The sequence below is a fragment of the Hevea brasiliensis genome, chromosome 5, assembly GCF_030052815.1.
Source record: "Hevea brasiliensis isolate MT/VB/25A 57/8 chromosome 5, ASM3005281v1, whole genome shotgun sequence".
Classification (NCBI taxonomy): domain Eukaryota; kingdom Viridiplantae; phylum Streptophyta; class Magnoliopsida; order Malpighiales; family Euphorbiaceae; genus Hevea; species Hevea brasiliensis.
In genome coordinates, this window is record NC_079497.1 from 10,083,317 (window position 1) to 10,333,942 (window position 250,626).

Consider the following 250,626-nt stretch of genomic DNA (forward strand, 5'->3'; position numbering starts at 1 on the left):
GCTGGTGATCTGATCGATCGTCGCTCTATAACTGGTTATTGTTTCTTCTTGGGTAATTCTCTTATCTCTTGGCATAGCAAAAAGCAAATTGTTGTTACATGTTCTAGCACAGAATCTGAATATCGTGCTCTTGTTGATGCTACATCTGAATTACTTTGGTTACGGTGGTTATTAACTGATTTGGGTGTCGCTCATTCTTCTGTCACAATGCTTCATTATGATAATAGAAGTGCCATACAGATTTCTCATAATGATGTATTTTATGAGCGTACCAAACATATCGGAATTGATTGTCATTTTGTACGTCATCATGTTGTTCATGGCACCATATGTTTGATTCCTGTCTCCTCTGTCAACCAAACCGCTGATATATTCACCAAAACGCATCATCCCGCTCGCTTTCAGGGTCTTTTAAGCAAACTCAAGTTGGCACCTGCGCTACCACCTTGAGTTTGAGGGGGGATGTTAGCATAATTATAACAATTAATATGATTATAAGAGATTTATGTAGCATAATTATAGCAATTAGCATGATTATAGGAGATTTGTGTAGCATAATTATAGTAATTATTATTCTTGTCTAAATTAGCTCATATTCTCATGTATAAATAAATGTAATATCTCTGTAAATAAGACACAGATAAATACACAATCATTTCCTTCATTACTTGTATTCTTTCTTTTAATATGGTATCAGAGCCGTAAAACTTTTATTTCTAGTTTGTGGGGTCTCTCTTCTCTCTCTACAACCTGTTCTGGTTCATTCTTTCATTCCTGTTATTATACTATTTTTTTTTTCTCCTCCTCTACTGTGAAATATCCCTCACTTGATTTTTTATGATCAGAGTTATCTCTTATTGTGTAGTTCATTAATGGCTACTTAGTCCTTCAAATCTCCTTAAAAAAATCAATAATTTCTACTAGACCGGATTAGGACTTAGTTCGGCTCGAAATCAGACCAAAACTGTTTGCTATGACTAATAAATTTCGACAACAATCAAATAGATAATAAAACTCCAGAAGTTAAAAGGCTTGAAGAAAAAACAAGAAATGCTTCCGGCTTTGCAAAGAGCGACTAATTTTCCCTGCAGGCATTGAAGGTCAACTCAACGGGGTGTGGGATCATTCACGTGTCCTATGCTACAAAGAATACAAAATTTTGGGTTTTAATATAGATCAGGATCTGTCAGCATCTGATATTGGAAGATGCTCTTTCGGTGAATCGTTTACATCAATATGACGGTTTGCTAGTTTGTATTCTTTGTGATTAAAGAATTCATCAAGCCCTTCAAAATCGTATCTTCCGGTAAGGATGATCTTTATACAAATGGAAAGAAGCAAGGAAGAACAATGTCAGCTCCTCCATTCAGTCAACCATGGATACCCAATTGGAAGTTTCAGATAAATGCACAAGCGTTTGCGTGCAAGGAGCAAAACTTTTAGTATCTTTTGATAAGAAGTTGAGAAGTTGACAACTAACAAGCTGGAAATGCCCGTGAATAATAAAATTGGCCATCACCAAGAAACTTGAAAAATTATGAGGCCTTTGGTTGCTCATTCAACAGCAGCTGCATGTGTAAATGCAAAGTAAAAGTCACGATTCCCCAGTGACTTTCGACTGCTTTATTACGTTCACTTTGGGAAATCCTTGACTTTTTTTTGAAGGCCCATGGCTATGAGGGAAGGTAGAAGTTTCAAAACTTTGAAATTTGATTTCCCAGTCTTACTATTCAATCCCTCTCCGTTTGCCAAAGGCTGCCGTGCTTTTGCTTTTTCTAAGTCAGAAAAGAAGAAAAAATAAAAAAGGACTTGGCAATTTGTGCAATACCATACCGACCATAGTGGAATCCATCCCATTTTGCTTCGGATTCTCACTTGGTTACATTACAGGATGTGTGTACGCATGTGTTCTCCAAAAAGAAATGTAATAAATATAGTAATATACAACATCCAAGTTCTGGAAACTGATAATGATAATAAAGAAATTCATGCACGTTTACAGCATTTTCTTGGGGCCTCCAACAACTACCACTAGTTTTGATGACAGATTCATGACTTGATTGAACTTGAAATTACATGAAACTAAGAAACTGTGTCTGGTAACATTGAGAATTTCTTGATAGAAGATAGAATTGGAGAGGTTTGGAATTGGAACATCTCACATATAGCAAACAAGTTTATATAAAAACCTGCTATTCAATCTAAATTAAGATTTTAAGCGTTTCTTGGCTAGACATAATATTGCAGACAGAGAGAAGAAAGAAAGTGAGAAACTAGAGCATTCCTACCAGAAACAGGATGATGAAGAAGAAGAAGAAGAAGTAGAATAGTAGCAATGGTGATTGGGACTACGGAGACGGAGAAAACTTCTTCTGCGGCGACAATAGAACGCACTACGAAGTCTAGACCACACCAACCTTCGAAGTTTACGAGCAGATCGTAGTCTCAGCCATATCACTTTCTTCACTCTGACCAAAGATCTCTTGATTCTTTCTGTCAGACTCTTTTTTCTGCAGAACTGATAGCTTCTCAGGAACAACTGCCTCTTCTCCATCATCAACGAGTTCTGTTCTGTGTATCCAATTAACAAATCACTCCTCAAAATAGGAGTTGGACCCATATGGGCAAAGTTTCTGTTCACCAGAGCCATTTACACCTGCTTGCCAGACAGTCCCTGGCTTACAAGCAATGGAATAGAACAGAAATTAAACAACTGGTAAGGAAGAAAGATCAAATCTTTCCTCTTCCAGGCTAAAAAGAGACAGAAGGGGTTTTGACCGTAAAAAGAGACAAAGACACACAAGCATATGTATATGAAGAGGTGGCGGTGGGGATAGGGTGGCTTGGGTTTGCTTTGCTTGGTTTAGGTAATGCAAGTGCGCCGCCGCAGCAGGCAGGAGCGAAGCCGAAAAGAGCCAAACTTTTCCTTCTTATACGCTTTAAACACGTGGGCAGTCGCCTTCTTCTGGATGAGATACGATGGACGGTCACGTGCCTTTTGTGTTTCTATTTTCTGTATGTCTTTTTCTAGTTTTCTCTCTCAAGTCTCACCCACCGATGGGATTTGGTTGAGAGGACTTCATCTTAGCCGTCCAAATTAGAATTATCATCACAATCTTATCACTTTGTGTAGTTTTCTAATTTCAATCCATCACGAAACAAAATATAAAAGGGAAATTTGGTACTTCACGCCAATTATGATTCCATTTTCTTCCATGAGGGGTAATTATTATCTTTTCTGTCTCATTGTAATTTTATATAAGAAAAATCACTGTTTAGTTTTTATTTTAAAAAAATTATTATCACCGTTTAATTTTTTTTTTTAAAAAATTATTTAATTTTTTTTATAAATTATTTAATTTATTTTAAAATAATTTTTTTGACCTAATTATTAAATTATTAAAATTAAAAAGCTCGTAGTTAAACCTGACTTGAGTCGATCGATCTGTCTTACAGTGATACTTATCAATTAGTTCCTTTTGACAGCGATGCACTTCTAATCTTCATTGGTCAGTTCGTGCCTCAAGCGGAATCTGAGTAATAATTAGTAAAGATAGTCAGAACATTCGTATTTCATAACTAAATGTGAAATTTTTAAATTTATAAAAAATGAATAATTGTAAAAGTATTTATAAAAAATATTTTCATTAATTAAAATTTAAATATCACTTAGTTCTCGTGATTTTAAATTCATCAACTACTTAGTTTGTAATTATTTTTTCTCTAAAAATCAAATAGTTCACATACTAAAAACAAAGAAATTAAATAATATATTTTTAAAATAAAAAAATTAAATAATTATTTTGATTGAATATAAAAATTAAATAATAATGTTGCTTTTTATATACGGTCAATGCCTCATTGCCATTCACTCCTCTTTTAACCTTTTTATTATTTTTTTTTTTAGGCTCCCCTTTTAACCTCAATTTTTTAAGAGCATGTTTGAGATTTTAATTGATAATGCATGAGATAATTAATATTCTTTGAATGCCAACAAGGCACAACACCCTCAAGATGATGCATACTTGGAGGATAAACAATCATGCAGCAGAGGGATCTAGGACACTATTGAAAAGCAATGGGGAGAGGGTGGAAAAAACAGCCATTGCCAGATCGCTGTGATCTGTAAGCTCCGGGAAAATTTGAATAAAATATACAGATCAGAGTTTATCAAGACAGGTATAACCAACCCAAATTACGGCATTTTCCTCATTTGCAAGTTTTAACCATGCAACTGATGTGGTCGTATCTGACATATCTTTACATCAACGTATGGCACTCGGTATCAAGACCTAAATCCATGCATTTCTGTTCTGTCATATTTCTGCATGAAGCAAGTGCCCTTCACACACAGCAGTGGCCGCTATTTCTTAACTAATTTGGATATCATGACGCATAATAATCCATGAGAAATTTCTAAATCCACGTACACATATTAATAGGGGAGAGAGCCTATCACGCAAAGAAAGCAAATTAATGGAAAGTTCCATGAAAACTATAAATACCATCACTTGGATCCATTGGAAAACCTATGAGTTGACATCCACAGAAATTTTGAAGAAATTCCTATTCAATGTAATTCTCATGACATAGCGAAGGTTCATTGGCTGAAACAAACGGCACCACATACCAACATGCAGAACAACCTTGGAAAAAAGGCTGCAGGAGAAACCCACTTCCAATCTTAAAACTCCCTTTTCAATGACAACACCAAGAGGCATAAAAAATTAGAAAGAGAATCATTTAATACCATAATGAAAATGCCAATGACAAATGAATTCGCGCCAAAATACATAACGATCAATGAGATTCAGTCCATAATTGCATACATCAGACAAAAGATTCAAGAGTTCCCTGTTTGAATCCTGGAACTCATTAGACAATAGTTTTCCTGAAAGCATAATTAACAAATTAAAAAACCAATATCATGTTGAAACCATAAAGCTGCAAATTTGACACTTGAAAGTACAGTATCTACATATCAGATGGCAACAGAGCAAAAAGCCTAAAAATATGCTAAGGCAAATGCACAATTCAATAACCCATTTTCATTTTTGAACTCTAATGCTGAAAGTGTGAAACTAGAAGTTTTGTATCTACAAAGCAGATGGCAAATAACAGGCCACTAATGATAATCAGGGGAAGCCGGGAAGTCTAACATGAGAGACTATAATGCTGAACCTGAAAAAGAGAGAATAGAGGGCTTTAATGCGCTCGAGAAAATTGACATCAGTATTAGCACACAATTATGCATAAGACGCTTCCCCGAACTAGAAATAACTTCTCGCATTCATCTTAACTTTCTTCTTCAAGGGCACCCTTCTACCTATTTACTGCAGTTACTCCATTATCCTTGCCTAATCCCAGTTTCATTAGCAGCAGGAACTTTTTCAGGGTAATTGGACAAGTCCATGTCAATAAGTGACATGTCATATGGTACAGATAAAGAATTTGAAGCATCCACAAGCAGTGAAGATTTCATGGTATCAGAATTTGCAGAATCAGGCACTGAAGTGATATTTTTGGGAGTGCTTGTACCGGAAGAAGAGTGACTGGAGAGTTGAATTTCATCCAGCTTGTTTCCAAACATGTGTTTGTTTCTTCTGACAGCATCCATCTCCTGTCCAGTTGGCACAAAGGTGCGTGAGCGATACTTTCTTGTTCCCTCATCACCCTCACTATGGTTGTAAAGCACATAATCATGATAAGTTGGTGCAAACTGCAAAAAATTTTGCACAGTCATTGGCATAGTTCAAGGGGAAATAAAAAAGAATCATGGTTTACCAGGAAAACCAAATGGCAGGTACAAAATCAGGCTAGGCACACACCTGATGAACAGTATCATGATAAAAGTCATTTAACTTCAAGGCATGAGCAAGACTTCCTGTTAAACCGCAAGATCCACCGATATTTGCACCAGCATACTCTTTGTATGGGAATGCAAAAAGATGACCAACAGCAGCTATAAGCATCTCAACACATATGATAAAATTTTGAAACTGAGCAGCTTCCTCTGCATTCTTTATGAATCCAGATTTTGCAGCCAGAAAAACCAAAACTCCCTAAAAAATGAAGAAAATTGAAATACTCTGAGAAAGCAACAAGTTTGAATCTCTTTCTTTTTTCCTCTCTCTAACTCTTTGTGCATGTATGGTATGTTTCTGTCAGCAGATAAAATCTAACGCAAAAGACAGGGATGCTGATAAGTCAAATTGAGAATCAACCCAATTAATAAGTGATCATGAGCACAGATGCTAAGAAAGCATGCAACATTGATAGAGCAATGATGGGCTCTTACCCTATATAAGGAGTACCACTACAATTTACGTATAAACTAATTTAAAGAAGAAATCGGCAAAGAGAAAACAACTGTTTCTATTGGTCTTTAGCAATTCTTGCAACTCTAAGATAAATACTCAGTACAAGAGGACGGATGTCTATCATAAGAAAGTTGTTAAAAAATGGAATGAAGCGACTGCAGGTCAAAACTTCATCAAATTATTTTTAGACATGCACAAAACAATTTCCGATAATATTTAATAAAAAGCATGAAAAAGGAACCCAACTAGCACTGGGTAACATATAAAAGTAGAAAGCACCCATTTAAACATCACACTATAACTTCACACAACAAGTGTATGGGAGAAGCGCATGCATGATTAATTAGACACTGACCAAATTACAGGGCTTGATCACGGGTATGGTTATGGGATCCCCACTGCCAGTAGAGTGAGAAAGAATCAAAAGAACAACCAGCAAAAGTTCCAAGGAAATTAATGGCAACGAACAACTGCTAGTTCCCCAATACAGTCCATAGCCGTAATATCCATTTCATATTTTAGCTAATAGTGATTGGAGAGAAAGCAAACTAATCCTGGGAAATCCAATGTTACGACTGAGGTTTGGGTCAGATATGGAGATCTGAAGAATCAATACTGGATTCTCATCATGTGAAGTAAGCGGAATAAGTAAAAACACTGGCAAAAAGACTCATCAAGTTAATTCTCTCAAATTCTTAGTTGGAACAACAAATATCATAAAAGGGGAATTGAAAAGAGAAAGGAATGAGAGAAGGGAGGAGAGGAAGGGGGTGGGAAGGAAAGCCAGTGTCATTACAACCTCATTGCAATGTTATTGATTCAACATGGGCAAGACTCTGTTACTTCTCTAAGTGGATTTGATGGTACTTTAAAAAGAGAAAAAAAAAAGGATCTTGATCTTGATCTTGATCTTGATCTTGATCTTGATTTGGGGATGGCAGAATGCAAAGAATTGATAAAAGTAAAGAAAAGATAAGAAAACAGTGCTAGAAGAAAGTGAGATAAGAAATTATTAACAAAGGACTGTATGGATGTAGAAAGGCTAGAATACAGAATTGAAAGCATCATCTGAACTCATGCAACAAATTCCTAACACATTGTTCATGTCACAAACATTTCATCAGAGAGCAATTTCAGTGTTAAGAGTCACCAGATACAGAGCCACATAATAAGGATGCAAGTAGGCCAGCAATTTCACTGTGGAAAAGGACACGTTGTTTAAAATCATTGTTTCTTCTCTTTTGACACGTTGTTTAAAATCATTGTTTCTTCTCTTTCTGGCATGTAATGTGACAGCTAAAAGCAAATGCATGCAGATAAATATTGAAATAAGAACTAAGTGTCTGTAAAGCACTATGAAAATTTTACCTGCCAGTAAGTTAAGAAAACAACAGACTTAATCATAATAAACTTGGGAACTGGATTGAAGGGCTGAAGCAGATCCCTGCATGCGACATAAAATAATGCCAAAGCATACAGAGCCATTGTGTATGAGATTGTATAGGTGATGGTAAGATATAGGTATGCTTGGTTCGGACTGAAATTTCCATCTTTATATTTCCCTTTTGCATAAAGTATAAGAGTAACAGCAACTAAGATAGGCTTCAGAATCACAAACTGCAAACACCCCTGCTTACACCTCCTTATAAATCGCCTAGCATTTATCAAACACAAATGCTGTCAGAAATTATATATAAAACAAGATGGCACACCAATTTTGATTCATTAAAGCATTAAGAAACATATTAAGTATTTGGGCCATTTAAAACAGTAAGGCATGCTAGAAAGACAGAGAAGAATACAAACACATAAATGGCTATAACAATTTAGATTATTGACCACAAATTTCTAAGCAAAGTAATAAACAGGATTTCTGTCAACTGAGTGTTGCAAAATGAGAAACTCACCCATCTAGTGGTATTGGAGGTAAGCAACATGTCATCAGACACATGGATGGCCTCAGAACCCGACCACTTAAACTTAGAACAACTGCTCCAGGGCCACCAACCCAAGCCAGGCATAAAGACAGGAAATTATAGATAACCCAAGCTTCATAACTGAAATGGTTAACAAAACATTAGCATGTAAGGGCTTTTGTGCAAAAAGTACAGAAGACTACAGTTTCTTGTTCCCTTCAGTGTAAAACATGTTAACTTCAGAAGATAATTTCTTTATTTTTCAGAGTGAGAATTGCAGACAAAATTGGTTCATCCAATCCTAGATGCAGAAAAGAGGACAATTAAATATCAAATTTTTAACTTAAGAAGAAATTATAAAAGAATGATGCCAAAAACTTTGAAAATTATTTTCACAATGCTGATCTACATCCTTCCCCTTTTACATGTATGTCTTTTTGTGTCATTGGTTAAAAACGAGCACAGAAGAGCAGGTCCTAAACCTAGCTGCTGCAGCACACAGCAGCAGGTGTCATGAGCCAATGCAATAAGAAACCCCTTCAAATTGGCCAAGGCAGTTTGTCAGCATTAAACTAAGGACATAATCCCTGCATCCTCAGAACAACCCATGATGAGACCACCCAGCTGCCGCAGCACACAGCAGCAGGTCTCATGAGCCAACACAGTGAGAAACCCCTTCAAATTGGCCAAGGCTAGTTTACCAGAATTAAACTAAGGACATAATCCCTGCATCCTCAGAACAAACCATGATGAGGCCACCAATTATACTCAGCGGTCCATTTTAGTGATAACACTGGCAACTCAAAACAGATTAAGATGAAAGCCAACATCTTGTAGCAATGTTGGTTGACTTAAAACGGATGGAAATGAACTTGTTCAACCATGTAAAATTGACTAAACTGAACTGGATGAGATTACCAATAACATCACCATGGCACAAGTACACCACAAAGATGCGTGTCACCACATTTCATATACTTTGACAGAAATGTTATTCTTGTCTGAATATCACCATATCCATGTGTACAAATAAAAATATAAGGATCGATAATATGGCGCACATACATGACCTAAGTTGTAAACATTTAAATATACCATTTTCCATTTGCTATTGTAAAATTAAGTAAAGAGCAAAGCAGGCATTAAACAGGGAACAGCGGGGTGGAAAAAAAGTTAAACTTTATATGTGCAATACTCATAATAAAATTCAAGTATGGAAATACTTACACTTCTCGTATGGAATTGAAATAGATTGAACTCGTAGGCAAAATGAGAGATAAAAAAGACATTAACGCATAAATCTGTCCACAGAATAAATAAAAGGGGGAAAAAAACCAACCCTAGTTAGAGATATAGCAAAACAATATATGAATAAATTAATATTCATAAAGTACAGTCTACCACACACTCTTAACCCCATCCCATGTAGAAAGCAAAATGCAGAGAATGGAAAACAAAAGGAAAAGAAAAAGAGATAATAACGACTAATATATACTGTCTAGTAATAACAAAAGATATCCGCATACAAGTTTGAGCTCAACATGCACAAAAACAAGTAAATTATGAGGAAAATTTTAAAAATCCTAACAAAGAAACAGAGACAATCCAAAATTTTATTTCTTGAGCTCATATGCGTATTATTGCATTTCCAATTCAAGGCTTCTTATCATAACCTTAACCATGCAAATTCAAGTGTTTTGCTTGCATATATTTTCTATTCATAATCAAAAGGACCATTATAAAAGAAAATGAAGGCAACATAAATCAAGACTTGTGATGGTTCTAACCGGTAGAGGTTTTAAAGCATTGCTAAGCAACAAGAACATACTTGGCAATATGTGTCAGGCAATACCCAAAAATTGTTTGTTGATACATTTCTTGGCAGATGAACTTCCACTTACGTTCTTATGTTTGCACAAGGTATTAAGGGCAGCATTCAAATTTGAATTAAAGATAGAAAATAATTGAACAAGTGAAACAGAATAAGCACCGACCGGAACCATAAAGATGATGCGAACAATGAATCTCTGGTAAGTAGGTTCAGTATAATTTAAGAGATGCCTGTAGATGTGGAAAACGGCCAATGCGATTGCTCCAGCAGTGCAAAAGAAGGCAACAAAGCTGTAGTAAAAAGGAACCAATTCCGCCATAGCAAGAAACTAATCCACCAACACCAAATCAACACCTCCCCCAGAAACGATATTTCTAAAAAATGAAAAATATAAGAAGCGGTATGATTGGCCTCCTCGTCTTCAGATAGGCGGAGGAGGCTGACGGCGGAAGAACGAATTCAGAGTAAAGGAGAAATTAGCAAAATCGTAACCCTAACTTCATTGTGAAGAAAATGAAAAGCGAATGGACGAATTTTGCTGAATTATTAGCGATTTGAAGAGGACTGTAGAAGGAGGCGAGATTTGATTAGTGATGAGTAAAAAGAAAGATTAGGGAAGTTAAAAAAGATTGATTAGATTTAATGAGAAAGCGAGTTTAGGGTAAAAATTGGGGAGAGAGTTGAGATCTGAAAGAAAGGGAGATAAAATCAAAGGAGGAGGCAAAGGAATAACAACTGGCTGGTGGCGGTTGAGGAGGAGGAAGAGGAGGAGATGAGTCGGAGCGCTCCACTAGCACCCAATAACGGCAGCTCGTTGTTGTCCCGCTGTCTGTAGAGTATCGCTGGGAAGAAAGGATAATTATCATTTGGTCCTAAGTATTATTATTATTATTATTATTCACCAATTACCCCCTTTAGTTTTAAAAAAGGTAAATTATAATTTAGTGACTGAAATTAAATAAAATTATAATTTAATTTTTGTATTTTTTAAAATAAGTAATTTAATTGATAAAATTTTATTAAATTTATAATTTAATTATGTCATTGATATTTTATAAAATCATCATTAATTTTAAAAAAATAATTAAAATGTCTTAATTTTTATTTTTAATTTAATAATAATTTAATTATTAAAATTTTATTTTTTCATAATTTAATTTTAATATCTTATTTTATTAATAATTAAATATATTTTTTAAAATTGTGAGTTTCATTAAATTAAAATATCTTTTAAATTTAAATTATTAAAATATAAATTAATTATTTTAAATTTTTTAAAAATTTAAACTAATTACAAAATCATTTATATATTTTATAAATTAATTCTTAAATATTACAATTATTTGTAAATAAACTTTATAATTTTATAAAATTCTATATATGTAATTATTATTTTAATAATACATAAATAATTATACATATATATTAATTTATAATATTTTCATATATTATATTATATATGAAAAATAAAAATGTGGATAGAAATTTTTATTAAAATAAAATTTAAAAGATTAAATTATTTTAAATTAAAATAAATTTAAAAATATATTAATATTTTTATTAAATTTAATGAAAAAATAACAGTAATTCTAATAGAATAAATTAACTTATAAATTTATTAAAATATTAAAAATTAAAATACTTAGTTTAAAAATTATAGAAATTAATTTGTGAGTTTAATAAAATTTTAAAAATTAAATTATCAATAAAATAAAATTTAACTAAATAAATTATTTTTAAATTTAAAATAAAGTTAAAATATTTTGATAAACTCATCTTAACTCAACTAAGCCTTTATCCTAAAAATTTGGGGTCGGCTATATGTATTCGTTTTCTTCATTCTAAACGATTTTTGGTTAAATCCTCAGAAATGTGTAATGCTTCTACGTCATATTGTACTACTCTCCTCAAAGTCAATTTAGGTCTACCTATTTTTTTTTTCTTTTTATCCTCTAATCTACCTTAACATTCTCATCTCTGCAACTCTTATCATAGACGCATACGTCTCATTCAGTTTCTAACACTCACTACCATATAACAGAGCCGGTCGTATGGCTGTACGGTAAAATTTTTCTTTCAACTTATTAAAAATATTGCTATCACATAAAAGTCATTCCCTATCACCAGATTGGCATTTATTGAACTTACAATGCATATATTCTGTCTTCCTTCTATTTAACTTAAAGCCCTTTGACTCTAGAGTACTTCTCCAAAGCTCTAGTTTTCTATTGACTAATTCTCGCGTCTCATCTATCAGAACAATATCATCCGCAAACATCATGCACCAAAGAATACTCTATTGTATATGTTTAGTCAATTCATCTAAAATTAATGTAAAATGGTAAGGGCTTATAGCCGATTCTTAGTGTAATCCAATTGAGATCGGAAAACCTCTTGTGTACCCTCCCACTGTACGCACAATAGTAGTTGCCCCTTCATACATATCTTTCAACACTTGTATGTACCTAATAGACATCCTCTTTAGTTCTAACACACTCCATAAGACATCTCTTGGAACACTATCATAAGCCTTATCCAAATCAATAAAAACCATGTGTAGATCTTTCTTCACATATCTATATTTATCCATCAAGCTTCTAATAAGAAAGATCGCATCCATAGTTGAACGACCGGGCATGAAGCCAAATTGATTGAAAGAGAAGGAAGTATCATGACATAGTCGATGCTCCACAACTCTCTCCCACAACTTCATAGTATAGCTCATGAGTTTAATTATCCTATAATTTTAGCAATTCTGTATGTCTCCCTTATTTTTAAAAATAGGTATTAAAATACTCCTCGTCCATTCATCAGACATTTTTTTTGAGTTTATAATCTTATTAAATAATTTAGTTAATCATACAACTTTCATATCTCCCAAACACTTTCACACTTCAATTGGTATTTCATTGGGTCCACAGCTTTGCTTACTTTTATTCTCTTAAGTGCTTCATTTAATTCTAAAGATTTAATCATTATAGTATAATTCACATTATTTTCTATTATTCTATAGTTTATATTCACGCTATTACCATTTTGACTATTATTAAAGAGATCATTAAAATAATTTCTCAATTTTTCTTTAATGTCCTCATACTTCACAAATATTTTTTCTTATTTATCCTTAATGCACGTAACTTGATTGAGATATTAACATTTCCTTAGTTAAAATATTTTGATATTTAAGTAAAATTAATTAAAATTCTAATAATAAAAATTAAGTTATAAATTTTATTAAATTTTAAAAATTAAATTAATACTGTTGATTTTATTAAATTATAATAATAAAAAAATTAAATTATTAAGGCTGCTCGTTCTTACAATACTGTTGAAAACCAATGGATGCGAGCAAAAATGACGAGGGGAGGAATGGAGCCATCGTTGGTGGGGAAAAGAATGGGGTAAGAGATTTAGTAGAAGAAGAAAAAGAAACACCGTGTTTGTGGGTTTGTGAAGTTCTGGGTTGTTTTGGTGGAGATTAGCACTCTGGAAAATATTTTTAGGGGGAAAGGTAAATAAAGAACGGAAAATAAGGAATTTTTTTTGTTATTTTTTTTATTTAAATAGGAAAGGAGGGAAATAAAATGAGAAAAAAGTATAATAAATTTATAATTTTGTTTTGTTTATTTAAAAAAAAAATTAAAAATAAATAATTTTATAATTTTAATGTGTTAGTATATTTTTCTTTTATATTTTTATTATTTTTTAAATTAAAAAATAATAAAAAAATAAAAATTATTTTTTATCCTCTCTTTATTATTTTTTTAAATAAAAAAAATCAATTATCTTTTTATTTTTTTCTATCATTTTTCCCTTCTATTTTCCACACATTTGTTTTTTTTTTTTAATTTTCTGATAATAAATCATTTTTAATATTTAAAATTATAATATTTAATATTAAAATTTTAAAAAATTATTATTTTATTTTACTTTTTAAGTTAAATTTATTTCGCCTTAAATAAAAAATTGTGAATTAATTTGATCATAAAATCACAAATGGGCAAAAGCCTTATCCATTTGACAAATGAACCGGATTTTCCCGTTAATTAGAGTAGGGTTTTATGCCGACAACTGATTATATTTTCCCTTTTGTTTAGGGTTAATATTTTCTTTAAACGGCAAAATTTATGGGGAGTGGAGAAAACAGGATAGCAACCGAGGTGGACCTGTGCGAGTCCTTACATTTTCAAGGGAAGAGCTTTCTCTGACGCACTGCTCTTATCCTCCCTCTCAGTCTCTTTCTCATTTCTTCTCCATACTCACTTCCTCTCTTCCATCCCAGGCTGACTTTTCCCCATACTAATGGCTTCTTCCGCCATTGGAGTTTCCTCTATATTATGTACTCCCTCTACAGAGCTTTCAACTAGAAGGCACACCACGGCAACCCCCACTTTATCCTCTTTTTCTTTTCCCCTACCCTTGTATGAGAAGCCTCACTTCATTTCTTTGGTAACCAGTGGTGAAGGTGGAGGCGGAGGCGGAGGCGGAGGAGGAGGGAGACCGCTCTTGGTTCTTCAGAGCAGTGCCCACTATAAACATCGGCTTTCTTTTGTTCCTTCTGCTATCGCCACTCCCAATTCTATTCTCAGTGAAGAGGCCTTCAAAGGCCTCAGTGGCCGCCTCTCTGATTTTGATGGTGATAATGATGTCAGAAGCGGGGTCTATGAGTCTGAAACTGAGACCGCCGGTGGTGACAGTTTTCCTGATGAAGATGAACTTGCCATTTCTAGGTTGGGTTTGCCCCAGCGACTTGTTGAGTCCCTTGAGAAACGTGGAATTACTCATCTTTTCCCCATTCAGGTATTCTTCTTCCATCTCTTACCTTATTTATTTTTTTGTTGTTTTTCAAGAAGAAAATGAACAGAGGAAAGGTGAGATTATTTGTGCTCATTTCTCAGTGGGACATCTAAAGGAAAGCTGAAATTTTGTGGGTTGTGGTCATTTGTATTGCACACAGTTTTTTTCCCCCTTTTTATTCACAAATGTCTGCTAATGGTTATCCATTTCATCGGAAATGTTATTTTGAAGAAACATAAGCTTGATTTGCTATTGCCTCACTTTTTATTATGAATAGTGCCAGGGCGGAGCCAGGTTAAAAAATTTCATTTGCTCAATTTAGATGAAAAGAAAATTTGGTATACAATAATAAACTATCTCATGAGAGAAAAAAAAATATGATAATGCATAAAAATTTTCAATATTGAGTAAAAAAAGAAAATAATTTTACAAAATAATATATTCTCGCAATAATCTTAAATTTACAACTGTAGTGGACGGGTTTTCATTTTTTTGGAAGTGTTACTTATTTGCTTCCTTATCAGTTCTATCAAAAATATATTTCAACATATGTAATAAAATAATCATTCAACAACTGGTATCTGATTCGATTATGCAATGGAGTCTTTACTATCTTTATTGCAAATGATACTTTTTCAATACCTGCTGTTGCAATAAGTAATATCGAAGCCAATTTCATAAACAGACAAACTAATGTACACACTAATTTTTCATATATTACATGTCAATTGTCAAAAACAATAAGTACAATAATTATTAATCTAAATGCTAATTATTGTTCATTGAGTACAATAATTGTCAAAATAATATGTCTAAATTTATTAAACATAATATATTTTAAAAGTTTTGATGGGGTAAAAATTATTTTAATGGGTCGAATGGGTAATTCATTGCAATATATATATGGAATTTTTGTTTGAGAAAAAATTGAGTGGGGTCAATTGAACCCCACTCAACATAAGGCGGATCTGCCCTTGGCATAATTTTCACGCCTTTACTTCAGTATGCAATTGATTTGAGTTTGTGTGGATGCTCCTTTGCAATCTTTTATACTGTAATTCTATTATCTAATCACTTATACGGAGCACAGACAAAATATCCCAAAATTATATTGACTTGACATTTTATTTGCATTGAATTAAATTTTAGTTTAAGGTTTTTCCTTGAGTTTGAAGAGAGTGGCAAATATTCACATGGATTCATGGTTGCAAAAGGGTAACAATTAGTGGTCAATTATTGTTCATCTCAATTTATGTTTATTATCTTTTGAAGGCAAGCCTTTTTTTTTTCCTTGTTTGTCCCTCTTCAATGATATAGAGGGCTGTTTTAGTTCCGGCACTAGAAGGTCGAGATCTCATTGCTCGGGCAAAGACTGGGACAGGGAAGACATTAGCCTTTGGGATCCCAATACTTAAACACCTTACAGAAGATACGACACAACTAAGTCCACGAAGGTACAAATCAGATCCCAATAATTAAATCTTTATGAAAATGCTAAGCAAACAAGCCAATAATGGCACCAGTTGTCCTTGAACTGTGTTCAATAAATGCATTTCTTTGGTTCTTTCCAGCCGAACTGGCCGGCTTCCTAGAGTTTTGGTCCTAGCACCAACTCGTGAATTAGCAAAGCAAGTGGAGAAAGAAATTAATGAGTCTGCACCTTACTTGAACACTGTTTGTGTTTATGGAGGAGTTTCATATATTACGCAACGAAATGCTCTTTCCCATGGGGTTGATGTTGTCGTTGGAACTCCAGGTCGAATAATTGATTTGATCAACAGCAATAGCCTTAGATTGGGAGAAGTTGAGTACTTGGTCCTTGATGAAGCTGATCAAATGCTTTCATTTGGATTTGAGGAGGATGTGGAAGTAATTTTAGAAAATCTTCCATCAAAACGACAGAGTATGCTTTTCTCTGCTACAATGCCTACTTGGGTCAAAAAATTGGCGAGGAAATATTTGGACAACCCTCTTCAAATTGATTTGGTAAAATCCTCCTTCTTCTTCTTCACTTTAATTTTTACATTTTCTTTGAATTACTTACTGATTTGAGATTTGCATGTTAATTCAGTTGAATTGGTTTTATGGGGTTTTGGAAGTATAGCATTCATTTTGCAAATCATGGTTCTGTCATATGAAACTTTGCCCTAGAAGTATGCTTTGAAGTTTTAAATGTGCTGTCTAAAGAGGGACCCAATGTGTGACTGACATGCTAGAAATAATGTCTATACCTCCTTTTATGACGTCATGAAATAGTTTCCTGTTTAATGGCCATTTTTCATGTGACATCTCTTGCATCAAATTTATAGGTGCTAGCTTTTGTTCTCTGAAGATAGACTAACTATGGTAATTTGCACGTCTAAGATTTGCTGATTTAGAAATTAAACCATGGATTTTGTTGTTGATGATATCTTTTGCAGGTTGGTGACCAAGAGGAAAAGTTGGCAGAAGGAATCAAACTATATGCCGTATCTTCTACTGCAACGTCAAAGCGGAGCATTCTTGGTGATCTTGTAACAGTATGAATCAGCAGACCCTGCCATTTAATCTATTTATGCTATCACTTATTGGATTTTCTGTGAAAGCCAAGCCTGTATGAGTTTCTGCTGTTCTGAAGAGTTTCTTATATTCACATGCATTTCCTGATAATTTTAAGAAGGATTTTGTTCACAGTGTCAATATTGCTTGTTAAGATATAAATTACCCTGGGAATGAAGAAAATTCTTAGGTTGACTTGGTTACCTTCTTATGATTAAGAGGACACCACAGACCATATGCAAGGAATGGACATTGAGAAGTTGGACTTTTGGAAGCATGGCCAGTTGGTCACGAAGCATCCAAAACAATGCTAGCAATATATGGTCATGTACTTCAAAATAAAGGGAGTCATACACTACTAGGATAGTAAGATTTACTTGTACAAATGTGCAAAATTTCATTTATAGTTCCTTTATTCTTATTTGTCTTTCTAAACAACTAAACTTTGATTTTAATTTAATTATCTGTTGTTACATATTCAAGTTGAATGCACACGTTCAAATCTATGGCAGTTGTTCTTTTCTCATGTAATATACCCATTGTGCTCATTACTGCACTTCTTATATTAATTCAATTAGGCTTGGTATTGATTATTGTTTGGGAGAAATCAATGTAAGAATTGAATATTGCTGTTATGTTCAGGTTTATGCAAAGGGTGGGAAGACTATTATCTTTACTCAGACTAAACGAGATGCTGATGAAGTGTCAATGGCATTAACAAATAGTATAGCTTCTGAGGCATTGCATGGAGATATATCTCAGCACCAGAGAGAGAGAACTTTAAATGGCTTTCGGCAAGGAAAATTTACAGTGCTTGTTGCCACAGATGTTGCTTCTCGTGGGCTTGATATTCCAAATGTTGATTTGGTAAGGTCAAGAAATTGCTTTTGTAATCCTTGTATTAGGAACTTCCCATTCCCTTGAAGCATGTTAAACTTTTTTAGTTGACAGTATTGCACATGTTAAGATACTGTTGAACTAGTAACAAGATTTTGGACAATTCCATAGTTTTTTTATTATTTTTTAAAAATTTTTAAGAATGGTATGTGAAACTAGTTAATATCTTCTCAATTAAAAATCTGATTCTAGGAAATTCTTCTCATAGTAGTCATTAAAGATTAACTCGTGTATGCAGTAGAATTACATTTCATTGCATTAGTTAAGAGAACATGTTGAGTTTATTATTTAGCTGTGTACTTTTGAAGGAATATGCACTCATGAGGTCACCTGAGGTATTATCCAAGAAATATTGATCTTTTTGCAACATACAAGAACTTTTCTGTGGAAAGATTTCCATTTCCTTAAAATCTCACTCCTCCAACTTTCAAGTTCTATTTGTATTTGAAAAATGATAATAACCTTTAGCCTTGTTCACACCTTTTTCCAGGTTATCCATTATGAACTTCCCAATGATCCTGAAACTTTTGTGCATCGGTCTGGTCGTACTGGACGTGCAGGCAAGGAAGGTACTGCCATTCTGATGTTCAGTAGTAGTCAAAGGAGGACAGTTAGATCTCTTGAGCGTGATGTGGGGTGCAAGTTTGAATTTGTTGGTCCACCATCTACTGAGCAAGTTTTGGAGTCATCAGCTGAGCAAGTGGTTGCGACTCTAAATGGAGTTCACGCTGAGTCTGTTGAATTTTTCACCCCAGCTGCCCAGAAATTGATTAAAGAACAAGGCACAAGTGCTCTTGCTGCTGCACTTGCACATTTGAGTGGATTTTCCCAGCCTCCTTCATCTCGATCTCTCATTAACCATGAGCAGGTAAGCCTCCAGCCATCAAATTTTAAATCGTATTATGCAAGTCTTTGATTTGTCTTGTGGGCTTTTTTCTTGTGAAATTAGATTTTAAATTCTGAACTTATGCGATACTACATTTAAGGATAGCATAGCTTTCCCAAAGTTATATACTTAGGTTTGGATAAGGAATATGAAAATCAGGATTTTAAATTTGAGTTTTGGGTTCAAATTGTGTATATATTAAATTAAGATTCATACTTGTAAAGTATTTTGCGTTTGAAATTATGACTTTACAACCGCTACTAAACAAGTTTTCATGTGGTGTAATGTATCTATCTCCACTAATGAACCAAACAAATCATATTCATTGTAAGCACCATTTAAGCAATTTAAAAATGTCATGCCCAAATTCATTCAAATACACACCCATGCAAACACAATCTATGATAGACTTGCTGCTGTTTTCTCATCAACATGCTTAGAAGAGAACTGCTCAAGGAAGTAACTTTGTGCAATGCCAGTGATCAGTGTAGTACTTCAAACCTATGCTTTACTTTCCTGTGGGGTTATACTTGTTCCTTTTCTTTATTTGTATTACAATTTTGAATTTCTAGTCAATGTTTGTAGTCTCCTGCAAATAATTTGAACTGGACCTTTCATTTCAGGGATGGATAACATTGCAGCTGACACGGGATCCAAGTTATTCTAGAGGATACTTGTCTGTTAGATCTGTCACTGGTTTTCTTTCTGATGTTTATACTGCTGCAGCAGACGAAGTTGGAAAAATATATTTAATTGCTGATGAAAAGGTATGGTTTAGCTATATTGAGTTGAATGTTTATTGATTGATGCATCGGCTTCTTCAAAATGAGTAAGGTTTTATTTATTTATTTATTGTTTTGGTCAGATTCAAGGGGCAGTTTTTGATCTTCCAGAGGAGGTTGCTAAAGAGTTATTGAATAAGCAATTACCACCTGGAAACAATATTTCCAAAATCACAAAGGTTCTTTTTTGGGTCCCTTTCTCATCATCTTCTATGTGAACAGTGAACACAATACTGTTTAAATGGCTAATACATAATTACTAAAATCTGTGTACGTTGCCACCTGATAAGGTAATAAAATGTTTTATTGACTTACTTGCAGTTGCCTTCATTACAAGATGATGGGCCTCCCAGTGATTACTATGGCAGGTTTTCTAGCAGAGATCAATCTGCTAGGGGCAGTAGTGCCAGGGGCAGTAGTGCCAGAGGCAGTAGGGGGGGCCAAAGAGGTTTTAGAGCCTCCCGGGGTAGGGGTGCTGGTCGAGATTTTTCTGATGATGATGAAGATACATATAGGCGTGGACAGCGAGGTGGCCGAAGCTATTCAAAAAGCAGGAGCTATTCAAGAAGCAGCAGTGATGATTGGCTGATTAACGGTGGCAGATCAAGCAGGTCTTCACCTCGAGATAGGTATGTAATACTGCATGAGAAACTTGGTGCTTTTTTGTTTGTTGGTTCTGTTATTATTATTATTATTATTATTATTATTATTATAGTGCTTCTTATGCTGTCTCTCCCATATATAGCTAAGATGATTAAAATTTAAGGCACATGGAAACATTTTTTTTTCTTTCCTAAATTCCGATACAGTAATGGAGACATGAGAATTAGTGTGAAGTATAGCGAAGGGGTAAAACAAAAGTGGGCCAGCAATCTTTACCAAGACATCTTGTGTTGAGCCACTATACAAATAAGATTAGGAATTTCAATTGTTTTAGCTTCAGTAACCTTAATGGGATTGATAACAGTTGTATATGCCTGATGCTGCTACCGATGATTTTCTAATCTTTGTTGCTACTTTTTTTTTTTATTTTTTTTTTGGCTTTTTCCTCTTGGCTTCTGGTTTTTTCTAATCAAGGTTTTATTTGATTTTCATGTTCTGATATGTTTAAGGGATTTGATAATGTATTTCTTGTAGACTGTTAACATAAAAGTTAATTTTGATCAAATATACATTGATTTATTGACAAACTGACGGTATATTTTGATGTGTGCGAGAGAAGCTTTGGAGGTGCTTGTTTTAACTGTGGGCGGCCTGGGCACAGAGCATCAGATTGTCCTACCAAGAGAGCCTTTTAGTTCAGATCCCATATAAATCAGGTTTGTCATCAAACAGAACAAATTACAGGTTGCTGCTGGGAGTTCCTGTTCTGCTATTTTGTTTGCAACCTGTAACTCTCCCAAGGGAGCAGTTGGGGGACCTGAAATTTTTATCATCTCTCTCCATCTCTCGCCTCTTCCCTCTCCCTCCCAGAAATAGTTAACAACGGCTGATTGGAAAGTCAAATCCATTTTAATGGAATTTTATTTGGGCGGTGATACGGTTAAATATTTGATTCTGTTAAGTTGTTACATATTCTTTTACTAGATTATTCAAACAACGGACCTCTTGTTATGGATTCATTGACGTTCAATTAGTACTAATTATCTAATCATTTAGTAAGAAGAATTAACTGAGGGAGAATTATTAGAATAATTGTATGGACTGGGAACATTAAAAAATAGTACTTTACTAAAATAAGAACGGCAGTTTTTGCTTAATTTTAGGAAGGTAGGATCCCTGTATTAAGATAGAAGGTGCACATACATCAGGTCTAAAACTTTTTTCAGTCGAGTTGTCTCGAAAGAAAACTTTTCTGTGTTAGGAGACAGGGAAAAGTGTTATGGTACCTGTCCGAAATTGTAAGAGAAAAATGTTATAGTGCCTAAACTGTTCTATCAAACCATGGATAGAAAATGCAAAATGTGGTGCTGCCACGTGGACATGGGCGCTTGAAGTTGTCTGCATGAAGAACCTTCTTTTTTGATCTTCCAGGAGGCCGGCGAGTTTTGGGTATTGTGATGTCAACCTTGGCACCTCTGCCCTCATTTCCCTCACCTGGTTCCCTCCATAGGCTTTTATGCGGAATAGGATTTATCATCTGAGTGAGTCTCCCAATAACTTGCAACTGTGAAACAGGGTTCTGCAAATCGGGCATTTTGCCCTCAAGAAATAATTGCTGCAGCAGCATGTGCACAAGGTGAACCACAGAGCTGCCAAAGGCAAGATGAGCACACACGACTTCTAATATTCACAATATTTGTGCGCTCAGTTGATACAACCTCAAACTCAACTTCGTTTGCGCGTAGGACTTGATAGCAACAAGCATCTGAAATTGCCTCCATAATCCGCTTCTCGGCCGATGGAACGAGAATTGAAGTCCACCTCATACCAAAATCATGTCAATCGTTAAACAAAGATGGCTACTGATAGTGAATACGCTCCATCATTTGCACAGTTAGGAGCTCATGACACTCAAGAACCCAATTGTACAATAACTCTGTGATCCCCAACGTAAAAAGGCCATATCTCATGCCCTCAGATCCTTTTCCTACGATAGATCCTGGGAAGAGTGTTTCTAAATTGATAGCAAATTGGTGGAATCAAAACAAAATACTTTTTCTTGATTAGTGTGATTTGTTAGATATAGGTTCAATTTTTCATTTTTTTAATAAATTCATATATTTATCATATTTTTTCTTTAATTTAAGTTCTAACAAATAAAAAAATTCAAATGTTTAAACATAAAATATTAATAAATAATATAATCAAAATAAATTTGATTATAATTTTCAAAGTAATAAATATTTGATTAAGTAAAATAATATTTTTATTTAATTTATAAAATAATATTTTTATTTAATTTATTTGAAATAATTACTAAAATAAAAAATTAAAATAATTGACTAATATTAATAACAAATTTTGAAATATTTATATCAATTAAGTAATCTAATTAAGTTAATTGCTAGAATTGAACTATTGCAAAAGTTTTAGATTAAATTGATAAAATTAAAAAGTTTTATTAAAATTAAAAAATTTATAAATATTTGAATTTTGTTAATTATTTAACTTATATATCTTTGGCATGACTGTGCTATAATAATAGATAGAGTACACAAAAAAATTATCATATTTAAACTTAAATCTAATTAATATTTTCAAAACTTGAACTCACTCTATCTTATCCGAAATTAATTGAATGTTCATTCCAAACTCGACTATTACAACTATCCAAATAATATCCCGACCTTTTTTAATTTATTATTTTGATTAATAATATATCTAAAATATGTTTTTTTTATTAATAATCTATATTTTAAAATCAAATAATTTTATAAAATATTTAAATTTGTTTATTTAAAATATAAATATATAATTTGTAGATATTAATATATATATATATATATATATAATATTTAATTATTTATTTATATTAACAAATTCAAATAATGTATTCAATACATCAAATTTAAATTCAACTTGATTTCTAATAAAAAAAAAACTCAACTTAATTTGATATTAAAATATTATTTCTTAAGCTCGAACATGCTCAAATTCAATTATATATTATCTAAATTTAACACAATAAAATTCATTCAGATCAAATACTTGAAAATATTTTATTTATTACCATCCCTATTATATTTCTGAAAATTAAAAAAAAATATACTCTAGATTTTTAAATTATCTATCGATGTTTGGAAATATATTATTTTTAAAAAGATAATAATATTTAAATTTTAATATATACTGTGTGTTATATTATTTAATACTAATATTTTAAGATATAGTTTTAAATCGTAAACACATACTTATAAAATAAAATAAAATTTTGAATGGAAATATATCCAACCTTGTGCATATTGCTATATCGTCATTTCTATATTTAATTAATTTTTAATCAAACGTTAAACATTCGCTGCCTCATTCTCGAGTTTTTAAAATTCAAAAACAAGTATGAGGAGATGTAAGGAGTGTTTGGTTTATCTCTTGAGTACAGTTAATAATTAATAGACATTTAAACAGGTGAACTAGGGTGTTTGGTAAGTTTAAAAAAATAAAATTTGTATCAACTCTATTTTTAGAACTGTTTCTCGTAAGTTAATAACTAATTTTATTTTATTTTTTATTTTGACCATATTATCCTTTTATATTTAACTTGAAAATTAATATCATTAATACTTTTATATTTTTTATTTATAATTTTAACATCTTAATTAACATATTTTAATTTTATTAAAATATTTTTTATTAATAGCATAAAATATAAAATATTTATTTATATCTAAAAACTTAAAATTAATTATAAGTTCTTTCTTTATCAACAAATAATTACTTTATTATTTTATCTATATTTTTAAAGTTATTTAATTATTTTGTAAAAAAAAATTAATTATTTACTTATTTCAATAATAAAATAAATGATATAGTATAATAGATTGATAATTATATATTTAATTTAATAATAGAATAAATAATACAATATAATTAAATTATAATTTTATATTTATTTCAATAATAAAATAAATTATATAATATATACCTTTATTAGTCATTTCACATATCAATAGTAACAATTAAATATAATTTTATCAAATACTTAACATAAATCAGTCGTTATTAGCTGCCAGCTATCCACTACCAGCTAACAGTAACAACTAACAGTTATCAGTTGTGTTCAACAGTTAAACCAAATAGACTCTTAGTAATTTATGTGAGTATAATATAACACTTTTAAAATGAGAATGATTAAAATAATTTTTATATTTTTTTTGCTAGTTTATAGTTAAATTTTACGATAAATACTATATTGATGAAATTAATAAATTTCATAATATAATAATATTTTATTTATGTAATAAAATTTATTGTGTTAATAAAAAATTATTATAAAAAATAAATGTTAAATAATATTAAAATAAATTGTAAAATATACCTCGAGTATGTGTTCTTTCACTCATATAAGTGTATTTCATAATTTCTTTACGTTATGCGAGTGAATAAACACTAAAACAAAAGCAGCTTTTCGCGGAACAAGTTTAACATCACATATTGATACTTAGTACAACAAAGATACAATGCCATACGATCAATAGAAATAAGAGTTAAATTAACAGAAGAAGAACTTCAAAATGAGCAGGCCTGAGTCAATATCACCATTCACCAGCAGAAGCACTCGACTGAGATGCAGGTGACTCTTGCTTCATATGTGAATTAATGTAAAATCACAAATTGACAATTACGTGGAAAACGAAGACCCATGCAAGCTTATTTCTTTTCATATGCATCCTCTTTCGGCCTAATCTCTATCCCAAGAACAATAAGCCCGCCTTTCCAATCACCACCTTTCACTTCCATAATGCTCATTTCCAATTCTCCTTCTTCACCATCCTTGTTAAAGAACTGGCCAAGTTCCATCTCCAACCATCCATCTTCTCTTTTCTGTGGATATTGACCATTGTTCTTCTCTCCGGTTGGTACTGCAGGTGATTGCGACCCCGATGCACGGCTGTGGCGGAATAACCCGACTTGGCTCGACAAAAATTGGCATAGCTGATTCTCCTGCTGCTCTCTTTCTCCAACCAAATGAAAACTTCGCTTACAACCTTCAGCACCGGCAAGTCCCACAGTTACATCTACAGGCTGGTATTCAAATCCATAGGTTCTTGCAGTTGTCCTATACACAAGGTAAGCTCCATAGAGCGTTTCTTGGGATAACATACAAGTATCAATTTTACCACGGATTTCAAGCCAGTACACGCCAATAAGCTCAGCTACTTCAGCAAATCTGTTCAAATTTCATAATATAAACATATAGTCATTTAGTCTTTGCAAATGAAATAAAGGGGATGTGGATGGATGCAAGACAGGAGAGACTGACAAACCTGGACTCAAGTTCAGAAGTCCATTTCCAGTATCTAGGAGTATCACCCCATGCGATCATGAGGTCCCTCGCAGAAAGCATGTAACATTTCTTCCCACTCAATTTGTCCAGTGAAAAGCTCTGTTTAGTTCAGAGGAAACATTAAATATCCATGCATATATAATAGCAGAAAATGATCTTACTGCCTCTTGAAGGGAAGGAAGGGCAGCATCACAAAGCCAATTTTAGAAGGGAAATTGCAGGTAGAGAATAATTCAAATTTTACATGACGAACAAACAGAGCAAGGATTATTAGGACAAAAAGGATTATTACACTGGTTCATGTCATAATCAAATCTCCATAAACTAAATAACTAAGTGACATTGACATTCGAAATTGACCCAATATAAAATATAATAAAAAGGACAGACCTTTTAACTAATGTACAATCGAAAAGAATATAGTACCTTCTTGCCGTCATCAATGAGGATAGGATTGTCGCAGAGACGGAGAAAGAGCTCTTTCTTGGAGGAAGTAGAGGCCAAGAGAGAAGAATCAGAGGATTGGGAGATAATAGAGCGATAATCTTGGGGAAGGAACTGCTCCCAAACGCTGTCGGATTCCGCTGCCGACTTGAACGTGGAAGAGACCATAGACAACCTGGCTGCATCCCCAGGATCCGTAAACGACAGGACCTTTGCTACGCAGTCTTCAGGTAAGACGGACATATCTCCACCGGTATTCCCTGCCATGTGTAGATAAAGGACAACGAGTCTGTCGAACTCTATATATAGGGAGGAAAGGAAAGGTGACGAAGGAAAGCTTAGCGGTTAAGGAACTTTTTCAAAATTTAGAGGAGTGCTTATATATTTATAAATAAAAATTATTTTTTTAAAAAAATTATTTTTTAAAAAAATTAATAATATATATTTATATCATGTATATAAAAATATATATTTTTATAATTAATTTTAATTAAAAAATATTTTTATTAATTTAATTTTTGAGCATTTTAACCTATAAAAAAATATTGAGATCCAATAGAAAGTAGATGTGAGTATTCGGTTCGAACTGAATCGAATCAAATCGAACAGAATTAAATTATAAAAATCGAATTATGTATTTTAGAAATCGAACCGAACCGAAATAAATAAAAAATTGAATCGAATCGAATCGAATCGTTCTATTTCAGTTCGATTCAGTTTAAACCGATCGGTTTTGATTTTTTACTGATTTTTAATTTATACTTAATTTTCAAGTTATTTGATCGAAACAAGCGGGGGATTCATTTAATTAAATTTAATTTATTATAAATTTAAAATACAAACTTATAAACTTACATCAACATTGATTATCACTATTGCATTTAAAAAGTCTATCATAAACAAATTGAAATAAATAAAAAAATTTTTAATCAATTTTTTTATTTTTATAATAAATAAAATTTAATTTTTCATTGAAAATAAATCATTTCAAAACAAATAAATTAATTTAAAGAAAGATATATTTTATGAAAATTTAATTCATTTAATTAAACATTTTATTGAAATTCAAAATACTTCTGTTTAAATTATGCTTTTTTTTATAAAATAATAATAAAAACTATAAAAAAGATATTTATTTCATTTATAGGTTATTTCAAATAGTAAAATTTAAATAAAATTCTAATTTTAAAATTTATCTTAAATACATAAATTCTCTAATAAAATTATTTGAATTAATTTATTTATTTCAAATACAACCTGTGATTGTGTAAAAATTAAGTTTACATCTTCCAATAATATTTGAATGAGAATGACTTTAATTAAAAAAGATTGTGTTTAATCAACAATCAAGTTGAGAAGATAATATTTAAAAGGCTTTTTTTTTCATTTCAAATTAAAAAAAAAAATTGATCTGCCAAATGAAAATTATGAGATTATATAATTTAATATGAACATTTTTTTTATTTCTAATGTAATTTTGTTTTCTATACATAATGATAATTTTCTTTTTTTTTTTCAGAAGAAAATACATATTGTACTGTTGTATAGGTGAGCATTTGATTAATTAAATCGAATCGAATTTTTAACTAATTAAATTATTAATCAATTATAAAAATATTAATTGAACAAAATCAAAAGTAATTGAAAATATTTCAGTTAGTCATTAGTTATAACTGAATTAATAATATATATATATATATATATATATATTATTTAATAAAATATTAATAGAAATATATTTATAATTTTTTATTTATAAAAATAATAAATATGATTTAATATTAATAAGATAACAAGTTAAATATTATTATAAAATCATAAAAATAATAATTATAAATAATATATTATTAATAAAATTATAATTAATATATTAACTAATAGAAATTTGATCATTTTAGTTAGTTTGATTATCAAATCAAAAGTAAATGAATTAATAATAAAAAACTGACAATTTTTATTATTACTAATCGAAAACCAAACAAAACCGAATTTAGACCATCTTGCAAATAGCCCATACCAACAATTTTATTTCTAAGATAAATATTACAAACATTATCTAGAAAATAAAATTTATAACCATTACTAGTCAAATTAGATATAGAAATTATGTTTTTTAAAAGTATGAGGTATATACAAAATATGATCACCATTAATACCAAAAAGGATGGGGAGGTAGCTGCTTTGCAAGTAGATGGCTTAACTCCACTGTCGTTCAGTTTTCAAGTTGTTAGGATCTATAAAGACTAAATGGATTTAAAAATGAATTCGATATCTCTCAAACTATAAAAGATTTTTTTTATGAAATCAATGAGAAAAGTTAGACAATATCTTAAATTTAATTTTGAACCTAAGAATCGTATAAAAAAAATGAAGAATTGAGGCCAATATCATTATCTCATATCACATAAAAAGCATATTCTCATTTCCTTTTTTAGCTGATAGTTAAATAATTGAATTTCATCAGTTTGATTCTATTATAACCAAATAATGCACACTTCTACTATTGTAGAGTCAATAAGAGCATGAAAAAGAGGCAATGAATTAACTAAAAACATTTAGGAGAATTAGGTTTAGCTCCCTACATATATAATAAAAAAAGGAAGGAGAAAAACAAAATGTTGAAAAGAAGAAGTTGAGAACAGCTTGGAAAGTGAAGAAGGAGATAAAGATCTTTATGTAAATGAAGTTTGGTAAGAAGTTTTACTTTCTGATGTGGCTTCAAATTGGTTTGCATGTGTTTCCTTTCTCTCTTTCTTTTTTTTAAGCTATTCATGGACATTCATTCAATCTCTTTACTTCCATTGGGGCCATTTAAACCTCTTTTTTTTTTTCATTTTATTAAAATTTTTCTATAAAACTTTTGCATTAAATTATCTATAGCATCTCCTTTTTATGTCTATATTTTTCTAATCAAATTACCTTTCTTAGAAGGATTTTGTTCACAATGTCAATATTGCTTGTTAAGAAATAAATTACCCTGGGAATGAAGAAAATTCTTAGGTTGACTTGGTTACCTTCTTATGATTAAGAGGACACCACAGACCATATGCAAGGAATGGACATTGAGAAGTTGGACTTTTGGAAGCATGGCCAGTTGGTCACGAAACGTCCAAAACAATGCTAGCAATATATGGTCATGTACTTCAACATAAAGGGAGTCATACACTACTAGGATAGTAAGATTTACTTGTACAAATGTGCAAAATCTCATTTATAGTTCCTTTATTCTTATTTGTCTTTCTAAACAACTAAACTTTGATTTTAATTTAATTATCTGTTGTTACATATTCAAGTTGAATGCACACGTTCAAATCTATGGCAGTTGTTCTTTTCTCATGTAATATACCAATTGTGCCCATTACTGCACTTCTTATTTTAATTCAATTAGGCTTGGTATTGATTATTGTTTGGGAGAAATCAATGTAAGAATTGAATATTGCTGTTATGTTCAGGTTTATGCAAAGGGTGGGAAGACTATTATCTTTACTCAGACTAAACGAGATGCTGATGAAGTCTCAATGGCATTAACAAATAGTATAGCTTCTGAGGCATTGCATGGAGATATATCTCAGCACCAGAGAGAGAACTTTAAATGGCTTTCGGCAAGGAAAATTTACAGTGCTTGTTGCCACTGATGTTGCTTCTCGTGGGCTTGATATTCCAAATGTTGATTTGGTAAGGTCAAGAAATTGCCTTTGTAATCCTTGTATTAGGAACTTCCCATTCCCTTGAAGCATGTTAAACTTTTTTAGTTGACAGTATTGCACATGTTAAGATACTGTTGAACTAGTAACAAGATTTTGGACAATTCCATGGTTTTTTTATTATTTTTAAAAAATTTTTAAGAATGGTATGTGAAACTAGTTAATATCTTCTCAATTAAAAATCTGATTCTAGGAAATTCTTCTCATATTGGTCATTAAAGATTAACTCGTGTATGCAGTAGAATTACATTTCATTGCATTAGTTAAGAGAACATGTTGAGTTTATTATTTAGCTGTGTACTTTTGAAGGAATATGCACTCATGAGGTCACCTGAGGTATTATCCAAGAAATATTGATCTTTTTGCAACATACAAGAACTTTTCTGTGGAAAGATTTCCATTTCCTTAAAATCTTACTCCTCCAACTTTCAAGTTCTATTTGTATTTGAAAAATGATAATAACCTTTAGCCTTGTTCACACTTTTTCCAGGTTATCCATTATGAACTTCCCAATGATCCTGAAACTTTTGTGCATCGGGGTCTGGTCGTACTGGACGTGCAGGCAAGGAAGGTACTGCCATTCTGATGTTCAGTAGTAGTCAAAGGAGGACAGTTAGATCTCTTGAGCGTGATGTGGGGTGCAAGTTTGAATTTGTTGGTCCACCATCTACTGAGCAAGTTTTGGAGTCATCAGCTGAGCAAGTGGTTGCGATTCTAAATGGAGTTCACGCTGAGTCTGTTGAATTTTTCACCCCAACTGCCCAGAAATTGATTAAAGAACAAGGCATAAGTGCTCTTGCGGCTGCACTTGCACATTTGAGTGGATTTTCCCAGCCTCCTTCATCCCGATCTCCTATTAACCATGAGCAAGTAAGCCTCCAGCCATCAAATTTTAAATCGTATTATGCAAGTCTTTGATTTGTCTTGTGGGCTTTTTTCTTGTGAAATTAGATTTTAAATTCTGAACTTATGTGATACTACATTTAAGGATAGCATAGCTTCCCCAACGTTATATACTTAGGTCTGGATAAGGAATATGAAAATCAGGATTTTAAATTTGAGTTTTAGGTTCAAATTGTGCATATATTAAATTAAGATTCGGACTTGTAAAGTATTTTGCATTTGAAATTATGACTTTACAACTGCTACTAAACAAGTTTTCATGTGGTGTAATGTATCTATCTCCACTAATGAACCAAACAAATCATATCCATTGTAAGCACCATTTAAGCAATTTAAACTAAAATGTCATGCCCAAATTCATTCAAATACACATCCATGCAAACACAATCTATAATAGACTTGCTACTGTTTTCTCATAACATGCTTAGAAGAGAACTGCACAAGGAAATAACTTTGTGCAATGCCAGTGATCAGTGTAGTACTTCAAACCTATGTTTTACTTTCCTGTGGGGTTATACTTGTTCCTTTTCTTTATTTGTATTACAATTTTGAATTTCTAGTCAATGTTTGTAGTCTCCTGCAAATAATTTGAACTGGACCCTTTTATTTCAGGGATGGATAACATTGCAGTTGACACGGGATCCAAGTTATTCTAGAGGATACTTGTCTGTTAGATCTGTCACTGGTTTTCTTTCTGATGTTTATACTGCTGCAGCAGACGAAGTTGGAAAAATATATTTAATTGCTGATGAAAAGGTATGGTTTAGCTATATTGAGTTGAATGTTTATTGATTGATGCATCGGCTTCTTCAAAATGAGTAAGGTTTTATTTATTTATTTATTTATTGTTTTGGTCAGATTCAAGGGGCAGTTTTTGATCTTCCAGAGGAGGTTGCTAAAGAGTTATTGAATAAGCAATTACCACCTGGAAACAATATTTCCAAAATCACAAAGGTTCTTTTTTGGGTCCCTTTCTCATCATCTTCTATGTGAACAGTGAACACAATACTGTTTAAATGGCTAATACATAATTACTAAAATCTGTGTACATTGCCACCTGATAAGGTAATAAAATGTTTTATTGACTTACTTGCTGTTGCCTTCATTACAAGATGATGGGCCTCCCAGTGATTACCCTGGCAGGTTTTCTAGCAGAGATCAATCTGATTGGGGCAGTATTGCCAGAGGCAGTAGGGGGGGCCAGAGAGGTTTTAGAGCCTCCCGGGGTAGGGGTGCTGGTCAAGATTTTTCTGATGATGATGAAGATACATATAGGCGTGGACAGCGAGGTAGCCGAAGCTATTCAAAAAGCAGGAGCTATTCAAGAAGCAGCAGTGATGATTGGCTGATTAACGGTGGAAGATCAAGCAGGTCTTCGCCTCGAGATAGGTATGTAATACTGCATAAGAAACTTGGTGCTTTTTTGTTTGTTGGTTCTGTTATTATTATTATTATTATTATTATTATTATTATTATTATAGTGCTTCTTATGCTGTCTCTCCCATATATAGCTAAGATGATTAACATTTAAGGCACATGGAAACATTTTTTTTTCTTTCCTAAATTCCGATACAGTAATGGAGACATGAGAATTAGTGTGAAGTATAGCAAAGGGGTAAAACAAAAGTGGGCCAGCAATCTTTACCAAGACATCTTGTGTTGAGCCACTATACAAATAAGATTAGGAATTTCAATTGTTTTAGCTTCAGTAACCTTAATGGGATTGATAACAGTTGTATATGCCTGATGCTGCTGCCGATGATTTTCTAATCTTTGTTGCTACTTTTTTTTTTTTTTTTGCCTTTTTCCTCTTGGCTTCTGGTTTTTTCTAATCAAGGTTTTATTTGATTTTCATGTTCTGATATGTTTAAGGGATTTGATAATGTATTTCTTGTAGACTGTGAACATAAAAGTTAATTTTGATCAAATATACATTGATTTACTGACAAACTGACGGTATATTTTGATGTGTGCGAGAGAAGCTTTGGAGGTGCTTGTTTTAACTGTGGGCGGCCTGGGCACAGAGCATCAGATTGTCCTACCAAGAGAGCCTTTTAGTTCAGATCCCATATAAATCAGGTTTGTCATCAAACATAACAAATTACAGGTTGCTGCTGGGAGTTCCTGTTCTGCTATTTTGTTTGCAACCTGTAACTCTCCCAAGGGAGCAGTTGGGGGACCTGAAATTTTTATCATCTCTCTCCATCTCTCGCCTCTTCCCTCTCCCTCCCAGAAATAGTTAACAACGGCTGATTGGAAAGTCAAATCCATTTTAATGGAATTTTATTTGGACGGAGATACGGTTAAATATTTGATTTTGTTAGGTTGTAACATATTCTTTTACTAGATTATTCAAACAACGGACATCTTGTTATGAATTCATTGACGTTCAACTGGTACCAAATATCTAATCATTTAGTAAGAAGAATTAACTGAGGGAGAATTATTGGATGGACGGGAGCATTAAAAATAGTACTTTATTTAAATTGTAGGAAGGTGGGATCCCTGTATTAAGATAGAAGGTACACATACATCAGGTCTAAAACTTTTTTCAGTCGAGTTGTCTCGAAAGAAAACTTTTCTGTGTTAGGAGACAGGGAGAAGTGCCTAAACTGTTCTATCAAACCATGGATAGAAAATACAAAATGTGGTGCTGCCGCGTGCACATGGGCGCTTAAAGTTGTCTGCATGAAGAACCTTCTGTTTTGATCTTCCAGGAGGCCAGCGAGTTTTGGGTGGGCGTATTGTGATGTCAACCTTGGCACCTCTATTATAAATAGCTTGTATGTTAGATAGTATAGAGAGAAAAAATTTCTATATTGTTAAAATATAAGAAAGTGAAGGAATGGCAAGAGTGAAATATGTATAGAATTATATATATATAATTCAATATATATTATTCTATTATGGCACTTAACAAGTAGATGTGTCTGTTAATAGACAGACATATCAATTCTATACAAACAAATCACTGGCTTGTTTGTATAGGTATCTGTTAATAAACAGACATGTCTATTCTATACAAATAGTCACAACTATTTGTATAGGTATCTTTTAATAAACAGACATGTCTATTACATAAACAGTTGTATCTATTGGAGATAGACAGATGTGTCTATCTAGTAAAGGTGCCATGACTTTTCATTCTTTATAAATATGGATGAGTTTTTTCAATCCAGATGTACTACTTCTACTTCTTCTTCTTTTCTTCTAATCTCTCTAAATTCAGTTCATATAAAGAGTTCTTAAGGAAAATCTTCAGGAGTTGCTGTCTGCAGATTTCAGGCTTTGTTGTATCCTGGGGGTATATTGCCATAACCTTGTAGCAATCTAGTGGGGGTATATTGCCATACCTTAAAGATAGTGATTCATCACGCCTCAAAGCCTATTCTACACCCACTGCCTCAACAATTTTAAGGTATTAATCGCAATGGAGTCCAAGACTGTTTCCGTGATGAATCAAGAGTTTGTGAAACTTGATTGTTTTGATGGGACAAACTATGTTCGCTGGAAAGACAAGATGCTATTCTTACTCACCACATTGAAGATTTCTTATATACTTGATCCAAGTCTGCCTGCTATTTCACCACCAACTTCAGAAGATTCTGAACAAGTGAAAGCAGATCGAGACAAACGTGAAGAAGATGAATTGCTATGCAGAGGTCATATTCTTAACAACTTGTCAGATAGGCTGTATGATCTGTTTATACATCAAGTCTCCAATGGAAATCAAAATCACGGAGTTCAAATACAACTCAAAAAAATAAGGTGTGGATAAATTTCTCATCATGAAATATTTTGAATTCCAAATGGTTGATAATATATCTGTTATGGATCAAGTCCATGAGTTACATGTCCTTGTTTCAAAACTTAAAGATTTGAAAGTGATAGTTCCTGAATCATTGCAAGTAGGAGGAATAATAGCAAAACTTCCTCCTAGTTGGAATGATTATAGGCAGAAATTAATGCATACTACATAAAATTTTTCTCTTGAACAGATTCAGAAACACTTGCGCATTGAAGAAGAGACAAGAAATCGTGATAAGAAATTTGTTTCTGAATCTACTACAAAAGTTAATTTTGTGCAAGGAAGTCAGAATTTTCAAAAGAAAAATTCTGGAAGTAAGAGAAAGTTTTTCAAGCGAACAGCAAAGATTAGTTATGGCGACAACGACAAATCAAAGAAAGGAAGAACTTGTTACAATTGTGGCAAGAAAGGGCACTACAAGCGTGAATGCGGGTTTCTAAAGAAACATAAGAAAGAAGATACGAATAATAGTGCTCAGAATTCCAATAAAGCAAATATAGTTGAACAAACTACTGAATTGATTGCAATGATATCAGATTTGCATATTGGAATGGTAACAGAACTCAATATGGCTACAACAACCAAATCCAATGATTGGTGGTATGATTCTGGAGCTACTGTTCATGTTTGCAATGATAAGACTCAATTTAAAAATTATGAAGAAGTTGTAAATGGGCAGAAAGTTCTAATGGGCAATCATGATTCCGCTAAAGTGGTGGGAAAAGGAAGTGTTGAATTAAACTTCACTTCTGGAAAGAAGCTATTATTAGTAAATGTGTTGTATGTGCCAGAAATAAGGAAAAATCTTGTGTCTGCTAGTCTGTTGTGTAAGAAAGGTTATAAGGCTGTTCTGGAGTCCGATAAAATAATTGTGTCCATAAATGGACTATTTGTGGGAAAAGGTTACTCATGTGATGGAATGTTTAAACTCAGTATTAATAATAATATGAATATTTCTGTTTATACTGTTGAGTCATCTTTATCTTTATGGCATGATCGTTTAGCACATATTAGTTTTAAATCTTTAAAATTTATGGCTAAACATGGTTTAATTTCATATATAGATGATAATAAAAAATCTTGTGAAATCTGTATTCAAGCAAAAATGATTAAGAAATCTTTTCCAAAAGTTGAAAGATCTTCTAAGTTATTAGAACTTGTGCATTCTGATATTTGTGAATTAAATGGAATATTGACTAAAGGAGGAAATAGATATTTTATAACTTTCATAGATGATTTCTCCAAATATACTTATGTTTATTTAATGAAAAATAAAGATCAAGCATTCCAAATGTTTCAGATTTATAAATCTGAAGTTGAGAATCAAAAAGGAAAAAAAATCAAAATTTTGAGAAGTGACAGAGGTGGTGAGTATTTTTCCAATGAATTTTCTTCATTTTGTGAAGAAAATGGAATTATACATCAAATAAGTGCACCTTATACACCACAACAAAATGGGTTGGCAGAAAGAAAGAATAGAACCTTAGTGGATATGCTTAATTCTATGCTTGTGAAATCTAATTTGCCAACAAACTTATGGGGAGAAGCTTTACTTACTGCTTGTCACTTACATAATAGAATTCCTTCTAGAAAATTTAAGATTTCTCCATATGAATTATGGAAAAATAGAAAACCTAACTTGAACTATTTAAGAGTGTGGGGCTGTTTAGCATATTATAGAGTTTCAGATCCTAAAAGGACTAAATTAGGTCCTAGAGCTTTGAAAGGAGTTTTCGTTGGTTATGCCGAAAATTCCAAAGCTTATAGAATTTTAAATTTAGACTTAAATGTAATTGTAGAATCTAGGGATGTTGAATTTATTGAAAATAAATTTCATAATGACCCTATACATGAGCCCATGAATAGTTCAAGTCAAAGCAATGGTTCTAGTATTGATATTAATTTTGAATCGACGTCTAGCAACAAAAGAAAGTTAGATTCTTCTAATAAAATTAGAAGAAGTCAACGTATTAGAAAAGAAAATAATTTACATCCAGATTTTATATCTTCTCAGGCTATTGTTTTTCTGGTAGAAGGCAATAGGTCAGTTGTACTTAACAAAATACCAATTTTGTTAAATGTAGAAGATGATCCTAAAACGTTTCAAGAGGCAATGACTACAAGGGATGTGGCCTTTTGGAAAGAGGCAATCAATGATGAAATGGATTCATTATTATTTAATAATACATGGGTTCTAGTTGATTTGCCACCTGGTTCTAAACCAATAGGATGTAAATGGGTTTTCAGAAGAAAATATAACACAGATGGATCGATTCAAACTTTTAAAGCTAGATTGGTTGCAAAGGGTTTTAAACAAAAGAGGAATTGACTACTTTGATACATATGCACCAATGGCTAGAATAACATCTATTAGAGTACTTTTATCTTTAGCATCAATATATAATTTATATGTACATCAAATGGATGTTAAGACAGCCTTTCTAAATGGTGACTTAGAAGAAGAAGTTTATATGGAGCAACCAGAAGGATTTGTTTTACCAGGGAATGAAAGAAAAGTTTGTAAATTAATTAAATCTTTATATGGTTTAAAACAAGCACCGAAACAATGGCATGAGAAATTTGATTCTGCAATTTTGGAATATGGCTTTAAACATAATAGTGCTGATAAATGTATTTATTCCAAATTTCTGAGATCATTTTGGTGTGATAATTTGTCTTTATGTTGATGACATGCTTATAATTGGAACAAATATGGAAGGTGTAAATGATACAAAGAAGTATCTAACCTCAAAATTTAAAATGAAAGATTTAAAAGAGGTAGATACAATCTTAGGTATCAAAGTAAAAAAACATAGTGGGGGTTTTGCTCTTTGCCAATCTCATTATATTGAGAAAATATTAAATAAATTTAATCATTTAAAAGTCAAAGAAGCAAAAACTCCATATGATGTTTCTTCCAAATTAGCGAAAATTACAGCGGGGACGATTGCTCAAATTGAGTATGCTAGTGCAATTGGTAGCTTAATGTATGCTATGCATTGCACTAGACACGATATTGCTTTTGCAAGATGTAAATTATCAAGATACACTAGTAAGCCTAGTATTGAACATTGGAGAGCAATTTCAAGAGTTCTTGGTTATTTAAAAAGAACTATAAACTTTGGTTTATTTTATAATAAATTTCCAATTGTGTTAGAAGGTTATACAGATGCTAGCTGAATAACTAGTATTAATGATAATCAATCAACTTCTGGTTGGATTTTTACTATAGGAGAATGTGCTATTTCTTGGGCATCAAAGAAGCAAACTTGTATAACTCATTCTACAATGGAATCAGAATTTATAACTCCAGCAGCAGCTGGTAAAGAGGCAGAATGGCTGAGAAATTTTTTACTGGATATCAAGTTATGGCCACAAACGATGCTTGTTGTTTCCTTATATTGTGATAGTCAAGCAACAATGTCTAGAGCTTATAGTAAAATTTATAATGGAAAGTCTAGACATATTAGCTTAAGACATCAGTATGTGAGACAATTAATCTCTGATGGAATTATTACTATTACTTATGTCAAGTCTTGTAATAATCTGGCAGATCCATTTACAAAAGGGCTCTCGAGAGATATGATAAAAAATACATGTGCTGGATTAGGATTAAAAATATTCCATTAAATTTACTAATGATGGGAACCCTACTTTATAGTATTATTACTAAATAAAGTTTAAAGGGTAACATCAAGTCATTAGTAAATGTTGTAATTAAGTACTTAGTGTATTAAGTTAATGGAATGAGGATGAGTATTTATACTCTTAATGAAGTTTAAAATTATTACAAAGGAAACTTCACCTATATGAACATAGGAAGTGGTGCCGCTTCAACAAAAGTGAGAATAACTTTGTAAATGTTCATGAAAACAGGAGGTAGCACAAGGCCATATTCGTGCTAAAATTTTGGTGAACTTTTTAAGTCGAACTAATTGATTCGTGTGTGTAGTATTTCCGGTTCTATTTAATAGGAATCTAGGTTTAAGCTAAGGCCACCATGATTTCTTTAGAACTTTGAAATACTTACACTAAGGAAAAGTTTAAATCGAAAGATACTTTTCATTATGCATGAAACAATGGGATCTAACAATACAAGCTAAGTGGGGGATTGTTATAAATAGCTTGTATGTTAGATAGTATAGAGAGAAAAAATTTCTATATTGTTAAAATATAAGAAAGTGAAGGAATGGCAAGAGTGAAATATGTATAGAATTATATATATATAATTCAATATATATTATTCTATTATGGCACTTAACAAGTAGATGTGTCTGTTAATAGACAGACATATCAATTCTATACAAACAGTCACAACTGTTTGTATAGGTATCTGTTAATAAACAGACATGTCTATTCTATACAAATAGTCACAACTATTTGTATAGGTATCTTTTAATAAACAGACATGTCTATTACATAAACAGTTGTATCTATTAGAGATAGACAGATGTGTCTATCTAGTAAAGGTGCCATGACTTTTCATTCTTTATAAATATGGATGAGTTTTTTCAATCCAGATATACTACTTCTACTTCTTCTTCTTTTCTTCTAATATCTCTAAATTCAGTTCATATAAAGAGTTCTTAAGGAAAATCTTTAGGAGTTGCTGTCTGCAGATTTCAGGCTTTGTTGTATCCTGGGGGTATATTGCCATAACCTTGCAGCAATCTAGTGGGGGCAATTAATACCTTAAAAATAGTGATTCATCACGCCTCAAAGCCTATTCTATACCCACTGCCTCAACAACCTCTGCCCTCATTTCCCTCACCTGGTTCCCTCCATAGGCTTTTATGTGGAATAGGATTTATCATCTGTGAGTGAGTCTCCCGATAACTTGCAACTGTGAAACAGGGTTCTGCAAATAGGGCATTTTGCCCTCAAGAAATAATTGCTGCAGCAGCATGTGCGCAAGGTGAACCATAGAGCTGCCAAAGGCAAGATGAGCACACACGACTTCTATTATTCACAATATTTGTGCGCTCAATTGATACAACCTCAAACTCAACTTCGTTTGCGCGTAGGACTTGATAGCAACAAGCATCTGAAATTGCCTCCATAATCCGCTTCTCGGCAGATGGAACGAGAATTGAAGTCCACCTCATTCCAATATCATGTCAATCGTTAAACAAAGATGGCTACTGATGGTGAATACGCTCCATCATTTGCACAGTTGGGAGCTCATGACCCTCAAGAACCCAATTGTACAGTAACTCTGTGATCCCCAACGTAAAAAGGCCATATCTCATGCCCTCAGATCCTTCTCCTGCAATATCCTGGGAAGAGTGTTTCTAAATTGATAGCAAACTGGAAGAACCAAAACAAAATACTTTTTCTTTATTAGTGTGATTTGTTAGATATAGGTTCAATTTTTCATTTTTTTAGTAAATTCATATATTTATCATATTTTTTCTTTAATTTAAGTTCTAACAAATAAAAAAATTCAAATGTTTAAACATAAAATATTAATAAATAATATAATCAAAATAAATTTGATTATAATTTTCAAAGTAATAAATATTTGATTAAGTAAAATAATATTTTCATTTAATTTATAAAATAATATTTTTATTTAATTTATTTGAAATAATTACTAAAATAAAAAAATTAAAATAATTGACTAATATTAATAACAAATATTGAAATATTTATATCAATTAAGTAATCTAATTAAGTTAATTGCTAGAATTGAACTATCGTAAAAGTTTGAGATTAAATTGTTAAAATTAAAAAGTTTTATTAAAATTAAAAAATTTATAAATATTTGAATTTTGTTAATTATTTAGCTTATATATCTTTAACTCGCATGACTGTACTATAACAATAGATAGAGTACTCAAAAAAATTACTATATAGTACTAAAAAAAATTACTATATTTAAACTCAAATCTAATTAATATTTTCAAAACTTAAACTTACTCCGTCTTATCCGAAATTAATTGAATGTTCATTCTAAACTTGACTATTACAACAATCCAAATAATATCCCGACCTTTTTTAATTTATTATTTTGATTAATAATATATCTAAAATATGTTTTTTTTATTAATAATCTATATTTTAAAATCAAATAATTTTATAAAATACTTAAATTTATTTATTTGAAATATAAATATATAATTTGTAGATATATATATATATATATATATATATATATAATATTTAATTAATTATTTATATTGACAAATTCAAATAATGTATTCAATACTTCAAATTTAAATTCAACTTGATTTCTGATAAAAAAAAAACTCAACTTAATTTGATATTAAAATATTATTTCTTAAGCTCGAACATGCTCAAATTCAATTATATATTATCTATATTTAACACAATAAAATTCGTTAGATCAAATACTTGAAAATATTTTATTTATTACCATCTCTATTATATTTTTTAAAATTAAAAATTCAAAATTTTGTATCCTGAATCGAACCGGTCAAATCGAACCGAATTGGATCGGACCGATCGAATCGAACCGATTTCTTCTTCCTTTTTCTTTCTCCACGCAAGCGTCCCGACCTCCCCTCCTTCCCTTCCCATTTTCTCTCTCCTCCCTCGCCCCCAGGCTGCGCCGCCGCCTCTCCAGCCACCCCACCTCGCCACCCCACCACCTCCCCACGGCCGGCCGACGCTCCAGGCAGCTGAAAAACGGGCGCGAACGCCACCCCTGTTCGCCCGCGACGCTTCTTCTTCCCGGCTGAAATTCGGCCGATCCGGCCATCGATTGGGCCGGGTCTTGTGTCAAACAACACCTCGAGAGCTTTACATAGACACCAAGAACACCAAAATCCATTGAGCGGTTTGTCTAATTTTTGTTCGGGAAGTTTTAGCCTATTTTGACTTTTGGGCTAGATTTCTCGCAAACCGACCCCACGAGAAAACCGAGAGTACCAGAGCGCTCCACTCGTCGAAAGCTTCGCGGCATTATAAATTTCGAAATTTTTCGACACTATTTTTCGGTGGGTCCCACGGAACTTCGTAGTGTTTTTCCGAACATTAAATGAGCTTAGAAAATTTCATAAAAAATTTTATACTAACCCCCGTGTTTTGGGCTTCGTGTAGGTATCTTCAATTCACGAAAATTCGATAGTTGTCCGGGTCTGTGAATTTCCGACTAGACAGACCGGCTGTCGAAAAAGTCTCCAAATTGGATCGAGATTTTAGCTACCTCACCATTATTAGACGTCCAGAGCGTGTCCCCGGAGTAGAAATCGACATAGGTAAACCCGAACCTTGCTTTTTTATAATTTTCTAGTGCTTAAATGGGATTAAAAATTCATAAAATATTCGTGGTAGCTCAGAAAATTATGATTCTTTTTGCATTAGCCCAGTAATATTGCTAAGGCCCGCGGGACAAAGTTTTAGAATTTTTAGAGTTTATTTGGGTGGTTTTTGCAAAAAGGGTCAATTATAAGGACTAAACTGTAAATTTACATATTGTGATTGATGACTGTTTGGATGGGCCCAGGAGGGACTGTGTGATATGATTGAGTTGTGAGTGTATGATTTGTGAATATAGAAGTGCGTTTTGAGCCCTTTTGCAGGTTGGGTAGGTCCTAGATATAGGTGAGACTCTGCCGAATTTTCGGCACGATTTAGGACGTATTTGGTCTTTTCTTGGTTTGTATTGAGTCAATTGTATTAAATAATTGTAATAAAATTGTCAGGTGAGCCGGGACAGTCTTCTTCCTCTGCCTAGCCGCCACAGTGACTGCTGTCAAGTCTGTAAGTAAAATATTAATTTTAATTGTAATTTCGATATTATTATATGTTCAAGCATGTCCATGCATCACTTATATGTATATATATATATGTAGTTTAATTCTAGGCACGTTTTATGTTACATTCACAACTGTTAAAGTGCCATGTATGTTGTTGTGGTAATTTGGAGCAGTGTGCGTGCGTTGGCTTGGCGTGCGTGTGATGTGGTGTTGGCTATGGATAGGACGGGTAGACACGGCTTAAGATCTTCGCTGGGACCCGGTCCTTCGGGGTAGTTACAGCTTGAGTTCTTCGCTGAGACCCCGATTTGGTTTATTAAGCGAAAGTCCGGCTTGAGTTCTTCGCTGGCACAGGTTGGATTTAAGAGAGCTGTATAGAAGATCAGCTCCCATATATTTATGATTTGACATTACTGGGTGCGTGAGTGCTCCAAATTACTTTTTTGCTGTTATGATGTGAAAATATTGCTGATGTTGCATTTCACTCTACAGGGTGCATTAGCTTTAGATAGTTATAGAGATTATGGTTAAAATTGATATTTTACTCTCTGAGTCGAACGCTCACTCCTGTTTAATATTTTTCCAGGCCACAGGAGGATATTTTTTAGGTTAACCTACTTTTCTCCCTCGCAGGTCGTTTATTAATGTTTGTATAAACCTGTTAACTCTTAGAATTTCCGCATATATTAGAAATATTTATTTGAATTGGGTCTGTAATATAAATTGTCATTTTGGACCTGTAAACTTATTATTTTATGCATGTGTGTTGGGCTAGATGAGGGAGCTGAGCTCCCATTTATTTTTATGTTGTTATGAGTATGTGGAGGGTGAGCTGAGCTCCCCAATTGATTATATATTGTGTTTACAGGTCGGGTGAGTCAAAAACTCTCCGTTGAAAGGTCTACTTTATAGCCGGACTCTGTCCGGTTGAATTCTTGAAATTGGGCCCAAACGGGCCTTAGAGTTGGTATAAGGAATAGTTAGGCTTACTACGGGTCTCGGGGGCTTTAGGCTAGCCCAGGTCCTAGTGCCGGTTCGGTCCATAGGTTGGGTCGTGATAATTTTTAGAGTTGTTTCTCATCAATTAATAACTGATTTGATTTTATTTTTTATTTTGACCATATTATCATTTTATATTTAACTTGAAAATTAATATCATTAATACTTTTATATTTTTTATTTATAATTTTAACATTTTAATTAACATATTTTAATTTTGTTAAAATATTTTTTATTAATAACATAAAATATAAAATATTTATTTATATCTAAAACTTAAAATTAATTATAAGTTTTTTCTTTATCAAAAAATAATTACTTTATTATTTTATCTATATTTTTAAAGTTATTTAATTATTTAAAAATAATAATTATTTTTTTATTTCAATAATAAAATAAATGATATAGTATAATAGATTGGTAATTATATATTTATTTTAATAATATAATAAATAATATAATATATTAATTTAATAATTATATATTTAATTTAATAATAAAATAAATAATATAATATAATAAATTTATAATTTTATATTTATTTCAATAATAAAATAAATTATATAATATATACCTTTATTAGTCATTTCACATATCAACAGTAACAATTAAATATAATTTTACTAAACACTTAACATAAATCGGCTGTCATTAGCTACCGACTATCGGCTATCAGCTAACAGTAACAGCTCACAGTTATCGGTTGTATTTAACATTTAAGCCAAACAGACCCTTAGGAATTTATGCGAGTGTAATATAACACTTTTAAAATGAGAATGATTAAAATAATTTTTATATTTTTTTGCTAGTTTATAGTTAAATTTTACGATAAATATTATATTGATGAAATTAATAAATTTCATAATATAATAATATTTTATTTGTGTAATAAAATTTATTATGTTAATAAAAATTATTATAAAAAATACATGTTAAATAATATTAAAACAAATTATAAAATATAGTCTTTCACTCATATAAGTGTATTTCATAATTTCTTTACGTTATGCGAGTGAATAAACACTAAAACAAAAGCAGCTTTTCGCGGAACAAGTGTAACATCACATATTGATACTTAGTACAACAAAGATACAATGCCATACGATCAATAGAAATAAGAGTTAAATTAACAGAAGAAGAACTTCAAAATGAGCAGGCCTGAGTCAATATCACCATTCACCAGCAGAAGCACTCGACTGAGATGCAGGTGACTCTTGCTTCATATGTGAATTAATGTAAAATCACAAATTGACAATTACGTGGAAAACAAAGACCCATGCAAGCTTATTTCTTTTCATATGCATCCTCTTTCGGCCTAATCTCTATCCCAAGAACAATAAGCCCGCCTTTACAATCACCTCCTTTCACTTCCATAATGCTCATTTCCAATTCCCCTTCTTCACCATCCTTGTTAAAGAACTGGCCAAGTTCCATCTCCAACCATCCATCTTCTCTTTTCTGTGGATATTGACCATTGTTCTTCTCTCCGGTTGGTACTGCAGGTGATTGCGACCCTGATGCACGGCTGTGGCGGAATAACCCGACTTGGCTCGACAAAAATTGGCATAGCTGCTTCTCCTGCTGCTCTCTTTCTGCAACCAAATGAAAACTTCGCTTACAAACTTCAGCACCGGCAAGTCCCACAGTTACATCTACAGGCTGGTATTCAAATCCATAGGTTCTTGCAGTTGTCCTATACACAAGGTAAGCTCCATAGAGCGTGTCCTGGGATAACATACAAGTATCAATTTTACCACGGATTTCAAGCCAGCACACGCCAATAAGCTCAGCTACTTCAGCAAATCTGTTCAAATTTCATAATATAAATATATAGTCATTTAATCTTTGTAAATCAAATAAAGGGGATGAGGATGGATGCAAGACAGGAGAGACTGACAAACCTGGACTCAAGTTCAGAAGTCCATTTCCAGTATCTAGGAGTATCACCCCATGCGATCATGAGGTCCCTCGCAGAAAGCATGTAACATTTCTTCCCACTCAATTTGTCCAGTGAAAAGCTCTGTTTAGTTCAGAGGAAACATTAAACATCCATGCATATATAATAGCAGAAAATGATCTTACTGCCTCTTGAAGGGAGGAAGGAAGGGCAGCATCACAAAGCCAATTTTAGAAGGGAAATTGCAGGTAGAGAATAATTCAAATTTTACATGACGAACAAACAAAGCACGGATTATTAGGACAAAAAGGATTATTACACTGGTTCATGTCATAATCTAATCTCCATAAACTAAATAACTAAGTGATATTGACATTCGAAATTGACCCAATATAAAATATAATAAAGAGGACAGACCTTTTAACTAATGTACAATCGAAAAGAATATAGTACCTTCTTGCCGTCATCAATGAGGATAGGATTGTCGCAGAGACGGAGAAAGAGCTCTTTCTTGGAGGAAGTAGAGGCCAAGAGAGAAGAATCAGAGGATTGGAAGATAATAGAGCGATAATCTGGGGGAAGGAGCTGCTCCCAAACGGTGTCGGATTCCGCTGCCGACTTGAACGTGGAAGAGACCATAGACAACCTGGCTGCATCCCCAGGATCCGTAAACGACAGGACCTTTGCTACGCAGTCTTCAGGTAAGACGGACATATCTCCACCGGTATTCCCTGCCATGTGTAGATAAAGGACAACGAGTCTGTCGAACTCCATATATAGGGAGGAAAGGAAAGGTGACGAAGGAAAGCTTAGCGGTTAAGGAACTTTTTCAAAATTTAGAGGAGTGCTTATATATTTATAAATAAAAATAATTTTTTTATAAAAATAATTTTTAAAAAAAATTAATAATATATATTTATATTATGTATATAACAATATATATTTTTATAATTTATTTTAATTAAAAAATATTTTTATTAATTTAATTTTTGAGCATTTTAACCGATAAAAAATATTGAGAATCCATTAATAATAGAAAGCAGGGATGAATATTCAGTTCGAATCGAATCGAATTGAATAGAATCGAATTAAATTATAAAAATTAAATTATGTATTTTAGAAATTGAACTAAATTGAAATATGTGAAAAATCAAATCGAATCGAATCCTCTATTTCGGTTCAGTTCGATTTGGTTTAAACTTATCGGTTTTGATTTTTGATTGATTTTTAATTTATATTTGATTTTCAAGTTATTTTATCTAATTTTGATTTTGGTTTGAACCTAATAACCATTAATCAATGAAATTAAATAATTAATATATATATAATTAAATATAATTTATAAATTTTTTATAAAAATAAATCAATTTAAAAATCGATTCGATTCGATTTGAATATATAAATTATTATTTAATTTTATTCAATTTAATTATTTTTTTTAAACTGAATCAAATTAAAATAATCAAAATTTATATAATATAAAATTAAATTAAATTAATTAAATTTTAAAATTAAATTAATTAAATTAAATTAATTTAATTTAATTTAATTTAATTTAATTTTTTTTATTTGAATCGAAATCTGGCCACTTTTACTGGAAAGTAAAGAGCACATTGAATGTGTCTTTTGGGTAAAGAAAAGTGGACTATTTTAATATTATTTAAGAAAAAGATTAAAAAAAAAAAAAGTCATGCGATCTTTGCCGTTTGTGTTAAAAGGCAAAGTGGGACCGCGAACGGAAAGCACGATATTAGGTGTCTACGCGAGACGGTATGACGGGACGCGTCATCAAATGTGCGTTTGGATTTTTTTTTTTTTTTTTTTTACATTATTAATTAATTCAGAGAAGAACAATTAGAAACAAGCGGGGGATTCATTTAATTAAATTTAATTTATTATAAATTTAAAATACAAACTTATAAACTTCCATCAACATTGATTATCACTATTGCATTTAAAAAGTCTATCATAAACAAATTGAAATAAATAAAAAAATTTTTAATCAATTTTTTTATTTTTATAATAAATAAAATTTAATTTTTCATTGAAAATAAATCATTTCAAAACAAATAAATTAATTTAAAGAAAGATATATTTTATGAAAATTTAATTCATTTAATTAAACATTTTATTAAAATTCAAAATACTTCTGTTTAAATTATGCTTTTTTTATAAAATAATAATAAAAAATATAAAAAAGATATTTATTTCATTTATAGGTTATTTCAAATAATAAAATTTAAATAAAATTCTCATTTTAAAATTTATCTTAAATTCATAAATTCTCTAATAAAATTATTTGAATTAATTTATTTATTTCAAATACAACCTCTGATTGTGTAAAAATTAAGTTTACATCTTTCAATAATATTTGAATGAGAATGACTTAAATTAAAAAAGATTGTGTTTAATCAACAATCAAGTTGAGAAGATAATATTTAAAAGGCTTTTTTTTTTCATTTCAAATTAAAAAAAAAAAAAAATGATCTGCCAAATGAAAATTATGAGATTATATAATTTAATATGAACATTTTTTTTTCTAATGTAATTTTGTTTTCTTTACATAATGATAATTTTCTTTTTTTTTTTTCAGAAGAAAATACATATTGTACTATTGTATAGGTGAGCATTTGATTAATTAAATCGAATCGAATTTTTAACTAATTAAATTATTAATCAATTATTAAAATATTAACCAAACAAAATCAAAAGTAATTGAAGATATTTCGGTTAGTCATTAGTTATAACTGAATTAATAAAATATATATATATATTATTTAATAAAATATTAATAGAAATATATTTATAATTTTTTATTTATAAAAATAATAAATATGATTTAATATTAATAAGATAACAAGTTAAATATTATTATAAAATCATAAAAATAATAATTATAAATAATTTATTATTAATAAAATTATAATTAATATATTAATTAATAGAAATTTAGTCATTTTAATTAGTTTGATTATCAAATCAAAAGTAAATGAACTAATAACAAAAAACTAACAATTTTTATTATTATTAATCGAAAACCAAACAAAACCGAATTTAGACCATCTTGCAAATAGCCCATACCAACAATTTTATTTCTAAGATAAATATTACAAACATTATCTAGAAAATAAAATTTATAACCATTACTAGTCAAATTAGATACAGAAATTATGTTTTTTAAAAGTATGAGGTATATACAAAATATGATCACCATTAATACCAAAAAGGATGGGGAGGTAGCTGCTTTGCAAGTAGATGGCTTAACTCCACTGTCGTTCAGTTTTCAAGTTGTTAGGATCTATAAAGACTAAATGGATTTAAAAATGAATTCGATATCTCTTAAACTATAAAAGATTTTTTTTATGAAATCAATGAGAAAAGTTAGACAATATCTTAAATTTAATTTTGAACCTAAGAATCGTATAAAAAAAATGAAGAATTGAGGCCAATATCATTATCTCATATCACATAAAAAGCATATTTTCATTTCCTTTTTTAGCTGATAGTTAAATAATTGAATTTCATCAGTTTGATTCTATTATAACCAAATAATGCACACTTCTACTATTGTATAGTCAATAAGAGCATGAAAAAGAGGCAATGAATTAACTAAAAACATAAAAGAGGTTGTATTTAGGAGAATTAGGTTTAGCTCCCTACATATATAATAAAAAAAGGAAGGAGAAAAACCAAATGTTGAAAAGAAGAAGTTGAGAACAGCTTGGAAAGTGAAGAAGAAGATAAAGATCTTTATGTAAATGAAGTTTGGTAAGAAGTTTTACTTTCTGATGTGGCTTCAAATTGGTTTGCATGTGTTTCCTTTCTCTCTTTCTTTTTTTTTTTAAGCTATTCATGGACATTCATTCAATCTCTTTACTTCCATTGGGGCCATTTAAACATCTTTTTTTTTTTCATTTTATTAAAATTTTTCTATTAAACTTTTGCATTAAATAATTATGTATAGCATCTCCTTTTTATGTCTATATTTTTCTAATCAAATTACCTTTCTTCTTTAGAAGGTATACTACTCTATTTTTTTTAATTATTTTTTTTTATTTTCTTAATAAAATTAATATTTTCAAATTCATATACAAATAGTTGATAACATTCTAAAATTACATATTGATAATTTATTTTTTTTATTATTTGGTTATTATGGAAATTTTATTACATTTTAATTAAAATGAAAATGAAAATTAACTAACTTTATGTGATTAATTAATTAATTAATTAAATGATGATAAAATTGGAAAGTTGGAGGCTAAAATTATGCTATTCGGCCCAAATGCAGCAGAAAATCAGTTCCTCACCGGTCCATTTAGGATTTTAATGGGCCTCATAAGGAAATTTCACTCAAGCCTGGTTTGGTGCGGGGACCACATGAGTTCCAAATTTGGCGGGACGGATTTGGAGCAATTTGTGTACGGAACTATATCTTATGGTTTTAAGCAACAATATTTATATTGAGAAACTATTTTTTTTTTAAAGTAAAATATGAGTTTTTTAAAGTAATAAATTTAGGACTTTTAGTATTTTATTAAAATTACTGTTAAAAAATTATTTTTTTAAATATATTAATTAGAAAGTATTAAAAAATAATTTAAAATTAATTTTGATAAACTTTAATCATAAAAATATTAAAATAATAAAATAATTTTTTTAAATAATTTTTTTTAATCTCATAAAAAATGATATTTTTTTATTCAAAAAAGTAATTTTAACCCTCCAAATACAATACTAAATAGAGACTTTTTATTTAGAAATGAAGTTTTTTTAGGAAATATAAGATTTTCGAAATTTTTTTCTCTTTTTCATCTTATTAAGTTAATAAGCTGATAAAATTTTAATATTTTACCTTTCATTACTTTATAAAAACATCGTACATTTTACTTAAATATTTTATTATAATTATTTATTTAAAATAAAATAAAATAATTTTAATTTAAAGAAATTTAAATTTTACAAAATTATATATCTTATCATATAAATTTTGTTTAAATTAATTTATTTTATAAAATAATTATTTTTAAAAAATTTGTTAATTGTTTTATAGAATTTTTTTTTATTTTTTAATAATTTAAAATAATATTTAAAATATATATGTTATAATCATATATACTTGAAGTGTATTGATATTGCGGCTAACATAGCATTAGGATGGCATAAGAAGGATTTTGTTCACAATGTCAATATTGCTTGTTAAGAAATAAATTAGCCTGGGAATGAAGAAAATTCTTAGGTTGACTTGGTTACCTTCTTATGATTAAGAGGACACCACAGACCATATGCAAGGAATGGACATTGAGAAGTTGGACTTTTGGAAGCATGGCCAGTTGGTCACGAAGCGTCCAAAACAATGCTAGCAATATATGGTCATGTACTTCAACATAAAGGGAGTCATACACTACTAGGAGAGTAAGATTTACTTGTACAAATGTGCAAAATCTCATTTATAGTTCCTTTATTCTTATTTGTCTTTCTAAACAACTAAACTTTGATTTTTAATTTAATTATCTGTTGTTACATATTCAAGTTAAATGCACACGTTCAAATCTGTGGCAGTTGTTCTTTTCTCATGTAATATACCCGTTGTGCTCATTACTGCAATTCTTATATTAATTCAATTAGGCTTGGTATTGATCATTGTTTGGGAAAAATCAATGGAAGAATTGAATATTGCCATTATGTTCAGGTTTATGCAAAGGGTGGGAAGACTATTATCTTTACTCAGACTAAACGAGAAGCTGATGAAGTCTCGATGGCATTAGCATCTGAGGCATTGCATGGAGATATATCTCAGCACCAGAGAGAGAGAACTTTAAATGGCTTTCGGCAAGGAAAATTTACAGTGCTTGTTGCCACAGACGTTGCTTCTCGTGGGCTTGATATTCCAAATGTTGATTTGGTAAGGTCAAGAAATTGCTTTTGTAATCCTTGTATTAGGAACTTCCCATTTCCTTGAAGCATGTTAAACTTTTTTAGTTGACGGTATTGCACATGTTAAGATATTGTTGAACTAGTAACAAGGTTTTGGACAATTCCATAGTTTTTTTTTATTAATTTTTAAAAATTTTTAAGAATGGTATGTGAAACTAGTTAATATCTTCTCAATTAAAAATCTGATTCTAGGAAATTCTTCTCATAGTAGTCATTAAAGATTAACTCGTGTATGCAGTAGAATTACATTTCATTGCATTAGTTAAGAGAACATGTTGAGTTTATTATTTAGCTGCGTAAGCTTTTGAAGGAATATGCACTCATGAGGTCACCTGAGGTATTATCCAAGAAATATTGATCTTTTTGCAACATACAAGAACTTTTCTGTGGAAAGATTTCCATTTCCTTAAAATCTCACTCCTCCTACTTTCAAGTTCTATTTGTATTTGAAAAATGATAATAACCTTTAGCCTTGTTCACACCTTTTTCCAGGTTATCCATTATGAACTTCCCAATGATCCTGAAACTTTTGTGCATCGGTCTGGTCGTACTGGACGTGCAGGCAAGGAAGGTACTGCCATTCTGATGTTCAGTAGCAGTCAAAGGAGGACAGTTGGATCTCTTGAGCGTGATGTGGGGTGCAAGTTTGAATTTGTTAGTCCACCATCTACTGAGCAAGTTTTGGAGTCATCAGCTGAGCAAGTGGTTGCGACTCTAAATGGAGTTCATGCCGAGTCCGTTGAATTTTTCACCCCAACTGCCCAGAAATTGATTAAAGGACAAGGCACAAGTGCTCTTGCCGCTGCACTTGCACATTTGAGTGGATTTTCCAAGCCTCCTTCATCCCGATCTCTCATTAACCATGAGCAGGTAAACCTCCAGCTATCAAATTTTAAATCGTAGTATGCAAGTCTTTGATTTGTCTTGTGGGCTTTTTCCTTGTGAAATTGGATTTTAAATTCTGAACTTATGTGATACTACATTTAAGGATAGCATAGCTTTCCCAGCGTTATATACTTAGGTCTGGATAAGGAATATGAAAATCAGGATTTTAAATTTGAGTTTTAGGTTCAAATTGTGCATATAGTAAATTAAGATTCGGACTTGTAAAGTATTTTGCATTTGAAATTATGACTTTGCAACCGCTACTAAACAAGTTTTCATGTGGTGTAATGTATCTATCTCCACTAATGAACCAAACAAATCATATCCATTGTAAGCACCATTTAAGCAATTTAAACTAAAATGTCATGCCCAAATTCATTCAAATACACACCCATGCAAACACAATCTATAATAGACTTGCTACTGTTTTCTCATCAACATGCTTAGAAGAGAACTGCACAAGGAAATAACTTTGTGCAATGCCAGTGATCAGTGTAGTACTTCAAACCTATGTTTTACTTTCCTGTAAAACTATACTTGTTCCTTTTCTTTATTTGTATTGCAATTTTGAATTTCTAGTCAATGTTTGTAGTCTCCTGCAAATAATTTGAACTGGACCCTTTTATTTCAGGGATGGATAACATTGCAGTTGACACGGGATCCAAGTTATTCTAGAGGATACTTGTCTGTTAGATCTGTCCCTGGTTTTCTTTCTGATGTTTATACTGCTGCAGCAGACGAAGTTGGAAAAATATATTTAATTGCTGATGAAAAGGTATGGTTTAGCTATATTGAGTTGAATGTTTATTGATTGATGCATCGGCTTCTTCAAAATGAGTAAGGTTTTATTTATTTATTTATTTTTTGGTCAGATTCAAGGGGCAGTTTTTGATCTTCCAGAGGAGGTTGCTAAAGAGTTATTGAATAAGCAATTACCACCTGGAAACAATATTTCCAAAATCACAAAGGTTCTTTTTTGGGTCCCTTTCTCATCATCTTCTATGTGAACAGTGAACACAATACTGTTTAAATGGCTAATACATAATTACTAAAATCTGTGTACATTGCCACCTGATAAGGTAATAAAATGTTTTATTGACTTACTTGCAGTTGCCTTCATTACAAGATGATGGGCCTCCCAGTGATTACTTTGGCAGGTTTTCTAGCAGAGATCAATCTGCTAGGGGCAGTAGTGCCAGAGGCAGTAGGGGGGCCCAGAGAGGTTTTAGAGCCTCCCGGGGTAGGGGTGCTGGTTGACGAAGTAAAAATTAAACTTGTTTTTCTTATTTTTTATTTTACTGCATTACTTGTTATTATTAATAATGAGTCAAACACCAGCTAGATAATAGGAGTTTTTAGTTAGAACTGATCAGAAATAACAGGAGGTATTATCGCCACTTCCTCCTAGTTTGTAGTTCTTTTTTTGTCAATTTACTGATATATAAATGGTGTGCTATCTGCATTAAAAGATATCACCACAAAAAGAGTTTAAAAGAGAAATCTGTATTGTTCCCTTATTATCTCTACTATTTTGTTGTTAACATTTGGTATCAGAGCCTCTTCGATCAAGGCCTGAAACATGTCTCACCTTGAGATTGAGAGAGCAAGGAGAGAAAGAGAGCAGAAAGAAAGAGAGGATGCTTCCAGCGATACTTCAAACAGAGAAAGCTTGTCGAGTCAAGAGAAGGAGGGCTCGGTTACGCTAAAATATCCCATGTTGACAAAGAGCAATTATGCAGCATGGGCTATTAAAATGGAAGTGTTTATGATGGCTCAAGGTGTATGGGAGCCAATCGAGTCTGAAGGTCTAGTTGATAAACGAAGAGACAAGATGGCATTGGCGGCTATCTATCAAGGTATAGGTGAAGATACCTTACTGCAACTAGGGGCCAAGAAGACTGCCAAGGAAGCGTGGAATACTCTGAAGGTTATGAACCAAGGTGCAGAGAAGGTGAAGGAGGTTAGAGCTCAAACTTTATGGAGAGAATTCGAGGCACTGAGGATGGGTGATTCAGAAACTGTAGAAGATTTTTCTGGAAAACTCACCATCATTGTCAATAAACTAAGAAGCCTTGGTGAACCAGTTGAAGATGAAAAGGTGATCAAGAAGATGTTGCGTTCTACTTCCTCAAAATTTCTGCAGATAGTTTCAGCCATAGAGGAATTTAGTGATCTAAAAACCAAATCGGTAGAGGAGGTAATTGGATCACTAAAGGCTCATGAAGAACGTTTGCTCGGTTGTGGAGGCAGTTCAGCTGAAACGGTCCTTCTCACAAGAGCTGAATGGAAGGCCAGAGAGGAGGGCAGCACTTCCATAAAAGCTCAGAATAGCAACGGTGGAAAGGGGGGCAGAGGTCGAGGCCGAGGACGCGGCCGCGGTAGAGGAAGAAGCAACAGCGATTTCCGGAAAAGCGGTGATGATGAGTCAAAGCCGCAAAAGAAAGATAAGAGCAAGATCAAGTGTTATAGCTGTGGCCAAATGGGACATTATGCCTCAGAATGTCCCACGAAAGAAAAAGATGAAAAGGCCAATTTAACACAAGAAAACGAAGGACCATCCTTGCTGCTGCTGGAAACGTGTGTGCCAGAATTTTTACCAGCAGAGGAGTCTGAGATAATTATGCTGCAAGAAAATACCAATGAATCCGAAACAAAAGAAAGTAATTGGTATTTGGATTCTGGTACAAGTAGCCACATGTCAGGTGAAAAACGCTGCTTTGTAGAATTGGACCTTACCATTACAGGTAAAGTGAGATTTGGTGATGGGTCCATGGCTAGCATTTGTGGACAAGGTTCAATCTTGTTTCAGTGCAAAAATACTGAACACACAACTCTACAGAATGTTTATTATATTCCAAGGCTTAAAAGTAACATTATAAGTCTTGGACAGCTTGATGAAGCAGGAAACTCAATTGTGATTGGCAGTGGACACCTGAAGTTGTATGACAGGAGGAGCAGGCTAGTGGTGGATGTTGTGAGAGGAGCAAATCGGCTTTACATTGCAAACTTAAAGCTTGCTACACCAATAAATTTGCTTGCAAAATTAGACAATGAATCTTGGGCATGGCACGCTAGATTCGGTCATCTTAATTTTGATTCATTGAGAAAGCTCAGTAGAAAAGGCATGGTAAAAGGACTGCCCAGTATTGATCAAGCAAATAAGCTATGCGATGGGTGCACTTGTGGGGAAACAGCACAGAACTTCATTCCCGAAACAAACAGAATTCAGAGCAAGCAGACCCCTGGAGCTTGTTCACAGTGATTTGTGTGGTCCAATATCACCAACAACATGTGGAGGTAATAATTATTTCATGTTATTGGTGGATGATTTTTCCCGATTTATGTGGGTATATATGTTGAAAAGCAAGGATGAGGCTCTAGCTAATTTCAAGAAATTCAAGATATTCGTTGAAACTGAATCTGATAAAAAGCTAAGAGCAATCAGAACCGATCGGGGAGGAGAGTTTACTTCCACAGCATTCAAATTATTTTGTGAAGAACAGGGAGTTAAACGATTTCTTACTGCTCCATACTCACCGCAGCAAAATGGTGTAGTGGAGCGTAGAAATCAAACCGTCGTAGAGATGGCGAGATGTATGTTAAAAAGCATGGAGGTCCCGTCGAAATTCTGGGCAGAAGCAGTAAAGACGGCAGTTTACATCTTGAACAGAGCTCCTACGCAAAGTGTTTCTGAAGCAACTCCCTATCAAGCCTGGTTCGGTAAGATTCCAAATATACATCATTTGCGTGTGTTTGGGTGTGTAGCACACGTAAAAGATGTAACTCCCAATCTTACTAAATTAGCTGATAGAAGCAATCAAGCGATAATGATTGGTTATGAAATTGGGTCTAAAACTTACAGGTTATTTGATCCAATTCGAAACAAAATAATTGTGAGTCGTGATGTAGCTTTCGAAGAGGGAAGAAAATGGCAGTGGAATGATGATTCAGGTGAGAGAATCAAGGAAGCCGGAGAATTTACTGTAAATTTCAAACAAGCAGTAAATCCTCATCCAGAGACTCCTTCTGAAATTGGAACTCCGATCTCCTCATCCAGTACGCAATCTCAAAGCTCGAGCACTAGTTCCAGCTCAAGTGAACCACGGAAATACAGATCTCTTCAAGAGATTTACGACAATACTCGAGAAATAGAAGAAGCCAGCTTATGTTTTCTTTCTTTGGAGGAACCCACCTCTTTTGAAGAGGCCTCTAAGAATGAAAATTGGAGAAGAGCAATGGAACAGGAGATTACTTCAATACAGGAAAATGGTACATGGGAACTTACTGAATTACCAAAGGGTCACAAGCCAATCGGTTTGAAATGGGTGTACAGATTGAAAAAAGACCCAGATGGCAAGATTTTGAAGCACAAAGCCAGATTAGTGGCAAAGGGCTATGTGCAGAAACAAGGCATAGACTACAACGAAGTGTTTGCACCAGTCGCAAGATTGGAAACTATAAGGGTCTTATTGGCAATTGCGGCACAAAAGGATTGGGAGGTTCATCATATGGACGTGAAAACAGCGTTCTTAAATGGTGAATTGGAAGAAGATGTTTATGTCACACAACCAATTGGATTTGAAGACAAGAGAAATCCATATAAAGTTTTAAAACTACATAAAGCTTTATATGGGTTATGGCAACACCAGGCGTGGAATTCGAAGCTTGATGGATGCTTGAAGGCACTCGGCTTTAAACAATGTCCACATGAACATGCTCTCTATAAAAGGAAAGATGAAGGAAAACTTATGATAGTTGGTGTCTATGTAGATGATCTTATCTTAACAGGAGAAAATCAAGATGTCATCGAAAACTTCAAATCGTAAATGCACGTGAAGTTTGATATGACTGATCTTGGTTTGTTGAGTTTTTATCTTGGTATTGAGGTTAAGCAAACTACAACCTCAATTTCCATTTGTCAAACAGGTTATGCCAAGAAGATTTTGGAGAAAATGGGAGTAGGGGAGTGCAATCCATGTAAGCTTCCTATGGAGCCAAGAACAAAGCTGAGTAAAGTTGTTGATGGTGAAGCATTGGTTGATGCAACCTTGTACAGGAGCTTAATTGGAAGTCTTAGATATCTGGTTAATACATGACAAGATATCACTTTTCTGTCGGTGTTTTAAGCGAGTTTATGGAGAAGCCTACAACAACCCACATGGCAGCAGTAAAGCAAGTTCTTCGGTACATCAAAGGTACCTTGAACAGTGGTTGTGTCTACTCAAAGAAGCAACCAGATATGAGTCTTGTTGGCTACTGTGACAGTGACCTTGCTGGTGATATTGACGACCGGAAGAGCACTACTGGAATTTTGTTTTTTCTTGGCAGCAGTCCAGTAACTTGGGTCTCGCAAAAACAAAGAGTTGTAGCGCTTTCGTCATGCGAAGCTGAATATATCGCTGCAACGGCAGGTACTTGTCAAGGGATTTGGCTAAGCAAAGTGATTAGTGCAGTTGAAGATACAGAAGTAAGAGCAACTCTTAAAGTGGACAACAAGTCAGCCATAGCCCTTGCTAAAAATCCAGTATATCATGATAGGAGTAAGCATATCGACACTCGCTATCATTTTATTCGTGATTGTGTGCAGGCTGGAAACATTGAGTTAGTGTATGTGAATACTGAAATTCAATTGGCTGACATGTTAACAAAACCTTTGGGAAGACAACGGTTTGAAGAGCTTCGAGAGAAGTTAGGAATGAAGACAATTGGTCAGAAAGAATGAACAAGTTTAAGGGGAGTGAATGACGAAGTAAAAATTAAACTTGTTTTTCTTATTTTTTATTTTACTGCATTACTTGTTATTATTAATAATGAGTCAAACACCAGCTAGATAATAGGAGTTTTTAGTTAGAACTGATCAGAAATAACATGAGGTATTATCGCCACTTCCTCCTAGTTTGTAGTTCTTTTTTTGTCAATTTACTGATATATAAATGGTGTGCTATCTGCATTAAAAGATATCACCACAAAAAGAGTTTAAAAGAGAAATCTGTATTGTTCCCTTATTATCTCTACTATTTTGTTGTTAACACTGGTCAAGATTTTTCTGATGATGATGAAGATACATATAGGCGTGGACAGCGACGTGGCCGAAGCTATTCAAAAAGCAGGAGCTATTCAAGAAGCAGCAGTGATGATTGGCTGATTAACGGTGGCAGATCAAGCAGGTCTTCGCCTCGAGATAGGTATGTAATACTGCATAAGAAACTTGGTGCTTTTTTGTTTGTTGGTTCTGTTATTATTATTATTATTATTATTATTATAGTGCTTCTTATGCTGTCTCTCCCATATATAGCTAGGATGATTAACATTTAAGGCACATGGAAACATTTTTTTTTCTTTCCTAAATTCCGATACAGTAATGGAGACATGAGAATTAGTGTGAAGTATAGCAAAGGGGTAAAACAAAAGTGGGCCAGCAATCTTTACCAAGACATCTTGTGTTGAGCCACTATACAAATAAGATTAGGAATTTCAATTGTTTTAGCTTCAGTAACCTTAATGGGATTGATAACAGTTGTATATGCCTGATGCTGCTACCGATGATTTTCTAATCTTTGTTGCTACTTTTTTTTTTTTTTTGGCTTTTTCCTCTTGGCTTCTGGTTTTTTCTAATCAAGGTTTTATTTGATTTTCATGTTCTGATATGTTTAAGGGATTTGATAATGTATTTCTTGTAGACTGTTAACATAAAAGTTAATTTTGATCAAATATACATTGATTTATTGACAAACTGACGGTATATTTTGATGTGTGCGAGAGAAGCTTTGGAGGTGCTTGTTTTAACTGTGGGCGGCCTGGGCACAGAGCATCAGATTGTCCTACCAAGAGAGCCTTTTAGTTCAGATCCCATATAAATCAGGTTTGTCATCAAACATAACAAATTACAGGTTGCTGCTGGGAGTTCCTGTTCTGCTATTTTGTTTGCAACCTGTAACTTTCCCAAGGAAGCAGTTGGGGGACCTGAAATTTTTATCATCTCTCTCCATCTCTCGCCTCTTCCCTCTCCCTCCCAGAAATAGTTAGCAACGGCTGATTGGAAAGTGAAATCCATTTTAACGGAATTTTATTTGGGCGGTGATACGGTTAAATATTTGATTCTTTTAGGTTGTAACATATTCTTTTACTAGATTATTCAAACAAGGAACTCTTGTTATGGATTCATTGACGTTCAACTAGTACCAATTATCTACTCATTTAGTAAGAAGAATTAACTGAGGGAGAATTATTGTATGGACCGGTAGCATTAAAAAATAATACTTTACTAGAATAGAATGTCAATTTTTACTTAATTTTAGAAAGGTGGGATCCCTGTATTAAGATAGAAGGTGCACATACATCGAATCTAAAACTTTTTTCAGTCGAGTTGTCTAAAAAGAAAACTTTCTTGTGTTAGGAGACAGGAAAAAGTGTTATGGTACCTGTCCGAAATTGTAAGAGAAAAATGTTATAGTGCCTAAACTGTTCTATCAAACCATGGATAGAAAATGCAAAATGTGGTGCTGCCACGTGGACATGGACGCTTAAAGCTGTCTGCATGAAGAACCTTCTTTTTTTATCTTCCAGGAGGCCGGCGAGTTTTGGGTGGGCGGCGTTTTGTGATGTCAACCTTGGCACCTCTGCCCTCATTTCCCTCATCTGGTTCCCTCCATAGGCTTTTATGCGGAATAGGATTTATCATCTGTGAGTGAGTGTCCCGATAACTTGCAACTGTGAAACAGGGTTCTGCAAATAGGGCATTTTGCCCTCAAGAAATAATTGCTGCAGCAGCATGTGCACAAGGTGAACCACAGAGCTGCCAAAGGCAAGATGAGCACACACAACTTATAATATTCACAATATTTGTGCGCTCAGTTGATACAACCTCAAACTCAACTTCGTTTGCGCGTAGGACTTGATAGCAACAAGCTTCTGAAATTGCCTCCATAATCCGCTTCTCCATAGATGGAACGAGAATTGAAGTCCACCTCATTCCAAAATCATGTCAATCGTTAAACAAAGATGGCTACTGATAGTGAATATGCTCCATCATTTGCACAGTTGGGAGCTCATGACACTCAAGAACCCAATTGTACAATAACTCTGTGATCCCCAACGTAAAAAGGCCATATCTCATGCTCTCAGATCCTTTTCCTACGATAGATCCTGGGAAGAGTGTTTCTAAATTGATAGCAAATTGGTGGAACCAAAACAAAATACTTTTTCTTGATTAGTGTGATTTGTTAGATATAGGTTCAATTTTTCATTTTTTTCATAAATTCATATATTTATCATATTTTTTCTTTAATTTAAGTTCTAACAAATAAAAAAATTCAAATGTTTAAACATAAAACATTAATAAATAATATAATCAAAATAAATTTGATTGTAATTTTCAAAGTAATAAATATTTGATTAAGTAAAATAATATTTTTATTTAATTTATAAAATAATATTTTTATTTAATTTATTTGAAATAATTACTAAAATAAAAAAATTAAAATAATTGACTAATATTAATAACAAATATTGAAATATTTATATCAATTAAGTAATCTAATTAAGTTAATTACTAGAATTGAACTATTGTAAAAGTTTGAGATTAGATTTAGGGGAGAGCAGTTTTCGGTTTAAACCGAAAAACCGAACCGAACCGATTGAATTCGGTTCAATTGATTCGGTTTTAAAATTCAATTGGTTCGGTTCGGTTTATAATTTTAATAATTTTAGTTAATCGGTTCTGTTCGGTTGTTTTCATAAAAAAAATTAAAAAAATCGAACCGAACCAAAATTATTAATATATATAGGAAATCTAAAAAAATTGAACCGAATTGAATCGAACTGAATCGAACCGAACCGAAATCAAAGAAAACTGAACCGAACCTTAAGATTTTTTAGTTTTGATTTCTAATTTTTTTTGTTTTTATGTTTTTATTATTTATATTTAATGTTAAAAATATAAAATTTTATAAATTTTGGTTTGATCTATTTAAAATTGAACCGAACCGATATTTATCGGTTCGATTCGGTTTGGTTTTCTCTTATCAATCAGTTCGGTTCGGTTTTAAAAATTTTTAATTTTCGGTTTTCGATTTTATCGGTTTGATTCGATTCGAAACCGAACCGACCGTTTGCACACCCCTAATTAGATTGATAAAATTAAAAAGTTTTATTAAAATTAAAAAATTTATAAATATTTGAATTTTGTTAATTATTTAGCTTATATATCTTTCACTGGCATGACTGTGCTATAACAACAGATAGAGTACTAAAAAAAATTACCATATAGTACTAAAAAAAATTACCATATTTAAACTTAAATCTAATTAATATTTCCAAAATTTGAATTCACTCAATTTTATCCGAAATTAATTAAATGTTCATTCCAAACTCAACTATTACAACTATCCAAATAATATTCCAACCTTTTTTAATTTATTATTTTGATTAATAATATATCTAAAATATGTTATTTTTTTATTAATAATCTATATTTTAAAATCAAATAATTTTATAAAATACTTAAATTTATTTATTTAAAATATAAATATATAATTTGTAGATATTAATATATATATATATAATATTTAATTAATTATTTATATTAACAAATTCAAATAATGTATTCAATACATCAAATTTAAATTCAACTTGATTTCTGATAAAAAGAAAACTCAACTTAATTTGATATTAAAATATTATTCTTAAGCTCGAACATGCTCAAATTTAATTATATATTATCTAAATTTAACATAATAAAATTCGTTTAGATCAAATACTTGAAAATATTTTATTTATTACCATCCCTATTATATTTCTGAAAATTAAAAATATATATATACTCTAGATTTTTAAATTATCTATCGTTGTTTGGAAATATATTATTTTTAAAATATATAATAATATTTAAATTTTAATATATACTGTGTGTTATATTATTTAATACTAATATTTTAAGATATAGTTTTAAATCGTAAACACGTACTTATAAAATAAAATAAAATTTTGAATGGAAATATATCCAACCTTGTGTATATTGCTATATCGTCATTTTCATATTTAATTAATTTTTAATCCAATGTTTAAACATTCGCTGCCTCATTCTCGAGTCTTTAAAATTCAAAAACAAGTATGAGCAGACTGAATGGGTATTTGGTTCACCTGTTGCGTATAGCTGATAGTTAATAGATACTTAAATAGGTGAATCAGAGTATTTGATAAGTTTAATAAAATAAAGCTATAGTTGATGTGTAGCTGATATGATATTCATCAGCTTCAATCTGTATCAACTCTATTTTTACAACTGTTTCTCATCAGTTAATAGCTGATTTGATTTTATTTTTTATTTTAATCATATTATCCTTTTATATTTAACTTGAAAATTAATATCATTAATACTTTTATATTTTTTTTATTTATAATTTTAACATTTTAATTAACATATTTTAATTTTGTTAAAATATTTTTTATTAATAGCATAAAATATAAAATTTTTATTTATATCTAAAAATTTAAAATTAATTATAAGTTTTTTCTTTATCAACAAATAATTACTTTATTATTTTATCTATATTTTTAAAGTTATTTAATTATTTTTTTAAAAAAATTAAATATTTTCTTATTTCAATAATAAAATAAATGATATAGCATAATAGATTGATAATTATATATTTATTTTAATAATATAATAAATGATATAATATATTAATTTAATAATTATATATTTAATTTAATAATAAAATAAATAATACAATATAATAAATTTATAATTTTATATTTATTTCAATAATAAAATAAATTATATAATATATATCTTTATAAGTCATTTCACATATCAACAGCAACAGCTAAATATAATTTTACCAAACAGTTAACATAAATCAGCCGTCAGTAGCTACAAGCTATCGGCTATCAACTAACAGTAACAGCTAACAGTTATCAGTTGTATTTAACAGTTGAACCAAACAGACGCTTAGTAATTTATGTATAACACTTTTAAAATGAGAATGATTAAAATGATTTTTATATTTTTTTGCTAGTTTATAGTTAAATTTTACGATAAATTTTATATTGATGAAATTAATAAATTTCATAATATAATAATATTTTATTTATGTAATAAAATTTATTGTGTTAATAAAAAATTATTATAAAAAATAAATGTTAAATAATATTAAAATAAATTGTAAAATATACCTCAAGTATGTGTTCTTTCACTCGTATAAGTGTATTTCATAATTTCTTTACGTTGTGCAAGTGAATAAACACTAAAACAAAAGCAGCTTTTCGCGGAACAAGTTTAACATCACATATTGATACTTAGTACAACAAAGATACAATGCCATACGATCAATAGAAATAAGAGTTAAATTAACAGAAGAAGAACTTCTAAATGAGCAGGCCTGAGTCAATATCACCATTCACCAGCAGAAGCACTCGACTGAGATGCAGGTGACTCTTGCTTCATGTGTGAATTAATGTAAAATCACAAATTGACAATTACGTGGAAAGCGAAGACCCATGCAAGCTTATTTCTTTTCATATGCATCCTCTTTCGGCCTAATCTCTATCCCAAGAACAATAAGCCCGCCTTTACAATCACCTCCTTTCACTTCCATAATGCTCATTTCCAATTCCCCTTCTTCACCATCCTTGTTAAAGAACTGGCCAAGTTCCATCTCCAACCATCCATCTTCTCTTTTCTGTGGATATTGACCATTGTTCTTCTCTCCGGTTGGTACTGCAGGTGATTGCGACCCCGATGCACGGCTGTGGCAGAATAACCCGACTTGGCTCGACAAAAATTGGCATAGCTGCTTCTCCTGCTGCTCTCTTTCTGCAACCAAATGAAAACTTCGCTTACAACCTTCAGCACCGGCAAGTCCCACAGTTACATCTACAGGCTGGTATTCAAATCCATAGGTTCTTGCAGTTGTCCTATACACAAGGTAAGCTCCATAGAGCGTGTCTTGGGATAACATACAAGTATCAATTTTACCACGGATTTCAAGCCAGTACACGCCAATAAGCTCAGCTACTTCAGCAAATCTGTTCAAATTTCATAATATAAATATATAGTCATTTAATCTTTGCAAATGAAATAAAGGGGATGAGGATGGATGCAAGACAGGAGAGACTGACAAACCTGGACTCAAGTTCAGAAGTCCATTTCCAGTATCTAGGAGTATCACCCCATGCGATCATGAGGTCCCTCGCAGAAAGCATGTAACATTTCTTCCCACTCAATTTGTCCAGTGAAAAGCTCTGTTTAGTTCAGAGGAAACATTAAATATCCATGCATATATAATAGCAGATAATGATCTTACAGCCTCTTGAAGGGAAGGGCAGCATCACAAAGCCAATTTTAGAAGGGAAATTGCAAGCAGAGAATAATTCAAATTTTACATGACGAACAAACGGAGCAATGATTATTAGGACAAATAGGATTATTACACGGGTTCATGTCATAATCAAATCTCCATAAACTAAATAACTAAGTGACATTGACATTCGAAATTGACCCAATATAAAATATAATAAAAAGGACAGACCTTTTAACTAATGTACAATCGAAAAGAATATAGTACCTTCTTGCCGTCATCAATGAGGATAGGATTGTCGCAGAGACGGAGAAAGAGCTCTTTCTTGGAGGAAGTAGAGGCCAAGAGAGAAGAATCAGAGGATTGGGAGATAATAGAGCGATAATCTGGGGGAAGGAACTGCTCCCAAACGGTGTCGGATTCCGCTGCCGACTTGAACGTGGAAGAGACCATAGACAACCTGGCTGCATCCCCAGGATCCGTAAACGACAGGACGTTTGCTACGCAGTCCTCAGGTAAGACGGACATATCTCCACCGGTATTCCCTGCCATGTGTAGATAAAGGACAACGAGCCTGTCGAACTCTATATATAGGGAGGAAGGAAAGGTGACGAAGGAAAGCTTAGCGGTTAAGGAACTTTTTCAAAATTTAGAGGAGTGCTTATATATTTATAAATAAAAATAATTATTTTATAAAAATTATTTTTTAAAAAAATTAATAATATATATTTATGTTATGTATATGAAAATATATATTTGTATAATTTATTTTAATTAAAAAATATTTTTATTAATTTAATTTTTGAGCATTTTAACCAATAAAAAAATATTGAGAATTTAATAGTAGAAAGTAGGGGTGAGTATTCGGTTCGAACCGAATTGAATCGAATCGAATTAAATTATAAAAATTGAATTATGTATTTTAGAAATAGAACTAAATTGAAATAGGTAAAAAATTGAATCGAATCGAATTGTTCTATTTTGGTTTGATTCAGTTTAAACCTATCAGTTTTGATTTTTGATTGATTTTTAATTTATACTTGATTTTCAAGTTATTTGATCTAATTTTAACTTTAATTTGAACCTAATAACCATTAATTAATGAAATTAAATAATTAATATATATATAATTAAATATAATTCATAAATTTTTTATAAAAATCAATCAATTCAAAAATCGACTCTGTTCGATTAGATTCGATTTGAAAATATAAATTACTATTCAATTCGATTCGATTTAATTAATTTTTTTTTTAAAATCGAATCGAACTGAAATATATAAAATAAAATCAAACTAATTAAATTTTAAAATTAAATCAATTAAGTCAAATTAATTTAATTTAATTTAAATTTTTAATTTAAATCAAAACCTGGCCACCACCACAGAAAGTAGAGCACATTGAATGTGAATATTGGGTAAAGAAAAAATAAAGAAAAGTGAAATATTTTAATATTATTTAAGAAAAAGATTTAAAAAAAAAAAAAACAGAATAAAAAAAAAAGTCATGCGATCTTTGCCGTTTGTGTTAAAAGGCAAAGTGGGACCGCGAAAGGAAAGCACGATATTAGGTGTCTACGCGAGACAGCATGACGGGACGCGTCATCAAATGTGCGTTTGGGATTTTTTTTTTTTTACATTATTAATTAATTCAGAGAAGAACAATTAGAAACAAGCGGGGGATTCATTTAATTAAATTTAATTTATTATAAATTTAAAATACAAACTTATAAACTTACATCAACATTGATTATCACTGTTGCATTTAAAAAGTCTATCATAAACAAATTGAAATAAATAAAAAAAATTTTAATCAATTTTTTTATTTTTATGAAAATAAATCATTTGAAAACAAATAAATTAATAATAAAAAATAAATCATTTGAAAACAAATAAATTAATTTAAAGAAAGATATATTTTATGAAAATTTAATTCATTTAATTAAACATTTTATTAAAATTCAAAATACTTCTGTTTAAATTATGCTTTTTTTATAAAATAATAATAAAAAATATAAAAAAAGATATTTATTTCATTTATAGGTTATTTCAAATAATAAAATTTAAATAAAATTCTCATTTTAAAATTTATCTTAAATTCATAAATTCTCTAATAAAATTATTTGAATTAATTTATTTATTTCAAACACAACCTGTGATTGTGTAAAAATTAAGTTTACATCTTTCAATAATATTTGAATGAGAATGACTTAAATTAAAAAAGATTGTGTTTAATCAACAATCAAGTTGAGAAGATAATATTTAAAAGGCTTTTTTTTTCATTTCAAATTAAAAAAAAAAATTGATCTGGCAAATGAAAATTATGAGATTATATAATTTAATATGAACATTTTTTTTTATTTCTAATGTAATTATGTTTTCTTTACATAATGATAATTTTCTTTTTTTTTATTTTCAGAAGAAAATATATATTGTACTATTGTATAGTGTGAGCATTTGATTAATCGAATCGAATCGAATTTTCAGCTAATCAAATTATTAATCAATTCTAAAAATATTAATTGAACAAGATCAAAACTAATTGAAAATATTCAGTTAGTCATCAGTTATAACTGAATTAATAAAATATGTCACGACCCAACCTATGGGCCGGACCGGCACTAGGACCTGGGCCAGCCTAAAGCCCTCGAGGCTCGTAGTAAGCCTAACAATTACTCAATCCAACTCTAAGGCCCATTTGGGCCCAATTTCAAGAAATCAACCGAGCAGAATCCGACCATAAAATGGACATTTCAACGGGGAGTTTTTGACTCACCTGACCTGTAAACACAATATATAATCAATTGGGGAGCTCAGCTCACCCTCCACATACTCAAATGTCATAAAAATAAATGGGAGCTCAGCTCCCTCATCCAGTCCATCAAACATGCATAAAATTATACGTTTACAGGTCCAACATGATAATAATATTATAGACCCAAATCAAATAAATACTTCTAACACATGCAGAAATTCTAGAAGTTAACAGAATTATACAAACATTATTAAATGACATGCAAGGGAGAAAAGCAGGTTAACCTCAAAAATATCCTCCTGTGGCTTGGAAAAATATTGAACAGGAGTGAGCGTTCGACTCAGAGAGTAAAATATCAATTTCAACCATAATCTCTATAACTACCTAAAACTAATGCACCTGTAGAGTGAAATGCAACATCAGCAATATTTTAACATCATAACATCAAAAAGGTAATTTGGAGCACTCACACACCTAGTAATATCAATCATAATATATGGGAGCTGATCCCCTATAAAGCTCTCTTAAATCCAACCTGTGCCAGCGAAGAACTCAAGCCGGCCTTTCGCTTAATAAACCAAATCGGGGTCCCAGCGAAGAACTCAAGCCGTGTCTACCCCGAAGGACTGGGTCCCAGCGAAGATCTCAAGCCGTGTCTACCCGTCCTATCCATAGTCAACACCACATCACACTCACGCCAACGCACGCACACTGCTCTAAATTACCACAACAACATACATGGCACTTTAACAGTTGTGAATGCAACATAAAACGTGCCTAGAGTTTAACTACATAGATATATACATATAAATGATGCATGGGCATGCTTAAACATATAATAATATCAAAATTACAATTAAAATTAATATTTTACTCACAGACTTGACAGCGGTCATTGTGGCGGCTGAGCGGAGGAAGAAGTCTGTCCTGACTCACCTAACAATTTTATTACAATCATTTAATAAATTTGACTCAATACAATTTAAGAAAAAAAACCAAATACGTCCTAAGTCGTGTCGAAAATCAGACAGAGTCTCCCCTATACTTAGGACCTACCCAACCTGCAAAAAGGGCTCAAAACGCAATTTTATATTCACCAACCATACACCCGCAACTCAATCATATCACACAGCCCCTCCTGGGCCCATCCAAACAGTCCTTAATCACAATATGTAAATGTACAGTTTAGTCCTTATAATTGATCATTTTTGCAAAAACTGCCCAAATAAGCTCTAAAAACTCTAAAACTTTGCCCTGCAGTCCTTAGCAATATTACTAGGCTATTGCAAAAAGAATCATAATTTTCTGAGCTACCACGAATAATTTATGGATTTTTAATCTCATTTAAGTACTAGAAAATTATAAAAAAGTAAAGTTCGGGTTTACCTATGCCGATTCCGACTTCGGCGACTTGCTCAGGACATTTGACAATGTGGGGTAGCCAAAATCTCAATCCAATTCGGAGACTTTTTCGGTAATCAGTCTGTCTGACCGGAAATTCACAGACCCGGACAACGGTCGAATTTCCGCGAATTGAAGATACCAACATGAAGTCTAAAACACGGGGGTTAGTACATAAATTTTACGAAATTTTCTAAGCTCATTTAATACTCAGAAAAATACTACGAAGTTTCATGGGACTCACCGAACAATGGCATTGAAAAAATTTGAAATTTATATCTCCGCGAAGCTCTCGACGAGTGGAGTTCTCTGGTACTCTCGGTTTTCTCGTGGGGTTCACGGTTTATGAGAAATCTAGCCCAAAAGTCAAAATAGGTTAAAACTTTCCGGGCAAAAATTGGACAAACCGCTAGATGGATTTCGGTGTTCTTGGTGTCTATGGAAAACTCTCGACGAGTAGATGGGTTTGGGCACAAGACCCGGCCCAAATGGTGGCCAGATTGGCTGGGAAGATGAAGTGGTGTTCTTGCGCGTCGCGTCGCGTCGCTTCATGTGATGATTGCCGGGGCTCCAGGTAGTGGTCGGCGAGCTGGGGCAGCTGGGGAGGTGCGCGGGCGGGCTAGGGTGGCGGGGGAGGCTGCTGGCCGGCGGGCTGGGGTGGGAGGAGAGAGAAAATGGGAGAGAGAGAGGAATGTCAGGACGCGCGCGGGGAGAAGAAAAAGGAAGAAGAAATGCCGGTCCGATTCCATCGGTCTGATCCGGTCCGATTCAATTCTACCGGTTCGATTCAGAATACAAAATTTTAAATTTTTTTACTCTGCCTTGGGACCGAAAACGAGGTCCAAAAATTTCGAAAAAAATTCCAGAAAACTCAAAAAAATTCGTAGACTCCAAATATATTTTTAGTTTTACCATGTGGTCTTTAAATTAATTTTTAAAAATCATTAAAGTTTATATTTTCGAAAAATCAAACCCGATTTCTAAAATTCGAAAAGTTTCAAATAATTTCCTAAAATTCAAATAAAATAAAATATCAATATTTACCCAAAAATAATAAATTTAAAAATTATGGGTGTTATAAAATATATATATATATTATTTATTTAATAAAATATTAATAGAAATATATTTAATTTTTTATTTATAAATAATAAATATGATTTAATATTAATAAAATAACAAGTTAAATATTATTATAAAATCATAAAAATAATAATTATAAATAATATATTATTAACAAAATTATAATTAATATATTAATTAACAGAAATTTGGTCATTTTAGTTAGTTTGATTATCAAATCAAAAATAAATGAACTAATAATAAAAATTTGAAAATTTTTATTATTACTAATAAAAAACCAAACAAAACCAAATTTAGACCATCTTGCAAATAGCCCATACCAACAATTTTATTTCTAAAATAAATATTATAAACATTATCTAGAAAATAAAATTTATATCCATTACTAGTCAAATTAGATACAGAAATTATGTTTTTAAAAGTATCAGGTATATACAAAATATGATCACCATTAATACCGAAAAGGATGGAGAGGTAGCTGCTTTGCAAGTAGATGGCTTAATTCCACTGTCGTTCAGTTTTCAAGTTGTTAGGATCTATAAAGACTAAATAGATTTAAAAATGAATGCGATATCTCTCAAACTATAAAAGATTTTTTTATGAAATCAATGAGAAAAGTTAGACAATATCTTAAATTTAATTTTGAACCAAAGAATCGTGTAAAAAAAATGAAGAATTGAGGCCAATATCATTATCTCATATCACATAAGCAAGTAACTCAAATGTTTTAAACTACTAAATTCTGAGCATGCCTCAACGACATAAAAAGCATATTCTCATTTCCTTTTTTAGCTGATAGTTAAATAATTGAATTTCATCAGTTTGATTCTATTATAACCAAATAATGCACACTTCTACTATTGTATAGTCAATAAGAGCATGAAAAAGAGGCAATGAATTAAATAAAAACATAAAAGAGGTTGTATTTAGGGCTGAGCAGAATTCGGTTCAAACCGAAAAATCGAACCGAACTGAGTCAATTCGGTTCAATCGGTTCGGTTTTAAAATTTAATCGGTTCGATTCTGTTCGGTTTTAATTTATAAAATTTTCGGTTATTTCGGTTCGGTTCGGTTCGGTTTTGAATAGAAAAAATCGGTTAAACCGAACCGAACCGAATAGTGATTTATATAGTCAAATCGAACCGAATTGATTTTTGAATTAATTTATTTTTATGAAAATTTATGAATTATATTTAATTATATATATATTAATTGTTTAATTTCATTGATTAATGGTAATTAGGTTCAAACCAAAGTTAAAATTAGACCAAATAACTTGAAAATCAAGCCTAAATTAAAAAATAATAAAAAATCAAACCTATCGGTTTAAACTGAACCGAACCGATTCGATTCGATTTTTCACCAATTTCGGTTCGGTTAGGTTTCTAAAATTGATTGTTCGGTTTTTATAATTTAATTTGGTTCAATTCGGTTCGATTCGGTTTGAACCGATTGCTCACCCCTAATTGTATTTAGGAGAATTAGGTTTAGCTCCCTACATATATAATTAAAAAAGGAAGGAGAAAAACAAAATGTTGAAAAGAAGAAGTTGAGAACAGCTTGGAAAGTGAAGAAGGAGATAAAGATCTTTATGTAAATGAAGTTTGGTAAGAAGTTTTACTTTCTGATGTGGCTTCAAATTGGTTTGCATGTGTTTCCTTTCTCTCTTTCTTTTTTTTTTTAAGCTATTCATGGACATTCATTCAATCTCTTTACTTCCATTGGGGCCATTTAAACATCTTCTTTTTTTTTTTCATTTTATTAAAATTTTTCTATTAAACTTTTGCATTAAATAATTATCTATAGCATCTCCTTTTTATGTCTATATTTTTCTAATCAAATTACCTTTCTTCTTTAGAAGGTATACTACTCTATTTTTTTTAATTATTTTTTTTTATTTTCTTAATAAAATTAATATTTTCAAATTCATATACAAATAGTTGATAACATTCTAAAATTACATATTGATAATTTATTTTTTTTAATTATTTGGTTATTATGGAAATTTTATTGTATTTTAATTAAAATGAAAATGAAAATTAATTAACTTTATGTGACATTTGAAATTAATTAATTAAATGATGATAAAATTGGAAAGTTGGAGGCTAAAATTATGCTATTAGGCCCAAATGCAGCAGAAAATCAGTTCCTCACCGGCCCATTTAGGATTTTAATGGGCCTCATAAGGAAAATTTCACTCAAGCCTGGTTTGGCGCGGGGACCACATGAGTTCCAAATTTGGCGGGACGGATTTGGAGCAATTTGTGTACGGAACTAAATCTTATGGTTTTAAACAACAATATTTATATTGAGAAACTATTTTTTTTAAAGTAAAATATGAGTTTTTTAAAGTAATAAATTTAGGACTTTTAGCATTTTATTGGAATTACTATTAAAAAATTATTATTTTTTTAATATATTAATTAAAAAGTATTAAAAAATAATTTAAAATTAAATTTAATAAATTTTAATCATAAAAATATTAAAATAATAAAATTATTTTTTTAAATTATTTTTTTTAATCTAATATAAAATGATACTTTTTTATTCAAAAAATAATTTTAACCCTCTAAACATAATAACAAATAGAGATTTTTATTTAGAAATGAAGTTTTTTTAGGAAATATAAGATTTTCCAAAATTTTTTCTCTTTTTTTAATATTTCACCTTTCATTACTTTATAAAAATGTCGTGCATTTTATTTAAATATTTTATTATAATTATTTATTTAAAATAAAATAAAATTATTTTAATTTAAAAAAATTTAAATTTTACAAAATTATATATCTTATCATATAAATTTTGTTTAAATTAATTTATTTTATAAAATAATTATTTTTAAAAAATTTCTTAAATGTTTTTTGTATAGAAAAAAATATTTTTTTTTTATTTTTTAAAATAATATTTAAAAAATATATGTTATAATCATATATACTTGAAGTGTATTGATATTGCGGCTAACATAGCATTCGGATGGCAGAATTCCATCCTTGTGTTCAACGGTTGGAGGGTGTCTCTCTCCATAAGCAGCAGGAAAGCCATTGATTTTCCTACAATACAATGAGACCTCCTGTCTTTTGGGGAAGCCATATCTCAAAGCGTCCAACCAATTCTCCTTCTTTTTCTCCGAGAGGTCTAAGGAAAAATCTCTCATTTTCTCTGCCCTCCCAAAAAATTATGGCTTCTTTCAACAAATTTTTTCTTCTTTGGCTGAATCCTGTCTCCCTTTGGGTCCTTCGATTCTATTGAAGGACCCTTTCTCTACCCACCTCTCCCTTTCCCTTCTCCAGCTTTTCCTATGTTCTTCTTCTTTTTAGCAAGGCAATTCACATTTTCTGGCCTCTGCAAGTCCTTGTTGATGTTGCTGCTGCTGCTGCTGCATAATAGGATCAAGAAATGAATTGCTTTCCGTGCTTCCAATCACAGAAAAGCAGGAAATCGCTTGCCAAGAGAGAGAATGGATCGTCTGCTAGTCATAGCACTGACACCAAATCCGTTGGTATGTTAGCATTCATATACATGCTTAATTTTCATCCCTACCTCGGTTGCTTCTTTTAACATATCAAATACGTGAGGAAGGCAATTCCTTTATTATAAGACAGTCACTTGATTATTTAGTTGTCTAACGGCTAATGCGCCACTAGACGATTCATAGGATGGCAAAAATCTTGTAGTCGATTTATTGTTTCTTCCTGACGCATTTCATCAATCAAGTATTACCCAAGATAATTCGAACCCGAAACCACATTGTGATGTTGGACCTGTAAAAGCTTCAAAATGTTCATTGCTGCAACTGAACCCTGAATCATCGTTGTGTTTTTCTTTGTGCAGAATCTAGGAGGCAAAAACCGGGAGATGAAAACAGAAAAGGGGAAGCTAACCAAGTAGACACTGAAAATATTGCAGCACAAGCATTGACCTTTCGTGAGGTAGCTACTGCAACAAAAAACTTCCGTCAGGAATGTTTGTTGGGTGAAGGTGGATTTGGAAAAGTTTTTAAAGGGACACTAGCTTCAACTGGGCAGGTTTTAGAATATTTCAACTTCCTCAAGCTTTTTCTATTCCTTCTAAATTGATCATTAGAAGCTTGTATTTTGATCACATTTCAGTTTTGTTTAGGTAGTGGCTGTAAAGCAGCTTGACAGGAGTGGACTGCAAGGGAACAAGGAATTCCTAGTTGAGGTTCTGATGCTAAGTCTTCTACACCATCCAAATCTTGTTGATCTTGTCGGGTATTGTGCTGATGGGGATCAGCGGTTTTTGGTTTATAACTTCATTTCAGGAGGTTCTTTACAAGATCATCTCCTTGGTAATCTTTTTGCCTGTACTTGGAGCTGGAGTTATTTATATTATAATCAGTATTACTTGTTTTGTTGTTCTGTTAAGTTTGCTTTTTTTTTTTTTTGTCTGTAAAAATTAGATAGTTTGTCAAGAATCACTTAATTTAATTGCAGATGTATCACCAGAAAAAAAGACACTAGATTGGTTTACCAGAATGAAAATAGCATTTGGTGCTGCTAAAGGCCTAGAGTACCTGCATGATAAGGCCAATCCTCCTGTTATATTTGGCGATTTGAAACCCACAAACATCTTGTTGGATGAAGATTTTATCCCAAAGCTATCAGATTTTGGACTTCTTACGCTTGGCCCTGCTGGGGACAAGATGAATATACCAGGATCAAGGTTGATGGGAACCTATGGTTATAGTTCTCCAGAATATTCGAGAGGAGGTGAATTGACATTGAAATCAGATGTATACAGTTTTGGAGTTATTTTACTAGAGCTCATCACTGGAAGAAGAGCTATAGACACCACAAAACCAATCGATGAGCAAAATCTAGTTGCTTGGGTAAGTGATATATATGGTTTTAGCTTTCGTAATTATGTTAAAACATTTTGTTAACAAAATATTATAACTTGATTGCGTCCTTTGAGCTTCCATGATAATGCCTATCCTTTTGTTTTATGCTTGTCATCAAATAGGCACAACCCATATTCCGGGACCCAAAAAGATTTCCTGATATGGCAGATCCAGTTCTTAACAAGCAATTTCCAGAAAAAGATTTGAATCAGGCAGTTGCAATAGCAGCAATGTGTCTGCAAGAGGAATCAGCAGCCCGTCCCCTGATGAGTGATGTTGTAACGGCTTTAAGTTTCCTTTCAGTGGCCAGTGATGACAGCAACCCTTCTGCTCCAGCCCCTTCAATCCCACCTTCAGAGTAAATTAGTCATGACCCAACAGAAACATGAAGCTGATGTCTGTTGATAGCTCAGAATCAAGTGATGAGGATAGAGACAGTGGTGATAGTAAAGATAGCAGAAAATGAAGCAAGAACAGCAGAAGATCAATGGAAGAGAGTGTTTCTTCAAGCCACAAGAGCAGCAAGAAAATGCGGGATAAAGATGCTTCTCTAAGCTGCAAGAACGGCAGTTGATCACATTATGAAAGTGCTTCTTTATGTCACAATAGCAGGAGGGAGTCACAGTATCTTAATGCCTCTAGCAACAAAAGCAGCAGGGAATCTAACGAGGGAAGTGTTTCTGCAAGCAAGAATAGCAGCAGCAACATTGATTCACATGATGGAACTGTATCATTAAGTCATAGGAGTGTTTCTGGTGAAGATTGTTAACATTTCATCTGTCTATAACAGCAGCAGGGAGTCACAAAATAGAATTGTTCTTTTTTAGATCACATTAACATAAGGAGATCAGACGATGAATTTTGTATTCATCAAGAAGATCTTAATCTGATCACCAGCATCATTCTGCACACAAAATTTGCGTGGCTAGCATAATTCTTAGCTTTTTCCAGAAATATATCTCCATTAAGATCCTTTTCTCTCAGTTTTTTTTGTCTCCTAACCTTTTTTTTTGTTTTTAATTTTGTTCAGTATGCATTAAATATAAAATATTCTGAATAAAAATCAATTTGTCCCCTTAAACTAACCATATTTGATAGAAGGTTAAAAATTCAAAGCTTAAGACTAAAAAATGCATGACTATTAATGGGATGAAAAGTTAATATAATCTTATTTAGGCATTTAAACAACTTCGTTAACCTCGTATCAAACGGCCCAATCTAAAGTAGTAAATTAAAGCTAGTTAAATTCAAACTACTGAGTGTATGGTGGTTTTTTTTAATTTTATACAATAAAAAAATTACCTATTTATCATCATTAAAGTTTATACACATTAAAAATTAATAGATTCACAAAAATAAAAGTAAAAATTTCAAAACAAAAATATGGACTAACATATGTTGTATACTAATTTTTATATATCAAACTCAGTTATATATATATATATATATATATATATACCATCTCGTTAAATGTGTGTTGTTTGCAATAAGTAATTCCTCCGTATGAAAGAATTGACTTTGGGTTGCTGCTTGGGTTCTTGGTGAACTTTGAAATCAAAGTTCCATGCCAGGGATCAATTGAGAATGGTTTCTTAGAAGAGCCATGCTCATGAGGAGACTTGATTAATGATTCTTCACTGTAGAATGGATCATGGTACTGTGTATTTCTAACAACACACTTGGGGAATATGGAATCTTTGGCCGGTCTTCGATCTTGCAATCTACTTTAGTTCGTGTCGGCTACGTAGTATGATTCTGCTGCTTCCTAAGTTGATGGATTCCCTCAACTAAAGAGTCCAACGAAGCTAGTTGCAGGAGTGGAGGGTCCTGATTCTGGTATCTGTTTCTTTGCAGCAATGGAGTGGAACAATGCAAAAGACAACTCCAGGCTTCAAAAGCGACTCAGGCCGGACCACAATCCTGGGAAACCTGACACACATCCGGACGTCCTCATCAGCTGTTATCAGACTCTCATGAATCTATATGAAGCCTCCAGGGGTGCACCAGTTTGAGGACCCTACCATTCTTGAAATCTTTAACCACTCTCATTGTCACTGCAAATGCTTGGGACTCTGTATCCATAGGCTTCCATTTTCATAATCTCATATTAAATATGAAAAATCGAGTAAATTCCAATTCCCTCCTCATCAACTGCATTCTTTTGGGACAACACTGCCTTTCGCAACAAACATTTCAATCATTAGACTACGAACCATAATTTTGATATCTTAGGCTATACCAAGATTTTAAAATTAGACTTGATAAACTAGATACAATAGTATTATAAAAGAAAATTAGATTCTGTGGCGAACAACGAATCACAAATTCAGCATCCCATAATAGGATTTCTTTTTTTTTTTTCTTCTAATATTTTCAGAACAAAAGAAGCAGGTGACTGATTATCGACATTTTACCTTGCATATTACTGGCAAAGCAAAACTAGACGCCTAAAATTAAGAGAAGAACATCAGAATATGCTCCAAGATACATGCCAAACTTTAGCATAAATCTTTTAATACATTCCTCTAGAGAAGTTGTATAAACATTTCAGTTTGTCTCATCTCCCACTCAGAAAAGGACTTTCAAATTATGCATATACTGCTAGTCGCCAGAGAACTACTACATCCACATGGGTCAGAACTTGTTTACAAAATGCTAACTACAAAACTGTACAAATGAACAAATTTGAGAAAACTGAAGTCTCTTACCTATGTAACCTCAAAACTAGGGTCTAGCACCATGATCATCAGATATCGTCTCTTCAGAAGATGCATCGCTATCAACAATGATCAAGTTGTCGAGTTTATTGACAAGACCTAAAGAACTGCACATGTCAGACTTTCCATATCTCATTTCCAAGGAGACATTGGACGGATGAGCACTACCTGATGGCTGTAGCTCATTTGCCCTTGCACCACCAAAATTGCCATCTGTCCTATTCCTCATGCCACTGAAGAGTAGCTCGCTAGGATCTGGATGTGGTTTGATAACCCGCATTGCCCGTGAATGAGAAATAGATGAAAAACCAGGGAGTAGAGCTGCTTCCATTGGCCTTGGCAGAGGAGTATTTACTACTTCTCTTAGCCAGTGAGGCAAATTACCTTTGGACGCCAAAGCAGTGAAAGGTCTATTATTTAGTAACGGATCACACCTTGGCACAGTCATACACCCCAAATGATCATATGATTCCTTGCCATACATTTCACCCTCAAAATCTGAATATGATGCACTCCTTGGGTAAGTAGCAGGTCTATGAAGCTGTTTAGTACTTTCAACACCAGCAAAGTTGACACGCTGCCTCTTTGAGCTGTTGCTAGTTCTGTGATCATATACATCTCCTAGTGAGAGTCTAGTTTCCTCAGTTGCATTTTCTCTCCACATTCCAGTCTTTGTGCACATGTACCGAACATTATTGTCCAAAGAAATATCATGCGGTATTGGAGACTTGAATTGTAAAACACGACTGCCATTCAGCAGTTTAGTTTGCTCCTCCTCCCACTGCTCACAAAGGTCCCTCGCTGTTCTCCAAGAAGAAAAATGGAGTCTTGGATCCCTTAACATAGCATGCCAGTTGTCTCTTCCATGTCTCCTCACACCTATCCAAAGAGAATCAAGTTCTTCTTCAGACCACAAAGTAGTATATGACTTACACTTGTCTTGAAAACCACCCTTTGCATTCAAAGCACTTGCTCGAATTACAATACTATCGAGCATAAGCTTATGCCTCAGCAATGAAGCTGCGTGGCTAGATGAAGATTGAGGAAGTGCATCTTGAACAAAGTCTCTGATTTTACTGTCAGAGTTCCACATTCGTGATGTGATGGAGCACTTTTTTGAAGAATAGTTGCCCATATTAGACTCTGTTGGCAGGGATAAGCCCAAATCTAATAGAGAACCACATGAAGTCTGTCTCATCTGATTATTGTCACTTTGAAACCTAAGAGATTTACTTTCTTCCAAAACCATGCAAGTAGTTACTTCTGGCTTTGCAGTTGCTAGGTGGAAACTGTTGCCTTTTTCTTCAGAAAATAGCTGGAATTAATTTAAAGGAAAAAATCATGACACAGGAAGTCATATAATTTACAGGACAGAAATCTTAATTCTTGAAGATACCAAGGAAACTAATATAGAACAATAATTAGTATAATAATACAATAATTGCAGCAAAGAGATGACAATCAAAACTGACATATGTATACAGTGAGATACAGCTTACCTGCAAACATTTGTTTTTTGATGCATTGTCCATGGAAAACCGATGACAAGCTACATCATCATCTTTTGAGTTGACACCAGCTTCTTCCACTGAAGTAGATGTATCACTAGGTGCCCTTGTTGAGTGAACTGGTGAGACATCCCCCACTCTCTTATGCTTGCCTTGCAATAGTTCAGGAGGGGTCACTTGATCTAAAACAGTAGTATGACTTCTACTTGTGGAGTCTGTTGAGCCTCGAAGAGATTCTGAAGCACCATGAACAGGATCCTTTTGACATCCCAAAGCCAGATCAATATCATGGTCCAATGTACCACATGAATCTGCAAAAAAAATAAAAAAAAGGCTAAATTAATAAATGAAAAGATGAAACTTTGAACTTACGCCCTTTTCTAGGATATTTAAACACAATGTACCAGGAGTAAGAGACAGATCCAAATAGGGTTGCTTTCCTTCTTTTGTGTCATCAGGAACTATTGTTGTTTTCACAATATCACTTGACAAAATTTTAGATCCTTCTTCACATTTAGTGTTTTCCAACTCTGTTTCTATGACTATAGCTTCACAAGGATCTTTAGCTGCATCATTTAATGAGATCTGTAAATTGCCCAGAATAGTTTCTACGGTGTCCGTATCAACTTTGAAAATCTTCCTTTTGCTGCTGATAGGTGAGCTATCCTTGGATGTGCTTTTAGAACCGTGAGATACTTCTTCCTCACAAGTCCAACTGCTTGAAAAATAATTGATATGCTACATAACATTAAAATTCCAATTTGAGTAACAAATAACTAAGGTAATGTCAACTTACAACTTAGTTTCCGGAGCAGAATCTACTCGAATGTCTGCACAATCAACAGCTTGTATCTGTCACAAATTAAGTAAAAGCATGAGTGACTGCCATAGACAGAAAACTATATCTAGTTTTTGATATGCATTAACAACTAAACTTCGAGAACAGTACTATCAAGTCCATCCATTGCCAAAGAGAATGAGATTCAACTCAACTCAACTAAGCCTTTATCCAAAAAATTTGGGATTGGCTATATGGATTCTTTTTCTCTACTCTAAACGATTTTGGGTTAAGTCTTCGAAAATGTGTAATGCTTCTAAGTCATGTTGTACTACTCTCATCCAAATCAGTTTAGGTCTACCTCTACTTTTCTTTCTATCCTCTAACCTAATGTGCTGTACTTGTCTAACTGGAGTCTCTGCATGTCTACGCTTCACATGACCAAATCACCTTAATCTCCCTTCTCTCAACTCATTCTCAATTGACACCACTCCTACCTTTTCTCTAATACTCTCATTACGGACTTTATCTAGTCTAGTATGGCAACTCATCCACCTTAACATTCTCATCTTCGCAACTCTTATCTTAGACACATACGACTCCTTTAGTGCCTAACACTCACTACCATGTAACATGGCCGGTCGTATAGCTGTACGGTAAAATTTTCCTTTCAATTTACTGGGAATTTTGCGATCACATAAAACTCCCATGGCACGTCTTCACTTCAACCATTCGGCTTTAATCCTATAACTAACATCTTCCTCACATCCCCCATCTACTTGAAGGATTAAGCCGAGATATTTAAAGAGCCGAGATATTTAAAGTGATTACTTTGGGGCAGTATTACTCTATCCAAACTAACTCCTTCCCTATCACCAGTTTGGCTTTCACAAAATTTGCAATGTATGTATTTTGTCTTCGTTCTACTTAACTTAAAGCCCTTTGACTCTAGAGTGCTTCTCCAAAGCTCTAGCTTTCTATTGACTATTTTTCGTGTCTCATCTATCAGAGTTATATCATCCGCAAATCTCAAGCACAAGGGATACTCTCTTGTATATGTTTCGTCAATTCATCCAAAACTAACATAAAAAGGTAAAGGCTTACAACTGAACCTTGGTGTAATCGAACTGAGATAGGAAAATCTCTTGTGTCCCCTACCACTGTGCGCACAATAGTAGTTGCTCCTTCATACATATCCTTCAACACTTGTATGTATCTAATAGATAACATTTTTTGTTCTAACACTCTCCATAAGATATCTCTTGGAACACTATCATAAGCCTTCTCCAAATCGAGAAAAACCATGTGTAGATCTTTCTTCACATCTCTATATTTCTCCATCAAGCTTATAATGAGAAAGATTGCTTCCATAGTTGAACGACCGAGTTTGAAGTCAAATTGATTGGGAGAGATAGAAGTGTCCTGATGTACTCTATGTTCCACAACTTCATAGTATGGCTCATGAGTTTAATTTCCCTATAGTTTGAGCAACTCTGTATATCTCCCTTATTTTTAAAAATAAATATTAAAATACTCCTCCATTCATCAAACATTTTCTTTAAGTTTAGAATCTTATTAAACAATTTAGTTAACCATGCCACTCCCACATCTCCCAAACACTTCCACACTTCAATTGGTATTCCATCAAGTCCACAGGCTTTACCTACTTTCATTCTATTAAGTGCTTCCTTTACTTCTAAAAATTTAATCCTTCTAGTATAATTCATATTCTTTTCTATTGCTATGTAGTCTATATTTCCGCTATTACCACTTTGACTATCATTAAAGAGATCATCAAAATAATTTCTCCATCTTTCTTTAATGTCCTCATCTTTCACCAACACTTTTCCTTCTTTATCCTTAATGCACCTAACTTGATTGAGATCTTGACATATCTTTTCTATCCTCCTTGCTAATCTATAAATATCTTTCTTATCTTCTTTAGTTCCAAGTTTCTCATATAACTTTTCAAAGGCCTGCGCTCTTACTTGACTAACTGCTTTTTTTGACTCTTTCTTTGCTATCTTGTACTGTTCATATGCCTCATTATTATCACACTTAGGTAATTTCTTATATCATTCTCTCTTTCTCTTCACTGCCTTTTGTATTTTCTCATTCCACCACCATCTCTCTTTTGAGGGTGGTCCATGCCCTCTAGACTCTCCAAGTACTTTTCTGGCTACTTCTCTAATCTTTGATGTCATATGTATCCACATACCATTGGCATCCACATCCAGCTTCCATGCTTTGGACTCGAGAAACTCATTTTTGAACTTCACTTGCTTTACTCCTTTGAACTCCCACCACGTTGTTCGAGCTACACTATTTTTTCTAATCTTACTTGAATTATTCTTAAACTTGACATCCAAGACTACCAACCGATGCTGACTTGTTAAAGCAAAGAGAGGTTGTGTTTCATAGATTTAGTCCAGTACTAGTTTCTAAAGAATGTTCAAGATTTAATGAAGAAAAGTTTTTTTCATAGGGAAAAGAAAAAAAATTGTTGAGCATTGCTAATCAGTCTGGATCGATTGCAACTACAGTACACAAGTTAGAAATAAATAAAAAGAATAATTTCTTCACTCCTTCAATAAAATAATTTAACACTCATTAGAATTTGTAGTCGTATTGTAGATATTTTATACTTATATTTTAACATAGAATGCAAAAATAGCATAAATTTGTATCTTAATATTTTTAATAAACCAAAAAACGGGGTACATTCTTGCCTTTTAAGTAGTGAAATGAATATGAAGAAATGACTGATAATATTGTTGGGTTCTAAATGTTACAAGAACAATGATAACAGCTACATTTATAACAATGAATCATTAATTACCTTTATAGTTTTGCATGTTAGAACCATCATTTTCTAGATGTTAAGAACCAGAACAATTCAAGATAACTAAGAAAAATGCTATTCAGAGAGAAAGAGGATATACATTATCTTGATTTTGATGAAACACATTCCTTGAATCTGCATCCACCCTAGGCAGCTCCAAATCAATTGAATTATCTCCCAAGGGGACTTTAAGAGAAGCTGCATCATCAGTAATTTTACTGCATTTGGTGCGAAATGAACAATTTTTCTCCTCAAGAAATGAACTTTTTATATCATCCTCGGTCTCATCTTTTTTTCTTTTACATCTTCGAGAAAAAGTAATTAACGGAACACTCAACTTGCTTGGCCCATCTGAATAGCCAGGACTATCAGTGGACTTGTCTTTAGAGAGTGTACCAGTGCCTTCAGTGTTGGATGCTTTCAGAAAACATGAACCAGTTTCACATACAGCAAAGCAACTACTTTCTAAGGATGATTTTGAGCTGATAAAATCTGAACTCTGTCCAGTGTTGATCCCTGTTGACTGGGAACTTAATTTCTCTGAACATGAACAAACTTGAACATGATGCGATTTACTTTTCAAGGATATCCCCAGATAAGGAGGTGCCTCTGTGTCTTTCCCAGAGGTTCCCTCACCAAGAGTCCCCATAACAGGTGATTTACAAGAACTAACGGTCATTAGTTTCTTATCAGATCCCCCAAAGTGTTTTGTTGCTTCCAGTCTGCTTGATTTTTGGATTGGCTGAAGAATAGAAGAATCTTGTAATTTACAACCACAGCTCACCCTTTCCCTGTTTAGAAGATGCTTTGACTATGCACATGTGCATGTGTGAGAATAGAGAGAGAGGAAAAGAGAAGTCGGGAAGGGGGAAGAGAACTATTCATTAGATAATAATAATAATAATAATAATAATAATAATAATAATAATAATAATAATAATAATAATTTATGCTGTTAACTGAGAGTTGATGGTAATTTTTTTCACTTTCTCTTCATTGACAGTTTGGAATACCTTAAGCAACCTATCAAGGCAGTCATGATGATAAGGTTGATTGCAGTCTTTGCACTGCAGCAGGTTGCCTCTGACACCACATACAACACATCCAGGAAATATCTGCGGAAAAGTTGGGAAATGAATAGAGCAAACAAATGAGATAGAACTTGAAAAGATAAAGGCATTTATATTTGTCAAAAACATTAAGAACACACGTCTTCACAGAAATTGAAAAACTATAATCCATAAGAATAAGAGTACAAATCAATGGATCAATATTTTCAAGCTAATTATGCTAAAAATTTTGAGAAGCCTTTTTGAAACAAGATACTGTGAAAGCAATGAAGCCAAAATGGTAGAACCTCATTGAAACCTTAATTCATGTCTCTATGTGTAAGCATAAAGTCTTCATGGTCACTAAAGGCTTTGCTCTCATCTCTTACCTAATTGTTTAGTGAAAATAGTTACTTGGATCCCCTGAAGAAATTCCAAAGGGATGAAAGGCTAATATTTTTAATCCTAGTTATGCAATTGCATGATAGTGGCTCTTCTTTGCACTTTTGGAAGCTGCTATATATCTTCTAAGGCTCCTAAACACCCACTTAAAACTCTTTTAGTCCTATTGAAAATGGGATCATTACATGGACTCCTTATATCCAGAGGAAAAACAGTGATATTCAAGACCTTAGGTATTCTAGTATCATGGAAAATTTTGATTGTCCATTTGTAATTTCAAGCCACCTCTCTCTACTCATATTCCCTTTGGTTTCCCCTTGTATACATTGGCTATATACATGGGTCCAATCATGTTCTGACGAAGCTTTGTGATGACAGTCTTTATCTAATATCTAATCTCCAGAATCTTATTTTCTTGATTTTAGCTACCAAGAGACATTTTAATAATCTCCTTTTACTTTCATTTATCTGATATAATGTGCCATTATTTTCCTTCTTTACAGATAAGACATATTTTAAGTTTCATCTCTTTTTCAATAATAAAAAATTTCCTCAAACTTCGATACTAGATCATCAAACCCCTAGACCAACCAATATTAAACAGAATATGTCATTTGAAGCATTGCATGGAAAGTGTCATATGTCAAGGTCGCAGTTAGCTTTTATACATAAAGAAGGAGCTTGTAATATTTTAAGACCAAAACATATTGTATGAAATTGTTATAGAAACAACAAAATAACTAGCATCTCTTAAAATTTATTAAAAGCACCAGGTAACGACATATTCATTGATAATGTTGTCAAGTTTAGGGAAACTTACTCACCAATGAATTTCTTTCCTGAATTTCTGATTTGTGCTCATCACTTGGTGCATTATGCTTGTCTGAAGCAGTCACAGAAGTGTCACATGGTCCTTCACAATGTGAATTATGGCACCCATTTTCATGTGCAATGCCAGTTCTAGATAATGGCAGCTTTCGCTTGTATGTCAGATAAACCTTGCTATTAGGCATTTTCAACTGAGTCCACTATATAGTCATTCTATCATTCCCCATTCATCTGCAAATATTCAAGTTTTAACCGAATTATAAAGGGGTGATTATAGAACACCACCCCCCCCCCCCTCCCCCCCCAACAAAAAAAAAAAAAAATCTCGCAACGTGACTAAACAGTAAAGTAAGAAATGCTTCCATTAATGCGGCAACTTAAATATGATCAACTACCCACCGCGTCCTCTTTCTTGGAAAATTTATTTACACAAAATTTTATTTTCCTTTACCATTTTTTCCCAATGTTTAATCAGCAAGAAAATAAGCTTAAAACAATAATCAGTCAGATTTTTCAACAAATAAAAAAAACCCTCAAAAATCAAAGAAGAATACGAATAACGAATAAAAAACAATAAAGAACTAAATGGTTATGCATTCAAAGAAGTGTATATCCAACCAACCAACACTAGTACTGAAACTACAAAGCGAATGTTAAGCTACGAAATGGAGTATGATCAAACCAGAAAACACAAGTCACCGTGCAAATCAGAACAACACCGTGTAGCGGTTACCGGCGGTGAAGCGGTTGCGTTCTCCAACTTAGACTGACCAACTAAAAAGAAGAGAAAAGAGTCTCGCTTCTCTCACTGTATTCCAGAGCATTGAGAGCAATGAAAAAACTAGTATTAGCAATATAAAAAATCAAAAAGAAAGAGGAGAGAGAAAAGCAATGAACTGTGGGCTTTTCTTTTTGCCAGTCTCTGATATTAGTAATGAGAGAGAAGCATTTAATTGTCAGCGACTGAAACGAAACGTTTCTTTCCCTTTTCTCTCTGTCATTATCTACCAAAAGATTACATTGCTTCTCTGGCCCACCCTCCCTCGCTCACCTCAGCACTCTCACGTGTTAAATTTAGCACGTGCCAGAGCTGACATGGCAATGTAATGCACAGACGGGTGGTGCGCGTGGACTCAATCTGGTTGCCACGTCATCCAGTCGTTGGGTATTATTTGTAGCACGCTCGATGATGTGCGCGTTAGGGGGGAAGCATAGGTTACAACGCCAAGGGACATTGTTAATTGACGTTTTGAAGTGGGTCCCATTCCCATGGGGCACCTGCACGTGATGTTGTACTTAACAGAAACCAAGCGGAGCAGAGAGAGGGGGCGTTGCTTCTGCCCAGGTCCGCGACTCTATGATGATACTGATAGATTATAGAGTTCTTTTCTTGTTGGGCTAGAGTTTCAGCCCATACATTTTAGGCCCAAAATGTTTACGCGGTGAGCCTTTGGATAAGTTCTAGGGCAAATTATAGGGTTGGTAATTTTAGATACGATCTGCCAACACGACACAACACGATAAGAAAATATAAAGTTAGGGTTAGACTTATTCATATTCGTATCGAATTCCTGTCGATCTATTTATGACACGATTATAATCGTGTCGTGTCACGGGTTAACCGGCTAAATGAACTTTATACGTTTATGACACGATTTAATATTTATGTCATGTGTTGACCTGTGATCCATTTGACCCGCTATAACCCATGAAACCACTTATGTAGCGTGTAAAATGGGTTAAGTCGTATCAAACAGTGTTAAATGGGTTATTTCGTATTTAATGGATTGTTGAATACACCTAATACAATTTAATATTAATCGTGTTGTGTCGTGTCATGTAACCCGTATAATATAAGGATCGTGTTCGTGTTTAAATTTTTGATACGATTTGTTAATCATGTTGTGTTCCTGTCAACCTTAATAGTATTCGTGTCGCGTGTTGACACGACACGAACACGACCATCAACCCGAATTGTCACCCCTAGTAAATTATACATCAATTTCAATTTGTAATATGACTAGCCTAAGTTTACAAGTAATTGTGGTTCACCTAAATTGGAGGTGAAAATCAATGATAAAACCAACAGTTACGAGGTTTTTGTACATTTATATAATAAATTTTATTTCAATGTACTTAAATATTAAAATAATAGAAATATTCAAGATAGCACTTCTTTAAAATTATTATATAAATTAAAATTAAATTAATTAAAAAATATATTAAAGTGAAAGTGATGCTTAGCCTCAAAATTTTAACTGGATTTAATTAAGCCTTCTAATTAATCCCTAATTAAAGTAATGTGACAAGAATGTATTATAGATAGATGTTAAATTATTGAAAAAAATAATTTGAGAAAAATTATTTTATTATTTTTATGATTAAAATTTATCAAATTTAATTTTAAATTATTTCTTAATATCCTCAAACTTATATATTTAAAAAAATAATATTCTTAACAATAATTTCAATAATAAACTCTTCTTCTTTCAGTATCTTCTTTTGTTACTCCTTCCATCTCTCTTCCTTTTTCTTTCTAAAGCACAAATCGGTCAACTTTGAATTTCAAAAAACGCTTTGAATGCTGTCTTTATCTTGTACAATTCCTCTAGTTATTTGCTTCTTATTGATAATAGTTTGAAGATAAATCTGCAACAAGCAAGCATAATCACAGAATTTGGCCAGTTTTCTACCATTTCTCTTTAGACCTGCATTATGGAAATATATGCTTGCAGCACTAAACTCTTTTAGTTTCTAGAGAAAATTTTTTTCTCTTTGTTTCTTCTGTTCGAATCTCTCGCACTAGTTGAGTTTTTGCCGCCTGTCACGGATTTTCCTTGTCCTTTTCAGACAGGGGAGGTTTTTTTCACCGGCCTGACATGTGGGGTTACTCTCCCATCTCAAAATCCGGTATAAATTGGATGTGTGGTTTTTTAGGTAATTTTAATGCCACATCCCTCAATTTTAGTCATATTTTATTTATGTCACTTAATTTTAATTTATTATTAAAAAATTTAATTTTTTATTTTACTTAAAAAATATTTTTAACTTATAATAATAAATTTTTAAATATTTTTTTTAATTTATAACATGACGTCTATAAATATAATCTCTGTATTTTTTCATGAATTTTAAATTTTATTATTTAATATTAATATTTTATGATGAGTCTATATAATAATTAAAAAAATTAATATTTATTGAGTAAGTAAAAAGAGGAGGTAAAAATATAATTTTATTATTTTTTTAATATGTAAACCTGTTATAAGGATATTTATAAAATAAATTTAAAATTTAAAATTTTTTAATAATAAATTAAAATTAAAAAATAAAAATAAAATAAGAAATAAAATTTAGAAAAGACGTATAAAAATTATCTTTTTTTTAAGTTATGGTTCTTAAGGTTTATAATTTATAATTTATTTACTTTGTTATTTTCTATTTTGAAAGATATATTAAATAATTTATATATTTTTGTTTTATTTACCTTTTGATACTTTAATATTTAATGAGTTAATTTTAATTTTATTCAATTTTTATAATCTAAAAATTACAATTATAAAATTATTTTATTTTTTAAATATTAAACTATTTAATTGAGAATTTTAATTTAGATGAGATTAATTAAAATATTTTTTTTTAAATAAAAAATTGAATAATTAATTTCATGAAATAAAGTGACTAAAATAGTAATTTTATCACGATTTCAGTTCAAGAGACTGGAGAAAAAGTAGTCGTACGGGAATTGAACTTTTTGGCAAAACTGCTTTCTATTTCTTAACCAAGACGACTTTGGTCTGAACGGCCCTCAGCGTTCCACGTGGCAGCTTTTTAACTTAAGTGGCTTCTCTTTCAGGTGTCCATTCTGGATTCCTGGATGGCCCATCGATCGCTAGTGCGCTTTTTTCTGCGAAAACCAAGTTCTCCAAAATAAGAATCCAACGCAGGTGGATAGATACCTTTCCCATTGCTTCTTTCAAACTAATCCTCCCCTCCTTGCCTGCGTGTCATCCACGAGGGGGGATAGGATTCCAAATTCTGTTTCCATTTCGTTTCCACATGCATACTTTCTCTCCATCTGCTCCAGAGAAGATGGCGGAGTCGCCGGATAATCATCACCGACAGAGTTGTACCGGCGATTCGGTTGTTCGCGAAGTTGAAATCGCTGGCGAAAATGGTGTTGCCTTCAACTCTTCTGTTTTGTCTCTTTTTTCTTCTTCGGTTCCGCATTTTACGTTGCCATTTCGTGTGACCGACTTTCGCGTTGCCAAACGGCGACAGGCGTCGGATTTTATCGAGTCCGCGACTTCACCTGTGGTCCTCTGTGGGCCCCGGTGATCTGACGGCTGGGGAACGACGTAGAAACAATTGGTGTCTTTTAGCGGTACTCTTTCAATTGGTTAATTGAATGATTAGCTACAACCAGTATGTTAACCAAAATTAACCAAAACTGAAAGATCTAAACCCTTACTACAATTTGTTTCTACGCGATGCAATGAGCACTGAACAGATGCGAAACTTCAGTAAATATAAGATCTTCGTGTATCAGCTCCTTACAATTGCGTAATTTAGCGTAATGTCTATAACTTATTGACGTTCACGTAAACATTACGAAAAAAAATTCAAAATTTATGGTCATTTTCATTTATTCAATAGGAATACAGTTCTTAAAATGCGGGGCTATCTTTACTAAGATGATAATGGGATTAGGAAGGGATGCCCCCTAATGGTTCTGGCGATAGTTAGGGACTGCCTGGAATTGTTATTGTTGATTATTTTCAAGTTTGAAGTTCACCTTGTATCGGGGATTACTCTCTTCCTTGATTATTTTTAATTTTATGTATGTGCTAATTTGTTCATAAAGTAATCATGTGGCATTTTATTTCTAAATCTTCTCCACTCAGGGGTTATTGACAGTAGTTTGTTCAAACATAGCATGTCCGGAGAAACTTCAACTACTGGCAAACCGGATTCAGATTCCAGCCATCGGAGACAATCTGGTAGATATGGAGAGAGTTATAATCTAAGCATATTGGCAGCAAAACTATTTGATGATAAAATTCCTTTCAAAAAGAAGGTTTGTTACATATTGGCTATTTGCAATAATTTTTCTTTCGCCTAAATTATTGAGTGGAATACAGGGGATGTAAAACCTCTTGTCTTTCTATAACAAGACTGATATAAGTTTTCTGATACTTCCCACACAGTTGAAAGTCAATAGTTTGGTTGATCTGGGAAGCATTTGTATTGCAAATTACTTTTAATACATTTTCAATGTGAGAGGCTCTGCAATAGATGTGGTCAAGCCTGTATTATTGTCTTTTGTTTATGACAAAGCAACTTCTTTTTTTGTATAGACTTCTAAAGGTTGAATATTCAACTTATAGATCTGTAATGCACAAGCTGAATGGCATTAGTGAGTGGCATGGTTATGGGATAGTCTAAGAATCCATTTGTTGTTTCAGCTTTACAAGTCTGTCGAGATCATACGGGATTTCATATTATTACCTTCAGGGTTATCTGCTTTATCAATGTTTTCCTCATTATATGCTATTCCCTTTTATATTTAGTCCCATGGGATGGAAGCAATTATCATCACTGTAGTTTGTATGCTAGAGTTCACTTATTGAAATATTGATTTTCTTTTGGGTTGAATTTCATTTATGATATGCTCATATTATCTTATGAATATTCCACTTAATCATGTTTTGTAAATTTTTTTTGCCGCATCTTAATTAAGCGTCTGTGTTTTCATAATATTTAATAAAAAATTGCAGCTCAAATTACTTCCTCGATTTGCAAATGTTAAAGATGATGGGACCGTACAATTAGAGGTGCCCGGAGATATTAAACCATTAAGCCTGGATCTTGTCAAAGCTGTTCATGATGGATTTACTGATGAGGAACCTTGTGACATTGCTGAGCCTCCTGATTTACGTCCCTTGCAAATAGTAATGCTTATTGTTGGAACACGGGGAGATGTTCAACCATTTATTGCCATTGGAAAACGTCTACAGGTTTCATTCATTCTCTGGGTTTTACAAGTCATCTAGAAAAGTTTGGTAGCTATCTTGTTCCTCGATAACGAGTAGCATGTCCAATGCATAACAACTTGTTGCTTGTACATGCCATGACAGTATTTCATTAGCTATCTTAGGGCCATATACACGTCTAGGATTTTTATATCTGGCTGAGGCATTTTTCTAAGACTAGAGAAGCTGGTATCAAAAGAGGAGAGCTAGTCTTAAGGGATGAATGATTCTTTTTTGCTTTTGCTCCTTTTAAAATCATGTGGTATCAGACCATACCTGATTCTTCTATCTATGAGTTTTTGTTGCTTGTATTCTTCTGCAATGTGAGAGTTACAATTGTCCTCTTGATAGATTCAGATCTGCTTTGGAGTGGATGTGTTTAGAGATGTGAAAACCAAATTAGATAATGAAAAGATGTTTTCAATTGCGGCTGATGTCAATTTTCATGCTGACAATGTGAATTTGATAAAAATTCTTCTTTTTCTTCTTCTCTCTTATTTAAGAACTTATTCCTAGGACCATTGAATATGGCCAATTTGAGTTGATGAAGAATTGAATGTTTGCTTGCAGGAAGATGGTCATAGGGTTAGATTAGCAACTCACTCAAATTTCAAGGACTTTGTACTGACTGCTGGATTGGAGTTTTTCCCTCTAGGTGGAGATCCAAAAGTTCTTGCTGGCTGTAAGTATTACAGATTTTTCTTTTTTAAAGTGCTTTCTTTTGCTCACCTACTTCCGATTCTTCTGCTGTGCACTGCAAAATTTGTAGGTAAAAACATTTTGATCAATAACTACCCCAACTTTTATCTGATTATTTCTCTCTTTTATCCATGTTTGGTTATTTCACAAGAGGATGTGGATGAAGTCTGAGATGCAAATTTTGCTGTTCCCCACCCCCCCCCCCCCCCCCTCCCCTCCCTTCTCTCTCTTTTCATACTGTTTTTAGCTGATTCACTCAGTTCAAATAGATGAGGCATTTTCTTTAAGAAACTGGATTGATAATTGAATCTGATTAGAACTTGATGTCTCAGATATAGTTTTGAGTTTTAGTTTTTCAACATAAAATTTTCTTTTTGAGCACTGTACCATTGGGAAGCCCTTTCCACTGTTGAACTTATAGAGGTTGTTGCTTCACCTTTAATGGATTTTCAATATAATTTTTTTTTTCCTGCAGATATGGTCAAGAATAAAGGTTTCTTGCCATCTGCGCCTTCAGAAATACCTATTCAGAGGCATCAAATAAGGGAAATTATATTCTCCTTACTTCCTGCATGCGTGGAACCTGATCCTGAAACAAATGTTCAGTTTGAAGCAGATGCAATAATTGCCAATCCCCCAGCATATGGTTAGATCTCATTACATTTTTCCGTTCTTTTCTCCCTTGGATGTTCAGTATCTTGTTTTTGGGTCTGATTGATATATGAAACAATAGAAGGTAAGATTTAAGAAGCGAGAGAAGGTAAGAGAGCTAAATAAAAGGAAGAATGAAACTTTTGAGAATTTTATGATCTACTCTGTAATTCATCTTGGAAGTCTTTCTATTGGCTGTATGTTGGAATATATTATTTATTTTTTGGGGAACTTCTCAAAGATCATTTACATTCTTGTATGTACCTACAAGCCTTTTTTGTTAGTTGCTTCTTAGAGACCAAGGGTAACAATGCCGCAGAGCAGTACTCGTCATGGGATGTCTAGTAGCAGTATAAAAATATATGAAATTGGATTATTTTGGGATCAATTCATGTTACAGTCTTCTTGTATTAGCAGCTTTGGATTCTGGATCTAAACCAAGTGGAATGGAGGAAATGAGTCCATGTAGCTAGCTCTAACTAGTTTGGGATTAGTGTTTAGTTGGGCTTAGATGAGTTTAACCCTTCGTGGTCCTGATCACTGAAGCTTTTTCTGTCTTGTCTTTGTTTTTGCAATTCTAACACAGAAGATAATTGTACAGGACATACACATGTTGCAGAGAGGCTAAAAGTACCAATTCATATATTCTTCACAATGCCTTGGACGTAAGTCTTCTTTGATGGGGATAATATCTATCTTATGAATATTTTTGGATAAAAAGTTTTTATTTACAAGTGCATCAACAATTCTTTTTTAATATTTATGTATTGTGTGCACACGCATCCACCCACACACACATGCACACGTACGAGATTATTTTTTTAGTTATGAAATTAGTTTCAGGTAGTTAACTGTGGCCTGATTTGCTTTATTCCTGAATATGGAGTCATATTTCTGTTTTAAGTTGAATTGATATTGATATTTATTATCCTTGTCAGGCCTACTAGTGAATTTCCCCATCCTCTGTCTCGTGTTAAGCAACCAGTTGCTTATAAAGTGAGTATTTTATTTTTTTTCTGTTTAATCTTGATTATTTTGTTCATCTTGAATTTTATGTTGGATTGTTATTTCTATTTTAATTAACCTTTACCTCTTGCTACAGTTGTCATATCAAATTGTAGATTCAATGATTTGGCTCGGAATACGGGACATGGTTAATGAGTTTAGGAAGAAAAAGCTGAAGCTAAGACCTGTCACATATTTAAGTGGATACTATAACTCTCCTCTTGATCTGCCTTATGGGTATATATGGAGTCCTAGCCTTGTTCCCAAACCAAAAGGTTGTTTATTTATGCTGATAAGATGACATCCTAGATTTTATATTATGCATTGGTTTGATCACCAAGAATTCTCCTTTGAAGGATTAAACAGAGTTTCTATTTTTGCTTACTCTTTATTTTGTTGTTCTTAACTTCTTGGATGGTTGATTTGTCTACCAATTGTGCAGACTGGGGACCAAAGATTGATGTTGTTGGATTTTGCTTCCTTGACCTTGCATCAAATTATAAACCTCCTGATTCACTTGTGGAATGGCTAGAAGGTGGTGATCCACCCATCTATATTGGTTTTGGTAGCCTTGTGAGTTTCTTTTCCAGTTATGTAATCTAGACTTTATATCTACTCCTAAGTTAACCCCCAAAAAAATTAATGAGAGAATGAGTTATTGTTAGGATGCTTATTGTAATATCTTGCGTTGAGAAATATGTTCATTAATTGGAAAGTAGTAATTGGAAAATAGACGATAATCAAATGGTCATATTTGATTTGTTAAAATTGAAGTATTTATTCATAATTTTAGTAAATATGCTCATGTTTGCAACAGCCTCTTCAAGAACCAGAGAAGATGACCCAGATTATAGTTGCAGCATTGGAAGAGACTAGTCAAAGAGGCATCATTAACAAGGGCTGGGGTGGTCTTGGGAATTGTAAGTCTTGATTTGTATCTTAACCCTTGAAATTTGGAAAATATAGCATTTAATAGTTCTCCATAGGGGTTGTGCACAGTTCTTAGGGGTCCCGAACCGAACCGAAAAACCATACTGAATCGAACTTATTTTGATTTTTTTGATTTGGTTATAGTTCTTCACTAAGAATCAAACCAAAAATCGAATTTATACATATGTTTTTCTATGATTTTTTTAGATGTATTATATACTTCAATATAATTATATATATTTATATGTGTATGTTTAATTATGGATCAAATACAACCTAATATTATATTTCATTTCTTTATATTTTCTTAATAATCTTAGTTATAAATACATTAAATTATCTTATAATTCTTAATTATAAGTGTACTATTATACTATATATATGCTTTATTTATAATTATATTTGTATCTTATATGATATACTTGTACTACTATATTATATAATATGTTTAATTCTAAATTATATATGTTATCCCACATTGGTTTGAGATAAGGACTTTGTACTAAATATAATATTTGGGCAAATCTCCTCCCTTGAGCTAGCTTTTGAGGTAGAATTAGGCCCAGTTCTTTTTCACTCTATGCTATTAGAGCCAACCAAGGACTTTGATTTAAATATAAGAATTGGGTAAACCTATTCCGTTTGAGCTAGTTTTTGGAGTAGAGTCAAGTCTGATCCATTTTCTCTACAATATATGCAACTTATAGTTAAAAAGTACGTATTTTAAAAATAGCTAAAGATATAATATATGATATATATTGTGTATAATAATCTATTATGGAACTTAAATGTTAATTCAAGTATGACTTTTTATGAAAATAATTGTATAAATTTGTTTTAAGAACAGAGAATCAAACCGGAACTGAAGAAATGAGAACCATATCGAAATTTCGGTTCGATTCTGGTTCCATTCCTAGGCAGACCTTGAACTAGAACTAGAACTAAAACCGCACATCCCTAGTTTTCCATATGATGCTTGAGCTTTGAATTTGGATAGTGTTTACTTACTTGTCTTTTTTCCAGTGCCAGAACCAAAGAATTCTGTGTATTTACTGGACAATTGCCCTCATGACTGGTTGTTCCCAAGATGCAAGGCTGTGGTAAAACTTCACTGTTCATTTATTTTATCACAGCTGAAATAATATACATAGAAATGCATGTTTGCCTAATTACTTGATTTCTTGCTTCTTTCTTTGTCATTAAATTTTAATCAAATTGGTTCTTTTTTCCGATTGTTTCATCTTTGCTGAAATTAATTTTGATTTTCTAATAAACAACTAAATACTGAATACAATATGAAAGCAAAAACAAAGAGTTAGTACTTTCAAAAGCAAAGTCTACTCTTATTTTTGGCTTAAAATGGAAAATTTTCTGCAAAATCTTTAGACATTGTTACTGAATTTAATTGAAAAAGCAAAGATGAATGAGTGGCAAAGACAAGAGTCCATGTAGTGTGAGATAAACTTATTTGGGTTTAAACCAACTATTGCTAAAAAGTTAGAACTAACCAATTGGTTAGTTGGTCATCCACCCTTATAAGCCTTTTGAACTTATTGTAACCTTTAGATGTGAGACTCTTGATAGACATAATATCACAAACTATAATTTTCCCTCTGAATTTCAATTCACATCATCTCAATATCAATGCCATACAATTGATAATTTAATGCACAAAAAAAGTGTAATTTGAGGATGTCAACTATTATGCTGAGTTTAGGCTTTCAAATGACATATATCCTATGTTACATTTAGTACTTTTTCTTTTGCTCTTTTACATGAATGGTTTTATTATGCTGTTAGACTGAGGTGCAAAATGCCATTATTTTCAAAAGCTGGAATGGAAGCATTGACATCATATGAGCAGAGTTTTCTTTTTTCTGATTTTTTTAATTGAATAATTGATATGCTTATTGAAACCTAAATTTATCAGGTGCATCATGGTGGTGCTGGAACAACTGCTGCTGGTCTTAAAGCTGGGGTAAATTGATATACTTTTCTTGAAAATTAATGTTTGTATAAATTGTTTTGCTAATTTATGGTTGTTGATCTATTTTCCGCAACAGTGTCCTACAACCATTGTACCTTTCTTTGGGGACCAGCCTTTCTGGGGAGAGCGGGTTCATGCCAGAGGAGTAGGTCCTGCACCGATCCCGGTGGATGAGTTTTCACTTGCAAAGTTGGTTGATGCTATACGATTCATGCTAGATCCCAAGGTTGGCATGAATTGTTTTTCAAATGAGGGCATGAATTTCTTTCAAGTCAACTTTCTTATACTAGTTTATCATTGCGCTTTACATGTCTCTGCTGTTCATTGGGTATGCTAAGGTTTGGTTCTCATTATTTCTTTGCCTTTTTCGTGCTTAAAGTTGGATTAACCTTGCGCAAGGAAACAAGGACAGTCTGAATTATATTTATAAAAACCTTGTTATGACTTGGATTAACGCATAATGAAAAATTGAAAAGTAACTTGAAGATCAATACTTGTGTGCTATATTTGTTGAAGTCTGAGCTAATTGGGGTGCCTTCATACAGGTAAAAGAGCGTGCTATGGAGTTGGCCAAGGCCATGGAGAAGGAAGATGGGGTACAAGGTGCAGTAAATGCCTTCTATAAACATTTTCCTCGCTACAAGTTGGAACCCGAATCCGAGCCTAAGACTGCAACCTCAAAGTTTCGTTCCATACGAAGTTGTTTTGCTTGCCATTGATTTTCAGCTCTTTATCACATTATGAGAATAAATATACGTCGGCTTTGCGAAATTACTTTTTTGCTGTTTTGCCTTCGTTGATCATTTATTTGTTTATTTCGATTTAATTTTATACAACATGCGCGATCCAACACACAAGGAAATAACAAGGGTAATTATAACTAATGGTCATTTTTTTTTTTCTTAAAACTCATTCAACTTTAAATGAAGAATCATTAAAGTTAATATTAGCCGCTATTGTGGGTTTTCACGTTAACATGAGTTAATTTTCACACATGGTCATTCAATTTTTAAGTGTGTTTTTAAGTTGTCACTCAATTTTTTTTTCTAAAATCCCAAACTATCTCAATTTTAATTAGAATAAACCTAGATTCCCTATTAAATAGAATTGGACGTTTACCAGTTATCACAAATTAAAAAATATGTATATATATTTGTCTCTTCTCACATCTCTCTTAATTACACATAGTCCAGTCAAAAATTAATAAATTTTACATATATGTATATATATATATATATATATATACATATATGTAAAATTTATTAATTTTTGACTGGATATATATATATTAGAAATTTAAAATATATATAATTTATTAATTTGGTTATTTTAATATTTTTGCATACATTTTGAGATTATTTTAAAAGTTTTAAATTTAAATTTTTTACTGTTGAACTTGAGTGTGTCTAATATCATTTATTTGTAATTTGAAAGAATGAATTAAAATAATTGTGACAGTCTACAGAAAATATAATTATTTTAATTTATTCATCGAAATTACAAGTAAATAATATTACACTAAATACACTTATTCAATATAAAACTTTTAAAATAAATCTCAAAATATATTAAAAATATTAATGATATCCCAAAATATGTCCAAAATGGAGTGAATTGGACTAAAATAATTTTTCGGTTCTTGCTCAAAAACTCTGAAAAATTGTATCTTAGTTCAATATAGTTTTTTACTATAAAATGTGTGTGTGATACTGCTTAAATATAAAGTTGGCTTAAAAATATTCATTATACTAATCTGACAAGATATATTAGCACTCAGTAAAAATATCAGTAATCTGAATAAAATCACATCACAGCAAACAGAGCAGTAGATAGAATATATCAGTGAACAACAGATATAGCAGTAAGCAAATTACATCAGATCTCAGCAGATTCAACAGTAAACAAATTATCTTAGTTTGAAGCAGAGTTAACAGTAAACTATATCAGTTCTCAACTCAGTAAAAAATAATTCAACTAGAAAATTAAAGTGCATAAATTTAAAGAGTAAGGGTTAAGAGAATTGAACACTGAAGTGTAATACTGCTTAAATATAAAGTTGGCTTAAAAATATTCAGTATACTAATCTGACAAGATATATTAGCACTCAGTAAAAATATCAGTAATCTGAATAAAATCACATCACAGCAAACAGAGCAGTAGATAGAATATATCAGTGAACAACAGATATAGCAGTAAGCAAATTACATCAGATCTCAGCAGATTCAACAGTAAACAAATTATCTCAGTTTGAAGCAGAGTTAACAGTAAACTATATCAGTTATCAACTCAGTAAAAAATAATTCAACCAGAAAATTAAAGTGCATAAATTTAAAGAGTAAGGGTTAAGAGAATTGAACACTGAATTTTTATAGTGATTTGGTCTAACTAGTCTACATCCACTCTCTCAAACTTTGAGTCTTCACTTTACTGTTCATCTCTTTTAAAGACAAGAGACAAAAAACCCTTTACAACTCTTCACACCAAAGCTTTTACAAGTAATTTCACACTTCTACCAAGTGTTATCCCAAACACTTTTCACAATCAAGCTTCAATAGGTGCTTGAATGACCTCTCATAAATGCTAAGAAGGTATTTAAAATTCAATCTCACTCAATACAACAGAATCTATAAAGAAGAGATGAGCATGTATGTCAATGATGAGTAATAAAAACAATTTAAACACTTTGAATGAAAGTTTTCATGATTTTAAGAAATTAGGAACAGTAGAGAAACTTTCATTAAGTATAAAATGGCCAAGGATAAGTATATTTATAGCCTTAGATCGTTTCTGATCGTTTGAGAACTCATTTGAATATTATAATATCAAATTTCAAGAGAATAGCCATTATTTTGTCATTTTCTGCGATGTTGTGTAGAGTTGAGTCAGTTAGCATACCAGTTAGCATACCAGAAACAATTGAAAACCAAGTAGCATGTCAGGAAAGTTTTTCTGCAAAACTTTGAAAACTTTAAAACTATACACTAAATCATAAAAAAATGCTTTTAGGCCATTGATAATTCAAAACAAGTTTTGAAAGCTTAGGATAAAAATTTGAGAGATTAAAAATAAGTATCATTGGCTTCTACTTCTCAATTCTTTTCACAAGCAATCCTAAAAGTTTAAACTAACTTCTAAACTATGTACCTTTATTTTGATCTTTAATGTAGCTTAAAAGGTAATATTTTCTTTCTTTGTCTTTGATTCATTTTGTGTTATCATGGGATGTCATCATCTCTTTAAAATACAAGTTCATCATCAACTCCATGGATCTTTTTCTTTATCCTTAGAAAAGCACAACACTTAAAATAATGTTAGTTTGATTTTAGTTGAGTTTTGTTATCATCAAAATTCATGCTCCTTTGAGCTCATAGGGTAAACAATTAAAATAATAAAGTTACTAAATTATATATGTAACACCCCAAAAAATTTTAAATTTATGAGCATTTTTGGTATTTTAATTTTATTTAAATTTTAGGAATTTTTTTGAGATTTTTTGGATTTTAAAAATCGGGTTCGATTTTCCGAAAATATAAACTTTGATGATTTTTAAAAATTAATTTAAAGACCACGTGGCAAAACTAAAAATATATTTGGAGTCTACGTATTTTTCTGAGTTTTCTGGAATTTTTTTCGGAATTTTTGGACCTCGTTTTCGGTCCCGAGGCAGAGTAAGAATTCAAAATTTTGTATTTCGAATCGGACCGGCTCCCTTCTATTTTTCTTCCTCCCGCGCGCGTCGTTCCCTCTTCCTTTTCTCTCTCTTTTCTCTCTCCTCCCTCCCCTGCCGCCGGCCAGCCACCTCCCCCTGCCACCCCAGCCGACCGGCGCCGCCACCCAGCCTCCCCAGCCAGCCGGCCGCCGCCCCAAACGGCCGGAAAACGCGCGCGATCTCCCTCCCTCGCGCGCGCGACGTTTCGGCTTCCCCGACCAAAATCCGGCCGATCCGGCCACCAATTGAACCGGGTCTTATGTCTAAAATCATCTACTCGGCGAGAGCTTTCCATAGACACCAAGAACGCTGAAATCCATCGAGCAGTTTGTCCAATTTTTGCTCGGGAAGTTTTTAGCCCATTTCGACTTTTGGGCTAGATTTCTCAAAAATCGTGAATCCCACGAGAAAACCGAGGGTACCAGCACGCTCCACTCGTCGAGAGCTTCGCGGCGACATAAATTTCAAATTTTTCCGACACCATTTTTCGGTGGGTCCCATGGAACTTCGCAGTATTTTTCCGAGCATTTAATGAGCTTAGAAAATTCTGAAAAATTTATGTACTAACCCCCGTGTTATGGGCTTCGTGTAGGTATCCTCGATTCGCGGAAATTCGACAGTTGACCGGGTCTGCAAAATTCCGGCCAGACAGACCTGTTACCGGAAAAGTCTCCGAATTGGACCGAGGTTTTGGCTAGCCCCCCATTGTCAGACGTCCCGAGCGCGTTCCCGAAGTCGGAATTGGCAAAGGTAAACCCGAACCTTACTTTTTCGTAATTTTCTAGTGCTTAAATAGGATTAAAAATCCATAAAATATTCGTAGTAGCTTAGAAAATTATGATTCTTTTTGCAATAGCTTAGTAATATTGTTAAGGACAGCGGGGCAAAGTTTTAAAATTTTTAGAGCTTATTTGGGCAGTTTTTGCAAAAATGGTCAATTTTAGGGACTAAATTGAAATTTTACATGTTGTGATGGATGATTGATTTGGTGGGCCCAGGAGGGGCTGTGTGATGTGATTGAGTTGTGGACATATGGATTGTGAATATAGAAGTGTGTTTTGAGCCCTTTTGCAGGTTGGGTAGGTCCTAGGTATAGGGGAGACTCTGCCGGATTTTCGGCACGACTTAGGACGTATTGGTCTTTTTCTTTGTTTGTATTAAGTCAAATTTATTAAATGATTGTAATAAAATTGTCAAGTGAGCCGATGCCTTCTTCTCCGCCCACCGCCATGATGATTGTCGTCAAGTCACAAGAAATATTAATTTTAATTGTAATTTCGATATTATTATATGTTCAAGCATGCCCATGCATCACTTATATGCATATATTTATGTAGTTAAACTCTAGGCACGATTTATGTTGCATTCATAACTGTTAGTGTGCCATGGATGTTGTTGTGGTAATTTAGAGCAGTGTGCGTGCGTTTGCGTGCGTGTGATGTGGTGTGGACTATGGATAGGACGGGTAGACACGGCTTGAGATCTTCGCTGGGACCCAGTCCTTCGGGGTAGACACGACTTGAGTTCTTCGCTGGGACCCCGATTTGGTTATTAAGTGGAAGTCCGAGCTGAGTTCTTCACGCACTGTGTTGGATTTAAGAGAGCTGTATAGGGGATCAGCTCCCATATATTATGATTGATGTTACAGGGTGCGTGAGTGCTCCAAATTTACCTTTTTGATGTTATGATGTGAAAATGTTGTTGAAGTTGCATTTCACTCTACAGGGTGCATTAGTTTTAGATAGTTATAGAGATTATGGTTAAAATTGATATTTTACTCTCTGAGTCGAACGCTCACTCCTGTTCAATATTTTTCCAGGCCACAGGAGGATATTTTTGAGGTTAACCTGCTTCCTTTCCTCGCAGGTTGTTTATCAATATTTGTGTAATTTTATTTACTTCTAGAATTTTCGCATGTGTTAGAAATGTTTATTTGATTTGGGTCTGTAAACTAAATTATTATTGTGGACCTGTAAAATTATTATATGCATGTTTGATGGACTGGATGAGGGAGCTGAGCTCCCATTTATCATTATGATGATATGAGTATGTGGAGGGTGAGCTGAGCTCCCCAATGGATTGTTTATTGTGTTTACAGGTCGGGTGAGTCAAAAACTCCCCGTTGGTAGGTCTATTTTATGGCCGGACTCTGTCCGGTTGGTTTCTTGAAATTGGGCCCAAATGGGCCTTAGAGTTGGGTAAATGAATAGTTAAGGCTTACTATGAGCCTCGGGGGCTTTAGGCTAGCCCAGGTCCTAGTGCCGGTCCGGCCCATAGGTTGGGTCATGACAAATGTGGTATCAGAGCCTGGTTCCAGATTCTTAGGGAATGTTTGTCTAAAGTGTTGGGAAGAGTCTACTAGGAGTCACATGCGGAAAAATAGGGTCCACATTCGTCTTGCATTGTCATCTTTGCTTCTAGTTTCTGCTCCATATATTGTGTATAAATATGAGTCTATAGAACTATGTAATGTACAGTTTTGAATTTTTTGGGCTAATGCTGCTGAATTTCAGGAAAATGCGTAGAAGCAGGAGAGCTGCCACTGCACAAGAACCAGATGTGCCTGACGAGGTGTCGGCACAGGATGAGGCGCCTGCCCCGAGGAGGTGGGGTAGGAGGCCTAGAGCTGCTCAAGTAGAGGAGCAGCCACCCCGTCTGAGATCGATCTTTTATGGCACAGGGTCCCATGGACCCCATGGCAGCTACTCTCGCTGGGTTGCAGAGAACCATCGATATGATGGCACAATATATGGTCCACCCTCCACAGCAGCAGCAGTCCACCGCACCAAGAGGAGAACCTTACAAACAGATAATCAATTTCAAGAAGTTGGTGCCTAGTACTTATGATGTGTCAGACGATGCATATCAGTTTTTGGATTCCTGCAGTGTGCAGAATGCAATTACGATTGGTGATAGAAGACTGATAGAGTGTATGCAGCATGTCATGGGGCCTATGCCTAGACAATGGATGAATGACTACGTGTTACCTCGGATGGAGGGTTTGTCATGGGCTCAGTTTGTGGAACTTTTCATCAATCGGTTTGTGCCAGAAAGCTTCAGAGATCAGAAACAGTGGGCCTTTGAGGCCTTAAGACAGAATGGCGGTGCAGTAGATGAATATGCTACAGAATTTCTGGAATTGAGCAGATATGCCCCTACAGCAGTATCTACAGAGACTATGAAGGTGAAAAGATTCCTAAAGGGGCTTGACAGGAGGTATGCGAACCTGGCCATGATGTCTGATCAGTCTTTTGATGTGGTGGTTAATCGAGCCAGACAGATTGAGATTAGCTATGCTGTGGATGACAGCGGAAGAGCAAAGAAAAACAGAGCAGAGGGTTCTTCAGGTGTTCCCCACATGGGTACTACGGATAGTGGTGGCCAAACCACTTACAGAGGAAGAAGCAGGAATAAGAGGAGTGGTTTTAGACACAAATCCCGAGGGTTCGCACCGGTACGGATCCAAAGCTGGTAACATTCGAGTACAGCGATTCGGCTGCTCGTTCAGATCCTCTTTGGCACCTTGTGCACAAAGTGTGGAAGAGGACATTCAGACCTTGTTTGATGGGTTCAGAGTATGCTTGGTGTGGCCAACCAGTCACTTTGCTAGGGAATGCCCCGTGTTCACGAGCCACGGATGGGGTCACAGTGGTTCTGTTGCAAATGTTCCTCGGCGATTGTATCCGGTGCTTCGGCATGGCGGCGTCGATTCGATGGCCAACAGGCCGAGGACAAGTGGGACGTGGATTTGGAGGCGGTCAGAGGTAGAAGTCGATGTCGTGGTTACGCCACTCGGGTAGGGTCAAGCTCGGGTTTTCACCCTGACCCACCAAGATGCTCAAGCTTCAAATGCAGTTGTGGCGTGTATTCTTCCAGTCATTCCTATGAGGCTCGTGTTTTGATAGATCTGGGTGCTACGCACTCATTTGTCTCCCCTGTGTTTGCCATGAGGTTGGGTAGAAACCCTACAACTTTAGAATGCCCTTTGTCGGTAGCTACCCCACTTAGTGACAACATAGATGTAGATATGGTTTTTCTGGGTAGCCCAGTAGTAGTGAATGGAAAGATCCTCCCAGCAGACTTGGTTCCTCTACCAGTAATGGACTTTGATGTAATTTTGGGGATGGATTGGTTGGCAACTCATTATGCCACCTTAGACTGCAGGAACAAAAAGGTGTATTTCCACATACCTGGTGTGGAAGAGTTTAGCTTTGATGGTGACAGGAGCGTAGCTCCATATAACTTGGTGTCAGCAATTAGTGCCAGAAAAATGTTGAGGCGTGGATGCCAAGGGTATTTGGCATTGGTGAGAGATACATTTGTAGAAGGTGTCAGCATGGAAAATGTTCCTGTTGTCAGAGAATTTATGGATGTCTTCACAGAGGAGCTTCCAGGGTTGCCACCAGGAAGGGAAATAGAGTTTTGCATTAATGTTGTGCCGGGTACAAACCCCATATCCATGCCACCTTACAGGATGGCACCAGCAGAACTGAAAGAGTTAAAGGAGCAACTACAGGAGCTTTTGGACAAGGGTTTTATACGTTCGAGCACTTCACCTTGGGGCGCTCCTGTTCTATTTGTGAGAAAGAAGGATGGGTCATTGAGGTTGTGTATCGACTACAGACAGCTGAACAAGGTGACTGTGAAGAACAAGTATCCACTTCCTCGGATCGATGATTTGTTTGATCAGCTCCAAGGGGCTAGATTCTTTTCCAAAATAGACCTGCGATCAGGCTACCATCAATTGAGAATCAGGAATGAGGACGTGTCCAAAACGGCATTCAGAACAAGATATGGTCATTATGAGTTCTTGGTAATGTCTTTTGGACTCATTAATGCACCAGCAGCCTTCATGGACTTGATGAACAGGGTGTTCAAGCCATTTTTGGACCGTTTTGTCATCGTATTCATAGATGACATTTTGGTATACTCTCAGACCGAGGAAGAACACGTGTGGCACTTGAGAATGGTGTTGCAGACTTTGAGGGAGCACCAACTATATGCCAAATTTTCAAAATGTGAATTTTGGCTAGAAAGCATCTCATTCTTGGGACATGTGGTTTCTAGTGATGGTATTCAAGTAGATCCCAAGAAAATTGAAGCTGTAACTGATTGGCTTAGGCCTACAACAATCACTAAGGTGCGAAGTTTTCTGGGTTTAGCTGGCTACTATAGGCGTTTTGTACAAGATTTCTCCAGGATAGCGGCTCCCCTAACTAAGTTGACCAGGAAGAATGTTCCATTCATTTGGACAGATGACTGTGAGGTGAGTTTCCAGAAGCTTAAGGAGTGTCTAACCACTGCCCCTGTGTTGACACTACCTGTGAGTGGTGAAGGATACACCGTGTATTGTGACGCCTCCAGAGTTAGCCTACGGTGTGTTTTGATGCAGAATGGAAAGGTAGTGGCTTATGCTTCAAGGCAGCTGAAGAGACATGAGCAGAACTACCCCACCCATGATTTGGAAATGGTGGCTGTAATCTTTGCACTAAAGATCTGGAGACACTATCTGTATGGTGAAGTGTGCGAGATATACACCGACCACAAGAGCTTGAAGTACATCTTCCAACAGAGGGATTTAAACTTGAGACAGAGGAGATGGATGGAGCTTCTGAAAGACTATGATTACACCATCCAGTACCACCCTGGAAAGGCCAATGTTGTGGCAGATGCCTTGAGCAGAAAATCTTCTGGCAGTTTGGCGCACATTTCAGTAGAGAAGAGACCATTGATTCAGGAGGTATATGAGTTGATGGATCAAGGTTTAATCCTAGATCTTTCAGATGAGGGGGTATTGTTGGCTCACTTTTCAGTGAGGCCAGACTTGAGGGACAGAGTTAGAGTTTCCCAGCACAGAGACCAACAATTGATGAAGATCATAGAAAGAGTACAGCAAGGTGAAGGTGGTGAGTTTGGATTTGCCAATGATGGCGCCCTAGTGCAAGGTTCTAGGATATGTGTGCCCGATGTGGACAATCTCAGAAATAAAATCATGCGAGAGGCACACTATACACTGTACAATGTCCACCCAGGCTCCACCAAGATGTACCATGATGTGAAAGATAGCTACTGGTGGAATGGTATGAAGAGAGACATAGCAGACTTTGTGTCCAAGTGCTTGACTTGTCAGAAGGTGAAGTTTGAACACCAGAGACCGTCAGGGAAGCTGTAAGAGCTCCCTATCCCAGAATGGAAGTGGGAAATGATCACCATGGATTTTGTGACTGGGTTGCCTCGTACCACGCGAGGATATGATTCGATATGGGTAATTGTAGACCGCTTGACCAAATCAGCTCACTTCTTACCTGTGAAGACTACATATTCTGTGGCACAGTACGCCCGACTCTACATTCGAGAAATAGTCAGATTGCATAGAGTTCCGACTTCCATAATATCTGACAGAGGGCCCCAGTTCACTTTTCGATTTTGGAGAAAGTTGCAGGAGGCACTTGGCACACAGTTGAACTTCAGTACGGCTTTCCACCCTCAGACAGACGAACAGTCCGAAAGGACAATCCAAACACTGGAAGACATGCTTCGCATGAGTGTTTTGGATTTTGGAGGTCAATGGGATGAGCAGTTAGCTTTGGTGGAGTTTGCCTACAACAACAGTTATCAATCCAGCATAGGGATGGCACCATATGAGGCACTATATGGAAGAAAGTGTAGGTCTCCTCTGTGTTGGACAGAAATGGGGGAAGCGAAGGTGCATGATGTAGACCTAGTGCAGTACACATCAGAGATGGTTCCCTTAATCAGGGAACGATTGAAAACAGCTTTCAATAGGCAGAAGAGTTATGCAGACCCCAGGCAGAGGGATGTGGAGTTTGCAGTAGGCGACTATGTATTCCTGAAGGTTTCTCCAATGAAGGGAGTCATGAGATTTGGAAAGAAGGGCAAGTTGGCACCTCGGTATATCGGACCTTTTGAGGTTACTGATAGAGTTGGAGCAGTCGCCTACCAGTTGGAGCTACCACCCAACCTCTCTCACGTTCATCCCGTGTTTCACATCTCCATGCTCAGGAAATACATTCTCGATCCTTCTCATGTACTGCAGCCAGATGTGATAGAGCTAAAAGAGAACTTGACATTTGAGGAGCAGCCTGTAGCCATAGTGGACTACTAAGTGAGACAGCTGAGATCAAAACAGATCCCTATGGTTAAGGTTTTGTGGAGGAGTCAGTCAGTGGAAGAGTGCACCTGGGAGTCAGAACGGAACATGCGTAGCAAGTACCCTTATCTGTTCAATGTATAATAATGTGCTTTATTCTGCCTTGTGTAAAATTCGAGGACAAATTTTCTGTAAGGGGGGAAGAATGTAACACCCCAAAAAATTTTAAATTTATGAGCATTTTTTGTATTTTAATTTTATTTAAATTTTAGGAATTTTTTTGAGATTTTTTGGATTTTAAAAATCGGGTTCGATTTTCCGAAAATATAAACTTTGATGATTTTTAAAAATTAATTTAAAGACCACGTGGCAAAACTAAAAATATATTTGGAGTCTACGTATTTTTCTGAGTTTTTTGGAATTTTTTTTCGGAATTTTTGGACCTCGTTTTCGGTCCCGAGGCAGAGTAAGAATTCAAAATTTTGTATTTCGAATCGAACCGACCAAATCGAACCGGACCGGATCGGACCGATCGAATCGGACCGGCTCCCTTCCCTTTTTCTTCCTCCCGCGCGCGTCGTTCCCTCTTCCTTTTCTCTCTCTTTTCTCTCTCCTCCCTCCCCTGCCGCCGGCCAGCCACCTCCCCCTGCCACCCCAGCCGACCGGCGCCGCCACCCAGCCTCCCCAGCCAGCCGGCCGCCCCCCCAAACTGCCGGAAAACGCGCGCGATCTCCCTCCCTCGCGCGCGCGACGTTTTGGCTTCCCCGGCCAAAATTCGGCCGATCCGGCCACCAATTGGACGGGGTCTTGTGTCTAAAATCATCTACTCGGCGAGAGCTTTCCATAGACACCAAGAACGCCGAAATCCATCGAGCGGTTTGTCCAATTTTTGCTCGGGAAGTTTTTAGCCCATTTCGACTTTTGGGCTAGATTTCTCGAAAATCGTGAATCCCACGAGAAAACCGAGGGTACCAGCACGCTCCACTCGTCGAGAGCTTCGCGGAGACATAAATTTCAAATTTTTCCGACACCGTTTTTCGGTGGGTCCCACGAAACTTCGCAGTGTTTTTCCGAGCATTTAATGAGCTTAGAAAATTCTGAAAAATTTATGTACTAACCCCCGTGTTATGGGCTTCGTGTAGGTATCCTCGATTCGCGAAAATTCGACAGTTGACCGGGTCTGCGAAATTTCGGCCAGACAGACCCGTTACCGGAAAAGTCTCCGAATTGGACCGAGGTTTTGGCTAGCCCCCCATTGTCAGACGTCCCGAGCGCGTTCCCGAAGTCGGAATTGGCAAAGGTAAACCCGAACCTTACTTTTTCGTAATTTTCTAGTGCTTAAATAGGATTAAAAATCCATAAAATATTCGTGGTAGCTTAGAAAATTATGATTCTTTTTGCAATAGCTTAGTAATATTGCTAAGGACAGCGGGGCAAAGTTTTAGAATTTTTAGAGCTTATTTGGGCAGTTTTTGCAAAAATGGTCAATTATAGGGACTAAATTGAAATTTTACATGTTATGATGGATGATTGATTTGGTGGGCCCAGGAGGGGCTGTGTGATGTGATTGAGTTGTGGACATATGGATTGTGAATATAGAAGTGTGTTTTGAGCCCTTTGCGAGTTGGGTAGGTCCTAGGTATAGGGAGACTCGATTTTCTACGACTTAGGACGTATTGGTCTTTTCTTTGTTTGTATACAGTCAAATTTATTAAATGAATGTAATAAAATTGTCGGTGAGCGAGGATGACCTTCTTCCTCCGCCACCGCCACGATGATTGTCGTCAAGTCTGTGAGTAAAATATTAATTTTAATTGTAATTTCGATATTATTATATGTTCAAGTATGCCCATGCATCACTTATATGCATATATTTATGTAGTTAAACTCTAGGCACGATTTATGTTGCATTCATAACTGTTAGCGTGCCATGGATGTTGTTGTGGTAATTTGGAGCAGTGTGCGTGCGTTTGCGTGCGTGTGATGTGGTGTGGACTATGGATAGGACGGGTAGACACGGCTTGAGATCTTCGCTGGGACCCGGTCCTTCGGGGTAGACACGGCTTGAGTTCTTCGCTGGGACCCCGATTTGGTTATTAAGTGGAAGTCCGAGCTGAGTTCTTCGCTGGCACCAGGTTGGATTTAAGAGAGCTGTATAGGGGATCAGCTCCCATATATTATGATTGATGTTACAGGGTGCGTGAGTGCTCCAAATTTACCTTTTTGATGTTATGATGTGAAAATGTTGTTGATGTTGCATTTCACTCTACAGGGTGCATTAGTTTTAGATAGTTATAGAGATTATGGTTAAAATTGATATTTTACTCTCTGAGTCGAACGCTCACTCCTGTTCAATATTTTTCCAGGCCACAGGAGGATATTTTTGAGGTTAACCTGCTTCCTTTCCTCGCAGGTTGTTTATCAATATTTGTGTAATTTTATTTACTCCTAGAATTTCCGCATGTGTTAGAAATGTTTATTTGATTTGGGTCTGTAAACTAAATTATTATTGTGGACCTGTAAAATTATTATATGCATGTTTGATGGACTGGATGAGGGAGCTGAGCTCCCATTTATCATTATGATGATATGAGTATGTGGAGGGTGAGCTGAGCTCCCCAATGGATTGTTTATTGTGTTTACAGGTCGGGTGTGTTGGTAGGTCCATTTTATGGCCGGACTCTGTCCGGTTATTTTCTTGAAATTGGGCCCAAATGGGCCTTAGAGTTGGGTAAATGAATAGTTAAGGCTTACTACGGGCCTCGGGGGCTTTAGGCTAGCCCAGGTCCTAGTGTCGGTCCGGCCCATAGGTTGGGTCGTGACAATATATTTCTTAAATTTCTAGGATATTACATAATGTGATTAGTGTAAATATTTAAAATTTATTAAATTTTTATTAGAAAAATATGAAATTATGAGAGATGTGAAAAGAGAGAAATATATATATAGGTTGGGTCATGATATATATATATATATATATATATATATATATATATATATATATATATATATATATATGTCACGAACCAACCTATGGGCTGGATCGGCACTAGGACATAGGCTAGCCTAAAGCCCTCGAAGCCCGTAGTAAGCCTAACTATTCCTCAACCCAACTCTAAGGCCCATTTGGGCCCAATTTCAAGAATTCAACCAGACAGAGTCCGGCCATAAAATGGATCATTTAATGGGGAGTTTTTGACTCACCCGACCTGTAAACACAATATATAAACATCTGGAGAGCTCAGCACACCCTCCATATAATCATAATGCCATAAAAATAAGTTTAATAAGTTTACAGGTCCAACATGGTAATTATATTACAGACTCAAATCAAATAAATATTTCTAACACATGCGGAATTCTAGGAGTTAACAGAATTATACAAACATTAATAGACGACGTGCGAGGGAGAGAGGCAGGTTAGAACTCAACAAGAAATCTCCTATATCCTGGAAAAATAAGGTGAATAGGAGTGAGCGTTCGACTCAGAGAATAAAATACTAATTTTAACCATAATCTCTATAGCTATCTAAAGCTAATGCACCTTGTGGAGTGAAATGCAATATCATCATAGATTTCATACAAAACACATAAAAAAGGCAATTTGGAGCACTCACACACCTAACATTGTTAAACAATACATATATGGGAGCTGATTCCCTATACAGCTCTCTTAATCCAACCTCTGCCAGCGAAGGTCTCAAGCCAGACTTTCGCTTAATAAACTAAATACGGGGTTCCAGCAAATCTCTCAAGCCGTGTCTACCATGAAGGACCGGGTCCCAGAGAGTGTCTCTCAAGCCGTGTCTACCCGTCCTGTCCATATCCAATACCATATCACACGCACGCCACGCACACACACTACTCCAAATTACCACAAACAACATCTATGGCATTTCAACAATTATGAATGCAACATAAAATGTGCCTAGTGTTTAACTATATAGATACATATTTATAAGTGATGCATGTGCATGCTTGAACATATAATAATATCGAAATTACAATTAAAATTAATATTTTACTCACAGATTTAACCGCAGTCACTAAGGTGGCTGGGCGGAGGAGAAAGGCTGTCCCGGCTCACCTGATAATTTTATTACAATTATTTAATACATTTTACTCAATACAAACTGAAAAAAGACCAAAGATGTCCTAAGTCGTGCCGAAAATCTGACAGAGTCTCCCCTATACCTAGGACCTACTCAACCTGCAAAAGGGCTTAAAACGCACTTCTATATCCACAAACTATACACCCAGAACTCAATCACATCACACAGCCCCTCCTGGGCCCATTCAAACAGTCATCAATCACAATATGTAAAATTACAGTTTAGTCCTTATAATTTAACTCTTTTGCAAAAACTACCCATATGAGTTCTAAAAATTCTAAAAATTTACCCCGCGGTCTTTAGCATTATTACTAAGCTAATGCAAAAGGAATTATAATTTTCTAAGCTACCACGAATATTTTATGGATTTTTAATCCCATTCAAGCACTAGATAATTAAGAAAAAAATAAGGTTCGGGTTTACCTATGCTGATTCTAACCCCGGGGACACGCTCGGGACGTCTGGCAATGGTGGGGTAGCCAAAATTTCGATCCAATTCCAAGGCTTTTTCGGTAGCCTGTCTATCCGGGCCTGAAATTACCGATCCGAGCAACTGTGGAATTTCTGTAAATTGAAGATACCTATGCGAAGTCCACAACACGGGGGTTAGTATATAATTTTTACGAAATTTTCTAAGCTCATTTAGTACTAGGAAAAACACTACAAAATTTTGTGGGACCCACTGAAAAACTGTATCGGAAAATTTTGAAATTTATATTACTGCGAAACTTTCGACGAGTGGAGCGCTCTGGTACTCTCGGTTTTCTCGTGGGGTTCACGGTTTGTGAGAAATCTAGCCCAAAAGTCGAAATGGGCTAAAATTTTCGGGGATAAAAATTGGGCTAACCGCTTGATGGATTTCGGTGTTCTTGATGTCTATAGAAAGCTCTCGAGGTGTAGATGTATTTTAGCACAAGACCGGGCCCAAACGGTGGCCGGATCGGCCGAATTTTGGCTGGAAAGCTGAAATGTCACGTGCGCTCAGGGGGAACTTCGCACGTCGTTTCCAGCCGCCTAGAGCGTCGGACGGCGGTGGGGCGGTGTTGGGGCGGCGTGTTGGCGAGTGGAGAGGGCTGGGGTGGCAGCGGCGAGGCGAGGCGAGGAGAGGTGAGAGGAGAGAGAAAATGGGAGAGAGAGGAGATGTCGGGGGCGCGAGGGAGGAGGAAGAAGAAAAAGAAAGGTCAGTCCGATCCGGTCTGGTTCAATTCTGCAGGTCCGATTCAAAATACAAAATTTTAAATTTTTACTCTACCTTGGGACCAAAAACGAGACTAAAAAATTCTGAAAAAATTCTAAAAAACTCAGAAAATTTCGTAGAGTCCAAATATATTTTAGTTTTGTCACGTGGTCCTTAAATTAATTTTTAAAAAATCCTCAAAGTTTTATATTTTTCAAAAATCGAATCCGATTTCTAAAATTTGAAAATTTTCAAATAATTTCTTAAAATTTAAATAAAATAAAATATTAATATTTACCCACAAAATAATAAATTTAAAAATTAAGGGTGTTACAATAAATATATGTGTGTGTAACCTATAAACCTATAATTGCAAGTAAGAGAAACTTAATATTGAAATTGAGAAAATTTTGAGTTTAAAAAAAAAATTGCAATTGAACGATGATGCTGAGAAAACATTGTAAGTGAAAATTAGCCCATTTCAATATGGAAACTTGCAATAATCGATCACGGTGACTTTAATGATACCCAATGAGTTAAAAAAAAATAATAAAATTGAGTTTTTTTGAAATAACTCATAAAATCAAGTGATTTTGAATGATGATTACAAGAAATAAAATATTTCGTATTATTGTAAAATTCTTGAATTTAATCTTTATTTAGTGGCTAAGGTATGCGAATGGTAACAACCGCTCATAATGAGGGAAAGTGACACCTAAAAAGCAATCTGAATATTCAATCAGCTGGTTCAATTTCAAATTCCTAAAATTTGAAATATTAAAATTTTATAAAATGAAAACCAAACCAAATTGAAATGATAGAAAAATTAAATCAAACTGAATTTCGGTTTGATTCATTGATTTTGAACAGCATGCCAACAAATAACAATGTCGTTTCAATTCTCTCCCTAGTACAACCTTCAGGCACCCACCCAGCAAGTGAAACAAGCCAAAACAACAAAATTTCAAAGACAAGCAAATACAAAATCAAATCTGAAAACTAAAGTTAATGACCCGTTCTAGTAAAAAATTCAACAAATCTACAATCACAAATCCATTTATTATTTTAATTAGAACCACAAATTCACAATCAAAATCAATTAACACAAACAAATGAAGAGATCTGGCAACAAAAGCAGCGTAGTAACACACAACTTCTACGACAGAAGGTCTCGACTCTCAAGTGAGGCAACGCGTGAAGCAACAAAGGAGCACAAAAGCAACAAAGGAGCATAGAAGCATAGAAGCAACTCAAGAGCATGCTTGCCAAATTATGAGAGACAGATATGTCAAACACGTTCAAAATCATAATGAAAGGTCAGGTCTTATAACACAAATCGAAATGGTTCAATAAGAAACATCATGCTTGCCATCTTCATTCCCTGTACATATTTGCATTCATCAAAGTTCCTATTTGTTACTATGTCATGAAGTCTAAAAGTAAATAAACATATGAAGACTTAAAAGAGATGCAAAAACATTAAGCTTGAAATCCACTAAAATAATCAGAAGACAGAAAAGATTCAAGGATGAAATCCAAAGGAAAGAATTTCTAGTCGTAGATGTTTCGGGGAGATGTATGACGAGAACAGAAAATGCCGATGCTAATGGTAAGAGATGCAACTGAATGATTGCATTCCTTTTGAAATGGATTGGGAAGTGACAGTGGAATTGTAGTCAGTGAAGTGGACTTCGTGCTTGTACTTTTACACCATTTCCATATTGGGATGGAGCGTCTGAAGCTTTTTCAAAAATAAGGTAATGTTCCACTGATTCAGTGCCGGTTTCATATCGAGTTTAGGGGGTTAAAATATTTTTTTTTTAATAAAAATATTATTTTAAATGATATGAAAAAAAGTAATTAAAAAAAATTATTTTATTATTTCAGTGTTTTTAATACTCTTTAATCAGTATATTTAAAAAGTGATTTTCTAAATAGTAATTTCAATAATAATTCTAAATAGATTTTTAGTGGGTTGAAATTATAATTAAATTAGATGTTTCGATTCTAAGGAGGGTTCCTTCAATTATTTTTTTTTCTTTGGTTTGAAGAGCTTGAGGCAAAACACAAGTACACGATCAATTTTTATTTGGATTAATTTCATATCAATTCGATTTGATCAAATCTGGTCATCAAAATTATTTTAAAATTATTATTTTTTTAAGATAAAAAAATTAAGTTTTTATCTAAAATCGGATTGAATTGATTAAAATCAAAATCAATCTAATCTGATTTCAATTCAATCGGAGACGATTCTGATTAAATCCAAATTTGATCAATTTCAATCTATATGCATATATGCCGACAACAATGGGATCTTAAAGCTAACGTGATAGCACACTATCTATGCGATGATTCTCACATGATGAATCCATTGCGTTTGTGTTTGTTCTGAAACTCTTGATGGACATACCACAGCCGAACAACTGGAAGAAAATACACAAGAAAACATTAGAGGAGATTGGCAAGAATCCAAAGGTTCAACTTTTATGGGTATTTCCCATTCCACATCACACGTTAACGGTAGCAGAGACTTTGTATGGAAAATTCACAGCTAAGAGCAAAAGAAAAGTGCTGGTTTCTTCGACATTTTTCAAATGCTATGGTTAAGGAAATGAAAATAATCATACAATGCTGGTCCAGTCGTGAATGAACCAAAGCATCTTTTATTCCAGCCTCAACACCGCATGGTATATTATAGGGTATAAGTTAGTAACCAATAAGAACTTTTAAACGAAATGCAAGCTAATGGAATGAATTGAAAGCTTAAAAGAGTTATAAATCCAAAACCAACTCCTACACTGGAGAGGAACCAGACCCAAGGGCCTTCCAAAGTTTGACCCAGTCCGACATGGCATCAGCAGCAGAAGCAAAAACAGGATCTAATATTCCCAACTGTTGCTTCAATGCCGTTGCGATCTCAACCACACAATCTTCTGCAGTGGCTGCTGTTCGTGGCAACCTCACTGACTGAAAGAAAGGGACAACTTCCTCCATTAGCTTCACCCCTTCCCACTCTTTTTTCAAGCTCTCTATGGCATTACCTCTCTCTTTTCTCCATACATAAGGCAGCCCACTTTTCACACCAAGCCCAAGGTGATCACATACAACCTTAACACACATTCCACTCCATATATCTTCCATTGTTTCCCATCTCAGCTTTCCTTCCCCAGCTAACCTCAAAGCTGGTAACAAAGTAGGGCCCACCATTTCACGATCAAAAGCAATGTTGATTCCACTGATGGGCATCATGGCCCTTGCTGGAACAGTCATCACCGCATCAACATATCGAGAATTCCTCTGTCCTGGCTTCAGGGCTTGTGTAGGCGCATCGAAGTCAGCTAAATTAAGCCACAGTCCGCAAGACAAAGCACATGTAACCCCATTTCGAAGGCCAAATGGGTATCCACGAACAAAATCTGCTCCCTCACGATAAGGGTCATAGAGTGTATTAAAGAAGAAAGGGGTAGCTGGAGTTGTCAAGTTCATAATATGCTGGTCCACAGCATCTATTAAGAAACCTCTTTCATCCTTGGCTGGAATGCAGTCATCATCAATTGAAACAATGTACTTTTTTCGAGATACGAGAAAGCCAAAATATCTGCATGAATATCCAGAGAAGAGAATAGAAGTGGAAGAACCCACTGCACGATCCATATGAGACTTGGTATAGACATCCACATTAAATCCTTCTGGTATCTTGAGTTCCTCATTGAGGTCAGGGTCTTTCACAATTATCAAGTGGAATCGTGAGAATATCGGTCTCCATTCATTCATGAATGATGTCAGGTCTGAGTTGAGTGCCCCTATTACAATATCAACATCACTGTCCTTGATGTTAACTACAGACATCTTCCCAAAATATAAGAAGAAATAATTCAAATCCAAGAATTTGTTTTGCCTCCGAAAAAGATGTTTCTGTTTTTAGCCCAAAATGCAATTGACTAGGCTCGCACAATTATTTCTTAGAATTTCTCAGAACACCCTATCAAGAGAAAAGTAACATGTCAAAAGAAAATTAACTAGAACTCAGCCAAAAAATTCCTCGAATGATAGGATGAAAAGTTTTCAAATATGACTTACTGTTAGGAAGGACAAGAGTGAGAACATGCTGGATATTAAGCACCTGGATAACTGAAAGGATTTCATCTTAGCCAGTTGCCATGGACAGATTCTGAATTTCTTGTTCAGCTTTCCAGCTTTAAAAGTTCTCTGTTCAACATGAAAATCAACATTACTACAAGTATATTTTAGAAGACCAAACAAAAAATTAAAATAAATAAATTAAGGTAAAAGGTCATTAGAAGTAAGAATGAGAGTAAGACTAGAACATCGAAGTGCAACAGATTTGTATATATGTCAGTTCTGAATCATGAAGTCTTAATCCTTGATGAAAAAATGAAAATATTACTTATGTCAATATCATTTTTATGTCTGGTTAGGTCAAAATTTATTCGGAAAAAAGGAAGAGGAGTCTGAATTTGAATTGATACAAAAATCTTCGGCTTATGTTAGAATAAAAGAAGAGGAGAAAGTCACAATGCCTTGTGTAAAAGATGAAAAGAAGCGATTCATAACATGATGATATATGGGAGAGCTAGGTGATCAACAGACATATTGATGTGAAATGTATAGAATGACCATGGCAAAAAAAAAAAAAAAATACATAAGATACAAGATCAGATTGCTTTTTGAATAAAAAAAAGACCAGTCCAAGAACTTGGCACCATCACCTACCAATGAGCCCTTCCTTTTAAAACACTCTATTGAGTGCACCTGAGGCAACATGGAAAACAAACAAAGGAATCCAAATATATAATTAACAAAATAAAATGCAGCCTAACTCCAAGAATAATTAAAAATCTAATATGCGTGTCTATAACACAGTTCTTGTGGCCAAGTGTTGCTAACCCATCAACTCAATAGGACTTTGAGTTCTTAAAGTTCCAGAGTGACAATGCACTGTTGTTTGAGAATTTGCAGCAAAAAATTCGAGTGCTCATTGGCTGAGGGATAATTTATCCAAATAAACAAAAGGTAAGAAATGAAATTTTTGATGATGAAGAAAGATAAGTCTATCCAACACTAATTGAATTCACAGCTTGTTAGACCAGGGAGGATAATGGAAGCAGATAAACTATTGATTCACTTACTCAACGGTAACTGAAACATAAACAAATATTCAATTGGTGTTAGTTCGAAGAAAATCAAAGGAATTAAATTTCAGTGTTAGAATACTAAAAAGCAGTCTTCCACTTGAACTAGGAAAGAAACCGACCAAAAAAAAAAAGGAGAGAAACTGTTCAGTGGTTCTGGATCCATACATGACGTATTGACATTCAGCCTAAGAGGATTTCATATGATTCAAACTAGCTAGTCCAAACATGCAGTAATTTTGTGCATGATGGTAATACTTCTATGGGAATCTGATTAAAAAAATTACAGATTTTTCACAATCTAGACCATAGATCTAACCATCAGATTATGCATTTAGCCAGTTTTGATTCCTACTGCCAAGAGGGAAAAAATCAGACCAAAAAACTGCACAACTTCCTAATCAAAACAACAAAATGCCAAAGGTATTTATTATCATAAAAATTGAATGGTATGCTTCAATTCAACCAAAATATATATATATATATATATATATATATATATATATATATATATATATATATATATATATATCAACCCAGTTCACAACTTGCACAATCCAATGAGAAAATCCAACATTTAAAAGAAACCCAGAATTTCCCTTAAACCAGAAACACAAAACAACCCACTGTTCACATCACACACTTCTCAACAATTAAAATTCGGAAGAGGGGCAAAATAGAGAGAGAGAGAGAGAGAGGAACCGCGAAGAGATCGACGATAATATGATCAGCGAAGGAGGACAGATCGAATAAGTGGCAGAGTTGAAGGACAGCAGTGTCGATTGCTAGGGAGGGCAACGATGGTGGGTTCTCATTCGCTCACTCATCTAACACACACACGCACACACACATACGCACACACACACACAATATATAGCAGTGTAACTTATAAGCTAGATCAGCATCTGTGGCCTCCTCTCTCTAATTCAAAGGAAGGGGCGATTAGCGGAGAAAGATAATGAAATGGTCCAAGCTTTGTTCAGAGATTAAAGGACGGAGCTGCGTTATCTCCGTCTCTGGCGCTGATTAGTAATAGCATAATACCTTTGGTACACGTATCATGTGCTCCATAACGGTTGACCCTCATAATTTCTGGTGTTTTTTTTTCTCTTTTAGATTTTTTTGGTTGATACAAAAAAATAATTTTATAATTCAAAAATATTTATGTTTTATATATTTAAATTAACGGATCCTTAAAATAAATTTATTGTTTTCAAAATTAAAAAAAAAATAAAACAATCAAATATCATAATTTAATGTATTTTTAAAATTTATAATCTCTCATATTTTCTTATATTCGATAAATTCAATAATGATTATGAAAGAGTAAATTATTATTTAATTTTTTTATTTTAATAAAATTAATTATTTAATTTTAATATTTTAAAAAATATATTATTTATTCTATATATTTTAATTATGTTAAACTATTTAGTCCTTTCATTAAAATGTGAATTTATATTTAGTATTCACGTAAAAAAATTTTATTATTATTAATATATATTTTTTAAAATATGTGAACTAACTAATAGTTTTATTAAAATGTAAAGATTAAATAGTAGTATTTTTTAAAATATAGGAATTAATTAATTAATTTTTTTAAAATAGAGAAATTAAATATTAATTTAAATAATATAAATAACGAAAAATTTAACAGAATGACTAAATAATTGAACGAAAGTAAAATATAATGAATAAATAATATACTTTTTAAAACACAGTGATCAAGTGGTAAGTTTCATTAAAATATGAGAAATAATAGTAATTTTTTATTATGAAAAATGAATAATTTGATTCAATGTATTTTTTATTATATGACGAAATCTTGATTTTGTAATTTAAATTTATTGTGAAATTTGATATTAAGCCACAGGTGATTTTCACTAGTTACATTTGTATAATTGGTGAGGACATGAACATTCATCATGGACATAGCATGAATAGAGTATGCTTAATCTTGCATATATCTCAACTTCTGATCAAAGATAATTTGAGATGAATTCGCAACTCTCTTCTAAACATATCAGCAATGGAAGAGCTCTTCACAAAGTTACCATCCCAAACAGATATAACTCATATAGGTTCGCAGTTCCCACAGCTCAGCTAGTCTTAATTAGAGCCTTTCCAATCCAATCCCCTCAGGAAACCATGCAATGACTTTTCAGGTATGTACATGCCATTACTGTATTCTTGGTCATGCAAGATGTTTACAAGGCAAGATTAGAGCTGATCTATTTGCAAATTTTTTGTCCATAAATGAGCAGATTTTTTAGGGAAAGGACTAAACTATTAAGAAGATTTAGAAGGGCATTATTCCATCTAGAAATGCCACAAGCTGTGGGAGAGTCAAGGTTACGCAGCAAGCACATTGAAAGGGATCAAGTGAGAGAACAAATGCATGTTGGAAGTTTGCTTGATAGGCTGTTCCCAGTATTCCAATTACAGGCCCCTTCAAAGGCAGATACATAGTTTGGTGTCCCTATCTCAGAAAATTCATGGCCATCTTGGCATATAGAGTCAACTCATATGTAAAATCAAATAAGTTGGATGTGTCTCAACACACATACACTCAAAATTCAAAAGTAAGTCTACTCAGGATATTCCAAGAAGCAAAAATTATGTCCAAATACATCAAGAAACAGCAACAGCCTTTAGTGTTCGAAAATTGCAGGCCATCTTCTGTAAGTAAAACCCTTCAGATTGCACAAACAACAAAATTCACACTATTAGCATAGCAACCATATGAACATGCTTGCAAAACGTATGACATCCAGTTCTTGATACACTAGGCCTTTATTGTACTCCAACAATGGACATCAGAAACCTAAGTTTATCACTAACTTCCGCCAGATCAGAGGGATCCTTGAATGAAGCAGGTGGCTCAACTCCAGTGAAAACGTAAAGAGCCTTAAGCTCCTCGGTATATGTCCCTTGTTGTGCAGCTGTATATCCCACTATTGTGCGCATGGCATCAATTTGTTTCCATATGATCTCCTCGCTGTAAGGTGCCTACAGCAGAATAAGATAAGGAGTATATAGAAGTTATATATAATTCAATTAGAAGCAAAATGGCTATTCTTCCATAATGTTACTTCACTCTTATCATTTAACTCTTGCCCTTATACATGGTTTCTGCAGCCACTATATACATGCCCGCTTCACCTTAATTTGAATGATTTTTTACTTTTCATACCCACAATAGTATCCACATTGCCATCATCATAGCATTGCTTGTATTTTCTCATGAATCTTTACACGTGCATCACTTGATTACATTTTTAACATAATAATTGAATTAGAAAGGAAAATTTACTGTAGAGTTTGTTGCAAGTCGCATGATCTACACTAGGCAATAAATTGCAGAGCCAATTCAGATGGTGCTGCGTAATGCATGAAACGCAAAAATATGTCCTCTTGCTTTTTATCCACTCACCACTCAATTAATTGGCCCCTAATATTTTAATTTTAATAGGATCCAGCCAAGTAAACTATTAATGTTCCCGTCACAACTCACGCTTATGCTCATTGGTAGAAGCTGCAAGTGCTTGGTACAATTGATCAATGAGCAGGAAACATGGAAGAAAAAGCAATTAACTGTCGTAGGCAAGGGCTGCAAGATAAAACAGAGGCAGGTAAAATATTGAAAATGAGCAGATTTATTTAACGCTTAGGGAAAGTTGGGCCTTCTTTGCTCCAAACAGAAGTTGAGATACTAAGAAAAAAGTAAAACTTACGAGTGTGTCCAAAGTTATCCTTTGGGAAAAGTCTTGTGCATAGAAAAATATGGGCATCACATTTCACATAACCTCAACTTTTTTATTTTTATTTAACTATACAAAATAAATTATAAAAAAAATGATATGCGATATAACCTGCAGCAAGTTGTACTTGTACCTGATCAGAAATTCCACCATGTTCAAGTTCTCGTTCCCTTGACGGAATAGTGAGTTCCAAGAGATCAGAATTTTCTTCGAGTTTGTAACTTGGTTGCTCACTTCCTGCAGATGCATCAATATTCAAGTTCATAAAAAAGTCTAAGGAATTAACCTAATGACCAAGAAGAAAACTGGCTCAATTCATTTCAGAGTTGATTCCAGAACTTTACCTTCTGGTGTAACATAATCTACAGAGGAATGCTGCAGCTGAGCTGCACATTTATCATCAAACAAGTCAATTCCACTTCCATCTGCAATTTCTCTTACATCTATATTTGAAGAAACTGTAATTTCCTTCCCATTGAGTTCATGATTTCGTTTATCATATTTAGCCATATGTTCCTGTGCTCTTCCTTCAGACTTCTCCTGTTCTCTAATGTTATCATCAGCCCTTTTTCCAGATACTTGCTCCCCTTGGACAACAGGGGCACTTCCTGTAGCTCCCATTTGTTCCACCTCTAGATTTTCAAGTAAACTTACCTTATCACTTTTTTCTTCTACTTTTTGATCAATTGACCTGGCCTCTATGCCAACCCAGTCAGTAGCATTCCCGTCTCCTAACTGTGTTACAGTTTCTTCAACATTTTGATCAGTTTCCTTTAGCCCTTCCTCTACACCTCCATGGACATCTTCTGCACTTTGCTTGTAATTGTCCACTCCTTTATCAGTTTTGCCCTCATCCCTAATTTTTTCTACCAATCCTGTAGTCTCACTCACTAATTCTTTGCCTTCATTATCTCCTCCCTGACATAATTCTACAGCCACATTTGTCACTTCAAATGGCACCTCCTCCACTTTAGTATAGCCGCCACTTTTCTCCTTTCCCTCAATTACTATCATAACTCCACATATCTCCTCCGTTGCACCATTGTTTTCTTCTATCAGTGGTTCCTCTTTCTCCTTTTCCCTTATTCCTTCAATTTGTATCTCATCTGTTGCATCCTTGTTTTTTCCTATCAGTAGTTCCTCTTTCTCCTTTTCCCTTATTCCTTCATTTTGTATCTCAATCTCTTTTAATGAGTCTTCCTCTTTGTCTACATCCTCATCGACATCTTCCTCATATCCATTCTTCTCCACAACTTCATCCTTATTATTCAATATTTCTTTCTCCTCCTTCTCAAATCCTTTTTGAGCATAAAGTTCCCCCTTCAAAACATTCACTTCATCCTCATTTCTCTTCTCATCTGTGTCAAACCTCATCTCCCCCCTTGTTTTTAGCACTTCTTCCTCATTTTCCATTTCAACATTTCCTCCAAACCCTGCATCTTCTCCTCCATCTCTTGTTAGACCATCTTCCACAAAAGGAGGAGGAGTTGTAGGACTTGGAAGTAATTTACTCATAATTTTCTCAGTGCAAGCATAGCTTGCTAAGAAAAGCCCATAGGGGACAGAAACAGCAAACCCAAGTGCTGAGAGAACCACAAGTGGCGGAAGAACCACCGGTGCTGATGATATGACGAAACCAGTAATCAACATCTTCTTTCCCAGCGCCAACCCTTTATCTAAAATCCGGCTCATCTTTCCACTGTTTTCTTCACATTCCTGGTTCTCCCTTTCCATGGCCTGTTCTTCCATTCTTTAAGATCAATTTACCTTTATGTCAAACCAAGGCATAAGAAGCCACAGGCATCTAACAGCAAGTCCTAGCTTCTGTCCTTTTTCTTTATTGCTCAGAAAAACTAAGAGGGAAAAATTAAAAAGAAAACTGAAGAATGAGAAAAACTAAATAAGAAAAAAAAAAGTCGTCCTGATAATAAGAGCAAAAAAAAAAAAAAAAGCATCCACTGATGAAATATATACAAGAGGTATAAAGGAGTCATTTTGATCCTATAAAAGTGAAGCCTGGCACTTAATCAAGATTCAAGAAAACCAACAAAAAGAAAGATTCATCCATAGATAATCGACCTAACCCAGTTGAGCAAACCTACATGTAATTGTTAAGAGATGAGATTCAGAGACAAATACAAAATGATTTTTATGGAAATAACATGGAATTGCCGCAATTTTGGGGAAGAAGAAGAAGAAGAAGAAGAAGAAGAAAAAGAAATTACTTAGATGGCTTCAATTTCCCTTCCCAATTTTTTTTTAATAGTGACAGTAGCTTGCGAGAACCAACTACTGCTTAAACTTGTAACAAAGAGGGAAAAGCATAGTTGTATACCTGATTATGCAGGATCAATGGCTGTGTAACTTGGCATCAATCGATCGCACAATGATAACGGTCAATGTTGGGGGAGAGGAAAGCGAGTGAGAGAGTGTAGTTGGGGTTGCTAACGAGGCGGCAGTCCGTCGAATATTTTTAGTAAGAAGGTGTAATAGTTTTCGACACGCATTGGAAAGAAGAGATAGAAATAGATCTGGCAGTGTCTGCATGGTGCTCATGCAGCAGCCGCAGATGGCCGCTGATGGACGTTACTCGTATTTTGTTCAATTTCATCACAAATTTTATATTAAATAAATTTTATTATTTAATATGTTATAATTTAAATTATAAAATCTAATTAAATTTTATATAATTTATATTTAATATAATTGCTCTAACTTTTGGGAGAAGGTTATTAATTAAAAATATTTTATTAATTAAATAGAAAATATAAAAATAAAATATAAATCATTATATTATATTTTTAAATAAATAAAATTAATTATTTATATAAAAAATTTAAAATTTTGATAATATTGATACAGGAGAGACCCCGTTGTAGTATGGGGCAATGGCTCCCAAAGATCTTAAAATTAAAATTTTATGCAGGACCCGCGTTGTAGTTTGGGGCTATGGCTGCCATAGATCTTAAAAATAAAATTTTATCAGTAAATTTTAGTGTATTTTTTAAAAAATTATTATCTATCCTTTAATATTTTTATCTTTTTGTTTCGTCTCTGTATATATCATTTAATTTTAATTTCTTAATATTTTTATTGTTCAGGTTGTAGACTTCATTTTTCAAAATTAAACTCCATGCTCTCAAATCTCATCAAATAATCTCAAAAAAAATCCACAACTTATGATGCATTCTTCTCTAAAACAAAATAAAAATAAAAATAAAATAACTCACTAATAAAAACATCAAAAAACACACTTATTTCATATTAGTATTTTTTTTCATATTAGTGTTATATAAAAATAAGAAGGGATAAATTTCAAAGATGATACTTTACGGTATATATAAATACGTTATTTAAACTTTAATTTATCGCACAAAATTTCATTTTTCTCTAAAAAAAATAAAATAACTCACTAATAAATACATACAAAAACACACTTATCTCATATTAGAGTTTTTCTCACATTAATGTTATATAAATTTCAAGGATAGCACTTCACGGTGTATATCAATAAATTGCCTAAATTTTAATTTGCCATACAAAACTCCTTTGATTCAAAGGTTCATAGGGAAAGAGAGAATATACATATATATACATAATGGAAATCAAAATAATTTTACTCTCTTAGTAAGATCTAGGGGACAAAAATCAAGAATCTATCTAATAGAACCACAATTAAAACAAAAACAAAGAAACTTTTTTTCGTTTTTAACTAATACGATGTAATTATAAAATGCTAAAATAAGAAATGATCCTAGTCTTTATCTGTATGTGACACAAACGTGGACTCGTGAAGTGTTAATCAATCACTGGCTTGCCCTTAGGTTTCCTGCTACTACCAAAGATCACCATAATTTGAATGATGCAATTGTGAATAAAATGAAAAAAAGGGCTAGACAGGGAATCGGGTTAAGAGAGAAGAGAGAGAGAGAGAGAGAGAGGGGGGGGGGGGGGGGGGGGGGGGGTTGTGTAAGGAGGGGGGGCGCGGGAGGGCGAGTGGATGAGGAAGAAGGAGGAATGACAGAATATTGGTTGGGATTTTATTTGAGACAATAATTTTAATTTTTTCTTTTTAAATTTTGGTCATATTAGTTTTTTCTTTTTTTTTTCAAAAATAAAATAGAGATTCATTAAAAAGCTCTAAGGCCAAAAGTTTACAACAAATTAAGGGGTGTTTGGTTTACTTGTTGGGTGTAGCTGATAGCGATGGACATCCAAACAGGTAAATTATAGTGTTTGACAAACTTAAAAAAATAGAAATGATAGGCGATGGGCAAGAATCGATATGATACCCATCAATTGCGGTTGTATCACTATATTTTAGATCGTTTCATCACCGGTGATAATGATTTGGTTTTATTTTTTATTTTGACTATATTATCATTTTTTATTTAACTTGAAAATTAATATTATTAATGTTTTTATTTTTTATTTGTAATTTTAACATTTTAATTAACGTATTTTAACTTTGTTAAAATATTTTTTATTAATAACATAAAATATAAAATATTTATTTATATCTAAAAACTTAAAATTAATTATAAATTTTTCTATTAACAATAATAATTATTTTATTATTTTATCTATATTTTAAAAATTATTTAATTATCTTAAAAAATAATTATTTTCTTATTTCAATAATAAAATAAATGATATAATATAATAGATTAATAATTATATATTTATTTAAATAATATAATATATTAATTTAATAATTATATATTTAATTTAATAATTATATATTTAATTTAATAATTATATATTTAATTTAATAATTATATATTTAATTTAATAATAAAATAAATAATATAATGTAATAAATTTATAATTTTATATTTATTTAAAAATTAAATAAATTATATAATATATACCCTTATTAGTCATTTCACATATCAACAACAACAGCTAAATATAATTTTACCAAACATTTAACATAAACACAGTTATCATCCGCTATCAGTTATTAGCTATTGGCTAACAGTAACAGCTATTAGCTACTAGCTATCAGTTGTATTCAACAGTTAAACCAAACGGACCATAAAAAGGCTCATGGTTATACATAAAAGTCCCGAGCCAAGATCACCAAAATAACCTAGCTTAAAAAAAAAAAAAAAAAAAAAAAGATCCAATTCCTCAACTCAAAGGCCTAAGCCTATAACACAATAAAGAACCTTAGATTCTCGGATGGTAGCCCAACCCAAGAAGCTTAGGGTAGCAGAAGGAACCGGGTAGAGTAACTGACCTAGCAACATCTCCAACCAACACAGCGCCACCGCCACTCATACTTAACGTGGAGATCTTCCAACGCAGAGTAGGACCGGTCATTACCAAAAGTGAATGGCACGAAAAAAGCTAGGCATACATCAACTCAACAATAGAATCTCAACCTAAAACAAAAGTAAGGAACCTCACGCCATAAATAAAGGGCGGTGCAGATCAACCTAGAAGGTGGTAGATGATGGCAAAGGTGGCTCTCATCGGTATCCCATTTGTACCTTACAGGTACCTCTTTCAAGTTGGGTCCTAGTGAGAAGCTTCAACTAGCCGCCTTTCCTTCTCCGTTAGCTACAATGGAAGCAAAGGCTTTCTATGACAACCCAACCTAATCCCCAATGCACTTGCATAACAACAGGATAACATGCAGGCATTGAGATACAACAACACAACAGTAACCAGCAGATGATGAAGTGCTCTCTCTCTGAAGATTACATCTACCACAAGGAGAGGAAATCCACAAAAATATATCTACATCCCATCTGATGGTGGTGAGACTGAGTGGAATTTAGAAGAGTCGACCGTGCCTGAAAGGGCAGGGATGGTTGCAGGTTCGTCAAGCGCGGGAGGGTTAGAGCCTCAGGGAAGAAAAACGAGCTTCACGGTGGACGGGAAAACTTCTTTCAATCTTGAACTAACTTCTGTCATATGATCGTAAAATGGTTATTATGAGTCATAGAGGGTTTTATGTTTGGAAGTTTTATATTACAAATTGAAGTTTAAATACTATATTGTTATATACCCTTAAGTTGGAGTACGTTTATGAAATTTACCCAAACAAGAAGAGCCAATGAGTTCCTTTCAATTTTAAAATATTTGCAAATTTTTTTTTTTTAACATCCTGGACAAATGGGTCAAAAGTTACTTAAATTTTGATTGTAATGACCTAAATTTTTAAAATATAAATTATATATTTTTATATAGTATTCAAATATTATTTTAATATTATCTAACTAAATTACAATTTTTGTAATACTTTCATTTATATATTTTTAATGTTATTTCTAAACATATGTTGTAAAATTATTTAATAGTTCAATTTTAATTTAAATGATTAGTTTTAAATATTAATGTTAAATCAATTAACAAGATATATTACTACATTATTATTAACCTTGGTTCTAAGATTTAATTTAATAGTTATTAATTTGATTATTATTATTATTATTATAATATTTTCTTTATTATTTAATTATACATATATTTATATTTTGGACCAATTTGAATATACCTAACTCAGGGATCGAAAGAGTAATTAAAAGTTGTAACACCCCGAAATTTTAATTTTTATGAGTATTTTGGTATTTTAATTTTTTTTAAATTTTAGGAATTTTTTTGAGATTTTTTGGATTTTAAAAATCGGGTTCGATTTTCCGAAAATATAAACTTTGATGATTTTTAAAAATTAATTTAAAGACCACGTGGCAAAACTAAAAATATATTTGGAGTCTACGTATTTTTCTGAGTTTTCTGAAATTTTTTCGGAATTTTTGGACCTCGTTTTCGGTCCCGAGGCAGAGTAAAAATTCAAAATTTTGTATTCTGAATCGAACCGGCCGAATCGAACCGGACCGGATCGGACCGGTCGAATCGGACCGGCCTTTTCCTTTTTCTTCTTCCCTTCCCCGCGCGCGTCGTCCCTCTCCCTTTTCTCTCTCGTTTCTCTCTCCTCTCCACCCCCAGCCGCCGCCGCCTTGATCCGGCCAATGAGCCGTGCCGCGCCATTGACCAGTAGGCCGTGCGCCGCCGGCCGGAACGCAGCAACGCCCCTGCGCGCGCGCGCACCGCTTCGACTTCCCCGGCCAAATCCGGCCACCAATTGGACCGGGTCTTGTGTCCAAAATCATCTACTCGGCGAGAGCTTTCCATAGACACCAAGAACGCCGAAATCCATCGAGCGGATTGTCCGATTTTTGCTCGGGAAGATTTTAGCCCATTTCGACTTTTGGGCTAGATTTCTCGAAAACCGTGAATCCCACGAGAAAACCGAGGCCACCAGCACGCTCCATTCGTCGAGAGCTTCGCAACGACATAAATTTCAAAATTTTCCGACACCGTTTTTCGGTGGGTCCCACGGAACTTCGCAGTATTTTTCCGAGCATTTAATGAGCTTAGAAAATTCTGAAAAATTTATGTACTAACCCCCGTGTTATGGGCTTCGTGTAGGTATCCTCGATTCGCGGAAATTCGGCGATTAAGCAAGATCGCAAATTTCGGGCGAACGGACGTTCTGGGAAAAGTCCCCGAATTGGATCGAGGTTTTGGCTAGCCCCATTGTCGACGCGTCGGCGCGTTCCCGAAGTCGGAATCGGCAAAGGTAAACCCGAACCTTGCTTTTTCGTAATTTTCGAGTGCTTAAATAGGATTAAAAATCCATAAAATATTCATGGTAGCTTAGAAAATTACGATTCTTTTTGCAATAGCTTAGTAATATTGCTAAGGACCGCGGGGCAAAGTTTTATAATTTTTAGAGCTTGTTTGGGCAGTTTTTGCAAAAATGATCAATAATAAGGACTAAATTGAAATTTTGCGTATTGTGATGGGTGATTGATTTGATGGGCCCAGGAGGGGCTGTGTGATATGATTGAACTGTTGATATATGGATTGTGAATATAGAAGTGCGTTTTTAGCCCTTTTGCAGGTTGGGTAGGTCCTAGGTATAGGGGAGACTCTGCCGGATTTTCGGCACGACTTAGGACGTATTGGTCTTTTTCTTTGTTTGTATTGAGTCAGATTGTATTAAATAATTATAATCTAATTGTCAGGTGAGCCGGGACAGCCTTCTTCCTCCGCCCAGCCGCCACAGTGATTGTCGTCAAGTCTGTGAGTAAAATATTAATTTTAATTGTAATTTCGGTATTATTATATGTTCAGCATGCCCATGCATCACTTATATGCATATATTTATGTAGTTAAACTCTAGGCACGATTTATGATGCATTGATAACTGTTAAAGTGCCATGATGTTGTTGTCGTAATTTGGAGCAGTGTGCGTGCGTTGGCGTGCGTGTGATGTGGTGTGGACTATGGATAGGACGGGTAGTCACGGCTTGAGTTCTTCGCTGGGACCCGATCCTTCGAGGGGTAGTCACGGCTTGAGTTCTTCATTTGGGACCCTCGATTTGGTTTATTAAGCGAAAGTCCGCTTGAGTTCTTCAGGCACGAGTTGGATTTAAGAGAGCTGTATAGGGGATCAGCTCCCATATGTTATGATTGATGCTACAGGGTGTGTGAGTGCTCCAAATTACCTTTCTGATGCTATGATGTGAATTTATTGCTGATGTTGCATTTCACTCTACAGGGTGCATTAGTTTTAGATAGTTATAGAGATTATGGTTAAAATTGATATTTTACTCTCTGAGTCGAACGCTCACGCCTGTTCAATATTTTTCAAGTTCTGAGGAGGATTTTATTTTGGTTAACTGCTTTTCTCCTTCGCAGTTGTTTATCAATATTTGTGTAATTTTAATTACTCCTAGAATTTCCGCATGTGTTAGCGATAATTATTTGAATTTGGTCCGTAATATTATATTCATGTTGGACTGTAAACTTAATATTTTAAGTCTGTTTTGATGGATTGGATGAGGAGCCGAGCTCCCATTTATTATTATGTTGATGAGTATGTGGAGGGTGAGTGAGCTCCCAATGGATTGTTTATTGTGTTTACAGTCGGGTGAGTCGAAAACTCCCGTTGGAAAGTCCATTTTATGGCGGACTCTGTCCGCTTGTTTTCTTAATTTAGGCCCAATGGGCCTTAGAATTGGGTAAATAAGCAGATTAGGCTTACTACGGGCCTCGGGGCTTTAGGTGGCCCAGTCCTAGTCTTGGTCCGGCCCATAGGTTGGGTCGTGACAGATGTGGTATCGAGCTTAGGCTCCATTCATAGGAAAAATTATCTAAGTGTTGGGAAGAGTCTACTAGGAGTCACATGCGGAGTATAGGATTACATTTCGTCTTTTCTGTAATTCTTTGTTTCTAGATTCTACGTTATACCTCGGAAATATAAGATTACCTCGCTTAGTGTCTTGATTTTCGTGGAGTACACGTAAATGTGAAATAGAGTTAGTAGACATGTGAGGTCCATCATGAGGATACGTACTCCAAGAAATGCTATGTTTACATGCGTATGGGTTTAAATGGTGTGCCCATTTCGTGCAAGGCACGAGTACATAAACGTGAGTCTTGAAAGTACAGTTGCCTAGATAAGGATGAGGATACCATCTGCAGCGTCATCGCTGGATGACCCCCGTAATAAGTTTATGATAATAGAAGATTCGAGAGAGATAAGAAATTAGGAGGCCTAGTCGGTCCGGACGTATCGTAGTAACTATACAATGTTCTCGATGTCCGCTCTGTAGTCGCATTACATGCAGACATGAGATTATTGTGTAGAGCTGCGTGCATCCCCGTGGTGCTCCATAATGAGGGTGTTTACTGATGGCCTCTGTTTTGGTACAGCAATACCAGAACAGAGTTCTATATCTGCAGAGGAGTTGGGAACTCCTGGTTAAGAATCTAGAGCTAGAATATCGAAAGGTCACAGTTGGGTGGTAACTAGAGTTAGTGACTCAGTTACCCTAGCATGAGCTAGAGTTACTGAAGAGTTGCCATCGGACTGCAGGTTTCGGACTAGTTGCAAAGTAAAGTTGATACCTATAGAGTGAGACCATCTAGTCTTCGGTATGGAATTTTGGATGGTTTTTGCAGAACGATAGACGTTTTGCTTAGAACTTAGTGAGAACAGAATACCTTGTGTGTATTAGCAAGGTGTAAAGTGCAACCCTACTACCTAGGGAAGGTCGAAACTATGAATTGATGATTCACAGAGATATGATATGATAGGAGAGTCATTAATTTGACATGGTTTGGGCAAGGTGGTAAATGTAGTACCTTTGATGCAGCAAGTTAGGGTGTAGTCCTATCTTTTCAGAAGGGATCGAAAGTTATTACTAATAATGGTGACCAACCAAATAATGCCCAGATGGGACTGTAGAGTGTGGTAGAGAGTAGTTGGCTGGGGTATCCTGCAGATGATACAAGTTCCATTATAGGAATCATATATAATCAGATCATGATGGATGTAAATCCTTTGAATTGGATGACGGGTTTGGGTACCCGGAATCTTAAGTTTTGGCAAATTGAGTAAACATGGAAAATAATAATAATAATAATAATAATAACAAATAAATAAAATTACTGCAGAATCAGTTCTCGAGGTAGTAAAGGTATTATGTAAGCTAAAGGATAAGAATAGAAAACATACGATAAAGGTATGACCGCAATTTCCTGAGTTCTTTTCTAACTTCATATCGTTCAAAACAATAGTATAATCTAATTATAATAGTGTTAAGAGTAATAAATTAGCAAAGATAAATCATAGAAGGCCAATGGATAGAGAAAGTGTAGAATGAAAATTTGGATAATTGATTACAGATGCAATATAATCTAAATGCCAGTGGGAATACCAGCTAGAGTGGTCAAAGGACCAAATCTGAGTAGCACAGATATGTGATAACGCGGTAGAGACTCTGAAAGATATAGTCAGCAAGTACAGCTGTCATGTTAGGAAGAAGAATGGAACCAGGGATAGAATAGTCAAGTTCTATTTTGGGTAAGACAAAGGAGATAAACTGAAGGACAACCTGAAGAGCGCATAATAAAAGGAACAAAGTTAAGATATAGGGTAGGCTAAGTATTATTCTTGGCAAGGTGAATGACAAGGATGGAAAACCCAAAATGGGACCACATTAGTGAGAATAGTGATGGAGGTATGGAATAACATAATAATGAGTAAATGCTAGAAGGTGTGCGATGGTATTGCGGACTACCTAATTAGGTAGAGAAAACGAAGTTAGTAAGTAGTAAGTTGAATAAAGGTCAATCTAAGGGATCAAATAGGTATGATGATAGGAAAAGAATGATAGATAATGATACATATGCTTAGTTTAGACTTTTGAGATAGTGAGAAGGTAGTTAGAGGTTCGTTATGAATGTCAGGCAAACATTGTTAGTGTGATCAATAGAATCACTTTGTAGTGAAGCAATAACGACATGACAACAGTAGGGGTAGAACAAAAAAAAAATAAAAATGAAATTTGACAAGTCTGGGTGGTTATAAATCACTAGAAAGTTCAAGGATCAAATTAATGACCATAGATAAGGGTGGAATTGGTGTTGGAAGAATTTATTAGTGAGAGAAATCTTTCAGGAATCAACAAAAGTTAATGGCACAATATAAACGATGATAGATATGAATCATTGGTCGAGTATAAGTAAAGTTAATAAATTATAAAATATTATGTCAGGAAGGACAATGGTACGGTAAAGTGTTCATGCAGATGATATCTTATAGGTAGAGCACAATTGTGCTAAGAGATGATGAAATTTGAAGAGAAATACCAAGAAACATAGGTTAAACGTTATTATATGGACAATTGGCGTAGTTGAATATAAGAGGATATTTTTCTTTCTTTTCAAGTTTAGCTTGTGCTTTTGGTTTTAGAAGGTTATATAAGGAACAGAAACTGAGTCAAGGAGACCTAGTTATTGAGAGTTTGGTAGGCACAAATTCATACATAATTTCCTGATATGAGAATGACAGTAAGTGCATACCTAGTATTAAGTATGAAAGGACGAACAGAGTAATGACATGAGTTAAATTGAGTTAGCTACTAAGGCTTGCAACTGTTTTAAACTATGATATTGAGGAAATACTAATTGTGGATGAGTTTCAATAGATGAAATTATTGCTAATGGGTAATTTGAGGTTGAAGTTTGGAAAGTTGTGGGCAGTATATGTGATTATATTAAGGAGAATAAACACGTGAAGTATCTTATTTAGAATTAAGGCATGACACACATTTCCCACAGCCGTGTTAGTTCAGATGGAACTTATAGTTTCTGAAGCTCCTATCCATCCAGGATGAGCAATTTCCTACTAAGGCTGGTAGGGAATGATGATGTTCTGATAGTTAAGTTGGGAAAGGGGTTACAAAAACGAATTTTCTATGGTTAATTATAAGTGTTACAAAAGGTGAAGAATGTGCTGGTAGGAGAAAATCGTAAGGTTAGAATTCCTGAAGTAACGGAACTAGTAATCAAGATAAGACTAAGAAATAAAAAGAAAGTTAAAGTTGATGATGGGATAGACATCTTCGAAGGAAAAGGTGTAAGGATGAGATAGGACTAAAATTAAGGAATAAATACAGCAGGTTGAAAAGATACCAACAATACCAAAAATAGGAAAAGGGAAGTGGATAAGATGCAAAGGACAGGAAGAGAGCTCGATAGAGTCAGTTATAATGATGAGGATAAGGAGTGTCTAACCACTGCCCCTGTGTTGGCACTACTTGTGAGTGGTGAAGGATACACCGTGTATTGTGACGCCTCCAGAGTTGGCCTTGGGTGTGTTTTGATGCAGAATGGAAAGGTAGTGGCTTATGCTTCAAGGCAGCTGAAGAGGCATGAGCAGAACTACCCCACCCATGATTTGGAAATGGCGGCTGTAGTCTTTGCACTGAAAATCTGGAGACACTACCTGTATGGTGAAGTGTGTGAGATATACATCGACCACAAGAGTTTGAAGTATATCTTCCAACAGAGGGATTTAAACTTGAGACAGAGAAGATGGATGGAGCTTCTGAAAGACTATGATTGCACCATCCAGTACCACCCTGGGAAGGCCAATGTTGTAGCAGATGCCTTGAGCAGGAAATCTTCTGGTAGTTTGGCGCACATTTCAGCAGAGAAGAGACGGTTGATTCAGGAAGTACATGAGTTGATGGATCAAGGTTTAATCCTAGATCTTTCAGATGAGGGGGTATTGTTGGCTCATTTTTCAGTGAGGCCAGACTTGAGGGACAGAGTTAGAGTTTCCCAGCACAGAGACCAAAAATTGATGAAGATTATAGAAAGAGTACAGCAAGGTGAAGGTGGTGAGTTTGGATTTGCCAATGATGGCGCCCTAGTGCATGGTTCGAGGATATGTGTGCCCGATGTAGACAATCTCAGAAATGAAATCATGCAAGAAGCACACTACACACTGTACAGTGTCCACCCAGGTTCCACTAAAATGTACCATGATGTGAAAGATAGCTACTGGTAGAATGGCATGAAGAGAGACATAGCAGACTTTGTGTCCAAGTGCTTGACTTGTCAGAAGGTGAAGTTTGAACACCAGAGACCGTCAGGGAAGCTGCAAGAGCTCCCTATCCCAGAATGGAAGTGGGAAATGATTACTATGGATTTTGTGACTGGGTTGCCTCGTACCACGCGAGGATATGATTTGATATGGGTAATTGTAGACCGCTTGACCAAATTAGCTCACTTCTTACCTGTGAAGACTACATATTCTGTGGCACAGTATGCCCGGCTCTACATTCGAGAAATAGTCAGATTGCATGGAGTTCCGGCTTCCATAATATCTGACAGAGGGCCCCAGTTCACTTCTGCCTGGAGAAAGTTGCAGGAGGCACTTGGCACACGATTGAAATTCGATCTGACCTTCCACCCTCGACAGACGGACAATCAGAAAGGACAATCCAAACATCGGAAGACATGCTTCGCATGAGTGTCTTGGATTTTGGAGGTCAATGGGATGAGCAATAGCTTTGGTGGAGTTTGCCTACAACAACGATTACCACTCCCGGCATAGGGATGGCACCCTATGAGGCACTATATGGAAGAAAGTGTAGGTCTCCTCTGTGTTGGGCAGAAATGAGGGAAGCGAAGGTGCATGATGTAGACACAGTGCAAGACACTTGAGAGATGGTTCCTTAATCGAGAGCAGTAGCTTGACTTTCAAGAGGCGTAAGAGTTATGCACGGACCCAGGCGAAGGATGTGGAGTTTGCAGTGGGTGACTATGTATTTCTGAAGGTTTCTCCAATGAAGGGAGTCATGAGATTTGGAAAGAAGGGCAAGTTGGCACCTCGGTATATTGGACCTTTTGAGGTTACTGATAGAGTTAGGCGGTTGCCTCTGGTTGGAGCTACCACCCAACCTTTCTCACGTTCATCCGTGTTTCACATCTCCATGCTCAGAAATACATTCCCGATCCTTCTCATGTCTTTGCAAAGGATGTGATAGAGCTAAAAGAGAACTTGACATTTGAGGAGCAGCTTGTAGCCATAGTGGACTACCAAGTGAGACAGCTGAGATCAAAGCAGATCCCTATGGTTAAGGTTTTGTGGAGGAGTCAGTCAGTGGAAGAGTGCACCTGGGAGTCAGAGCGGGACATGCGTAGTAAGTACCCTTACTTGTTCAATGTATAATCATGTGCTTTATTCTGCCTTGTGTAAAAATTCGAGGACGAATTTTCTGTAAGGGGGGAAGAATGTAACACCCCGAAATTTTAATTTTTATGAGTATTTTGGTATTTTAATTTTTTTTAAATTTTAAGAATTTTTTTGAGATTTTTCGGATTTTAAAAATCGGGTTCGATTTTCCGAAAATATAAACTTTGATGATTTTTAAAAATTAATTTAAAGACCACGTGGCAAAACTAAAAATATATTTGGAGTCTACGTATTTTTCTGAGTTTTCTAGAATTTTTTCGAAATTTTTGGACCTCGTTTTATCCCGAGGCGAGTAAAAATTCAAAATTTTGTATTCGAATCGAACCGCCGAATCGAATCGGATCGGATTCGACGGCCGAATCGGACCGCCTTTTCCTTTTTCTTCTTCCCTTCCGCGCGTCGTCCCTCTCCCTTTCTCTCTCGCTTTCTCCTTCCACCTCACGCCCACCAGCCCAAGAGACGGCCACCGCCACCACCGGCCGACCGCCTCGAACGGCCAAAAACGCTGCTGAACGCTCAAGGCCGCTGCTGACTTCCCGCCAAATCCGCCGATCCGCCACCAATTGATCGGTCTTGTGTCCAAAATCATCTACTCGTACGAGCTTTCCATAGACACCAAGAACGCCGAAATCCATCGACCGGATTGTCCGATTTTTGCTCGGGAAGATTTTAGCCCATTTCGACTTTTGGGCTAGATTTCTCGAAAACCGTGAATCCCACGAGAAAACCGAGGCCACCAGCACGCTCCATTCGTCGAGAGCTTCGCAACGACATAAATTTCAAAATTTTCCGACACCGTTTTTCGGTGGGTCCCACGGAACTTCGCAGTGTTTTTCCGAGCATTTAATGAGCTTAGAAAATTCTGAAAAATTTATGTACTAACCCCCGTGTTATGGGCTTCGTGTAGGTATCCTCGATTCGCGGAAATTCGACGATTGACCTGATTCGCAAATTTCGCCGCATGCACCCATTACCGGAAAAGTCCCTAAATTGGATCGAGGTTTTGGCTAGCCCCCCCATTGTCAGACGTCCCGAGCGCGTTCCCGAAGTCGGAATCGGCAAAGGTAAACTCGAACCTTGCTTTTTCGTAATTTTCGAGTGCTTAAATAGGATTAAAAATCCATAAAATATTCATGGTAGCTTAGAAAATTACGATTCTTTTTGCAATAGCTTAGTAATATTGCTAAGGATCGCGGGGCAAAGTTTTATAATTTTTAGAGCTTGTTTGGGCAGTTTTTGCAAAAATGATCAATAATAAGGACTAAATTGAAATTTTGCGTATTGTGATGGGTGATTGATTTGATGGGCCCAGGAGGGGCTGTGTGATATGATTGAACTGTTGATATATGGATTGTGAATATAGAAGTGCGTTTTTAGCCCTTTTGCAGGTTGGGTAGGTCCTAGGTATAGGGGAGACTCTGCCGGATTTTCGGCACGACTTAGGACGTATTGGTCTTTTTCTTTGTTTGTATTGAGTCAGATTGTATTAAATAATTGTAATCTAATTGTCAGATGAGCCGGGACAGCCTTCTTCCTCCGCCCAGCCGCCACAGTGATTGTCATCAAGTCTGTGAGTAAAATATTAATTTTAATTGTAATTTCGGTATTATTATATGTTCAGCATGCCCATGCATCACTTATATGCATATATTTATGTAGTTAAACTCTAGGCACGATTTATGATGCATTGATAATCATAAAGTGCCATGATGTTGTTGTGGTAATTTGGAGCAGTGTGCGTGCGTTGGCGTGCGTGTGATGTGGTGTGGACTATGGATAGGACGGGTAGTCACGGCTTGAGTTCTTCGCTGGGACCCTCGATTTGGTTTATTAAGCGAAAGTCCGGCTTGAGTTCTTCGCTGGCACCAGGTTGGATTTAAGAGAGTCAGATAGGGATCAGCTCCCATATGTTATGATTGATGCTACAGGGTGTGTGAGTGCTCCAAATTACCTTTCTGATGCTATGATGTGAATTTATTGCTGATGTTGCATTTTACTCTACAGGGTGCATTAGTTTTAGATAGTTATAGAGATTATGGTTAAAATTGATATTTTACTCTCTGAGTCGAACGCTCACTCCTGTTCAATATTTTTTCAGGTTACAGAAGGATTTTATTTTGGTTAACCTGCTTTTCTCCTTCGCAGGTTGTTTATCAATATTTGTGTAATTTTAATTACTCCTAGAATTTCCGCATGTGTTAGCAGTAATTATTTGAATTTGGTCTGTAATATTATATTCATGTTGGACCTGTAAACTTAATATTTTAAGTCTGTTTTGATGGATTGGATGAGGGAGCTGAGCTCCCATTTATTATTATGTTGATGAGTATGTGGAGGGTGAGCTGAGCTCCCCAATGGATTGTTTATTGTGTTTACAGGTCGGGTGAGTCAAAAACTCCCCGTTGGAAAGTCCATTTTATGGCCGGACTTTGTCCGTTTGTTTTCTTGAATTTGGGCCCAATGGGCCTTAGAATTGGGTAAATGAACAGTTAGGCTTACTACGGGCCTCGGGGGCTTTAGGCTGGCCCAGGTCCTAGTGCCGGTCCGGCCCATAGGTTGGGTCGTGACAAAAGTTGTTATTTTTTTTAAAAAAGAGAGGGACCAATCAAATTTCGTAAGCCCCCCCCCCCCCCCCTGCGGTAGCTCTCTCTCTCCTCGACTCTTTTTTCCACCCCTTCTTTTCCTTTGTTTTCCAGCCGCTACCTAAGCAACCCACCGCCTGCTAAGAGTTCAACCGCCTCCCCTTGTAGCCCCCAGCACTGACTGGCCATCCTCCAGCATCCATGGACACGGGCAAGGACTCCCATAGCCATTGGAATGAAGAGAGAAAGAGGTGGACGCATGTGTGAGGTAGCAACTTCCAAGCCTCATTCTGATGTCGTCCGATGGTTGTTTCTGGCAAGACAGGGCTCGTTCAACTCCTAGCATCGCAAGCTTCAACACTCAACCAACCTTGCCTCCAATGGTGGCTAAAGAGAGAAGATCCGGTGAGAGAAAGATAAGAGATAAAATATGGGTTTCGCCACTTTCTGGCCATTTTTTCCGGCTATCCGACCATCGAATAAGCAATTTGAGACCACCATTGAACTCAGAGTGACAAAATCTTCGAGATGGGACTGGACCCGATCCAATTGGATATCGTTTGAAAAAAACTATCATCGAACATTTTAGATCGCTTGGTGATATTTTTGACCATTTTCTATTCTCATAAATTTAAAATAATTATATGATAATTGTTAACAATTTTTGAGCTTCGTTTAGGTACGATTGGATCAGCGATAGCTCACTAGTACTCAAGATCGAGTTTTTGATCTAGTCTGGGTGTCCGACGGGTTATCCTAGAAAGGGGCCATATTTATAGTCATTCCTAGTATTTTTAGACATTTCAGACGCATTCCACGTAAAAGAATTTGCAAAGGTAGTCCCAAACTTAAGTTGTATAATTTTTATCTTGGCTAAACTAGCTGATAAATATATAAAATATTCCTGACTTAGTAAAATTAAGTAAAATAATTTTAATTAATATAAGGACAATATAAAGGGTCTCCAGAAATATTTTCATAATTTTATAGTGTTAAAAATAAATATTTGGACTGTATAAGAGTTACAAACTAGAAATGAAGTTTGGAGGATTAGACTTAGATTACGATTCTTGTAGGCCCTGAATAGGCATTATAATTGTTGTTGTGAGCTTGAGGCCTATTTGTTGCGGTTGCTGTATTTTTCTTGCAGGGGGGTTAGGTACAGTTGTAGGGGAGACTCTGTCAAAATTTCGGTAAAACCTTAGGATTTATTTTGATTCTATAGTTTAAATTAATTATTTAATTTTATCAGTCTTTTGATGGAGGTCAGTGTGTATGTTTAAATGATTGGTGCCGGCTATCTTCTCCTTCTAGCCGAACCAGCTACAGTCCAGTCGACTAGTCTGTGAGTTGGATATTAATTATTTTGTAATTTCAATATTAATTATATATTTGGCATACTCATGCATTTTATAAATAATTAATTATGCTCATAAATAATTAATATATTAGGAGCATTTTTAGTTACTGCATATTTAATTATTATTATTTGTTGTGATTGCCGCCCTAAGGATAATTTGGAGCTCCATTTGTGTATTGGCGTGAGTATGGTGTAGATATGGATATGAGTAGGACACATAGTCATGGCTGAAGCTTGACTCGCTGAGACCTGATCCTTATATATGGATAAATCGGAGTAAGTACGGCTTTAAGTTGATCTCGCTGACCCCCGCACTTGGATTATTAAGCGAAAGTCTGGTTTAAGTTTACCTCATTGGCAAATATTAGATTAATAAAGCTATATAAGGGATCAACTCCCATATATGTATATATGGATGTGATATACTGGGTGTGTGAGTAGCTTTAAATTAATTTTTTGTGTGAATATTGAGTGAATTATTTATTTTTTGTGTTGAATATGCATTTCATAGTATGATTGCATTTATGTGTTAGATGTACATTTCATAGTAGAATTGCACTAGTCTTAAATAGTTATAGAAATTATATTTATAATTAATATCTAAACTATCTAAGTCGAATATTTATTTTTATTCAAATATATATTTTTTTTAAGTTACAGGAGTAACAAGTTTATTTTTTCGAGCTTACCCTGTATTTTTACTTCGCAGATTGTGCTTATTGGCCTTTCAAGCCCAAACAAACAAAGACAGCTGCCGGAATTTCTCCTTCAACTTGACCTTTGAAATTAAATAAAAAATATGTATACTTTTTTATTTAAATGAAAAATATATATACTTTTTTATTTAAATGGAAAATAGATAAATATATAAAATTTATTTTTATCATTATAATTTATTAATTTTATTACTATGTTAATAAACATTTTAAAAAATAAAAAATTTAATTCCTATTATTTTTCATTTTTATTTCTTTAATTATTAGAAAAAAATATTATTTATTTATTTTATTTTAAAGAAATTAATTCTTACCATTTTAAAAAGTATATTAGTTGGTACATATATTTTTATTTCGTATATTTTTTAGATTTTCATCTATTTAGAACTAAGTTTTTTATGAGTTAGTGCATTTAAAAGAGAGAAAATTAGATTAAATATAGAGATTATATAATTATATTTTTTAAATTGGAAGAACTAAATAAAATCTAAATAACACTTAAAATCTTTAAATGAAAATGAAATAAAAAATATAAAGATTAATTAATGATAAAAGGCCTATTTTGACTATTAAAATATGTGCTAATAGTTATATAAATTTTTAAAGTATTTCAAAATTTAAATAAGATTTCAAATTTAAAAAAAAAATTAAATAAGACTTCAAATTTTGAAAAATAGATTAAATAAGCCATTTTACTATTATTAGATAAATAAATTATTTAATTTTTAAAAATAAATAAAAAAATATTGAGTTATAACTTATCTCTAATATAAATTCAGCTAAAATTATCCACAAAAATTATTTATACATATGTCTAATCCAATAGATATATGTTACATCTTAAATAGTTCTTTGTTGAATATTCAAAAAGTTTCGAGTTCATTATTTTTATAATAATTTTTATAAAGAAGCATATTAAATCATTTAAATTCACAATATTATTAATGAGACCTATGTGTATTTATAATTTTAATTAAATTTATAATAAAAATAAATTATAATTATAATTCTTTCTTTTTATTTATTTTTTAAAATTAAATAACTTACCTATCTCAAAGGATTTTATCTATTTTTTCAAATTTAAAAGAATTATTTAATCTTTTTAAAAAATTAAAAGATTTAATTATACTTTAAAATACTTATTTAAAGACTTGAATAACTATTTCGGGTAACTTTAAGGAGAAAATAGGCTTCGCTGTTTACTTTAGATTAAAAATAACCTAATATTCCTTATCATTTCTATCCATTCCCCTTCAACTTAACACAAACTATTAATCAGAGCGAATCGTTTCAGAGAAAGAGCTAAAAATCAAATCTAGTATCTGCAATTTTATGAAGATCACAAGAAGGGATCTCGTTCCGGACGGCCCCGGTAGCGTTAAGGTACAAATTCAATTTGTTTACCTGCCTGCTCAAATTTTTTGGAAAAAATTTTAATTTTTGTCGAATTGGTATATGCATGCGTAGATCACGCCAGTCGATTCAGATGATCTCTGGTTCGCTTATAATTTGATATCTTCTGGAGATACGGTTATGGCGGATACTGTCAGGTAACCTCACACACACTCTCGCTCGCTCTAATTTTTTTGAGCAATGATTGAATTTTTGTGTCTCGTTTGGGCGGTTTGGTGATTATTGTTTTCATTCTACCATAGGAAAGTTTTAAGAGAGGCGGCGTCCGGTGGGAGAGATGCAGAAAGAGTGAAGCTGAAGTTGGAAATAAAAGTAGAGGTATGAGAATTACAATGAACCAGTAGATGTTTTTGATTTTTCGGTAATATGTTTGAATATGCTTATCAATTATAATAATTGTTCTCCTTCGTTTTGTACTTTTAAGGCTATAGATTATGATAAAGTAGGGTCTGCCTTGCGAATTCGTGGAAAGAATATTTTGGAGAATGAATATGTAAAGGTAAGGGTAGCATCAAATTGAACTGTGGGTTGAGAATTGGATGTTTTTCGTGTAGAACTCATCCTAGTTTCTTTGCAGATTGGAGCATTTCATACTTTAGAGTTAGAGCTGCATCGACCTTTTGTCTTGAGGAAGGTATGCTTCTTCTTATCTTCCTTTTTATCCCTAACAACATTGATCCTTTTCCTTAATTTCTTGAATTACTCTTTTAAGGCTAAATGAACTAAAAAACACAAGGAAACTATCAGTTTTAGCCAATCGATTTAAATTTTACAGATATATTAAGATCATGTGGAAGTTATTCTTGCTCTGAAAACTAGTGGTAACTCCATAATCACTAAAATAATTTCGTTCTGTGTATACTAAAATTGGCATGTCAAGTTATCATAATTTTTCGTAGCAAAAATAACATTTACAATTGTCATGATCTTAGTATATTTGTAAAATTAAAATGATTGGCTAAAATTGACATTTATCGAAAAAGTTGTGGCTTTGATATGTGACCTTCTATTTTGGCGAGTTTAAAGCTTTTGTCATCTGCTTGCTTACTTACTTTTGGATAATGTATCTCAGGAAATTTGGGACTCATTGGCATTAGATGTACTCAATCGAGCCTCTGGTATTTTGTTTTGATTTGTGCCTTTCTTAGTAGTTCTTTGCCGAGGGCAAGCTGTTATCATCACTTGAATGCATATCTGTATGAAAATAATTTCTTTAGAAGTTTCACGTTGTTGATTATTTAGGATCTTATGCCTTAACTATGTGGTTTACTTAAGTTATATTAAGCTTCTTGTAGTTAGGATTGACACTGGCTATTAACAATTTACTGTTGGTGCAGCAGGTTATTGCAATTGTATGCTTTTTTAAGTTGGAATAGTGAGAATCACTCAGTTAGTAGCATTATGGACACCTTTATTTTGTTCATGTGTCAAAAATTGCAGTTTCATGCGTTGAATATTTTTATAGAAAAAATAAGCCCTGTTGGTGCTGACCAACACAAAGTAGTTGAGTACTGAGTAATTATGATGCTGAAATGCAACTCAGCAAAATGAGGATCCTAATTAATGAAAACTAAATACGGTTGTATTCCTATGAAATGTTCTGGTTTACTAGAGATGTTAATGCTACCATCAATAAATAGTGCCTAGAGGAGAACTGGGAAAAATAGTTTTTCCCTCCATATCTTAAGTAAATGCTTCTAATCAGTGTCTCACTAACAGGTTAAAAGGACTAATTGATGAATGTAAATATATATATATATATATATATATATATAGACTAATTTAATTACTTTGTAGCTGATGTTTCTCTCCCTACAATTTCAGATCCTGGTGCAAGTGCTGATCTTGCCGTGGTTTTAATGCAAGAAGGACTAGCACACATCTTCCTTGTTGGTAAAAGGTAAGAAAATTCTTTGAGTTTATGGTTCAATGGTATGAGAATGAAACAAATTAATAAATAATCATATAAGAGGAAGCAACAAAGCCAATAGGGAATGACTTTCACCCTACTTCATATCTTATTTTCTGGAATCTTTATTTCTATTGCCCTGTTTTAAACTGTTACTCTTGGTGCCTTATGGTGCTGTGGCTAACGTACTACAGCATGACAACTACTCGGTCAAGGATAGAGACTTCAATTCCTCGAAAGCATGGGCCTGCCATTGCTGGTTATGAGTCGGTATGCTTCTCTTCCTTTAATGGGGTGAATCCAAGTTATTTATATTTGAGTTGCTTTTGGTTTATCGAAATAATTTATGTTTAAATTGTCATTATTAATGTGGCTTCTATGGTTCTGCCTTCTTTTGTATGGATTCTAAGGATTCATGAATTTATCAGGAGTACTTTTAAGTCTTTATTTTTTATACTTTCTCTTTCTTCTTGCTACAGGCATTGAATAAGTTCTTTGAGCATGTTTTACAGGTGAGTACTATTGATTTATATTCTGTGGCTCTTTCCTGCTTCTGAAAATATTCACAATGTGTTTCAGGCAAATTAAATACCTGAAGCATTTGTTCCTCAATGCTGACAGATTTTATCCATGTGTAGGCTTTCCTAAAACATATTGATTTCAATGTTATTCGGTGTGCTGTGATTGCAAGCCCTGGTTTCACTAAGGTCTGTGATAAATACACCATTCTTTTTCCCATTTGTAAAATGAAATGTCTTACCTATTATTGATCCTGTTTTCATTTGAAATACCTGCTAACTAATATGGTTCTGATTTCTTGTCAAATGGTATTTTCTCTCTCTCTCTCTCTCTCTCTCTCTCTCTCTCTCTATATATATATATATATATATGAGTGTATTCTTATGTGCTTCAGGATCAGTTTCATCGTCACTTATTGTTGGAGGCAGAGAGGAGACAGCTGAGACCCATTATTGAGAACAAGTCGCGCATAGTTCTTGTGCATACAAGCTCAGGATATAGGTATGTTGCTTGTTATCTTTGCTTGCAATGTTAACAGCACTTAGAACAATGAACGAAATTTTGATTCATGCGTGGGGCGATGCCAACATAACTGATGGAAGAAAAGTGCCTTCCACAATTCCTTTCCTGTTGCATTCCTGTTGCATCTGTCTATCAAATCAAATTTCTTGGGCCCCATTGTTTTCCCTGCATTGTTAGTCTGGGCCGTGTCTCAGTCCCATTGTGGCTGATCATCCTTTCAGACCAGCTACTGGTCATTGCCTTGGTAAGCTATTGCCTTACCAACTAGCTAATTAGATGCAAGCCCTTCCTTAGGTGGATTCCTCCATTTGCTCCTCAGCCTACGGAGTATTAGCGGCCGTTTCCAGCTATTGTTCCCCTCTCAAGCTCAGGTTCTAAGCTTGGATCGAACTCTCCATAAGATTTTTTGTTGCATTACTTATAACTTTCTTGTGCGGAGAAAAAGCGGATGCGGATTTGAAATTGTCTTTCATTTCAAGGCATAACTTATGTCCATGTGCTTCATATTCGCTTGGAGTTCGCTCTAAGAAATATAGCCATCCCTACTCCCCACATCAATCCCATGAGCCTTCTTGCTTTGCTTTTCCTATGTCTTCTATTTTGATTCTCTTCTTAGTCAAATACATTGTTGGGGCCATTATGCTTAATTCTACATCACAGATGTTTGCTTCTATCTTTTCACTTACCGATTGATGAGATGGGAAGGAGTAACAGCTTGACGATAGACTCCGGCAATTGCAATAGAGATATCAAGCATAATGGCATACCGGAATATAGTGTTTTGGGATAAATATTTTAAGCTTATTGTATTTTGTGTTTATATAGTTCTAGATTTTCTTTGTAACTTGGTTATGCACCCTGAAGTTCTCTTTTTATTTTCATCCATATTCATCTTTTTGTCATTTGGCAATGGAGATAGTTTAGCTGTTTGTAATTGGAAGAAAGATTATCCTACTAATATATTAGGGCACGGCCGCTACAACACGTCAGAACTTGTGTTGTCCTTAAAGTTAGTGAGATCTTTAGTCTTATTCCACTGTATTTGCGATGGGGATTGAAAAGTTTTCAGTGGTCAACCTGTGGCTTTGCATATTACATGGCTTGCTGACTGTTTGTGTTGATGGTAGATATTTTGAATTCTGTGCAGCTTGCTTCTTTTAATTACTGAACATTAACCATTGTTGTACAGGCATAGCTTGAGAGAGGTTCTTGATGCCTCAAATGTTATGAACATGATTAAAGACACTAAGGCAGCTCAAGAGGTCAGTTAGACAAATCCAATTTGTCCAGCATTTTCAACTTGTCTCGTTTTTGTTTTGCTAAACAATACTTGTCCTAGTTCTAATTCAATGCCTATCTGAGTTTGTAGAAGCACACTGTGTCCAATATCTGTTCAAATGTAATAACAGGTTGTTCTTCCTTTGCAGGTTCGAGCACTTCAGGATTTCTTTAACATGCTTTCAAATGTCAGGTTCTATTCTTTAGATGACTGGTTTTCTGTTTTATTGTGAATTTTTCTTTTTATGGCCATGAAAAACTTAATGATAAGAATATATTTACATGTAGTAGTAATTGCTCAGAATGTGCTTTTAGTATATTTACATCCATTTGTTAATTCCTAAATAAATTCTTAGAATATGCTTGAGTGTGAGGTTTTCTGTTAGGATCCAGCTCGTGCATGCTATGGACCAAAGCATGTAGAGGTTGCCCATGAACGCATGGCTGTCCAAACTCTTCTTATCACAGATGATCTATTCAGGTTAGTGTGATTGTATTACTTCTAATTGTTCAATAGAATGTGTAATATTCTGATTCCATGTGGATGTTTCATGGTGTCTACGTAATGTCCATATATGGAAATATAGTCCTATTCTTCTGGATGTATCTTTTAACCTGTGTTGATGAGAGACCTTGTGTTATTGTATTTACTTCCGCAAATCATGATTGCCTGCTCCTTCTATTTCTCTTTTGACTTAAAATTACTATGTTGTAGAGGCTTAATTGCTATAGTGGCAACTTGGATTGCTTTTCTTTTTTTTTTTTTCACTTAATTTTCATCGTTGTGGGAGTATACTTATGCTAGTCCTTGATGCTACATGTGACCATATTTTATGGTAATTCTTACATGTGATATATTGAATGGAAATTAGAATTCCCCACCCTCCCTTTTTCTGGGGAAAAAAAGAATTAAAAAAAGGCAGCCGTTAAAGGCATTTCATATAAAAATGATAAAAGATAGGAATATATCAGAATCACCCTTCTCTGAGCATGTTTTGATGGAAATAACAGTGGGTAGTGCGCAACCATTTTTCGTCAGTGCAACCATGAAATCTTGAAGTCTTTCATCCGGTGGTTTCTTGCTTACAATTTGCATCATTTGTCAATTCTTTTATTTTTCTTAGCATGTCTTCATCTATATTTCAAAAAAGAGATCAATATTTTCCTATTGGAAAAATTATTATTTAGTACTTGCATTTTAACGAAACTAACCACTTGATTTCTGTATTTTAAAAAATATACTATTTAATCTCTATATTTTGATTGCATTGAACTATTTAATCATTCCGTCAAATTTTCAGTTAGTCAATAGATTTTACCACTTGTCAAATTGCTATTTAGTCTATCTATTTTGGGGAAATTAATTAGTTGATTCATATATTTTGAAAAACACATTAGTTAATCTCTATAATTCAGTTTCATTAATTCTTTAGTCTCTCTTATTATTGTTTTATATTCAAACTGTCATAATCCTCTCCCCTTATTTTTTTTTTATCCTCTTTTGTTTCTTTTTTCAAAATAGTGTTTTCAAAATATATGAACCAATTAATTAGTTTAACTAAAATGGAAAAATTAAATAGTAGTTTAATGGGCATTGACTAACAGTAAATTTGGCAGAGGGACTTAATAGTTTAAAAAAAAGTAAAATATAAGGATTAAATAGTATATTTTTTAAAATATAGGGATCAAACGATTATTTTCGTTAAAATGTTCAGACTGAATAGTCATTTGCCCTTTCCTTTTATTATTTGGCTTTCAGAAATGCTGATATACCTACGAGGAAGAAGTACGTCAATCTAGTCAGCTCAGTGAAGGATTCAGGGGGCACTGTTCATATATTTTCATCAATGCATGTCTCAGGAGAGCGTGAGTGTCATTTCCCTTTGCTTCTAGTCATTTAAGAACTGCATATAAAATTCTGGTAGGAGACTAAATACATGCATTCTGATTTTACTGTTTTTCCTTCTGGAAACAGAATTGGCACAATTGACTGGCATTGCCGCCATCCTTCGATTTCCACTACCAGATCTAGAAGACATTGAGATGTAATGTACAGAGCTTGCTTTGGTGCGACTGGGACGAGAATGGGGTGTGGAAGAGCATTGGTCGGTATACTAATCCTTCCTGTCCAGCATCAGCATGTTGTACAATATTCAACGTTATTTAGAGATGTATTAATATTATACACAGTGCAAAAGTATATTGCCAAAATGAATTTTATGGGTAGATTGGTTTAGTAATAAACTGTAAAATTTTATGAATTTTACGTAAAAAGGCAGGTTTTTACAGGTATGAGAGTTCGGTTTTTGTTCCGGTTTGAAAAATTTCGATATGATTTTAATTTCGTTCTTTGATGTTTCAATTTGATTCTTGATTCTATAGTTTTGGTATATGGCATGGTTCAGGTTCAAGTTTTAATTTTTGGAATAATTTTATATAATTATTTTCATAAAAAATTATATCAAAATTATTAATTAAGTTTTAAAGCAAGTTGTTAATACATAATATTATATAATATTATATTTTAATTATTTTCAATTATATAATCTTTAATAATTAAAGTAAATATATAATTAGTAATTAAATATATTATATAATACGGTATTACATTTAAAATAAGAATTATAACATGATTTAATATCATAACAAACATTATTAAGAAAAAGGAAAAAAAATAAAAGATAAAGATAATAATCAGTTATATATATATGTATATAAAATTCTAATTACATATACGTATTTGTAGCAGCAAATTCAACTTAACTATTATAGTGATTAAATTCTCGCCATGCAGATTGCCGTGCAATAAACGGAAAAAAGCCAATTTCCGGTGATATTTTACACGTGTTAAATTAATAAAAAAAAATAAAGATTTCGATTATTCCTATTTAACAAATTCAACTAGAGAATTTTGCCCTCCATTACTGCCAATGGTTCTTAGGAGCAGATCTGAATACTCTCGTGTAAGGATTAATAATTAAAATAATGTATTTTATAAAAAAAATGATTTGTAAATTTAATATGAATATAAAAATTTTTAAAAATAATATTGCTTAAAAAAATAATTAAAAAAAAGTAGCTTTAAAAGAGATATTTAATAGAGAAAATGCGACTTGAAAGCGCAGTTTCAAATGTTAATTGAGCACTAAAAATATGCACAAGCCAGAGAAATTTTTGCTTAAAAATTTTATATTTCTTTATTATATTCTTATATGCGAAGGTCAATTAGGTTTAATGTATGAATAAGTACATATTTCCTTTACCTAAAATTAAAATATTTAACTAATAAAATAGGTAGTCATAATTTAAATTCTGATCTTTTTTATTTGATAGGTTCTATTATCATATCGAGAAATCACTTAATTTAAATATTTAAATTTATAAATAAAAGCTCTAAAAATAATTCTATACCTCTCTATTAATTTTTAAGAAGTAAATATCAAGCCTCCGAAATTGTATCTCATGGAAGTTAACAAATTCACTTAATCTTTAATCTTATTCAACAAAATTGATATTACTTCGAATTTAAAAGATACCCTTTTAAATTTGTTATATAATAATTAATTGAAAATCTAATTTTGGTATTTAGCCTTTGTCACGACCTAACCTATGGGCCGGACCGGCACTAGGACCTGGGCCAGCCTAAAGCCCCCGAGGCCCGTAGTAAGCCTAACTATTCACTTAACCAAACTCTAAGGCCCATTTGGGCCCAGTTTCAAGAAATTAACCGGACAGAGTCCTTCCATAAAATGGACCTTTCAACGGGGAGTTTTTGACTCACCCGACCTGTAAACACAATAAATACTCAATTGGGGAGCTCAACTCACCCTTCACATACTCATTAGCATAAAAATAAATGGGAGCTCAGCTCCCTCATCCAATCCATCAAACATGCATAGAATATTAAGTTTACAGGTCCAAAATAATAATTTAGTTTACAGACCCATATCAAATAAACATTTCTAACACATGCGGAAATTCTAAGATTTAACAAGTTTATACAAACGTTAATAATCGACCTGCGAGGAAGAAAGCAGGTTAATCTCAAAAATATCCTCCTGTGGCCTGAAAAAATATTGAACAGGAGTGAGCGTTCGACTCAGAGAGTAAAATATCAATTTTAACTATAATTTCTATAACTATCTAAAACTAATACACCCTGTAGAGTGAAATGCAACATCAACAACATTTTCACATCATAACATCATAAAGGTAGTTTGGAGCACTCACACACCCAGTGATATCAATCATAATATATGGGAGCTGATCCGCTATACAGCTCTCTTAAATCCAACCTGGTGCCAGCGAAGAACTCAAGCCGGACTTTCGCTTAGTAAACCAAATCGGGGGTCCCAGCGAAGAACTCAAGCCGTGACTATCCCCCGAAGGATCGGGTCCCAGCGAAGATCTCAAGTCGTGACTACCCGTCCTATCCATAGTCCACACCACATCACACGCACGCCAACGCACGCACACTGCTCCAAATTACCACAGCAACATACATGGCACTTTCACAGTTATGAATGCAACATAAATCGTGCCTAAAGTTTATCTACATAGATATATGCATATAAGTGATGCATGCATGCTTGAACATATAATAATAGTGAAATTACAATTAAAATTAATATTTTACTCACAGACTTGACAACGGTCACTGTGGCGGCTGGGCGGAGGAAGAAGGCTGTCCCGGCTCACCTGACAATTACATTACAATTATTTAATACAAATGACTCAATACAATTAAGAAAAGACCAAATACGTCCTAAGTCGTGCCGAAAATTCGGCAGAGTCTCCCCTATACCTAGGACCTACCCAACCTGCAAAATGGCTCAAAACACACTTCTATATTCACAATCCATATATCCACAACTCAATCACATCACACAGCCCCTCCTGGGCCCATCAAATCAGTCATCCATCACAATATGTAAAATTTCAATTTAGTCCTTATAATTGATCATTTTTGCAAAAACTACCCAAACAAGCTCTAAAAATTCTAAAACTTTGCCCCGCGGTCCTTAGCAATATTACTAGGCTATTGCAGAAAGAATCATAATTTTCTGAGCTACCACGAATATTTTATGAATTTTTAATCCTATTTAAGCACTAGAAAATTACGAAAAAGCAAAGTTCGGGTTTACCTTTGTCGATTCCGACTTTGGGAACGCGCTCAGGACATCTGACAATGTGGGGGTAGCCAAAATCTCGGTCCAATTCAGATATTTTTCCTAGAATAGTGCATGCAGCCGAAATTCACTGCATCTGGTCAATCGCCGAATTTTCGAGAATTGAGGATACCTACACGAAGCCCATAACACGGGGGTTACTACATAAATTTTTCAGAATTTTATAAGCTCATTTAATGCTCGAAAAGACACTGCGAAGTTTCGTGGGACCCATCAAAAAACGGTGTCAGAAAAATTTAAAATTTATGTCGCTGCGAAGCTCTCGACGAGTGGAGCTCTTTGGTACTCTCGGTTTTCTCGTGGAATTCACGGTTTGCGAGAAATCTAGCCCAAAAGTCAAAATGAGCTAAAACTTCCCGGGCAAAAATTGGACAAACCGCTCGATGGATTTTGGTGTTCTTGGTGTCTATGGAAAGCTCTCGACGAGTAGATGATTTTAGACACAAGACCCGGTCCAATTGGTGGCCGGATCGGCCGGATTTTGGCGGGGAAGACGAGGAGTTGCGCGCGTGCTGCGCGTCGTTTCTGGGGCCGTTTTCCGGCGTTCCAGGCGGCAGCCGGCCGTGGGGGAGGGCTGAGGCGGCGCGTCGGTGAGGTGGGAAGGCAGGGGAGGTGGCGGCGCGGCAAGGGGAAGAGGGAGGAGAGAGAGAAGGGAGGAGGTCGGGATGCGCGGAAGAAAAGAGAAGAAGAAAAAGGAGCCGGTCCGATTCGACCGGTCCGATCCGGTCCGGTTTGATTCGGCCGGTTCGATTCGAAATACAAAATTTTGAATTTTTACTCTGCCTCAGGGCCGAAAACGAGGTCCAAAAATTCCGAAAAATTTTCAGAAAACTCAGAAAAATACGTAGACTCCAAATATATTTTTAGTTTTGCCACGTGGTCTTTAAACTAATTTTTAAAAATCATCAAAGTTTATATTTTTGGAAAATCGAACCCGATTTTTAAAATTCAAAAAATCTCAAAAAAATTCCTAAAATTTAAATAAAATTAAAATACCAAAAATGCTCATAAAATAATAAAATTTAAAATTTTGAGGTATTACAGCCTTAAAATAATATATGGACGTAATTTTGATAAAATATTAATATAAAATTAGTGAAACAACATGCTAGTTAGATAATGTTAAAAATTAATTTAAATTTAATTTTAATATATTTTAATATTAAAAAAAATCAAAAATTAATTTTTTTAAAATTATTTTTTAATAATACATTTTCAAAAATTATTAAATGGGGAAAAGAACGGATAATTATCATACCCACTTACTTAACTGTTTTATAAAAAAATATTAAAATTTAATTTTTTTTATAAAATTTATTAAATTTTAATTTAATTTTATAAAAATTATTATAATAAAAGATTAAAAAATTTTCAATTAATTTATTAACCTATCAATTATTTTACAAATAAAATATTCTTTAGCAACTAGTTATTTTATTTGTACATGAATTATTTATTATTTTATTTTAATAATATAAATTTATATATATTTTTTATATTTTATATTTTTATAATTATATTATAAAATTTTTTAATAATAAAATTTTTAATTAATTATAATTTTATTTTAAGTATAGACAAATAAATAAGTTGATTAATATATTAATTTTTTAAATTGTGAATAAAAGCTAACTATAATCTTTATACTTTTTAAATATTAAGTGATTTTAAACTCTAAGTGTCTATTTGGCATTACATTTAAAGGACTAAAACTACTTTTTTAAATAAAAATACTATTTTAGATGCAGTTGAAAAAAGTAATTTGAGAAAAATTATTTTGTTATTTTTAATGTTTTTGTGACTAAAATTTATTAAATTTAATTTTAAATTATTTTTTAATATTATCTAACTATTATATTTAAAAAAATAATTTTCTTAACAGTAATTTCAACAGCAATGTCAATGAGGCTTTAAATTTTTTATAGGAATATCTATTTTTTGAAACACAATATATACTTAAACACACAAATAAATGATATTTGATAAATAGTTTATCAAATATAAACATCAAGATTTTGAAAAAAATATAAATAATTAGAAATATAATTATATAAAGGAAAAATCAAATTATCGAAATCAGTGAGTGAACAAAGAGATGTTTTAATAAGCGTTATATTTAATATCCAAAAAAAGTGAGGAATGAATTTATTTTTTAGTATCAATAAATTTTATTAAATTTTAAAATTTTAAATCTAATAAATAATAAATTATTTGTATTTTCTAATTAGTTCTTCTATACGTATTATCGGATAAAAAAAAAGTAGAACTAATATTTAATATCTTTCTTTAATTTGAATTTTAAAAATTAAAAAAAATAAAATAACTCAAATAAATTTTAAATAATAATTATTTCTATGTTCTTATTTACACATCAAATAATAAATATGTTTTGCCACATGGCATATAAATTAATCAATATCATTTGTCAAGTAGCATTTTTGGCTTGTTGGCTCATACAAATCTCTCTCTCTCTCTCTCTCTCTCTCTCTCTCTCTCTCCCTGCTTATAAATATTACCTATTCTCTCTTTGTTTCTTAGGCTCTATGCCTTCCTTTCTTTTACCTTAATCATATCCACCCTCAATATTTAGAAGAGTAAAGAATAAGACTAGAGAAGAAACAAAATGAGACCTATTAGAATCCTTAGCTCTACCGCAATAGCAAATACCTCACTTACACCTCCTACTATCATGCAATAGCGCTTGCCATGGCACTCTTCGGTGCAATACCTTTATGGAGTTTTAGCAGCCATATTAAGCTTGATTGCGTTTGCCTTATTGATTTAAATTGTTCTTATTGGAAACTTGATGGTTGTTTAGATAATGCTATTGACCAGAGAGATCTTGAAAGTGGTTACGAGAAAGAGGGTGATACAAGTAAGTCAGGGAAGAATTTTTTAGGAGAAGATTTTAATGATAATAGATAGTAAGTCAGGGAAGATCATTAAGGAAATGATTTTAGTGACAATGGCTAGTGATCAAGATTTTTGAGGAGAAGATTATGACTTTTATCTATCTGGGTATCTTATGTCATTCTATCCAAATAATGTATGTGCATTGTATTTTATATCCCATGGTTTAATTTTGTTTCTCTATCCTCTATTTTGAATCTGTTGTGTGATGGGATTGGCGTATCGAAAGGGATGGTGGGCGTGGCTATATTTATAACACTCTTATGTTAAGTAGTCTATACATTCTATTGCTTGTTCGGATGGCTAGAATGTCTGGGACTATACTTAATTCACTTAGAGAAGCCGCAAATGATAAAGATCAAATGAAGTTGAATGAAAATAAGAGAAATGAAACACAAATAGGTTAAATGAGCCTAGCGTGCTGATGATGGCTAACCAACTCGGGAAGCGACTACGAGCTTAGTTGCTACCCTAAATTCGTGTGGGACTCCATGATATCCTTAGTTAAGGGATAATTGCGAAACTATTGGGAACTAGAAAGTCATGAAAATAAAAAGGGAATAAGCACAAAGAAGTAAATCAGAACTTAAAGACTCATCGAGCATTATAAAGAGATGGATTATAACCCGATGATGGGCATTTTGGTCAATTCACTCCTAGAGGTGACTTTTGACCTAAATGTCTATTAAATTGTATGAGATTAAAATATTGAAAAAGAATCGAAAGTATAGAAATGTGTATGGAAAAGAAAAGAAAGAAATGAAAATTTCAATTTTAAATTGAATTATGACATAAGCATGATATAAGCATGACACAATTAAAATGACAATTTAAATTAATTCATTTTTGAGATAAATTTATATAAGATAAGACATAAATTAAAAGTCAAAAAAATTATCTTCTTCCTTCTATAGATGGTCGACCACCCTTCCTTACTTTCTCTCTTTTCTTTCTTCATTCTACCACTAACAACCCTTCCCAAGCTTTGATTTCCCACCTTCTTTCCATAAATTTTCCCCCAAAATTAGTAGAAAACTTCTAATTAAGCCTCAAAGTGAAGATTTGAAGAAAAAGAAACAAGAAAATGTAAAGGGATTAGAAGATTGAAAAGCTCAATTAGAGTTAAGTAATCTCTCTAGCTAAATTAATGGTGTATGCATGAACTTAAATTTGATTTTGATGAAATTACATGAAAAAGTATGAGAATCATGCATAAAATAAGGGAGTTGAATTTCGGCCAGCCAAAGGGACTTAGGGTTTTGAAGTGTTTGATGAAGTAAACATTGATTTAGAGCTTAAGTGATGTTGAATATATGATTTGAATATTGATTTGCATGAGTTCGCATGAAATTGGGGTGAAGAGGAATTAGGGTTTTTGTGAAAATTAGGGTTTTGTGGTATGCTATGCAATTGATATTTATAAGACCTAATTATGGTTATTTGCAGTGTGTTGAATTGCTGGAATTCTGGACCCTAGAGTCCAGCAGGTTTGAATGGATATAAGTTGGGCTACATAGCTCCAATTGGTGTAAGACTAATTGGAGATGAAACCTAAGACATAAGGCTAGAAATTTTATTAAGATACCTTGCCTAGAAAATGATCATAAGTTACCCTAAATGTACCTTGAATCCGGATTACAATTCTGAACCTGACCAGAAATGACTAAATGAATAGTGTTTAGTAATTTGAGCATAACTAACTCTAGGAAACTCCAATTGACCTGATTCTTGAACCAATGGAAACTTGAGACATAGAAGAATAATTATTATGAAGACCATAGAGCCAAATTATGACCTTAACCTGATCAAATTACTAAACTAAATTAGTCTAGTAAATCTGCCTTAGTGCTAAATTGAACTTGGAAAATGTGAAGGATTAGGCATCCGACCAGTTTTGGCAAATTTATCATAACTTGGACTAAAAAATTGCAAATGCAGTTATTCTAAAGCTAAAATGTTCATAACATACAAAATTACAATTTATACGTTTTGACCAGAACCTAGATCCTAAAGCAACTTAGGAAAATGATTAGGAGAAAACAGGAATTCCCAACTTAGAAATTCCTGCATTGGAACTATTTTTCCATTTGACCCTAGGACAGTAATTAGACCATAACTTTCACTGAAAAATTCCAAAGAGGATGAACCAAAATGATTTGAAAACCTAAGAATTAGGGCTACAACTTTGATTTAGAAACCTTACTCAAATTTAGGGTGTAAGACCCTTAAATATTAATTGTATAACTGACCTAAAACCTTGAATTCTGGAGTTATAGGATTCATGAGTCCAAGTTAGTTAATTAGCCATAACTTACCCTATATAATTTCAAATTTAGTGATTCTTAAACTTGTGTAACCATGAGACAAAGTAGAACAACTCATATAAAGAACACCAAGCCAAATTATGATTGTAACTTGTCCAATTATCTTAACAAAGTTGAGTTCCAGAATCTGCCCTGTTTTGGAATAGTATTGGTCACTGGACCAATACTTGGTAAATTGATAATAACTAAAGCTACAAAACTCCAAATTAAGTGATTCAAATTGGAAAATAAAACTAAGATATAGAGGAACAAGTTTTATGAGGAACACGTCACCAAATTATGACTAGAACTAGGTTAAAATAAGATTACAAAGTCAGGGTTCCAAACAGTTCAGAATCAGAAAGTATTAAAATTACATAATCAACTTAGAAAATTCATTAGGCAATTATTGAATAACTTTTAGAGATAATTGGGATGAGTAATGAGACACTTCAATTTTGTGTTTCAGTAGAAAAGGAGATCTTGGGAGATGAAGAGAAGTAAATCAAGAGAAAGGGAATTCATTGAAGGTTTGTACACAACTAAATCCTTCCTTTTTAAAAAAAAAAAAATTGTAAATGATTTGAATGAGTGAAGATCTTTTTTGCTTTTGAGAAATTTTATGTTGCCAATTCTATAAGGATTTTATGATGAATTGAATAAGAATGTTGAAATGCAAATGTGATTAATTGATTAGAAAATCTTTGAAATTTGTTTTAAAAACACAGTTAGCATGACAGTCCCATTTAGAATTCTCCAGTAATAACGACTATTTGGGGTTTGATAATTGATTATGATTATATCCCCCATTAATAATGGTTAATAAGGTGAGACTATATGAGTACTATTCACACCTTACCCCTTCGTAAGGCATAATATGATCCCATAGTACACCTAATAAATTATCGTACTTCACCGTCCGATAACCCATTAAATATACTACAAGGGATTTTAAAAAAATTTTCATTCATTTTAAAGTGGTGGGTAATTTTTAACAGATATTAAAAACTTTTAATTGAAATTAAACCACATATCAAATTTTCAATCACTTTAAAGTTTTTACAAATTTTATAAAAATTTCGACAAAGTGCTGACAGTATTTTAAGAAAACAGTTCTTCAAAACCTGAAAAGAAAAACCCTCCCATATTTTTTTCTCAACCACAACTCCAATAAAATCAATTTCATCCCACAATTCTATCACCATAAAGGAAACAATTCATTAATTACAAAACTCAGGAAGGAATTTGAATATTACATTCATTAGGGTAATACAATTTATATTACAAAAATATACAAGTAACTAAAATATCAAATTAATATTACAATAATTTGCATTAAATTACATACCAAAATAATTTTACAAGAGCTCTTGTATAACTGCTCAAATAAAATTACACATATATAATTACATGAATACATCAAAATCTAATGTACAAGAGTATTCTTATGATATACCCGAAGATAGTCCCAATATGTATACAAGGCATAGTTTCAAGTGATCTCACTTAGCTGCTCTATCCTTACTTTCACCTACGACAACATACAAAGCTATCGCGGAGCGGTAAACTCAACCGTGCACAACTATAATTTAAAAGGTAATACACTATACATTGACAGAATTATAACAAAGAATTTGAAAATCTTTAAATTCACCATAATTTCTAAAATCAAAATAAATGCTTCCAATAATATACATCATTTGTTTAAATGACCTTGATCAATAATCACAATTTATCAAATCATAAATAGACATTTAAAATAATCCCATGAATTTATGGAAATAAATAGTAAATTTCACTAATTAAGGGAGAACATAAAAAAATTAGGAATCAACTAAATTAAATAATCTCTTTTCAATCAATTATACACAAATCTCATTTTAAAATCACCATTGCTCACTTTCCAAAAACTATTCTTAATCTCACTAACTATGCAGGACTAATCCGTAAGGGCTATCTTCAAAGTGATTCTCACTCCCTATAGTTGGGGAGATCGAATTGTGCACATTCCATCCATAGTACCATAATAATTAAATTTCTGAAAGGGCCATCTCCAATTTATATTTATCCTCTGATAAAAGGAAGATCTAATCAACAATATGCACGTACTATGGTAATCAAAACAAAGCTAACACCAATGTCTTCTCAACAAATGACGGATAGGTAATAACCATGTCAAGCATTTATAGCGAGATATAAAATAATATCATAAATTTCATTGCCCTTTTTGTGAGCATAAAATCACAATACAAATCAATTTCAATGCTAATTCCAATAACCAATAATTTCCATGCTCATCACAATTCAAAACATAATTTGTCCATTTCCCATGTAAACCATATTTCAATCACAATTTTCCAAAACTAATTTTATTCAATCCATAACAATACTCCATAATTGTTGAAATAAAATCATAACTTAACCATTTCCCAAAACTAAACTCATTCATGTCATAACAAATTTCAATAATTGTTGAAATAAATTCAATACTTGATAAACATAATACATAAAGAAAATAAAATTATTTAATCAAATAAAATATGCAAAACATTATCAATTGAAAACTAGTTGTGCACAAACCTCTTTTGTTGCCTTAATTTACTCAAATTTTTATTTTTCCTTTGAAGACCTCTTTCCAACTGAAACACATACATTTAAAGTGCTTCAGTATCCATTCAATCCATTTATAATAATAAATTCCAATAATTTCATTTTTGCATATTTATCATACCCATTATGGTTTATAAATTTGAGTCCTCTACATTTTTGTTTATAGTGACACTATTTATTGCACCATGTAAGTCAAAATGTTGACTTTTTCATACTAAGTAGGTTTATTAACTCTAATTGCACCCACATATCACATTTTGAGTGTTAAATTTATTGGCATTGGTTGCTATTCTAATTTCGAAGCCTTCTAAGAGAAATTGTAAATTTTCAGTTTTGGATCACTATTTTCTACTTTTCTATTGGTCTGGTTACTGTAGGAATTTGGCTAAGTGCCCTTTATTAAAGTTGTTCCTTATTATCTTAGCTTTAATTCTCTTTTTAAATCACTACATTTGGAGTTTTGTCGCCCAAGTTATGTCTATTTTTCTAAGGCTGACCAGATTGGCAACAACCTAGAATTCTGGGCAATTCTTGGTTTTGGCAATTTTGAGCAACCAACTTTGGTTGATAAATTGACTTGGATCTGGGCAGAATTTGAGTCTGTGCTATTCATGAAAGTTGTAGTACTATGTCATAGCATTCTAATGATTCAAAAATTAGGTTTGACCTAATTTTTTACTAACTTAAAGTCATTTTCAGGGCAGAGTTTCTACATAAAAATTGTAGCATTATGTGTCTAATTTCATCTCCAATTGGCCTTATACCAATTGGAGTAGTAGAATTGCAGTTTTGGTCCTCCAAGTGGACCATGGTTTAGCTGTCCGGAATTGGACCCTTACCAATATGAATTTAACTTCACTTCTCACCATTCAAACACACCCTATTTCACTCCAATTGACCATTTTGAGTCTCAATTTGGTCAATTTACTTCAATTTCAAAAACCTCTAATTTTTCCCCTAATTCCTCATTGGCCAAGAACCCTAATTCACCCATTTACACAAATCATTCAAATTAAAGTTTACAATTCACTTTCACCCACTTAGTTAAGCCTAATTACATGTTTAATTTGAATAAACATCATCAAAACCCTAAGGGACTATGGCTGGCCAAATTTTCACCTCCCATACATCCATGATTTTTCAATTTTCCATACACTCATATTTCTTTCACTTCTTAAGTTAAATTCCCCCCCCCCCCCCCTAACAACCTTAATTCAAAGATTATTCAACAAATCAAGGTAGATAGGAACCTTACCTTGTTAAGCAGAATTTATATCCTTCAATTCTCTTCACTTTTTTGGTTTTAATGGCAGCCAAGCTTCCTATCAAGGTCCACTTGCAAGGTTTACTTAAGGGAGTTAGAGAATTTGTGGCTAAACTTAGGGTTTATAAGAGCTTGAGGTGAGCTCTCATGGTGGAAAATGGAAGAGATGAGAGAGGGAAGAGAGATAGTATGGTAGCAAGAAGAAGATGAGAGGAAAAAAAATTGTTTTTCTTTTTGATTTTAACTTTATTTAAGTCATAATTATCTCTAATTTTCATAATTTACAAATTTAAATTAATTAGGTCATGCATGTGTCATCCATGATAATGTCATAATTTATTTATTTCCATTTCTTTTCTTTTCTTTTTCATTCACCTTTCTTCTTTTATTCTATAATTCAAAATATTAATTTCCTATATTTTATTGGACATTTAGGCCATCAGTCACTTCTAAGGGTGAATTGACCAATTTGCCCCTCGCCGGTCTGATCTGATTTACTAATAACATTGTACTTCTTCCTGAACCTTGACCTAATTATTTGACCTACTTCTCACCTCTTTTCTTCTTATTTTCACTAGCTTCTCAATAATTCTTAGGACAGCAGTATCACAATGTCCCGTACGAAATTAGGATTACAACTGACCTTGCAGTCACTTCCCGGTACGGTTACCCATCGTTATGACCCCCGGCTCATTTAACCCTTTTAACCTTTATGTAATAGTTATTTATTTTTATCTATGACTTTCCTGGATGTCACAGATATAGTTCTAGATATCTTGACTGTTCAAACAGACATCAGGTGCCGGAACAATTGACTGTACGGGACTGATGAATATAGGGGTGTTACAATACTCATTAGCTAGCTAGCCCTTCCCTCATTAATAACGGTTAGTGAGATTGATTTGCTTTATCATGGTGTACAATACGACATTGATCGTAAAATTTTGTGTCATAGTCTAAACTGTGTGTTCTTGGCAACATCTATGTTTTGTGAATTGTGAATTGAAATTTCTTAAATGAAATGTCATTTTAAATAAATGATTATTATTAATTTGGAATTATGGAATGTTTCTTTAGTTATGGAAATCATGATTTGTTATGTTTGATACATTATGCTTTATAATGAGTTTTAAATTTTTTTGTTGTGTACCACTGAGTAAATTACTCAGCGATAGTTTCTTTATGTTGTCGCAGATAAGGAGAAGGGCAAAGCAGCAGAGTGAGCTGCTTGTAGTATTTTGTATCAGTTTCGAGTATATTATTTATACTCTTGTAAATTCATTTTTTATGTAATTTAGTTCACATGTATCTAAAAGACTAATGAGCAGTTGTACAAATGAAGATGCACTAATATTTTGTTATCTTTTGAGTTATAAATTTGTAAATAAATATCCATTTTGATCTATATATAAGATAATCACAATTGTTTAGTGTTGATTGAATGAAATGAGTTTGATTGAATTTCAATTGACTATGCTATATTTTTATAAATTGATTTTCAATAGGTCTAGAAGAACTATTTTATTGTATTTTTAGCTGTCACCACTCAGATTTTTCGTAAAATTTTAAAAATGCTAAATTATTTCTAAATAAATTTTATAGCATATATCCAACCCAAAGGCACTTAAATATATATTTTATTATCACTTTAAACTCTAATATGAATTAGTTTTTTTTTAAAAAAATTCATTGTAGTATATTTAATGGTTTATTGGTGGGCGAAGTTCAGTAATTCATCAGGTATACTACGGGATCATGTTATGCCTTACAGAGGGGTAAAGTGTGACAATATTTGGGACCAAGGATAATGCTGGAGGATCTCCTCTCAGTGTAGGGATGACAGAGATAATGCCCTTATTTGGAGTCATTAAATCTGTGGCCATTAAAGAGAAAAAGAAAAAAACAAAAACAAAAATTGCAAGACCGATTAGGTTCAAGAAATTAAAGACTACTAGTAGTAAAAAAAAAAAAAGAAAATGTCAGAGAAAAAAAGAGATGATCTCAGGTGTAAATATTTCTGCTGGTAATCTAGATTCCTCATAGACGACGCCACTGATGCTATCAATGATCTTTGTGGTCTTGATCCTAATGACACGTAGACCTATAATAAGAGAAAAAGAAGAGGTGAATAGTCTTCTGACAAGTCACTCCGATGCTCAAATTAGAGATTTAGTACCTCAGAGAGAAATTAGAGAATTTTTCAATGAAAGAGAGTTATAGAGTTAGTAAACTTACCTGTTTCTTGTGCTTTGATTGATATTTATAGGCTTTTTTAGGAAATAGTCATTGCTTTGTTTTACGGCGGTGATATTTACTAAATCTCCAAGGCGATTTCCATAAAATTCGCTTTTAACTGGATTACATGCATAATTATTGCTCGATCCGTGAAATCAGGTCTCTGACAATAATTATTGTTCGGTATGGCTTCTATTCACTTTTTTTTGGTGAACAAAGCTTTTATTCAGTCTTAACCTCTGCTCAGTTCGTTAGATCTTTTTGATTCACACTTTTGTTCAACTTTCTTTTCTACCACGTTGGAAGTATTTTTGCCTTTGACTATCCATGCTAGACATAACTTTAACTATTTGACTTGATTTCTTGGGCGGGTAGTATAAAATAGGGGTGAGCATTTGGTTCAAATCGAATCAAACTGAATCAAATTGAATTAAATCATAAAAACTAAATTATATATGTTAGAAACCGAACCAAACTGAAATGGATGAAAAATCAAATCAAACCGAACTGCTCTATTTCGGTTCAGTTCGATTCAAACAGATCGATTTTGATTTTTAATTATTTTTTACTTTAGACTTGATTTTCAAGTTATTTGATCTGATTTTGACCTTGGTTTGAACTTAATAGCTATTAAATAATAAGATTAAATAATTTATATATATATATATATCTATATATATATATATATATATATAATTATATATAATTAATAAATTTCCTATGAAAATAAATCAACTAAAAAATCAATAAAACTATTCAATTTGGTTTGGTTTAACCGATTTTTTTGTCTTTAAAATCGAACCGAACCGAATTGAAATAACTAAAATTTTTATAATATAAAATCAAATCGAACCGAATTATCTTAAAAATTGAACTGAATTACCGAATTAAAATGATTTGGTTCAATTTATTCGGTTTGAACCAAATAATGCTCACCCCTAGCATCAAATAATATAATAAAGAATAAAACTCCTTTTTTTTTCTTCTTTTTCTCCTTCTTTTTTTTTATTTTTAAAGCCAATCAAACTGGCGTTCTGTATGCATGTTAAAGTTTGCAAAAGTTAGCTAGTTGATATTGTAAGGCTTTAAAAATAGTTTTATATCTCTTTATTATACTCTGCATGTAAAAGCCAATTATGTTTAATGTATAAATAAGTATAGACTCATTTTATTTTTAGTTGAAATATTTGACTAATAAAGAGGAAGGTCATGATTTAAACTCTGAACATTTTGATTTAAGAAGTTCTGCTATCATGTTAAGAAACCACTAAATTTAAAATTTTAAATTTATAAATAAGGGCTCAAAAAATAATTCTATACCTTTCAATTAATTTTTAAGAAGCAAATATCAAGCCTCCGAAATTGTATCTCATGGAAGTTATCAAATTCACTTAATATTTAATCTTATTCAACAAAATTGATATTACTTCGAATTTAAAAGATACCCATTTAAATTTGTTATATAATAATTAAGTGATAATCTAATTTTGGTACCTAGCCTTCAAATAATATATGCATGTAATTTTGATAAAAGACTAATATAAAATTAGTGAAACAACATGTTAGTTAGAGAATATTAAAAATTAATTTAAATTTAAATTTAATATATTTTTAATCATAAAAATAAAAAAAAATCACAAATTAATTTCTTTTAAATGATTTTTTAAAAATATTTTTTCACAAAAAATCTTTTTTTTATCGCTAACCTTAATTTATTGTTATGTAACATGTCGTTCACTAGATGGGCATACCCACTTACTTAACTTTGTACGTGTTTATAAAAAAATATTAAAATTTAATTTTTTATAAAATTTATTAAATTTTAATTTAATTTTATAAAAATTATTATAATAAAAGATTAAAGATTTTTCAATTAATTTATTAACCTATTAATTATTTTACAAATAAAATTATTTAATTATCAATTGATAGTTAAAAAAAGAAAAATATATATTATTTTTTTAAATAATAAAATAAATTAATTTTATTTATAAATTATTTAATAAATTAATTTAAAAATTTTTAATATTTATTATAAATTATTTTTATAAAATTAAGCGATATAAAAAGAAAAACAAACATATATCGGTACTTATTACGAACAGTACAGTACGAAGAAATAAATAAGACAAATTAGAACAAAAATGATAAAATAACTCCGTGGAATCATTTTTTTTTTTTTAACACATTGCTTGAGAGCTCGATATTTTAATAAAATCGTGACAGTTAGGGCTGAGCACAATACGGTTCAAACTGAAAAATCGAACCGAATCGATTCAATTCGATTTAATCGGTTCGATTTTAAAAGTTAATCAGTTCGGTTAGGTTTTAATTTATAAAAATTTCGGTTATTTCGGTTCGGTTCGGTTTTGAAGAGAAAAAACCGAACCGAACCGAATAGTGATTTATATAGTCAAATCGAACTAAATCGAACCGAATCGATTTTTGAATTAATTTATTTTTATGGAAAATTTATGAATTATATTTAATTTTATATATATTAATTATTTAATTTCATTGATTAATGGTTATTAGGTTCAAACCAAAGTTAAAATTAGACCAAATAACTTGAAAATCAAGTCTAAATTAAAAAATCAATCAAAAATCAAACTGATCGGTTTAAACAGAATCGAACCGAATTAAAGCAGTTCGATTTTTCACTAATTTTGATTCGATTCGATTTCTAAAATTAACAGTTCGATTTTGATAATTTAATTCGATTCGATTCGTTCGGTTCGATTCGATTTGAACCGATTGCTCACCCCTAGTGACAGTCTTGCTTGCTTGAGCAGTAGGAAATTCGATAGCTTCAGATTTCAGACCATCAAAGAGAAAAGTAAAAGATGGTCCTTTGCAAAAGACGAATTTTCTTTTGTTTTGTTCATTTTCCGTACCAAATGAATAATTGAGGTTGAAAAGGAAAATATTATTTTCTAATCTCAAAGGATAAGAAATATTTTATTCATAGGTATAAATTTAAAAAATATATAAACAATAATATTATCATTTCTAATAATATTTATAAAAAAAACAACCATATAAATTCTGTCAATAAGAGTTTTTAATTAACCGGCAACGTATTCCAATCTCTTATTAGTTCATTTTTAATAATTGATTTTTTTTTTAAATATTTTCAATCACAATTACTTGACTTTAGTTTCTTTAACAATTAGTTATTTTATTTGCACATTGCATGAATTATATATTATTTTATTTTAATAATATAAAGTTATATATACTTTTATATTTTATATTTTAATTATAAAATATTTTAATAATAAAATTTTTAATTAATTATAATTTTATTTTAAGTATGGATAAATAAATAAGTTAATTAATATATTAATTTTTTTAAATTACGAATAAAAGCTAGCAATAATCTTTATGCTTTTTAGATATTAAATAATTTTAAATTTTAAGTGCCTGTTTGATATTACGTTTAAAAAATTAAAACTATTTTTTTGAATAAAAACATAATTTAGATGCTATTAAAAAAAATAATTTAAAAAAAATTGTCTTATTATTTTTAATATTCTTATAATTAAAATTTATCAAATTTAATTTTTAATTATTTTTTAATACTTTATAACTATTATATTTAAAAAGTGATTTTCTCACCAGCAATTTCAATTGTAATACCAAACAGACTTTAAACCTTTTATAGAAATATCTATTTTTTAAAGCATAATATATACTTAAACACACAAATAAATGATATTTGATAAACAGTTTATCAATTATCAACTTCAAGATTTTGAAAAAAATATATAAATAATTAGAAATATAATTATATAAAAGACAATCAAATTATCGAAATTAGTGAGTGAAAAGAGAGATGTTTTAATAAGCATTATATTTAATATCCAAAAAAAGTAAGGAATGAATTTATTAAATTTTAAAATTTGAAATCTAATAAATAATAAATTATTTATGTTTTCTAATTAGTTCATATATACATATTATCGGATGAAAAAAGGTAGAACTAATATTTAATATCTTTCCTTAATCTAAATTTTAAACATTAAAAATATAAACTGACTTAAATAAAATTTAAATAATCATTATTTCTATTTTCTTATTTACATATCAAATAATAAATATCCTTTATCAGGTGGCATATCAATTAATTAATATCCTCTGTCAAGTAGCATTTTTGACTAGTTGGCTTATACAAATCTCTCTCTCTCTCTCTCTCTCTCTTTGCTTATAAATATTACCTATTCTCTCTTTGTTTCTTAGTTTCTATGCCTTCCTTTCTTTTACCTTAATCATATCCACCCTCTAGATTTAGAAGAGTAAAAAATAGGACTATAGAAGAAACAAAATGAGACCTATTAGAATCCTTAACTCTACCGCAATAGCAAATGACTTACACCTCCTACCATCGTGCAATAGCGCTCGCCATAGCACTCTTCAGTGCAATACCTTTATAGAGGTTTGGCAGCTATGTTGAGCTTGATTGCGTTTGCCTTATTGATTTAAATTGCTCTTATTGGAAACTTGTTTGTTATTTAGATAATGCTATTGACCAGAGAGACTTTGAAAGTGGTTACGAGAAAGAGAGTGATACAAGTAAGTTAGAGAAGATTTTTTTAGGAGAAGATTTTAATGATAATAGCTAGTAAGTCAGGGAAGATCAATGAGGAAATGATTTTAGTGATAATTAATGGCTAGTGATCAAGATTTTTGAGAAGATCATGACTTTTATCTATGTGTGTATCTTATGTCATTCTATCCAAAAAATGTATGTGCATTGTATTTTATATCCCATGATTTAATTTCGTTTCTCTATCCTCTATTTTGAATCTGTTGTGTGATGGGATTGGCATATCAAAAGGGATGGAGGGCGCTGCCATATTTAGGACCAAGGATAATGTTGGAGGATCTCCTCTCAGTGTAGGGGTGATAGAAATGATGCCCTTGTTTAAAGTCCTTAAATCTGCAGTCATTAAAGAGAAAAAGAAAAAAAAAACACAATAATTGCAGGACCGATTAGGTTCAAGAAATTAAAGACTACTGGTAATAAAAAAGAGAGAATGCCAGAGAGACAAAGAGGTGATCTCAAATGTAAGTAGTTCTACTGGCAATCTGGGTTTCCTAAAGATAGCGCTACTGATACTAATGGTGGTCTTTGTAGTCTTGATCCTAATGACACGTTGACCTGCAAGAAGAAAGAAAAATGAGGTGGATGGCCTTCTGGCAGGCCAGTCAGATGCTTAAGCCAAAGATTTTACTTCCTCAAATAAAAATTAGAGAATTTTTCAATGAAAGAGAATTGTAGAGTTAATAAGTGTACTTGTTTGTTGTGCTTTAATTGGTATTTATAGGCTTTTTTTGGAAAATAGTCATTGTTTTATTTATGACAATGATATTGGCTAAATCTCCAAGGTGATTTCTGTAAAATCCGTTTTTAACGGGATTACATGTGTGATTATTACTCAGTCCATGAAATTTGGTCTAGGACAATTACTACAATTATTGTTTGGTATGGTTTCTATTTGCCTTTTGGGGCAAACGAAGCTTTTGTTCAGTCTTAACATCTTAACATCTGCTCGGTTCATTAGATCTATTTGATCCACACTTCTGGTCAACTTTCTTTTCTACCACGTTGAAAGTATTTCTGCCTTTTTAACTTTCTATGCTGGACATAACTTTAACTATTTGACTTGATTTCTTGGACTGACTTGATTTCTTGGGCGGGTAGTATGAAATAATATAATAAAAAATAAAATTCCTTTTTATTTTTTTTTCTTCTTTTTCTTTTTTTTTCTTTTTCTTTCTTTTCTCTTTTCTTCTCTTTTTTATTTAATTTCTTCTCATTTTCGTTGCACATTAACGAAGAAAAGCATCACTTTTGAAAGGAGCAGTTTAACAAAATGGCACTCCATCTCCCGGATTCCACATTCCATTTTCCCCTTTCCCTACCAAACACTTGTGCCAATTCTCTCTTTCCTGCGCAAATTTCTTCCTCAGTTCCTCTCCTCCCGCTTCCACTCTCCCTATAAAATCTCTCTTCCTACTTCTTTTTGAACTCCATCCCACTTCCAAATCCTCCGACTACATATTCCTCATCAATTCCTCTCTCTTTCCTAGAAAATGGATCGTTTCTCAAATGGGCGAGAACAGCTGAAAGAGGAAGAGGATTCACTTGCATTGGATATTGCAGAAGAAAATGCAAATATGGAAATCCATCCACCCATCGTATCATCTTACAACGATCATATTCGGCCACTTCTTGATGCAGTTGACAAACTTAGGCTCCTCAATGTCACGAAAGAAGGTATACAGCTCCCTACCATCGTTGTTGTAGGGGATCAGTCTTCCGGAAAATCCAGCGTTCTTGAATCACTAGCTGGTATCAACCTTCCCCGTGGCCTGGGCATTTGCACTAGGGTGCCCCTTGTAATGAGGCTGAAACACCACCCAACTCCCATACCAGAGCTTTTCTTGGAATTCAATGGCAAAACAGTACACACTGATGAAGCCTACGTTGCAGATGCCATTAATCTTGCCACTAATGAGATTGCAGGAGATGGCAAGGGCATATCAAACACTCCATTAACTTTAGTAGTGAAAAAGAGCGGTGTTCCTGATCTTACAATGATCGATCTCCCAGGAATCACTAGAGTTCCTGTTCATGGTCAGCCTGAGAATATTTATGAGCAGATTGCAGGCATTATCATGGAGTACATAAGGCCTGAAGAGAGTATCATCCTTAATGTCTTGTCTGCAACTGTTGATTTTTCCACTTGTGAATCCATTAGGATGTCACAGCAAGTGGACAAGAATGGCAAGAGAACTCTTGCTGTGGTTACCAAGTCTGATAAGGCACCAGAAGGCCTGCTTGAGAAGGTTACTGCAGATGATGTGAATATAGGCCTGGGTTATGTTTGCGTGAGGAATCGAATTGGTGACGAGTCTTATGAGGAAGCGCGAAAGGAAGAAGCTAAATTGTTCAATACTCATCCACTTCTCTCTAGGATTGATAAATCTATGGTGGGTATTCCGGTTCTGGCGAAAAAACTGACTCAAATTCAAGCAACAATCATAGCCAGATGCTTGCCAGATATAGTCAGAAAGATTAATGAGAAGCTGAATGCAAGCATTTTGGAGCTAAAAAGGATTCCTAAGACCCTGTCCTCATCAGCTGAGGCCATGACAGCTTTCATGGGCATTTTTGGATCAGCCAAAGAGACTCTCAGGAAAATCCTTATCAGAGGAGAGTATGATGAATACCTTAATGATTATCATATGCATTGCATTGCTAGATTGGTTGAAATGCTCAACCAATACTCATGTGAACTTCATAATTGCCTTGAAAGCGACCCTAGAGGGAACTTCTTGATGGAGGAGATTCATGTTCTTCAGGAATCCAGAGGGATTGAACTGCCAAATTTCCTTCCTCGCAGTGCCTTCCTGACTATTCTGCGGAAAAAAGTTGAGGGAATATCAAGCGTGCCAGTCAATTTCATTGAAAAAGTATGGAGTTACATTGAAAATGTGTTAGTATCTGTTTTGATGCGTCACTCTGAGAATTACCGCCAACTTCAGTTATCTACCAGACGAGCAGGCCATAATCTTATATCAAAAATGAAAGAGCAGTCCATCAGCTGGGTTACGGAAATCGTTCAAATGGAGAAGGTGACAGCTTATACTTGCAATCCTGAATACATGAGCGAATGGAAGAAGCTCATGGACAAAGAGAATACATTCAGGAACATCCTCGAAAATAGGATGTCTAAGGGAGTGATTGAAGGTATTGGAGAGGTGGAGGTTGGGAATCTCCGTGCGTATAATCAGAATGTTCTGCACCTAGCTTTTGACCTGAAGATGAGAATGACTGCATACTGGAAGATTGTATTGAGGAGGCTGGTTGATTCAGTGGCCTTGCATTTTCAGTTCAGTGTTCAAAATCTTGTCAACAAAAAGATGGAAAATGAGATTTTTAGCGAGTTGATTAGTAGTCATGGCGGTGCAATAGAAAGAATGCTTGAGGAATCGCCCTCAGTCGCTGTTAAGCGTGAGAAGCTGAACATGAGTATCAAATTGCTTGGAGAGTCCAAGAAGGTGCTAGGAAATATCATGGATAGAATTGCCACCTATGATAACAAGTGAAAGTATTTATTGCTTTTGCTGCCTATGATATCAAGGGGGCAAGTTTGGGGTTTCAGGTTTAGGCGTTGAACCCATGGCGTCTCCCAAAATTATATGATTGAATAGTGCTGGTACATTGATGCTTTTGGTTTGATATATGTATCTATGTATGTATGAAGACGTTTGCTTCTTATGCTCTTGATTTGGTGATTTCTCCATTTTTAAAAGATCATAATGAAGGCCAATAATGCTTGTCTGCTTTATAAAATCTGCTTGACGTTTCATGGCATCATTGAAAAAAAAAAGGCATTAAATAGTTTCAGTAGTTTAATTAACTTTACCCTTTAATTAGTTTTCCAAATCATTTGTATTTCTCTCGGTGCCTCCTCCATTTTCACTGCCTTTGTCAGGAAGAAGCCATATAGATCAAATTTCACTCCTTCAGAAGGAAAGGCGAGCAATTGGCTTCCCCTCATATTTATGGTTTCTTGCATATTTCTCTGTACAACAACTTTTCCGTTTCTCCACTTCAATCCCAAAAGCCTTCTTGCTCTACTTTTCCTATGTCTTCTATTTTGATTCTCTTCTTAGTCAAATACATAGTTGGCGCCATTATGCTTAATTGTACACCACAGACGTTTGCTTCTATTGTTTAATTTCCATGCTTTCAGCTACATATGGCTTCTCTCTTCTGTTTTGTTAATTAAATATTTGCAATTGTGACATTCTAACTTCTCATGTTGCACTATTGACTCCTTTCCTCCATAATGTTTATCATTCTTAACTCAAGTATGAGATCTTGTCGACAAATTGATGAGATGGGAAGGAGTAACAGCTTGAGGATAGACTCGGGCAATTGCAGCAGAGATATCAAGCATAATGGCATCATTTGCCAATTCTTTTATGTTTCTTAGCATGTCTTCATCTATATTTCAAAAAAGAGATCAATATTTTCCTATTGGAAAAATTATTATAGAACTTGCATTTTAACGAAATTAATTATTTGATTTTTGTATTTTGAAAAATATACTATTTAATCCCTATATTTTGATTGCATTAAACTATTTAGTCTTTCTGTTAAATTTTTAGCTAGTTAATAGATTTTACTGCTAGTTAAATTGCTATTTAGTCCCTCTATTTTGATGAAACTAATTAGTTGGTTCTTATATTTTGAAAAACACATTAGTTGATCTCTCTAATTCGGTTTCGTTAATTTTTTAGTCCCTCTCCTTATTTCTCTCTTGTTTTTCTTCTCATATTTTTTCCACTTTACACCCACAGTTTTCCCCACCCCTCCCCCCCCCCCCCCCCTCTTAATTTTTTATCTTTTGATAAAAATCAGTATAAGTTGTATGTATAAGATTGTTAATCAGTTTTTCTAAGTCTTCAAGTAATCAAGGTGATAATTTAGGAAAATTATTTTTCAATAAAAAAATATATATAAAAATAATACTTAGGGAATTGAATGAAAGTATTTAAATAATTTTAAAAAATGTAAATTTAAATTTAATCTTCACACAGTAAAATTTTCATTTTCATTTAAGAATAATTTTGTAGAGGTATTGTGTTTTCAAAATATATGAACGAACTAATTAGTTTAACTAAAATAGAGAAATTAAATGGTAGTTTAATTGACATTGACTAATAGTAAATTTGATAAAAGGATTAAATAATTTAAAAAAAAGTAAAATATAAAAATTAAATAATATATTTTTTAAAATATGGGATCAAATAATTATAACAAGATTTAATGTCTTTGTAACAAACATTATTAAGAAAATGAAAGATAAAGATAATATTCAATTATATATATATATATAATTTTAATTACATGTGCGTATTTGTAGCCGCAAATTCAACTTCACTATAAATATATTGGTTAAATTCTTGCCATCCATATTTTCGCTTTGCAATAGTTTATTGTCGTGCAATAAACGAAAAAAAAGCCAACTTCCGGTAATATTTTACGTGTTAAATTAATTAAAAAAAAAAACCCCAGATTTCGATTATACCTATTTAACAAATTCAACTAGAGAATTTTGCTCTCCATCACTGCCCATGGTTCTTAGGAGCAGATCTGAATACTCTCGTGTAAGGATTAATAATTAAAATAATGTATTTTAAAAAAAGTGATTTGTAAATTTAATATGAATATAAATTTTTTTAAAAATAATTAAAAAATAGCTTCGAAAGAGATACTTAATAAAGAAATACGAATTGAAAGCGCAGTTTTCAGATGTTAATAGCACGTTAAAAATGTGCGTAGGCCGTAGAAATTTTTGCTAATGAAAAGCCAGTCAAACCGGCGTTCTCAACACATGTTAGACTTTGCAGAAATTAGCCAGTCTCGACAGTATTTTAAAAATAGTTTTATATTTTTTTATTATATGTAAATAAATATAAATTTATTTTATATTATATTAAAATATTTGACTAATAAGAAGGTGTTCAAAATTTAAACTCTCATCTTTTGATTTAAAGAACTGTGATAATATATTAAAGAATCACTCAATTTAAAAATTTAAATTTATAAATAAAAATTTTAAAAATAATTTTATATTTAATTTTTAAGAAGCAAGCCTCCGAAATTGTATATCATGGAAGTTAACAAATTCACTTAATCTTTAATCTTATTCAACAAAATTGATATTACTTGGAATTTAAAAGATACCCATTTAAATTTGTTATATAATAATTAATTGATAATCTAATTTTGGTATTTAGCCTTAAAATAATATATGGACGTAATTTTGATAAAAGGCTAATATAAAATTAGTGAAAGAGTATGTTAGTTAGAGAATGTTAAAAATTAATTTAAATTTAAATTTAATATATTTTTAATCATAAAAATAAAAAAAATCACAAATTAATTTTGTCACGACCCAACCTATGGGCTGGACCGGCACTAGGACCTGGGCCGGCTTAAAGCCCCCGAGGCCCGTAGTAAGCCTAACTGTTCATTAACCCAACTCTAAAGCCCATTTGGGCCCAATTTCAAGAAAATAAACGGACAGAGTCCGGCCATAAAATGGACTTACCAATGGGGAGTTTTCGACTCACCCGACCTGTAAACACAATATATAGTCAATTGGGGAGCTCAGCTCACCCTCCACATACTCATCAACATAAAATAAATGAGAGCTCAGCTCCCTCATCCAATCCATCAAAATAGACTTAAAACATTAAGTTTACAGGTCCAACATGATAATAATATTACAGACCAAATTCAAATAATTACTGCTAACACATGCGGAAATTCTAGGAGTAATTAAAATTTACACAAATATCGATAAACCACCTGCGAAGTATAAAAGCAGGTTAACCCAGAATAAATATCCTCCTGTGGCCTGTAAAAATTTTTGAACAGGAGTGAGCGTTCGACTCAGAGAGTAAAATATCAATTTTAACCATAATCTCTATAACTATCCAAACTAATGCAACTTTGAGAGTGAAATGCAACATCAACATCATATTCACATCATAGCATCAAAAAGGTAATTTGGAGCACTCACACACCCTGTAGCATCAATCATAATATATTGGGAGCTGATCCCCTATACAGCTCTCTTAAATCCAACCTGGTGCCAGCGAAGAACTCAAGCCGGACTTTCACTTAATAAACCAAATCGAGGGTCCCAGCGATGAACTCTAGCCGTGACTACGCGTCGAAGGAACGGGTCAATGAAGAACTCAAGCCGTGACTACCCCGCCCTATCCATAGTCCACACCACATCACACGCACGCCAACGCACGCTTTGCTCCAAATTACCACAACAACACTCATGGCACATTAACGATTATGAATGCAACATAATTCGTGCCTAGAGTTTAACTACATAAATATATGCATATAAGTGATGCATGGGCATGCTGAACATATAATAATATCGAAATTACAATTAAAATTAATATTCTACTCACAAACTTGACGACAAATTACTGTGGCGGCTGGGCAGAGGAAGAAGGCTGTCCCGGCTCACCTGACAATTACATTACATCTATTTAATAAATTTGACTCAATACAACAAAGAAACAGATCAAGTACGTCCTAAGTCGTGCCAAAAATCCGGCAGAGTCTCCCCTATACCTAGGACCTACCCAACCTGCAAAAGGGCTAAAAACGCACTTCTATATTCACAATCCATATATCAACAGTTCAATCATATCACACAGCCCCTCCTGGGCCCATCAAATCAATCATCCATCACAATACGCAAAATTTCAATTTTGTCCTTATTATAGATCATTTTTGCAAAAATTGCTCAAACAAGCTCTAAAAATTATAAAACTTTGCCCCGCGGTCCTTAGCAATATTACTAAGCTATTGCAAAAAGAATCGTAATTTTCTAAGCTACCACGAATATTTTATGGATTTTTTTATCCTATTTAAGCACTAGAAAATTACGAAAAAGCAAGGTTCGGGTTTACCTTTGCCGATTCCGACTTCGGGAACGCGCTCGGGACGTCTGACAATGGGGGGCTAGCCAAAACCTCGGCCCAATTCGGAGACTTTTCGATGCAGTGCATGCGGCGAAATTTGCAGACTCGATCAACTGTCGAGTTTCCGCGAATCGAGAATACCTACACGAAGCCCATAACACGGGGGTTAGTATATAAATTTTTCAGAATTTTCTAAGCTCATTTAATGCTCGAAAATACACTGCGAAGTTCCGTGGGACCCACCGAAAAAAGGTGTCGAAAAAATTCAAAATTTATGTCGTTGCGAAGCTCTCGACGAATGGAGCGTGCTGGTGGCCTCGGTTTTCTCGTGGGATTCACGATTTTCGAGAAATCTAGCCCGAAAGTCGAAATGGGCTAAAATCTTCCCAAGCTAAAATCGGACAATCCGCTCGATGGATTTCGGCGTTCTTGGTGTCTATGGAAAGCTCTCGCCGAGTAGATGATTTTGGACACAAGACCCGGTCCAATTGGTGGCCGGATCGGCCGGATTTGGCCGTGGAAGTCGAAGCGGCGCGCAGTGGGGAATCGCGCGTTTTGCCCGGCTCAGGCTACGGCCGGGAGCGCCGAGGCGGACGCAGGAGGAGGCGGGGAGGCGGGGAGGGGAGGAGAGAGAATAGAGAGAGAGAAGGAGAGGGACGCGGGGAAAGAAAAAGGAAGAAGGAAAAGGGCCGGTCCGATTCGACCGGTCCGATCCGGTCCGGTTCGATTCGGCCGGTTCGATTCGAAATACAAAATTTTGAATTTTTACTCTGCCTCGGGACCGAAAACGAGGTCCAAAAATTTCGAAAAAAATTCCGTAAAACTCAGAAAAATACGTAGACTCCAAATATATTTTTAGTTTTGCCACGTGGTCTTTAAATTAATTTTTAAAAATCATCAAAGTTTATATTTTCGGAAAATCGAACCCGATTTTTAAAATCCGAAAAAATCTCAAAAAAATTCCTAAAATTTAAATAAAATTAAAATACCAAAATGCTCATAAAAATTAAAATTTCGGGGTGTTACAAATTTTTTAAAAATGATTTTTTAATAATATTTTTTCACAAAAAAAAAAAATCCTTTTTAATCGCTAACCTTAATTTATTGTTGGGAAACATGTTGTTCACTATATGGGCATACCCACTTAACTTTATACGTGTTTCGCATAAAAAATTATTAAAATTTAAATTTTTTATAAAATTTATTAAATTTTAATTTAATTTTATAAAAATTATTATAATTAAAAATTAAAAATTTTTCAATTAATTTACTAACTTATCAATTATTTTATAAATAAAATTATTTAACTAGCAATTGTTAATTAAAAAAATATATTTTATTTTTTAAAATAATAAAATAAATTAATTTTATTTATAAATTATTTAATAAATTAATAAATTAATTTAAAAAATTTTAATATTTTTGTAACACCCCAAATTTTAAAATTTATTATTTTTTGAGCAATATTAATATTTTATTTTATTTAAATTTTAGGGAATTATTTGAAATTTCTCATATTTTTGAAATCGGGTTTAATTTTCCAAAAATATAAAACTTTGATGATTTTTAAAAATTAATTTAAAGACCACATGGCAAAACTAAAAATATATTTGGAGTCTATGAATTTTTTTGAGTTTTTTAGAATTTTTTCAGAATTTTTGGACCTCGTTTTTTGTCCCAAGGTAGAGTAAAAATTCAATTTCTGGTATCCTAAATCGAACTAGCCGAATCGAACTGGACCGGATCGGACCGACAAATCGGGCCAGCTCCTTCTTCTTCTTCTTTTTCCTTCCCGCGCGCGTTTTCCTCTCTTCCTCTCTCTCCCGTTTTCTCTCTCCTCCCTCACCCCCAGGCCGCGCCACCGCCACTCAGCCTTCCCCACCTCGTCGGCGCACCGCCCCATCGCCAACCCACGGCCGGCCGATGTCCCAGGCTGTCGGAAAAACGCGCCCGAACTCCTCCCCTGAGCGAGCGCAACGCCTCACCTTCCCGGCCGAAATCCGGCCGATCCGGCCACCGCTTGGGCCGGGTCTTATGTCAAACACTATCTACACCTCGAGAGCTTTCTATAGACACCAAGAACACCAAATTCCATTGAGCGGTTTGTCCAATTTTTATTCGGGAAGTTTTAGCCTATTTTGATTTTTGGGCTAGATTTCTCGCAAACCGTGAACCCCACGAGAAAACCGAGAGTACCAAAGCGCTCCACTCGTCGAGAGCTTCGTGGCAATATAAATTTCAAAATTTTTCGACACTGTTTTCGGTGGGTCCCACAAAACTTCGTAGTATTTTTTCGAGCATTAAATGAGTTTAGAAAATTTCGTAAAAATTATATACTAACCCCCGTGTTGTGGGCTTCGTGTATGTACCTTCGATTCGCGGAAATTCGACAGTTGTCCAGGTCTGTGAATTTCCGACCAGAAAGATAGACTACCGAAAAAGTCTTGGAATTAGATTGAGATTTTGGCTACCCCACCGTTGTCAGACGTCCCGAGCGCGTTTCCGAGGTCGGAATCTACATAGGTAAACCCGAACCTTACTTTTTCTTAATTTTTCAGTGTTTGAATGGGATTAAAAAATCCATAAAATATTCGTGGTAGCTCAGAAAATTATGATTCTTTTTGCATTAGCTTAGTAATATTGCTAAGGACCGCAGGGCAAAGTTTTATAATTTTTAGAGCTTATTTGGGTAGTTTTTGCAAAAAGGGTCAATTATAAGGACTAAACTGTAATTTTACATATTGTGATTGATGACTGTTTGGATGGGCCCAAGAGGGCCTGTGTGATGTGATTGAGTTGTGAGTGTATGATTTGTGAATGTAGAAGTGCGTTTTGAGCCCTTTTGCAATTTGGGTAGGTCCTAGGTATAGGGGAAACTTTGCCGGATTTTCGGCACGACTTAGGACATATTTGGTATTTTTTTAGCTTGTATTGAGTCAATTGTATTAAATAATTGTAATAAAATTGTCAGGTGAGCCATAACAACCTTCCTCCTCCGCCCAGCGCCACAGTGACTTCGGTTAAGTCTGTGAGTAAAATATTAATTTTAATTGTAATTTCGATATTATTATATGTTCAAGCATGCCCATGCATCACTTATATGTAAATATCTATATAGTTAAACTCTAGGCAAGTCTTATGTTGCATTCATAACTGTTAAAGTGTCATGGATGTTGTTGTGGTAATTTGGAGCAGTGTGCGTGAGTTGGCGTGCGTTTGGTGTGGTGTTGGCTATGGACAGGACGGGTAGACACGGCTTGAGATCTTCGCTGGGACCCGGTCCTTCGGGGTAGACACGGTTTGAGTTCTTCGCTGGGACCCCGATTTGGTTTATTAAGTAGAAATCCGAGCTTGAGTTCTTCGTTGGCACAATTTGGATTAAGAGAGCTGTATAGGGGATCAGCTCCCATATATGTATTGTTTGACATTATCGGGTGTGTGAGTGCTCCAAATTACCTTTTTACTATTATTATGTGAAAATATTGCCAATATTGCATTTTACTTCACAGGGTGCATTAGCTTTAGATAGCTATAGAGATTATGGTTAAAATTGATATTTTACTCTCTGAGTCGAATGCTCACTCCTGTTCATTATTTTTCAGGCTACAGGAGGATTATTGTTGTGGTTAACCTGCTTTTCTCCTTCGCAAGTTATTTATTAATGTTTGTGTAATTCTGATAACTTCTAGAATTCCGCACATGTTAAAAATATTCATTTGATTTGGGTCTGTAATATAATTACCATATTGAACCTGTAAACTTATTATATGCATGTATGTTGGACTGGATAAGGAGCTGAGCTCCTATTTATTTTTGTGACATTTGAGTATGTGGAGGGTGAGCTGAGCTCCCCAATTGATTATATATTGTGTTTACAGGTTCGATGAGTCAAAAACTTTCCGTTGAAAGGTCCATTTTATGGCTGAACTCTATCCGGTTGAATTCTTGAAATTGAGTCCAAATGGGCCTTAGAGTTGGATCGAGGAATAATTATGCTTACTATGGATCTCGAGAGCTTTAGACTGACTCAGATCCTAATGCTGGTCTAGCTCATAAATTAGATCGTGACAATTTTATTATAAATTATTTTTATAAAATTGTTTATAAAATTAAGCGATATAAAAAAGGAAAACAAACATGCATTGGCACTTACTACAAACAGTACGAAGAAATAAATAAGACAAATTAAAACAAAAGTATAAAGTAAGTGGACAGTGGACGCGCCACCGGATAGTGGGTTAAAAAAGGAATCACTCCGTACTTGGGAATCAATTTTTTTTTTTTTTTTAACACATTGCTTGAGGGCTCGATATTTTAATGAAATCGTGAGAATCCTGCTTTGCTTGAGCAGTAGGAAATTCGATAGCTTCAGATTTCAGACCATCAAAGAGAAAAGGAAAAGATGGTCCTTCGCAAAAGACGAATTTTCTTTTGGTTTGTGCTTTTTCCGTACCATATGACAAGGATTGACATTGAAAAGATTGAGATTATTGGCTCAGACTTAGTTTAGTGATCATGACATAACTTATTTTGAATAATATTTCAAATTTAAGACCTTTTTACGCAATAAAATATTAATTTAAGGTCTTAAAATATAAAATATAATTAAAAAATATATTATTATCTAATCTCAAAAGATGAGAAAAGACCTTTTTCATATGCATAAATTTAAAAAATATATAAACAATAATATTATCATTTCTAATAATATTTATAAAAAAAACAACCATATAAATCTTCTCTATAAATTCTGTCGATAAGAGTTTTTAATTAACCTGCAGCGTATTCCAATCTCTTATTAGTTAATTTTTAATAATTGATTTTTTTTTTAATATTTTCAATCACGGTGACTTGGCTTCAGTTTTTTTAACAATTAGTTATTTTATTTGTACATTTCATGAATTATTTATTTTTTTATTTCAATAATATAAATTTATATATATTTTTATATTTTATATTTTTATAATTATATTATAAATTTTTTTAATAATAAAATTTTAAATTAATTATAATGTTATTTTAAGTATAGATAAATAAATTAGTTGATTAATATATTATTTTTTTTAATTATGAATAAAAGCTAATAATAATCTTTATGCTTCATAGATATTAAATGATTTTAAACTCTAAGTGCCTGTTTGGTATTGCATTTAAATGACTGAAACTATTTTCTTGAATAAAAATACCATTTAGATGCTGTTAAAACAAGCAATTTGAAAAAACCTGTTTTGTTATTTTTAATATTCTTATGACTAAAATTTATTAAATTTAATTTTTTATTATTTTTTAAGACTCTCTAATTATTATATTTAAAAAAATAATTTTCTCAATAGTAATTTTAACAGTAATGCCAAACAAGCGTTAAATCTTTTATAAAAATATCTATTTTTTAAAGGATAATATATTCTTAAACACACAAATAAATGATATTTGATAAACAATTTATCAAATATAAATATCAAGATTTTGAAAAAAAAATATAAATAATTAGAAATATAATTATATAAAAGACAATCAAATTATGGAAATTAGTAAGTGAAAAAGATAGATGTTTTAATAAATATTATATTTAATATCCAAAAAAAGTGAGGAATGAATTTATTTTTTAGTATTAATAAATTTTATTAAATTTTAAATTTGAAATCTAATAAATAATAAATTATTTGTATTTTCTAATTAGTTCATATATACATATTATCGGATAAAAAAAAAGTAGAACTAATATTTAATATCTTTTTTTAATCTAAATTTTAAAAATTAAAAAGATAAATTGACTCAAGTAAATTTTAAATAATCATTATTTCTATGTTCTTATTTGCACATCAAATAATAAATATCCTTTACCACGTGGCACATCAATTAATTAAAATCCTCTATCAAGTAGCATTTTTGGCTATTGGCTTATACAAATCTCTCTCTCTCTCTCTCTCTCTCTCTCTACTTATAAATATTACCTATTCTCTCTTTGTTTCTTAGGTTCTATGCCTTCCTTTCTTTTACCTTAATCATATCCACCCTCTAGATTTAGAAGAGTAAAGAATAGGACTAGAAAAGAAACAAAATGAGACCTATTAGAATCCTTAGCTCTACTGCAATAGCAAATGCCTCGCTTACACCTCCTACCATCATGCAATAACACTCGCCATAGCACTCTTCAGTGCAATACCTTTATGGAGGTTGGCAGCTATGTTGGGCTTGATTGTGTTTGCCTTATTGATTTAAATTGCTCTTATTGGAAACTTGTTGGTCATTTAGATAATGCTATTGATCAGAGAGATCTTGAAAGTGGTTATGAGAAAGAGGGTGATACAAGTAAGTCAGAGAATATTTTTTTAGGTGAAGATTTTAATGATAATAGCTAGTAAGTCAGGGAAGATCATTGAGGAAATGATTCTAGTGATAATGGCTAGTGATCAAGATTTTTTAGGAGAAAATCATGACTTTTATCTATGTGGGTATCTTATGTCATTCTATCCAAATAATGTATGTGCATTGTATTTTATATCCCATGGTTTAATTTGATTTCTCTATCATCTGTTTTGAATCTGTTGTGTGATGGGATTGGCATATCGAAAGGGATGGTGGGTGCTGCCATATTTAGGACCAAGGATAATACTGGAGGATCTTCTCCCAGTGTAGGGGTGATAGAGATGATGCCCTCGTTTAAAGTCCTTAAATCTGCAGTCATTAAAGAGAAAAAGAAAAAAATAAAACACAATAATTGCAGGACCAATTAGGTTCTAGAAATTAAAGATTACTGGTAGTAAAAAAGAGAGAAGTCAGAGAGAAAAAGAGGTGATATCAAATGTAAATAGTTCTGCTGGCAATCTAGGTTTTCTAAAGACAGCGCCACTGAAAGTACCGTTGGTCTTTGTGGTCTTGACCCTAATGACATGTAGACCTGCAATAAGAAAGAAAGATGAGGTGGATGGCTTTCTGGCAGGCCACTCCGATGCTCAAGCCAAAAAACTTAGTTCCTCACAAAGAAATTAGAGAATTTTTCAATGAAAGAGAGTTGTAGAGTTGGTAAGTGTACCTGTATTTTGTGCTTTAGTTGGTATTTATAGGCTTATTTTAGGAAATAGTTATTGCTCTATTTATAGCGGTTATCTTAGCTAAATCTCATTTACGTAAAATCCGTTTTTAACTGAATTACATGCGTGATTATTGCTCGGTTCAAGAAATTTGGTCTCCAACAATGACTACAATTATTGTTTGGTATGGCTTCTGTTTACCTTTTTGGGCGAACGAAGCTTTTGTTCAGTCTTAGCCTCTACTCGGTTCATTAGATCTTTTTGATTCACACTTTTGGTCAACTTTCTTTTCTACCATGTTGAAAGTATTTCTGCCTTTTAACTTTCCATGCTGGATATAACTTTAACTATTTGATTTGATTTCTTAGGTGGGTAGTATTAAATAAAACTCAACTCAACTCAACTAGTCTTTATCTAAAAAATTTGGGATCGGTGTAATATCAAATAATATAATAAAAAATAAAATTCATTTTTATTTTTTTTCTTCTTTTTCTTTTCCTTTCTTTTCTCTTTTCTTCTCTTTTTTATTTAATTTCTTTCGATTTTCGTTGCACATTAACGAAGAAAAGCATCACTTTTGATATGAGCAGTTTAACAAAATGGCACTCCATCTCCCGGATCCCACATTCCATTTTCCCCTTTCCCTACCAAAACACTTGTGCCAATTCTCTCTTTCCTGCGCAAATTTCTTCCTCAGTTCCTCTCCTCCCGCTTCCACTTTCCCTATAAAATCTCTCTTCCTACTTCTTTTTGAACTCCATCCCACTTCCAAATCCTCCGACTGCACATTCCACATCAATTCCTCTCTCTTTCCTAGAAAATGGATCGTTTCTCAAATGGCCAAGAACAGCTGGAAGATGAAGAGGATTCACTTGCATTGGAAATTGCAGAAGAAGATGCAAATATGGAAATCCATCCACCCATCGTATCATCTTACAACGATCATATTCGGCCACTTCTTGATGCAGTTGACAAACTTAGGCTCCTCAATGTCGCGAAAGAAGGTATACAGCTCCCCACCATCGTTGTTGTAGGGGATCAGTCTTCTGGAAAATCCAGCGTTCTTGAATCACTAGCTGGTATCAACCTTCCCCGTGGCCTGGGCATTTGCACCAGGGTGCCCCTTGTAATGAGGCTGAAACATCACCCAACTCCCATACCAGAGCTTTTCTTGGAGTTCAATGGCAAAACAGTACACACTAATGAAGCCTACGTTGCAGATGCCATTAATCTTGCCACTAATGAGATTGCAGGAGATGGCAAGGGCATATCAAACACTCCATTAACTTTAGTAGTGAAAAAGAGCGGTGTTCCTGATCTTACAATGATCGATCTCCCAGGAATCACTAGAGTTCCTGTTCATGGTCAGCCTGAGAATATTTATGAGCAGATTGCAGGCATTATCATGGAGTACATAAGGCCTGAAGAGAGTATCATCCTTAATGTCTTATCTGCAACTGTTGATTTTTCCACTTGTGAATCCATTAGGATGTCACAGCAAGTGGACAAGAATGGCAAGAGAACTCTTGCTGTGGTTACCAAGTCTGATAAGGCACCTGAAGGCCTACTTGAGAAGGTTACTGCAGATGATGTGAATATAGGCCTGGGTTATGTTTGCGTGAGGAATCGAATTGGTGACGAGTCTTATGAGGAAGCGCGAAAGGAAGAGGCTAAATTGTTCAATACTCATCCACTTCTCTCTAGGATTAATAAATCTATGGTGGGTATTCCGGTTCTGGCGCAAAAACTGACTCAAATTCAAGCATCAATCATAGCCAGATGCTTGCCAGGTATAGTCAGAAAGATTGATGAGAAGCTGAATGCAAGCATTTTGGAGCTAAAAAGGATTCCTAAGACCCTGTCCTCATCAGCTGAGGCCATGACAGCTTTCATGGGCATTTTTGGATCAGCCAAAGAGACTCTCAGGAAAATCCTTATCAGAGGAGAGTATGATGAGTACCTTCATGATTATCATATGCATGGCACTGCTAGATTGGTTGAAATGCTCAACCAATACTCATGTGAACTTCATAATTGCCGCGAAAGTGACCCTAGAAGGAACTTCTTGATGGAGGAGATTCACGTTCTTCAGGAATCCAGAGGGATTGAACTGCCAAATTTCCTTCCTCGCAGTGCCTTCCTGACTATTCTGAAGGCAAAAGTAGAGGGAATATCAAGCGTGCCAGTCAATTTCATTGAAAAAGTATGGAGTTACATTGAAAATGTGCTAGTATCTGTTTTGACGCGTCACTCTGAGAATTACCACCAACTTCATTTATCTACCAGACGAGCAGGCCATAATCTTATATCAAAAATGAAAGAGCAGTCCATCAGCTGGGTTACAGAAATCGTTCAAATGGAGAAGGTGACAGATTATACCTGCAATCCTGAATACATGAGCGAATGGAAAAAGCTCATGGACAAAGAGAACACATTCAGGAACATCCTGGAAAATAGGATGTCCAAGGGATTGATTGAAGGTATTGGAGAGGTGGAGGTTGGGAATCTCAGTGCGTATAATCAGAATGTTCTGCACGAAGCTTTTGACCTGAAGATGAGAATGACTGCATACTGGAAGATTGTATTGAGGAGGCTGGTTGATTCAGTGGCCTTGCATTTTCAGTTCAGTGTTCAAAATCTTGTCAACAAAAAGATGGAAAATGAGATTTTTAGCGAGTTGATTAGTAGTCATGGCGGTGCAATAGAAAGAATGCTGGAGGAATCGCCCTCAGTTGCTGTTAAGCGTGAGAAGCTGAACAAGAGTATCAAATTGCTTGGAGAGTCCAAGAAGGTGCTAGGAAATATCATGGATAGAATTGCTACCTATGATAACTAGTGAAAGTCTTTATTGCTTTTGCTGCCTATGATACCTAGCGGGCAAGTTTGGGGTTTCAGGTTTAGGCATTGAACCCATGGCGTCTCCCAAAATTATATGCTTCTATATGATTGAATAGTGCTAGTACATTGATGCTTTTGGTTTGATATATGTATCTATGTATGTATGAAGACGTTTGCTTCGTATGCTCTTGATTTGGTGATTTCTCCATTTTTAAAAGATCATAATGAAGGCCAATAATGCTTGTCTGCTTTATAAAATCTGCTTGACGTTTCATGGCATCATTGAAAAGAAAAAGGCTTTAAATAGTTTCAGTAGTTTAATTAAATTTACCCTGTAATTAATTTTCCAAATCGTTTGTATTTCTCTCGGTGTCTCCTCCATTTTCACTACCTTTGTCAGGAAGAAGCCATATAGATCAAATTTCACTCCTTCAGAAGGAAAGGCGAGCAATTGGCTTCCCCTCATATTTATGGTTTCTTGCATATTTCTCTGCACAACAACTTTTCCTTTTCTCCACATGGAAACTAACTTTATGATATTTGATAGAAAATTTTGGTCTTCATGGTATAAAGAGCTCAGTTCAAAGTTGGGGCTGTTTAGTTTAGTTATTAGATGTTGCTAATAACTGTTATCGTTAATTAACAATAACTAATTTATGTTAAGTGTCACATAAAGCTATATTTAATTATTACTATTAATATATATAAAATGACTAATAAGATTATATATTACATAATTTATTAAATTATTTCGTAATAAATAATAGTTATTAATAAAAATTTAATAATAATTGTTTACTGACATTAAATTACTGACAAATCTCAACAAAGTATGAAATGAAATTTAAGCTTGAGAGTTAGTTAAATTGAGAGTTGGATTTACTCTATAATTATTTATTTATTTTAAATTTAATTCTTATTATTAATATTTAAAAGATAATTTTGATGCTTGGGCATTGAACCCATGGCTTCCGTATGATTGAATAGTGCTGGTACTTTGATGCTGTTGTTTGATAGATCATAATGAAGGCCAAAACTGCTAGTCTGCTTCATAAAATCTACTTGACAATTTCATGGCTTCATTGCTCTAAAATTAAATGTCGTTCATCTCCGTCACCAACAGACACATGACCAAATCTGGCACCAAAGAGAACAGTATTACGCCAAAAATGTTACAGTACGGCAAGGTGGTGCAGCAGGAGAAGCCGACTGTATGAATCCATTGGTTCCAACTCTGGAATCCCATCTGCGCTGCACTCTCATATTCTTCTGTTTGCACAAGAACAAATTCAAAATAAAAAGATGTCATTAATAGAAAATCTGCCTGGTATCATCCTGAACCAAAGCCTCTTCGCACGAGATGCTTGCAAGGAAGATTATCTCTCACAGGAAAAGCCATTCCTCCACCTGCATTTAACAATTCTAAATTATATTATTCGCTAGTCATTCGTCGATGCAATTGGTGATACTTTTGAGCAATTAACAATCCAAATTTCCCAAATTAACAGAATAATGCAGAAACAACAGAATCGATTAGCCGATTACTCGTACAAATCATGAGAATCCCAGCTAAAAAATTGAGGACAGAACAGAGAACTCACCATGGCAAATTGGGTGAAGCTCTATTCCCTATCAGGCAACAATACAAAGCAAAGTAAAACAAAAGGCGGGAACAGATAGTCAGAGAGCGGGAGACAAAGTAATACGGCGTCGTTGCTAGACGATCATTTGTCACTTTCTTCAGCTCTTGTCCGCTAAAAACGGTATCGTATATAAAATGGGCTTGTTAGCCATTTGAAACCTACCGGGTAAAGGTCCATTCTCTCCGCGGATCTCCGTCCTCTTTCTGGGAGGAGAGGGAGATTTCCCAGAAAGGAGCAGAAGGAAAATTTGTGTCACAAGCGGGCTTACCTAACCAAAAACAAAGCAGCAACTGCACGAGAAAAACGTTTTCCTTTTCTATATCTGTTTAATTTTCCTTGTTTCCATTCTTATTTTCTTTTCACATCTATTTGCCTTTTGGTTCTTGGTTGACGTTTATTGTTTCTGGGATATTTCATCTGGGATCTCGATTGCGAAATTTAATTGATTTTGTGGGCTTTTGGCCGATATTTTTTGCTGGACCCTTTCGAAATCACAACTCTGTTTACCTGCAATCTAAGGTTCTTCATAAACTACTCTGAATTTCACTTCAATGTCGAAATCCAATTACTTCGTGAAATCTTGCCCATAAATACTTCTGGGTTTGCTTCAAAATTGCAATTTCCTTCACCCATAACCTGTTTTTCCACCTCATTTTGGATATTGTTTGTGTTTTTGTAATTTTTGGCCTGAAGATCGGTCTGGGTGTGCTTCAGACTCAGTAATATCACCATCCAGAACCTCAGTTGCCTCCACAAAGTATGGTTTCCTTGTCCGGTTCAATTTTATTTCCTGCTACTGTACCGCATGGCTGTAATAGATTCTCTATTTTGAGTACGGACACAATCTCTTCTTTCTGCTATAAGCAGAGAAAGGTTGTTTGCGCTTGTATGGCACCTCCGCGGAACATGGGCAACAATGAATATCCAGCAACCAAATTCACTGTAAATCCCTTACGCTGAGTATATTTGTTTTGTTTGTGTTTAAATTGTTTTTAATTTTTGTGGTTTTCTGTTTGATTGTCTGTGCTTGTTTCCTTTGTGCTTAATAGCCCACAGCAGAATATATCTTTTTTCTCTGTCTTTAACTTTATTTTGTGTTAGTTTCTTATGATGTTTTTCTTTTCTTTTCTTTTTGATGCGACCAGAATTTGTATAATTCAGAGCAATTTGGGGCGGTATTGGAACCAGAGGATGATTCTGATATCCTAATTGAATGTAGAAATGTCTACAAGTCGTTTGGGGAGAAGGATATACTGAGAGGTGTGAGCTTCAAGGTGAATTTGTTTGAACTATTTTACTTCTTCTATATGCGGTTTACTTATTGCACCAATCAATGTAAAAGAAATTATGGTAACAACTGGTTTTTGTTGAGCTCAGGCCTTTCTTGTGGGATTTTAAATTTTGATTCTAAAATTACCTAATAAAATAACTGACTCTATTGAATCACGAATCGTTCCCTCTATCTTTACTTCATATTTGGATTTTCCCTCTTTCTTTACATATATATATTTTTTTCCACTTATATAGATTAGACATGGTGAAGCAGTTGGTATAATTGGACCTTCAGGGACTGGGAAATCTACAATATTAAAGATCATTGCCGGACTTCTTGCTCCAGACAAGGTAAATAATCAAGTCTATTTTCAGCTGCTCCTGTCTTTTCTTAATTGTATTATTAGCTTGGTATATAATGTAGTCATTTGGTATGCATTAATTTTGTGGTGTACATATTCTTATAACACTTAAAACTATTGTATATCTACTGTCTGATGAGCAGGGTGAGGTCTTTATCCGAGGTAGAAGGAGAGATGGTTTAATCAGTGATCAGGATATGTCAGGGCTTCGAATTGGACTGGTAAATTTCATTTGAATTGCAAATAGCTGTATGGACTCTCTTGTGCTGTTTTGTTGGTAATTTTATTCCTTTTTATGCTTATAACAGGTGTTCCAAAGTGCAGCACTTTTTGATTCTTTGACTGTACGTGAAAATGTTGGTTTCCTTTTGTAAGAGGCCTTCAACATTACCTTTTTTTTCTCTTTAGGATTTGGGATTGATAGCCTGGTTTCAATGTAATCCCATTTGGAAAAAGAATTCTTGACTTGCTTAATGTTTTTGAATTGCGTAGATATGAAAACTCAACCATGGGACAGGAACAAATCTTAGAGATTGTGAAAGAAACATTGGCTTCAGTAGGTTTGAAGGTAAGCTTGGACTGTGAACTTAAAATTTGTACATAATCAGATGATTATCTTCTCAGTGTTTGGGGTCAACTGTATGTTATTGTATGCATTTGATAGGTTAAGGAAACATGTAGCTTCTCTTCCAATGCATTAATTTTTCTTAATTGTATCAAACAATAAAATTCAATTTCCTGCCAAAGCTTGGAAACTGTCTTTCATTCTTGATGCTAAGTATGTTGTTAACTTCCCTTTCTTTCCTATATTATCTTAATGCTTCCTCTGCAGAGACAGAACCCTTCAGTTTTGGTTGATTAAAATTCTTACATAACTTTTGTTCAGGGGGTTGAGGATCGAACACCTTCAGAGCTGTCTGGTGGGATGAAGAAAAGAGTTGCCTTAGCTCGATCTATAATTTTTGATATCACAAAGAAATCAATAGAGCCAGAGGTACGTTTAGTTACTGACTGTCTGAATACCAGCCTTTATTTTTTGAAGGAGATCCGTAATTTGATCTTCACAGTTCCCTGTAATGTAAGGGCGGTAAGTCAGAAGAGATGAACAGGGTTAATGAAACTGATAAGACTTGGGGTAAAATTTCTGGATGTATTTGTTTTTAGCTTTCTACTGCAATGCAATTTCTGTTAATTATTTACAAGTTTGGAGGATGAAAATAAAGTTCAGTTAGATTTATTTCTCGTCGTGGTGTTCCTTAAAAGGGAAAAAAATAAAGACAAAAATCTCTATGGTTTACATATTTTGCCGAGTTCCTTTTTTTTCTTTTAACCTTTTTCTTGACAGTCTTTCTCATTCCTGAACAGGTGCTTTTGTATGATGAGCCAACTGCTGGACTTGATCCAATTGCATCGACTGTAGTTGAAGATCTTATTCGTTCTGTCCATATGATAGGAGAGGATGCACTGGGGAAGCCAGGGAAAATTGCATCTTATGTGGTTGTTACTCATCAGCATAGTACCATTAGGAGGGCTGTTGACAGGTTAGCTGCAGCCAGAGCTTCGGTGATCTGCTTATATTTTCCTATATCCTAATTATTTTGTGTATAGGTTGTTGTTTCTTTATAAAGGAAAGATCGTTTGGCAAGGGATGACTCATGAATTCACCACATCAAGCAATCCAATTGTTCAACAGGTAATCGCTAAAAGTAGTTTCTGAAACATTTAGATTTTAGCTTGAAATGAGACATTTGATTGGTAAACTTTTGTTTCAATATGCCATCAAATTATAAGCTAACATATTCAGTCTTGCTTATTTGGCACTGTGCTCCATATAGGAACCTGCATCGTTAGTAGATTATTCTTAGTAATGGGTTTGCTTATTTGGCACTTTGCTCCTTGTAGGAGCAGTAGATTAGCGTTAGAAATTTGATATTAGTTCTAAAGAGTTCCTCGTTTTTTGTACGTGTGTTTTCAGTTTGCATCAGGGAGCCTGGATGGGCCAATCAGATATTAGGACACAAACCGTGGAGTGCTTACGTATTGGAATTTCAAGAATTCTTAGAAGCATGCACTTGCAAATTTTGGCGATGTCCTCCTGATCTAGACTTGGTACGTGTCTTGTAGCTGACCAAAACACTTTAGTCTCAAAAGAAATTAAACCCGTCCACCCTGATTTACGAGAGATGGGAATTTAATATTTAGAAAAGAGGGAGGAGAAGAAAGAAAGAGAAAGAAATGTATCCATTATTATTTTTTGTAGTTTGTAATTCAGTTCATAATATTAGGCCATCTTTGTTGGCTTCCATCATAGGTAGGGACAGCACGTTATAGACACACTAACATTTCTATATATGTCCCAGTTTACATAATTAAAGATGTTCATTCTCTATTTTATATTTAATATATGTTTTTGCTTTTCCTTGGAAAATGTCTTGTTTGTTTGTTTGTTTGTTTGAAATGTCAGTGACCAGATTAGAATTAATCTCAATTTAAATGATTTGGCTTGGCTGAGAACCAAATTCCTGTGAAAAATTACATGGGGTGATTGAGAAGGAGACATTTCACCATACAACAAGCTTTGCGTCACAAGTTGCAAGATTCTCCATCTTAACTCAGACAATAGTACTATTAATGCTACTGCAACAGACATAGGAATGTGCACTCGCATAAGCTATGTTAAACTTTTGCATGCAGAATGTAACTTCTTGCTCGAGTGGAACAAAATAGAACCATAACACCAAGATAGAAACTAACAAAAGCACTTAGGCAGAATACCCAAACAGAAATCGGACCTTCCATTTCTTCAGATGACTTGCCAGGAACTGCTGGAAGGCTTGCTGGGCCGCAGTCTCCACCAGAGGACTCCAAGCACAAATCTGGATTACCAGCAAATGCTCCTGGAAACCTGCGATAGCCCTCCTTCTTGGGAACAAATCCAGAAAAACTGTTATATGATAAGTTCAAGAGTGTAAGATCTTTAAGGCTGGAGATGTTCCCTGGGATATGACCTGATAGAGAATTATGTGACAAATCCAATGCCCTCAAACTACACATCTTCTCCAAATCTGTAACCTCACCATCGAGAAAATTGTACGATAAGTTAAGGTACTCCAAACCTTGCAGTCCAAATAGGCCATCTGGAATCTCCCCGTGCAATAAATTATCAGACAAATCAATCCCAACAGCTGAAGATAGATGGTAGCTGAAGCTTAATTCATTGCCACCAATGACCAACACTGATATTTTGATCTCCACATTTCGCATCACATCAAAAGGCTCCATGGCTAATCTTTGAACAATGTCTCCATTGTTGAAATTCAAGCTAATGTTGAAGTTACCATCTGGTATGAAGCCAGAGAATTTGTTGCCAGAGAAATTCATCGTTTGGATTGCTTCAAATGAGAATAGCCAACTAGGTAGGCTTCCACTGAATTTGTTCCGAGCCAGGGAGAGATACTTGAGATTTGACCATTTAGTTATTGCATCGTTCAGATTCCCAGAGAGATTGTTGGAACTGAAATCTACTATCTCGAGTGATTTACAGCCTGCCAAAGTCAGAGGGATCTCACCAGAAATCTTGTTGTTACTTATATCCAATATCTTCAAGCTATCCAAAGCATCAAGTTCTGGTTGAATTTCACCAGAAAGATTATTGTTATTGAGTACCAATGCAAGTAGCTGAAAGCAACCAACAATATTTAAAGGAATCGAACCCGACAATGAGTTGTGAGAAAGATCTATCACTTGAAGATAAGTCAAATTTCCAATCCTTGCTGGGATTTCCCCACTAAGAAAATTGTGAGAAAGAAACAATGCCTGCAGACTTTTCAGCTCTGTTATCTTCAATGGGATACCACCTGAGAAGCGATTGTGAGATAGGTCAAGGAGAACCAACCCTGATTTATCTGTAGTCTCTGCAATCTTGCTTGGAAATGGACCAGATAAGTCATTGAAACTCAAGTCCAACACAAGAAGCTCCTCTGAAAAAACAAGTCTTGGAGATATTGCATATTCCAGGTGATTAAATGACAGATTTAAATGTGTCAATTTTTTTAGAGAAGAAATGCATGTCGGAATGCCCCCCACAATAGAATTATTAGATAAATTCAAAAAACTCAGGGAATGAGCAGAAGCAGAAAAACAAGGCAGAGTACCTGAAAACGAATTAGACCCAAGATTGAGAAAAACTAATGGTTGATAGAATTCATGAAGATCACCTGATAAATTATTGTTTCCAAGATCCAAATACTTCAAAGAACTCAAATAAAACAAGCTTTCAGGCATTTCCCCTCGAAACGAATTGAAGCTCATGTCAAGTTTTTCTAAATTTAATGAAAAATTTCCAACCCAACCAGGAAGAAGTCCTCCCAAATCATGGTTCTCATTCAAAACAAGTTCTCTTAGCTGCCTAAGCCTCATAAGGGTCTGTGGAATAAGACCAACAAATATATTGTGACTAAGATCAAGGCTTTTGAGATTGTGCAACCAACCTAAGCATGATGGGATTTGGCCAGTGAAGCTGTTTTCTGACAAAACCAAGGACTCAAGAGACGCAACTTTGCACAAATTAGGGTGGATATGACCTGACAAATTCATGTTAGTCAAGTTTATGGAAATGACATTGCCGGTCTGATTCTGGCAGGCAATTCCAGTCCAGTTTGTGCAGTTAGACCCAATCCAGGTCGCCAAGTAATGGTTTGGGTCTTGAATCCATGACCCGAATAGTACAAGTGAGGCCTTGTCTTCTGGATTAAGATCAACGGAATGAGATTGATATGAACACAGAAGTACCAAAACAAATAGTGGCAGAGAATGTAATTTAAGACACTTAAAGTGTTGTATGGTTGGAACCGATTTCAGTTCCATTTGTGACTCAGGCAAACAAGCAAAACCAAAGCTTAAAAATTTTTATACAAAAAAAAAAATAATAATAATCAAAGGAGAGGAGGAGACAAATTTTGAGATAGCTGTTAGAGAAGTCAACAGCAGAAACTCATCTTCTTCTGTGGATCACAGTTCAAGATTGGCACTAAGGGGATACACACTTATACAGTGTTCAGTGGCAGTAAGTGTAAATTAAACATATTACGAGGGTAAAATGCAGAAACCCAAAAATTTGTGAGGATCAAGATTATGGTAAGCTATGAAATGATAACACAAAGTAAAGAACTTGAGAGAGATTCAGCTCAGTGGCAGTACTCAATAGACCACCAAAGGCGAGAAAACCTGAAACCCATCTTGCTCTACGAAACCAAAGTAGGGGAAACAGAACGAGTTGGAGAAAACAGAATCAAAATCAAGCAAACATGAAGGAAGAAACTGAAAATAGAATATATTAGCAATATAAAAACGCAGAGAGAAAGATAAAGACTCACTAAGGATGAAGCATTCTTGGAGGTAGAGAGATGAAGATGCAAAGCTCTATAGAGAAATGTAGGACATTTTCATCCCTCTTTCATCTCTACTTTTCTTGCCCTGCTATGACCTGTGAAATTAAAGCATAAAGCGAAAAGCACTTATGTTTATTCTTTTACTTTTTCCCTTGTGCGGCCATTTTGGTTTTGGGTTGGCAAATGCCAATGTGATGGGCCGGATATCGCCCGACCCGCATTTGTATCCATTCGACCCGACTGCAATTTATTAATTAAATACAAATTAAAAGTTAAAATATATTACAACTTATTCGATTACCTCATATTTTGTATTGAATTAAAGATTTTAATTTATATTATTTATAAATTAAACCGTATTAATTAAATCAATTAATCATTGATTGATTAGTCATTTAACAAGATTAGTTAAATAATTTTTTAATTAACGTATGTGAAATATAATTTTTTATTAATTAATAGCCAACATCAAATATTATTTTACTAAATTAGATATAATGATAGATTTATGACCAATATATATTAAAAACTAATTGGTATTTTTCTCAAATAAAAAATATGTCCCAAACTGAAAAATAAAATTTTTGAAATTTTTACCTAACAAATCAAGCTAAGCCAATTAACCAAATTGATCTCTTTGATTTAATTTTACAATTGATGGGTTTCATTGACAAATTTTTTTTTAAAATAAGTCATTAACACTATTTAAATGGGATTTTAATTTAATAAAAATATAATTAAATTAATCATTTTATTTTAAACTATATAAAAAAGTAAGGAGGAGATTCTCCTTTTATAGAGAAGCCAACTCCTCCTCATTCACTGAAGCTATCCATGTTGAGACAAAGATGATATAATTCTCATGTGGTATAGATAGCCATGTTAAACAATGGACCAACATACAACTATGATTGTATGGTCGAAGTGCGCCAGTATTTGTTAACTAGCTGTAGGTTTGATGTCCAATTTCCTGATTAATATATGAATAATTTAATTTTTTATGGGATAAGTAGATAATATTAAATAAAAAAATAATTAAGAAAGTGTGTATATATATATATATATATATTTTTTTTTTGAGAGTATATATTTATTATCTAGTGTTATAATTTTTATTTCTGTTATAAAAATTAATTTAATTAAAAAACTAAAATTTAAAATATATTATATTAATTATATCATATTTTTAATTAATATATTAGTTTTAAAATATTCATAAATAAAATAATTATAAATATAACATTATGAAATAAATAATTAATATACATACTTTTATAAATAAGCCTGAAAATGAGTCTATTCACAAATATATTCACGAGCCTGATTAATGAACAAGCTCACAAGCTTCTATGACAAATCAAGTTTGAACTCGATTTGAATATTGCTGATTTTAAATAAGTAAAAAATTCGAATGTGAGTTTGACTCATTTAGAAAATAAATCATATTGAACTAAATTTTTATTGAATCAAACATTAAACAGCTCACAAACGGTTTGATTTGATTGTGCCCTAATTAAATGTATTTATAACTTGCATAATATAGAATTTATTTATTTATTTATTATTAAATTTTAGGAAGTAATTAGTGGTATAAATATTTAATGTTTAAATAAATGGATTAATTCTGAATTTAATTTTATAAAATATAAAAACATTTTAATTAAAGGCTATGCAATAATCTTCTACTTCTATTGTGTTCTTCGTTGTCTGCCGAAAATCATCATTCCAGCGCAGAAGCAATGCAATTATAGTATCCCGAGATATTGATAAATAATAAAAAAAACTTTGGCCAACTCCTCTTTGAATTTTGAAAACTATTATATGAGAAATAGGTAAAGGCCACGTGAAAGATTGAGTTCCTATTTCTCAATCTTTCTATTAAAAATTATTTTTTCTTTATTTTATAAAAATATAAATTACTATTGTAATTTTTAAAATATAAACTTATTTAATTAACAAATTCTATTAATACATAAACATTATAATAAATAAAAAAATTATTCAAAATATCAATATAAAATTTTAATAATATTAATAGTAAAAGAAGAGTAAAAAATATATGCAAAATGTAATGAAAAATCAATTAAAAATAGTAGAGAATAAAAATGGAAATATTTTATTATATTAATAGCACAAATATAATAAAAATCTATTAATTTTACTAATAATGAAAATAATTATTTAATCTATTAATTATTAAACTATTTTCATGTAACTGAAAAAAGAAGTGAAATGAAAGTGTTTGCTGCGAAATTGAGTTTCAACTATTACAAAAGCAGACCAATAATTCACCATTATTTTGTCCTATCAACCTCTCTCTCTCTCTCTCTCTCTCTCTCTCTCTCTCTGTACATATATAAAAAATCTATCTCCTTTCTCTATAAAGGGAGTCTAATTTTCACGCCTTTTGCGACCTACGAGCGCCGGAGCAGTGATCCACGGAGAGAGGGAGATAGAGAAAGAAGTTTATTTCATGGGCCTTTATCTTCTGTTGTTCTTCAATGGCCAAATCTCTCTTCTTCTCTTTATCCTTTCCTATCAACACTAGCACCAATCTTCTTCTTCTTCTTCTTATTCTTCATCGTTTACCCATTACCGGACTTCACCTGCTCCTCATCTTCCTGCACTCTCTGTTATAGCTTCCGCTTTCCCCACCGGTTATCCCGGTAACTTTGATACTCTCTTTCTTTCTGATTGTTTCCGTAGAAAAACTGCCATACAGACTCCATTTTCCAATTTTCTGGAGGATAAGAGAAAAAAGGAGACGCCTTTTATATAGACTCCTCATTACCAGACAAAATAGAAAATCCCAAGGTGCGACACACAAAATTTTATATATCTACCCTTTATTACAAAGTGATTTTCCCAGATTCTGTTTGGTTGAAAAAGGTGGAACGGATATTCAGCAATAATTCAAGAATTGTTTAAGATATCCAATTGTGGTAAGTTTGTTCTTCTTTTTTTACTTTTCATCATTGCTAATAAAGATAATTGCTAAATAGTTTCGCTCTTTTCTTACAGTTTTAACAGTTAATTTGGATGGCGTCGGTGTTTCTATACCATGTCGTGGGGGATCTGACGGTGGGAAAGCCGGAAATGGTGGAATTCTGCGAGACTGAGACGGTGGAATCGGCGATTCGGGCAATTGGAGAGTCAACGGAGTGTGGTATTCCGGTGTGGAAGAGGAGATCGCACGTGGGCATGATTGAGAATAACGAAATGAGGCAGCAGAGGTTTGTGGGTATCCTTAATTCTCTCGATATTGTGGCGTTTTTGGCTAGAGCTCAGAGCTTGGACGATCAGGAGAAGGCCATGAAGACCCCGGTTTCTGAGGTAGTTGTTCCTGATAACTCTCTATTGAAACAGGTTGATCCAGCAACAAGGTTAGCTCCCAAATTTTGTAACTTATATTGTTTAGATTTGTGACGGTGATGTGCGTTTTCTGATAAGTCAGTATAATAATTGCATGGATTTGGTGTTTTGAGGACACGTTTTACTGATTTGTTGTTCTTGCTATCTATCGTAGCTAGCTACTGGTATCTTATAGGATTCAAATACTTGGATTATTTTGATTTACTATAGTTTATGATGCTGCTCTGAGAATTTGTGAAAACGTTGATTTTCCTTGTTCATGAAGATGGATTATAGATTCATTCATGATTTATATGGAAAGTAAAATGTAAGTAATTTAATTCAATTCCACGTGCTGACAGATTGACGTGATTCTCGTGGTTCTTTTGGTTTGCTGGTGTATAATAATGCTTATGGTTATGCTATTTGTTTTCCTACTTGATAAACGATAGCCTAGCAATTATTTCAAGTTTTTCATGAAATGCCATTGTCTGCCAATGGTGAATTTTTGGAATTCAAGTATTGAAAGTAGCTACTTTGTTTGGTGGATTCTGTTGGCCCATATTCCTCTAAATCCCTCTTTGAATCTATATTTCACTATCTTTTGTTTCTTCCCCCACAGAAGAGATGTGGATTTAGCTGCTTATTTAAGAGTCTTGTCAAGTTGCATGATTTTATGATTTTTCTCTCATTTATATATTTTGTACACATATTAATAATGTATTGGATAAATTGCAATTAGGAGGGGTTTGCCCATTAGTGCTCTCCTCTCCTGTTTTGGGAAATGATAGCCACATCCTTTGCTTTCGAGTGTGGCTTCACAACTTGTTCTTGTAACAGTAAGGCTAGTGTCACCACCATGTAGACAAGTGAAATAACTTTGCCTGTGCTTCCTTTTTATCTCTGATTTTTCTAAGAATTACATAAGCCCAATTGTTTTCTTTTTGCCTTCCATATTTGAATACCCAATTCATCAAAAAAACCTTCACATTCTACTCTCTCACAATGCAAATGTATTACTCACCTCCAGTCTCTTGTTTTAACATTGTATGGATCAAACACAAACCCATTTAAGTGGTGGTTTTTGTTCACCTCATGGTGGCAAATCTCTGCAGCAATGACCCCTAAAAACTACTATTCTCCCTAGCAATCAATTCAGGTTGAGGTTCAATGCTGCAATTAATTTGGAGAAATAACAGAGGCCTTCAAAGAAGGGACCTAGTGGGTGGGCCATGGGCGTGGACCAACCATTATATATATTATTGTCACAGTCTTGGGTAATAGAAACAGGGCTGTTGCAGTGGTAACATGACAGTTGTGGCCTGTCACTGGATCCTTTTTTTTTTTTTAAATGCATTTATGTTCTTGAAGTTGACTAAAATTTAGGAAATGCAACTGATGATCTTCATACATCAGATAAAAGACATTGAATCCATGCTTTATCCTTTATTTACTAATCAACTTCAATAACCAGTGCAATTGAAAAACAAAGGGCCCCTTTTGTTTACACTTTACAGTCGATGGCTGTTATATCTACCATCTGAAACCGTGTTGTCATGTGAGAATCAACAGTTGCAAAAAAAGTGAATTAAATAGAGGATGCAGAGGCCGCAATTAACATCCATGTGGTGAAACAGATGAAGGGTGAGGTTATGGAGAGTCCGATATGTTCATTTGGCTCGCATTGTTTTGTGTGTTTTACTGTTTTACTTACACACATGTAATCTTGGAATTAGCACTAGACTTGGACAGATGCTGGCTGGGTCTTATTTGATGTGGGCATTCCCCAGAAAGGAATATGTATATGGCTTTATGGCTGATTTAGGATGTTTTGAATTCTTTTCTTTACAAAATAGTAAATACTTTCTCCTTCTTTTCTAGTCTTAGAATTGAGCTGTAATAACTATTTTTCTTTTCTAAAATTCTTGAGTGAATAATATATTTGTCATTGGGCTCTGACATTAATTATTTATTCAAGCATCCCCCTATCCTTCAAGGCCACAGGATTCTTTCAGATTACTTCTTATGTTTGAATGTTTGTTTTAATTCATGATATATTATTTGAGGGAAGAAAGTTCCTCATTAAGTGTGAGATTTTTAAAATGCTTTGTGATAAGATATGACACTAAATACAACTATAATTCATGATATATGTTGGCCAGAAAGTGATAACATTTGGTGTTTCTAACAGATTGATTGATGCACTGGAGATGATGAAGCAAGGTGTAAAGCGTCTTCTAGTCACCAAAGGCACAGTATGGAAAGGCATGAGCAAACGATTCTCAATCCTCTACAATGGTAAGTGGCTCAAGAATGTTGATTCCAGCAACAGCAGCAGCAATAACCTCACCATCAACACCAGTCGCCCTTCCTCATCTACCCCTAGTTCCAGCCGTGACAAGTTCTGCTGTCTCTCTAGAGAAGATGTCATCCGTTTTCTGATTGGTTGCCTTGGTGCTCTAGCTCCACTCCCTCTTTCATCCATTTCTTCTGTTGGAGCCATTAACTTGAACTACTATTCAGTTGAGGCCTCTTTTCCAGCCATCGAAGCTACACAAAAGCTGCCCAAAGACCCTGCAGCCATTGCTGTTGTGGAGCCCATCTCAGATGGCCGTTGTAAGATTATAGGGGAAATATCAGCCTCCAGATTATGGAAATGTGATTATTTGGCTGCGGCATGGGCTCTAGCCAATCTTTCAGCAGGGCAGTTTGTGATGGGGGTTGAGGACAATTTGACTGTAAGGTCATTTCCCGACTTTACAGTTAACTCAACAGGTGGGGAGAATAATATGGTTAATGGTGGTGGATCAACAAGAACAAGGAAATTCAGCAGCAGGAGCATCGGGTTCAATCCAGGAAGCTCAAGTTTTGGAATTGGCAGGAGCATGTATAGGGGAAGAAGTGCACCCCTAACATGTAAAATTACGAGTTCGTTGGCTGCAGTTATGGCTCAGATGCTGTCTCACAGGGCAACCCATGTATGGGTGACTGAAGATGATGGTGATGATGTTTTGGTTGGCGTGGTTGGTTATGCAGATATTCTATTTGCAGTAACCAAACCACCTTCATCCTTTATTCCAGTTAATCGATCTTCTGAGGGTTTTGCAACTGAAATTCAAAATTGACTTGTATTTATTTACCATATTCACATTTGCTTGTTAGCGTGCTTTACTTCAGCAGTTTTTGGGGGTTGAGGGATTTTAGCTTTGTGGGGTTTCATGAATGTTTCTTGATGAGTTGTATAGTGGTGTAATAATAAAATAATGTTTTGCTGCAATTTGTGTGCCGCTTGTATAATGGATTTTTAACATCTTTTTCACCTTTTGTCTCTTTATTAATTTCTCGTTCTTTTATTTGAGTAAATTCTAGATTGTAATCATATCTATTTCTTTATGCTTGTGGACTAGAAGTAAAATAATTTAAAATAAATTATATAGCATCTCTCTTTTCGTTTGAGAGGGAAAAACTTTCTCACATTTGGTTATTGCTGTTGGTCTCTCTTGGATACGACAAGCTCTGATCGCCTTCCCAGCGATTTCTCTTGGCTTCGGAGAGGGGAAGGCTTCTAGTTTTGATTTTGGTTGTATGGCCTGGTGAAGCCGAAAGCCCTCCCCATCACTGGTTTCTGATTGTATATGGGTATTTTGTTTGTGGATGTTTGCTCACGTTTTCATGCAGGTCTGTTGCTTCAGAGTGAAGGGGGGGTTTTTTACTAAAAAGAGGTAATTAAAAATAAAATTTTATTAAAAAAGATGAGTTTAAAATTAATTACTAAAAATGGATGAATTTGACTGAGTGCGAGACGCTAATGAAAAATTTTAAAAAATGTCACAGGGGCCTCACGTGAATAGATATTGTCCGCTTTGGGCCTCGGCCCGCACCTCTGCCCAACCCAAAACACGTCTACCCAAGCAAGGCCACCTCCTTCATATTAGCCCAGTCACTCTCCCATACTTGGCCGATGTGGGATTGAGTCACCTATGTGACATGGAAAGCTGGACGCTATTCAAAATAGCGTCCAGCTTTCCTTTAATAATAAAAAATTAATTAAAAAAAATTTAAAAGTTGGACGTTACTTATAGTAGCGTTCAACCTTTTTTTTTAATTTTTAATTATTTTATTTTATATTTTAAATAAAATATAAATATTATTTTAATAAATAAAATTATAATATTTAATAATATATATTATAATATTTTTATTATAAATATTATTTTTGAATTTAAAATTAAATTAAAATTTAATAAAATAAAAAATTAAAATTAAAAAAATAAATAATTAAAAAAATTTAAGAAAAATTAAACGCTACTACTCTAATTTTTTTTTTAATTTTTAATTATTTTATTTTATATTTTAAATAAATTAAAAATATTATTTTAATAAATAAAATTATAATATTTAATATTATATATTATAATATTTTTATTATAAATATTATTTTTTAATTTAAAATTAAATTAAAATTTAATGAAATAAAAAATTAAAATTAAAAAAATAAATAATAAATAATAATTATTATTATAATCAATAATAAAATAATTAAAATTTTAAAAAAGTGTTCAATTTTTCTTAAATTTTTTTAATTATTTATTTTTTTAATTTTACTTTTTATTTTATTAAATTTTAATTTAATTTTAAATTAAAAAATAATATTTATAATAAAAATTTAAAACATATAATATTAAATATTATAATTTTATTTATTAAAATAATATTTTTAATTTATTTAAAATATAAAATAAAATAATTAAAAATTTAAAAAAAAATTAGACGCTACTAGCATCCAATTTTTCTTAAATTTTTTTAATTATTTATTTTTTTAATTTTAATTTTTTATTTTATTTAATTTTAATTTAATTTTAAATTAAAAATAATATTTATAGTAAAAATATTATAATATATATTATTAAATATTATAATTTTATTTATTAAAATAATATTTATATTTTATTTAAAATATAAAATAAAATAATTAAAAATTAAAAAAAATATTGAACATTATTATAAGTAGCGTCCAACCTTTAAATTTTTTTTTAATTAATTTTTTATTATTTAAATGAAAGCTGGACGCTATTCAAAATAACCTCCAGCTTTCCTTTAAAACTTTAAAAATGCTATCATACTTAGCGTCCCACACTCAACCCGTTTAGCCAAGCATAATTCATCCTTTTTTATAATTAATTTTAAACTCACATTTTTTTTTGTAAAATTTTATTTTTGATTACCCAAAAAAAAACCCGAGGGAAGGCTTCTTTTGGACACTCCCGAGTGAAGGCTTCTTTTGGACACCTGGAGTGTTTGAAGTAGTTGTGCTGGTGTTAGACGAATAGGTAATGGTGGGTGGTACTTGGGAGCTTTGTCTATGACTTGAAGGATCTGTCTACTTTGTCCTTGTTAAGTTGCTATTCATGTTGGTAAGGTTCATTTGCTCGTCGTTCAATATCTTCGAGATTTGCTTCTACACCACGGCTGGGAAAGCCATCTCATCGACATAGTGTGCCAGAGCTGTGACAACCCCTCTCCTCCATGTATAATAGTTTTCATGTCCCTGTTTGCAGTTTTGGTAAACATATGTTGTTCTGTTGAAGCGCTGGTTGTGTGTGGATGAGCAACTTTTGTGCTTTTTGCATTGCTGAATTGTGTGGCTAGCTTCGATCTGCCTGGCATTTTGAGAAGATGGCAATCATAAATGGGTGCGTTCCCTGCTCCTTGCTCATCTTGTTTCCCCCTGGGCTCTAGGTTTGAGGTTGGGTCTAAGTTTGTGGGCTTGGGTGGTGGTTCGGTTCAGTTAAATTGAATTGGGTTGATTGTTTTGTTAGGAGTCGCCATTAAACGTGTGGGCTTCCCTTTTTTTTTTTGCTGTGCAGGTTTTAAACCCTATTTATACATTGTTACCTATGGCCTTTTAATGCAAATTAACATGTTAAAAAAAAAAAGTAAAATAATTTAGTTTCCTAATATTAATGCTCTTCTGCCACTTTCATTTTCCCATTGACTGCAGCAATACTATTGCAGGATTCCTCTTGCAAACAATGTCTATAAAATAAGTTATTGAAATGGACAGGTTCATTTCTGAAAACAATGTCAATGCCATTCTTCTGGACCCATTACTCATTGTGGATATTGAAAAGCAAATGCTGACTTGTCATCAATTTAATTCAATGGCCAAATTGGATTATGGGCTTAGGAACCAAACCGATTCCACCCTGGAAATATATTGTCATGTACATTGCCCACTTTCACAATGTTATTAGCTTGGACCACTTACTTCGTCCCAACTCAAAAATTTTTCAATCCTTTTTTTCCTGACCCATTTGCCAATTGTTTGAAACTCAATTGGGTAAAAGCTAGAAATTTATTTAATGAATTAATCAAATTTAAGCTTATAATACTCAATTCATTCACAAGCTTCTCATAGATTATATAACAAGATATAATTTGTGACCATTATAATTTAATCAAAAGTGTCATTATAATTATTAATTTAATTATTGTGATTTATTGAACTTATCATTAAAGGAGTTTTAAATAATAATTATAAAATTTATAAAATACTTTTTTAGTAATTTAGCTAATTAAGATGACTAATTAGGGCTCGAGTAAGCCTGCAATTTTGATAAATGTGTCACGAATTTGATAAACGAATCAAATGCGAGATGAACTCAAGTCTAACAAAATTTAAACGATTATGTGTTGAATACGTTGGCATGTGTGGTCCAATGAGAACCTTGTGGAAATAGGATGAAAAAAGCTACCAATATCATCTCTTGTGGTGCCAATGGCATTGGAAGACCCAAATAGGCCAATTGACGATATAAATATAAAGGCAAAAAGTAGCAGAATTAATGCTATTATTTTCATGAGTCTCTTTCTTCTCTTTCTTTGAATAGATGATTTGAAATCTGCACATGGGTTTTCAGTTTTCACTCTCTTACCAAAGAATGGTATTTGATTTATCACAAGGACTCTTGATCCATATAGTTAGAGAGAGAAATATGGAATTAATGCTGGGACCACTCAAATTGGAATTTGTTCTTTGAACAAATAGCTTAGCTAGTTGCTCTTTTCATGAAAAAGTTCCATAGGAAATAAATAATGGAGCATGTGCGTGTGCTTCTTCAAATGGGAGAAAATTATAAAGTAAACGACAGTGTTAGAAATGCAGCAAACAAAAGGTGAGGTGGGTGGTCCTATAGATGATCATTCTAACGCTCAAGTCAGTGAACCAATTGTAAGAAAGCAGAACAGAATTATAGTTTATTAGAAATGACGAATAGGCGTACCTCATTTCTGGTTCCTCTCTAGTATTTGTAGGCTTAATAAAAAATAGTCGTTACTCTGATTACGAAGATAATCTCGGATTGAGGTTTTGAGATTCTCTCTCAGTAGTTCTGCTTTCCATTTCTTGATACTCTGTTAGATATAAGTTTTGTTCGGCTTGTTTGGTTGAGCAAATGGTGTAACTGTTCGGTCTGAGTGTAGACCAAACCATTTCTTGTTTGGTCAAAAAAGCTCAGTTTTGACGAGTTTTGACATTTTGACTACAACGTCTTATATCTTGCTGACACTTTGATTTGCCACATGGGATTTTTTGGGTGAATAGTATCACATAAATTGGTGATTTTTTTTTTTTATGCCTAAACACTATTTATATAGACTGAAGATATGAAATGTATGATTAGATTCACATATTAAATACATATACTACTTTCAATACCACTGTGGTCATGCAAAGAACAATTTGATGCTTTTTGGTCTATCCAATCTCTAATTACTAGGTTTAGCATAATGATCCAATACATGTATTCACTTACGTTTCGTTTGTTTCACATCGCATTTTCTAGTGTTTGAGGCATTCAGAAAAATGAGTCAATAGAAAACATTTTTCTGATCAAAAGGAAAACTAAGTTATTTTTAAGAAAAATTATTTTCTCTTTTTATTTTTTATTTTCTAAACTTTGATGATCTTATTGAGATGTGAAAACACTTATACATACATGATATAAATACAAATCATTAATTTAATATTACAACCAAATAATGGAAATTTTTTTTTAAAAAACATTTTTCATGGAAAAAATTTTTCATATAAAAGTTATTTTGTCACGACCCAACCTATGGGCCGGACCGGCACTAGGACCTGGGCCAGCCTAAAGCCCCCGAGGCCCGTAGTAAGCCTTAACTGTTCATTTACCCAATTCTAAGGCCCATTGGGCCCAAATTCAAGAAACCAAACGGACAGAGTCCGGCCATAAAATGGACTTTCCAACGGGGAGTTTTTGACTCACCCGACCTGTAAACACAATAAATACTCAATTGGGGAGCTCAGCTCACCCTCCACATACTCATCAACATAAAATAAATGGGAGCTCAGCTCCCTCATCCAATCCATCAACATGCATAACATATTTAAGTTTACAGGTCCAACATGATAAAAATATTACAGACCAAATTCAAATAAATACTGCTAACACATGCGGAAATTCTAGGAGTAAATAAAATTACACAAACATGGATAAACAACCTGCGAAGGATAAAAGCAGGTTAACCCAGAATAAAATATCCTCCTGTGGCTGTAAAAATTTTTGAGCAGAGTGGCGTTCGACTCGAGAGTAAAATATCAATCTTAACTATAATCTCTATAACTATCTCAAACTAATGCAACTTTGTAGAGTAAAATGCAACATACACAACATTTTCACATCATAACATCAAAAAGGTAATTTGGAGCACTCACACACCTGTAGTATCAATCATAACATATGGGGTGATCCCTATCTGACTCTCTTAAATCCAACACAGTGCCGAATTACTCAAGCTCGGACTTCCACTTAATAACCAAATCGAGGGTCCCGGTAATTACTCAAGCGTGACTACCCCTCGAAGGAACAGGTCCCAATTACTCAAGCGTGACTACCCGTCCTTTCCATAGTCCACACCACATCACACGCGCATGCGCACGCACCTTGCTCCAAATTACCACAACAACATCCATGGTACATCAACGATTATGAATGCAACATAAATCGTGCCTAGAGTTTAACTACATAAATATATGCATATAAGTGATGCATGGGCATCTTTGAACATATAATAATATCGAAATTATAATTAAAATTAATATTTTACTCACGGACTTGACGACAAATTCTTTGTGGCGGTGGGCGGAGGAAGAAGGCTATCGGCTCACTTGACAATCATATTACATTTATTTAATACAATCGACTCAATACAAATAAAGAAAAAGACCAATTACGTCTAAGTCGTAGAAAATCCGGTGAGTCTCCCTATACCTAGGACCTACCCAACTGCAAAAGGGCTAAAAGCACTTCTATACTCACAATCCATACATCAACAGTTCAATCATATCACACAGCCCCTCCCAGGCCCATCAAATCAATCATCCATCACAATACGCAAAATTTCAATTTAGTCCTTATTATTGATCATTTTTGCAAAAACTGCCCAAACAAGCTCTAAAAATTATAAAACTTTGCCCCGCGGTCCTTAGCAATATTACTAAGCTATTGCAAAAAGAATCGTAATTTTCTAAGCTACCACGAATATTTTATGGATTTTTAATCCTATTTAAGCACTAGAAAATTACGTAAAAACTAGGTTCGGGTTTACCTTTGCCGAATCCGACTTGAGCGCTGGGGCGTCGATAATGGGGCTAGCCAAAACCACGGCCTAATTAGGAGACTTTTCCGGTCACGGTCCATGCGGCGAAATTTGCGAACCGGTCAAGCGTCAATTTCCGTGAATTGAGGATACCTACACGAAGCCCATAACACGGGGGTTAGTACATAAAATTTTCAGAATTTTCTAAGCTCATTTAATGCTCGAAAATACACTGCAAAGTTCCGTGGGACCCACCGAAAAACGGTGTCGGAAAAATTCGAAATTTATGTCGTTGCGAAGCTCTCGACGAATGGAGCGTACTGGTGGCCTCGGTTTCCTCGTGGGATTCACGGTTTTCGAGAAATCTAGCCCAAAAGTCGAAATGGGCTAAAATCTTCCCGAGCAAAAATCGGACAAACCGCTCGATGGATTTCGGCGTTCTTGGTGTCTATGGAAAGCTCTCGCTAAGTAGATGATTTTAGACACAAGACCCGGTCCAATCGGTGGCCGGATCGGCGGTTGGCGAGAAACTAGAGCGGCAGCGCGAGGGAGGAGGAGAGAGAAAAGAAAGAGAAAGAGAGGGACGGCGCGGGAGAAGAAAAAGGAAAGGGAGCCGGTTCGATTCGACCGGTCCGATCGGTCGGTTCGATTCGGGTTCGATTCGAAATACAAAATTTTGAATTTTTACTGCCTCGGGAAAAGCGAGGTCCAAAAAGTCCGAAAAAATTCCGTAAAACTCAGAAAAATATGTAGACTCCAAATATATTTTTAGTTTTGCCACGTGGTCTTTAAATTAATTTTTAAAAATCATCAAAGTTTATATTTTCGGAAAATCGAACCCGATTTTTAAAATCCGAAAAATCTCAAAAATTCCTAAAATTTAAATAAAATTAAAATACCAAAAATACTCATAAATAATAAAATTTGGGGTGTTACATTCTTCCCCCCTTACAGAAAATTCGTCCTCGAATTTTTACACAAGGCAGAATAAAACACATGATTATGCATTGAACAAGTAAGGGTACTTGCTACGCATGTCCCGCTCTGACTCCCAGGTGCACTCTTCCACTGACTGACTCCTCCACAAAACCTTAACCATAGGGATCTGTTTTGATCTGAGCTATCTCACTTGGTAGTCCACTATTGCTACTTTCTGCTCCTCAAATGTCAAGTTCTCTTTTAGCTCTATCACATCCATTTGCGATTACATGAGAAGGATCGGGAATGTATTTCTGAGCATGGAGATGTGAAACACTGGATTAAATTGAGAAAGGTTGGGTGTTAGCTCCAACCGTGAGCAAGCTGCTCGACTCTATCGGTAACCTCAAAGGTCCGATATCTTGAGGTGCCAACTTGCCCTTCTTTCCAAATCTCATGACTCCCTTCATTGGAGAAACCTTCAGAATACATAGTCGCCATTGCAAATTCCACATCCCTCCGTGCAGTGCATAACTCTTACGCCTCTTGAAAAGTGTCCTCGATCGTTCACGATTAAAGGAACTACCTCTGAAGTGTCTTGCACTAGGTCTACATCATGCACTTCGCTTCCCCATTTCTGTCCAACACAGAGAGACCTACACTTTCTTCCATATAATGCCTCATAGGGTGCCAACCCTATCTTTGGAGTGATAATCGTTGTTGTAGGCAAACTCCACGAGCTAGCCGCTCATCCCCGTCCTCCAAAATCCAAGACACTCATGCGAAGCATGTCTTCCGATGTTTGGATCGTCCTTTCAATTTGTCCGTGCATACGAGGGTGGAAGGCATCTTGAAGTTCAAGCGTGTGCCAAGTGCCTCCTGCAACTTTCTCCAAAGCGAGAAGTGATCGGGGCCCTCTCGGATATTATGGAAGCGGAACTCCATGCAATCGACTATTTCTCGAATGTAGAGCGGGCATCTTGTGCCCACAGTATGTAGTCTTCTGGTAAGAAGTGAGCTGATTTGGTCAAGCGGTCTACAATTACCCATATCGAGTCATATCCTCGCGTGGTACGAGGCAACCAAGTCAAAAAATCCATAGTAATCATTTACCACTTCCATTCTGGGCTAGGGAGCTCTTGCAGCTTCCATGACGGTCTCTGGTGTTCAAACTTCACCTTCGACAAGTCAAGCACTTGGACACAAAGTCTGCTATGTCTCTCTTCATGCCATTCCACCGGTAGCTATCTTTCACATCATGGTACATCTTGGTGGAACACAGGTGGAATCTTGTCTGATGTATAGTGTGCCTCTTGCATGATTTCATTCTGAGGTTGTCCACATCGGGCACACATATCCTAGAACCTTGCACTAGGGCGCCATCATTGGCAAATCCAAACTCACCACCTTCACCTTCTTTGTACTCTTTCTATGATCTTCATCAATTGTTGGTCTCTGTCTTTGGGAAACTCTAACTCTGTCCCTCAAGTCGGCCTCACCAAAAGTGAGCCAACAATACCCCTCATCCGAAAGATCTAGGATTAGACCTTGATCCATCAACTCATGTACTTCTGAATCAATGGTCTTTTCTCTGTGAAATGTGCGCCAAAGCGCCAAAGATTTTACGCTCAAGGCATCTGCCACAACATTGGCCTTCCCAGGGTGGTACTGGATGGTGCAATCATAGTCTTTCAGAAGCTCCATCCATCTCCTCTGTCTCAAGTTTAAATCCCTCTATTGGAAGATGTACTTTAAACTCTTGTGGTCGGTGTATATCTCGCACACTTCACCGTACAGGTAGTGTCTCCAGATTTTAAGTGCAAAGACTACAGCCGCCATTTCCAAATCATGGGTGGGGTAGTTACGCTCATGCCTCTTCAGTGCCTTGAAGCATAAGCCACTACCTTTCCATTACGCATCAAAACACACCCTAGGCCAACTCTGGGCGTCACGGTACGGCGTATCCTTCACCACTCACGGTAGTGTCAACACGGGCGGTGGTTAGACACTCCTTGAGCTTACGGAAACTCACCTCACGATCATCTGTCCAAATGAATGGAACATTCTTCTGGTCAACTTAGTTAGGAGCCGCTATCCTGGAGAAATCTTGCACAAAACGCTTGTAGTAGCCAGCTAAACCCAGAAAACTTCGCACCTCAGTGACTGTTGTAGGCCTAAGCCAATCAGTTACAGCTTCAATTTTCTTGGGATCCACTTGAATACCGTCTCTAGAAACCACGTGTCCCAAGAATGAGATGCTTTCTAGCCAAAATTCACATTTCAAAAATTTGGCGTATAGCTGGTGCTCCCTCAAAGTCTGCAACACCATCCTCAAGTGCCACACGTGTTCTTCCTCGGTCAGGGTATACAGAATGTCATCTATGAATACGATGACAAAACGGTCCAAAAATGGCTTGAACACCCTGTTCATCAAGTCCATGAAGGCTGCTGGTGCATTAGTGAGTCCAAAAGACATCACCAAGAACTCATAATGACCATATCTTGTCCTGAAAGCCGTTTTGGACACGTCCTCATTCCTGATTCTCAATTGATGGTAGCTCGACGCAGTCTATCTTGAAAAGAATCTAGCTCCTTGGGTGATCAAACAAATCATCGATCAGGAAGTGGATACTTGTTCTTCACGATCACCTTGTTCAGGTATGCATAGTCGATACACAACCTCAATGACCCATCCTTCTTTCTCACAAATAGAACAGGAGCACCCCAGGGTGAAGTGCTCGGACGTATGAAACCCTTGTCCAAGAGCTCCTGTAGTTGCTCCTTCAGCTCTTTCAATTCTGCTGGTGCCATCCTGTAAGGTGGCATCGATATGGGGTTTGTACCCGGAATAACATCAATGCAGAACTCTATTCCCCTTTCTGGTGGCAACCATTGAAGCTCTTCAGGAAGACATCCATGAATTCTCGACAACGGGAACATTTTCCATGCCGACACCTTCTACGGATGTATCTCTCACCAATGCCAAATACCCTTGGCATCCACGCCTCAACATTTTACGGCACTAATTGCGACACCAAATTATATGGAGCCACGCTCTGTCACCATCAAAGCTAAACTCTTCCACACGGTATGTGGAAGTATACCTTTGTTCTGCGGTCTAAGGTGGCATAATGAGTTGCCAACGGTCCATCCCGAGTTACATCGAAATCCATTACTGGTAGAGGAACCAAGTCTGCTGGGAGGATCTTTCCATCCACTACCACTGGGCTGCCTGGAAATACCATGTCTACATCTATGTTGTCACTAAGTGGGGTAGCTACTGACAAAGGGCATTCTAAGGTTGTAGGGTTTCTACCCAACCTCATGGTAAACACAGGGGAGACAAATGAGTGCGTAGCACCCGGATCTATCAAAACACGAGCCTCATAAGAACAGACCAGAAGAATACCTGCCACAACTGCATTTGAAGCTTGAGCATACTGGTGGGTCAGGGTGAAAACCGAGCTTGACCCTACCGAGTGGCGAACCACGATCGACTTCTACCTCTGATCCGCCTCCAAATCCACGTCCCCCTTGTCCTCGGCCTGTTGTACCAGCCCATTGCACTGCCATGTTGGAAGCACCCGGATACAACTGTCGAGGAACATTCGCAACAGAACCCTGTGACCCCATCTGTGGCTCGCTGAACATGGGGCATTCTCTAGCAAAGTGACCGGTTGGCCACACCTGAAGCATACTCCTGATCCCATCAAACAAGGTACTGAATGTCCTCTTCCACACTGTGCACAAGGTGCCAAGGAGGATCTGAACTGGACCAGAACTCATGTACGAATGGCCACCCTTCTGGATCCGTGTACCACAGTGCAGATCCTCGTGGTGATTATGCGAAACCACTTCTCTTGCTCCTACCCTTTCCTCTGTAATTACCACAGCCACCATCAGGAGTACCCATGGAAGGGACACACGAGGAACCCTCTGCTCTGTTTTCTTTGCTCTTCCATTGTCATCCACGGCATAGCTAATCTCAATCATGCAGCTCGATCAACCACCACATCAAAAGGCGATCCGACATCATGGCCAGTTCGCATACCTCTGTCAAGCCCCTTTAGGAATCTTTTCACCTTCATAGTCTCTGTAGATCTGCTGTAGGGGCATATCTGCTCAATTCGAATTGCAGAGCATATTCATCTACTGGACACGCCATTCTGTCTTAAGGCCTCAAAGGCCCACCGCTTTCGATCTCTGAAGCTTTACGCACAAACCGATTAATAAAAAGTTCCACAAACTGAGCCCATGTCAAACCCTCCATCCGGGGTAACACGTAGTCATTCATCCATTGCCTAGGCATGGGCCCCATGACGTGCTGCATACATTCTATCAATCTTCTATCAGTCAATCGTAATTACATTCTGCTGTCTCACAGAATCCAAAAACCGATATGCATCGTCGACACATCATAGGTACGAGCACTAACTTCTTAAAATTTATGATCTGCTTGTAAGGTTCCCCTCTTGGTGCGGTGGATCTGCTGCTGTGGAGGGTGGACCATATCTTTGCGCCATCATGTCGATGGTTCTCTGCAGACCCGGCTAGAGTAGCCGCCATGGGGTCCATGGGACCACTGTGCCATGAAAAGTTCTTGAGCGTGGGTAGCTGCTCTTCTACTTGAGCGACTCTAGGCCTCCTACCCCGCCTCCTGGGCGGCGCCTCATCTGTCTTGACACCTCGTCGAGCACATCAGTTACAGTGCGATGGCGGCTCTCTTGCTTCTACGCATTTTCCTGAAATTCAGCAGCATTAGCCCACAAAATTCAAAATTGCACATTGCACAGCTCTATAGACTCATATTTACACACAATATATGAAGCAGAAACTAGAAGCAAAGACGACAATGCAAGACGAATATGGACCCTATTTTTCCGCATGTGACTCCTATTAGACTTTTCCCAACACTTTAGACAACTTTTCCCTAGGAATCTGGAGCCTAAGCTCTGATACCACATTTGTCACGACCCAACCTATGGGCCGGACCGGCACTAGGACCTGGGCCAGCCTAAAGCCCCCGAGGCCCGTAGTAAGCCTTAACTGTTCATTTACCCAATTCTAAGGCCCATTGGGCCCAAATTCAAGAAACCAAACGGACAGAGTCCGGCCATAAAATGGACTTTCCAACGGGGAGTTTTTGACTCACCCGACCTGTAAACACAATAAATACTCAATTGGGGAGCTCAGCTCACCCTCCACATACTCATCAACATAAAATAAATGGGAGCTCAGCTCCCTCATCCAATCCATCAACATGCATAACATATTTAAGTTTACAGGTCCAACATGATAAAAATATTACAGACCAAATTCAAATAAATACTGCTAACACATGCGGAAATTCTAGGAGTAAATAAAATTACACAAACATGGATAAACAACCTGCGAAGGATAAAAGCAGGTTAACCCAGAATAAAATATCCTCCTGTGGCCTGTAAAAATTTTTGAACAGGAGTGAGCGTTCGACTCAGAGAGTAAAATATCAATCTTAACTATAATCTCTATAACTATCTGAAACTAATGCAACCTGTAGAGTGAAATGCAACATACACAACATTTTCACATCATAACATCAAAAAGGTAATTTGGAGCACTCACACACCCTGTAGTATCAATCATAACATATGGGAGCTGATCCCCTATCTGACTCTCTTAAATCCAACAGTGCGGTGAATTACTCAAGCTCGGACTTCCACTTAATAACCAAATCGAGGGTCCCAGAATTACTCAAGCCGTGACTACCCCTCGAAGGAACGGGTCCAGAATTACTCAAGCGTGACTACCGTCCTTTCCATAGTCCACACCACATCACACGCACGCCAACGCACGCTGCTGCTCCAAATTACCACAACAACATCCATGGTACATCACGATTATGAATGCAACATAAATCGTGCCTAGAGTTTAACTACATAAATATATGCATATAAGTGATGCATGGGCATCTTTGAACATATAATAATATTGAAATTATAATTAAAATTAATATTTTACTCACAGACTTGACGACAAATTCTTTGTGGCGGGTGGGCGGAGGAAGAAGGCTATCGGCTCACGACAATCATATTACATTTATTTAATACAATCGACTCAATACAAATAAAGAAAAAGACCAATTACGTCCTAAGTCGTGCAGAAAATCCGTGAGTCTCCCTATACCTAGGACCTACTCAACTTTGCAAAAGGGCTAAAAACGCACTTCTATACTCACAATCCATACATCAACAGTTCAATCATATCACACAACCCCTCTGGGCCCATCAAATCAATCATCCATCACAATACGCAAAATTTCAATTTAGTCCTTATTATTGATCATTTTTGCAAAAACGCCCAAACAAGCTCTAAAAATTATAAAACTTTGCCCGCGGTCCTTAGCAATATTACTAAGCTATTGCAAAAGAATCGTAATTTTATAAGCAACAACGAATAATTTATGGAATTTTAATCCAATTTAAGCACTAGAAAATTACGTAAAAACTAGGTTGGGTTTACCTTTGCGATTCCGACTTGAGGGCGCTCGGGACGTCTGACAATGGGGGGCTAGCCAAAACCTCGGTCCAATTCGGAGACTTTTCGGGTAACGGGTCTGTCTGGCCTGAAATTTGCAGACCCGGTCAACTGTCAAATTTCAGCGAATCGAGGATACCTACACGAAGCCCGTAACACGGGGTTAGTACATAAATTTTTCAGAATTTTCTAAGCTCATTTAAAGCTTGAAAATACACTTCAAAGATCCGTGTGACCCACCAAAAGCGGTGTCGGAAAAATTCAAAATTTATGTCGTTCGAAGCTCTCGGCGAATGGAGCGTCTGGTGGCCTCGGTTTCCTCGTGGGATTCACGGTTTTTGAGAAATCTAGCCCAAAAGTCGAAATGGGCTAAAATCTTCCCGAGCAAAAATCGGACAAACCGCTCGATGGATTTCGGCGTTCTTGGTGTCTATGGAAAGCTCTCGCCGAGTAGATGATTTTAGACACAAGACCCGGTCCAATCGGTGGCCGGATCGGCCGGATTTGGCCGGAGAAACTGGAGCGGCAGCGCGAGGAGGAGAGAGAAAAGAAAAGAGAAAGAGAGGGGACGCGCGGGAGAAGAAAAAGGAAAGGAGCGGTTCGATTCGACCGGTCCGATCCGGTCGATTCGATACAGCCGGTTCGATACCAAATACAAAATTATGAATTTTACTCGCCTCGGACCAAAAGCGAGGTCCAAAAATTTCGAAAAAATTCCGTAAAACTCAGAAAAATACGTAGACTCCAAATATATTTTTAGTTTTGCCACGTGGTCTTTAAATTAATTTTTAAAAATCATCAAAGTTTATATTTTCGAAAAATCGAACCCGATTTTTAAAATCCGAAAAATCTCAAAAAAATTCCTAAAATTTAAATAAAATTAAAATATCAAAAATACTCATAAATAATAAAATTTGGGGTGTTACATATTTTCTGTAAAATAAAGAGAGCCTTAGTCTCTGTTTATTTCGTGGAAAATAACTTATACAAAAATAATATTTTTCACAGAAATTATTTTTTCAAAAAATATTTTATAGTATTTGATTGCAATGTTAAACTAATTGTATGTATATATAAATGTATTTACATTAAGATTGGCTAAGTCTAGAAAATGACTTCTTCTTGAAAAAATCATTTTCCTTAAAAAAAGCTTAATTTTTCCTTTGATTAGGAATTGGCCTATTTTCTTGAATATCTAAAACGTTAATGCAAATTAAAAGATGTTTTTAAAAAAAATATTTTCTACAAAACAAATAGAGTCTTAATTACCTACAAATTATCTAAAAGATGGATTGAATCTTTTATCGATTTTGTTACAGCAGGTACGCAAATCTAAGGAATGTGCACAATTGCACAATCACACACAATAAAAAAAAAAGAGAAGAAAAATAATATAAAATTTACATGGTTCGACCATAAGATCTACACCCATGGGCAAGACAAAAGAAAAAGTTTCACTATAATAAAAAGAGTAAGATACAATCACTCAGAACTCTCAAATGTATTTCTCAAATATCTCATAATTCTACTGTAAAGGACAGAATATTACAATATTTATACTATACAACGCTACCACCACATACCTCACTTTTATTTCAGTCGGGTGGTAGCACGAAACTTTTGAGTTGGATCACAATTGGAGTTCATAAAGATATATTCAAAATTCAATTCACATAAAAATAACAAATTTAAAGGCTAAAGTGCACACAAATTAAAAGCCATGATATTCATACAAAAGAAACATTGTATAAATAATTATACTGATCAATTTTACATTTAGTTACAATCACGTTTAAAAAACAAATAAGGCACTGTTTGGTCTTTCTCTTTTCTTTTATCAGTTATCTTTTCCTTTTACTAATTTTCCATTTTCCAATTTTTACTTCTCAATTTCCTTCTATAAGTTTTTTCCATTAGATTTTTCTAATTTCAATGGGATTAAATTGTTACTGATAAATTAACTAAAAATAAAATACTTACTTAAGAATCATATTATATTTTTAATAAGAGTATCATATTATTATTGATATATTTAGGTAAGGCAACTTGTACACTTGTATCATAAACATAAAGCAGAAGCTACTTTTACTGAAAACAATATTGTTAACACTTACAAGTACAAAAATGCGGATTCTCATGCACATAAATATAATAATATCTAGCTTATTATCATTATTTTAGAATTAGGCCATTAGCTTTACCAATTTATATCTCATCAATTAACTTAAAATCTTGTTGATATAGCTGAACAAAAGCTCGAAAAGAGAAAAATTAATTGAGATTACCCCCTATATATATATATATTCCATCTCAACGGCTTCAAGAACTCTAGATATAATATTAAATTACCTTGAATATTAAACAGGTAAATTTGTGTTACATTCCTCAATTGCAAAGAGATTGCTCATATCTCTCGTCTCACATATCAATAGGATAAGAGAAAAAGATTTACCTAGACCTGATCTATGTGAACTTTCTTATTTTATATGTGATTCTTATCATACATATTATATTTTGGGTCCACAATAAATCAGATCTAGATAAAAATTTCATAATCCAGACATGATATAAAATGCATTGATCTAGCCATCAAACAGGGGAACAAGAAGAAAAGAAAGAAAGAAAACCTATCAACTCAATCACTTAGCTCCAGAGAATCGAAACCAAATTCTATTGCCACACAGATATCATCCCATCAACAGCCTTTAAAGAGGAATATAATGAGTTGTCCATTAATGCAAAGCATTTGATGGATTTCTAGTCAACAGGATTACATTCAAGCTGCTAAGCCTACATAATAATGGAACTTATTCTATGTGCTTATCAGATATCATATTAAGTATATACCATATCCATACAACATGTTACTTTTATTTAGTTCAAGACAGAAAAAAAAGGAGAAATAATTGAATCCTCTAAAAGCTTGCATTACAAGAGATATTAAGCTTCAATTAGCACTCATTAGTTTAATTATTAGCGTCACTAATCAGCGAACATGACATGATATTCCAATGCTGCCTTTGATTTAGATATCAAATTATGATGGTGCAAAACAACTTTAATATCTTACTATTAATTAATTTGTTTTTTTAGGCAATTCATATTATTAATAGAAAGATAAATTAGAAAAAATTTAGTATGAAAATATCCTACTAACTAACCCCGATCATTAGATCAATCAATACACCCGACCTAGAACACTAACACTGCATAACTTCATTAATTCTTATAATACACAACACTAAGCCAAATTTTGCTTTCTTAATCTCTTAAAATATATATTGTTTCCTATGTTTGTTAGGTTATATCATGCAAATCAATTGATGTTGCATTTGAATGTGTAAATGTCACTATCTCAAAATGATGGCTAGGAATTAAGCATGAGTGTTGTTTGGCCTCTGCCTCTGAAAACTCCACTTTGGAATAATGGAGAGAATAAATAAAAGGAAAAACAACAAAAAAAACTTAAACCCTATTTGCAAAGGTGGGTGGAATAATAGTTAGAGCCTCATTCCTTATTCTCTATAGAACGATAAATTAATTGTTGAACACACACACAAACATAACAGAGAACACATATTAGTATGAAAGTTTATTGACAATAGATAAAGAAGAAGACAATAATTTAAGTGTTTTGATTGTTAGGATATTACGTTCACGAACAAAATATAATGCTTAAATGGTTGCAAAAGAGAAAGTCACTAAAACTAAATAGAATAATAATATAAGTTAAATAAGAAGTAATCTATGCGTCTTATATATAGAAAGGTAACTTTTAATATAGGGATATAATTCTCCAATAAAATTAAAACCCATTTGTGAAAGCAGCATCACATTTTCATGCACTATAAAGCCTTATTATTAGGTCACACCTTCAAGAGTGCATGACATAGAATCGAATACAGCCACCAACCCGATGTCATCTCTATCAAAGAAAAAAAAAAAAAAAGAAAAAACAAGGGCTTTTTTTCTAAACAGATGAGTTTAAAGGAAAAAACACATAAAAAAGTGACTTACAAAATATATATTAAAAAGACTATTTTTTTTTTGTCGGATAGGACGAAATGAAGAACAAGATGCGATTCTTATCAATGACTACATCTAGTTTCTAATTTTAGACCTTGCTTTGTAATCTATTGATTAAAATATAAACATACACAATACAAAGTTGAATCTAACATGTTCTGAAGTGGAGTTATACTCTATTTTGCTCTCTTGACTTCTATTATAACAAAATTGTTATTGCTTAATAACATTAAGAGTGAGCGAATTTTTTCTTTTTTAAGAAAGAGCACTTCCCTGCTTTGGAGAAAATGTCACGTTAGGGAATTTTTTTTTGGTACGATCATTATAAATACAACAGTTTCATTATAATTATTAATTATGGTATAACTTACATAAGACTCATCACAATCAATGGTTATAATGAAACCATTGTACACATATTGATTTCATTATATAATTTTTTCTATGCGAGAGAGTGAGAATCATTTTGCCCATATAATTAGAAAGGTAGTTGCCTCATCATTATGTTTTATTTATTTTTTAATATCTTTTAGCCAGTTATTTGACTTAACTTTTAAAAATCAATTTATAAACATTTAAAATTTTAAGTAATTATATATTTAGTTAAAATGTTTATAAATAATTGATAAACAGTTAACATGTTTAATAAAAAAATAGCTTATAAAGACATTTATTATTAAAATTATTAAAAAGATACTAAATGAGATATATGGTAAAATTTTAAAAAATTGAAAAATGATTATATGGTAATTACCGGGTAAAATTAGCTTATAAACACAAAATTTATAAGTATTAAAATGAAAAGTTGGTTCTCAAACTTATTTTTATTGGCTTATAAAATAATAAATTTATTTTTACAATTTATAAGCTGGTTTCATTGGCTTATAACCTAAGACAAACATCCTTTTAAATGCCTTGTTATTCTTTGATCTGGTTGCTACTTAGAATAGCGACTAAGCTGACCCATGCAAAAATCACTGGAGTGGTGATGCTAATCGCTGCTCTAAGTAGTGTTTCGTGGCTTTTTGCCAATCAGCGACTAGATATAGATGCGTTTAAAACTGCGTCTTCTTTATTATTTAATCTACCTGGTAAAAATACCCCTCTTTAATAAATATTTTGTAAATTATCCTTTTAGTGCTTATTTTTTCCAAACTCACCTATTTAGAAAAAAGCACAAAAAGCAATTCTCGGTCGATCGATGACCTCTTGCATGCATATAAATACTTAACCTAGCTACTTTCTCCTCAGTAGTACTTGCAAAACCTTAAATAGGGAAGGGCAGGGTCCGTTCTTTGAAGAGGGTTGACATATCTTGAAGAAAGAAACAAAATTTTGCAAGAAAAATGATAGGGTGGGAAGATGTTTATAAGGTGTGGCGGTGGCCATGGTACCCCTGTACGTGGCCCTAGCGTTGGGTTATAGATTTGTAAGGTGCCTGTGTCATGACCCAACCTATGGGCCGCACCGGCACTAGGACCTGGGCCAGCCTAAAGCCCCCGAGGCCCGTAGTAAGCCTAACTATTCACTAACCCAACTCTAAGGCCCATTTGGGCCCAATATCAAGAAATCAACCGGACGGAGTCCGGCCATAAAGTGGATCTTTCAGCGGGGAGTTTTTGACTCACTCGACCTGTAAACAAAATATATCATCAATTGGGGAGCTCAGCTCACCCTCCACATACTCATATCAACATAAAGATAAATGGGAGCTCAGCTCCCTCATCCAGTCCATCAAACATGCATATAGTAATTTTACAGGTCCACATAACAATTTATATTACAGACCCGAATCAATTAATATTTCTAACACATGCGGAAATTCTAGGAGTAAATAAAATTATACAAATATTGATAAACAACCTGCGAAAGAGAAAAGCAGGTTAACCACAATAAAATCCTCCTGTAGCCTGAATAAAATATTGAACAGGAGTGAGCGTTCGACTCAGAGAGTAAAATATCAATTCTAACCATAATCTATATAACTATCTAAAATTAATGCACCCTGTAGTGAAATGCAACACCAGCAATAATCTCAAATCATAACATCAAAAAGGTAATTTGGAGCACTCACGCACCCAGTAATATCAATCATAATATATATGGGAGCTGATCCCCTATACAGCTCTCTTAATTCCAACTGTGCCAGCGAAGAACTCAGCTCGGACTTCCACTTAATAACCAAATCGGGGTCCCAGCGAAGAACTCAAGCCGTGTCTACCCCGAAGGACCGGGTCCCAGCGAAGATCTCAAGCCGTGTCTACCCGTCCTATCCATAGTCCACACCACATCACACGCACGCCAACGCACGCACACTGCTCCAAATTACCACAACAACATATATGGCACTTTCACAGTTATGAATGCAACATAAATCGTGCCTAAATTTTATCTACATAGATATATGCATATAAGTGATGCATGGGCATGCTTGAACATATAATAATAGTGAAATTACAATTAAAATTAATATTTTACTCACAGACTTGACAACGGTCACTGTGGCGGCTGGGCGGAGGAAGAAGGCTGTCCCGGCTCACCTGACAATTATATTACAATTATTTAATACAAATGACTCAATACAAATCAAGAAAAGACCAAATACGTCCTAAGTCATGCTGAAAATCCGGCAGAGTCTCCCCTATACCTAGGACCTACCCAACCTGCAAAAGGGCTCAAAACACACTTCTATATTCGCAACTCATATATCCACAATTCAATCACATCACACAGCCCCTCCTGGGCCCATCAAATCAGTCATCCATCACAATATGTAAAATTTCAATTTGATCCTTATAATTGATCATTTTTGCAAAAACTACCCAAACAAGCTCTAAAAATTCTAAAACTTTGCCCCGCGGTTCTTAGCAATATTACTAGGCTATTGCAAAAAGAATCATAATTTTCTGAGCTACCACGAATATTTTATGGATTTTTAATCCTATTTAAGCACTAGAAAATTACGAAAAAACAAGGTTCGGGTTTACCTTTGCCGATTCCGACTTCAGGGACGCGCTCGGGACATCTGACAATGGGGGGGTAGCCAAAACCTCGGTCCAATTTGGAGACTTTTCTGGTAACAGGTCTGTTTGGCCGGAAATTCACAAATCTAGACAACTGTCGAATTTTCGCGAATTGAGGATACCTACACGAAGCCCACAACATGGAGGTTAGTACATAAATTTTACGGAATTTTCTAAGCTCATTTAATGCTCGAAAAAATACTGCGAAGTTCCGTGGGATCCACCGAAAAACGGTGTCGAAAAATTTGAAATTTATGTCGCCGCGAAGCTCTCGATGAGTGGAGCGCTCTGGTACTCTCGGTTTTCTCGTGGGGTTTACAGTTTGTGAGAAATCTAGCCCAAAAGTCAAAATGGGCTAAAACTTCCCGGACAAAAATTGGACAAACCGCTCGATGGATTTCGGTGTTCTTGGTGTCTATGGAAAGCTCTCGACGAGTAGATGAGTTTAGACACAAGACCCGGTCCGATTGGTGGCCGAATCGGCCGGATTTTGGCAGGGAAGATGAATGGTTGCTCTCGTGTGCGCGCGCTGCGTGGAGCCGTTTTTGGCTTTCCAGCGCGGCCGTGGGGAGGGGTGAGGCGCGCCTACGAGCGGGTGGCAGGAGGTGGCGGCGCAGCAAGGGGAGGAGGGAGGAGAGAGAAAAAGAGAGAGAAAGGGAGAGGGGTCGGGACGCGCGGGGAGGAAGAAGGAAGAAAAAGAAAAGGCCGGTTCGATTCGATCGGTCTGATCCGATCCGGTTCGGTTCGATTCAAGATACAAAATTTTTTAATTTTTACTCTGCCTCGGGACCGAAAACGAGGTCAAAAAATTTCAAAAAAATTCTAGAAAACTCAGAAAAATTCATAGACTCCAAATATATTTTTAGTTTTGCCACGTGGTCTTTAAATAAATTTTTAAAAATCATCAAAGTTTATATTTTCGGAAAATCGAACCCGATTTAAAATCCGAAAAATCTCAAATAATTTCTTAAAATTTAAATAAAATTAAAATATCAATAATACTCATAAAATAATAAAATTTAAAATTTTGGGGTGTTACATTCTTCTCCCCTTACAAAAAATTCGTCCTCGAATTTTACACAAGGCAAAATAAAGTACAAGATTACACATTGAACAGATAAGGGTACTTGCTACACATGTCCCGTTCTGACTCCCAGGTACACTCTTCCACTGACTGACTCCTCCACAAAACCTTAACCATAGGGATCTGTTTTGATCTTAGCTGTCTCACTTGGTAGTCCACTATGGCTACAGGTTGCTCCTCAAATGTCAAGTTCTCTTTTAACTCTATTACATCCGGCTGTAGTATATGAGAAGGATCTGGAATGTATTTCCTGAGCATGGAGATGTGAAACACAGGATGAACATGAGAAAGGTTGGGTGGTAGCTCCAACCGGTAGGCAACTGCTCCAACTCTATCAGTAACCTCAAAAGGTCCGATATACCGAGGTGCCAACTTGCCCTTCTTTCCAAATCTCATGACTTCCTTCATTGGAGAAACCTTCAGGAATACATAGTCGCCTACTGCAAACTCCACATCCCTCCGTCTGGGGTCTGCATAACTCTTTTGCCTACTGAAAGTTGTTTTTAATCGTTCCCTGATTAAAGGAACTACCTCTGAAGTGTATTGCACTAGGTCTACATCATGCACCTTCGCTTCTCCCATTTCCGTCCAACACAGAGGAGACCTACACTTTCTTCCATATAGTGCCTTATAGGGTGCCATCCCTATGCTGGAATGGTAACTGTTGTTGTAAGCAAACTCCACCAAAGCTAGCTGATCATCCCATTGACCTCCAAAATCCAAAACACTCATGCGAAGCATGTCTTCCAGTGTTTGGATTGTCCTTTCAGATTGTCCATCTGTCTGAGGGTGGAAAGCCATACTAAAGTTCAACTGTGTGCCAAGTGCCTCCTGCAACTTCCTCCAAAACTGAGAAGTGAACTGGGGCCCTCTGTCAGATATTATGGAAGCCGAAACTCCATGCAATCTGACTATTTCTCGAATGTAGAGTCGGGCGTACTTGTAACACCCCGAAATTTTAATTTTTATGAGCATTTTGGTATTTTAATTTTATTTAAATTTTAGGAATTTTTTTGAGATTTTTCGGATTTTAAAAATCGGGTTCGATTTTCGGAAAATATAAACTTTGATGATTTTTAAAAATTAATTTAAAGACCACGTGGCAAAACTAAAAATATATTTGGAGTCTACGTATTTTTCTGAGTTTTACGAAATTTTTTCGGAATTTTTGGACCTCGCTGGTCCCGAGGCGAGTAAAATTCAAAATTTTGTATTCAATCGAACCGAATCGAACCCGATCGGATCGGACCGGTCGAATCGAACCGCTCCCTTTCCTTTTTCTTCTCCGCCGTCCCCTCTCTTTTCTCTTTCTTTTCTCTCCTCCTCCTCGCGCGCTCGCCGCTTCCGCTCCGGCCAACCGCCGATCCGGCCACCGATGGGACCGGGTCTTATGTCTAAAATCATCTACTCGGCGAGAGCTTTCCATAGACACCAAGAACGCCGAAATCCATCGAGCGGTTTGTCCGATTTTTGCTCGGGAAGATTTTAGCCCATTTCGACTTTTGGGCTAGATTTCTCGAAAATCGTGAATCCCACGAGAAAACCGAGGCCACCAAAGACGCTCCATTCGCCGAGAGCTTCGCAACGACATAAATTTCGAATTTTTTCGACACCGCTTTCAGTGGGTCCCACGAAATTTCGCAGTGTATTTTCGAGCATTAAATGAGCTTAGAAAATTCTGAAAAATTTATGTACTAACCCCGTGTTATGGGCTTCGTAGGTATCCTCGATTCGCGAAATTCGGCGATTGACCAGTCCGCAAATTTCGGCCGCATGCACTGCACGGAAAAGTCTCCGAATTGGACCGAGGTTTTGGCTAGCCCCATTTTCGTGACGCCCCGAGCTGCCTCAAGTCGAATCGGCAAAGGTAAACCCGAACCTTGTTTTTACGTAATTTTCTAGTGCTTAATAGGATTAAAAATCCATAAAATATTCGTGGTAGCTTAGAAAATTACGATTCTTTTTGCAATAGTTTAGTAATATTGCTAAGGACCGCGGGGCAAAGTTTTATAATTTTTAGAGCTTGTTTGGGCAATTTTTGCAAAAATGATCAATAATAAGGACTAAATTGAAATTTTGCGTATTGTGATGGATGATTGATTTGATGGGCCCAGGAGGGGCTGTGTGATATGATTGAACTGTTGATATATGGATTGTGAATATAGAAGTGCGTTTTTAGCCCTTTGCAGTTGGGTAGGTCCTAGGTATAGGGAGACTTCACGATTTTCGGCACGACTTAGGACGTACTTGATCTTTTTCTTTGTTTGTATTGAGTCAAATTTATTAAATAGATATAATGTAATTGTCAGGTGAGCCGGGACAACCTTCTTCCTCCGCCCAGCCGCCACAGTAATTTATCGTCAAGTTTGTGAGTAAAATATTAATTTTAATTGTAATTTCGATATTATTATATATTCAGCATGCCCATGCATCACTTATATGCATATATTTATGTAGTTAAACTCTAGGCACGATTTATGTTGCATTCATAACTGTTGATGTACCATGGATGTTGTTGTGGTAATTTGGAGCAGTGTGCGTGCGTTGGCGTGCGTGTGATGTGGTGTGGACTATGGAAAGGACGGGGTAGTCACGGCTTGAGTAATTCAGGGACGTTCCTTCGAGGGGTAGTCACGGCTTGAGTAATTATGGGACCCTCGATTTGGTTATTAAGTGGAAGTCCGAGCTTGAGTAATTCGGGCACGTGTTGGATTTAAGAGAGTCAGATAGGATCTCCCATATGTTATGATTGATACTACAGGGTGTGTGAGTGCTCCAAATTACCTTTTTGATGTTATGATGTGAAAATGTTGTGTATGTTGCATTTCACTCTACAGGTTGCATTAGTTTCAGATAGTTATAGAGATTATAGTTAAGATTGATATTTTACTCTCTGAGTCGAACGCTCACTCCTGTTCAAAAATTTTTACAGGCCACAGGAGGATATTTTGTTCTGGGTTAACCTGCCTTTTTACCTCGCAGGTTGTTTATCAATATTGTGTAATTTTAATTACTCCTAGAATTTCCGCATGTGTTAGCAGTAATTATTTGAATTTGGTCTGTAATATTATATTCATGTTGGACCTGTAAACTTAATATTTTAAGTCTGTTTTGATGGATTGGATGAGGGAGCTGAGCTCCCATTTATTATTATGTTGATGAGTATGTGGAGGGTGAGCTGAGCTCCCCAATGGATGGTTTATTGTGTTTACAGGTCGGGTGAGTCGAAAACTCCCCGTTGGAAAGTCCATTTTATGGCCGGACTCTGTCCGTTTGTTTTCTTGAATTTGGGCCCAATGGGCCTTAGAGTTGGGTAAATGAATAGTTAAGGCTTACTACGGGCCTCGGGGGCTTTAGGCTGGCCCAGGTCCTAGTGCCGGTCCGGCCCATAGGTTGGGTCGTGACAAATGTGGTATCAGAGCTTAGGCTCCAGATTCTTAGGGAATGTTGTCTAAAGTGTTGGGAAAAGTCTAATAGGAGTCACATGCGGAAAAATAGGGTCCACATTCGTCTTGCATTGTCATCTTTGCTTCTAGTTTCTGCTCCATATTTTATGTATAAATATGAGTCTATAGAGCTGTGCAATGTGCAGTTTTGAATTTTGTGGGCTAATGCTGAATTCGTGAAAATGCGTAGAAGCGGAGAGCCGCCATCGCACTGAACCAGATGTGCCTGACGAGGTGTCGGCACAGGATGAAGCGCCTGCCCCGAGGAGGCGGGGTAGGAGGCCTAGAGCTGCTCAAGTAGAAGAGCAGCTACCCACAGTTCAAGAACAGTCTTTCATGGCACAGGGTCCCATGGACCCCATGGCAGCTACTCTAGCTGGTCTGCAGAGAACCATCGACATGATGGCGCAGTATATGGTCCACCCTCCACAGCAGCAGCAGTCCACCGCACCAAGAGGGGAACCTTACAAACAGATCATAAATTTTAAGAAGTTAGTGCCTGGTACCTATGATGTGTCAGACGATGCATATCGGTTTTTGGATTCCTGCAGACAGCAGAAATGTAATTACGCTTGGATCGATAGAAGATTGATAGAATGTATGCAGCACGTCATGGGGCCCATGCCTAGGCAATGGATGAATGACTACGTGTTACCCCGGATGGAGGGTTTGACATGGGCTCAGTTTGTGGAACTTTTTATCAATCGGTTTGTGCCAGAAAGCTTCAGAGATCAGAAGCAGTGGGCCTGTGAGGCCTTAAGACAGAATGGCAGGTCTTTAGATGAATATGCTACAGAATTTCTGGAATTGAGCAGATATGCCCCTACAAAGCAGATTCTGAGAGACTATGAAGGTGAAAAGATTCCTAAAGGGGCTTGGACAGAGGTATGCGAACCTGGCCATGATGTAGGATCATCTTTTGATGTGGTGGTTGATCGAGCTGCAGATTGAGATTAGCTATGCCGTGGATGACAAATGAAGAGCAAAGAAAAACAGAGCGAGAGGGTTCCTCAGTGTCCCTTCCATGGGTACTCCGGACGGTGGTGGCGTGGTAATTACAGAGGAAAGGGTAGGAGCAAGAGAAGTGGTTTTGCACACCGACCACGAGGATCTGCACTGTGCGGATCCAGCGGTGGTAACATTCGAAGTACGATAGTTAGGTGCAGTTCAGATCCTCCTTGGCACCTTGTGCACGGTGTGGAAGAGGACATTCAGACCTTGTTTGATGGGATCGAGTATGCTTGTGTGTGGCCAACCGGTCACTTTGCTAGAGAATGCCCCATGTTCGATGAGCCACGATGGGGTCACGAGGTTCTGCGAATGTTCCTCGGCGATTGTATCCGGTGCTTCCAACATGGCGGCCGATCGATTCGATGTACGAGGACAAGGGGCGTGGATTTGGAGGCGGTCAGAGGTAGAAGTCGATGTCGTGGTTACGCCACTCGGGGTAGGGGTCAAGCTCGGGTTTTCACCGACCCACCGGGATGCTCAAGCTTCAAATGCGGTTGGCGTGTATTCTTCTGGTCTGTTCTTATGAGGCTCGTGTTTTGATAGATCCGGGTGCTACGCACTCATTTGTCTCCCCTGTGTTTGCCATGAGGTTGGGTAGAAACCCTACAACCTTAGAATGCCCTTTGTCGGTAGCTACCCCACTTAGTGACAACATAGATGTAGATATGGTTTTTCCGGGTAGCCCAGTAGTAGTGGATGGAAAGATCCTCCCAGCAGACTTGGTTCCTCTACCAGTAATGGATTTCGATGTAATCCTGGGGATGGATTGGTTGGCAACTCACTATGCCACCTTAGACTGCAGGAACAAAAAGGTGTATTTCCACATACCTGGTGTGGAAGAGTTTAGTTTTGATGGTGACAGGAGCGTGGCTCCATATAATTTGGTGTCAGCAATTAGTGCTAGAAAAATGTTGAGGCGTGGATGCCAAGGGTATTTGGCATTGGTGAGAGATACATCTGTAGAAGGTGTCAGCATGGAAAATGTTCCTGTTGTCAGAGAATTTATGGATGTCTTCCCAGAGGAGCTTCCAGGGTTGCCACGAGGAAGGGAAATAGAGTTTTGCATCGATGTTGTGCCGGGTACAAACCCCATATCGATGCCACCTTACAGGATGGCACCAGCAGAATTGAAAGAGTTGAAGGAGCAACTACAGGAGCTTTTGGACAAGGGTTTCATACGTCCGAGCACTTCACCCTGGGGTGCTCCTGTTTTATTTGTGAGAAAGAAGGATGGGTAATTGTAGACTGCTTGACCAAATCAGCTCACTTCTTACCTGTGAAGACTACATATTCGGTGGCACAGTATGCCCGGCTCTATATTCGAGAAATAGTCAGATTGCATGGAGTTCCGGCTTCCATAATATCTGACAGAGGGCCCCAGTTCACTTCTCGGTTTTGGAGAAAGTTGCAGGAGGCACTTGGCACACAATTGAACTTCGATGCCTTTCCACCCTCGCATGCACGGACAAATTGAAAGGACAATCCAAACACTGGAAGACATGCTTCGCATGAGTGTCTTGGATTTTGGAGGTCAATGGGATGAGCAGCTAGCTTTGGTGGAGTTTTCCTACAACAACAGTTATCACTCCAGCATAGGAATGGCACCCTATGAGGCACTATATGGAAGAAAGTGTAGGTCTCCTCTGTGTTGGACAGAAATGGGGGAAGCAAGGGTGCATGATGTAGACCTAGTGCAGTACACTTCAGAGGTAATTCCTTTAATCAGGGAACGATCGAGGACAAATTTTCAAGAGATGTAAGAGTTATGCGCACTTGCACGGAGGGATGTGGAGTTTGCAAAGCGGCGACTATGTATTCCTGAAGGTATCTCCAATGAAGGGAGTCATGAGATTCGGAAAGAATGGCAAGTTGGCACCTCGGTATATCGGACCTTTTGAGGTTACTGATAGAGTTGGAGCAGTTGCCTATCGGTTGGAGCTACCACCCAACCTTTCTCACGTTCATCCCGTGTTTCACATCTCCATGCTCAGGAAATACATTCCCAATCCTTCTCATGTACTGCAGCCGGATGTGATAGAGCTAAAAGAAAATTTGACATTTGAGGAGCAGCCTGTAGCCATAGTGGACTACCAAGTGAGACAGCTGAGATCAAAACAGATCCCTATGGTTAAGGTTTTGTGGAGGAGTCAGTCGGTGGAAGAGTGCACCTGGGAGTCAGAACGGGACATGCGTAGCAAGTACCCTTATTTGTTCAATGTATAATCATGTGCTTTATTCTGCCTTGTGTAAAAATTCGAGGACGAATTTTCTGTAAGGGGGGAAGAATGTAACACCCCGAAATTTTAATTTTTATGAGCATTTTGGTATTTTAATTTTATTTAAATTTTAGGAATTTTTTTGAGATTTTTCGGATTTTAAAAATCGGGTTCGATTTTCCGAAAATATAAACTTTGATGATTTTTAAAAATTAATTTAAAGACCACGTGGCAAAACTAAAAATATATTTGGAGTCTACGTATTTTTCTGAGTTTTACGGAATTTTTTCGGAATTTTTGGACCTCGTTTTCGGTCCCGAGGCAGAGTAAAAATTCAAAATTTTGTATTTCAAATCGAACCGGATCGGATCGGACCGGTCGAATCGAACCGGCTCCCTTTCCTTTTTCTTCTCCCGCGCGCGTCGTCCCTCTCTTTTCTCTTTCTTTTCTCTCTCTCCTCCTCCCGCGCTGCCGCTCCGATTTCTCCGGCCGGCCGATCCGGCCACCGATTGGACCGGGTCTTGTGTCTAAAATCATCTACTCGGCGAGAGCTTTCCATAGACACCAAGAACGCCGAAATCCATCGAGCGGTTTGTCCGATTTTTGCTCGGGAAGATTTTAGCCCATTTCGACTTTTGGGCTAGATTTCTCGAAAATCGTGAATCCCACGAGAAAACCGAGGCCACCAGCACGCTCCATTCGTCGAGAGCTTCGCAACGACATAAATTTTGAATTTTTCCGACACCGTTTTTTGGTGGGTCCCATGGAACTTCGCAGTGTATTTTCGAGCATTAAATGAGCTTAGAAAATTCTGAAAAATTTATGTACTAACCCCCGTGTTATGGGCTTCGTGTAGGTATCCTCGATTCGCGGAAATTCGACAGTTGACCAGGTCTGCAAATTTCGGGCCAGACAGACCCGTTACCGGAAAAGTCTCCGAATTGGGCCGAGGTTTTGGCTAGCCCCCCATTTTCAGACGTCCTGAGCGCGTTCCCGAAGTCAGAATCGGCAAAGGTAAACCCGAACCTTGTTTTTACGTAATTTTCTAGTGCTTAATAGGATTAAAAATCCATAAAATATTCGTGGTAGCTTAGAAAATTACGATTCTTTTTGCAATAGCTTAGTAATATTGCTAAGGACCGCGGAGCAAAGTTTTATAATTTTTAGAGCTTGTTTGGGCAGTTTTTACAAAAATGATCAATAATAAGGACTAAATTGAAATTTTGCGTATTGTGATGGATGATTGATTTGATGGGCCCAGGAGGGGCTGTGTGATATGATTGAACTGTTGATATATGGATTGTGAATATAGAAGTGCGTTTTTAGCCCTTTTGCAAGTTGGGTAGGTCCTAGGTATAGGGGAGACTCTGCCGGATTTTCGGCACGACTTAGGACGTACTTGATCTTTTCTTTGTTTGTATTGAGTCAAATTTATTAAATAGATGTAATGTAATTGTCAGGTGAGCCGGGACAGCCTTCTTCCTCCGTCCAGCCACCACAGTAATTTGTCGTCAAGTTTGTGAGTAAAATATTAATTTTAATTGTAATTTCGATATTATTATATGTTCAGCATGCCCATGCATCACTTATATGCATATATTTATTTAGTTAAACTCTAGGCACGATTTATGTTGCATTCATAATCATAATATGCCATGGATGTTGTTGTGGTAATTTGGAGCAGCAGCGTATGCGTTGGCGTGCGTGTGATGTGGTGTGGACTATGGATAGGACGGGTAGTCACGGCTTGAGTAATTCATTTGACTCGTTCTTCGAGGGGTAGTCACGGCTTGAGTAATTCGTTGGGACCTCGATTTGGTTATTAAGTGGAAGTCCGAGCTTGAGTAATTCGGCACCAAAGTTGGATTTAAGAGAGTCAGATAGGGATCACTCCCATATGTTATGATTGATACTACAGGTGTGTGAGTGCTCCAAATTACCTTTTGATGTTATGATGTGAAAATGTTGTGTATGTTGCATTTCACTCTACAAAGTTGCATTAGTTTCAGATAGTTATAGAGATTATAGTTAAGATTGATATTTTACTCTCGAGTCGAACGCCACTCCTGCTCAAAAATTTTTACAGGCCACAGGAGGATATTTTGTTCAGGTTAACTCGCTTTTTACCTCGCAGTTGTTTATCAATATTGTGTAATTTTAATTACTCCTAGAATTTCCGCATGTGTTAGCGTGAATTATTTGAATTTGGTATGTAATATTATATTCATGTTGGACCTGTAAACTTAATATTTTAAGTCTGTTTTGATGGATTGGATGAGGGAGCTGAGCTCCCATTTATTATTATGTTGATGAGTATGTGGAGGGTGAGCTGAGCTCCCCAATGGATGGTTTATTGTGTTTACAGGTCGGGTGAGTCGAAAACTCCCCGTTGGAAAGTCCATTTTATGGCCGGACTCTGTCCGTTTGTTTTCTTGAATTTGGGCCCAATGGGCCTTAGAGTTGGGTAAATGAATAGTTAAGGCTTACTACGGGCCTCGGGGGCTTTAGGCTGGCCCAGGTCCTAGTGCCGGTCCGGCCCATAGGTTGGGTCGTGACAGTACTATGCCACAGAATATGTAGTCTTTACAGGCAAGAAGTGAGCTGATTTGATTAGACGGTCTACAATTATCCATATCGAATCATATCCTCGCGTGGTACAAGGCAACCCAGTCACAAAATCCATAGTAATCATTTTCCACTTCCATTCTGGGATAGGGAGCTCTTGCAGCTTCCCTGACGGTCTCTGATGTTCAAACTTCACCTTCTGACAAGTCAAGCACTTGGACACAAAGTCTGCTATGTCTCTCTTCATGCCATTCCACCAATAGTTATCCTTCATATCATGGTACATCTTGGTGGAGCCTGGGTGGACATTGTACAGTGTATAGTGTGCCTCTTGCATGATTTCATTTCTGAGATTGTCCACATCGGGCACACATATCCTAGAACCTTGCATAAGGGTGCCATCACTGGCAAACCCGAACTCACCACCTTCACCTTGCTGTACTCTTTCTATGATTTTTATCAATTGTTGGTCTCTGTGCTGGGAAACTCTAACTCTGTCTCGCAAGTCTGGCCTCACTGAAAAATGAGCCAATAATACCCCCTCATCTGAAAGATCTAGGATTAAACCTTGATCCATTAACTCATATACTTCCCGAATCAACGGTCTTTTCTCTGCTGAAATGTGCGCTAAACCGCGTAAGATTTTCTCGCTCAAAGCATCTCACATTACATTGGCCTTCCTGTGGTGGTACTGGATAGTGCAATCATAATCTTTCAGAAGCTCCATCCATCTCCTGTGTCTCAAGTTTAAATCCCTCTGTTGGAAGATGTACTTCAAACTCTTGTGGTCGGTGTATATCTCGCACACTTCACCATACAGGTAGTGTCTCCAGATTTTTAGTGCAAAGACTACAGCCGCCATTTCCAAATCATGGGTGGGGGGTAGTTCTGCTCATGCCTCTTTAGCTGTCTTGAAGCATAAGCCACTACTTTTCCATTCTGCATCAAAACACACCCTAGGCCAACTCTAGAGGCGTCACAGTACACGGTGTATCCTTCACCACTCATAGGTAGTGTCAACACAGGGGCGGTGGTTAGACGCTCCTTAAGTGTCTAGAAACTCTTCTCACAGTCATCTGTCCAAATGAATGGAATATTCTTCCGAGTCAACTTAGTTAGGGGAGCCGCTATCCTAGAAAAATCTTGCACAAAATGCCTATAGTAGCCAGCTAGACCCAGAAAACTTCGCACCTCAGTGACTGTTGTAGGCCTAAGCCAATCGATTCTGACTTCAATTTTCTTGGGATCCACTTGAATGCCGTCACTAGAAACCACGTGTCCCAAGAATAAGATGCTTTCTAGCCAAAATTCACATTTTGAAAATTTGGCATATAGCTGGTGCTCCCTCAAAGTCTGCAACACCATCCTCAAGTGCCACACTTGTTCTTCCTCGGTCTGAGAGTATACCAAAATGTCATTTATGAATACGATGACAAAACGGTCCAAAAATGGCTTGAACACCCTGTTCATCAAGTCCATGAAGGCTGCTGGTGTATTAGTGAGTCCAAAAGACATCACCAAGAACTCATAATGATCATATCTTGTCCTGAATGCTGTTTTGGACACGTCCTCATTCCTGATTCTATACTGATGGTAGCCTGATCGCAGGTCTATCTTAGAAAAGAATCTAGCCCCTTGGAGCTGATCAAACAGATCGTCGATCCGAGGAAGTGGATACTTGTTCTTCACAGTCACCTTGTTCAGCTGTCTATAGTCAATACACAACCTCAATGACCCATCCTTTTTTCTCACAAATAGAACAGGAGCACCCCAGGGTGAAGTGCTCGGACGTATAAAACCTTTGTCCAAAAGCTCCTGTAGTTGCTCCTTTAGCTCCTTCAATTCTGCTGGCGCCATCCTGTAAGGCGGCATTGATATGGGGTTTGTACCCGGCACAATATCAATGCAGAACTCTATTTCCCTTTCCGGTGGCAACCCTGGAAGCTCTTCAGGGAAGACATCCATGAATTCTCTGACAACAGGAACATTTTCCATGTTGACACCTTCTACAGAGGTATCTCTCACCAATGCCAAATACGTTTGACATCCACGCCTCAACATTTTTCTAGCACTAATTGCTGACACCAAGTTATATGGAGCCACGCTCCTGTCACCATCGAAGCTAAACTCTTCCACACCGGGTATGTGGAAATACACTTTTTTGTTCCTGCAGTTTAAAGTGGCATAATGAGTTGCCAACCAATCCATCCCCAAGATTACATCAAAATCCATTACTGGTAGAGGAACCAAGTCTGCTGGGAGAATCTTTCCATCCACTACTACTGGGCTACCTGGAAAAATCATATCTACATCTATGTTGTCACTAAGTGGGGTAGCTACTGACAAAGGGCATTCTAAAGTTGTAGGGTTTCTACCCAATCTTATGGCAAACACAGGGGAGACAAATGAGTGCGTAGCACTCGAATCTATCAAAACACGAGCCTCATAGGAACAGACTAGTAGAATACTTGCCACAACTGCATTGGAAGCCTGAGCATCCTGGTGGGTCAGGGTGAAAACCCAAGCTTGACCCCTACCCTGAGTGGCAGAACCCTGATATTGACTTCTACCTCCTGATCTGCCTCCAAATCCACGTCCCCCTTGTCCTCGGCCCCTGGCCATCGAATCGATCGCCTGCCATGCTGGAAGCACCCGGATACAACTGACGAGGAACATTTGCAACAGAACCCTGTGACCCCATCTGTGGCTCGCTAAACACGGGGCATTCCCTAGCAAAGTGACCTGGTTGGCCACACCTGAAGCATACTCCTGAACCCATCATACAAGGTCCTGAATGTCCTCTTCCACACTGTACACAAGGTGCTAAGGAAGATCCTAAACCAGACCCAGAAATGCTATACCCCGAACTGTGACCACTGCTAGATCCGTACCCTGGTCTGAACCCTCGGGATTTGTGTCTAAAACCACTTCTCATATTCCTGCTTCTTCCTTTGTAATTAGTTTGGCCACCACTATCTGTAGTACCCATGTAGGGAACACCTCAAGAACCCTCTGCTCAGTTTTTCTTTGCTCTTCCGCTGTCATCCACAGCATAGCTAATCTCTATCTGTCTGGCTCGATCAACTACTACATTAAAAGACTGATAAGACATCATGGCCAGGTTTGCATACCTCCTGTCCAGCCCCTTTAGGAATCTCTTCACCTTCATAGTTTCTGTAGATACTGCTGTAGGGGCATACCTGCTCAACTCCAGAAATTTTGTAGCATACTCATCTACAGACCTGCCATTCTGTCTTAAGGCCTCAAAGGCCCACTGCTTTTGATCCCTGAAGCTTTCTGGCACAAACCGATTGATGAACAGTTCCACAAACTGAGTCCACGACAAACCCTCCATCCGAGGTAATATGTAGTCATTCATCCATTGTCTAAGCATAGGCCCCATGACATGCTGCATACACTCTATAAGTCTTCTATCGACCAATCGCACTCGTTTCTGCTGTCATGCGAGAATCCAAAAATCGATATGCATCGTCTGACACATCATAAGTACCAGGCACCAACTTCTTGAAATTTATGATCTGTTTGTAAGGTTCCCCTCTTGGTGCGGTGGACTGCTGCTGCTGTGGAGGGTGGACCATATACTGCGCCATCATGTCGATGGTTCTCTGCAACCCAGCTAGAGTAGCTGCCATGGGGTCCATGGGACCCTGTGCCATGAAAGACTGATCCTGAACTGTTGGCAGCTGCTCTTCTACTTGAGCAGCTCTAAGCCTCCTACCCCGCCTCCTCAGGGCAGGCGCCTCATCCTGTGCTGACACCTCGTCAGGCACATCTGGTTCTGGTGCAGTGGCAGTTCTTCTGCTTCTACGCATTTTCCTGAAATTCAGCAGCATTAGCCCACAAAATTCAAAACAACATGTTATACAGCTCTATAGACTCATATTTATACATAATTATATGACGCAGAAACTAGAGGCAAAGATGACAATGCAAGACGAAAGTGGACCCTATTTTTCGCATGTGACTCCTAGTAGACTCTTCCCAACACTTTAGATGAACATTCCCTAAGAATCTGGAGCCTAAGCTCTGATACCACATTTGTCACGACCCAACCTATGGTGTGACACCCCTTACCCGTCTACAGTGTAGCCGAGCAAGCTATGCCACACGGTGTACCGGCACACTCTATTTTATCTTAATTAATTTTTGTCAAGGTTTTGAATATAGTTTGTGAAATATAGTTCATTTATTGAAATTATAATTTATTTGAGGTTCCAAAAATTTTATAGAAAATCCGGCAGAGTACCGGCTAAAAATGGAGAAAACAGTTCTTCGGAACCTGTTAAAAACACTTCCAAATTTTGTATTCAATCATCTCAAACTCCAATATCCAAAATCTCAACAATATTTCTCAATTTCAGTTCTCAATAACCTTTTCATTTCTCAAACATCCATTTCTCATAATACTCATATACAAGCAATAAATAAATACTCAAATTTTGCATTCATAGTTGTCCTACCAATGCACTGCAGAAGTTGAGGTGACAAGGACACTGTGCAGAACTGCAGGATGGACTCACCCAGTCTGTGGTCTACTGGGCTCACGATCTGGATCTCCAGTACCTACGCGTGGCAAAAGCAACGCGCTAAGCAATAATGCTTAGTGGTGCAATAATATAATAAAAGAAAATAGCAAGAAAATAAATGTGTATAGAATGTGTATGCTTTCTTTGTTTGGTGTTGGTATATTCATTATTTCATTAACTTTGTTCACTTTTATTCATTTGGTTACCCCAAGTAACCTACACTAGACGATCGGATCGATAACGGTAACCGCACTGGTACCTAGTACCTCGCCGCCACACCATCGGTCACATTTGCATCTCCCTGCAATGCAATGCCTAACAAGTCAGAATAATATCAGGCACAAGGCCAAATCTCAATATAAGGTCAGAATGGCTAAAAGCCATGAAATCACGGAATGGCATATTGCCATGTGCAGTACTGCTAACTGAACCCTATTGGCATGCCAAACTATCCAAACCAATCTTGTTAGGTATACTAGGGCATTTGAAACTTTTAATTCTTCAATTTGTGAATTTCATGTTTTGGTGTTACTATTCACCTTATTGGTCAACAAAAATATTGACTTTTGGATAGAAAATATGTACATTGACTTTGGCACTCCCAACATACCACATTTTGTGTTTAAAACTTGTTGGCATTAAGTGTTAATACCATTTCAAGTTTAAACCAACACAAGCAGAATTTTCAGTTTTTGTGAGTCAATTTCACTGTTCCATTGGACACTGTTACTGTGGGAATTTGAAGAAATGTAAAACATGAAAGTTGTTCCTTATTTTGTCTAGTTGAATTTCCTTTTTTGAATCACTCCATTTGGAGTTTTGTAGCTCCAGATATGGCCCAAAAACCCAAGCTGGCCGGATTGCCAAAACTGCAGAATTACCATATCTACAGTAACATGAACAGTGACTGCCACTGCCATTTGGGTTAGGTTCTGGCCATAATTTGGGGTAGGTTTCTTCATGAAAGTTGTTTGTCTATGTCTTAACTTGTTGCTGTAAAAATTTCAGGTCAATTGACCAAATCTACAGTGAGTTATGGCCAAATGAACAGTTACTGTTCATTTGGTCAATTCTGCAGGGGCTGTTGCAGGGTGTCCAGATTGGGGCCAAGTTTTGGTCCTCTTGCTTTGGTCTTTTGGGCATGGTTTCTTCAGCAAAAATGTGCCATTATAAGCCTAGTTTCATGTCCAATTGGCCAAACACCAATTGAACCAACACAGCCCAAGTTATGGCAGTGCAAGTGGACTGAATTTTCAGTCCCTCTGCTGCTGTCCTAGGGCAGCTTGCAACTTCACTTTGCAATCCTATTTTTCAGTCCATTTTATGGTCAACTTACCTAAAATGGTCACTAATTGACCATTAAAATGTTCTCTAATAATTTCCTAAACCATGTTTACATTTTTCTCACAAAACCCTAATTCAAATTCATGTTTTATACAATTTACTTTAGTTAGCTTTTAATTCATTATGCTTGTGTTTATAAACTTCCAACATGATTCTAGCTCACTTCAAGCTCATCAAAAACACTCCCTCCTATTCCATAGCTAGGGCAGCCGAAATTCATGTTTCATACACATGAGTTTTTGCTCATTTAAATTACAATTTCTCATCCATTACAAGCCTAAATCATGGAATTAAGGAATTTTAACTACATATATGCACTAACCTTGATTAGGGCAGATTTTTCCCACCTCTAAACTTCACTTTCCTTCACTTTCTAGGCTGCCAGAAGGTTGTTTAAGGTGTGGGAACAAGTTTTAGTGAAGAGTGTTTAAGGTTTAGTAGTGAAACAAAAAGAGAAAGGGAGCTTTGGTGGAGCTTTCATGGTGGAATGGTTATGGAAAATGGAGAGCTACGGGTGTGTTTTTGTGGGAGTGGTGGCTGCTGGAATTTTTCTTATTTTGGTCTTCTTTTATCTCTTTTAATAGTTAGTCAAATAATGGCTTAATTGTGATTGGTCAAAATTTTCTTAATGACATCACCATGATGTCATAAATAAACTTTTTCCTCATTTTCTTTCCTTTCCTCCACTACTCATTTTCAATTTAATTTCTAGTAATGTTTCTTCATATTTTATGTCATATTAATTATTTACTCAACTGGACAAGTCGGCCAAAAATCACCTCTGAAGGTGAAATGACCAAAATGCCCTCCGTTTGGCTTAACGGGTCAAAATTGTCTGTACCGATTGAAAAATTTTTCTAGGTATTTTCTTGGCATTCTAATGCCATGGGAACCTCAATAACCCTTCTCTGGAGTCCCAAAAATTATTTTATAATTTTTCTCCCGGGTCTAGGGCTCCTCGTTGCGAGAACCGCAACTTCCCTCTGGTTACCCATCGCTAGGGCACCAGCTCGTTTAACTTGGTTGTATTTTATTTCAAAAATTTTTACTAAATTTTTCTTATTAATATTTGAGTTAATTATGATTCCCGACTTTAGTTTAAATATTTTTTCGGACGTTCTAGCTGTCCGGACCGACACCGGTCACCGGAACAGTAGAATGTACGGAGTTGGTACAGGGAGGGTGTTACATATGGGCCGGACCGGCTCTAGGACCTGGGCCAGCCTAAAGCCCCCGAGGCCCGTAGTAAGCCTAACTATTCACTAACCCAACTCTATGGCCCATTTGGGCCCAATATCAAGAAATCAACCGGACGGAGTCCGGCCATAAAGTGGACCTTTCAGCGGGGAGTTTTTGACTCACTCGACCTATAAACAAAATATATCATCAATTGGGGAGTTCAGCTCACCCTCTACATACTCATATCAACATAAAGATAAATGGGAGCTCAGCTCCCTCATCCAGTCCATCAAACATGCATATAGTAATTTTACAGGTCCACATAACAATTTATATTACAGACCCGAATCAATTAATATTTCTAACACATGTGGAAATTCTAGGAGTAAATAAAATTACACAAATATTGATAAACAACCTGCGAAGGAGAAAAGTAGGTTAACCACAATAAAATCCTCCTGTAGCCTGAAAAAAATATTGAACATGAGTGAGCGTTCGACTCAAAGAGTAAAATATCAATTTTAACCATAATCTCTATAACTATCTAAAACTAATGCACACTGCAGAGTGAAATGCAACACCAGCAATAATTTCACATCATAACATCAAAAAGGTAATTTGGAGCACTTATGCACCCGATAATATCAATCATAATATATATGGGAGCTGATTCCCTATGCAGCTCTCTTAATTCCAACTGTGCCAGCGAAGAACTCAGCTCGGACTTCCACTTAATAACCAAATCGGGGTCCCAGCGAAGAACTCAAGCCGTGTCTACCCCGAAGGACCGGGTCCCAGCGAAGATCTCAAGCCGTGTCTACCCGTCCTATCCATAGTCCACACCACATCACACGCACACTGCTCCAAATTACCACAACAACATACATGGCACTTTCACAGTTATGAATGCAACATAAATCCTGCCTAAAGTTTATCTACATAGATATATGCATATAAGTGATGTATGGGCATACGCGAACATATAATAATAGTGAAATTACAATTAAAATTAATATTTTACTCACAGACTTGACAACGGTCACTGTGGCGGCTGGGCGGAGGAAGAAAGCTGTCCCGGCTCACCTGACAATTACATTACAATTATTTAATACAAATGACTCAATACAAATCAAGAAAAGACCAAATACGTCCTAAGTCGTGCTGAAAATCCGGCAGGGTCTCCCCTAGACCTAGGACCTACCCAACTTGCAAAAGGGCTCAAAACACACTTCTATATTCGCAACTCATATATCCACAATTCAATCACATCACACAGCCCCTCCTGGGCCCATCAAATCAGTCATTCATCACAATATGTAAAATTTCAATTTAGTCCTTATAATTGATCATTTTTGCAAAAACTACCCAAACAAGCTCTAAAAATTCTAAAACTTTGCCCCGCTGTCCTTAGCAATATTACTAGGCTATTACAAAAAGAATCATAATTTTCTGAGCTACCACGAATATTTTATGGATTTTTAAACCTATTTAAGCACTAGAAAATTACGAAAAAACAAGGTTCGAGTTTACCTTTTCCGATTCTGACTTCAGTGACGCGCTCGGGACGTCTAACAATGGGGGGGTAGCCAAAACCTCGGTCCAATTCGGAGACTTTTCCGGTAACGGGTCTGTCTGGCCGGAAATTCACAGACTTGGACAACTGTCGAATTTCTGCGAATTGAGGATACCTACACGAAGCCCACAACACGGGGGTTAGTACATAAATTTTACGGAATTTTCTAAGCTCATTTAATGCTCGCAAAAACACTGCGAAGTTCCGTGGGACCCATCGAAAAACGGTGTTGGAAAAATTCGAAATTTATGCCGCCGCGAAGCTCTCAACGAGTGGAGCGCTCTGGTACTCTCGGTTTTCTCGTGGGGTTTACAGTTTGTGAGAAATCTAGCCCAAAAGTCAAAATGGGCTAAAACTTCCCGGGCAAAAATTGGACAAACTGCTCGATGGATTTCGGTATTCTTGGTGTCTATGGAAAGCTCTCGACAAGTAAATAAGTTTAGACACAAGACCCGGTCCGATTGGTGGCCGGATCGGCCGGATTTTGACCGGAAAGACGAACAGTCACGCGCGCGTGCGCGTCGCTTCAGGAGCCGTTTTCCGGCGTTTCAGGTTGCGGCCGGCCGTGGGGGAGGGGTGAGGCGGCGCGCCGGTGAGCTGGGGTGGCAGGGGAGGTAGCGGCGCGGCAAGGGGAGGAGGGAGGAGAGAGAAAAAGAGAGAGAAAGGGAGAGGGGTCCAATTCGATCGGTCCGATTCGGTCCAGTTCGATTCGACCGGTTCGATTCAGAATACAAAATTTTAAATTTTTACTCTGCCTCGGGACTGAAAATGAGGTCCAAAAATTTCGAAAAAATTTCAGAAAACTCAGAAAAATTCGTAGACTCCAAATATATTTTTAGTTTTGCCACGTGGTCTTTAAATAAATTTTTAAAAATCATCAAAGTTTATATTTTCGAAAAATCAAACCCGATTTTTAAAATTTGAAAAATCTCAAATAATTTCTTAAAATTTAAATAAAATTAAAATATCAATAATATTCATAAAATAATAAAATTTAAAATTTTGAGGTGTTACCTGTCTCTCTTTCCCAACACATCAATTGAATAATATTAAAAAAAAATCTAAATCCACTGTAGATCAAAGACATAACCATATGATTGTGAATTTTACTTATTTTATATGTAAGTCTTACCATATAATATATATTATATTTTGAATACATAATAAATTAAGTTTAAATAATAATTCCATATTCTAGACGAAATATAAAATTCACTAGATTAGCCATTAAATCAGGCAAACAAGAGTAAAAGAAAGAAAGTAAACCTGTCAACTCAATCAACTAGCTCCAGAGAACCAAATTCTATTGCCCCATAGATATTATCCCATCAACAGCCTTTAAAGAGGAATATAATGAGTGGAGTTTAAGTCCATTAATGCAAAGCATTTAATGGATTTCTAGTTAACAGGATTGCATTCAACCTGTAAAAACTTGCATTACAAGAGAAATTAAGCTTCCATTAGCACTCATTATTTTAATTAGCGTACAAATTGCGAACATGACATGATATTCCAAGTGCTGCCTTTGATTTAAATATCAAATTACGATGGTGCAAAATAACTTTAATATCTTATTATTAATTAATTAGTTAGTACTATATAACTTCATTAGTTCTTATAATATACAACACTAAGCCAAATTTTGCTTTCTTAATCCGTTAAAATATACATTATTTCCTATGTTTATTAGGTCATCATGTAAATTGGTTGATGTTACATTTGCATGTGTGAATGTCACTATCTCAAAATTATAGCAAGGAATTAAGCATATACTACAAGAAAATATCAGAATAGAAACCGAATTTAGAAACGGATTTATATCGGTTTATAATTTGAAACGGATTTTGAAACGGAAATCTGGTAGAACAACTTAAATACATTAAAAACCAAATAGCAACTGATTAGAAACCGAAATTAGAAACGGAAACTCGTCGGTTTCTAAATTATGAAGAACATTTTGATGGCAAATTTAGCAACTGTTTATAAACCGATTACAAACCGATTTTTGAAACCGAATAATTTTCCGTTTCTAATATTTGTCATATTAGAAACCGAATATATCGGTTCCTAATTTCTTTCACTTTAATTTAGAAACCGATTTCATTCGGTTTCAAAATAAAAGTATTATCTATTTATATTTAGAAACCGATTCGTATCGGTTTCAACATTCATATAATTTCCATTTTATTTACTAAAAATTAAAGTCTGTATAGAAACCGATTCCTATCGGTTTCAATTTTCCTTTGTTATATTTAGAAACCGATTTATTTCGGTTTCAAAATAAATCTAATCATTAATTTTATTTATTAAATTTTAAGGATAAATTAGGAACCGATTCATATCGGTTTCTAATTACCTAAAAATTTAGAAACCGATTTATATCGGTTTCAAAAGTAATGTAATTTCTATTTTATTTACTAAATTTTAAAATAAAATAGAAACCGATTCCTTTCGGTTTCTAATTACTCAATAAATTTAGAAACCGATTGCTTTCGGTTTCAAATTTTACTTAAAACGTTAGAAACCGATTCCTATCGGTTTCTATTTTCTTTTATTATATTTAGAAACCGATTTATGTCGGTTTCTAATTGAAAGTAATTTAGAAACCGATTGCTTTCGGTTTCAAATATTAAATTGTTCTCTAATTATATTTATAATTTCTATATTATTTACTAAATTTTCAAAATAGAAACCGATTATTATCGGTTTCTAATTTTTTCACTGATGCTTAGAAACTGATAACTTTCGGTTTCAAAATTTATCGATTATATATTTGATTTAATAAATTTTAAAGTAAAGTTAGAAACCGATTTCTGTCGGTTTCAAAATCAATGAAATTTTAAAATAAATTAGGAACCGATTTATATCGGTTTCTAATTCTTTTAGTTATATTTAGAAACCGATAGCTTTCGGTTTCAAAAATTAAAGTGTTATCTAATTATTTTTATTTAATTTTAATTTTAATTATATAGAATTATATTAATTTTATTTTCATAAAACTATAGGGGATAATTTAATTTCAAATATATATATTATATTAATTTTTTTTCAACTATATTAATTTTTTATACCATTCTAGAGAAATGTCTTTCATAAACTTACGCTATTAAAATAATTTAAATCAATAATTAATTATATTTATAAAAATAAAAAAATATTTACAAGTAAATACTAATTTAATACTAGCTCCATTCTATGTCAATAATTTTTAAAATTTTTTATAAGAATTAAAAAATTATTGGATAAATATTTTTATAAAAATAATATTAAAAATTAATTAAAATTTCTTTATAATATCATTGAAATGTAAAAATATGTGAAAAAAATAAATATATTGAGAATAATAATAATTAAAGTAAAGTTAAAAAATAATTAATATTTTCATAATTTTATAAAATAACAAATAAAATAGAAATTTTTTTTTTAAATGAGAGTGCTAAATTACATAAAACTACGTAGTTTTAAGGATAGGTGACCTTAACAAACCTAAAACGCTCCTCTGTTCTTCATTGCCGCCCCTTGCTTCTTAAAGTTTCGATCACTCCTAGACGCGCCCTCAGTTGAGCAGTGTCTTCTTTGTCAAGCTTGCTGTTGCATTCCTTCACGAAGCTCATCGTTCAAATTTTGTGCATTTTTACCTCTATTTTCAAGTGAAGCTCCTGTAATTTTCTATTTCCCTCTCTCTCACTCTCTTTTTTTGTTTATTTGTTTTTTTTTTATTCCTTCTTTCTGCGTTTACTCTTTTGTTTTCTCCTATACTCTATGTGGACCACTGTTATCATATTGTAGTTAGGGGTTTTTCTTTGAATTGCTAGATTTGTGCTTGCTTCTTCTATTTTGAGTTCATTGACCACCTCCTAGAATTGCTCGAATTACCTCGATCGAGCTTTAGAGTATACGTACAGCATATACTGTTGGAGTGTGAAGAGTATCCAAGAGACTGACCGTGGTGTAGGCATTAGCTCGAATGGTCAGGGATCTTCCATTGATTCTGCGAATAGTTGTGTTTGTTGTACCTTAAGCACTTTAATTAGAAGCAGCAACCACCATTCCGAGGTGCCTGGTATCCTTGTTTCTGTTTTAAAACCTGTTGTTTGATGACTACAGATCCCTTCTCCAATAAACTAGGTACCTCCAGTATCTGTTTAAGTAACAAGACTGGTCAGAAATTGAACAGAAGATACAATTTAGAAATTACGTTCCATGTAAAATTAGGAATAGAAGATTTCAATTATTGAAACTGGGGGACTGACGTATTGCAAATAAATGAAACAGTGGTTGATCAAGTAAAGTGTCTTGCGGGTGCTTTGAATTATCAAGGTAACTTACAGTGCAACAGGAACTTCTTTTTATTGGTGTTGAATGCGACTTTGCTGCTTACATGTTATTAGCAAGGGTCTTTGATTGTGGTCTTGTTGTTCTGTATGTGTTTTTGCATTGTGGGTAATTTATAAAATAGCATGTGCATGACTTAGTATAGTCTGCATGTTATAAAGGCCATGTACATTGTCGCTGGTCCTTGTCTCCAGCAGAGAAAGGTTGTGGAGGGTAGTTGAATAGCCTGCTTTTGAAGCAGAGAACAGGGTTAATAAATGAAATTTTGATTTCTGAAAGAACATGGAATTGATGTCCATACATTCTATGGAAATTATTCTTATACACACCATCCTAAGTATGTTTGTATCTTGACCATGATGTTCAGATGTGCAATTTATATTTAGCTGGAGTAACACAGAATAAGGTTTTCATTAAACTGAAAATCTTTAGCAAGCCTCTGAAGGGTAAAGGAAGGAGGCTTTTTTTTTTTTTTTTTTTTTTGTGGGGGGGTGGGTTTCATTAATATTCTCAACAATCTCTGTGGGACTGTATCTTTCAAAGTTGAGAAGTTGAGTGACCATCTATACCTAATCAGTTGCTTCCGTGAGAGATGTCTAGGAAGCATGCTAATTTGATGACTGATAAATATGGAACATTATCATGGGTAAGTATTATTTTCTCTTGGATCATCATAGTTGGGTCCTCAACTGTAGTAAATATCATGTATATTATACAACTGTAGTAAATCACCATTTAAGGTTGAGATGCAATAAGTTATAAGTGAGATGCATTTACAAGTAATTTAAGGTTGAGATTATCACTATGTTCAGGAATTTTTTCAGAGTGAAAGGAAAATAAAAGATGGAAAGTAAAGAATATTTTCTAGTTATTATTTTCTATACTCTTGCTTGGATAAGCAAGTTATGAATTTATAATTTTATCCTACATATTTTTAAAAAGAATTTAAATAGAAAAGGAAATTTTATATTTTTTCTTTTTGATAAAAAAAGTAATCTTTCTCCACAGATTTCTTATTTCCTCTTTAAATTAAAAAAAAAATAAAAAAAAATCATTTCCTTTATTTTTCAGTCTCTTTCTAAACAGAGGAAAACGCCAATCCTCCCTTATTTTCCTCAAGTTATTTGCATTTTCCTCCATCTTCAACATATCCAAACAGGCTTTTAAATTCAACACTAATGTATAAACTATTAGGTTTTATAAAAATTTTGTATTTTTATATTTTTTTTTATTAATTTAATTTAGATTGATATTCAAATTTGAAACCTTATAATTCAAATGCAAACAGCAGCAACAATCGTAATTTGCTACTTTAGCACTTTTTTTTTTAAAAAAAAGAACAATTATTTATAGATTCTCTGGTATGGTGATGCGATGCGATGTCATTACTTTAAGTGCAATTGTTAGAAGTCCTACTTGCTCTCTTGAATGAATTCTTATGGTCATCTTTGGTTTAATGTTACTTGAAGAATGCTACATATTGTCCAAATTAACCATTGAATGGGAATGAGAAGAACCATTAACGGAATGCATTTACCTTGTTTTATTGAGTTCTACTGAACAAAACATTTACCCAAAATTTCCCTTCTCTACTTCAGGTGATAGTAGTTTTACCAATTTGCTAATTTTTTCCTCCTCAAGAGGATGTATTCCTTGTTCTGTCTTGACTACATGAGGGATTGTGATTGGTGATTGTAACAATATGCAAAGTTCAAACTTTAATGTGATTACTTTCTAAATATTAAAGTAAGCATTCGAGCACGCGTCAATTATCTTTTGCATTTTTAGTTTCTTGGTAAATCTTTATCATCTCCTACTCATTTGAATTCAAACCCTGTTTGTTTTGTAGGCACTCTCTTATTATCCCAAAGTCTCATTTTTCTTCCTTGGAAGCCACTCCTCCATCTGTAAGTTAATTTCCCCCTCATTTGGTGCAATTATTTGTGGGTCCTTCATGAACTCACAGTATTTTAATGTGTATTTGTTGCAAATTTTGTTGTTATTGGATTAATTGCCTCACAAAATCCTGTTAATTTTAGTTTGCGCTTGGTCAGATTTCTTCACAAAGTATTGTTCTCGTTTATGTCTTACAATCAATTGTAATTGTGTAACTTGTGTTTTGGTTGCTTGTCTTGGCTCGCAATACTCCTTTATTGTACTCAGTAAAACCAAAATTGAGGTGACTGCTTGAGTACTTAGATATCTTTTTTGAGGTTTCACTCTCTTTTACTGCATCTAAAGTGTAGTGTAGAATAAAAACATATTTTTCATTCCCATTAGAAGCATAAAAACCCAAAGGTCTTCTTTCATCTGACTTCTGTAAATGACTTTAAAGAATGGATATTTCATCCTCATTAGACTGCTCTATCTGATGTTGGATGAAAACACCAGAGCAAACATTTTCTCATAGTGACTTGATATCATGTATAATGTATTCAATAGTATATTGCATATTTTATTGTTTGTTCAGGCCTGCAAGTGGGCTAGCACACATTTGTTAGATATGAATACTGTTGGATATTTTATGTTTAGAAAAAAAGAGAATAATTTGGATTAGGAGGCCTAAATTCTTAAAATGTGTAATTACTGAAAAGGAAAATTGAAAAATTTATAAATGCGGTATAGTTTGATCTTTTCACTTGTTATATTCTTTTTTGTCCTGTTCCATTCCATCCAAAATGTTAGGACTGCACTCCTTATTGTGTGACCAAAATGTTAAGATCATTGTTCAAAACTTCAACTCTGGATCTGTTACCAAGTATCTCAAAATTTGATTTTGAATGAGTCCCCTGAATGGGATATATTCTGTATCCAACACTCGTCCGTGAGTCCATGTAACACAGGAATAAAGCTATCCAAATACTCAGACTGCTGTAGTCTAGTAAGCATACACTATAATAGATTTACCTCTCTCATTGTTGATATTTTAAATTATTGTCTGTTGTGAGATATTGTTACAAAATAATATGTTTAATATATCTAATTTCATAAATGAATTCTAATTTCGTGTTTTTTTTTTTTTTTTTTTTTATAGGTATGTATATTCCATTTGGTTCTTCGAGCCCTTGACACTGTTGGTTTGTCTCTATCTCTATTATCTTTAACCTTACCAATTTGGTGCGATTTTTCTTACATCATCAGGTGTCAAATTGGATTTGAAGTTGCTATCTTTAGCAATAGATCTATTTTATTAAATACTCAGGAGAATTTTAAGCTGAGGGCAAGTATATATCAGCTTAGGTTGGGTTGAAACTGAGTGAGGTCCCTTTTTCTCTTTGCATTTTTCAGCATGAGAATTTGTTTCATTCATGGTTGTATAAGCAAACAGGAGGCTTGATTACATTTCAAATGCCTTTAATAATCTTCTGCTTGCAATGAATGCCAATTGTTGGATCTGAGATAATATTTTAGTTTTACATTTAAGAAGATGGATCTTGTCATTGTGAAAATGGACTAGTACATCATGCCAAGCGGCCCCATGTTGCATGGTAGAACCAGAAACTCTCAGGCCACCATGTTGTGCAGGGTTTGAGAAGATAGAGAAGAGAAATATAGGTTTTATTTTAGGAAAAATTGTTATTTAGTCTTTCTATTTTATTCTTTAGTCCGTCTATCCAATTTAAATTAAGTTTTCTATTAGTCAATGTGATGCAATGTGTAGTGTGTAGAGATAATTACATGAACAAATCTTCAAAGAACAGCAAAGGTTTAATCCAAAACTTCAAGAAGAAAGAGATAAAAATAAAGTAAAGAAACTTTATTGAAAATTGAAGAAATAAATAAAATTACAAATAAAAGATTGTATGTTTATTTTATTGCTATACTAATATCTATTTTTTCATGTCCTTTAATTTTAATGATTATTATGTTTTTTAATTTTATACTATTATGCCATATAATGTAGTTATTTATTTATTTATTTACTTTGAGGTGTTAAATTTTATACAATAATTTACTTACGGAATTTTTTTTTTTTTTTTTGAACTACAGTCTGTCTCATTCTCTTTTGGTCACTATCTCTCATTATTTTGTCCCTTGCTTTGATTATCACGGGTAAGTAATATTTTAATATGGCGTTTTAATTTGTAGATGCATGCATATCAATTTTGAGGTGATAATTTTTTCTATTTGTAGAAATTTTGTAACATCTCTCATTGTTCTCTGGTGCAAATTTTATGTTGTGCACTTGGAGAACTAATGGGAGATGTCTTCTTTGAATTTTACAAATATATGACATGTCATTATCATGCATTATTGGTAGAGATGATACAATTCTAATTGGGTTAGGGCCTTACCTTTCAACGCATGATTGGGGATATGATGTAATTCTGATATATGACATATCATTACTAATATTCACTTAATTATTACACAGCTATTAGGAAAATGGGATCAGATCGGAGATGGATGTATGCTAGGTTAAAAGATGGTCTATTGACCTCAGAATTCATAGAAGGTATTGAACAATTCATAACATTTGCTAAGCAACATCCAGAGTGGATGGATGGGGATAAGCGAAGTGTCCATGTAATCATCGAAAGTGTCAGAATCGTAATTATGCTGATGAGAATACAATTCGGTTACATTTGATGAAGCATGGATTTGTGCCATATTATTATAAATGGATTCTACATGGGGAACCCCGCACAAGTAATATTGATAGTCAAAACATAAATGTTATGATAGCGGAGTCTGTTCAAGAGGTTGATAATAGCACAAGCAATACCTATGAGCAAATGGTAATGGATGCGTGAGTCTGATTTCTTTCAGATGTAATGGAGGAGCCTCCAAATCCATCACTCAAAAATTGTATGACATGTTGCAAGTGTTAATCAAGAGGTGTGGCAGGTTGTGAAAGCCATTCGCAGACTCTCGGTTGTTGCAAGGATGTTGAACATCAAGGCGAACATCATTTGTCGAGAAAGGTGTTTTGATGACATTTGTCAACTTATGAAAGAGGTGTTACCTGGATGAAAATTTAATGACCAAAACTTTTACTGATGCGAAGAAGTTGGTTCAAGCATTGGGCCTACATTGAGAAGATTCATTGTTGTACTAATGGATGTATGTTATATTGGGCTGAAGATAGTGAGTTAACGAATTGCAAATTTTGTGACCATCCACGGTTCAAACGACGTAGTCGAGGCTCTTCTAATTTTCAAACCAATGTGCCACATAAGAAAATGTACTACTTTCCTCTCACACAGAGATTGCACAGATTATATGCTTGAATGCAACACAAAAGAAATAAGATGGCATCTTGAGCATGACCATGAAGATGGGGTAATGTGTCATTGTTCGATGCAACTACATGGAAGCATTTTAATAAAACACATCCTTCATTTCTTCTTGAGGTTCGAATGTAAGGCTAGGAGGCGTGCAGATGGGTTTCAACCATTCGGTTAGTCTGGACAACAATATTCATCTTGGCCAGTCATTGTCACTCCTTACAATTTGCCTCATTGGTTATGTATGAAGGAAGAGTATATGTTCCTAACGGTACTAGTTCCTGGTCCAGAAACCCAAAGACAAATTGGATGTGTACTTACAGCCCTTATTGCAGAGTTGAAAGCAGATTGTAGGAAGTTGGAGTTGAGACATATGATGCATCAAAGAAGAATAATTTTAATATGATGGATGCGTTATTATGGACAATAAGTGATAACCATGCATATTCAATTTTATCCGGGAGGAGCACAGCAGGAAATACTGCTTATCCATATTGTAGGGACGATTCAGATGCATTCACATTGACAAAGGGTGGTAAACAATCATGGTTTGATAATCACCGTAAATTCTTACCAGCTAACCATCCTTTCAGACGGAATAAAATTGCTTTTAGAAAGAACAAGACAGTTACAAAAAGTGCTCCCCATTCTATCCGGTGAGGAATTTTTAGAACAAATAGAACATCTAGGATTAATGTGTGTCACGGATATGGGTGCAGATGAGAATAACAGTTGCAAAGCAAAAAACACGGGTTGGAAGAGACGGAGCATTTTTTGGGATTTGCCATATTGGAGTACTAACATGCTTCGCCACAACTTGGATGTCATGCATATAGAGAAAAATGTATTTGAAAATATTTTTAATACTGTGATGAATGTTGAAGGGAAGACGAAGGACAATGCAAAATCAAGAGAAGATTTGAAAGAGTTTTGTCACCGACTGAGTTAGAGAGGATATGGCAACAGAAAGTATCCTAAAGCATGTTACACATTAGACAAACAATCAAAAGCAGTGTTGTGTGAATGGCTTAAAAATCTTAGATTCCCAGATGGTTATGTGTCAAACATGGGTAGGTGTATAGACATGAGAAAACTAAAGTTGTTTGGGATGAAAAGCCATGATTGTCA

The 250,626-nt window shown here is 34.5% G+C and overlaps 16 protein-coding genes, 3 long non-coding RNA genes and 2 pseudogenes across 30 annotated transcripts; 11 read left to right on the plus strand and 10 right to left on the minus strand.

Annotated features, from left to right (window-relative positions):
* Nucleotides 1-1,955: 1,955 nt before the first annotated feature.
* On the minus strand, nt 1,956-2,913 carry LOC110644003 (uncharacterized). Its single transcript, XM_021796577.2, has one exon. It carries the CDS (start codon nt 2,648-2,650, stop codon nt 2,285-2,287), a length of 366 nt encoding a protein of 121 aa, XP_021652269.2. The 5' UTR covers nt 2,651-2,913; the 3' UTR covers nt 1,956-2,284.
* Nucleotides 2,914-4,903: 1,990 nt separating this feature from the next.
* On the minus strand, nt 4,904-10,931 carry LOC110644011 (uncharacterized). Of its 2 annotated transcripts, none has more exons than XM_021796586.2 (6): nt 10,231-10,931; nt 9,464-9,537; nt 8,228-8,377; nt 7,689-7,974; nt 5,829-6,062; nt 4,904-5,719 (listed from the first exon to the last, which is right to left on the minus strand). In XM_021796586.2, the coding sequence occupies exons 1-6, from the start codon at nt 10,384-10,386 to the stop codon at nt 5,348-5,350; spliced, it is 1,272 nt and encodes a 423-aa protein (XP_021652278.1). In that variant the 5' UTR covers nt 10,387-10,931; the 3' UTR covers nt 4,904-5,347. The 2 variants fall into 2 exon arrangements, with proteins under 2 accessions (XP_021652278.1, XP_021652279.1); XM_021796587.2 differs by lacking the exon at nt 10,231-10,931 and adding an exon at nt 10,065-10,216.
* Nucleotides 10,932-14,102: 3,171 nt separating this feature from the next.
* Nucleotides 14,103-21,618, plus strand: LOC110644010 (DEAD-box ATP-dependent RNA helicase 3, chloroplastic). The gene is made up of 10 exons (XM_058146949.1): nt 14,103-14,867; nt 16,182-16,318; nt 16,436-16,850; nt 17,285-17,383; nt 18,045-18,269; nt 18,790-19,167; nt 19,809-19,952; nt 20,051-20,146; nt 20,289-20,596; nt 21,190-21,618. Exons 1-10 carry the CDS (start codon nt 14,370-14,372, stop codon nt 21,263-21,265), a joined length of 2,376 nt encoding a protein of 791 aa, XP_058002932.1. The 5' UTR covers nt 14,103-14,369; the 3' UTR covers nt 21,266-21,618.
* Nucleotides 21,619-25,032: 3,414 nt separating this feature from the next.
* Nucleotides 25,033-26,678, minus strand: LOC131179896 (putative F-box protein PP2-B12). Its single transcript, XM_058146950.1, has 3 exons — nt 26,341-26,678; nt 25,895-26,013; nt 25,033-25,797 (listed from the first exon to the last, which is right to left on the minus strand). The coding sequence occupies exons 1-3, from the start codon at nt 26,623-26,625 to the stop codon at nt 25,278-25,280; spliced, it is 924 nt and encodes a 307-aa protein (XP_058002933.1). The 5' UTR covers nt 26,626-26,678; the 3' UTR covers nt 25,033-25,277.
* Nucleotides 26,679-29,413: 2,735 nt separating this feature from the next.
* Nucleotides 29,414-33,416, plus strand: LOC110644006 (DEAD-box ATP-dependent RNA helicase 3, chloroplastic-like; annotated as a pseudogene).
* An 11,116-nt stretch (nt 33,417-44,532) lies between these two features.
* Nucleotides 44,533-46,146, minus strand: LOC131179897 (putative F-box protein PP2-B12). Its single transcript, XM_058146951.1, has 3 exons — nt 45,844-46,146; nt 45,395-45,513; nt 44,533-45,297 (listed from the first exon to the last, which is right to left on the minus strand). The coding sequence occupies exons 1-3, from the start codon at nt 46,126-46,128 to the stop codon at nt 44,778-44,780; spliced, it is 924 nt and encodes a 307-aa protein (XP_058002934.1). The 5' UTR covers nt 46,129-46,146; the 3' UTR covers nt 44,533-44,777.
* A 4,538-nt stretch (nt 46,147-50,684) lies between these two features.
* LOC131180070 (DEAD-box ATP-dependent RNA helicase 3, chloroplastic-like) lies at nt 50,685-53,469 on the plus strand. The gene is made up of 6 exons (XM_058147673.1): nt 50,685-50,722; nt 51,019-51,295; nt 51,820-52,197; nt 52,844-52,987; nt 53,085-53,180; nt 53,323-53,469. The coding sequence occupies exons 1-6, from the start codon at nt 50,685-50,687 to the stop codon at nt 53,467-53,469; spliced, it is 1,080 nt and encodes a 359-aa protein (XP_058003656.1).
* A 3,835-nt stretch (nt 53,470-57,304) lies between these two features.
* LOC131180071 (secreted RxLR effector protein 161-like) lies at nt 57,305-57,934 on the plus strand. The gene has a single exon (XM_058147674.1). The coding sequence runs from the start codon at nt 57,305-57,307 to the stop codon at nt 57,932-57,934; it is 630 nt and encodes a 209-aa protein (XP_058003657.1).
* A 5,540-nt stretch (nt 57,935-63,474) lies between these two features.
* Nucleotides 63,475-65,079, minus strand: LOC110644009 (F-box protein VBF). Its single transcript, XM_058146952.1, has 3 exons — nt 64,779-65,079; nt 64,337-64,455; nt 63,475-64,239 (listed from the first exon to the last, which is right to left on the minus strand). Exons 1-3 carry the CDS (start codon nt 65,061-65,063, stop codon nt 63,720-63,722), a joined length of 924 nt encoding a protein of 307 aa, XP_058002935.1. The 5' UTR covers nt 65,064-65,079; the 3' UTR covers nt 63,475-63,719.
* A 7,677-nt stretch (nt 65,080-72,756) lies between these two features.
* On the plus strand, nt 72,757-75,607 carry LOC110644008 (probable serine/threonine-protein kinase PBL7; annotated as a pseudogene).
* Nucleotides 75,608-76,076: 469 nt separating this feature from the next.
* LOC110644007 (uncharacterized) lies at nt 76,077-85,684 on the minus strand. Of its 5 annotated transcripts, none has more exons than XM_058146954.1 (9): nt 85,416-85,684; nt 84,730-84,964; nt 83,468-83,569; nt 82,555-83,265; nt 79,631-79,686; nt 79,239-79,549; nt 78,826-79,145; nt 77,318-78,641; nt 76,077-76,781 (listed from the first exon to the last, which is right to left on the minus strand). In XM_058146954.1, exons 2-8 carry the CDS (start codon nt 84,916-84,918, stop codon nt 77,334-77,336), a joined length of 2,997 nt encoding a protein of 998 aa, XP_058002937.1. In that variant the 5' UTR covers nt 84,919-84,964; nt 85,416-85,684; the 3' UTR covers nt 76,077-76,781; nt 77,318-77,333. The 5 variants fall into 5 exon arrangements, with proteins under 5 accessions (XP_058002937.1, XP_058002936.1, XP_058002938.1 ...); XM_058146953.1 differs by having other exon boundaries at nt 76,077-76,785; XM_058146955.1 differs by lacking the exon at nt 76,077-76,781 and having other exon boundaries at nt 77,085-78,641; nt 85,453-85,684.
* Nucleotides 85,685-88,606: 2,922 nt separating this feature from the next.
* LOC110644000 (sterol 3-beta-glucosyltransferase UGT80A2) lies at nt 88,607-96,825 on the plus strand. 5 transcript variants are annotated; one of them, XM_021796565.2, is made up of 14 exons: nt 88,607-88,910; nt 89,638-89,810; nt 90,511-90,750; nt 91,336-91,447; nt 91,940-92,110; nt 92,717-92,780; nt 93,054-93,111; nt 93,218-93,395; nt 93,563-93,693; nt 93,938-94,040; nt 95,074-95,150; nt 95,981-96,028; nt 96,114-96,263; nt 96,583-96,825. In XM_021796565.2, exons 1-14 carry the CDS (start codon nt 88,793-88,795, stop codon nt 96,754-96,756), a joined length of 1,797 nt encoding a protein of 598 aa, XP_021652257.2. In that variant the 5' UTR covers nt 88,607-88,792; the 3' UTR covers nt 96,757-96,825. The 5 variants fall into 5 exon arrangements, with proteins under 5 accessions (XP_021652257.2, XP_021652259.2, XP_021652258.2 ...); XM_021796567.2 differs by having other exon boundaries at nt 89,669-89,810; XM_021796566.2 differs by lacking the exon at nt 88,607-88,910 and adding an exon at nt 88,934-89,117.
* Nucleotides 96,826-107,901: 11,076 nt separating this feature from the next.
* Nucleotides 107,902-225,207, plus strand: LOC131179898 (uncharacterized). The gene is made up of 3 exons (XR_009148830.1): nt 107,902-108,157; nt 129,103-129,160; nt 224,987-225,207. It is a non-coding gene; the product is annotated as an uncharacterized LOC131179898 (long non-coding RNA).
* On the minus strand, nt 114,762-118,322 carry LOC110644016 (probable UDP-arabinopyranose mutase 5). Its single transcript, XM_058146960.1, has 3 exons — nt 118,005-118,322; nt 116,230-116,358; nt 114,762-116,131 (listed from the first exon to the last, which is right to left on the minus strand). Exon 3 carries the CDS (start codon nt 115,996-115,998, stop codon nt 114,943-114,945), a length of 1,056 nt encoding a protein of 351 aa, XP_058002943.1. The 5' UTR covers nt 115,999-116,131; nt 116,230-116,358; nt 118,005-118,322; the 3' UTR covers nt 114,762-114,942.
* On the minus strand, nt 119,686-123,618 carry LOC110644001 (uncharacterized). 2 transcript variants are annotated; one of them, XM_021796569.2, is made up of 5 exons: nt 123,399-123,618; nt 121,408-122,916; nt 121,197-121,300; nt 120,817-120,912; nt 119,686-120,311 (listed from the first exon to the last, which is right to left on the minus strand). In XM_021796569.2, exons 2-5 carry the CDS (start codon nt 122,810-122,812, stop codon nt 120,096-120,098), a joined length of 1,821 nt encoding a protein of 606 aa, XP_021652261.2. In that variant the 5' UTR covers nt 122,813-122,916; nt 123,399-123,618; the 3' UTR covers nt 119,686-120,095. The 2 variants fall into 2 exon arrangements, with proteins under 2 accessions (XP_021652261.2, XP_021652264.2); XM_021796572.2 differs by lacking the exon at nt 120,817-120,912 and having other exon boundaries at nt 123,399-123,614.
* LOC110639440 (protein PELOTA 1) lies at nt 141,464-148,255 on the plus strand. The gene is made up of 16 exons (XM_021790379.2): nt 141,464-141,673; nt 141,758-141,840; nt 141,946-142,021; nt 142,128-142,202; nt 142,281-142,337; nt 142,776-142,821; nt 143,528-143,603; nt 143,807-143,882; nt 144,092-144,124; nt 144,251-144,319; nt 144,526-144,632; nt 145,843-145,915; nt 146,081-146,119; nt 146,318-146,412; nt 147,691-147,797; nt 147,907-148,255. Exons 1-16 carry the CDS (start codon nt 141,623-141,625, stop codon nt 147,978-147,980), a joined length of 1,137 nt encoding a protein of 378 aa, XP_021646071.2. The 5' UTR covers nt 141,464-141,622; the 3' UTR covers nt 147,981-148,255.
* Nucleotides 173,839-175,051, minus strand: LOC131179900 (uncharacterized). Its single transcript, XR_009148832.1, has 3 exons — nt 174,965-175,051; nt 174,458-174,516; nt 173,839-173,883 (listed from the first exon to the last, which is right to left on the minus strand). It is a non-coding gene; the product is annotated as an uncharacterized LOC131179900 (long non-coding RNA).
* Nucleotides 186,649-190,553, plus strand: LOC110639417 (protein TRIGALACTOSYLDIACYLGLYCEROL 3, chloroplastic). Its single transcript, XM_021790349.2, has 10 exons — nt 186,649-187,433; nt 187,637-187,765; nt 188,019-188,114; nt 188,269-188,346; nt 188,434-188,495; nt 188,618-188,693; nt 189,012-189,119; nt 189,491-189,666; nt 189,734-189,818; nt 190,101-190,553. Exons 1-10 carry the CDS (start codon nt 187,251-187,253, stop codon nt 190,137-190,139), a joined length of 1,032 nt encoding a protein of 343 aa, XP_021646041.2. The 5' UTR covers nt 186,649-187,250; the 3' UTR covers nt 190,140-190,553.
* LOC110639416 (receptor-like protein CLAVATA2) lies at nt 190,671-193,629 on the minus strand. 2 transcript variants are annotated; one of them, XM_021790347.2, is made up of 2 exons: nt 193,501-193,629; nt 190,671-193,368 (listed from the first exon to the last, which is right to left on the minus strand). In XM_021790347.2, the coding sequence occupies exon 2, from the start codon at nt 192,989-192,991 to the stop codon at nt 190,802-190,804; it is 2,190 nt and encodes a 729-aa protein (XP_021646039.2). In that variant the 5' UTR covers nt 192,992-193,368; nt 193,501-193,629; the 3' UTR covers nt 190,671-190,801. The 2 variants fall into 2 exon arrangements, with proteins under 2 accessions (XP_021646039.2, XP_021646040.2); XM_021790348.2 differs by having other exon boundaries at nt 190,671-191,751; nt 191,839-193,627.
* Nucleotides 195,839-200,185, plus strand: LOC110639432 (CBS domain-containing protein CBSX6). Its single transcript, XM_058146959.1, has 3 exons — nt 195,839-196,457; nt 196,537-196,898; nt 199,058-200,185. Exons 2-3 carry the CDS (start codon nt 196,555-196,557, stop codon nt 199,989-199,991), a joined length of 1,278 nt encoding a protein of 425 aa, XP_058002942.1. The 5' UTR covers nt 195,839-196,457; nt 196,537-196,554; the 3' UTR covers nt 199,992-200,185.
* A 4,015-nt stretch (nt 225,208-229,222) lies between the features above and the next one.
* Nucleotides 229,223-230,839, plus strand: LOC131179899 (uncharacterized). The gene is made up of 4 exons (XR_009148831.1): nt 229,223-229,481; nt 229,584-229,741; nt 230,188-230,246; nt 230,814-230,839. It is a non-coding gene; the product is annotated as an uncharacterized LOC131179899 (long non-coding RNA).
* Nucleotides 230,840-250,626: the final 19,787 nt, after the last annotated feature.

Bases quoted from the DNA above. Each gene is read 5' to 3' on its own strand.
- LOC131180071 (XM_058147674.1), top strand. From the start codon at position 57,305: ATGACAAGATATCACTTTTCTGTCGGTGTTTTAAGCGAGTTTATGGAG.
- LOC110644007 (XM_058146954.1), bottom strand. From the start codon at position 84,918: ATGCCTAATAGCAAGGTTTATCTGACATACAAGCGAAAGCTGCCATTA. The intron at 83,266-83,467 runs GTATTCCAAACT...ACATGTGCATAG, and splicing joins GCCTTGATAGGTTGCTTAAG to TCAAAGCATCTTCTAAACAG. The intron at 79,550-79,630 runs GTAAGTTGACAT...TTTTTCAAGCAG, and splicing joins TCTGCTCCGGAAACTAAGTT to TTGGACTTGTGAGGAAGAAG.
- LOC110644009 (XM_058146952.1), bottom strand. From the start codon at position 65,063: ATGGCAGGGAATACCGGTGGAGATATGTCCGTCTTACCTGAGGACTGC. The intron at 64,456-64,778 runs GTACTATATTCT...TGAACTAAACAG, and splicing joins TCATTGATGACGGCAAGAAG to AGCTTTTCACTGGACAAATT. The intron at 64,240-64,336 runs GTTTGTCAGTCT...AAATTTGAACAG, and splicing joins ACTTCTGAACTTGAGTCCAG to ATTTGCTGAAGTAGCTGAGC.
- LOC110644016 (XM_058146960.1), bottom strand. From the start codon at position 115,998: ATGTCTGTAGTTAACATCAAGGACAGTGATGTTGATATTGTAATAGGG.
- LOC110644000 (XM_021796565.2), top strand. From the start codon at position 88,793: ATGCATACTTTCTCTCCATCTGCTCCAGAGAAGATGGCGGAGTCGCCG. The intron at 88,911-89,637 runs GTGTTGCCTTCA...TTCTCCACTCAG, and splicing joins TGAAATCGCTGGCGAAAATG to GGGTTATTGACAGTAGTTTG. The intron at 93,112-93,217 runs GTGAGTATTTTA...CTCTTGCTACAG, and splicing joins AGCAACCAGTTGCTTATAAA to TTGTCATATCAAATTGTAGA.
- LOC131179896 (XM_058146950.1), bottom strand. From the start codon at position 26,625: ATGGCAGGGAATACCGGTGGAGATATGTCCGTCTTACCTGAAGACTGC. The intron at 26,014-26,340 runs GTACTATATTCT...TGAACTAAACAG, and splicing joins TCATTGATGACGGCAAGAAG to AGCTTTTCACTGGACAAATT. The intron at 25,798-25,894 runs GTTTGTCAGTCT...AAATTTGAACAG, and splicing joins ACTTCTGAACTTGAGTCCAG to ATTTGCTGAAGTAGCTGAGC.
- LOC131180070 (XM_058147673.1), top strand. From the start codon at position 50,685: ATGGACATTGAGAAGTTGGACTTTTGGAAGCATGGCCA. The intron at 50,723-51,018 runs GTTGGTCACGAA...TAATTCAATTAG, and splicing joins GACTTTTGGAAGCATGGCCA to GCTTGGTATTGATCATTGTT. The intron at 52,988-53,084 runs GTATGGTTTAGC...TTTTTTGGTCAG, and splicing joins ATTTAATTGCTGATGAAAAG to ATTCAAGGGGCAGTTTTTGA.
- LOC110639432 (XM_058146959.1), top strand. From the start codon at position 196,555: ATGGCGTCGGTGTTTCTATACCATGTCGTGGGGGATCTGACGGTGGGA. The intron at 196,899-199,057 runs GTTAGCTCCCAA...TGTTTCTAACAG, and splicing joins CAGGTTGATCCAGCAACAAG to ATTGATTGATGCACTGGAGA.
- LOC110644010 (XM_058146949.1), top strand. From the start codon at position 14,370: ATGGCTTCTTCCGCCATTGGAGTTTCCTCTATATTATGTACTCCCTCT. The intron at 14,868-16,181 runs GTATTCTTCTTC...TCAATGATATAG, and splicing joins CTCATCTTTTCCCCATTCAG to AGGGCTGTTTTAGTTCCGGC. The intron at 19,168-19,808 runs GTAAGCCTCCAG...CTTTCATTTCAG, and splicing joins CTCTCATTAACCATGAGCAG to GGATGGATAACATTGCAGCT.
- LOC110639440 (XM_021790379.2), top strand. From the start codon at position 141,623: ATGAAGATCACAAGAAGGGATCTCGTTCCGGACGGCCCCGGTAGCGTT. The intron at 142,822-143,527 runs GTATTTTGTTTT...CTACAATTTCAG, and splicing joins TGTACTCAATCGAGCCTCTG to ATCCTGGTGCAAGTGCTGAT. The intron at 143,883-144,091 runs GTATGCTTCTCT...TTCTTGCTACAG, and splicing joins CCATTGCTGGTTATGAGTCG to GCATTGAATAAGTTCTTTGA.
- LOC110644003 (XM_021796577.2), bottom strand. From the start codon at position 2,650: ATGGCTCTGGTGAACAGAAACTTTGCCCATATGGGTCCAACTCCTATT.
- LOC110639417 (XM_021790349.2), top strand. From the start codon at position 187,251: ATGGTTTCCTTGTCCGGTTCAATTTTATTTCCTGCTACTGTACCGCAT. The intron at 189,120-189,490 runs GTACGTTTAGTT...ATTCCTGAACAG, and splicing joins AGAAATCAATAGAGCCAGAG to GTGCTTTTGTATGATGAGCC. The intron at 189,667-189,733 runs GTTAGCTGCAGC...TTTTGTGTATAG, and splicing joins ATTAGGAGGGCTGTTGACAG to GTTGTTGTTTCTTTATAAAG.
- LOC131179897 (XM_058146951.1), bottom strand. From the start codon at position 46,128: ATGGCAGGGAATACCGGTGGAGATATGTCCGTCTTACCTGAAGACTGC. The intron at 45,514-45,843 runs GTACTATATTCT...TGAACTAAACAG, and splicing joins TCATTGATGACGGCAAGAAG to AGCTTTTCACTGGACAAATT. The intron at 45,298-45,394 runs GTTTGTCAGTCT...AAATTTGAACAG, and splicing joins ACTTCTGAACTTGAGTCCAG to ATTTGCTGAAGTAGCTGAGC.
- LOC110644001 (XM_021796569.2), bottom strand. From the start codon at position 122,812: ATGGAAGAACAGGCCATGGAAAGGGAGAACCAGGAATGTGAAGAAAAC. The intron at 120,913-121,196 runs GTACAAGTACAA...TTTATCTTGCAG, and splicing joins ATGGTGGAATTTCTGATCAG to CCCTTGCCTACGACAGTTAA. The intron at 120,312-120,816 runs GTGAGTTGTGAC...ATTCTGCTGTAG, and splicing joins TTCTACCAATGAGCATAAGC to GCACCTTACAGCGAGGAGAT.
- LOC110639416 (XM_021790347.2), bottom strand. From the start codon at position 192,991: ATGGAACTGAAATCGGTTCCAACCATACAACACTTTAAGTGTCTTAAA.
- LOC110644011 (XM_021796586.2), bottom strand. From the start codon at position 10,386: ATGGCGGAATTGGTTCCTTTTTACTACAGCTTTGTTGCCTTCTTTTGC. The intron at 9,538-10,230 runs GTCGGTGCTTAT...TTCTGTGGACAG, and splicing joins GCATCATCTTTATGGTTCCG to ATTTATGCGTTAATGTCTTT. The intron at 8,378-9,463 runs GTAAGTATTTCC...TAACCATTTCAG, and splicing joins TTCAATTCCATACGAGAAGT to TTATGAAGCTTGGGTTATCT.